Genomic DNA, 287747 nt, shown 5'->3' on the forward strand with positions numbered 1-287747 from the left:
TTGCAAAGGTAATCCACATTGTCAGTCTCCAAGCGGTCCCCATCTAGTCCTCCGCCAATGCCTGTCCCCAAGCATCTGCCTATCTCCTGGCCGCCCCCCCCCCGGCCCCCCACCTCCATTTGTGGAGAAAAGGCAAGTTGCTGAGAATCAGGGCTGGGCACACAGAGCAGAGGAGGGTGGGCCTTGAACTGCAGCTCAGATGAGGGAAGGGGGGTGCAGAAGGGATAAGGGGCTAGCTTAGCTGAGAGAAAGTCTTGGCTGGCTCTGGTGCCTGTTGAACAACGCGCATGTGAAAGACGAAGCTCGCATTAGAACATGGAGACATTTTAACTGACAGTCTCTGGTTGGGCTTCAGAGGGATCGAGAGCCCTCAGGTCGTGGATGCAGAATTTTGTGGCCATTTGTATTATTCCAGGGAGACCGACATCTCTCATGGGATCCATAGAATTTGAGACTTTCTAGGTTATAGGGACTCACTTTGGAAACACGGGAGGGCTGGCAGGGAAGAGGGCTGGTTAGGGCCCAAAGGGTCTGGAGGATTGAAACACAGCTGAGAGACCTGGACTTGGATCCATCTGGAAAGCGGGGCGATGATAAGCGTTAGGCTGCTCACAGGCTAGAGGATGAGCTAGATGTTGAGGCCTCCATCTCACCGTCTGGAAATGGTCAGGACTCTCTCCAGGCTCACCTCGCCAGCGCAGGGCTGCGGTGAGCATCCGCCAAGAGGCAACGCTCGGCCCCAGGACGCAGCGGGAATTGACGTTAAACTTGCAGGGCCGACGGGCCGGCGGCCAGAGGAGGAGGCAAGCACCCGGGGCGCAGCAGCCCTCTCGCTCGCTGCCCGCCGCCCCCTCCCTCCCCTGCACTCGCTCGGCACAGACTCGGCCCCAGCCCCCTCCCTCCTCCCGCTCGCTCTACGCTCGCTCGCTCGCTTGCCGGCTCCTCCTCACTCGCCCGCCCGCGCCCAGCACAGCTCGGCCAGAGAGATCGCGGGGCTGAGCGCGCGTCCGCCCGGGGGCTCCGGCTGCTGCCCGGTCCGCAGCCCCTCCCTCGCTCCCGCCTTCCCTGCCTCGCTCGCTGCCTCCCTCCCTCTCTCCTTGCCCCGCTCCCGTGCTGTCCGCCCGCCCGGCAGGCAACCCGCGGCTCCGCGGCTCCAGCAGCATCCACGATGCCCGTGGCCCGGCCGCCCGCCGCGGACTCGGCGGAATCTCGCTGCTCTTTGCTCTGCTCCTCGGACCCCCGGCGGCCGCTCTGGCGGGAGGTAAGCGCCTGGAGAGGCGGGGCGGGGAGGGGGCAAAGTTGCAGCGAGCGCGGGGCGGCTGGGGCTGGCGGCTGACCCGGGCCATTCACGTACCGCCTGCCCGGACAGGGACGGGGGGCGGCTGCCCAAATTCGGGGCTAAGAACTGCGTCCCCTTGGCCCGGGCCGATGGGAGTGTGGAGGCGGGGATGTGTCTGATGGACTCCGGCGCTTCCCCGCTTCGGTTGCGGGCTCCCTTTCGGTCTTTCCCGCTGTGGGGCTGACTCCCCTTTGCAGCCCCAGAGAATCTCCTTGGCGTGGGGTAGCCTCCAAACCCCAGACTCCCAGAGCTCTCTGCAACAGCACTCGGGCTGGGTGCCAGATAATTGTCACCCTTTCGGGGAGAGGAAGACAGGGGGGACAGCTGACCCGCCCTGCAAACTGAGACTAGACTCAAACGGTGCGTTAGGGTGGGGGCTGGGGCGTTCCTAATGCCGCTCCTCCCACCCTAGGACACCTTGCGCCTTTTAGTTCAGGCTGCCTCAGGGGACCGGGTTTCAGAACACATCCCAACCAAGTGTCTGAAGCCGAACTTGGGTGTGGCTTTCGCCTGGAGGCCAGCTGAGGGGTCTCAGGGTTCTCAGAACTTGGCAGGGTTGGGGGGAGTGGGTGGGGAACAGGAGACGGTAGGTCACGGTCAGGAACCTGAGCGAACCCATTCTTTCTCTCCCTGACAACCTAGTGTCTTTTAACACTATTATGAATTGGGTGGGGGTTACTTTCAATCTCCCACGTGCTTGCCAGTTGGGAAGGGGATCCAAGTTTAGAGGAGAATGGCGGCTCCTCCTTCCCAGACCTGGAGCCACACCCTCTTTTCCACCCCTCTGAGGTCCCCAGGAAAAGTTGGGGAGGGGTTTGAGGTGGAGAAAGGAGTACATCACCTAACTCACCCAAAGCTAAAGCCCATGAGCTTCGAGGGTTTGTTCAGCCACTAGGAGACCCCAGAGTGGAGAGGAGCGCTGTTAGACCACCCGACTCGCCTTCTGAAAGTCCAACTGCCCTTTTCCAGAAAACCGGTTTCCTCACGTGGGAAAAAGCAGGCAGTGGCAGGGACTTCCCAGGCTGAAAACAGTCGGAGAGTGCACACTCTGTCCATCTGGAGCTCTGTCTCTCGTTTGAACTGTCTTGACCGGAGTTAGGGAACAGTGCCCCTTTTCCCCGGGATTTCCGGACCCCTGGTGCGCAGACACCTGCTTTCAGCACTAAAAGGCCGCGGACAGCTCTCAGCTCCCAGGGGCCTAGCCCTGGGTCCTTTTCCCTTCAACTGTTCCCCGTGGCCTGGAGTGCCCTCCACAGCATAAATCAGGCATTTAATCCCCCACCCCTTTCTATTTAAACGTGGAGCCTGGAATGCAGAGAGAAGGAAATAATTCGTCACCTTTTGTTAACAAAGAATGTCATTAAAGAATCCCCCACGTATGAGGCAATATTATTCACAATTTACACCAGGTCTGACAGTTTCTCTGGGAAAGATGGGGAAGAGAAACTGATTTAAATAAATCGTTTCCACCACAGCATACCCTTTCTTAATTAGCTGTCTTTTCCAACGATGGCTTGGTGGCCTTGAGGCAGAGTCCAGATCTTCCTCTCTCACCCGCCTTTTCAAATCTGTGTTGTGACTAACACACACAAAAAGAACGTAAAGCTAGCCAGTGGCTTGCTGACTTTTCTAAAGAGATGCTAGCCTTTGATGACCACCCTCTCCAATAAGTCACCCTCCGGGAAAAGTGTCTTAATGGCACATATTAAACTGTCATCCACGACAAGGATTTCATATCCTCCTTCGTTCACTGGCTTCAAACAAAATGTGTGTATGTTTTAATTTTTAAGACATTTTATATTATTTTGCCAACGGCTCCACACTATGGCTAGCCAGCGTATATTTTTAATTTATTTCAGGTCACTGCCAAATTAAGTCAACCAATGTATTACTTCAGAAGGCTCATTAACAACTGTGCTGTTCTGACTCTGAGCCTCTCTGAGTCATCGGGAGGGAGTCAGGGTAGCCAATGAGCTTTGCCAATTCTGATGGTGCATTTGGAAACAATTGACCTTCCACAGTAAATTCTATTTTTAACGTGGAGCCCAACTTCCACTAATCGTCAGATGGAGAACCGTTCCTCTAGTTCTATGTTGTAAGCGAGTCCTTCTGTTTGTAAATACTTGAAAGGGACTTGTTGCTACATTCTTATGCAGGTCACGTGACTCTCTGGGCCATTTTGCTGTAAGGCATGAATAAGTATAAAGTGTAACTTGTTTTTGAAGAGGCTTCTTATTGTCTAAGATATGCACATGGGAATAATTGTAACTACGCGCTAAGACTGCAGAGGCTGAGTGTAATTTCTTTTCTCTTTCTCTTGAATTAATAAAGCAAATTCAATAGTGCTCAATATGACTCAAATTTGCTGCTTCCTCCTAGTCTCTAACGTGCGTTGTTGTTAGATTCACTTAAAGACCATTTTCATTTTGGATCCACGTTCTTTTCCATGGGGTTTTGGCCGCCCCTGCCAGGGGCCGCCTAATCCAAGCTTGAAGGATTCTTCTTGTGTTTCCAGGGCTCAGGGAGACATTAGGAAAATAACATTGCATTCTTTCCTCTGTCTTCCAAGGTAAAAGGATGTTTCTTGATCAAAGTGGCTTGTTTTCTGGGTGTGCTCACACGTTCATTCCTGCTATTTCCAAAAGCTATTCAAAAGGGCTCTGTTTACGGGTCCTCATATTTGGTCCACAAATTTTGCAGCACGCTGTGGTGCAGACCTCCACTAGAGGCGCTCAATGCTATATAGTTGGTGATGGAAGGCAAAAGAGGCGAATTCTGAACTCTGGAACCACCAGGTGTGTGCAATACCAAAGGTCAGCAGAACTGATTTCTCATCAGCTTGGAGATGGCCCGCCGTCACCATCTACCTTTCCTTTTCTGCTTACCACCATTGATGCCTATGTCTCAGAGAGAAAGTATTGATGACACTTGATATGTGCAGTGAAAAAGAAGAGGGAAAAGCGGAAAGAGGAGGAGAATGCTCCAAGAAAGGCCACTTGGAATACAGAGTCCACCTGCCCTTTTTATACCCGTTCATGATTTCCTTCATGGAGCCAAATTGCAAAATACCAAAGAGGCCATGCAAGGCTTTTCTGAGGAGTTGGCTAGCTGGGCACTGGAATTAGATCTAGAGAGTCCTGGTAAAGAAATAATGTGGTTTTGGGAAGCAGAAGATCTCAGTCCAGGTGCAGCTTCCTGGTTTCTGAATGTGTGACCGTCAGCAGGCTTATCCTTCTCTGAACCATCTGTGGAAGGGGGCGGGGGTGATTTGATGGTCCAGCCTGGAAAGAAGATTGCATTGATATAACACTTGTAACGTGCCTAGCACATAGTAGGTGCTCAAGTATGTTTACTCCCTTTCTTTGCAGCCTTTCCAAAGATCAAATTGCCCCTATTCGTAGGTGCCACGAAAGCACATTCCTGACGTCAGGTGGTGTGAAGCAGATGTTGCTGTAAATATCCGATAATTTACGCCAAAGTAGAAGGAATAGAGGCGGGATAAATGAGTAGCTCTAGTTATCTATATGCTGGCTGTGGCAAGTGAGAATGTGTCCTCACTTGATACAGAGTTCCTTCCTTTCCAAAGTCCCTACTGTATTTCTTTGAACCTCAATCTACCATCAGGAAGCAGAGTTCATGGTACCAGAGATGTAGGATGGCAGGTTAATGGTGGAAAGAAGAGATACACAGAGAGTCTTCTGGAAAAAGCCATCTACTCATTCATACATGTATTAAACATTTACTGAGCACTTTCTATGCATGCAGCAGGCTGCGTGTTGGGTGCTGGAGACACAGAGTAATATGATGACGTCCCCACACCGTAGTGGCAGCACAGTGAAAGACAGCAGCCGGTAAAACCACCCGCGTCCATGCTGTGTGATATGTGCTTGGGAGGGGGGTATCAGAGTGCTATGAGATCCCACAGGTGATATGTTTGACCTGGCTAGAAGTATTTAGGGACGGCTTTCCCCTGTGCAGGTAGCATTTGAGCTGGCGCTGCAGGGATGTGACAGGGACCAGCAGCTGGAGGAAGATTTCTACACGGGCTTGTGAAGATCCGGAAGAAGGCTTCACTTTCAGAAGGTATCACCACCAGCGGAGAGAGGGGAACAGAAATGAGTGGGAGGGGAAGGTAGACTGGCACACATGCTCACACGTGAGAAAGATAATCAGACTGGTCCATTCTCCTTGAACTTCCCTGGACTTCGTGGGCTCAGAGCTGAAACAAAAGGCCTGCGAGCCGCCGTGTTCACTCTGCCCACTAGAGGTGGTGATGACACCAAAGGAATCCTCTCTGACGACAGCCAGGCCCTGCGGCTGAGTACAGGCAGCAGCGCACAGCCCTGGGTAAACACTGCTTTACTGGATTTGCAGTAGTTGTGTCCTCTGGTTACCAAGTGTCCTCAGAAGCAGCCCTTGGTGGTGGTGAAGGTGGGGGTGTGGAGAGGGAACAGGGCTGCTTTTAGGGGCGGGTAAAAGGATGATGAGACTGGAGGTCAGTGGACCCACATGACAAAATTTACAGTTGACCCTTGAACTACATGTGGGTTAGGGACACCGACCCCCCCACAAAAAGTTATACATAAAAACATCCACGTATGAGTATAACTTATAACTTTTGACGCCCCCACCCCAAACTTTACAAATAATCTGCTGTTGACTGGAAGCTTTACCGATAACATAAACAGTTGATTAACACGTTTTATACATTAATAAGTAAGCTAGAGAAAAGAAATATTAGGAAAAATCTTAAGGAAGAGAAAATACGTTACATACTGCCCATATTTATTGAAAAAATCCATGGATAAGTGGACCCCGTTCGAATTTCAGGGAGGTAGGTACTGGCACTGAAAGCTGAAGGCCGCCGAACACCCCCATATGTTTCTCTCCTCCTGACCTTGTTATGAGAGAATCACAAAATATAACACTGCTATTTGCCATTGGTGTGCGCCTACTATGTGCCAGAGGACTGTCCAAGTACTTTTCGTATATCCACCCATTTGATCCTCACCCAAACCTATCAGGTGATATCACTAACTAGACAGTACAGATGAGGAGGTGGTGTCTGAGAAAGGTACAGGCACTTGCTCCAGGTATATAGGTGATGGAGTCAGGATTCAAACCCAGGACTGTGTGACTGCCAAGTCCAGGCTTGTTTTAGATGCTAGGCATAAGGCTGTAGGTATCGCATAGCCATAGCCAAATGGAGAGCTGATACAAGCCCAGAAATCAAGGTAGTTTGGACTCTGGGAGGGGAGACGTTGTCTCGCCCAGTGATAAATGCCAGGTATCTCAAGTTCAGCACGCCAAGAGAAGACCACAGTTCATCCCAACCACCCATGCCCTCCTGGTGGCTTCTGGGTGAAAGCATCCTTCTAGAGAGGACTAGATTGAATTCCCCAACTGGCTGATTTTAGCAGCATGGACCGTGAGCTATATGCTTTAGTTCTGTGAATCTATTTTGGCCTTACCTGTAAAATTGAGGGTCATAGTCCCTTGCAAGATTGTTAAGAATAATCAATGTGTGTAGATATGTGTAGCCTATAGCAAGCATCCAATAAAACTTGCCATTGTTGCTCCTATAATTCATCTGGTGACCTTCTATTCATCCTTTTTCTGTGAGATCTTCCCTATGCCAGTTGTGAATGCACTCTATGCCCCCATCACATCTTATCCCTCTGGTATATGTAACTCATGTGCTGAAAACACATGCGTTACCAGTTTACATGCCTGCCTCCCACTAGATAATGAACTCTTCAAAAATCTCAACTAATCTTATCCACATCTCTCTTCGCATATACCTAACCCAATGAAAGTGCTGAACCCATTTGTAAAACTATGTTTAATTACCTTGCACCTTAATCTTCGTTGTGGGGAGGTATAATCAGTCCTAAGATCTGAATTTAATTTCCACCTCTTTCTCCTGCATCTTTGTGGTCTTAGGCAGGTGTACAAACCTCAGTGCTTCATCTGAAAAATGGGAATAATTACAGTGCTGCTATGAGGAAAATCAATGAGATCATAGATGTGAAATCACTGACGAATTCTACAAAGAGGAGGAGGAGAGAGAAAAATTAGAAGACGAAGAAGGAGAGAAATACACTTTGAAAAAAGGAAAACAAAAACCCCACCTTGTGCAAACACAGCGCCCCAGACAGGCCCTCTAATGGGTCCCTTGCTGAAAGCCATCTTTCTTTCCAAAAGGCATTATGGCTGCAATTATTTATCCTGTAGCTTAGCTCATTCGAAACAGGAACTTTCTGGACACAACACTGGTTGTTGTAGAATCCGCCTTCTCTTTGGTCCCTAACAGCTGCAAGTACAGCAAATGTCCAGCTGAAAAATTGGGAAAGTATAGCAAAGTGAATGAAAAACCCAAGGGCTTTCAAGTCCGAACAACCTAAGTTTAAATTTGTTGCTTTCTGTTAGATGCATGACCTTGGACAAAGCACTTTGTCACCAGGGGCTGGCATGGATCTTGCACAGGGGTGATGGTCTGTGGTCTGTCCACTTCCCAGGGATCAGGTCATTGGGGTGGGGAACTCTTATTCTAAAGTGACTCCACCCTCTTTTAAGAACAATGGATCCCTGCTTTCCTCAAGTGTATGTTCTGAGACCCAAGGAGATATGGCAATGAAAGACTTCAGGATATCTGTCTCCATTAAACCAACGGCATCCATACCCCAATGGGGTATATACATTATGTGGCCATGGCATAGTGACTGCATAAAAAGAGCTTTAGTAGAAACTGAAATCAAGCCATAGCTCCGTTCCCCTGCTGACTTGGCACCCGAATCTTGAAGGCACCAGTGGACCAGCTTGCACCTGGGAATGGTGCCATCCAAGCAGATGGCTCCAGTCAAGCCAACAAGAGTTCCCATGGAAGCTCGGGGAGGGTACAGGTCTCAGGACAGGTGCTCCTCATGTGCTTCCTTGCTCACCCCATAGGACGTGGAGAGTGGCGGATTGAGAAACCCAGCAGGCGTGTGGGGTGTGAGAGCCCTGGAAGGATCACGTGAGACCTAGACGATGTGCTCAGGGCCAGCGTTGGGCAGTAGCTGGGCACGAGGGATGGTCCCAGGGGCAGGAGGGTAGAGCGAGGTGGGTGGATACAGTCTAAGAGATGGAGTCTGGAGCTCGGGACAAGTCTTAGTGGGAAGAGGGATGGGTATTCGCTTCTGGATGACAGTTTCCTTATCTGCTCTCACCCCTTCCTACTTTGGAGGTGGGCATGTGCCAAAGTTTAGCATCGTAAATTGGTCAGTTCGGGATACCAAAATGGAACATTGGTCAGGACCAACAGCCCAGCTGGGCAAGGCGGGTAGCATAATAAAGAGTGCAGATGCTGAAGTCGGAGAAGTATTGGTTTCCACCCTAAGTGTGTAACCTTAGATAAGTCACAGAACGCTGAGATGATGGGCTGGGGGGTTGATGAAGGATGAGGATGGTGATTTGTTCTTATTTTTGTTGTTACTCTGAGCTGATCTTCTGATTCTCGGATCAGTGCTGGCTTCCAAGAGAGGAACCATTATTTGTTTGGGCTGTGCAGAGCGAAGATGCACTCGGGATAGTTCAAGAATAAGAAGGCGAAGGAGCACTGACTCCGGGTGGTGAACACACCATGGGATTTATAGATGATGTAATGCAGAATTGTACACCTGAAATCTATGTAATTTTACTAACACTTGTCACCCCAATAAATTAAAAAAAAAAAGAGAGAAGAAGAAGAAGAAGGCTTGCTCGAAGAGTCCCCTGAATATTAGGCTACGGATGTTCCAGGGAATGGCTTCTCTTCTCCATTTCTCTCTCATGGCATCTGTTTTTCTCTGTATCTATTGCTTCTGGCTCCCTCTCCATTGCCTGTCTGCTTCTGCTCACTCCTCATAGATCTCCCTCGTGCCCCTCCATTTGCGCACGGGGCCGTTATGGCTTCTCCAGCTCAAACTTGGCATGGGGACTGTCTAATGTTGGTAGCCACTAGTCACCTAGGGCTATTCAATTTAAATCTGAATGCATTAAAATTAAATTAGAATGGGAGATTTTCAGTCCCACCAACCCTATTTCAAGTACTCAGTAGACATGGGTGGCTAGAGGCTGCCGTGTGATAGGACAGCATGGAGAGAACATTTCCATATTGACCGAAAGTTCCATGGGACAGTACTGCCCTAGAGGATGGCAGCCCAGACAACCTTCTAACACTCAGCCTCTTCATGTTTCCTGGTTCAGACTCCTAAGCGGAATCTGGCGTATCCTTCTCAGGCAATAGGTTGGCTGTTCGTGTTTACCAATCATCTGTGGCTGGGGTGGTAAGCATGCCATGTGGTATATATAATACAGGGCCACTCAGGTCTATGATTTGGGTTGAGTAATCACCACTAATAGCATTTCACACTCTGGTGACTCTGCTGGCCTTGATCGTTGCTTCCTCAGCCCTCTTCGTTTGCTAGGATGTGGCTCTGGAGAACTCTTTTGTGAGTCCATCCATATTCATCAAGCTGTGGGCTCACTGATAAACATCCAAGAGAGCTGAGAAGAATCACAATGTATTGTAACTGTCTGTTGACTTTGTCTCCCTCCCTCACAGGACAGTGAGATCTTTGGAGTCAAGAGTTGACTCTTATTATCTCTCTATTCTCGGCTGTTTTGTTGAATGGATGAGTGAATGAATGAATAAATCATGAACGAATGAATGTATGAAGAATGAATGAATGAATGCATTCTTTGGCCATGAATGACTCAAATTGGGGGCGCGTAGAATGCAAAACATTTGCAGAAAATGCACAATCTTCGCATCATGTGTGAAACTTGACTTAGGAAAAAATAATTTAGGGTAGCAGTATGTGAGAGGGGCCCTCAGAAATGGGTGTATTTAGGCATTTAAAGGTGATCCATTCTCTTTGAAAAACAGGCTGGGGTAGAAAGGGAAGAGAAGCTTCAAGAGAGCCTCCCAGGAGCTCGCCCCCTCTTTGTGAAAGGTTCATCAGGAATGACAACAATGCATTTCGGAGCAATGATGGAGATCAATGGCGAAACAGGATGTGCTTTTTCAAGCATGTGGTTCCAGCCATGGTTTTAGGAGCACAGTTATTACACAATGTTGTGGTTTCTCCCAAGTTTATCATTATAGAGACATGGGGAGGAGGTGCTTACAGAATGGATTCAGAGTGAACTTGCTGAGAGTGGTGGACTTGGCACTGCCTTAGGACTGAGACGGCCTGAATATGGATCCCAACTCTGCCATTTGTGTGTTGTGTGGTGATGGAGGAAGTCACCCAGTCAGCTCAAGCCTCAGTTTCTATCTGCAAAATGAGAATATAATGCTTCCTCTGCCTCATTCCACAAGGTGGATTGGAAGAATGCAATGCCTACAGCCACCTCCCCGCACAATTCCAGGGGGAGCTATTCATACTACAGTGTATGGGAATGGTCCCCCCCAAAGTTCAGCCGTGCACAACCTATGCAGCTGTATGTGCAGCCCTGGGTACTGAAGTGCGTCACTCCGCTATAAAGTAATTAGCTGAGGGAGAAGCAGAGCTCTCCTTCCACTTCTCATTCCCTAAAGTCTTCTGATCAGGCCTCCACCTCCAGGATCCCCTTGAAAGCAGGTTTCCCAAGTTATAAAGCTAATTTGGGGCCAAGCACCTCGAAATTCATGCAAAGTGTGTGGAATCAGGCCTGGTATTCCAGGGCTTCAGGAAGGAAAATTTGCTTAATTTATGGCATAAATAAAATATGACGTGCAGGGGCTAATTTGTATACTTTTACTTCCACTGGGGTTAAAAACCACATTTTGTTTTTAAGGAAACCTTAGACCTCCCTTTGTCCTCCAAATGGGTAGGCTTAGGCACATTACTTAACCTCTCTGGGCCTCGATTTTCTCAATTGTGAAATGAGAATGATAAATGGACCCACGTCGTAGGACTGTAGTGAAGAGTCCGGAGTTGACCCTGTGAACTCGTAGAGTAGTTAGTGGTTGGTACATAAAAGGAGCACAATAATTATAGTATCATATATAATATATGATAACATATGTCATATCATCATCGTCATTCATGAAACATGTATCTATTCTCGCACTTGCTGTCACAGAAAAGTCAAAAGGATACGACGTCGCTGTGTGCCCAGCCCAGGACCTAGACGTATGCTGGCACATAGCAGGGTCAGTCGTGGGATGCAGCGGCAAATGGATTGTAATCGCCATTAATCACTGTCCCACAGATGCAGGTGTTTGAAAGCCTTTCTGCCCTGCTAGACTCTACGGTCCTCCGAGACGGAGAATGTGTCTCATTTTGCTCTCAATCCCCACCACTTAACGGGACACGTCCCAGGTAATAGAAACTCAATGAGAGCAGAGTTGTTGAATGAATGAATGAATGCTGAAGTGCCAGCAGTCTTAATTAACGTGCAGGAAATGCTTGTTACTAGCATGCATGGCATGTGAGACCGTCCTTTCTGTGAGGTCTTCCTCACAGACTGGGAGCTCCACATGCCTGTGTCACCGATATCTAGCTCAGAGCATGGCACATCCGGCAGTCAGCAGGTGCTCAATGCATATGGCCAAGGCCAAGAGCTCAGAATTTAGGGTCACAGAGACCTGAGTCCGGATCCCAGCTTCCTCACTTACTAGCTGCATAACCTCAGGCAAGCTGTTAGTGCTTTATGGAAAAAGTATGGGCAGCGAAAATGACGGTATCTTTTTCATCTAGTTGATAGGAGACGCAAATAAGGAATTTTCCATCAAGAGCTTAGCATAGTACCTGACACAAATTAGATCCTCAATATAGACACTACTATGAATAAATGAATGAATGACATTTCCCGAGAGTCTTGATAGAGGAAGAGGGACGTGGTGTCTAATAACCAGCTGGAATAGAACTCACGATTGCTGGAGCCCCACAGATAAAACGTTCTGTGGGAGAGGAACATTGAGTTTACAGCAACCACATCTAAACGCTGCTTCCCAATTTAAGGTATTTTGTTATCTTGGTTCCAAGAAGAAGGCAGGGGTCCAGATGGGTGAATTCATCACTCACTGGCTGGTGTTTTATGACCAAGGTTCACAGCGATCATCCACAAAACCCCCGGCAAGGAAACATATAGGCGTGGTCCCGTCCTCTGTGACCCCTCTTGCCCTCAAGGGCTTCCAGAAGACAATGTCTGGGTCTTATCTGTCTGTCTCTCCACTATGCCCCTTCCTTGTTTCCAAAGAAAGTAGAGCCCTGGCAAGTCTGAGAAGGAAACACACTTGTGTATGCATGAGAATCCCTTCTATAAATCCCTCATTTATAGAAGAATCTCGCTTAATTATTAGCAGAACTTCAAAGGTGACTAGTATAGCCATTTGATGATAGACAAGGAAGCTGCAGATGGCCAAACAGTGGTGGGGTAACATCGACTGATTCATTCAAGACCGACCTTTTCTTTCTCCAAGACCTTCTCCTCTGAACCAAGCATTTGGAAGGAGCTAGAGATACAGAGCTGAGTAAAACATAGCCTTGCCCTCAAAGAACTTAACCTCTAACCATTCTTCAAACTCAAGTATGACTCAAAAATGCAAGTTCTTTCTTCTCTCCTCTCTCCTTTCTCTCATGTGGCCCTGATGACTTCCCGGCAAGGGGCAGCTCTCTTGACAGCTCAACCAGTCAAGTTGGGACTGGTGAATCCCCAGGGCCACCACCTGCGATCCTGGTTGGTATCTACAGAGAGCAAACTGGTTTGGTCTCACCCACCCTCATTTCTAGGGAGGAAAAAAAACTTAGTTGATGCTCTTTAATAGGCCAAATAAATGTATCTCTTTAAGAGAACCTTCAATAACCATCCCCGAGTTCAAAGGGACAGACGAGAGAACTTCAACAGGGCCTGCTGAAAGCAATATTTCTGAGTTCATTTACAGCACCACTATGCTGGTGCTCTGTTCTCTTGTACACATGGGAAAATGCATCCTAAGCAGAATTGCAGAGAATTATGTACATGTACCTGAGTAGTGCATATACATAATTAACATGCCCATTATTTCCATAAAGCATAAGCTAGGACAATCAGTTAATGAGGTTTGGCCAGAAACAAATTATTTTGGGTCCTGGGGTGGTTTTATTCTAAGTAGTAATAATGAGTCATTAACTTGTGCATTGCATGAGACATTGCCTGGTTGTACTAGATTGTCTCAAAGACAATAGCCCCTCTAAGTTGTTTGATATGGAAAATTAGTCCTATTTTTCAGATGAGGAAACTGAGGGTCAGAGAGACTCATGATGGAATGGTTGCTTGGCCTTGGTTTTTCCTGACATTGACTTTTTTGGATACTGGACCATATTGTGTAGAATCACTCTCATTTGGGGCATATACACTTTGAATTCTTGCAAAATGGCGCCACGACGTCCATTATTGGACTGTAACATGCTTTTCTCCTTCTTGAGCCTTTTGTCTGTGGTTGGAACAAGCCCAGAATTTCCCCCAAGTCAGGCTGTCTTCACTGGCTCCCTCAGTCCCCAGTTTCCAAGACCCTTCCCAAATGCCTCCCCTCCCCCACCTCCCCCCTTTCCCCTCCTTTCCTCCTCCCCTCTTACCCCTCTTACCTGTCCTCATGCTTCCATGGCCCTAGACTGGTGTCTCTGCTATAGTAACAAAGCTGCACTATTCTTAGTTTTTGTTTATGTATCTGTCTTTCCCACTAGGCTGCAGGAAACTCACTGATTCCACCACAAACAGCCAGTATTTAATGAGTGTCTGCTGTGTAGGATCTGCTCCAGGCATAGGAACAAAAACCAACAGGGCCAGCCTTCAAGGAACTTACATTCTCTGTGATCTTGCACTCATTCACCATTCAGCACACTCACTCATTCATTCATTTATTCAACAAATATTCATTAATAGACCACGTGTTGAGCTATATGCCTGCAGCTCTGCTGATCCTCAGTATTTGCATAATGGGGTGGAAAGAACAGCCCATGCTTTCGATGAAAGAGAAAAGGTTAAGCTTGTCAATTTGATATAGTAAACAAGATAGAGTTTCCAAAGCGTTTCAGACATTCCCAAGGGCACTGCACTTGAACGAGTTAAAAAGAGAGCCGGGGACTCTGAGAGCTTGGTGGGGGTTGGGGGGAGATTCCTCACACCTCTGGGGGCTCTGCCAGATCCAGACAACTCAGTCTGACCTAATATAACTCCTTGCTATGGGCTGGCAGAGAGACCACCTGACCGAGAGTCAGAGATCTGCATTCTGGAGATGACACAGCTGCTAAAGATGTGCTGTGTGACCTTGAGCCCATCTCTGTCCCTCTCTGGGCCTCTGTTTCTCTATCTCTAAATGTAGTGGCTTGGGCTGACTCAGTCATTTCCAAATGGACTGTGAGTTGAAATCCCATGGGGAGCTTTTAAAGACACAGACACTCAGGGTACACCCCTGCCTGCTGTCTGGGAAGCTCCACACACACCTCCCAGAGATTTCTGATGTGTCAACAAACAGTGCCTGGATTATTTGATCCCTAAACCATGACTTTTTATGATTCCTTCATTCATGATAATTATATTTAGCATCTATATGCCTGGCATATGCTGAGCCCTTTACTTGCATTATCTCATTTAAGCCATATAATAAGAGTCCAGTGGGGTAGAGATGATCATCCCCATTTCACAGCAGTAGCCACTGAGGCCTAGAGCAATTTGGTGACTTGCTCAAGGGCACACAGCTCTAGTAAGATCCAGAGCGGAGGTACGTACCCAAGTTTGGGTGACTTGAAAAGAATTCGCTGCCTCTCTGTGGTGTGGATGTGCGTGGGACTCTACTCACCGTGCTCCCCACCTGGGGGCAATCCAAGCTCTCACGGCACCTCTCTTCCCGGAAAATCTAGTTAACTCCTTTAATGAGCCAAATCAATGTGGCCCGCGAAGGGTGTGATAGATCACACTCAGCTGTCCGTGAACCAGGCACAGGTTGGCTGTGCACGGGGACGGTCTCCCTGACATGAATGATTGCTGCCATCAGCCCTCTTTTCTGCTTCTGTGCTTGCAGGGGACAGGCTGAGCCAGAGAATGTTAGCACACAGGTTTCAACTCTCAGCTTGGCCAAAGATAAGTCACCAGAGTTTGGGGCATTTGGAGACCTAACAAAAAGCCACTGCAGCCTGAGTATCAAGAACAGAGAAGGAAGTGGGCAAAGTGAAACGAAGAGGTGGGTGAGGCCAGATCCTACAGGGCAGGGAGGCTGTCAGAAGGAGTTGAGTTTATTGTCAGGTGCTAAGAACTCACGGTCAGCAGGGGAGTGGCCTGTTCCGGTTTGATGACACTGTCTAGGAAGTAGATGAGCGGTTATTTTGGAGGCTCTGGCAGACAGGACTTGAAGAAGTCAATCCCATCCCCTCACCACCCCTGTGGGCCAGGCTTACCTGTCTCCTGCCTCCCAGCTAATGTCTGGAACCGCTGAATTCCAGCACGCCCAGCTCACCACTCCTGGCACAATCTCTCCCCGACCACGTGGAGGGGCAGTCTACGTTCTGAGCCTGCTCACAAGTCCACAGTGTTCCCATCCCTTGACCCTTCAGTTATGTTTAAAAACTCCAGCTCATCCACTGGCTTGTCCCCTCCAACCTGGCCTGGTGGTTTGAAAGGCTTTCTTTGTCCTCCCTGTGGTGGCTAGAACACAGGGAAAGCAGCAGAGAGGGGAGGTAAAGAACATAAATTTGGACAAACGATAATGAAATCCACCCTGCCCCTGCTCCCCAGCCCTGATCAGAGTGTACCAAATGGATCGTATATATATTATCACGGACTCGCAATTTAAAGTAGGCCCGACATTGCTGGGTAAATTACATGACATTTATAAGACAGCTGAACAATAAAAATGTGCTTGGGGCAGAAATTAGAAATACCAAGCCTTCTCTAGCAAAAGACATTTTTACAAATGCATGAGCACCTGAAACAAATTTGGAGGCCCTGTCATTTTGATTTAGAGCCAAGGAAGTGGGGCTGATCCCTAAAGAGGAGAAACAATTATCTGGGTGAGAAAGATTTTACAATTCTGGTTCTTATCACTAACCTGCCTTGGATTCAAAAGCGCCGCGTAGAGAAGAGGGTTGACTCATGGGTGAGAGCGGGGACCCTTCCTCACCTGCATGACCCACAAACCCCATGTGACTTCCACATGCTCACTCCTCCAGGCAGTCTTCCCTGCCTGTCTAAACTGGGTTGGGAACATCTCATTGGAGGACGCACACCTACTTTGTTTCAGTTAGCTACTGCTGCATAACAAACGACCCCTAAAACTTAGTGGCTTAAAATAACAACCATCTGGTTATTATCTCACACGATTCTGTGGTTTATCTGGGCTCAGCTTGGCGATCCATGTATTGGACAGAGGCACCGTCATTGGGTGGCTTTTTGGACTGGAAGTGTTAAGCGGCTCACCCGTATGTTTGATAGGTTCAGCTGCTTATCAGCCGAGTATCTCAGTTTTCCTTCACGTGGCTTCTCTCTGTGGCTTGGGCTTCTCCCAGCGTGGCAACTGGATTCTAAGAGAGAGTGCTCCAAGAGCCAGAGCAGAAGCTGAAGATCTTTTAAGGGCCAGCTTCAGAAGTTGCATATCGCATGCTGGCGGTGGAAACAAGTCACAAGGCCAGCTCAGATTCAAGGGGAGGGGAAATAGACCCCACTCTTGATCGGGGGAGTGGTAGAGGCTTGGCAGCCATCTCTAATCTACTTTTATCTTATACTGATTCATGCTCTAGAATGAATTGTGCTATTAGCTTGGGCTTGGCAGTTGTCATGCAAAGTACTCACCATTCTGTACTCTATTGTTGGTTCCTGTGTCTCCTTGTGCAAAGGGGCCCTTGTCTAATTCATTTCAGGTATACGGGAGGTGCTATAAGTTCAGGTTTGATAGAGACCACAGTTCTGGGTGTTCATTCCAAGTGTGGTCATCCTTTAAAAAAAATTTTTTTTATTAAAAAATATAGCTAACATACAATATTATACCGTTTCCTCAAAACTAAGACCTAGCCACACAATCAGCTGTAATGCATCTTTTGGAGCAAAAATTAATATAAGATCCGGTATTATTATATTATATTACATTATATTATATTATAGACCCAATCTTAAATTATAGTAAAATAAGACCAGGTCTTATATTAATTTTTGCTCCAAAAGACGCATTAGAGCTGATTGTCTGGCTAAGTCTTATTTTCAGGGAAACACGGTAGCAGTTTCAGGTGTGCACCATAGTTATTCAACATTTATATACCTATAGAAGTGATCACCATAAGTCCAGCATGGTCTGACACTGTACTATGCTATCACAATATTATTCACTATATTCCCCATGCTGTACGTTACATCCCCATGACTTATTTGTTTTATACCTGGACATTTGGGCCTCTCATTCCCCTTCACATTTCCCCCCACTTTTTAATTTTTCACTTACAGTTAACATTTGATACTATTTTGTACTAATTTCATGTGCACAGCAACATGAATAGACGTTAGTATAATTTAAGAAGCGATCCCCCTGACTGACTAGTCTAGTACCACCTGGCACTGCATATAGTTGTTACCATATTATTGACTATAGTCTCTATGCTGTACTTCACATCCCCATGACTATTTTCTAACTACTAATTTGTACTTCTTAATCCCTTCACCTTTATCACCCTGTCCCCCAAATCCCTTCCCATCTATCACCCCAATAAATCTAGTACACATCTGACACCATACATAGTTATTACAATATTATTGATTATATTCCTTCTGCTGTAACCTACCTCCCTGTGACTACTTTGTAACAACCAATTTGTACTTCTTGATTCCTTCCTGTTTTTCACCCACCCCTTCAACCCCGCTCCCATCTGGCAACCATCAAAATCCTCTTTGTATCTATGAGTGTGTTTGTGTTTTGTTTGTTTGTTTATTTTGTTCTTTAGGTTCCACATATAAGTGAAATCATATCGCATCTGTCTTTCTCTGTCTGGCATACACCATTGAGCATTGTACCCGCTAGGCCCATCGATGCCACCGCAGATGGCAAGAACCCATTTCCCATCCATGACTTAACAATATTCCATGGTATATATGTACCACCTCCTCTCTATCCATCCTTTCATCAACGGACACCCAGGCTGCCTCCACATCTTGGCTATTGTAAATAATGCTTCCATGAGCATAAGGATGCACATGTCCCCTTCAAGTAGCATTTTGGGTTTCTTCAGATAAATACCCAGAAGTGGGATTACTGGGTCCTTCTTTGTCTCTTATGATAGCCTTTGTTTTAAAGTCTATTTTGTCTGGTAAAATATTGCCACTCCAGCTTTTTCTGCTTTTGTTTTGTTTTGTTTTTTCATTTTCATGAAATATCTTTTTCCATCTTTTTACTTTTAGTCTGTGTGTGTCTTTCAATCTGAAGTGAATCTCTTGTAGGCAGCATATGTAAGGGTTTTGTTTTCTTATCCATTCAGCCACCCTATGTTTTTGGTTGGACAATAATTCAGTTACACTGAAAGCAATTGTTGATAAATATGTAGTTATTGACATTTTATTATTCATATTTTTTATCTTTTTTTTTTCATCTTAAAGAAGTCCCTCCAATACTGGTTTGATGGTGATGAAGTCCTTCATTCCTTGTAATACTGGTTTTGTGGTGATGAAGTCTTTAGCTTTTTCTTGTCTGGAAAGCTCTTTATCTTTCCTTCGATTTTAAACAAAAGCTTTGCTGGATAGAGTAGTTTTGGTTGTAGATCCTTACTTTTTATCACTTTGAGTATTTCCTGCCAATCGCTTCTGGCCTGCAAAGTTTCTATTGAGAAATCAGCTGACAATCTTATGGGAGCTCCCTTATAAGTTACTGGTTGCCTTTCTCTTGCTACTTTTAGGATTCTCTTTGTCTTTAACCTTTGCCATTTTAATTCTAATGTGTCTTGGTGTGGGCATATTTGGGTTCATCTTGTTTGGGACTCTGTGCTTCCAGGGCTTGTATGAGGTCTAACAATTAAGTTCATGAACTCATCCTAGAAAAAGTTTTACAGACCTCATTGCTGAATATCACTATAGTCACCTTTGAAGTACTCCCTTTAGGACTCTACGCACCAATGCCAGTGCCTAGTCCATCCTTCAAAGCAATTTTGGAACTCTTTCTGTAATGGCCATCAGAGCTGTTGTCATATTACCCTTGATGTCCTGAATGTCATTCAAATGTCTTCCTTTCAATATTTCCTTTATCTCCAGGTTAAAAAAGAACCTATTGGGGGCCAGATCAGGTGAGTAGGGAGGTGTTCCAGTACAATTATTTGCTTACTAGCTAAAAACTCCCTCACAGACAGTGCCGTGTGAGCTGGTGCATTGTCGTGATGCAAGAGCCATGAATTGGCGAAAAGTTCAGGTCATCTAACTTTTTCACGCAGCCTTTTCAGCACTTCAAAATAGTAAACTTTGTTAACTGTCCAGTTGGTACAAATTCACAATGAATAATCCCTCTGATATCAAAAAAAGTTAGCAACATTGTTGCAACAAGTTCACAAACTTAAATGTCTGACATCATATGTCTATTTCCTTTGCCAGGTTAGGAAAGTTTTCAGTCATTATTTCTTCAAATAGATTCTGAATCCCTTGCTTTCTCTCTTCTCCTTCTGGTACCCCCATGATGCAAATGTTGTTACATTTGATGTTGTCCCAGAGTTTCTTAAACCATCCTCATTTTTTTGTTTTGTTTTGTTTTTTCCTTTTGCTGTTCTAACTGGGTGTTTTCTGCTATCTTGTCTTCCAAATTGTTGATGCGATCCTCTGCTTCATCTAGTCTACTGGTGATTCCTTCTAGTGTATTCTTCATATCAGTTATTGCATTCTTCGTTCTGATTGGTTCTTTTTTTATGGTTTCTATATCTTTTTTATGCTTGCTATCTCTGTTGAAATTCTCACTAAGTTCCTTGAACATCCTTATAACCAGTGTTTTGAACGCTGTCTCTGGTGGGTTGCTTGCCTCCATTTCTTTTTCTGGAGTTATCTTCTGTTCTTTCATTTGGGACATGCTTTTTTGTTTCCTCATTTTGGCTGCCTCTCTGTTTTTATGTATTAGGTAGATCTGCTATGCCTCTTGTCAGGTGGCCTTATGTAGTACATGCTCTGTGGAGCCCAATGGTACAGTCTCCCCAGTTACCTGCTCTGGGTGCTCCAGGAGCATCCCTTGTGTGGGTTGTGTGTGCCCTCCTGTTATATTTCTGCCTTGATTGCTGTTGGCATGTTAGTGGGTGGGATTCACCATCAAGCTGACTGGCTGTGGGGTTTGGCCACATCCTCAGCTTCTGGGCTACCATGTTGGGGGGTTACCATATGGAGATTCACCCCAATGGGCTCTGGTGCCTGTTGAGACTGCCCTTTGGGTGTACCACTTGTGGGGCTAATTGGGTGGTGCTCTGCTGTGTTCTGAAGCCAACTTCCAAGTATGTTGGTTCTGAGCCTTTCGGTAGGAGCTCTGGTGCAGGTCCAGGTCAGCCACTGCCTGTGACCAGTTGGGAACTGCCTGGTAGGAGCTACAAAGCAATCCATGGTTGGTAGCTACCTGTGCTGGACCTGGAGGCATGTGGGAGAGGCCATGCTGTGAATTGAGGACAGCTGCCACCAGTACTGGGTCGGGGGTAGCTCTGCAAATAGCCAGGACACATGGAGGCCTGCTTCTGCCTGCTGCAGGTTTCTGGCTCCCGTAAGGTTCAGCTGCCAATAAAGCCTCCTGCAGTAGGGAGTTGGGTATGGTGGGGTCTGGTGAGTCAGCAGGGCGGAGCTTCGGAGCTCACCAGGCCAATTAAATTCCAATTTGGCCATAAGTGTAGGGGGTCGGTTCAACACAGGAAAGATGGTGTCTGCCTGCCGGCTGCAGGGGAAGCAGACCCCACACAGGGAAAATGTTGACTGTCTTCCAGGCTCTCCCTTGAGGCTACACAGGTCAGTCTGCCCCCCACCCCATATGCCTCTGACGCCCCCCGAGTCACCATCACTCCGCCAGAGCCCAGGGTAAGTGCCTGTGAGCAAGTGAGACTGTGCACAGGCCATTTAAAAGGATGTCTGGGTTTCCTAAAGCTTTCCGTCCCACGAGGACAGTCAGAATTCCCACTGTTTTCCACAGCCAGATATTGTGGGGGCTCTTCTTCTTGGAACCAGTATTCCTTACTGGGGAGCCTGGTGTGAGGCTGGGGTCCCTTGCTCCTCTGTGGGGAACTTCTGTGGTGGAGATATCCCTCCCCATATGGAGGTTTGGGGTTAGCCAGTTCCACTTCTCCACCCCTCCTACCAGTCTCCACGTGGCTTCTTCTTTATATGCTTAGTTATAAAACTTCTGTTCAGCCAGACTTCAGATGGTTCTCCAGGTTGATTGCTTTATAATTTAGTTGTAATTTTGATGTGTTCGTGGGATGAGGCAAGCACAGCGTGTATCTACTCTGCCGTCTTGGATCATTCCTCCCAAGTGTGGTCATTCTTAACCCAGGAGATTATTGTGAAATATTACAGGAATCGAAGGGCAAGCATTATATTCCTTAATAGTAGCAGCAGTAATCACGGTAGCAGTAGTCATTATGATGATTAATGATGGTGAGTATTAACCATAGTATAATTCCTCCTGCCCTAGTACTAAAACTGTAATACTGCCTTACACATAAGCCGTATTTGGCCACTTAAACGCATTTTTATTTCTGTTATCTTACTGCTTTATCCAGCAATCTTGTGAAATGCCCCAGGAGGACTTCTTTTTGTTTAACACAAAGTTTATAAATGAGGAAACTGAGCCTGAGAAGGGATGAAAACCTTATCATTGGTCAATCGTAATGGGTAAAATTTATCAGGACCTACTATGTGCCTGGCAATTTACGTCAATAATTTAATTGCCTTCTTGTAACAATAGTGTGAGGTAGATACTATTATTGCCATCATTGTACAGGTAAGGACACTGAGGATCAGAGAGGTGAAGTCCTTTCCTTTTCAATGTCATGGATTTGATTTGCTTATGGATCTGTCTAACTCATGAGTCAGTGGTTCTTTCCACAATGCTATACTGACTTCCTCCCCGACCATCATTTTCTAAATCGCTTTGAGCTAAGAAAACTCATGTAAAATAGTATGCAAAATCAGAGTGAGGGATTCTTCTATGAATAACTCCTGCCAGGTTTAGAGCAGACCCTTTGCAACATTTTTGATTTTGGAAGCTTTTGTTCTTCACATATTCTTGGTAGTTCTTTGTAGATTCTCCATAGCTAAGGGTACCAGGAAGTAAATTTCCAGAAAAGCGAGTTGTTGTATGTATAAAGTTACATGAGGTCATTGAGATGTGTAGAGAAAGTTAATTCTCTCAGGGATTAAGTCACTTTGAAGTTGTAAATTAAGTGCTTCATGGGAGCAAACATATATATTTTTTTCAGCATCCGTGATAAAACCCATCAGCTGTTATTTTTGCAAGGACTAAAAGGCAGGATAGTGCAGGGTTAAGCATGCTGATTTGAAATCAGGTTTCAGATCTCATCTCTGCTACTTATTAGCTATATAACCTCAGGCAAGTTATTTAAACTCTTTATGCCTCAGTTTCCCCATCTTTAAAAGAGATTTATAATAGGAGTATTTCACAGGGTTGTGGAGAAGATTAAGTAGACTGATATATGTATTATATAGTCAGACTTGGTTCATGGGCTCATCTTTGAACCAGTGACTGGGGCAGGAGTGATGTAGGACCTGATTGGCCAGCCCTGGGCTCTCCCAACACACGGATTGGGAGTTAGAGATGGGGGCTTCCCAAAGGAAAATCAAAATGCTGTCACCAAGAGAAAAGCCACAGAAAAGTCCAATGTGTTAGAGAAAAAAGGACTCCTTTTTTTTCTACCAGGTCTCAATTGATACCTGAAGGGAAGGGACTGAGTATGCATTAAGAATAAGATGACTGAGTGGGAATTAAGCAGATGTGTTTCTCCACAGCAGGGTCTACAAAGTGTTGGACCCAGACCCTACACTGCCATCCACCATTCTGCCTTCCTCAAGAGACAGCAGGGAAAGTATGGAGGGAAGATCCTGAGGCTTGGCAAGACAGAGACCTGTCAATTTAGCAGCGAGTTGTCATTAGCTGTGAAACACTGTTCTATAAATATGTAGGGTGTCTGAGAAATAGACGTGTGCCAGGTATCTCTAAGACGCAACATTTAAGCAACAACCTCCTGTTTGATGAGAATAAAGAACATGTGCCATCAGCTAAGTCCCTTGCTTCCTCTGACCCTCAGTTTTTTCATCTTTAAAATGAGCAAGTTGTATTAAATGATCTCTAGGGACTCTTGCAGTCTTTGCTCTCAAGGAATTGTGACAAAATTTAAAGGGCTTTAATAACATGAAAATGAGGAGTCAGGGCACATCTACTAATTCGGGGAGTGATATTGAGCAAGTAACTTCATTCATCCATCTCTCTGTCCATCCATCTTTCCATTCATCCATTCATTCATCCCTTCCAGCTATTCATCAGTCCATTCATTCGTGTTTCCATTCATCCACCCACCTGTCCATTCATCCAACCGTCTTTTCATCTGTTAATCTGTTGATGAATCCATCCACCGTGTCTCCACATCCATTCAACCATCCCTCTTTTTATCTGTCCACCAACCCACTGATCCTATGCAAAACCATTTTAAGACTGGTTTGCTCTAAGCAGTCTTATTTGGGAGCCTCACGTCATGTCATACAAATTAAATGAATTTTTATCGTAACATTTTACAGGAAATATTACAGTTATGCTTTTGGAATAATTTTGTTACCACAGTAACTTTCTCCATTTACACTCATCTGTAATTTCTTGCAAAATCCTCAGGTATACTCAGAGACTCTTGTGAAGTGAGACTAACCCATCAACAGTTTTTCAAATATAATGAAACTTATATGCATAGTAAATTTTAAAACGACTAACGTTGACATAATGGTACGTGATAGAGGCATTTAATTTAAGACATTATTACTTTTGCTTGTGCCATTTTCTTTTGCTATTTTGAAGCCGATGTGTTGTTTTCAGTTCTCAAACATTTTCATGGGTTCTTAACAAGCTTGTAGGCCTCAGGCTCTTATGGGTAAAATAAGCCCATTTCCCAAGTTCTTTACTATCCCTCCTGCATTTCTTGGCTCCTAGTCGAATGAGAAGAAGGAGATCATACAAATAAACTCTCTGGTCAACCCAAGATAAAATGATGCATAAAGGAAACACGACAGGAAACATAAGCGTCACACCAAAGAGATTTCTTCATGTTCCCCTCCCCCCCTTTAGGCATTTCTGTCCTAAATAGACACAATACTTCTGGACAGACGAGAGATGAAAATAAAGGCAATTGCAAGCACTTGTCATAAATGGTAATGAATACCTACTCTAGTAAGGAGCATTTTGATGACTTTCTGAGATGTGAAATAGCAGATTTCTCTTTTCTGATCACATCGGGAACATTTTTTTCCACACAAAAAGAGGTTTCAAGAAATGCTGAAAGGTTTAGGATAACGAAGGCAAATTGCTCTTACATCAGCAGGGAGTTGTGAGCAGTCTGTGTGTCTTCGAACTTGGGAAAAATGAGAGAATTCCCCAGGGGGGAAAAAAAAGCCCTCGATTTGTCATCAGAAAATCCATGTGAGAAAAGCGTGGCTTGATGCCTGCTGAAGAATACCTAGGAAGCAGAATCCTTGGTGAATATTGCAGTCCATCTCCTTTACCTAAAGATGAAGCAAGTAGGGCTCAGAGAGGGGAGATAACTCACCCACGATCACACAGCAAGTTTTGTGTCAAGGCCAAGAGCGGACCCTGGCTTGATGCTCTTCTATCATCATTATACATCATCCTAAAATAGTAGGAAATGAATGGGAAAAAAATGTTACTCTTTACAATTTGATTTTTTCCCTTTGTTTGACATTTTTGAACATTTGGGAGAGTGTAGAGAAAGTTAATTATCCCATCCCCATCCCACTGCACCAACAAAGCCTAAGTTCATAGCCAATGCAAATCGTTTCTTCCCTTTGTTGCAATTTTGAAAAGCAATTTACTCTTTATGTTTCTATATGCTTCTTGAGTCTCTGTGATGTTTAGACTTTCCATGGCGTTCAATTTTGCTTGATTCCCTGTAGCGATTTGGGTTAAATTCTTCCAAGAATAATTACCGTGCTGGAGATCATAGTGCTATATGCACAGTGCACCCAAGTTGGGTGTCCCCTGAGTGTCAGAAACGGTGCTGGTTGTTGATGGAAAGATGGTGTCTAGGATAGAATCCCTGCCCCCAAAAGACTCGAAGGCTGATGGGAGGTGGGATGTACAAGCAGACAATTTTGACAAACAGTCGTGTGTCCCGTGATAGGAATAAGCTACAGAAATCCAGGGATGTACTTGACCCAGACTGGCATTTAAGGAGGGCTTTCTGGAGGAGGTGATTCCTGAGCTGAGTCCTGATGGATGAGTAACACTTGGCAAAATGAAGAAGAGAGAACGAAAGGCACGGCAGGCTCAGAGAATAGCAAGCTCAAAGGTTGGAGGCAAGAACTTTGGGGCTGAAAGCCACCTTGGCTGCAACTAGACCAGACGCCCACGGTTCCTATTTCACAGCGGAGAAAACCAAGGCCTCTTGGAGGCGGTGGTGCAGTTCCACAGGCTAGCTCATTCTGTTGTCCTTCTTGGCCTTTTCGGAAGTCCATGGTGTCGTCTAGGATGATTAGCGTGCAGACTTTTGTTTTGAAGGAGGGCACCCTGAAATTAAGGAGGTGGGGATGTGACTCTCTTCTCTCCACCCCTGAACTCAGAAATCCTTACCGGGCACTTGCTAGTTGGCAAAATTGGCTGCGTGGCAACTGCTTCATCCAGGCCAAGTTAATGATATTTGGGAATCTGCATATGAATAAACCATTAGTCAATGCTATAGGTTCTTAGAAAAAGGTTGGGGGATTATGGTGGAATGGGGGTTACTCCTGGTGGTATAGGAAATAGAACATAATTCTGAAGAGCGTGCACTCTGGATCTTTATCTCTCAATTCAAATCCCAGCTTCCCCACTTGCAGGCTGTGCAATCTGGAGCAAGTCGTTGCAAGTCTCCTTGTCTTTAATAGGAATAGGAATAGGAATAGGGATAGGAATACTGTGCTTCCCCAAAAATAAGACCTAGCCGGACAATCAGCTCTAATGCGTCTTTTGGAGCAAACATTAATATGAGCCAGTCTTTTATATTATATTATATTATATTTACTATTTATATTATATTATATTAAAGACCGGGTCTTATAGTAAAGTAAGGCCAGTCTTATATTAATTTTCGCTCCAAAAGACGCATTGGAGCTGATTGTTCGGCTAGTTCTTATTTTCAGGGAAACACAGCAGTTCCCTTCGGGAGGGACTTTGTGCAGATACAAATGCGGGTAAACATCTTGACTGAGAGTTCGCCTCATCCTAAGCGCCCAACAAAAGGGAGCTGTGGTGTTATCTTATTTTCATCCAAATCAAGTTCTGTCAGCCTCCCCTCAGGCCTCCCCGAATTGTTTGGGGCCAGCTACTTCCACTGCCATATTCTTTTTTAATAAAGGTTTGTGCTGGGCATAAAGCAATAGGGAGATGCTATTTGCTGGAAACATCTCAAACTCCCCGCAAAGCCTCCCAGGCACCGTCAGGAATGACTCAGTGCGGGGTTATTTTGGTTCAACCTTTGTCTGCCCTGCTCTGGTTGTTCAGATAACTGGGCTTTGCCTGACTTTGTAAGACCAGCCAGACTGAACTCACATTAAGTGCCACCTCAAACCTCAGGCTGTCTTTGATATATAGCCTGCTGCCTACGAGTGAAATATCCCTCACACCGTAAAGTAGGGAGTGGTGAAAAGACTATTACAAAACTCCTCAAGGTATTAGGAATTATACTGCAATTTAAAAAGCTCAGCTTTGAGCGTCAGAGTAAGCTTAGTTCTCATTTCAGCCTAGCGGCTGCCTAGGTCTGCAACTTCAGTCTCATCAGCTCTTCTCTCTGAACCTCAGTTTACTCATTTCTAAAATGGGGGTAGTAAAACCCAGCTCCCTGGGTTATCATAAAGATTACATGAGATCTGAATATGTTAAGTGTCGGGCACTGTCTTAGGATATACTAAGCACTCAGTAAATTCTAGCTATTTATTCTTATATTTATTCATTCATTTAGAGAAAAGAAATATCTAAACATTGTATGTGACAATTCCCAGGATAAACACGGGTGATATAGTTGCAAGTGATCTCTGCCCTCATGAAGCTCAGCCCATTAGAGGAAAAGACAAAAAGTGAGCTAATATATATATGTTAATATATATGTATATACATGAGGTCAGACAATTAAGTTCGCGAACTCATCCTAGAGAAAGTGCTACACACCTCATTGTTGAATATCACTATGGTCACCTTTGAAGTACTCCCCTTGGGAAGCTGTGCACCGCCGCCAGCGCCTAGTCCACCCTTCAAAGCAGTTTTGGAACTCTTTTTCTGGAATGGCCATCAGAGCTGTCATCGTATTACCCTCGATGTCCCGAATGTCATCCAAATGTCTTCCTTTATATTTCCTTTATCTTCAGGTAAAGAAAGAAGTCACTGGGGGCCAGATCAGGTGAGTAGGGAGGGTGTTCCAATACAGTTATTTGTTTACTGGCTAAAAACTCCCTCACAGACAGTGCCGTGTGAGCTGGTGCATTGTCGTGATGCAAGAGCCATGAATTGTTGGCGAAAAGTTCAGGTCGTCTAACTTTTACATGCAGCCTTTTCAGTACTTCCAAATGGTAAACTCGGTTAACTGTCTAGTTGGTACAAATTTACAATGAATAATCCCTCTGATATCAAAAAATGATAGCAACATTTTTGCAACAAGTTTGTGAAGTTAATTGTCAGACCTCATGTATGTACACACACACACACACACACACACACACACCACATACACACATATGTATAAAATTACAAAGAGGAATAAAGGTTCTGTGAAGACACCAACCAGGGTGATGGGATCAGGGAATCTGGGGGTCAGGGAGTGCCTCCCTGAGGGGACGACTTTTAAACTAAGATCTGATGGATGAATAGGGCTTCGTTCATTGGGCGAAGAGCAAAGGAACCAGCACGTGTGAAGTCTCTGAGGAATGAGCTTGTTCTGAGCCAGAACCAAGGCCACTGTGGCTGGAGTGTGGTCAGTAAGGGAAGGCATGGTCAGAAATGGACTTAGAGAAATAGCCAGGCTCTGGAACACACAGAGCCTTGCCGTCAGCGTTTGGAGGCTCTCTAAGAAGAGTGGGAGGGAAGCCATTGAGAGGTGTTAAGCAGAGGAGTGAGTGATGGGGTCTGAATTCCATTTTTGCAATCTCACTTTGGCTGCTGGGTGGAGAATGAACTGTAAAGGAAAACCAGTTGGGTAGCTGTTGTAATCATCCAGTGAGGCCACGTGACAGCTTGCCCTTGAGTGGAAGCTGTAGAGATAGAAATGGCAGGTTCAGGTCTATTTTGAAATTAAAGTCAATAGATTCATTGCTGGATAAAACGTGGGGGAAAGCAAGAAAACAGAATCAAGGATGCCCCCCAGGTTACTGCTTGAGTGACTGGCTGAATCAGGTGGTACCGTTTCCTGGGAAGAGAAAGATTTGGGAGATTGATCAAGATCAGCTCAAGGGCTCTTGCAACGATAACATTGAATGGAAGATATTGGTCATCAACAACACAGTGTGTCCAGCCTGGGGACGCAGTATATACACGGATATATTTAGACGGCTGTACATAACACGCTACAGCTAGAGATACATCCGCTCACTCACACACACTCAGGCTCTTTCTGTTACATCCCCTTATTTTATTTCCTTTAAAACACTTATGACAAACAGACTTATCTTGTTTATTTATTTCTTTGCATAGGTGCCGTCTCCCCATCTAGAACGTAAGGGGTGGCTCCCCAGTGCCTAATACTGGGCCTGGCACATAGTCGTTGCTCCGTAAATTGTTACTGGAAATGTCAGTATGTATGTTGACGTGGTGATGCGTACGTTTAACTTCTATTGCTTGCCAGGGGCTCCGTTGCACGTATCTAAAATGGCCAAATGGATTCTCAGCAGGTTCTCTCTATGGGTTGGGGAAAGCCTGAGGTTGGTCTTACTAGGCAAGCTGCACACGGCCACTTAGCTGTCCTCTTTCCCAAGTGGAGAAACTGCAGTTCTGGTGAGAGAGCCCGGAGGGGTCCTGGTGTAGGAACAGATGAATGTCATTGAGCTTTCTCTTATGGAAATGGGGTAGTGGGTGGCCTTCTAGGAAGACTTGATGTCGATTGACTGCAGGAAAAGTTAATATCTACTCCCAGTCCAGCCAACAGGGCTCAGTTGCTAAGCAACTGCCTCCCTGGAGTTATATAATATGTAAGAGAAACACTTTTTTTTGGCAAATGGAACACAGGCTTTCTAGGGGATGGGGGCTTTTCACCTTGCTGTTTCTGATCTACGGTTGACTTGGGTGAGTTAGATGCAAGAGTGACATTGTGGTGGCTTTCAAGCTGCCCTGACCAAAGAGAACGCTTTCATCCAATCAGGGATGGATTTAGACAGAGGCCTAAAAGGACAATCTGTTCAGCTGTTCTTCACTCACATGGAATTCCTGGGGAACTCTGGCATGGTCCTGTCTTCCTTTGTGGATTCTCCAGAGGGCTTTGGTGGCTTCCGATCTCCCTGAAGGTTTAACCAAACTTCCAGCTGGATTTGGGCAAATAGGGAGAAGCTCCTGGTCTTCCCAGGGTCTCATTGCAATTATCCATCTTCTTGGTCTTTGAGACTACAAACAGGTATTGATTAAATGAATAAGGGACTCACTCAATAATCACAATGCAGTAGTGGAGAAGCAGAGGGTTTCAGGAGTGAATCACAAGCTCTGAAATTAGACAACTGAATTCAAATCTGGGCTCCTGTTGGGCAAATTACTTACCACTCTGAGCCTCAGTTTTCTCCTCTGTAAAGTGTAGGTGATGATGCTGATGGTGATACCAGTCTTAAGTGCTTTCAGGGCTGTGGCCAAGATCTACTGGCATAATACATAAGAAAGTGCTTCAGAAAGCCCATAAGCTATTTAAATATTAATTATCACTAGAATTATGCCAAAACTGCCACATAGATTCAGTGGTTCCTCTGAAAGATCATGGAGTGGACAGTGATGGCGGGAGCATATCCGCAGATAGATAGATAGATAGATAGATAGATAGATAGATAGATAGATAGATAGATGATATCAGGAACAAAACCAAAATAAAAACAAGACGGGATCTCAAGGTAAGCCGGCTCATCATGAAGATGTGACTGAATTTGCCTAAGTGTGTCTGATTTGCATAACAGGTTTGTCAGGACTTGATTTATAAAAAGCCCTTCTATTAGATTCTTTTAATTCAGTGGTTCTCAACTACTCAAGGACTGGGAAAGCTTTAAAATGCATAGATGACAGGACCCTGCTCCAGATTGATAGGGCCGGAATCTATACCAATGGATTCTGGAACATTTGTTATTTGGCTTCCCAGATAATTCCATAGAATTTTTATGGGGTATTTTGCTACATGCCAGGCACCATACTAATGACTAAACATTCAGTGTCTCAGTTAACCCTCACAAGAATATTGTGAGATGAGGCACAATCACCCCCACTACGTAAATGAAGAAAATGAGGCACAGAGAAGCGAAGTAACTTGCCCAAGGCCACAGAGATGATAGTAGAGCTGGACCTCATTTCTAGCCCCCAAATCCTACTCTTCACAATCCCAACATACTGCTTCTCCAGGCACATTGAAAATATGACTTAAGGCACAATAATTCCACGTACTCACACATTTCCAGAATCTTATTATTGGGTAAAGCAAGAGTCACCTTTGCATGCTGTGTTAGTGATTAGCGATGTTGGGTCAACAGCTGTGACAGGGAGATTAAAATATAAGCGTAGCTCACCCGAGATAGAAGTCTGTTTCTCTGTCCATGAGTCCAGAGCTAACAAGGCAGATCTGGGATCATCAGGGACCCCCGACTACTTCTAACTCATCACTCTTACATCCTCAACCTCCAACTGCCTTTACATCATCAAAGACAGCTGTTCCTGTCCTTGTCATTGTACCCAACTTCCAGCCACTGGGAAAGGGTACAGAAGGAGTGGTGGGCATGTCTGAGGGCATTCGGAGGGAGTCAGACCCATCACTTCCTACTGGCCAGAACATAGCCATATGGCCACATCCAACTATAACTACGTCCAACTCTAGAGTATGGTAATATTTATATAGTTTTATAGGTTTTCTGGCGCACTTTCATATGGAGCTGAGAGTTGTCACATACTCCCGGTGGCCATGTCTTCCGCTAAATTGTGGAGTTTTTATTATGAAAGGAAAGAGGGAAAACGTCTATTGGGGGGCAATTAGCAGTCTCAGCTTCCCAAGTCCTGGGGGAGTTGTTCTTAAGAACTTGGGGAGACGATGGAGTGATCAGACATCCAGCTGGTATCCACATGCTAGGCTAATCTCAAGACTACTGTCTCCAGAATAAACCTGGGAGGTAGGGGGACGTCTGGGAACTATTTAACTTGTGTCTATTCACCTAAGAGGAAAGCCACAGTTGGATGACATCGGATGCTACTTAATACAAAATGATAACATAAGGGAGAGGCAAAGCCATCTCTTTAATTACCTTGGTTTGATTCGTCTACATGACTGTGTTTGGGAAAGGTTCATTTAGTTGATTCTCTCATATGTGCAGTCCCATTACCTCTGATATTTCCAAAACATGTATGCGTCAAAACAAGCAGAGAGGTACCTCCAGGGCCGCAGGCAAGGATTAAGTCCAAACTGTCCATGCAGCTTTTTATCAGTTTGGTGAATTTCCTTCTGCTAATTTGTACTGTCGGCAAGTGGGTAAAGTCCCCTCTCAGCGTGCCAAGATGGGAAGTGGTTGTAGCTTCAGCCCCCTAGGTGTTTGGACTTAACTAGCATACGAAGAGAAGGAAAGGGAGCTGGTATCTATAGAGCACCTGCACGGCTCTGGAGATCAGCCTGACACTTCTATACGTTACCTCCTTTAATCCATGCCTATGCTGAGCCAGGTCCTGGGCCGAGCACATACGTGCATGGACTCCTTAAAATCTCACAACAGCCCTCTGTACTTGGTACTGTTATTTCCATTTTACAGATGAGGCACTGAGACTCGTTAGTTACGTTACTTAGCAAAGATCACACCGACGGGAAATGCTGGGGTGTGATTGGCATGTATTAGTTCCCAAGACTTCCTGAATCCCTCTCCTTCCTTCTCCGTGCCTTAAACCATCTCTTCTTCCTAATGTATTTGTTTCCTTTTATCTCCCCTCCTTTCTTCTAGTATTAAAACTGTGTGTGTGTGTGTGTTTGCATATACAGTCAGCACTCCCTATCTGTGGGTCCTGCGTCCATTGATTCAACCAACTGTGAATTGAAAATACTCAGGAAAAAAATGTTACGTCATTGTCGACGTGAGCTATGTAGTTAGCCTACAACGGTTGCGTCTGTCCAGAATATGTACAGACATTTTTCTTGTCATTATTCTCTAAGCCATACAGTATAAGAACCATGTACATAGCTTTCACATTTTATTAGGTATTATAAGTAATCGAGAGATAATTTAAAGTATACGGGAGGATGTACGTAAGTTGTATGAATACACTATGACATTTTATAGAAGGGACTCCAACGTTTTCGGTATCTGCAAGGGGTCCTGGAACAAATCCCCATGGATATCTAGGGATAACTACATGTTTACGTGTGTATGTGCATATGTATGTGTGCACACTTGTGCATGTGTGTGAGTGTGTGTGTGGGTGTGAGTCATCCTTTTAATAATTTGTTTGTGAGTTTTGACTATGTGCCAGGATTGCTGGACATATAGCCTCTGAATTCATGGGGCTCAAAGAGGCTAATGGGGAAAGAGAGGTCCTCCCTCTTTTTTCGGTCCTGCCATATAAATCCTCGGTCATTTCTTCGGTCAGTGTCAGGGTTTGTGGCAGCCCCATGAGCCGCTGCCTTCCCGGTGTCACCTTCCTTGGCCACGATCTCACTGTGTCTGGACCACTGCAGTCTTCTCCTATGAAAGGAGGGGTGGAAGGCGTGTTGTGCTACGGGCACAGCCCACTGTTTGGGCTCTTGTTCGTGGCACTTTGACAGGCAGCATGGCCCGCGATTCCTGGGTGCCATTAGTCTTCCCAGCCTCCAGCCAGTTGCTGGATGTGTCATTTTAAAAGACCAATCTGATCATGTCTGTCTGGTGAGTAAACAGACTCTGAGTCTTTGTCAGGCCTCCAGATGAAGCACAGCCTTTCCACCTTCCATCCTGTGGCCCTGGGGAATATATCTCACCTCGTTCTTACCACCACTCTCTGCTTGGACCAAACTGGATGGTTTACTGTCTCCCAAACACATTTCCCGCCTCTCGGCCTTTGTGCAAGCAAGACCCTTCGCCTAGCTTACCTTCCCCACCATCTGCCAGTCAAAACCCACCCAGAATCCAAACCCAATTAAAAAACACTTCCAGGCCTCCTCTGGTCCCCCCACAGGGACAGAGCTCTCCTTCTTGAAGCCCCAAAAAGGGGCTTGCACCTTTGTTAATATCTCAGCTGGGTTTCACTCTATGGCAGACTTGTCTTTTCTCCTTGCTGACCTGTCAGCTCTTCCAGAGATGAGAATGTGTTCTGTTCAATTCTGAGCCCGCGCCCCTGGCAGAATGCCTGGCATACAGTAGACACTCAATAAAAGTTAACATAATAGATTTAAAGGCCTCTGGCAGTGGTAGTGGAGCGTAGTGTTTAAAAACAGAAACAAACTCGTAGGTACAGAGAACAAGCTGATGGTTGCTAGCTGGGACAGGGTGGGGGATAGGATAAAAAGGTAAAGGGGATTAAGTACAAACTACCAGTTATAAAATTAGTCACGGGATGTAAAGTACAGCACAGGGGATATTGTCGAAAAGATCATAAAATCTCTGTATGGTGCCAGATGGTGACTAGACTTATCGTGGTGATCACTTCAGAAGGCATAAACATGTCTAACTGCTATGTTGTATGCCTGAAACTAATATAATATTGCATGGCAACTATATTTAAAAAATAAAATAAAAGCACAGGCTTTGGCAATGACTGTTTGTATTTAAAGACCATGATGCCACTGTTTTTGGAAACTATCTAAATTTCTCTGAGTCTCAGTTTCCTCATCTTTAAAATGGGAATAATATCTGCCTTGTAGGACTGCTGACAATGGTTAAATGAACTAAGGCACTCAAAGCATTTTCACAGCCCTGGCCCAGAGCAAGAACCCAATAAATAGGAACTGTTGTTACTATCACCATCATCAATAAATGGAAACTGTTATTACTATTAATACTAGCAATACTACTATTACTATTAATTTCTAAAGAAGACAAATCTGAGAAGTCCAATTTTCTATTTTCCCTTGTACTTCTGTCTATGTCCATATGTACCCGCTTTTTAAAATTAAATGTATTGGGGTAACATCGGTGAATAACATTATTTAAATTTCAGGTGTGCAACTTTATAATACAGCAGGTATCCCTTTAAACAAATGGTTAAATTTCTGATTCATATAAAAGCAGACTCTATTGCTCGATGATTCCAGTAAGAAAATGGGAAGGTCATTCCCCAGCCTCCTTAGCCACAGAGCGCTGCAGCCCAACCGGCACAAAGTCCTCACGGGTTTCCATAAATTCACAATGGCACATTGTCTTATAGACAGTGAAGGAGGCAAGGGCTGTCTCAGGAATGTCCCTAACCTTTGAGGTGGATGGATGAGAGGGCCGCCGAGCCTCCTCCCCCAAAAACTCTCCCTCAAGGCCATGTCAGACTTAGAATCCTGAGCTAGAGGGACAGGGAGGTCACAGGGGCTAATTCTGATATTCTTCTGCCAGTAAACAATTCATCAATTTTATATCTTTTTTTTTTTTTCCTGATGAGGTTAGTGGTGGAGAAGAGGGAATGTTTAATGATGATGTGGGCGGAAGGACAGATCTGCTATTCAATTACAGCCACACAAAAATAGAGAAGACCTTTCCATGAATGATGGGCCCCTGGAGGATTTAGAATATTCTCCACCGACAGTATTATCGAGCTCGCGTGTGACGAATCATTAATCATCATTAACTGGCGCTGAATAGAAATAATTTCTTTAAAAACTAACACCGAGCTGCGGTAATTTTCCTTAATTGTCATACGTATACAGCACTATTTCATTTTCGAGTTTGTAGTCGAGTTTCTTTCTATACCACTTTTGTTTTTGTATTCAAATCGCGGAGGACGGGTTATCATTGCAGCTCCCCCTGGTGGAGCAATTCCTAGAGTTACTCTGGTGAGAAGCAGCTTGGCGGCAAATCTGTGCCTGCCCCATGGAGCCTCTGTCCTTGGGATGGATTTACGAAGAGTCAAGGTGTCAGTGTATTGATCACCCTTCTAGGACCCAGAACGCTGTGGGGTATATAAGCGTTCCCCAACAGACATTTGTTGAAGGAATAAATAAGCTGGCAGTCAAGAACTGCTCTCATCATGCTGTCCACCTTTGGCTGGAATGCCCTTCCCGGTCTCTCGTCTTCACCTGGGTGGCCTGTCCTTACATCTCTGTGAAGATTTCCTGGAACCCTCCAGATTCGGTTAGGTGAGACCTTTAGGCTCCATTAGTCCCAGATATTTCCTTTCGTGGATAGCAGCAGTGATGCATGTTATGTTTAACTTATGTCCGTGTCGCCCACTGGTCTCTGGGACCCTCAAGGTGACGGCTGGTTCTTGGTCATCTCTTCGACAAGCAGGAGACACATAGACAGTGTTGGTCCAAGCCTCTTGAATGAATGAGCCAAATCACTTATTTTTGTCCTTTGCCGTATCCCTTCTCCCTCTGGGACTAATTTCTCTATATAATATGAGGATGTAATACCACAGGAACACTTACTAAGCACATACTATATGCCACGCAGCATTTTATCATGTAAACCTTACAACAATTCTAGGATATGGACACTTGATCACCTCCATACTCATTTTCAAACCAGCGTGACATGTGACAGCCAGCAACCCACTGGGCTTTCCAAATAGTCGCATAACATGGAACCAAGAGATCTCTGAACCACCAGACCTGATTCCCTGCCACCCTTCTTTTCCTCTTCATTATTCCTTTCCACTGGCATCACTGACAAAGAAATCTCAACGTCAGATCTTAAGAGAGGTGGAATTCCATTTAAGTGGTGGATTTCACTGCCTAACCTTGCTCAAGAATATGTATGGCTATCTTTGGTACATCCCATCCCTGTAAACATTACCTACCACCACTGCTTACCTAGCATTTGAGGCCTTTTTGGGTCTGGCTTCTCTTTGCCCTTCAAGGTTCTTTTCAATGACTTTTATCTGCCAAGATGGTCTTCTCGTTGCTGGTTAATAGGCACCAATCATTACCTGGGCTGAATTCCTCACTCGAAATCTATTCCCCAATCCTCTGCTCCCCCTTTAAGGCTCAGCTCACACCGGACTTTTTTCCTGAAGTATTCCTTGATCCCTGATTGCTTATCGCACCCAGCCCTTGCTTCAATTCAGTCTTGCCTGACTTTGTAATTACACTCTGTCTATAACTCTTCTTTCCCTCAACCCCTGTTTCTCCAAGTATGAGTCCTGGATCACCTTTATCAGACTCACGTAGGGGACCTATTAAAAATGTGGTTTCTGGTTCTCCCATTTTAGATCGTGTGCACCAGAATCTCTGGGAGAGGGAGCCTGGAACTGGCATTTTAAAACAACTCCTCCACACCAATCACACTAACGTTTAAGAACCACTACTCTAACCAAATTGCTTTCTTCTTGAATTAATTTTAATCCTCCTGAGAGTCCCTTCAAGAATCAATTTAGCAGAATATCTTTCTCCTCAAGAAAATGAATCCAGCCTTCCTTCTTTTCAAGCATTTTTCAGTGACTGGTTAGTACTCTCTGCAATGATTTGAGACTCCACCCTCTCTTCTCAATCTCCAAGACCCATACCCTGTTCCGCTCACCATCCACGCTTATAAGAACCATCACCCCAGACCATCCATATTCCTTCAGGCCTCCAGTTTGTGCCTCTAGAATCCATCCTCTGCCCTCCTGCTGTAGTGTCTTTCCCCAGAAGGACCTGAGCTGTGTCACCCTTTCCCTTCAATATCTCGGTGACCTCTCCTATAGAATCAGCATTGAAATCCTTTACTCCACAAACATGACCCCTCCCAGCTTTGCCATATCCTCAACTTCCAGCTTTATCCCCATCACTCCGGCCAATGTTCTACCACAAATGTCTTGGAGAATGCTGTTACTACTATCTGGAATAATCTCTTCAAACCATCCACTTAGAAAACTACTATTCACCCTTTAGGACCCAACCCAAAATTGTCCCTCATCTGAGTGAACGTCCAGAACCATCTCCTTTTCCCTCATTCTTACCCCAGGGCACAGATAATACTTCTTTCCTGTATGGACCCAGCATTCTGTATAGCCTATTAATTTTGAAAACATGTAATGAAGTGCTTTCTGTAGGCCAGGCACTTTATGTTCTTTACATACATGATCTTACCTCACCTTCCAAAAATCCTATGCAGTAGGAACTGTTGTTATCATCTCCATTTTGGAAATGAGGCAACTGAAACCCAGAAAGGTAAAGTCACGTATCCAAGGTTACTCAGCTCATAAGGTAAAGAGTCAGGATTCAAACTATCGCCATCTCACTAATACTCAGCTGCCACCAATAACAGGCCACCAAGAACTCAAAAACCCAGAAAGGATAGGCTGCCTGACATCTGTGTCGAGACAACGAGATGGTCCAGCCTTCCACATTGCATTATCCCTGTGGAAAACGGGAATAATCCGAGTATCCTAGGAAATAGAAAACAGCACCCATGTGAGGTGCTGTCACGTGACCAGCAAAACTAGTTTTAAGCTAAACGATCAGAGAACGGTGGAAGAACCCAGAGAAACTAAGCCATCTCTTTGTGAACAGAAAATTGAAAACGGCGTTGAAGTATTGGGCTTACAGCTAATCTTCTATGCCTGGTGAAGCCACAGTGATTTATTTTGAAAGCTCCAGGGACCGTTTATTCCTAAAAGGGATCTCTGGAATAATCCAATGTATTTTTGAACCCTGACAACCCTTATTTCATTCTTGATGCGTCTAAAATTTTGTTTAAAGCAAAAAGCATAAACTTCCATCTTAGCTCTATGACGGGTGGGCATATGAGGTCACTTTTGCTGAAGGTAGACATTGGGACAGGCATTTCTTTTATGGGGCTCATTTCCTGTTGCTCTTGCACCCATGATAATTGTTATGAGATAGTGGGGAGGAGAGTGAACGCAGTATTCCGTTCTTTTTGCTCGGATACCACACAACTTGGTAACTACCTTCGTGGCAGAATGCTATAGAATTATTATAAGCTTTGCAGTCATCCCTAAAATCTTGGTTCTATTAATTATTAACTGTATCACCTCAGGAAATCCACTTAATCTCCCTTCATCACAAAGAAATTGAATATTTATCTTACACTGTTGTTATTAAGGTCAGATGAAGTCATGCAGGTAAGGTACCTGGCACATAGTTGGTCCCCAGGAAAGGTAGCCATCATCATCGTATCAACATTTAATATATGTGTCAATAGGGGTGGATTTAAATCTTCCATCTTAGTAATTTTTTTCTTCTGTTTTTTCTTCTTCTGTCCCTCCTTTTCAGAGTTCTTTTGAATTATTTGAATTTTTTAACAGTTACATTTTAATTTATTTATATATTCATATATTTTAATTTATCTGTTGGTGTTTTAGCTATATGTTGCTGCATTTTTTCGGGGGGTGATTGTGCTAGGGATTACGACATACACACTTAAATTTTCATTAGCTACTATTGTACCACTTCATAATAAAATTTAGAAACCTGCAACCACCAACCCTTGCATTGGTCGTGTATGTTGGGAGTTGAGGTGTTTACTTCCTCACTGACCAAATTATTGCCTCGGTTTGCAATGCCCTATGAACTATCTCAGAGGATGCTCCCTATAGAGCTGTCGCATAGTAGCTCCATGGTTGAGACTCAACAGTCCGCTCATAAGATAAACATCATACAGCATGAAACAAAAGTGGAGAACCATACACCTCCTCTCTATCAGTCCAATATGGCCATATTTTAATCCAGTCTTATAACACATTATCATCATTTCTTCATTTGGTAAAATAGCTAATGTGTTAGTTAGGGTAAGTCACGCTAAGAGGCTATAATAAATATACTCTCAAAACCTCAGTAACTTAGAGCAGTAAAAGTTTATCTCTTGCACATAAAATGTCTGTTGCAGACATTCCAAGTCAACCGGCAACCTTTCTTATGGACATTCAAGCATGCAACTCCCTTCTGGTTTGAGGCTCTACCATCTTTGGGCCTTGGAGTTCTTTGATGGGTCCTCAGCATCCATCTGGAAGACAAGGGACGAGTGAATATGGAGGATCACGTATAGGGGCTTTTATTAGATTGGCCTGGAAGTGGCACAACCGTAGACAGAACTCGGTCAGTCCCTAACTGCAAGGGAGCCTGGGATATGTATTCCTCCACCACCCTCATCTTCCACTGTGAGTTGAATTCACTCAGTGCAGCGAGATGCTCACACTTTGAGAGGTATGAGAGGACTGAGGCTGACAGAGAGCAGCACATCCTTGTGGTCTGTGGCTTGCTAAATACTCAGCTTGTAGAGTGTTAAGCCCACTGCCCAAATTATTTAACTTTCTTTCTTTTCTTATCTGAACTTGTGTGAATGGATTCCTGTAGCTTAAATATGCATCTAAGGTGACTCAACTAACTATGTCTTACCCATTCTGCCTAGCACAATGCTGAGAGGTAAAGGATTCTCAGTAAACGGTTACTGAATAAAGAAATGAATGGAAGAGGAGGAAGAGAGCGGGAGGGAAGGAGAGAGTAAAGAAGAAGGAAGGAAGGAAGGAAGGGAGGAAGGAAGGAAGGAAGGAAGGAAGGAAGGAAGGAAGGAAGGAAGGAAGGAAGGAAGGAAGGAAGGAAGGAAAGAAGGAAGGAAGGAAAGAAAGAAGGAAAGAAAGAAGGAAGGAAGAAAAGTCAATGAAAATATATGCCCTGTGAAGTTGCAGGTACCACACACCTATGTTAGCAAAAGATATCATTTGTTTGTGAACTAAGGTGAGCAAGTGGGAGGATAACACAGCCCCACCACCTGGAAAGCCTCTCAGTCGATATAAACTATTACCCTCTCCAGCCCTTCATTCTGATGAACACACCACACCTCCCCATTGGTTCTCATCCAAGACCTATCAGGCCAATTTCTGTTGAAGGAAAGATAAAGCAACAATAAAAGAAAAACAACAACAACAACAACACAAACCCCCCCCCACTTCAAAAAAGAAAAAATGTCTGTGACCTAATCAAAAGCTTTCATCGTTTCCTTCTCTGCCCCCAGGGAGAAGATTGTAGGCTTCCCATTCAGAGAGCTCATTTTCCTGAGTGGGTTCTGAAAAAGGACAGAACATTAGGTTTCTTTCCTTTAAGAGAACATAGCGCTCCTTTTAGAATTCATTGGGACATTTTGGAACGCAAACAACAACAGCGGAAGGCACTCGTGTGGTGATAATTTGATGTAATTCCGATGTCAGTGACAGGCCGTGATGGTCTTAGTCAGCTTTCCCCGAGGCGGTTTCTTTTGTGCTTCTTGCCTGAGAGAGTGGGTGTGAGTACCCTCTTATACCAGCCCAGCCCCCGCAAGCACATTTCCTCTTTTCCCATTTCCATTCTCACAGTGATGTTTCTGATTTCAATCCAAAGGACTCCTGGGAAGAAAAAAGAAGTTGGAGTATTTTCCAAACTCTTCATCAAAAGAGAGTCCACAAGCCAAAACGAATCCACACGCATTTGGGGGTTTGGCCTGAAAATACTGTACATTTTAAGTTAATTATTCCAACATTTAAAACAGAAAAATTTTTGCATGCAAATCTCAAGTTCAGGCATCCCTGCAAAATCAGAAGAGTTAACAACACTGGACCCACACTCCCTCTCTCTAATACCGTAGTTGGCTGGGTTGGATCAGCCAAGCCTGCCCCTTACTTTGGCATGGCTTAATAAGCCATGGCCCTGCCTGGTCCACATGACTCATTTGCATTTTCTATTTTCTGCCAGCCTTTGTGGGCGTCTGACCTTACAGATCCTGCTCCTACACTTTGGAATCCCCCAAGCTCTGGTCTCCCCCATAGACGTGCCCAGGTTTCTCCATTTTTATTTTTTTTATTTTTTTTTTGGAGAACAGAACCACAGAAGCCAACCAGATCTGGACTATTGTCATGGAAATGTCTACTGTATGAAAGGAAGGACAAGTTCAAGAAATTGTCTTGATTCAAGTGTTTTCGCTACAGTCAACTTACAGTCCTGCCAAGGCATTTAGTTGATGGTGTTTGTTGAAAGGAGATGGGGCCATTAGCGGCGTTGGCCAAACGCTTTGTCATTTCATGGACGAGCAGTGCCATCTGGAAGTGGCTGTGGGCAAGAATGCAACACAACCCCAATCCTGCCGTAGGTCCTGGGCCCAGAATAAAGTCTGAAGGAAGGAAGCCCCAGCTCTCCCTACCTGCCCATACTGCTACTTCATTTTATAAGCGCTGGAGCTACAGCCATAGTTAGTAGTCTGTAAAGACGTAGGCTCAAAAAAATACAAGTGATTCAGTCTAGGGTTTTTTCCCATCAGGATGCGATGGAAAATAGGGAAGTGGATGGTCAGCCAGGGGGACTTCTGAGCATCCCATCGCATTCAGGCATTCGCCAGATATTTATCAAAAGCTATTTTGTGACCGGTAGGCAGCATGAGCAAAACTAGACAGAATCCATGCCCTTACAAAGGAAATCAGATATTAGTGAGAGGAGAAGGGCCTGGGGCCATGCAATTATATCACAGGGATTCCAGTCCGGGCATGGTGACTGGGAAAGACTTCCAGCGAAGTGATAACATCTGAAGGACAAACGGAAACTAACAAAGTCAAGGGGAGCAGGTAGAGAGTGTTTCAGAGAAAGGGGGCGGCAGGTTCAAGAACCTCAAGAATGGAGGGAATGTGGGTAGCTGAGTAGCGTGAGGAATTTGAAGCACGTCAGGGGGCTGAGATAAGATGGAAAGGGGAGGTTTCAGTCCATGCAGTGCCTTTGAGACCATGGTATGGTATGGTATGGTATGGTCTTTATCCTAAGAAAAATGTAAGGGTTTTGTAGCTCCATGGAGTCAACCAGAAAACCCCATTTTAACTTCTGTCTATGTTGGGATTCATGACAGTCTCGTTAAAATAAAGGATCCTATAGCTAAAAACAGTTGGGAAAACCATTGCTGATATAGATGAGGGCATGGAGGCTCAGAACGGGACATGACTAGGCCAAGCCCGAGAAAATCAGGGGCCTTAAATCAGATGGTGGCTCGAGAGAGAGAGAGGTGGTAGAGAGAGGTGGCAGGCCTGGAGCAGTGCCAGCAGCTGGAGATGAGAGGAAAGGTGGGAGGTGGTGCCTGGAGAGTAAGATTGCAAATGGCAGGCAAGCGTCAGGGTGGGATTAGAGCAAGAAGCTGGAATCCAGCCTTTGAATGAGCACTCGGGTCCTTGGCACGGGGATTGGCAAGAATACAGCAGAACTGACAAGGCATAGGCTGAGACTGGGATGGAAGCGAAAAGCCTGTTAGCAAAGCCAAAGCCCAGTGTCAGTCATTTGAGCATCCAGGGGGCTGGGTCCTAAACCCCAGAGAGGGGTGGACTGAGGGGCCTCACCAGGGGTCAGAATTACTCATCATGAATTGTGTGGCTGGTTGAAACAAGGCTCAATTTATCCACATCACCCTCTCCCTGAACCCCAGTTTGATTTTTTTAAAAGCAAAACAGTTGTTCCATCATGGGGAAATTGTCTTCCGCTTATCACCGGATGATTACAATTCTGAATGAGAACACCAGGAACCTGGTATGAGGAGACCAGGAAATGAACTCCGTCCCTGGCTGCAGGCACCCGCTGGATGGCCCTAGACGTGTCCCCTTACCAGGCTGGGTATCAGCTTTCCAGTCTGCAGAGAGGAAACGATGATGACGCTTCCCAGTTTGTCTTGAACTTAACGGGAGCTGTCTTAACACACGTGATCTTTGGTTAGAGGATCGTGACCAACTGAAAGCTATGACACGATCATTCCCAAGTGCATGCACCCCTCATCCCTGGGCATATAATGCTGTTGGTTCACAAACCACTAAAGCCTATCCCTGCCTCCCAGGTTAAGAACTGCTGTTTACTTTGTGTTTATTCGTTTTCTTCCTGGAGGACAGAGACTTGACCTTCCCTTCTCTCCCTAGCACCGGGCACCCAGCTGGTCTCAGTCAAAGTTCCTAAATTAGAGGGGAATTGAATAACTTGGGCAAACAGCATGGATTGAGCCCAGGTGACAAGCCCAGTATTGTACATAGCACAGGGGCAGTGCAGCGGCTACAGGATGACAGTCGACCCGCACTTGGCTTAGAGTGTGGGTTGTGCTCACGGCAGTATCGTGAGGACCAAAAAAAAAGAAACTGCAGGAGAAACTCTTGACTTTTGGGGGGTCAGTGACATTCTAGAGCACTGAGGGAAGGGGAGGCTGTAAAGTCTGGTAGTTAAGAAAGAGGCTTTGGCGTATAAACTGTATTTGAAACCTAGCTGTGTGTCCTTGGGCAGGTCACTTCACTTCTCTGAGCCCAGTTTCACCGTCTGAAAAACAGACGCAGTGATAGCGCGTCTCTCACAGAGCTGTTCTGGATTAAATGGGCTGATGTGTGTGAAGTACTTAGAATAGGGCCTGGCACACAAGAAAGAGATAACAAACAGTAGCTGTTCTTAGCTATGCGTATCTAGACCCATTTTCCCAGATAAGACATTTTGCAGGACCCTGTATCCAAGGTTACGGATTCCCTGATGGAAAAGAAGAGGGGGATAAAAACTTTAAAGTCCTGAAGGAGCCAGAACTACACAAAGCAGGAATATCGTGTGGAGTATTCTATATGAGAATTTGCTGGCCGGAGCTCAGAGAAATTTCAGGAAGGAAGCAGCTTGCCCAGGGGAAAGGTGTGAACAGACAGACAGCAAGACCTTGGTATTTTTTTAACAAGCCTCAACAAAAGAAATTTGGAGCTGGTTGGCCCAGATTGGGGGAGAAAAGAGTGGATAGCCTGCAGTTAGAAAGAGATTAAAAGGGGGAATATGAGTAGAAGAGAGCATACGATTTGGGGAATAGACAAGGTTTGGGGGGAGGAGCGGGTGGGGTTGGAAATGAACTTCTTTTTTTAGTGGGGTGACAATTGTTAGTAAAGTTATATAGGTGTCAAGTGTACACTTCTGTACTACATCATTTATATTTCACGTTGTGTGTTCACCACCCAGAGTCAGTTCTCCTTCCATCACCATACATTTGACCCTGTTTACTCTCATCTACCACCCCCCTCCCTGGAAATGAACTTTTAACATTGATGAACAAAATTGTATGCCTGGGGGTCATGAATCTGGCTCCTGGTCCCACTTCTCTCTCAGTCTTTTACTGTGTGCCTTTGGCCAGCCATTGCCCTTTCTGGGCCTCAGCTGGAAGAGGAAGGCTTTAAATCAGGTCAGCTGCAAGGTTGTTTTGGTGGCTGAGGGCCCGGGGCTGTGCAAGAGAACATGAGCTCTTAGGCCAAAAGTGAACTGTCCAACGATCTGATTTAATATTATAAATTAAAAAAAAAAATTACAACAGATACTGACACATACGTCATTCAGTTCTCCCTTGTAACCAAATACCACCCATGTCAAAACTGATGGAAGTTCGGTTCTGAGAAATGTTTTTCTTGAACCATTTTGCTCTCCTTTTTTAAAAAGTGTATCAGGATGTATCCTGACTGTCACTTGCTGGCTGCCTTCACTCTCTGAGCCTCAGTTTCCCCGACTGTAAAACATTTCATCAACTCTCAGATGTCACTGAGTATAAGGTACCTAATATTTTATGGGCCACTAAGGAAGAAAAATTACTGCCATTGAGACTATGACACACTGTCTATTATAAGATACACTCCCGCTTCAGAGACGTTAAAATGTAAATCTATGTGCCTCTGAGAATGAGTGAAATACAGTAACGCCTACTTCACAGGGATTCCTGGTGGTAAGGGAGATGGTACATTTAGAATGCCTGGCATAAAACAAACGCTTAATGCCAGTCAGTAGGTATTGATTAGACAGACACTAATTAAGTGTGTGTTGAACTAAAGAATGGTTAGACGATGATACACACTTTTTAAAGGAGGAGAAGGAGAGCAAAATGGTTCAAGGGAAATGTTTCTCAGAACCAAACTTCCCTCAGTTTTGACGTGGGCGGTATTTGATTAGAAGGGAGAAGTGAATGACATTATGTGTCAGTATCTGTCATAATTTTTTAAATTTATTTTTTAAATTATAATGTGAAATCAGATCATTGTACAGTTCACTTTTGGCCTAAGATACAGCTTGGCCTTCTTGGTGAGGCCCTGGCCGCCTTTTTCCTTACTTAGAGAACTTTCTTGATGAACTACTCCCGCCGTCTTGGAATGGTGAACCAAAATGACCAAGGCCATTGCTCTTGTTCTCGAAAGAAAACTGTCCCCTAATGGAAACACAGGAAGGGATGAAAGAAAGGAAAAGAAGAAGAGACTTATCCAAAAGGAAATCGGAGAGCAAAGCTCTGAGAGGTAGGGAAGATCATAGAGCAAAAAGGAAAGCCCATAAAGAAATACATGAATAAATAAAAAGAACTCCTCAGGTTTTTATTTCTTAGCTGGAAGATTATGCCCCAGAAGACTGTATGGGGCTTTTGGATCAAGTTTTCAATTCCAGTGCCTTGTCAGGGATCATTTCAAATGTGTTCACCTCTGGGAAGAAGGGCCATTCTGCGGTGGTGAGCCGAGTTTTGAGGAGTGGGAAGGCATCTTGTCTGATTAGCTCGGCCTTATCTGCAGAGCCCAGTGAACGGCCTAATGCAATGAGCGAGCTTTGCAAAGCACTGAACCATCCCGACTTCTCGCTGACTGAAGCAGAGCTGAGGTCCTGGGCGCTTCTTATCAAGTGACAGGAGCACTCGGTGAGGCCGCGGAAATTGGATTTGAATGATTTCCATCCTCCTTTTTCCCTGCCTCCAACCCAGAGTGTTCTGATCATCCAGCAAGTTACAGGGACAGCTAGCTCCTGTGGGAGCAAGGCCCAGAGAGCCGGAAAGAGAACCCAGGGAGAGCTGGGGCCTTGCCGAGACCACAGGGTTGCTTGGGGGAGCGGCTGGAAATGGAATCCAGTTCTGTCTGCTGTGTCAGTCTTTCCGTTGAGTTGTCTTAGAATTTATCCAGAGAGATCACTCTACCCATGACCGTACTGCTGACCTGTCCCCAAGGTGGTGGATTATTTAATTTATTGTCCTAAAAAATGATCTGGCAGGTAGAAGCATTGTCCTTAATGCAAATAAAACCAAGTTGGCAATAATAATACTAACAACAACAACCACTTATCAGGCACTAGGCTATTAATTTTCATTAAATTCATACAATCCCCCACCATGAGGTACTTCCCATAATTGTACCCAGTTTGTGTATGGGAAAACTGAGGCGTAGCAAGGAAGCCACTTGCTGAAGGCCACCCAGCTAAGTGTGGTTATGTAAGTGATAGGATTTAGCCTAGATCCCAAGTGTCTAGTGGCAAAGCCAGAGCTGTCACCTACTAGGCTTTCCTGTCTGCCTCGAGGTCTAAAGGGGCAGAACCAGGATTTGAATCCATGACTCCTGACTCTTAGTCCAGCACTCTTTTGACTAATGATGATGACAGTAACTTCTTAAGTATTATTTCATTTACTCCACTCAACAGCCGTATGAACCAATATATGACAAGTACATTCACCCAGGGTCACACTGCTATTAAGTAGCAGAGCTGGGACTCAAAAACTCTCCACCTTTCCCTTCCCAGCCACCACAGCAATAGTTCATAACTGGGCCTGATCCTGTCAGCCCACTGCTCACCACCCTCCCACTCTTAAAACCAAACCCACACTTCTCCTCGGGACACACAAGACATGCGTGATCCTGCCCCTCTTTCCTTCTCCATCTGTCTGGCTCATACCCTCCCTTCAAGCTCTTCAGCCACACGGGTCTTTTGTGGCGCCTCTCACCGCAGGGCCTTTTCACGTGCTGTTTCCTCTTCCTGAACCTCTTCAGGTATCACTCCCTGCCCTTTGGCCTCATTAATTTTTTCATATCTCAGAGAGGGGGGAAGCCTGTCACTTCCACAGAGAGCTCTCTCTCTTCCTCCAGGGTACCCATCCATTTTTTGATTCCACATTAACGATGTGACTATTCATGTAATTATATAATTTGTGAAGTCCCCAACCATCCAATTCCTATCGGTGTGGCTTCTCCCCTGTCTGAGCCTTGCTCTCCTAATCCATAAAATGGATGACTAGGCTCCAGGATTCATCCAATATGGACTCCTGGGGCCCCAAGAGGGCCGGGCGAATGCAATTGAGTCTTCGTGCTTCTATGAGAATTCTCCTCCCCAAAGGATTTCCACATAGTCCTGTCCCAGAAACAACTCGTAAAATCCTCTTGCCATCACGCTGATGGAGGGAGAGGTTCCTGGCTTTCTCTCATAAGAGGTGAATTGAATCCTGAATGCAGAAGGCATTCTAAGATGGGTGCCGACGAGAAATGAACACAGACGTTCGCTTCTTTTCCAAACAGTTCCTAGAGGCCCTTCTCTGTCTGGTCCATCTCCTGCGTGCTGGGGAGCAGAAGGCAATTAGTCATACTCCCTGCCTTTTATGCGCACACAGTTGAGTAGGAAAACAGATGCAAGTATGCAGATAAGCATCAGGTAGAGAGGAAGAGAAACAACAGAGATATCTGTCATTTATTGAGGGCATGCTATGTTTCAAGCAGTGCTAAGCACTTTACAAGTACCATTTCATTAGCCCTTTTGACCCCAACCAAAGCCATCTGACGTGCTAGTACTAGCCCATTTCATAGACACAGCATCTGAGGCTTAAAGAAGTGAAGTAAGTGTCCAGGCCCCTTGAAGAGAAGTGGGCGTTGCTCTGTGTCTTTGCCAAAGATGATCCCCTGGCCACAGCCAGAATTCTCATGTGTCTTGTGGGAGGTAGCATGCTGTAATACTGGAACGTCCTGGGTTCAAGCCCTGGTTCTGACACCAATTAGCACATGACTTCTCTACCCCTCAGTTTCCTCAACTGGTAAAATAGGGACAGCATCGCCTTCCCCACGGGGAGGTTTTAATGTTTACATGAAACAAATCTTGTGAATATTCCCTGTTCCTTTCATAGAAGATGCTGAAAAAAACACTGAGTTTTCCTCGCTCTTGGCAAACATCAGTAGGAAAGCAGGTAGGATGTGATATGTCCACAATGAAAACAGAAACACGATGGGTTGAGCCTTGTGTGCCTTTTTAACAAAACCCATCCTCTCTGTGGACAATGTGAAAGAAGTACGAAATTAGAAGTTGTCGTTGAGCAAACGACTCGCTACTTTATCTTCCATATGGACTCTCGTCTCAGACACCGAGGACCTTTCTGGTGTGACTCCATCTTCTGAGCGCAGGGCAACTACATAAGCCAGTAAAGTCACCACTTTCTAAAGGCATTTTTCTTAATCTCACGTCATGAGGAAAAACAATAAAAACAGCCAAGCAGAAGCCTGAGGAGGACTCATTAAATCTTCTGGCTGTGGAAATAGGGCAGACGTGGCCTCAGAAAAAGAGGGACATGCAGTGTTTGGTGACAGCCATTACATACAATAATAAAAGGCAACAGTGTCTCTTCCCCAGGGCACCAGGTAGGTGGATGAGAAGGTTGGGGTAGTGATACAGTGAGCTTTGATGGTAGAATTCAGCCTCACCGGAAGTACAAAAGGCACGGAGTATGGAGTCTGATAGCTCTGATTAGAACTCTGGGTCCGCCATCTACTTGCTGTGGGACCGCGGATAAGTGACGCCACCTGTCTGAGCCACAGATGCCATTCCAGCAAAATGGAAATCATCATACATTTATTCATTCAACAAATATTTACTGAGCACCTACTATGTACTAGACACCGTTCTAGGTACTGGAGCTACAGCAGTGCCCAAGCCTGGCAAGCCCCTGCCAGTGGAGCTGACATTTGTATAAAATAGTAAGTCAGACACAATAATAATAATGAACCCACCACTTCTCCTGTCCTTCTCAATCCCCCACATCCCTTTGGGGCAGACAGAGTAGCTGTTGTGACCCCACTATACAGATAAGGAGACTGAGGCCCAGGAGCCCACCCATCATAAGGTCGCAGACCTCCTGGCTCTTTCCACTTTACTAGTTGCCTTGGGTGCACCAGATCTTATTGCTAAGTGAGGTCACAGGACAGGTACTGCACAGGCGTCTTCCTCAGTCTGGAATTTATCTCTCCGATGCCACCATATGCAGCATGGGAAGAATCTGTCATGGTCAGTGCCATGTAGTCCCACAATCCTCTGCCAAGCTTGCCTTCGCTAGATTATGAGCTCTTCTTGGCAGAGGCCGTTGTGTCCCAAGGGCTTAGCAAGTGGTCTAGCGCCCAGTAAGCCTCAGGAAATACATACAGAATAAAAGAATGAATGAGTGAGGAAGGAAAGAAAGAAGGAAGGAAGGAAGGAAAGAAGGAAGAGAGGGAGGGAAGGAGAGAAGGGGAATGTCTGGCCCATATCACACAATAAATATTGGGTGTATGGAGAGATGATGGATGGATGGATGGATGGATGGATGGATGGATGAAAGAGAAGAAAGAAAAGGAGAGCAAGATGAAAAGAGTAGAAAAGAAAAGAGAGAGGAATAAATCTCCTTTGGAAGAGTCGATGAATGTTGAACAGATAAATAAAGAATGAAATGCAACTCCAGTTCCTCCTTTCACTCCCACAGCTTACCCCCCGCCTTTGCCCAGCTGACTCTCCTCACAGCCTTCAAGGCCCAAAGAACTCTTAGCTCTGCTGCGTGTCCCAGCACACAGAGACTGCGCTTTTTCTAACCTGTCTAATTGCAATTAGCATCTTGGTTGTACACTCTCTTTTCCCTGACTGAAACCAAGCATAGCACTTGTTAGCACCAGGCAGGGGTTAAATCACCGGGCTGTGGGAGGAAGCCTGGCTGTGAGAATTTGGGCTCTGCCATGGCCTGATAAAGTAACTGAGAAAGCTTTTCCAACTCCTGGAGGCTCCACTGTCCCACGTGTGAAATAGAGATACTGTCACTGCCTCATAGATGTGTTACGAAGCCTGCCCCTGAGGATGTGTGCAACAAGCCCGTGTGAGGTCCGGCACAGAGCAAGCACTCACTCAAGGTAGTTGCTGCTATTGTATGAATGTCTCTTCTACCCAACAACATTGTAAGGTTTTAAGAGACCGTCTCTTCTCCCCAGGGGACACACACACACACACACACACGCTCACACACACGCACACACACACAGCCTTAGCGTAGGACTAGGTATCCAGAAGGCTTATTGGTTGATGCTGGCATGGACCAAGTCCTGGAAGTTTCCTTTCTAAACATCTATATTAGGTGAGATTTTATTTGCCAATGATGTTTTATTTACGCCACCATTTCAGAAATGATTGTATTGCAGGAAACCAGAAGAGAATGAAATATTTTTCTCGGTGTGTGCCCTCAACAAGCCTGTGAGGATCAGAGGATCCTCTTGGGTTATCGGTAGGTGGGCACAACGGTTCCCAGAGCAGAGACCCAGTACCCCTTCCATTGGAATCACCTGGGGTGGGGTTGGGAGCCTGGTTACAATGAAGATTCCTAGGGTCCAGCCCAGAATGATTAAAACAACAGCTCTTAAGATTAGGGCCTGGGAATCTGCATGTAACCAGTTCCTTAGATGGTTCTAGTGCTTGCTTAGTTAGGAAACGACTGCCATGCACAGCCTTGCAAAAACCTAGAGTTCAGTGCTTGGGGGCCTTTGAGACTTTCTATCCCAACTTCCTCACTTGATAGACTAGAAGAAGTGAGACCCAGAGAGGGTAAGTGACTTATGCAAGGTCACACAGCAGGACAGTAACAGGGCTGGGACACAAACCAAGGACCCCGTCTCACTGCCCCGCTGGCTTTACTCCGTTGCACCACTTACCTCTTCCTCTAGAAGAAGTCCTGACTGGCTCCACAAGGGGAAGAAGGCAGTTAGCATTTATTGAGCCCTTACTGTGTACCAGGCACTTGACATAGGACCTTATGGCAATTCTAAGGGGTGGGGATTATCATGTCCATCATTCTAGAGAAGGAAGCTGTGAATTTGAGAGAGAAAGTGTCATTTTTGCTGAGAAACAAAACCTGCTGGCATATAAGACAAATGCCAATATTAACTGGAGGGAAATGGGGGGGGAGGGGCAATCCGTTCATCACACACGTGGCAAAAATCATTTTAAAATAGCTTAATATGAAAAATATATGTTTTCATTCATGTGAACAGAATATACTATATACTGGAACCCAACAGGAATCCCTAATAAGCCTGGCCTGTGACATGTTCTTGTTAGTTTTATCCGTAGCAGTGATTCTCAACTACGGGCCATTCTGCCCCTGCCATGAGACACGTGGCAATGTCTGGAGACATATTTGGTTGTCACAACTTGGAAGGTACCATTGGCATCTAGTGGGTAGAAGCTAGGGATGCTGCTAAACATCCCGTGATGCACGGCACAGCCCCACCCCTCCAACTGCAAAGAATGATCTGGCCCCAAACGTCAACCGTGCTGAAGTGGAGAAATCCTGATCTGTGAGGCGTGAAACCCTTATTTTTGTTGTGGTGTCTTTTGTGGCCGTCTCTACCACTAGGAGGCAGTGTAACTGCTGGTTCTGGCAGCTCACCAGCGGCGCGAGTCACATGACTCTTCCTTTGGTTGTTCCAGCTTCCATCCACAAAATGGGTATATTAGGGTGGTGTGTGATGAGGTGGGTGGGAAAAAAGAGAGACGAGGGTCTACGTGCATGCAGTCTCCCGTCAGAGATCGAGCAACTGCTAAGAAATGAGACGGCATCTCCGGGTCTGTCTAATTCCAAAGTCGATGATATTTCAAGTGCTGTCTCTTGCCGTAGAGATGAAAGCCCCATGAACGGAGTCGCTAAAGTCCTTCGCATCAAACACAATCTGTATCTCATTACATTGTAGAGTAAATTGCGTTTCCCAAGTTTAAATTCAAGCATGACCTATGACACGGAATATCTGCTCCCCGGTCTCCCTCTCAGGGGGAGGAAGTGCCGCTTAGGGATGAAGAAGCAGGTTTAACAGCCGGCCTGAGTGTGAATCCTCAGCTTGCTGATTAGCAGCTCCGTGAACTTGGGAAAATCCCTTCGTTTCTCTGGGACTTTATTTCCTCACCTGTCAGATGGGATAATAATAGACCCCAATCTGAAAAGATTATTGTGAATTTTAACTCAGATAATGCATGTGAAGTGCTTACGATCTTGTCTGGTCCATGGAAAACACCCAGTAAATGTTGACAATAATAACGATTAATGTCATCATCATTGTCATTATAATTAAGGACCGAGCCTTGGGAGAAGGTGGGACATTGAGAGTCGGGGGGAATTCTCGGCATTTGTAAAGCAAAGCTGGTACAGTCTGGGTCTGATAATTGATAGCTCCCTAAATCCGACCTGTCATTTCTGCTTTGAATGAAAATATATTCAATATTGGAATTAATTACTATTAACGTGGCCTTGTTATAGTGCATCGAGGGACCAACGGCAGACTCAGTGGGTTAGCATCATGGAGTAAAATGTCTCAAGGGAAACAAGCATCATGAATATACACCATCCGGAATCCAACTGGAGCCCCCCAAATACCATTGGCTGCTGTTGACAATCTAAGGAGGTTGTGAATTATGAGAGAGCTTTGGAGGCAGAACTAAGACGCGAGAGAAACTGAGGAAGAATTCAACTTATTCTGGCTTTCTTGGATGTTTCCAAATGGGTGATTCTGTAACCACGGAGGTGTCAGGGAGATTTGAGGCACGGGGAGTCAGGATGGCTGAGCCTCTGTTCTCCATAAGCAGGTGTGGTGGCAGAGAGGGAGGGAAATAGGAGACATCAGAGAGGTGGGCAGGGACCGAAGCCATGGCAAAGAATTTGGGTTTTTTCTAAGTGTCGTGGGTAGCCTCTGTTGGGTTTAGAGCAGGGCTACGATTAATATGATTGTTTAAAACTCACTCTGGCCACTGGCTGGAGAATAGACTGAAGAAGGGTGACGCACGGAGACCAGTAGGAAGTTATTGCCGTTATCTGGATTAAATTTACAGAGGCTTGACGTTGGATTAGGGTGGTGGCAGTGGTGACGAAGAGAACACATAGATACGAGGTATGTTTTGAAGGGCAAGTTGACAAGAGGGGCTGATGGTTTGGATGTGGAGAGTAAGGAGGCAAGGAGGCACTCAAGAATACCTCCCCTTTTCGAGGTTAAGTAGCTACATGAATGTCAATACCTGTATCCGTCAGCTATTGCCGTGATAATGCTGTATAACAGATCACCCCAGCGCGGGGACTTAGCACTGTAATGGCATGAGTCTGCAGTGTCTGCGAATCAGCAGGGCTCAAACCTAGAAATCTGTTTTATATACGTCATCAGCTATTATTCCCAAATTTCTACAATAAACACGTTTACTGTGGAATCGGGGTGGGGGTGGGGAGAAATCTACTGAAAACAATTTTAGCTACTCCGAACAAACCAGCACATCAGTGGTTTGAAGATTTTGTGGTGGTATGATTCTACAACCACTGGAAAAGATTTGTCGCAGCCACACGACAACTCAGGGCGTTGCGTGAGAAGAGCGTGCTCAAATTTATCCCGGACTCAAGCAATTGCAGTTTTCTGATTAGCTTTGTGCAACTAGCAGAAACTTTGTCGGGCAGGTAGCTTGTCACACCAACCACAGGACGAGTCTGTCACTGGTCAAGAAGCCAACTCAGTCCGAGAAATTGGCTTGCCTCCCCCTGATCAATGTAACACTAAGAATCACAACCCAGTGCCTGTTCCTCCATTACTGGTTTCAAGCAGCAAGATCACTCAGCTTGTCAAGAAGCCATTAGACGCTGGAACTGGCTGATGTTGAGAAGGAGGGTGGGAGTCTTTTCAAGGACAATCTGAACACATTAGAAGGGTAAACAGACAGCAGCCATCCTGGCCCAGCATCCATGGCTGAGGAATGAGATGACTCCAAGAAGGGGGAGAACCAACAAGATGCTGGGAGAATGCTTCGTGTCTCCTATGGAGAAAGAGTGATTAGGGATATGCTTGAGGAAAATTGTTGCCATCCCAAATGGTGATGTGCAATATGGACAGGAAGTAAGTAAATGCGACTCAACAAGAAACGTGAAGCAGCTGCATTTAGGAACAGAGAGGGCTAACCGTGGCTGTCTACAATGTGAAGGACTTTGCAAAGCAAAGCAGCCAACCTTCACTTGGCTCGCACTCCTCCACCCACAATTTCCCCCGTGCCACAGACCTGGTCCTCTCTCTGTGGTGTTTGCTGGCGTGGTGCACGGTGCCACCATATGTGTGCTGGAGCAAGACAAAAACGTGGAAGTCATCCATTACTCCTTCCTCTGCCCGACTCCCTTTGTCCAATCCATCACCAACTCTTGTTAATTGCACCTCCTGAACACTTCTTTTGAAGCCACTTTTTCTCCATCCCTACGGCCATCACTCTGCTCTCATCTACCCTCATCTCTCACCTGGCCACTTGCAACCGTCCCCTGACCCGTCTGGCTTCCAGCTTTGCCCTCTTGCAGTCCATTCTTCACACTGCTACGTACCACAGACATCTTTTTAACACATGGACCTGCCAGAGCCACCTCCGGTTTTAAAACCCTTCTGTGGTTCCCCATGGCTTTCACAATAAAAACCAAAATTATGAATATAAACCACTGTTCCCAGCGTGGTCTGGGTCCCTGCCCACCTCTCACAGCTGCACAAGCTGTTCCATTGGCCTAGGACATACTTCCCTCCAACTTTCACCATGTGCCCCCAGGCATTCCTCAAATTCCAGCTCAGGCATCAATTATGCAAAGTGGCCGTCTTTTCCACAGCCTCCATTACCCTTGAGATCAAAAACTTAAATATATACTCAGAGAGTCATATTCCTTTCTTTCAGAGCCCTTATCTGTGCTAGTAATTATGTCTTCATTGTTCTGTGATTGTCAGTTAAAAATCTGTCTCCCGGTGAGCTGAAACTGGGAGGAGTTTACTGAACACCCAACCAGCTCCCACTCTCGCTAGCCCTTCTCTACTATGGTCGAATCCCCAGATTTCCTTGCAGCTAGGAATGGCCATGTGACACTGTCCAGCCAATGAGATGTAAGCAAAAGGTGCTGATTGAGACTTCTGGGAAAGAGTCTCAAAAGAGGACAGATTCAACTTGGATGCCCTTTTGCCCTTCTGCCTCTTTTCTTTGTTCCTCTCTGGGATACAAAGCCAACGACGACTACTAGGGCAGCGGACATCTTTCAACCACGAAGCTGAAGCCACACAACAAGAAGGGGAGAGCAGAAAGAAAAGGAGCTGAGGGTTTGGTTGCCTTTGTAGGGTGGCTGGGTCAGCCCCGCTTCACTTACTACACTGATCTCTTATTGCGACTGCGTTAGGGTTTCGTGTGACTAACAGCAGCTGAGTTAACTGATGTACTTCCGTAAGATTCTAACTGATACGAGCTCCGTAAAGATGTGACCTGTGTACATGTTTACTCTGCACCCATCTCCAGCATGGGGTGCCTGACACATGGTACATGCTCAGTGAACACCTATTGAATGAGTGGATGGAGAGAGCACTGTCTTTGGAGTCCCACAGGCCTGGGCTCCAGTTCCTGCTCTATTGCTGATGGCTGTGTGCCCACTTAACCTCTCTGAGCCCCGATTCCCTCAGGTGTAAAACCAGGCTAATAACATCATTTTCAGGTGGTTATTCTGAGGGTCTAAAGGTTGATGTGCAGAAAACGCCAAACCTTGACTCAATAAGTAGTTGCTGTTGATAGTATGATTATGAGTGATTGACTCTGTCACCTCCAACTGCCACTCTGAGCCCTGACGATGTATAAGGCTCTGTGACAAGCACTTGGGGATGAATGTCTGCAGAAGGGCCTCTGCCCTCCAGGATTTGGCAGCTCAGTGGGTGAGACACGATTTGCACTAACGTGGAGAACTCACAGTGCCTCCATGGGAGGGGCGCAGACCATAGACTCGGTGGGAGTAGAGAACAGGGGAAAATCATTTGCATTGATAAAGCTGTCCCTGGGAACAGCTCGGGGACCAGGAGCCTGCTTCCTTTCCATTCAATTAGCTACAAGCACTTACCCACGCTCCTACCTTCAGGACAAGTGCCGGACTAACACGGGCGCACTCCAGCGGAGGTGCAGAAACGGTGAAATGAAGATTCTTGCTGCCTGAACAATGGACTAAATGAGCAAGCGTGTGGACCAAAGAATTTCTGAAGAGAAACGAATGCGCTAGAAAATAAATGTCGGTGTTCCTGAAGAAATAATCACACTCTGAAAAATGACAGAGTCTGGGGAAGATGGAGGGCCAGGCAGCAGGTTTGTGACGCAAATCAGAGCGGGGAAGAGGCGCACGAAGGTGGGCATGACGTCAGGGAGGGAAGAGAAAGCTTGACAACACCTCACTCCCACCCGTGTCCTGGACAACGGCACATTTGTCACTCCCCCCATTTCTATGGAAAGCTCAGTATGTACCAGGTGCCAGGCAGTGGGCACCCAGTGGAGAGGAAGACGAGACCCATCAGCCTTTGCCCCTCTCACCCTTACCAGTTCTGCTCCCTCTCCTCAGCCTGTCCTAAGGATAGTGGAGATGATGGCAGATCTAACAGGAATGGTACTTGCTGTGCATTGAGGCCTTCCTTTGAGCAAGGTGCTCTCCAAACATCTCCCTCGCTGCTCCTACAAACTTGGTGAGTTGGGGACCATCACAATGCACATCACAAAGTGAGCTTCAGAGGGGACACAGCTGTCCTGGAGTCCCACGGCTCATAAAGGGCAGCAGCGGAACAGGAACCAAGTCTTCTGAAGCCAAAGGTGGGCCTCTGAATGCCTGCGCTCCCCGACTTGCGTTTTGTTTTGTTTTTTCTAAACTAGTGAAGCTCGAAGTTTAGGTGCACGCGAGGAAACCTTTGGGGTGATAGATACGTCCACTCTCTGGATGGCAGTGATGGTTTCATGGATGCACACATATCAAAATGTATCAATCTGTCCTCTTCAGATACGCAGTTTATTGTTTGCCAGTTAGACCTCAATAAAGCTGCTTTTTAAAAAGCAATCAAAATAATTAGTGTGCGTAACCATCACCCAGGCTGCTTATTAGGAAATGAAGAAAGTTGGACCCCACCCGCTGCCCATAGATATTTTGATTCAGCAGGTCTGGGATGACCCGTGGCAATCTGTATCCTCCAGGCAATCCTGACTCAACTGCCCAACTTACGCGTATACGTGTAACCGGTGGTTCCGAGCCACAGCCTCCCACCATATAACTTGGGAAGCTTTTACAGACACCAGGGCCTGGGTCCTAGCCCAGCTCAGTGGAGACAGACTTTCTGGGAATGGGGAGAAGGGAAATGGGGAAGTTCTGCTGGTGACTCAGAGCTCATTCAGCCAGTGCTGAGTGCCACTGAACTAAGAAACCCTTACATCGACGCCAGGCAGGGGCTGCACAGTCAAGGGCAGGTGAAAATGCCCCAGCTCTGCCGGGAAAGACAAGTCAGAAGAGGTTCCCGAAGAAAACAAGGGCCCACACACGCTTGCTAAATTAAGCCCTCTCTCTCTGCCCTGGGGTTGTTCTTAATGCACATGGCACAGCGTTTGGCCGTAACGTGCTGGACAAAATCCCTGACAAGCGGTGAACAAAGCCCTCAGCTGCTGCAAAAATTCCTGCTGAGTAGGAGTGGGGATGAGCCATAGCCCCGGCCTCGACATCCCCAGAACAGGCAGTCCGCCCACTCAGCTCGCTGGCTGCAGGGCCAAGGATAATGAGACAAGAAGAACCTGCAGTTTCATAGAATCCAGAGTCAGAGCTGGTGGGGCCATGAGAACAGTGTCATCAAGCCCCTGCTTACAATTGGGGAAACTGAGGGAGGGGAAAGGTAACCAGTGGAGGGATATTCCTTGATTGTAAAGGTAGAAGAGACAGAAAAGGATTTCTCCTCCATGCAGCCTGCCCGGATTGCACCAGCTATCATGTGCTGTGGGAACTTGGGCAGGTTGTTCATTCATTCAACGAATATTTATTGAGCACCAACTCTGTGCCAGGTACAGGGATGAATGCTGGGATTACGTGGTAAGCAAGACAGACAAGCTAGCTTTGTGTCCCTAATATTCTAATAGGCCATGTCAGGAAATAAACACTTAACACACAGCTAGAGGAACAGAAGATGCAGCGAGGACAGGACTTTGGAGAAAATCCTTCAAGGAAATGAAAGGGAGACAGACTGTGGTGACCAGTGATGGGAGTGGCCAGGTGAGGCGTCAGAGAGGAGAGGACTTGAAAGCAAACAGATGCCTGAGTGAAGGGAGGGAGGGAGCCTCGGGAAGAACTGGGGAGAATGTTCCAAGGAAGGGAGCGGTGAACGCAGAGGGCCTAAGGAGGGGGCAAGTTTGAGGTGTTCAAGGAACCAAAAAAAGGCCAGTACAGCGAAAGTGTAGGGAGTAATGGAGACCATGGACGTCGACAAAGGAGGTGAACTAAAGGCCACCACCCACAGGCCAGGCTAGGAGTTCGCTTTCTTCTCAGGGCACTGGGAAGCCTACGCAGGGCTTTCTGTTGTAAGGGACCCCTCCATCTGACCAGCAGCCATTGTCCAGAGAGAGTTTGCATTAGGGGGCCGGTTTCTACTCCACTCAAGTTTTGCCCTGGAAGTAGACAGGTTGCCCAAATTGATTCTCTTCACTCCTCAGTGCTGCCTCAAAGCGAATGGCGTGGTGTCAAGCCTCAGGAGCCAAGTCATCCATCACCTGGCCTGTCTCCATGTTGCCCTGTGCCTTGGCAGAGACAGAAACCATTCTGAGCTCCCTCTCCTACCTCCACGATGCGGAAGCCTCAACCAAGCCCCCTGAGGCCAAGTGGCTACTGGTCAAAACCAATTTCAACCCCAGCTTTGGCCCTTAGCCTTCAGCTGAGCAAAGGCTGGGGAGATGGAAGATCCTGGTGAGCCAGTTTGGTGTCCTGTGACATGAGGGACACACGTATGGAGAGGAAGGGTACCTGCCAGAGGGTCTCCAAACAGCACTCCATGAGGCATTGGGACAGACCTCGGTTTGAATCCCAGCTCTGCCACCTATTTGCTCCACCACCTCCCTAAACAATGACCTAGACTCTCGGAGTCTCAGTTTCTTCCTCTGTAAAATGGGCACAGGGTGCTTTCCTCCTCATGGAGTGAATGAGGAGATAACTAGAAAGGCTTAGCACTGTGCCTGACCCCTGGTAAGCCCTCTGTTCAATCAGAATTCCTTGTCTCCTTCTGGTTTCAATCAGGCAAGGCCCTGGGAAAATTCCTCCCCCAAACTAAGCTTCAGTTTCCCCATCTACGAAAGAAATGGCCATATGCACTGACCTCTGGGGTTCCTCCTGCCCTAAAAGTCATTAAGTCACATGCATGTGCACACATGCGTGCATGCACCAGTACACACACACACACACACTCACTCCTATGTATGCTAAGAGTTTGGACTCTGGAAACCGAGAGGCATGAGTTCAAATCTCAGTCTTACCTGCCTGACTGTGTAACCTTGTACAAGCTACTTAACCTCTCTCTGATTCTCAGTCTGCTCATCTGTAAAATGGTGATGCCCGTGTCAGAGAGCGGTCTGGAGCTTCAGACGGACCCTGCAAGGTAGTACTTGGCACAGGGCTTTTAAAAACGCTGTATAAATGTCAGCTATCAGTCCCTCTCCACCCCCACCCCATGCACCCCGCTCTTGTACTCAGCAGTGCTCTGCCACGGGTTAATGTGTAATGGGAGCAGGAACACACATTTTTCATTCAAAACCCACAGACCATTTTTGTTCTGTAATAGATTTAAACAAGGTTTTCTCTCCCAGCAATCTTCCCTAATCTCCGATTGTTCCCTTTTTAGAAATGCAGTGTCCTTTTGCATCGCTCAAAGAATACAAATTAGATATTGTCTGAAACCAACTTGTCTCTCTCAGCCTTGCCACATCAGGGGAGTTTTGCGTTCTTTCTTTAGATGAGGCCTCTTCTTGGAGCTGCTTCATCCTGTCATGTGTGGAGTGGTTCTCCCCAGCCCATTCTTGCAGATAGAAGGCACATGTTTGTCTGGGACTGGGACTAGAGAAAGGCCCTGTAGCAGCTTCCCCAAGTCCAAATTTGAACCCTCCACACTCAAGGAAGAAATAGTAATAATAATAATAAGGACATCATGTATTAATAGGAATCTTTGTACGGGGCCCATGCCTTACAACACGACCATGAGGAAGGGAAGTCTATTGTGCCCATTTTACAGATGAGAATCTTGAGGCTCAGAGAAGCTAAGCGTGTGGACCAATGGCACACAGCTTTTCTCCAAGCTTGGGTGAATGTGCCAGATCACACCCCCGTTCCTCATTTCACATGTGTTTATTGAGTACTTAGCACCTATGAGACTCTGATGTAACCACAGATACTGATGACAAATAAGTAAGTGCATAAAAAAGCAAGGTGACTTCAGATTGTGACCACGACCGTGCAAGGGGGAGTAAGTGTGAGTGTTGGTGGGGGTAAATGTGTTGCCCTACAAGGGTGTTCACCTGTGAGAAGGTGAGCTTTGAGCTGAGACCTGGGTTGTGAGGAGGGTTGTGAGACTGTGCAGAAGGATGTGGGAGAAGAAGGCTTGGGAATGAAGACAGGAGCACACGAGGCGGCGCGGCTGGGAGCTGGGAGGAGCCAGTCCCCATGGGGCTCTGAGGCTAGTGTAGGAGTTGGATCTTTTTCTCAGTGGAACTGGAGGCCACAAGAGGGGTGTGAATGAGCCCTTTGACACTTTAAGGAACCCCTCTGATCGCCTTGTGAAGATTCGAGTGTCAGAACCGAGAGCAGGAGCAAGGGAGCCATTCCTGACGCGTCAGATTAGTTCCCCTCTGAAGCGTGGGAGGCACTGTGAAAAGACAGGTTGTCCACGGTGGCGGTGGCATGAGGGAGGGAGGTACAAAGGGACAGGAGGCAGGACTGGAGGGGAGGCCAGTCAGCCAGGGACTAGTGGGCCAGGTGAGGCGCTGCCATGGTGTTCTAAGTGCCATGAGAAGCTTGGAGGGGACCCGCTTTGATGTTGGTCAGTGCAGGTGCTGGACAGCATAACCCCTCAATCCTCTGATCAGCTAGGAGAGGGGAGAAGCCATGTGGTGGCGGCACCTCAGGCAGGAGGGATGGAGAGGGATGGGCGAGTGCTCTGTGCAGTGCTGTCTGGGGTCAGGGTCGGCGCTGGGGGGGGGGTGTCCACAGGATGGGTCACCCTCCATCCTTCTCTCTCTCCCTCTCCCCCGCCCTTCCCTTCTCTCTCTCCTTCACTCCCTGTCTCCCCAACTCTGTCGACAACACGGATAAATCTCAAAACCCATTATACCGAGTGAAAGAAGCCAGTTCAAAAAATAGAGTACATACTACATGATTCCATTTATATAAAATTCTAGAAGATACAAACTGAAGCACAGTGACAGAAAGCAGATCAGTGGTAGCCCGGGGAAAGCGGGGGTGGGGGAGGGATGAGGGAAAGGAATCACAACAGGACTCTTCTCTCTCTCTCTCTCTCTCTCTCTCTCTCTCTCTCTCTCTCTCTCTCTCTCTCTCCCCCTCCCTCTTCTTCCCTCCAGGTCTTACCAGTAATGTGACAGATAATCAAACCACTGGGACTGGGGGCAGAGTAGCCTAGCAATTTGATAATATGTGAGGCTTATTAGCCAAGACCACCCGGGTTTGCGTCGTAACTTTACCACTTACTACCCGGGTGACACTGTGCAAGTGACCCAACCTCTCTGACCTTCAGTTTATCTTTCTGTAAATAGGAGTAAAATAGCATTGACTTCATAAGGCTGTTTTCCCAGAGTTATTGTTTTATTATTGAAGTATAATTGGCACATGTGTAAAATGTACAATTTGATAAGTTTGGGGACCATGTATATGTGTGTGTGTGTGTGTGTGTGTGTGTGTGTGTGTGTGTGTGTGTGTGTGTGTGTATCTGTGAAACCATCACCATAATCGAGATAATGAACACATCCATCCTAAAAAAGTGTCCCTGCCCCTTTGTCAAAATCCCTTCCTCTTATTTCTTCCCATTCCCCACCCCTCACCTTCCCCAGGCAACACTGCCACGATATACTAGTTTGCATTTTTCTAGAATTTTCTATACATAGAATCATGTTGTAAGTACCCTATTTTTTTTTTCAGTCTGGCTTCTTTCACTCGGTGTCATGTTTTTGGGGACTCACTCATGTTGCTGTGGTTCAGTCACTCATCGCTTTTCCTTGCTGAGCGGTATTCCCTCGTATGACCATATCGTGGTCTGTTCAGACAATCACCCGTTGAACAGACAGTTGGGTAGTTTCTAGTTTGGGGCTATTACGAGCAGGGCTGCTAGGGACATGTGTACACATCACTTGCTGGACACGTGTTCTCATTTCTCTTCAGTAAACACTTAGGAGTGGAATGGCTGGATTGTATGGTAGGTAGGTGTAGGCTTAACTTTCTAAGAAACTTTCTAATTGTTTTCCAATGCGGTGGCATCATTTTACACCCCCCGGCACAGGTAGGAGAGCTCCAGGTCCTTCCCACCCTTGTCAACACTTGTGACTGCCTGTCTTTTCAGTTTCAGCCATTTCAATAGGGTGTCTCATTGTGGTTTTGATTTGCATTCTCCTCATGACGGATAATGTTGAGCATCTTTTCCTGTGCTTGTGGCCCATCCATATCTCTTGGGGGAGGGGGGCAGCGCCTGTTCAAATGTGCTGCCCACTTTGGGGGGTTGCTTATTGTATTCCTGTTGAGTTTTGAGAAATACATATTCTAGATATAATTCCTTATCAGGTAGGAGATTTTCAAATAGCTGTTACCATCTGCGGCGTGTCTTCATGTTCTTAACAGTGTCTTTCAAAGAGCCGACATTCTTCATTTTAATGAGTTCAGTGTATCAACTTTTCCTTTTAGAGGTTTGTGGGTTTTTTCCTCCGAGGGTATTAAGATAATTCAGTGCCTGGCACATGAGTAAGCATTTAATCGGTGGTGGCAGATGTCACTGTTATTAGCACAAAGGAGAAAACGCAGCGCCCTGAGCGAGGCCGGGAGGTCCAGCCCTCTGCGGCCCTCTCTGTGACACCCGGCGAAGCTCCCTTCGCTTCTCTCGGCCTCAGTTTCCTCATGTGTGCAGTGGGCGCTTTGTGTGGCTAAGTGATGTTTGAGGCCCTTTGTCCCGGACAGATCAGAGTGTAAATATTCTCCAAGATTGCAAAGGAATATTGAGGGAAAGGGTTGGCGACGGGGAGCCTGGAATGGGGAGATCTCTTTCTAAGGATCAGAAGCCCTGCGTCCCTTTTGAATGAAGCGTCCTGCAGTTGGTTTCAGATCCTCTGCGGGTACTTGGGAGATGCTGAAATGGAAGGCATGGGAGACCCTCCTCCCCCAAGGCCTACGTGATCCCTCAAACTGCTTAGAAGTTGGGATTCTACAGGCGGGGAAACTGAGACCCAGACAGACAAGGTTACCAAGTGACAGAGCCAGAATTTGACCCCAGGTCCGCATGACCTCAAAGCCCACACTCCCTCAGCTCCAACCAAGCTGGACCCTGGAAGAGGGAAATGACCTGGCAGGCAGAGAGAAGGGAACTTCAGCCAAAGAAATGTTCCGTCTGAAAGTCACAGTGCATTCCCTCCCAAGCAGCTGCAAGGAAAAAATAGAGTGGGTTGGAATTAGCAGATCTTTTTTTTTTTTTCCCTCCTTTTTAATTTATAGCTTGTTAGTTGACGTGCTCATTGGGAGAACGTCTTGCTCTCTGGCTTGGCAGCCATGGCAGTGACAAAGTACTGAGAGCCCAGAACCGCCTTTGTCCTCCGTGTCAGGTCGGAAGGGGGACTGGGAGCTATCTGCACCCTTGGGCATCTCAGCAGCAGTGGTCCTTACACACACGTCCCCCAGGCTCCCGAAGGTAGGGAAACCCGTTGTTGGCTTGATGGCTGCAGTCGTCCCATTTCTAAGGTTCATTTCCCCCAAACATTTAGTAAAGCACTCACTATTCTCCAAGCGCTGGAGACAGAAAGGCAATCAGGACACCAGCCCTGTCCTCAAACTAGAGGGGAGACAGTCACATGTAGAAATAACTATAGGACAGTGCGATGGAAATTGCAGCAGCAGAGAGAGGGGGCAGGCTGCATAGAGGAGGTGATATCTAACCTGCATCTTGAAGGATAAGTAGGAGTTCAATGGGTAGAGATAGCCCCCCATGCCTGAGAGTGGGCCCGTTCGATAAGTGTTCCTATCCGATTCTGTTTCCCAGCCGTTTCTCGGATGTTGCTCTTGAGTGCCTTACCAGATTATAAACTTAGTAGGGGAAGTATGGCTTCTCGTTCATGTCCTACAGTAGTGGGCGTAGGACCTGATACACAAAGCAGAGTTTCTCAACCTTGGCACTATTGACATTGTGGGTTGGATAATTCTTTGTTTGGGGCATTTTCTGTGCATCACGGGATGTTTGATAACATCCCTGGCTCCTGTACCGACTAGATGCCGGTAGCACCTCTCCCCATCTTCCCCACCAGTGACGACAAACAAAAAAGTCTCCAGCTATTGCCACATGTCCTGGGGGCAAAACTTACTCTTGCTTGAGAACCACTGTCACAGACTATCCATGTATGCATTCACTTATTCACTTAATTCTTCATTTGTGCAGTCAACAAACACTTACTGAATATTTACCATGGGCCGGGTACTTTGGTAGGAACACAGGACATACAAGATACAGCCACGGTCACTACCCTCAGGATGTTGCCAGGCCGGAGAGGAAAGGAGACAAGTCAGTGAGCTATGGTGGGACCCTGGTGGGGCAGGGGCAGCAGAGAGATGGATGTATTCCCGGAAGACTGCCTGGAAGAAGTAACGCCTGTACCAAATATCAAAGATAAATAGACATTAGCCAGGGAGGGAAGACATTCTAAACCAAGGAAGGAAGGGCAGACACTCTAAGACAAGAAAATAGGTTAGGCAAAGGCCTGGGGGATGAGCACAGTTGGCCCTTTTGGGGGAACTACAGTAGTTCCGCATACCTAGAGCACAGATCTCCACAGTGCCCAGAATTCTGGAGGGCCTCCTGTGTCATTAAAAAGCATCTGTGTTTATCCTGAGGGCCATGTGGGAGCCACTGGAAGATTCGAAGCAGAGAAAGAAGAGACAGGATCAGATTTAGAGAGAAGCCCTGTGGCTGTCAAATAACAGAGAAGCCCCATAAAGAGGCATGAGTGACTGGACGTGTGACCTGGGCCATGCTCTCACCACTTCAGAGGCGCCTCCTGGCCCTGGCCCACCCTCAGTCCTGCCCTCCAGGTCCTCGCTGCAGAGGAGACATTTGGGTCTCACCGCCCCCGCACCCCCCACTCCTCAATGCCTCAGTCTCCATCTCAACCTGGCTGCTTTCCACCATGGCCTCCTCCTGGTATAGCAGTGTCTCAGGGATGACAATTCCTTGCAAGTCCAGGGTGGGAAAGCATCTCCCCTACCCCTGCCATTCAACTTGTCCCTGAGACCCTGACTGGGAGTTTGAAGGCAGACTGGAGTATAGTACACCGCTCATCTCCAGAGAGTCACCACTGCCAGCCCGTTAGGTCCTGGCGCTAAACCAAGAGGGGCCAACCCTCTAATTGCTTGAGAACGGTGGTGGTATTGAGACCTCCTTATGCCTGAATGATATACGATCTCACACTGTGGCTCAGGCATTTCCATGGCTCTCCAAAAAAGATATATATATATATATATACCATTTATTTAGGTGTTTAGTTGGTCTGTCTGGGAAGCGGAGTTTATTAAATATTAGGACTGGGAATAGGGAAGGTAGGTGGCCAAACCGTTCGAGGTTATGGACTTGATTAAGTCTGGCTGGTTGTAGCATTTATTTCCAAAGGGCCCTTCCAAAAGGTGGTGACGAGAGTCCCCGCTTATCTGCGGGTTTGCTTTCTACAGTTTCAGTTACCTGAGGTCAACCACGGTCCCAGAATATTAAGTGGAAAATTCCAGGAATAAACAATTCATACGTTTCAAACCGCATGCCATTCTGAGTATGGTCATGAAATCTCGCGCCTTCCGTCTCTGTCCCGCCCAGGGCGTAAATGTTTCCTTTGTCCGGCGTATCCACGCTGCATACGCTACCCACACGTCAGTAGCCCTCTCGGTTATCAGAGCAACGGTCTTGGAATCGCAGGATTGTGTTCAAGTCACCCTTACTTTACTTAATAATAGCCTCAAAGTGCAAGAGTAGTGATGCCAGCAACTCAGATATGCCAAAGAGAAGCCATGGGTGCTTTTATGAAGTGAAAGGCTTGCACGTATAGGAAAAAACATAGTGCATCTAGGGTTTGGTACTATCCATGGTTTCAGGCACCCACTGGGGGTCTTGGGCATATCCCCCATGGATAAGGGGGGACGACTGTATAAACGAAACTGCCAGTTCCCAGCCTGGGGTCCCCGGACCCTAATGATCTTTGAAAGGAGTGGCAGGCAGGGTCTGAGAGGTAGGTAAGGGTTTTGAAAACCCTAATGGGGATTCTATACTTAGCAAAACTAAGGCTGCATCTGGTAGCAAAATGGTCAGGGTTCTCCAGCTTGAAATTCATTGATGCTGCCTTCAGGATGATATCTTAACTTTGACCTCTGAGCTCTGAGGCCCAGCTTGGCATGGCCACTGCCAGCCTCTCAGACCTTGCTACAGCCACAGCCCTTCCAGCGTCCCCCTCCTCTCCTTCCCGGGCAGAAGCACACACACTCCAGTCCCCCATACACACCGGTCCCTCTCACACTCAGGCTCCATCAGGGACGCCTTCCCCCTTTCATCGCCTGCCTCAGCCAGGACTCAGCTCACCATCCCACCTTCCAGAAGCTGCCAGGTTAGCTCTGACCTGTGCTCCACCGGCCCTCTAGAAGCCCTCTCGGTAGTGCCACATTACATGTTTCAAATCCCGGCTCGGCTCTTTAAGGTGTGACTTCACCTTAGCTCCCCTCCGTGTCACACAAGGACAAACAAGGTCCTACTTCGTAAGATTATTATGAGGATCAAATGGAATGATTGTCAAGATGTCAGAGGGGGCGCTAGAGCCACTTACCAGATGGGTGAACCCGGGCAGGTTATTTCTCCTCTCTGCACCTCAGTTTCCTCATCTGCAAAATGGGTGTCATAATAGTACCTACTTTGCAGGATTGCTGGGAGAATGAAACAAGTGAATACATGTAAAGTGCTTGGCACAACAAAAGCTCTTCTTAAGTGGTACTCTTATTGTTGGATTAATAAAAGCAGGCAACTGAATGATTGATGACTTTTGCCATGATGAAACCATTGTGGCTACCGAGGAAGCCCCCGCGGCCCTCCCGACCCCACCCCACCCACTCCCAGTCCTCCAAGCAGACGACTGTGGGGAGTGACGATTTGGAATTTGTTTTTAATCAGCAGAGTGCTGGCATGCTATTTCCCACGCTGGCTGTTTAAGTGCATACCTTGTTACAGCTGACTGCCTTGGGTGATTGGCTGAGGGGGCCGAGTTCCCATTTGTCCCCAATCAATCTGGAAACTGAAAAGCATCCAGAATATTCATTTTCTACCATCAGGGCCTGCAGCCTGGGGTAATTCGTGATGGAGGAGCTGCTGGGCCCAAGTGCCAGGGAGGAGGCGGAAGAAGTGGGTTCTTCCTGATATCCCAGGGCAGGAGATGGAGCAAATCAGGTCCCCATTATCAATTAGGGGGCCCGGGCAGAGGGCAGAAGGGCTACGGTGGCTTTGGACTGGCTCTGGGCTGCATGCTGTAGACATCAAGGTTGTATCCTTGATACCATTTAGCCCAAAGTAATGACAGGCACATAGGCTGTTATTTCATAAGCACCTACTGTGAACTTCCATCAGGCAAAGCACTCGGGAGAGGAAACACAGAAGGGAGAGTCAGAGCTAAAAATACGAGCTCCATCTGGAAGAAGCAAAAAGTTGGGGAACCGTGTTTATGAAGATGGCCCCATGACAAGATGGCATTCGTTCAATCACTCCTTCGTTTACTCCAAAGCTGTGGAATTGCACCTAGAATGAGCCAGGCATGGTCCTGATGACTCGCAGATGCCAAAGAGAGTAAAATGCAGACCCCGCTTCTCAAGAGGCAGCAGCGTAAGAGGCACAATCGAGAAAGTGCCTCAACAACAACAATAAGAGCAAAAATCGTGGTACCTACCAGCTGTTTATCGGGCCCTGACAGTGAGCCAGGCTCCGCATAAGTGATTTCGTTTAATTCTCACAATAGCTCAGGGAGACAGGTCCTATTTTTTACCCTTGGTTTGCAGATAGCGAGCCTGAAGCTCTGAGAGGGTTAGTCCCTGTCATGCAGGGACTCAGCTCCCGCTCCCTGCTCCAGAACGCAGGACATGGTGAGGCCTAAAAGGAATAACGGAGCCATACATAGGGGAGTCATACCACTGTATTCTCGATGGCGGCTCGATGAGACACAAAAGCAAACATCCGCCAGTACCCCAATGAGGGGTCTTCCTGCACCCCAGTCTCGCTGGCGGCCTGATGACACACAGAAAGTGGGATCCACATGATCTGCAATTCACCATCCAAGCTTGCTAACCCCACTGCTAGCCGCAATCCTCTGTCCGCTTCTCTGCCAACCAACCAATCAACCCCTTGCTAACTGCAATCCGCGCTTGCTAGCTCAGCCACGGCAATTATATCAGTGGCTAATGGCTAACCGGTAACAGCTGATGGCCAACTAGTCACAGGTGACGGCCATCTACTACCCGAGCCAGCACCTTTCCACGTGAGGCCGAGAGCCTGGAAACTGCTCTCTGGGACACTGGCCCCACAGTCACTTAACTGAGGTTCATGCAGTTAGGAAGGAATCAAGCTTCAGAGCAGTCCCATCTGACCCAAATTCCTGTTGCTAACCACTCGGATAGCCTGCTTCTCAAGGGAACCAGGACACCATGTTTGAACTGCCGGATAGGAACTACAGAAAGTCCCGTGAGAATTCCAGAAGTGAGGGTGCCGTGGGATGAGCCCTTGGCAGTGACGTTAAGCCCCTCATCCCAGTACACACCTGAGTGCCTTGCACGTAGTAGGTGGTCAACAAGCACCTCCTGGCTGAGCAACCAGTGTGCTGGGGGCCTTCCTGAGCACTGTCAGTCAGGCTTCTGCTCCTTGTTTCTTTCAGGTCATTCACAAAGCATCATTTTATCTACCAAGTGCATGAAGGCATTGTGGTAATCCTCATTTTATAGACGAGGACATTGAGACTAGTGAGAAGTGGGTCCACATCTGAACCCAAGCCCCCAGGACTGTGAAGCCCACGTTCTTTCCCTCAGCCTTGGAGCCACTCGGGGTACCGATTTAGGACAAGGCTCCCCATGAAGCCTCCTCCTCAGATCCAACGGGCAGTTTATCCCACTTGGGTGCAAAACATTCTCTAGTCATGTTCCACACTGGGAAAATGCATCCTTGATTTGCTCGTGTGACCTTGGGCTGCCCAAGCAGGAAGCCATTCATTTCGGTGTCCTTCTCTTCTTTCCCCAACTTCCAACAGCCTCGCAACCCCCAGCTACAGCGTAGCTCCAAGTTAGGGAGGTCAGGTTCCCTCAACCAGCCTAAGGCTGAGGCTCCTCCAGCTTCAAATGTCATTGAACTGTGGAATTTATTTTACTCCTTTTCCTGTTTGCTGGTGTCTCACGGGCTGTTTCTCCTCCCATCCCCTGGTAGACGTGATCTCCTTGTGTATCTCCAATGCACTCTTCCCAGTACTGGGCCCATAGTAGATGCACAAGAAATACATCTGGTTGACCCCCGCCCCTTTGCTCATGCTGTTCCCTCTGACTTCTGTGGCCTTCCCGTGTCTCACGTTTGACTCTTTTTTTACAAAGCCTCCAACCAAACAACCTGTCCTCGCTGATAAGAAGGAAGTTCCATTCATCCGGTGCTTCCTATGTTCAGGCACCTGGTGCACGGGGCTGGTGCAGAAAAGCGAACTCGGAACTCAGACCAAGGTGATGTAGAATCAGCTGTTGCCTCCTGTCGCCTGTGTGAATATAAGCAAGTCGCCTCACCTCCCTGAGCCTTTGGTAAATGGGAGTGATAATAGTACCTGCCTTACGTGGTTGTTGGGGGGAACCGAGAAGATCATGCATTTAAAAGCATATGGTCCCATGCCTAGCAGACAGCAGACACTGAACGTGAAAACACTTTGCTTGCAGCAATGTAAATAATAACTTAGAGGCTGCCACCTGTTGAGCTACGGCTATGTCATGGGCACAAGGCTAGGTATTCCATATGCATCATTCATTCGACATTAATTGAGCACTTACTATGTCCCAAGCATTGTTCTGGGCACTTGGGATGCATCGGTGAAAGACAAATACAGGCCACGAATCCTTGCCCTCATGGAGCTTGGAGGTGGTCAGGGAAGACCTCACAGAGATAGTGATGTTGTACGTCCATGTCCACCAGTTCTCCCGCATAAAGGACCCTGCCAGATGCAGACAGGGGACAGTGACGTGCAGCAGGGGTCCAAGCACCCAGGTGAGGGAGTGATCCCTGTGGATACTTTAGAGAAGAGTATCCAGGCCTGTTCATTCATCCATTCCATCTTCACGACCTGTGTTGTGTACTGTTATCCCCATTTGAGGCATGAGGAGGCTGACACTCAGAGAGATTAAGGTCACGTGTGAGGGTCACATGGCTCGCAGGGGACATCCCTGGCTTTTTTGCAAGTCCAAGCAAAACGTAAGGCCTTGTCATGATCCAGAGATCAACGCTTTATATGATAAAGAGTGGGGCACACATGCACCCCTCTCATGACTGCCCCACCTGGTTTTGAGGTGTCCTATCAGCTGTACCTCCCGGAATATAGCAGCGTTCGCACGAAAGGCACGCATGTGACTTTGCCTTATGCCATCCGAAACCGGCACTGGATGGAGGAGAAAGAAAGGAACACGTCACCTTCTTGTTCTGAGCTTGACTCCTCCGTCTTGGAACGTGAGTCTCAGAACATCTGCTCAAATGAGCCCCGGCATTTGAAACAGCAGCCGAAAATGTATTGTTGTCTCCTTCAATACATTGCAATTACATGGTGTGTTTTGCTCATTAGCAAGAAATTGACACAGAGGCAATCCTGCTTTTTAAATTACCGCTAATCTCACTGCACCTGTTTGGGAAAGAGACGGGAGGAAAAAAACAAAGGTTGGTAATAACCATTTCATGATATTTTAAAAACAAACACATTCAGAACTCCTTTAAAAATAGCTTTTTGGGCTTTGGGGCTCCTGTCTTATTTTAAGAGGAGTCCCTCTGCCTCGTGCCACAGGCTGGCATTACTCTCTGTCACCGACACAGGCTCCAATGCCACACATGTATGAGCACAAGGAACAAGAGAGGGCCGGGGGAGGACCCTGGCTTCCTCGAGTTATTAAAAGTGAGATGTCATGATTCCTGGTGCAGTAAGAGATTTGGTGCAAACTGTGACAAGCATCATACCTAAGAGGCTCATGGAAAACTGATTTTTCGGCCGGGGGAAGGGGGCGGGGGAGCAGTCAATGAGGGATGCAGATGCCTCCCCAGGGCTCAGAGAGGGGGAATCACTTGCCCAAATCACACAGCTCTCCCTGAACCTGGCATTCGATGTGCTGCCCACACTGGTTGTTGGGATCCCAGTGCCTCATTCCCCCACTTCTGTCTCAGGCCATGGGGCCCGTGTGCCATGCCCAGCACAGCAGCTCACTGCACACAGTAGGCTCTCCACACACACACATCCGAATGGGCTCTGCACTACTTCCTGATGCTCTCCTAACCTCCAGGTCTGGGGTCTGTCTTCTTCTGTAGGAAGCAGGCTGCCCTGGTGTCAAGCCCCGCTCCTGCTGGGTGACCTTAGGCAAACCTCTCCACCTCTCTGAGCCTTTGCGTCCTCGTTTGGAGAATTGAGATAATGATGCAGTACGTCTCAAGCTTGTTGGTTGATCGGCAAGGGCCATGTGCGACACTGGTGCTTAGGGAACTGAAAAGCGGTTTGGGAATCACGGCTCTTACTCTCGGGTTGGTTATTCCTAAGAGGACAGGCTGGGGTACCGCCTAGGGGTAATGAGAACTTCAGAGCTTAGCACTGGGCTGGGCATGTAGTAGGTTCTTGGTGCCGAATTCCTTCATTCAGCTGAAAAAATACTGGTCGGGTGCCTAGCCTTGCCAGGCACTGGAGTAGGTGCTGGGTAAACGGCAGGAAACAAACGTACAGCCCTGTCCTCGTGGAGTTGATAGTCTAGTGGTGTATTCACGTCCTAGGGCTACTATTTAAAACCACAAGCTGGGGTGCTTAAAACCACGGAAATGCATTCTCTCATGGTTTTGGAGGCCAGAATTCTGCAATCAAGGTGTGGGCAAGGTTGGTTCCTTCTGGAAGCTGAGGAAGAATCAGTTCCACGCCTTTCTCCTACCTACTGGTGGTTGGAGAAAATCCTTGGCATTCCTGGCTTGTAGACGCATCGCTCCAATCTCTGCCTCTGTCGTCACATGGCACTTTCCTCTCAGTGTCAGTGTCCAAATTTCTCTCTTCTTATAAGAACACCAGTCATTGCCTTAGGGTCCACCCTCATCCATTATGACCTCATCTTAAGTTGATTACGTCTGCAAAGACCCCATTTCCAAATACAGGTCACATTTATAAGTGCCAGGGGTTACAACTTGAACATATCTTTTTGGTGGAGACAATCGGACCTACTATAAGAAGACAGAAGGTAAACAAATATACATAGACCATGTCAGAGAGCTGTGGGTTCCATGAAGGCAAGTCAGCTGGGTAAGGAGGATTTCAAGTGATGAATGACGAGAGAAGAACTCTAGGAGGAGGCTGACATTGAGCAGAAAAAGCTGAACGAAGGAGGCACAAGTCATGTGGATAGCTGAGGGATAGCTCAGCATCCAGACTGAGAGAAGAGCCAGTGCAAAGGCCCTGGGGCAGGATCCTGTGCAGAAAGGAGGTGCTGAGCTGAATGTGGGAGGGAAGAGAGGAGATGAGATGGGCCAGATAGAACAGCCTATAGTCTTAAAGACGCAGGGCCTGTTACTTGGAATGACAGGGGAGGAGGGTTTGGAGCCACGGAGCGACCTTGTTGTGGCTTAGGTTGCATAAGGATCACTCTAGCTGATGTGTGGAGAACAGACTGTCAAAGGGCCAAAGACCGAAGACAGAAGCAGAGCCCTGCCGTTTGGTCTGGTGATTCTGTTTAACTCATGAAGCCGCTCAGAGAAGAAAAAGCAGCAGAGTGATCCATCACCCAAGTTGCCTGTGTGTTGCAACTGTGAACCTAGCCATACCACAAGGTCGGTTCGTCCTGGAACGATGGAAAGTCACAGTGGCCTTTGAGGCAAATAAATTTGAAACATGTTTGCTTCCTGAGCACCTCATGATATAAAGTTCTAACCACTGGGGACATAGGGACGAAGAATGCGGCTCCTTAAACTCAAAGGGCTTACAGCGGGGAGGAGAAGGTGCTCTGTGCACACGCAGCTCATCACAGTGAGCCCTAGAATAGAGAGACACTTGTTCTAAATGGGCATCTGGGAAGTCTTCCTGGAGGAGGTGGCAGCTGAGCTGAACCTTCTCAGGATTGGTAGGATTTGGGCAGAGAGAGTTGTGGTGTGGACCTGCCTGGCCTTGGAGGGGGAACTTCAAGGAAGATGTTGAATTTCAATTTGTCCAATGGACAACTAAAGCAGAGAGTCTGCTGAGGGTAGGACAAGTTGACACTTTTCACTTTTTATTCCTCTCTGCTTTATTTTTTTCTGCTTTCTCAGTGCCTCCGGGGAGCCAGGAGTTTTGCTAGGCACCAAGGAAGCAACGAGAAGGAGGCAGTCCTGGTCTCTCTTGGAGCCCACGGACCAGTGGGATTTTAATCCTCACGTGTAGTATATTGTGGAGAAACTGGGGGCAGGGGCTTAAGGACCACAACAAAGAGTTTGTGCTGGCTCCCTCCAGAATGGGGGAGCCCTGGCAGATTTAAAGCAAGGGAATGACATGATTTGAACTGGACAAGAGATAATCATTTGGGCAGCATGTATAGGGTGGATTTGAAGGAGGCCAGAGGCAGAGAGGTGAGTGTACATCAAAAGGAAGAGAGGCGGTTGCGTGCTGCCTGTCTCTGGAGCTGTCTGGTCAACCTGGCCCCTGTGTAGTGAAGATGCCGGGGATGGAGCGTCAGGGGAGGGAGAACAGGCGGCATGTCTGGGAAGGGATGAAGGGTTTCCATGGCAACCTTTGTTTGCCTGTCACCAAGGTAGCTCTGCAAATTCCCCAGGCATCATTCCCATGGACCTTGAAGCCAGCATCTCTGGCAGCTGAAAGCCTGGCTTTAGAAAGACGGGGATGCATTAGATTTGGGAGGGGTGAGGGAGAGAAAGTCGAGGCAAAGTTGTTTTGCTGGAACCAGAACGTGGGCTCCCAGGTAGCCCTTGAAACACCCCTGTACCCCTTCTGCAGGCTCCTAACTCCCTCCTCCAGGTAGGGACCCTCCCAAGCCCGCCCTTCCCTCTTGGCTTGCATCCTACACCAGGGGTCTCAGACCATCTGGAAGATGGACTGATGGGGTCTGTCTTCAGGGTTCTGGTGATGACTTGCAATACTGTTTGCCAAGCTCCCCACACAATGCCTGGTCCAGGGGGGGCACGTCAAAATGCCAGTGGTCCTTCTTTTCTTTGGCACCAGGTCCTCCTCTCAAGCTGGCCACTTGACGCGTGACCTTGAGAGGGTCGGTTCCCTTCTCCTCCATCGCCCTCTCTCTATGTGCCATAGGGAGACCCGGGCCCCTTTCCTATGTGCAAGTTCTTTAGCCTGATTGTTATTATTTGTATTGTTGTTGCTGCTGTGAGAATTATTATTGCTATTATTAGTGCTATTGTTGTAACCCCGATACCGTTGACCCCTGATGCAAAGATAATGAGACCTGTCAATATCCTCCTTAGTTGAGAATATAAAATGATTACACCAAAGCAGACAAGGCAATACCCTTTTATCTTCCCTTAGCCATAGTTACCTGAAAAGAGTTCATGGGAATTAAACACTGTATTCTACATACATCAAGATAGAATTGCTTGAAGGTACTGAGACTTCTTAGGCAAGTTAATTAAATATTCATTTGTCTTAGTCTTCATAATTGACCCAAATCTCCTGTCCCTGAGTTCCCACACCAGGTCTGGGTTGTGTGTGCATTTCCACCCTAGATGACCGCAAATGGATTGAGAATCCCAAGTTTAGACCCTCATAAGACACAGCCCTTCCTCCAGCAGAAAAGCACATTCGTAGACCAGGTTTACTTCATGGCTGTATTTCTACCCCTCACCCAGGGTACAGGGCACACAGTTGATACAGTTGTTGAAAGGAAGAAGGGAGAGGCAGGAGGGGAGGGAGGGAGGCAGGAGTGGGCACGTTGCTTCCTGAGCCCAACCCCCTCCAGTTATTAATCTGGAGAAGGAGGTAGAAACAGGCTTTCTCATATTTCTCTCTGTGGAAAAGCCTGTGTTTTCCCTTTGCCTCCACTCTTTCTCTCTTCCCTTTTCCTCACCAACACCCAAAAGGGGGAAAAAAGATTTCTAAGATGCGAGAGCATCAGTTTCCAACCTGCTAGCGCTCCTCCTCCCCTGTCAATTACTCTCACAACGTCTCTCCCGGGTTGCTGTCGTTAATTGAATTAAATGAGATAATATTTGTTGAGTACTTAGCACCGTGCCTGGAAATGTTTATTGCACAGAATTGCATCTGTAATGGGTACAGACTATTAGCGTTGCTGTGGCTGCTCTTAATTAGAGTTATTAATAACCCCCTTCATTAGCAACAGCACTTTGGAGCTTCCAACCCATTTTCCAACGCATGTTCTCGTGATACCGTCTGGGTCTCCATTTTCCCATCAGACAAATGGGGGGTGGTGGTGGTGGTAACGCAAACCACGTAAAATTGTTGGGAGGCCATTCGCACGGTGCTGTGGGTGAATGTGTCTTGCAGACTCGGGAGGTCTCTTTTATGTTGTCTGAGTAGAGAGGTGGAGAGATGTCTGTCGTACTTGTAGGCAGATCCCAGATTTTCATCCCATGGCGTGGCATGACTGCCGGGCCGTGCTCTTTCTGCCCAGACCAGGTGTGCACGAGGCCCAAGTAAGTGACGGGATTTGCAGGATGGAGAGGTCCCGCTTGTGTTAACAGCTAAGAGCACAAACTTGGGCACCACAGAACTGGGGTTCGCCTCTGAGCTCTGCCGCGTCCTCAGACACGTCGATCCTCCTCTCTCCTGGGTTAATACTACCCTCCCCCAATTCATGTCTACCTGAAACTACCCAATGTAACCTCATTAGGAAATAGGGTCTTTGCAGATGTCATTGGTTAAGATGAGGTCGTATGGGATTAGGGCGTGCCCTGAAGACAGGTGTCCTCATAAGGAAGCCATGTGAACATACAGGGGAGACCCCCCTCGGGGGAGAGCCCCCTGTGCCCCTGGAGACAGAGATCAGGGCAATGCAGCTACAAGCCCGGGAACACCAAGGATTGCGGGAAGCTACCACAGGCTGGCAGAGGCAAGGACGGCATCTCTCCCAGCGCCTTCAGAGGGAGCGAGACCCTGCAGACACCTTGATTTTGGACTTCGGGCCTCCACACTGAGAGAGAATATGTGTCTGTTATTTTAAACCACCCAGTTGGTGGTAATTTGTTACAGCAGCAACAGGAAATGAATACACCCTCTGTAGGCCTTGGTTTCCCGTAACGTGGGGACAAGACAGTACCAATCACATATAAGGCTCGGAGGATTCTGCGAGACGGGCCATGCACAGCTCTTAGAATACCACGTCTCCAGGTGATCACGCCTGGATGCCTGACTCTGATCCCAACCGCCAGACCTCCCTCTGTGCAGCCCTCACAGAGCAGCAGCCTGGACAGAGAGCTCATTATGCGTTTGTGTGATTGCAGGGCAGGGACAAGGCAAAACTGCAATAGCTAGACAAAGGCCCTGCCGACCACCCAGCGATAGGACCTTGGGCGCACGGGGTGCTTTGTACACATTGTCACACCGAATACCCAGAAAGCCCTCTGGGCTCAGCATCACTCTACTAGCTCCCTAAGCCACGGTGTCCTCATCTGGAAAATGGGAATAGTGACATTGTTACCTCATAGAGTCATGATGAGGAGTAACTGGAAACACCGTGCCTTGCCCGTAAGTCCTTCTTAAGTGGTAGCTACTGGTGGTATTTACATTGTTGTACCTCCCTCTTTCTCACAGCTGAGAAGGTGCGGTGCGGCGAGGTAAAGAGACTCACTCTGGTTACACAGCCATCAGACACTTCATCTAGGGCCTGGATGTGGGATTCTGACTCTTACTTCATGCATCTTGGGCCCTCTGGAGAAGCACCTTGCCCCCTGCTTCTAGAAGGAGATGGGGTGGGGTGATTGGGGGTCGGGGTGGGGTTCTCAGAGTTGAAAACCAAAGGTTCGGTTGATGGTGAAAAAAAAAACACCAACTCCATTTCACGGGGTGTGGGTGAGCAACTGGAAAAAGAATCTGGTTTTGAGGCCAAGAACTCCACGTGGTGTGTCCTACTGCAAGCTCGGCAGGAACAGCCCAGCGGCGGAAGCTGCTAAGCAGGGCAGCCCCGCTCGTGGCCCTGAACCCTGCTGAAGCCTGTGCATTCCTTAATCAGCTCTCCTTTCCCGGAGGCTACCCCAGGGCCTGCCAGGGTTGGAGAAGAGTCAGGCATCAAGGGCGTGAGTGACTGGGGTCCGGAGTGCTGGCGGGAGGTTTGGAGTCAGCTCTGCATTCAAATCCCATCTCTGCCTCCTCTAACAGTTAGACTTTGGATCCGCACACATTGCCTTCTCAAGCCTCAGTCTCCTCTACTGTAAAATGGGAGTATAACAACTGTTGGCTACCTCAGGGCTACTGGGGAGATTCTGGCCAAGGCAGCAAAGTGCCTGCACATAGTCAGTGCCCCCTGCACGGGGGCTGTCATTGCAGGGACCGCTCAGTGGTGTGCGGGGAGGTCACAGCCTCACTCCAAGGCCAGGGAGACGCACAGCCCCTGAGCCGGGGTGGGCATCTGTCTCCAAACGCACGTTCAGACGTTGCCTGTTGGAGCCAAGGGGCAGGCCTATGTGCAGCAGCTCATGCCCGGCACACCTGGGAAACTGCTCTCCCCTTCCCCCGTTCATCTCCTGGATGCCTTTAGTCCTAAGACCACTCCATCGAAAGACATCACCTGAGATCACCCACCGCCCTGAAACCCACTGGGACAGCATGACTCCACAGGTGGTCCGCACACGAGCAATAGCAGCAGCTCCTGGGAACTCGTTAGAAATGCAGACGCTTGGACCCCATCCCAGACCGACTGGGTCAGAATCGGCATTTTAGCAAAATCCCGGGGGACTGGTGTACATGTGGAAGTTTAAGAAGCCCTAGGCTAGAGAATTATTTATGAAAAAGGAAAGGGTTGGAGGAGAAAGAACCTTGGAAAAGGGGTATTTGAGCCTTTTCATGATTTTTGTAGTTATGTGGGGGTTGACATCTGAAGGTCACACTTCACCGGAGAAAAACCTTTCGGCAGAACCATTCCTCAGCCTCAAATATCTGACCGCCTGTCGACAATGTTCTCGAAATTAACAAAGGGCAATATTAACAATAATAGTGTACGGTATTCCAGCCCTAATTCTGAGCCAGGCACGGTGTGTGCTAAGAGTCTAGAGAGTACCAGCTCATTGCACTCTCACACCTAGCTGGAAGAGTGGGTCTTTCAAATTACAAAACACCCGAGCTGACCGATGTTATGCCCCCACCTACAGATGTGGAATCTGAGGTCGCAGGAGGGCCCAGGTCATGTGACTGGCTGTAATGGACAGCAAGTCAATTACAAACTCGGCTTTAAATCGGGTCCTGCTGCTCCCCAGCCCCTCTTTGACCACTGGCCTGGCCTTACGTACAGGGAGGACGTGTCCAGCCTCATCCTTATCTCCATTCACCTTCTGCCTCCTGCGTGCAACACCTCTGCTCACCAACCTCTCACTTGCTTTGTTGTCGTTGCTGCCGCTATTTTTGGTTTTTTGTTGTGTTTTGTTCTCACTGTCCTCACACATGACTTCAAGTCGTCTGCCCTATCTCCCACGTACAATGCCTTTTCTCAACGTCCTCGTCTATTTGCGTGAAAAAGGGCAAAAAAGATAGCAGAGGCTTTGATTTCTTTGCTTTTGAATCCGTGGTGCTTGGCTTGTTGCTCGTACGTACCAGAAGCCCAGAAAGTGTTTGCTGAGTTGAGTTTATTTAGTTAGTTGAATTATTATTTAGTTTCACAATCATGAACTCATTATCCCTTCGTGGAACTGTTTAGTTGATTTTAAGTTATTGCATACGTTCTCAAGAAGGTCAGGATTGCCCCCAAGGGGACAGAAGTTGGTTATTGGGTCCCTGTGCACGTCTAAAGTCCAGACCCATGTACAGGGCATCAACAGATCCACCTGCAGGACGAAACTTTCATAGAAAAACTACCTTAAAAGTCTGCTGGGACAGGTGCTAATGAAAACACATTTTGATAAAGGGAGGTTTTTTTTTATATAATTCATTCAAAGTTATCGTTTTAAAAACCTGAACAACAAAACACAAATAGAGTGCATAGTTAAATAATTCACCAACATGAACCACCCGTGGAAAGTTCATGGGACATATTCATCCTTCATAGAGGTCAAGTGGATGCACCTGAAAGCCCTCGTGGGACCACATTGCACTGACTAAATTAGCTCAAAATGTTTAAACCAGTAACACTGGGTGCTGACAAGGTTATTGTAACATCGGTAAGCTCGGGTGTTTTGTAATTTGAAAGACCCCTTAGGAAAGCAAGATGGCAGTTGTGTTCAGCTAGAGCTATAAAAATCTTTACGCCCTTTGCCCAAAGAATTCCATTCCAGGGAATGTGTGCTTGGAAATGGATTCAATAGTAGCAAAAGTCGGATGCATAAAGATGCCCATTTGCTGCAATAGCTAGCATGGAGGGGGAAAAAAGAAGGAAGGGGAAAGGAAAGAAAGGAGGGAGGCGTGGAGTGAAGGAGGGAGGGAGGAGGGAGATATTTCCAATAAAATTAACACATGGAAGGAAGCTGTGGGGACAGAGTCCCAGAGAACTCTTTCCAGGCTCTCGCCTCACATGGAAAGGTGCTGGCTCAGGTAGTAGGTGGCCATCAGCTATAACTAGTTGGCCATCAGCTATAACCAGTTAGCCATTGGCCACTGCATAACTGCCGTGGCTGAGCTAGCAAGCGGGGATTGCAGTTAGCAAGGGGTTGGTTGGTTGGTTGGCAGAGAAGCAGACGGCAAGTTGCAGATCGTGTGGCTTCTGTTTCCTGCGTCTCCAACCCAGCCGCCAGCAAGAATATAGTAGTATGACTCCCCTATCCATGGCTCCATAGGTGTTCCTTTTTGGCCTCACCATATCCTGCGTTCTTGTGCAGGGAGCGGGACCGGAGACCCCACATGACACCCTGCATGACAGAAGCACCTCACAGACTGCTGAGCACATGAGGGGCACTCCAAAAGCAGTGGCATCCTCATGAATCTCCCCTCCCAGCTAGCATTAAGATGGAGAGACCTGAGCATCGGTCCCATCTGGGGAGATTTGGGAAGGCGGGTCGGTGTCAGGGGTCGTGTCACACAAGGTTTGGAATACAATCCCAGCGAGCTAAGCTAGTGGGCAGCCCCCACGCCCGGAAGCATCCCATTTGGGTCTCTATCAGTGGGTGGGGGTCTCCAGGCACGAGCTTGCGGGCCATCTCCAGTCCTCAGAATTCTGCTACCTGATCCTCCGTGCTCATTGCGGGTCGGGAAGTTAGTGCTTCTGATTTCTACAGTTCACTTGCTTTGATCAATGGGACTCCTATGGGGCCAACCTGGGATGCGCGGTGCAGACCGGTTCTGAAGATCACTTTAGAATCCCTTCCCACTGCTTGTGTTCCTCTGGCCTCGGGATGTGAAGGCATTGTAAGGTATTAGCTCTCCAAGGCCCTAGCGTCTGCTCGGCAAAGTTACCCTTCGCTCCTCCTAGGAGCCTGGTTCATGCTTTACGAAGTCTGTGCCAATTGCCAACAGCTTCCCAGCCCAACCCCAGGAGGCCTGGAGAGAGACCTGTCGTCCCCTCTGATGGGGACTTGTCAAAAAGCGAGGGATTTCAAAGTCCAAGAGGTGACCCTCTCAACCAGGAGTGTTGCCGCAAACCTCCTTCCTCTGCACATGAATGAGGACTGTCTGGGGGTTTTACAAGCCTGGGTCAAAATGCAGCCCATGAGGCCAGCTGGAGAAATCACCACTGAGGATAACTTTTGCCACGATGGTGGGGATTCGGCTTGTATCTGTCTTTCTAGGTGATCCCACAATCCATTGGGGCCTACGGTTGCTGGGGAAAGAGTCCTGGGGCTGTCACTTCCATGTCCACTAATCACCAGCACCAAGGACCTCACCAGAGGCAGACGGGGAGGGAGACCTGTGGCAGGGGTCCAAACTCACAGTAGTCATTCAACGCAGGGGCAGACGCTGTGCTACACACTGGAATCCAATGAAAGCAAAATAGACAGGGCCCCTGCCCTCATGGAATCAAGTGCAACAGACCACCAGTAATCATATAGTTTAAAAACTATTGTAAAGTTACGTCTGTGAGATCTGTAGGGTCATAAGAGTATAGGGGAGCGGGGAGCTAGTCTGGGAGATCAAGGAAGTGATGGTGACGCTGAAGCCTCATGGAGGATTAGGAGGGGACGGGAGGCAGGAGAGGAAGGGGAGGTGGGGTGAGCTCCACGTGCAAAGTCCTATTGTCTTACTCATCCTTCTCCTGCCCTCTCTGCTCACAAAGCAAGCCACGAAAATAAAGGAGCAAAGATAAAAATGGGGAGGCACGTGAGCAAATAGGTGGAGAAAGGGGGGACATGGATCAGAGACTAGGTGAAGAGTGAGAAGCAGATAAGCCGGTGGGGTATTAAGGGATGAAAGGGAGGTGTGGACAAAAGAATAACAAAGGCATGGGGGACAAGGAGATAAGCTAATCGGTGAAGAAACACAGTGGATGGGAAACCCACCCATGAATGAAAAGCAGGCTTCCTCCATTTCAGCATTTCCCCATGGACAAAATGGTGAAAGGGCTTTTTGGAATAAATAGGAGGTCTAGCCAGTGTAGCTCGCTCTGTACCACAGGCCAGAAGGTCTCAGGCTTGTCGGCAACGTTGGAATCCCCGGGGAGCTTTAAAAAGCGCAGGTGCCTCAGTGCCACCCCACAGACGCTGATGCTTGGGATTTGGGTGTGGCCAGGGATGGCGCTGTGAGAAGCTCCCCAGGTGGTTGCCACGTGCTGCCCGGGCTGGGAACCGCGGCCCTAGGCCCTGGTCCTTGGCGTCTGGCCCCTGGACCAGCAGCATCAGCAGTACCTGGGACCTTGTTAGAGATGCAAAATCAGGGGCCCTTCCCCTGACCTGCTGAACCAGCGATTCTGGGGCCCAGCACTCTGTGTCTTAACAAGTCCTCCCAGGGAATCCTGACACTGGATCACGTCTGAGATCCGTAGGCGTGGAGGGAGTTTGTCACCTGATGAGAGTCCTTCAAGGGGAACCACAGTCCTGTTGCAGCAGGAAAGGTTCAGGGTAGATGCTAAGAGGGACAGAGTCCAGACCCTTCAGCATGGTCATCAGGCCGCCTCGGCCTAGGCCAGCCCTTCCCAGTGGGGGTGGGGAGCACCTTTGCTCCCAAAGACATTTTTGGTTGTCACAACTGGGGTTGGGGCTGCTACTGGCTGGGCTAGAGGCCAGGGATGCTGCTAACCATCCTGTGAGGCACAGGACAGACCCCCACCCCAGAGAAGTATCCAGCCCAAATGTCAATAGTGCCGCAGTTGAGAAACCCCGACCTTGATGAATGCATCTCGCAAGGCTCTAGTTTTAGAAGAGAAGCACCCAATGTGAAATGCTTTCTTCCTCATCTCATTCCTGCAAGTTCAGAGACAAGGGACCTGGAAGGAACCCTACAGAATCCCATTCAACTCTCTCACTTGGCAGGAGAGGAAACAAGCAGAGAGTGGTTCTGTTCTCCATTATTCCGTTCCATAGGTTTTTACTGAGGATGTACTATGTGCAAAGTACTGTGTTGGCACACAATATAATGGCAGACCAGACAGGGATGATTCCTGCCCCCGTGGAACTCACAGTAAACTTATAAAGACTTCTTAATTTAAGGTGGCTGGACAAGGCTCTTTGGAGGAGGTTTATGCAGACATCTGAAAACTGAGGAGGAGTAGCCATGGGAAGAAGGAGTAGGTGGTGCAGAGGACCCCTCCCCCCCAACCCAGCCTGCAAGGACAGTATGGGTTTTCCCTGCAGTCCACTGTCTGCAGCTCGCTGAGGTGGAGGGAGTTGCTGGAACGCAGAGAAGAGCAGGCATTTAACTCCAGCCAACATTCAGAGTCTTATAAAAACCCCGGGGAGTTTATCACATCTAAGACGCTGATAACATCTGTATTAGAAAGAAGAATCCAACCAGACTGCTCATGAAAGATTAGCTTTGGTTCTTTCAGGAGAATAAATGGCTTATACCAACGCTGGCCCCCTTTATCAGCATTCTCCTGCCATCGAGCTGCCCTCTCTCCCCATCAAGACGACCATACGAGGACTCCTGGAGTGAGTCTGTCATTCCCAATTCGATGGAGCTAAAAAGGCTTTTGTGAGCACCAACCACTCTGCCCAGGTCTGGGTGGAGAGCTGTGGGAGGCAGACCTGGAGAGAAGGCACAGCCTGGACCTTTGAAATGCAGGCGGTCCTTTGTATCCAAGGGTTCTGCATCCATGGATTCAACCCACCAGGATGGAAAATATTTGGAAAAAAAGTTACATTGTTCGTGACGTGTATACTATGTCAGGCCTATGACATTTGCCTCTGTACTGGACACTTACAAACTTTTTTTTCTCATCGTTATTCCCTAAACAATACAGTGTAACAACTATTTCCGTCGCATTTACATCGTATTAGCTATTACAAGGAATCTAGAGAGGATTTAAAGTATACACGAGGATGTGCGTAGGTTATTTGCAAAACTATGTCATTTCATATCAGGGACTTGAGCACCTGTGGATTTTGGTATCTGAGGGGGTTCCTGGAACCAATCCCTCCTGGATACTGCAGGACGACTGTATACACAGTCTCAGAGGAAAGTAAGATTCTTACATATCCATTCATTCAACAGATGTCACCCAAGTGCGTCCCCCTATGCCGGGCACTGAGGACGGAGAAAGGGAAAACTTTCTCACATGGTGTGTCAGACACACGAATGGTTACAGGGCAGTGTGAGAAGGGATCGGGGAGTCATGAACCCAGACCAAGAATCCAAGAAGGCTTCATGGAAGAGGTGCTGCCTAAATTGAGAGCTGAAGAGGTGCTGCCAAAATTGTTAGCAATTAACCTGGTGCAGAAGAGAGGGCAAAAGCACCAGCATGAACCAAAGCACAGATAACACAGCACGTGTAACGAGAATGAGAACGGGACAATGTGAAACATTCTGTGCTAATTTTCTCATTTCGACTACAACAACGTTCTGAAGTAGGCGCTACTGTATATTTTTTTTCTCTTTCCTTGGGGACAAGGACATCACATACAGGTAGCAGCACTGGATCCAAACCCAGGCAGGCTGGCTGTTAGACTTATATTCCTAACCACTATGCTTATACTACATGTATCTAGAAATGTATTTATAATCGGTTAATTGAATGATAAAAGGTCCAGGGCAGGGACTCAGGGAGTCAAGGCTATAAATGCAAGCCTGGACTAGAACAGGAGGGCCTTATACAGAATATCTGAAGGAGTCAAACCATATTCTTAGGGTATGTCGGAAGGATGTTAAGCAAAGGAGTAATATGGTCATATTTAAATTTTAGAAAAATCCTCAGGGAAGGAGGATCTTTTGGAGGGAGAGAATAGAAGGAGGGTGTCCAGTGAGGATTGTAGTCATCCAGGCAGGATTGATGGTGACTCGGGCCAGTTGGCATGGCTGGACCAGGGGTAGACATGAGGTTGAGACCATGAACAATCACAGCACTTTGTGAGTGACTGTTTACGGAAGGAGCAGAAATGAAAGACCAATGTCTGGCTAGAGAGAGGACTACCGCCATAGCTGAAGTGAGAAGAAAATGACATTTTTTGTTCCACACGAGAGAGAGGAAAGCGCTTTGGGTTAAGGTTTGGGTTGGGATGTGAGGATGCAATGGGCTGGCACCAAGATACGCAAGCTAGTGATTGTTGTTGGTACCTCCCTCTCTCCTTGACAGTCTTGGGAGGAATTGGGAGCAAACCTCCCAGGTGTACAGTCAGGATGTTCAAAATAAGAGTTTTATCTTGAAGGGCAATCTGAGCTGCAAGTATAGGGGAGGAACCCATGGCGTCACGGCAGCAAGACTACTCGCTTCTAACTAGCTTTCCTTCTTAACTCAGCTGGCAAAGTCTACTAAGAAATACCAAAAGCAGAGATCCATAGGGGTCGGGGACAGGCAGAAACTGAGTCCAAAGACTGAGGCAGCAGGAGAGAGCGAGGCAGAGAGGAGTCGGGGGCCGGGGCCTTGGGATAAAGAGGAGACTAGACTTGGAGAGATGCCCTGAAATGTCTTAAGACAGATGTAGGAGCTCGTAAGGGCATGACCCTTTCAGGTCACTACACTACAGGAATAGCTCCTGTATTTAGAAAACTTTCCTAAATGAGCCGCTATCCATTGTCCTGAAATACAATGTGCTTCCAGGGCCTTCTTCTAATCCTGGAATGCTGACCAGGTCTGTCATATCTCTCTCCGGGCTCACAGTTTTCTCTTAACCTCTTGATGAAAAGTTTGTGATTTCTGTGCTATTGAAAAAGAAAAAAAGAAGAAAAAAAAAAGAAACACAAAACAATGAGCCATGACTTACACATGACCAATTAGGCATGTCATTTTATGAATGTTTGCGTATGTTTCAAACAGTTACAAAATGAGTTTCCCCTTGGGCCTGGGTGGGGAAGTCATCCCTTCCCCCACTTCATGATTCTTCATCCTTGGAGACCTGATGGGGGCATAAAGCACATATATAGTGCAAAGATAAACATCAGTTTGAGGCATGTATTTGGTGTTTTCGTTCAAAACTACTGAGTACTTACTCTACTGCAAGGGTGCAGAAAGCAGCGGGTGTAAAGATGAGTCAGGTCCCTGCCCCCATGAAATGTACAATCTAACGGGGAAGACAGGCATTGAACAAATAGTTCCAGGTGAAATGGGTGTTACACACTGGGGTTAAGTAGTGTGGGCAAAAAAATAGGGGTTCTATGGAAAGTAACTTCACAGGGTGAGCTGATCATAAATTCCTCACTGGGTAGGTCACAGTGGGGAGTCACGCCCCAGGCCTGTAACTTTGTAGTGAAAGGTTTACCTTTGCCTTAAGCAGCCCTGCCCATTGTTTCTGTGTATCCAGGTGAACACACCTTTGAAATAAGTGGTAACCACCCTGAAGAGAGCACATCATCTTGTTAACTATCCTATAATCCAATCCCCATCTTGCTGCCTCCACCTCCATTTAATTTTCCTTATGTTTCCTACTTAATTTCAAATGCATAAGACAAGCTGCAAAAACTGTTATTCTCCGGAGCATATGTCATACATTTAGCTCAAGGAAACTCATAAAAAAATTCTCTACAGGTTTGGATGCTTCTTACATTGACAGCAGCGTATGCCTACAGCGCATGCAGCCCTCGGTGCTGTAAGAATACCAAGTTGGCCAACATAAGGCCTATCCTTTGCAAGAACGTAGTTGACGTGGTGGGGTAGACACAGCTAACATAGAAATAAAGTGACAAAAAAAAAGCAAAGCATGGCACAAACAAAATGGATACAGGTCTTTCAGAGAAGTCAGTTTGTCCTGGGGTGACTGGCGATGGCTTTGAGGAAGAAGTGTAATTGATCCAGGAGGAGCAGCCGAAGGGACCAAAGGACTTTAATTATGTGAGTGTTTCAGGGTGGGGAACAGGGAGCCTAAATGATCCCAGTAGGAGGGAAGTAAGATGGGGGAGCTTGGTTTGGTCCAGCCCTGGACTGCCTTGAAATGCTAGTAAAATTATTTGGGTTTTCTCTTGTCTCCAGGGGGGAAGGAGCTGGGTTGTAGTGGGATGAAAGCAAAATTCCAGGAATAGTGATCAAGCGACCAAGAGTAGCATGGGGGACGTAAAAAAGGGAATCCACAACCCTGCTGAGGGCGTGGAACAACATGGGAGGTAGATGTGAGACTCGGTGGTACTTCTCCTCGCGGCAATCTATAGACATTTTTGGTGGGGAGGAAGGGAAAATGAATCATCCAGATGTGGTGAAGGACCCCAGGATGCAGTGTACAAACTCATTCCTTCATCTGTTTGTGCAAGTCCATATTTAATCTCTAGGACGTGCCCATCTCCGAGCTGCTGGTACTAAGTTCGTTAAAACAGATATTGTTCCCACTCTCAGACTTCTTTCCCAAGGGGCAGGACCAATGTTGAAGAAGTAATTAGAAGCACAGGGAGCTCAGGGAGCATGGAATGGGGACTGACCTAGTCTAGAAACCTGCAGAGGTGATCTTTAAGCAAACAGCCTGAAATCTGAGCGAGAAAGGGCAAGATGGAGAAAGGGAGGACCGACGTGTGCACAGTTTGACAGCAGGCTGAGGAAAGTCCAAGATGCGGAACAGAAATGATTGACCACAAGAAAGGTCCGTCGCTAAAGAGACCAGCAGGAGGTCACTAGAATCCCAAAGAGAGCCAAAGGATGAGGGAATGGTTTCAGCATAAGACAGAGAACTTTGGGTCCTTGGCAATCCGCAGAATGACTGATCTCATAGTTTTGAGCTTCCACACCCATCTCCCCTTCTTCCTACAGTCTTCCCCTGCTACATTAACTATCATTCAGTCTCAGCTCTAATGCCACCTCCTCAAGGAAGCCTCCCAGGACACCCAGCGCTGGTTCCCCTCAACTCTAACGGGAAAGATTTGATACCCGTCAACACTTCCCTTGTGCCCGTGCTCTCCTGGGTGCCGGACACCACATTAGCCCTTCCCTCGGTCTCCTTCTCACCGCCACCCAGAAGGCAGACCTGGAGACCGTAATCCTGCAGAGTCCAAGGGCTGGGCTTCCTAGTCCCACCCCACTGCTCACTGGGTGATCTGGAGCAGGTGCTCTCTCATCCCCGAGCCCCATCGCCCTCAGGTGTAACCCAAGGCTGGTAGTAGTAGCTCCAACCTGCCAGGCACATCAGAGGGTTCATAGAGACATGTCCGTGTGCCTACCCATCCATGTCTCCAGGTCACCAGATGAGGCACTGAGACTCAGACCAGTGAAATAAGTCATCCAATGTCACTTGGTGAGTAAGTGGCAGACTCTGGATTTGAACCCAGGTCTCTCTGACTCCAGAAGCCACTTTCTCTCCCTCCCACCACAAGTCTCTACGGATACCCTTTCATCTTCTTAAACCATGTATTTAAGAAACACAGACTACATGCTTAGCTCTGCACGAAGGTGATCTCCCTTATTCTTCCCAACAACCAATTGAGGTAGCTAGTTCCCCCTTTCGGCAGTGACCTGCATGACACGTCGGATCTTCTTCCCCAAACTAGCCCTTGCTCAACTTTTCCCTTCCGAGGAAAGTCTCCACTTTCCACTTAGTTGCTCAAGCAGAAACCTGGGCGCCATCCTTCACACCCCCTCCTCTTTCAACCCCTCCCCTCGCCATATTCAATTCAATCCCAAAACCAAGAGTCGAGAGAAGAAGCCCGTCTATCCTAACTCTGATTCACTTTCAGTCTCCACTGCTAACCAAGCCTCCTCATCTCTCACCTGGGTTGGCCTCTTTGCTTTCACGCCGTCCCCTCTCCAAGGCCCAGCCAGAAGTAGGGTGACCTATGCAAATCTAGTTATGTCACCTCCTCCCCCTGTTGAACCCCCATTGCTTTCGAGATAATTCTAAACCCTTCAACAGGGACAGGGAAGATGACCTTTGGCCAGCTCTCAGATCAAGGATTCCAATCACAAAATCTACTGCTAGTCACACAAAGAATAAACTCAAGGTAATTCTAATTCTGGATTCTTGTCAGACACTGAGGCTGCGTTTGCTAGAGCAAGCACTGCAGGGGAGGATTTCATATTTGGTGACTGCAAGTGCACAAGGTTTGACAACAGCGCACAGACTCCATCAGGGCTTATTGGTAGGAACCGCAGGGAGCAGGAAGAGCAGTTATCTTGGATTGGGCTCCTGAGTTTGTGTCCTGATCCTGTCAATTTTCAGCTGTGTGACCTTGGGCAAGTCACTTAACCTCTCTGGGCTTTAGTTCTGTTTACTCTACCAGCACAATGGGGAAGATGAATGAAACAAGCTATGCAGTCTCTGGGGTTTAAGACATAAATGAGGCATTAAATTGAATCACATGAAATTGCTGATAGTTTACCTTTTAATTTTCTTCACTACTAAAATATTCATACTTCAAACCAGAGGTTGGCAGACTTTTTCTGTAAAGCGCCAGACAGTAAATATTTTAGCTTTTGCTGGCCATTCGGCCTCTGAGACAATGACTCAACTCTGCTATTGCAGCCGCAGACAAACTGTAAACGAGAAAACGTGGCTGTGTTCCAATAAAACTTTATTTACAGTCACAGATGGTGGGCCAGATTTGGCTCAAGGGCTATAGTTTGCTGACCCCTGCTTTCAACCCATGGATTTTTCCTTGGTCAATGATAACTTCTGATGCAGCACTTTCATCGGGGGGTATGAGTGCCTAGCAGAGTGGCTGGTGAGCCTCAAATGCAGGTTCATTTTTTTGCTCGTACCGTCTCCCAAGAAAGGCAGCTCAGAGGGAACCGGCGTGCGGCTCTCCTAAAGGGCGTCAGGCGTTCACATCGCATGAGATGTGTTTTTAGAGGCGGAGGAATCGTCCAGGACCTCGCCTCACTGACCTCTCCCCGACTTAGCTCACAGTTGCTGGCATTATAGACAGGGCTACAGGGACACAATGAAGAATGGGACGCACTGAAGAATGTGTCACTGGGGCAAGTATTCTTAACTGTGTACGCTGGGCATCTCTCTCGTTGACCTGAGTGGCTTAGGTTCCTTCCCCTTCTGGTCGCCAGGAAAAGTCCTCTGAGCCTGACACGAATTCAGAGCTGCTCGTGCACGCAAGTTCTGAGCTGGGAAGGAAATGATTGCTTCCACCAAATTAGGCCAAGTAATACCCGTTTTCTCTGGGGGAAAATTATTTAAATAGCATCAAAATCAATTTCCGTGCCATTAAATATTCTGGTCTGTGTTTTAATTGAGACGATTACATATTCCCCAAAAAGAGAAGAGCTATTTGAAGAATCGTTTCTTTTCTCTCTCCCTCTCACTGGAACTGGCAGGGAAAGTACCTCAGAGAGCTGCAGACCGCCAGTTAGCCTGCCTCCGTTCCTATTCATCTTCTTTAGCACTAACCTGGTTTATTATTTTTCTTTAAGAAATAAAAATGGAGCTCTGAGAAGCACCCAGGGTGCTGGGAGCTCTGAGTTCTTCAAATAGAATAAACCAGGTCATTCTCTCTTCTCCTCCTTAAGGGGTTGGGTTTATGGTTGGTTCCAAGTGCTAGATGTCCCAGTAGCTGGCAGGTCTGTTTGGTCCAAAGGGACAGAGGGATAAGAGTCAGCCCCAAGCGTTGCTGCTCCCAGGTCCTCGTCTTATTCAGTAAACATTTCAGGTGAATCTTCTGTGCTCCAGACACTTGCTCTCTGGCTCCCCGAAGGAGTCCCTGTCTGGTGGGGAAGAGGTGTCTGAAAACAAGTCATTAAAATGCAGTACACTAAGAGCAAGAATGGAAACCAGGGCCTAGTAAGCGTTCCCGGAGCTCTCCTGTTGGTGACAGTTAATGTCGGTGTCATGCTTTATTTCCCGTATGTCTTTCCTTCTAGATTTCAGCTGCAGGAGGCTCAGAGACGAAGTCACTGTTGTTTCCACTCTGTCCTCAGAAGAGGGGCAGGCTCAGAGTTGGGGCTCAATTAAATTAGGTGAATAGAGGAAAGAAGGAAGGAAGGGAGGGAGGGAGGGAGGGAGGGAAGAAGGAAGGTCAGGGGCTGCAGGAGGATGGGGGAGGGAGTGCCTATCTCTTCCAAAGGGATGTGAAGAAGGCGCTACAGAGAGATGATGTCAGGTCCAAGACAATTAGGATGAGTAGAGGTTCACCAGATAGCCAAGAAGTGAGAGGGTATTTCCAACCGAGGGAGTTGTGTGTCCAAGGGAATTGTGGGTATAACAATAGAATTAAGTCAGGAGTTAACACTAAATGTTTACTATGTTTTAGGCTCTTTACATACATCTGTTTATTTAATTCTCGCAACTACCCTACGAGGTGCGGCTCTTGTACCCATTTAACAGATAAGGAGACTGAGGTCACGGGGGCTGATTCTCTAAGCTCACACTGCTAGGATGTGGTGAAAGTATGATTCAGTGGATTCAGTGACTCCAGGCTTGGTTGTAACCAGTGCAATTCCTAAACATGGGATTTGGGAAATGGGAAGGAGTTTGAAGTGACTGTAGGGTAAGTACTGGAAGACAGGACACGAGGCTGGCAATGTATTCATGAACTTTTCTACACAGAGCCTTAAATGCCAGACTAAAAGGTTTTGTGCTTCTGTGTATAGGTCAGTGTTTCCCAGGCTGGAATTCTGCGGAACCCTATTTGATGAGACACAAATAGTGAGATGTGGATAAAGGGGAGAGTGGGAGGGGAATTCCTGTGCAAATGATTTGGGAAACATGGTTTAAATCAAGCTGGACACATTTTCTTTTTTGCTGCAGGACTTGTCAGAGCCTTTACCATGAAGGTGGGCATTATAGTTATCCAAGAAAAGAAAGCATCTCCAAACTTACTTTTGTGGCACACCTCTCAAGAGCCCCTAGAATAGTGATTTCAGGGCTGCTGGCAAAGATGTTGGCGATCCATGGAGAGGTTTTAAGGCAGAGGACGGATCACGTGATCATTATGACCGTAGGGAAGGTGGCTGCAGAGAATAGAAACAGGAGTTAGATTTGGAGGGTCTGCTGAGTTCTAGACTCCACCAACCAGGACGTGTGTGAAGGCCGTGGCGGGGGAGGGGGGCTGGCCTGCATCTGGCCCACTGGCATCAAAGAGAGGCTTCTACTCACAGCGGGTTCAATGGGGAAGAAACTGAATTCACACACATGGCATTATCCAAACAAAGCCATGTTGCTTCTGTATCGAACAATAAGCTGGCTTTTCAGGGGAATTTAACAGCTGTGGCATATTGCCCAGGCCATCAATTAAATTCCAATCCAATTTCCTTCCAAAGCATTCTCTGCCTTGGGAGTTCCTTTTTAACGTAGAGCGAATCTAGCTGATGAGGCAGGAAGATGGATCGAGCAAAGTGCACCAGGACTCTATCTTTCACACAGGCCAGCCTCTCAGATCTTGTCTCACCTTCCAAAGGAGGTCACCCAGCATTAACAGAAAATTAGACAGAATTAGCTCATAGAACAGTTTTAGAGCGATAGAAGGAGACTCATTTCGCCTAGTCGCGCCGTCCCAAAGGAAACTGAGGCGCAGAGAGGAGGCATGGCGTGGCCGAGGTCCTGCAGCGAGGAAATGAGCTTCCTAAACGGGTCCCCCAGAATCGACTTGTTTTCATTGCGGTCCACTCTCCCTTCAGCAACGAGAGGGACCCAGAGCCTTTATTTGATCACGTAACCCCTTGTGCTAAAACCTCTCCAGAAACATCCCAGTGAACTTAGAATAAAATCTCGACGGATGGAGTCGGGTGTATAGGCCAGGGTTTCTTTGCTGTGGTTGCACAATAGGACAGAGCATGTCTCTCCCACAAGGTTTTTTTGTTCTAGGATCAAAGTAGGGAATGGATGGGACTGTGCAGTGCACATGAAAAAGGGCTATAAACTAGTACATGATTCGCTATTATGCAGTGTAATGCAGCTTTCCATGGTGATGGCGCTATTATGGGATGTAATTGTTCTCCATGCCTGGAAGTCCCAAAGGCGAGGTTCTCCACCATCAGTGGGCATGTGACTCACCTGGGGTACTTGGTAAAAGTGCAGATTCCTCGATCCCACCCTGCAAAATTCTAATTCACTGGGGTCTGGGATGAAGCCCAGGAATCTGCCTTTGAAAAATCAGCCTAGAAGCTTCTGCGGCAAATGGTCTTTTGAAAAACACTGGTCTGGCGGAAGGCAATACCCACGGTTTCCTTGCAGGGGCTCGGGACCTTCAAGGGATGGTTAAATCTTGAGCGTGGAGAGATGTCACTGACCCCGTCCCAGGGTCATCGTTGGAACCCTGGCTTCATCGTTTGGAGGTCTGAGCGTACATTGCATTTTCTGTGTCCCTTTGGAAAACCGAGGCTAATCCCACTTCTCCGTACACCAGCCCCCACCAGGGACTTTATTTTTCATTTACCACTTACGCAGCGTGACCGCCTCCCAAACATATTTGGATGCTAACATCACCCAGTCTCTGATCAAAAATTATGGCAAAACATTGTCTTGTCATGAGGCTAATAAAGCATGTTATCCTGCCTGTCGCAGAAGCTGCTTTACAGATGCTGTTGACTATCCACCACGGCTCTGCATTAGTCTCCCTTCCTCTCAGCTACAAGGAATGGAGTCTACCTGGGAAGATCGATATTGCATTATCTCACCCCCTAGTATCTATCTAGTTGTGGCCAGTGAGTTGTCATTCTCGTGTTACAAACCTCGTGCACAAAGGGAGAGGACCAGGAAAAGAGGGAAGAGAAGCCATCCAAGAAGGAAAAGAATGTTCCAGGAAGAATAGCACTGGGGATTGTGCCAGAGAGCCAAGAACGCAAGAAGGAATTAAAGACAATTGCTCTGGAGTTGGACAGACCCAAGGACGGTGCTAAGCTGACTGCCAGAAGATTTGGGATAACAATTTCATTTTTCTGAACCTCAGTTTTCCAATCTATAAAATGGGTAGGACTTGACCCAGAAGGATTAAATAAGATGATACGCATGATAAAGTGTTGAGCCCAGTTCTTGGCATAGAGTAAGGGCTCAATTATCATTGTTGCGATGTTGTTTTTATTGTAGTTGTTGTTGCCAGTTTTGTTACTTCCTGAGTAACACTGGACAAGTTGCTTTCTCTCCCTGGGGCTCATTTCCCCCTATTATAAAATAAGAATTCCTTTGCATCTCTGAAACAAACAAACAAACAAAGCAGGAGACTTAAGTTATAATAGCAGAATTAGTAAAGGTTTTGGAAATGGGATATTGTGCTGGTGTTTGTGGGGTGTGTGTGTGTGTGTGTGTGCACATGCACAAAAATGTAAGAGGCAAGTTTGCAGATTAGAAGCTATGGATGTCTCCACTGCCCTGCAGAGTAAAGATGTGGATTCAAACCTCTTGGATATGTAAATGCTGGACCATTGCAGAATTGCACAGTTTTATCTCTTTGCACCTCTCCTTTCATCTCTTTTTCATCCAAGAGGGTTCAAGATGGCACACGGGGGATGCACTACCACCAGCTTAACGCCTGGTTGCCTAAGGCTGGAGCTCATGAAAAGTGCTCCCTAGTGTCTCCTGGCCACTTGAGGCACGATCTCATGGCTCGAATCCCTGCCCTTCCCACCCTCCACCTTTCACCCCTACCTTCCTGCCCCTCTATGGGGGTAGCCATCTTGAAACCTCATTACAGGTGAGCCTAGGACCCTGGGTTTATTTCATGCTTAGTTAAAGAGGGAGCTGCAAGAAGCAATCCCCAATTCAAGGGTGTATCGAGGTGTTCACTAATGATCCAGGCACCAAAATGAAGATGAAACATGGCCAACCATCCCTTGGAAAGTGGAAATTTGTAATAGAATAATGTCTCGTTGGCCTCTTTGGATATTCACTTGGTTCAGGTTTTCATCCAAACCATTCATGTGATGCTTAGCATGTGCCTTCATTCCCAGGTCCTAAAAGGATAAAAACAACAGAACGGCAATAAAAATAGTAGTAATTATTAGTATTTATATAAACAACATTAGGTTTCAATCAGTCTACTAGTTACTGCATTGTAGGAAAGCAGCTGGATAGTTTTTTTTTAATCAAAATCGGAAGATTTGTACTAAATTTGTGGCAGTATCTACTAAAGATGCCATACTGTACAACCACCATTCTGTCAGAAATATATCCAACAGTAATGAGTACACATGGGCACCAAAGTACATATAATACAATATTCACAGTTATACTATTCATAATAGCCCAAAACGGGAAGCAACTCAAGTCCCCTCAGCAGGAGGATTATTTGTGGTACAGTCATAGTAGATGGAATACTATGCAGCAATAAAAAAGAAATGAACGACTGCTACACTCAACAACATGGATAAATCTTACAAATGTAACGAGCGAAAGGAACCAAATACAAAAAGAGCGTGTTACATAATTATCCAATGAATTCATAAGCAGCCAAACGAATTCGCAAACATACAAGGCAAAATCGGGGAATGCCTTGAGGGGAGTGTGACCAGTGAATAGAGAATGTACTGGCAATTTTTGCTTCCTGATCTGGTTGCTAGATATACAGGTGTGTCCTGCTTAAGGAAGCTCACTGAGTGGACTTTTCTACGTGTATGTTACACTTCCATAAAAATTTGTGAAAAGCATTAAAACGTATATTTGGGACCAAAAGACTCTAAATATGGTCTACGTGACCATCCTATGTGACTTTGGGTGCTGGCCACACGAGATCTGAGTTCTCACCTAATGCTCTTATCACTCAGCAAGGCTCTATCTTACGCCAAGTGGAAAACTCAGACAACACAGGCAGAGGTAAAGGATGAACTGCAGGACACCCCTTGCTCCTGGCCCCCCAGTCTCAGATAGAGGTAGGTGCCTTGGAGAAACCAGCGTGACCTCTGGAATTAGCTCACCACCCTTTCGTCCCCACCTTCCTCTGAGAAGAGAGACTGTTTCCACCATTTTTTACACCTCCTTTCTCATTGCTGAGCTCAGCGCCTGGCACCCAGTGGGTTTTCAAGGAGTCTGTTGAATGATTGTATGAAAGTATGGATGAATAAATAAATCGCTACTGTGAAAATTAAATAAGATAATGTGCTTAGAATGCTTTGAACAGTACCTGAAAGAGCATAGAGCTAGGCTTTAAGGGGCTCATATGTCCAACAGACGTGGGTTGAATCCCAGTTCCACCATGCTCTCCCAGTATGTTCTCGGGTGAGTGAATTTCCCTCTACGAGTCTCAGTTTTCCTATCTGCAAAATGGGAAAACTAACAGTCCTTGTATCGCAGAGTAGTTCTGAGGATTCAGTGAGATGGTGCATGTAAAACACTCAGCGCATCATAAGGTCCAAAAAGTGGTAGCCGTTATGATCCTTATGTGAAACGTAGGAGGAGTATGGTAAGTAAAGCTACACGGATTGTTCATGAGAAAGGGAGAGTGTTCTCTTTCCTTCTTCGTCCCTCTGCATAGCTCTCTTTCTCTGTGTCACCAGCCCCACATGTGCTGAGCCAACCTTGGCAGAGTTGGCTGCTGAGTGAATAAAAGGACATCCTTCCTCCACCCGGGGAGATGGCTCGGTGCCAGGGTGTATGGGCCCAGCGCCCATGAAGTGGGCCAGGTGGGCAGGAGGACACTGAGGCTCTCTGTGTAGCCTGTGCGGGTCAGGGGGCTGACAGTGGCCACTCTGAGGCCCGTCAGATCTGCCCCCTCCAGTGCTTCCCCCACGCCCCACCCCCGCCACCTGCCCACGAGGCAGGCCTGGGAGTGAAGGGAAGCTCTGTGTACCACCTCCGCCGCCGGCCCACACACACCCGACACATTGTTCTTATTGGCTGCAAGAGCTCATTAGACTCTGAGCAGGGCCTGGCTGGGCTCCAAGAGGAAGACGTCAAGGCCCAGGAGTCAGAGAATGGAGGAGGCGGGGGCTTGGCACTAGAGAGTGCCCGCCTGCTCCCCGGCATACACTGAGCTCATCCGCGTGGTGTGAACCGTGACTTGTGGAGGCGGGGGGTCGAGACGTGTGCTGTACATCCTGTATCCCCGAAACACACAGTGTGTGTTCAGTACGTCAGCATCCGATGGAATGGATTGGGGATGAGGTGGGATGGGTTAAGATGACTGGACTGAGATGGGATGAGAGACAGTGGGATGAAATGCAATTGGAGGGGATAGAGTGGAATGGATGGGATGGGATGAGGTGGGAGGAAAAGAGGGGCTGGGATGGGGTAGAAGAGAAGGAATGGCTTCTCCTACGTCTGGCCCAAGTCCCCCTTCAAGTTGACCTGGAAGGTAGCAAGTGTGGCTCTGGCACGGACAGAGTTGGCTGAGCAAGCAGGGGAGAAGTGGGGATATGCAGAAACTATTTCTTCCTCCACACCCCAGAATGCTCCGCTATGGGCCCAAAAGATAAACTGTCTCTTAAAATCACCTATCTGTATGTGGAGGGGATACGAGAGACCGTCTTGCCCAGTGCTTTACAAATGATGTTCTCATCCCAACCCCACCAGCCACTAGTTGTGTTGCTTTGGGCAAGTGACCAAACTTCTTTGAGTCTCCGTTTCCTCATCTGTAAGATAGGGGTAATAAATAACAGTACCTACCTGCCTGGGGTGTGGAGAGGAGTAAATGAAATGATCCATGTCAAAGCATGTATTGCAGGACCTGTCACGTAGTAGGTCCTTCTCTCCATCATCGCCACCATCATCATCAAAGGTGGCTCAGGTACGGGGAAAACTTAAGGGGCAGCTCTCAGACTCCTACCCCAACTCCTGCTTCCATCAATGGCATCCCACTTTTGGCTGATTATGGGGATTCAGAGGTCCCCCAAATCACGCTCAGGTTTAATCATTGGCTAGAAGGATTCACAGAGTTCTGGCTTGTCACCGTGAGAGGATACAGACGAAAATCAACAAAGGGAAGAGTCACATAGAAGAGAGTCCTGAAGAAATCAGGCATAAGTTCCCAGTGGTCCTCTCCCAGGGGAGTTGTACAGACAGCACCTACTTTCAACATGCGATGCTATGCGACACCCACGGAATATTGTCAACCAGGAAAGCTCACCTGAGCCTTAGTGTCCAGGGACTTTACTGGGGGTTGGTCCCATAGACATAGGTGACTACCCACGTGGCTGACCTTAGTCTCCAGCCCCCGTAGAGGTCAAACTGATCCCAAACCCAAGGCTCATACCATAAATCACATTGTTAGCATAGAGTATCTAGCAGGGCTCAATGCCCCCGCATAGACAAAGACACTTTTATCAGGCAGGATATTCCAAGGTCTTAGAGGTTCCCTTCCAGAAGCCGGGATCTTTCTCTGAAATGTGAAGGATGTGGACAATCCAGACCTGCTGAGTTAATCCTTTACTGCACAATTATATATTGTCACTCCTATGAAGGCTTTATTTAAAGAAGTTATTCCATTATACAGAGGATAAAATTGAACCCTAGAGATGACAATGGACTTACCAAAGGCCACAGAGTAAGTTAATGAGGCATCCTGACTATCCTAATTCAGAGCTTTTTCCTTCCTACCACACACCTCAGTTTGCCAATCCGTAAAATAGGGGGATCCTAGGCCAGTTCCCTCACTTGTGAGGTGCCTTTGGGTTCTGCCTTTATAGAAGTTTCTCTTTCACTTTTTTCTGCAGCCTCAGGAGAAGCCCCTGGTTCTCTGCCACCTGTAGGGTATGGTTAGGGTTCTCCTTTGTCTGTGGGGACCTCTTAGCTGGAGCAGATCCTGTGCTAATTTGTTTGTAGTAGGAAGCACTTCGCCTTTACTCTGGAAGCATCCAGGTCAGGGTTCAAGGGCCAGCTGGAGGAGAGATGTGGAACAAATACAGCTGACCCTTGAACAATGCGGGGGTTAGGAAGGCTGACTCCCCACGTGGTCGAAAATCCATGTATAACTGTTGACTCCCCCAAAAGTTAACTACTAATAGCCTACTGTCGACCAGAAACCTTACCAATAACATAGTTGATTAACACATATTTTGTACGTTGTATGTATTATATACTGTGATCTTACAATAAAGTAAGCTAGAGAAAAGACAATGTTATTAAGAAAATCATAAGGAAGAGAAAATACGTTTACAATATTTATTAGGGGGGAAAAATCCTCATATAAAGAGACCCATGAAGTTCAAACCCATGTTGTCTCAGGGTCAAGTGTATAGGCGTGGGCTTGGGGGTCAGACGGCCCTGGTTCAAATCCTGCCTTTGCCACCTACTAACATTTCCTCATTATAACAATGAAGATAACAACAGCTATTTCTCAGGGAAAGGAAAAACAGCATTTCAATGCCACAGGTAAAGCCGTGTGAATGTCTTATTTGTCCCCAGCAAATAAAGCCATGTTTGTCCCTGTTATATCTGAAGAGAGGCCTGCCCTCATCTCTCAAATGAAACAAATTAAGTCTTGCAGTTGACAAACTGCTTTGGACATCTTAAAACTCCATCATACACAGAAGTCCCCTCCATTGCCCCAAGTTTTGTTTCTTTAAGGTTGATCAGGCAACCTTACTGATCCTAACTTCATGAAACCAGAAACCAAGGCTTTGAGACATGGAATTGGCTCAAAGTCACATAGCAGTTTGGTGGCTAAACCAGTGCCGGGGCCAGGTCCCCTGATTTCCCGGGTCTTCTCCACCTCTGAGCATGTTCTATGAGCATCCCGGGATGCCGACTGGGTCTTTGTTTTTGTCTGTGAAGCTGAGCAAACAGGTGAAGAGAAACTGTAAACTTGCTATGTCTTTTAAACGCTCTCGCAAACCGTCTGGATTCATCCCCAAGTATTAGATTTGTCTGGGTGAGTATAGAGGTAATTGAATCTCAATAGATTTCCCACCGTGGGTTTCCTCTCTGAGCTGTGTTGTGTGGCATCTCCCAGCCCTCCCTCAATGACTCACTGATTTTCATGTACACAGATAAATCATGCTGTGTTCCTGTCCCCTTCACTACCGGCAGACATGAATGGAGCAGGGGTGGGGGGAGGGAGGGCGGTGAGGATGGAGGTGGGAGCTGAGAGGGGTGTTGAAATGCTAATCCCTTGGCACTGATGTCAACCACAGTTAATCAGATGGTTAAAGACACAAAGGCAGGATCACACCCCAGTGCCAACAGCTATCAGGGCCCATTCACGGGAAAGATGGATGCACTGCCCAGCTGATACTCTGATGAGAAGTAACTGGACATAAAAGAATGTTCAAGCCTTTCTGAACCCAACACGAATTACAAAGGAAGCCCATTGGTGGGGGAGAAGCCAGCTCACAGAGGGCAATTATCGGATAATTACTCTTGTAGCCGGAAACCCTGAAAGAGTCTTTTCTTGCCTGCGCAAGGTTGGTCTCCTAACATATGCTGCAAGTCCCCTGTGGCCCCCTGGGTTTCTGCAACAGTCTCAGGAGGGGTTGGGGTGTCAGCTCACATGTGCAGTTTGGTGTGCTGTTTTGGGCCATGGGTAGCTTGCACCAAAATCTCCCCTCCACCCATATGCCCGTGGCATGTGGGTCAGTGCCAGAAAAATGAAAAGACCCCACAAATTCACCTCTTTGCGCTCCGGCTGCTAAAGCAAACCGTGTGATTTACGGGGATGGGAGGTTTTTTATACTCTGCTTGGACCATGATGAAATTATGTTTGCAATTAGAACAAGTCAGGGTGTATGTTCACCTGGGACATCTCTTCAGGCATGAGATCATAAACCCAAATATACGAATCTAGTGTCACGCTTACCAAGGATTCGCCTGTATGACGGCTAGTAGTGTAAACCACCTACTGGTCCACAATCCCTCACTGACAGAGGTGGACTTCCTCTAACCCACCGAGTCTTGTTCTCTGTATCACCAGTGATGCAGACATATCCGGGATTCATTAAACGGAAATCTATGAGGGGCCTACTATGTGTCAGGCCCGTGGCCTAGGTCTTAGGAGACAGTGATGGATGAAGCGGAAGTGCTTGTCCTGCTAGTGGAAGTGATCGTCCTTCCCTTCCTAGAAGGGAAGACAAGAAAGGAACCAGTAAAGAACGACAGTGGGATTGATGCTGTGACGTATCTCTGTGTTGATGGCAGGAGCTCAGGAAAGGGGCGTAAATGCAGGGAAAGGTAAACAGCGTTATATGCAAAGTGATGGAGCCACGTAGCAGAGGGGAAGAGAGAGACGTTGCTTGAACGCGGGAGAACTGAAATGAATTCGTTGTGATGTGGCAGGCAGTGAGAAACAGGATGAAAAGCTTTCTGGGACAGATTGCCAGGAGCTTTCCAGGAAAAGGCAGAGCCTCAAGTGTACCAGGCCACGGGTGGGGGGTGGTTTAGAAAGATCCCTCTGGCGGCTGCAGATGGAATGGGCTGGAGTCCTGGAGCGAAATCCGGGAGAGAAGCAGGGTTTTCGTAACAGTGGCGATGGGAACAATAGGATATCTAAAAATGTCTTTTATAAGGTGCAACTTGCTGTCTTTGCTTCCTTCATGGTGAGACTCACGTTCTTTGGTGCATTATAAAAATGAAAACCTGAACTCATCCAATGTCCCACTGGACTGTGTCGAATGGAACTCTGGCATGTCCACCCCTCGGCGGGGTCTGGCCTGCCATGGACGTCTCTTGTGCTCTGTCTGCGACTACACAACATCGCCCAAAATAATCATCTTAGACGATTTTGTCACAGTGATGGATTCTAAGCCTGGTGGAGAGGATTGTTAAACGGTCTGGTTTGGGCTGACCCCCGTATTGAGGGAATTGTCCTGCTCCTCCCAGGGAGGGGGAACTGCCAGGGAGAAAGCAACGGGGCTTGGGTTTCCTTTCCCATCACCATCCACTGAGGGTCCTGTGCCGTCACGGTGGAGGTGTCGAATCACAGATGCTCAATCAATGATCCCAGGCCTCCTCACTCTTTCCTGCCACGCACTTCCCTGCCAAGTAGCACAACTCCGGGCGGAGGGAGCACGCGGGCTAGGAATCTGTTCATTTTCTTCCTGAGGAGACATTTGGGTGAAAAGAAAGGAAGTTAGAACAACTGGCCCGTGAGAAGGCTGAGGACCAGACCACACAGCTTCCGCCAGGGTGAGTCCTGGGTCCTGGGTCTTGTGTTCGTTGTGTTACCCCACCAGCCCTGTGCAGCCACATTCAGCATCCTAGAATTCCTGGATTTGCAGGGAACTTCATCAGTTCCCAACCAAGGTGCTAAACACCGCAAAGCACCCTTACTGTTTTCTCCCACAATTCTCCCTGGATGTCTAGTGTGTGCTGGGCAGTGCAGGCAAATCCAAGAAGAATGACGGGTCTCCTGTCCCGACTTCCTGGCCTTCTCTCCACCGCTCCATGTCCTTCCTACTCTTCCGTCTCTTCTACCTTTCTTCCTTGATGGATCCAACAAATAGGTACTGCATTTCTCCCACGTTAAAGACACTATCGTAGGCATAGGGGATGAAATAGTGAACAAAACCCATCAAGTTTCTATGCTTTTACTTTTCACTCAGCAGTACATTACCTTTGATTGATGAGACGATCCAGGGCAGACCCCAAATCAGCATATGGGACGAAAGCTTTGGCGGGGGGGGGGGGTGTCTTGTGGTTCCCAGACAGCTTCTGAATGTCCCAGCTATGCCACACACGGGACACACGTGGTCGTGAGAGGTGCTGCCGCGTGGGTATGGACTACCTCGTGGAGACAGACAACGAACAAGGAAACGAATCACCAAGATTAATTCCGATTGCAATCGTGCTCGGAAGGGAATGAGAAAAAAGGGATGGGGGATCTTGGGAAAGGAGAGCAGAGACCTGAACGACCACAGGGAATCAGCCAAGCAAAGATATCAAAGAAGAGAGTTCCAAGCAGAGGGAATAGCAGATGCAAGAACCCTGGGGTGCAGAATAAACTTGGAAGATTTAAGGAGCAGGACAAAAAAAAACCTGCGTGTGGCCATATTATTATTTGAGGGGGAAATGTTAAGAGATAATGATGGAGAGGGAGGCCCAAGGCTAGAACCCAAAAGCTTTGTAACCCATCGAAAGCTGCTTTGTTCTTATTCTCCGAGTGAGGGGAAGCCACTGGTAGACTTGAAGCAAAAAGATCCTACGATCTGATTTACATCTTACAAGTACTCCTCACCTGCCCCAGACGATTTTTCTCCAACGTTAAAAACAAAATATGATCACTCGATCATTTCCAAGGGCTAATCTTGGACAAATCTGATGGGCTATCGATTTTGTTCACTATTTTATCCTCCATCGCCTTTGGTGGGAAATCTGCTGTAGCTGACGGTCTACCTATGTATGAAGATGCCCATCTGTCTTGCCAAAGGTAGAGGACCACCAGGGGCCATTTGCTAGAACTGCAAAGTCAATACTCCATCGAAGAGTGTGACGTGCTACATAAAGTACAGGTTACTTATGCTCCACCTAAGTGTAATAAACGAGACAACGAGACCCATTAGAAGTGTCTCCCAAGACTCTGGACTGTAATTAGTCAGCACAGGGGCTGGGGACGGTCATCGCTCACCTCGCCAGTCCTTACCTCTGATTTTAACCAACTGCAGAATAGACACAAGGAGCTGGATGAGATCAGTTTTACTATGGGTGAAGCTGGGATGCAGAGCACAGTTGGACGCCTATACTCTGTCCTCCCCAAATGACTTTGGTTTAGTGTATCCAGGCAGAGCAGAGATGTATGGAGAGAGGGAGGGAGGGACAGTGTGGGGGAGAGGAAAAGAGGGAGGGAGGGGGGAGGTAGAGAGAGAGAGGGAGGGATGGAGGCAAGGCAGAGAGAGAGCCACATTGCTGGCTTTTCGGTTCAGAGGCTCTGCACTGGAAATAGGATGCAGTGGGCATCAGGGATGTCTGTATCTTTCCTTAATATCTCCAATCACATGGTGCCTCCTCTCCCAGGAGGAGTGAGGGAGAAATGGAGGTGAAGCACTAGTGTGGCTTCCTGGGACTCCCTGCCAAAGCAAAGCCGAATTTCCGGCCCACTATGGAAATGTGAGAGCAGTAAGAAGCGCTGAGAAAGGCTGGGGTTGGTTCTCTGCCGTCCTCTGAAATTGGGGTGACAAACCTTAGGGAATTCATTGTTATTATTATTAACCATTATGACTAATTATTATTGCTATAAAAATGGCATGCATGTGGCAAATTAATCAAACAGTAAAAAATGATGTGCAATCAAAGGTGACACCCTCTCCCACCTCAGGCTGAGCAATGCAACCTTTAGGACAATCTCGCGAAGAATTACCCAGACATGTTCTCCAAAGATGTGTATTTATTGCAGTGTTACTTGGGAGGACGGGGTGGAGAATGGTAGTGACATAAATATTAATTGATAGGAGCCTGGTTTAATCACATATGTGTTTATATTTTAAGGTAGCCATTAATAAGGAATAGAGTGACCATTATACGCTGACATGAAAAGATACTCATGATGGATTTTAAGTGAAAATTTTGTGGTGGAATACTAATATATGGCCTACTATAGAGCAGTGAAAAATGAATCAGGTAAAACTATATTATCCACATGGATGAATCGCACACAACGTATTGAGCAAAAAAAGAAAAGAAAAGAAGAAAACAGGTTGCAGGAGGATTCATATGGAGGACTACATTTATTTACTTTTAAAACATGCCACACGATTGTTCAGAGACATCGACACGTGTAATAAACAAGTGCACACAATAAATAATAATCATAGTAAAATACCACCAATGCACGTAATAAATGAGCATGCTGACGGTCAAATTCAGGACAGTAATTACTCCCAGAGGATGGAGAAGTTGGTAGGGAAGAATAAACAGAAGCTTCCACTGTGCTGCTTGCATGTTTCTTCTTTAGTTGAAGGCGTACATACATGGATACTTGTTACCTTAGCTCTTTATGAGTCTTTATTAAGACTTGAGCTCTTTTTGAATGACTGAAATATTTCCAAATGCATTTCTTAGTAAGTGACAGAACAATATATGCAATGTAAGAACTCTGTAACTGTTCAGATAGACAGAAAGTGACACCAGTGATTGTGAGGGCTGACAGGCTGCTATGCGAGCGCCATGCTTTACAATTGAGAGTCCATTTACTTTCTAACAACCCTAAGTGGTAAGGCTGGTACAACCCCACCTTACAGATGAGAACACTGAGGCTCATAGAAGGGAAGTGACTGTCCAGGGTCTCGTGGACAGGTAGCAACAGGCTGAGCTTGGAATACAAGCAATTCTGACTCCAACCCCACGCTCCTCTGTGCTATCACACCTTTTCAGGTGAAAATACTTATTATTTTTATAGCAATACATTTTATTTGGAGATTAAACAAGATCCCACTAATACCGATTCCCTTTAGAAGGCAGAGTTGGTGAACAGGCTGGGGGCAGGGCGGTGCTTGTACTTTTGATTTCATATCTTTCAGGTATTCTTGCTTTTTTTTCCCCTTCAAATAAACTATTTTATGGGGAGGGAGGAAGCTCTCTGAGGGTGTGGGAAAGAGGAAAGAGCACGATGTCAGAAACCGTGTCAGAACGCATCTAATTCTACCCCGATTGGTTCTATGATCGTAGACAAGTCACTTCCTCCCTCTGAGCCTTGAATTTTTTTTTTCATCTATAACATCAAAAACCAAAATGTCATTCTCACAGAATTGTGTGGAGGTTGAAATGCTGTCACAGCTGGAGATGCGTTTTGTGGACTATAAGCTGCCGTCTGAATATGGGTATTGTTAGCACGGGCATACAAGTAAAGGGCTGCAACTGAGGCGGTAGATGAAATCCCACTGTCCCCCAGGCCCACCCCCACCTCTGTCCTTTGTCCCAGAAAGTCTTCTCCCAATCCAGATGCGAGGGGCACCATTCATCTAACTGAGGGTCCTCGTGCCCACAGGACTGAGTAAGCCAGGTACCCCGGGTCCTCTCTGGCTGGAAGGACTGGGTTGAGACCGTCATTGCCAGCTATTCACTAGACAACGTGGACCTCTGGATGCCGGCACCTGTTGTCTGACCCAGTGGCTGGCACATAGTAGGTGCTCACTGAATGAATGAATGAATGAATGAATATGAATGAATGAATCGATGATCAAATGTGAACGGGAGAAGAAAACTCAGCCCTCACTCAATCCAACTTCCTTATCTATAAAATAGGGATTATGCTAAAACCTTCTCCGATCCTAAAATTCACAGAGGCAAGCAAAACAAAGTTGATCAGCTCTGGGAATGGGAGAGAGGGTCTATTCCGTTCTGAGGGCAGGGCCAGGTTTGCCTGTTTTGTTCATTGTGGTTAACCCAGGGCTCATCGATTAGAGGCAATTTGTCCCACCAGGGGTCATTTGACAATGTCTGGAATCATTTTTGATTGTCACAACCAGGAGTAGGCGGGAAGTTGCCACTGGGTGGAGGCCAGAGGTGCTACTCCGCATCTTCCAATGCAGGGGACGGCCCCTAGCCTCCCCAGCAAAGAATTATTCAGCCCAGATGGAGAAGACTTAACTGACATTCTTCAGGGTGGTTCCGATGCCCCTGGTTTAGTTTCTGGTTTTGTTGGGTGTGCTTTGCTGTGTGGTTGATGTTTTTTTCCAAACCTCAAATAGCCTTGTTTTGTTACTAAAGTGTTGGGTGATCCTGGGCGTCCCATTTTCCCTCTCTGGACCCCAGTTCCCTTCTAAGTGCAGTTTGTAACCGTGGACTCTAGGAACCTTTGGATCTGTAAGATGTGATATTTAATTTGGGGGTTGTCCCTGTTGGGGGCCAAGCCAACCAACCGGGATAGGCTGGGGAAGCCCTTCTTGTGGAGGGTGAAGGTACGAAAAACCACCACTGAATCAGATAAGAGTCATGGTGGTTGGAATAGTAACTTACATTTTTATAGGACCCTTTACCAAAAATATATCAAAAGATGCACCTGGCAGCCCGGCCCCCTAAAAGTCCTCACTGTGGAAAATCCAATGAGGAAGAATTATCATCATCCCCACCAGGAAAATGAATTCCAAAGGGTCTCAATGACTCAGGTAGCGAATGAAACACATCTGCGATGACAAATGTGTCCGTCTGCCTTCCGTCGGCCTCTCCATTACCAGGTGCCAAAATCAGCCTTCCAGCCCTGCTCTTTTCATAATTTTTTTTGTTTTGTTTTGTTTGTTTGTTTATTTTTTTATTTTTTATTTTTTTTAATTAAAGTTTATTGGGATGACAATTGTTAGTGAAGTTACATAGATTTCAGGTGTGGGCTCTAGAAGAAGGTAAATGGGGTGTAATATTTTTTTTTTATTTAAGAAAATATTCAATATTTATTATACACATTTTGGGAAAATACCAAAAAATGAGGAGGAGGAAAACACATCACCCAACAGTCCCATCACCCAGCGGCGGCCGGGACCAATCCTTTTGGTGTCATTCCTTCCTGTCAAAAGACCACTCTGCATTGCAATTGGCACTTAGAAGGCAAAAGTAATGAGGACCGCACAGGGAGTAAGGCGAGATCACAGGTTCCGGGGTGGACTTTTCTGATAACCACAATAATAAGAGTCCCTGGACGGGTCTGGCAGGGGAGGCGAATGATTTGTATTTTAACAGAGAACACGGTGGGGGATGGGGCGTGTCATTGGGAGGTTTGAAGAAACATGATCGGTAGCTCACGCAGCAGAGACACACATGGAATGATCCGTTAGAAAGCGAGGCTTGCAATGTGTTTTGGTTCGTTGTTTCTAGTCATTCCCACACACACTGTAGAATGTTTGCCTCTTGCTCTTTTCACCGAGCATCACAGCAGAACCATCCCCCAGCTTTCATTTCCTCCGCTTCACATTCCGTCAGTTTGCGCCCCTGATGATATGTTTCTGCTCGGAATCCATGCCATCCTGGCTTTTCCTCTGCTGCCTGCCGGGCCGTCAAGATAGAGACCTTCAGCTTCAGAGCTGCAGAACTGGTGCTTGGTTTTTGTTGTTTTTTGTTTTTTTGGCTTAAATGGCATGCTTCACAATGTAATCTCCCATCTCCGCATCCAAGTTAGAAAACAAGAGAGACTTGGCAGGCAAAACAAATGTTCAGTCACCTTCGATGTGGATCCGTTCTGTCTCGAGAGAAGAGAGAAGCATCGGTATGCATTTCACTACGGCTCCATCTCTGCTGTTTGCTCTCCCTGTTTGGTTATCATGGTGTGTCTGTCTTCCTAAGTCCTTGCGTGCAGGGACCACATCCTAGAGTGCCGACTCTCTGCTGAGTGTCAACCAGCAAAGAGAGTCTGAACCCAACACTTTCACTCATTAATTGATTGACAGCATTTGAGCAGGACACTGAACACACGTGATAAAGGAAGAATCAGCCAAATGTGACGGCGATGATTGAAAATGCTAAGGGCTCTGAAAAAGAGCAGTTAGTTTAACACAGTGGTCGTTCGGGCCCCAGGAAAACCAGCCTATTCGAGCAAGTTGTTATGTCACTGGACCTCTGAGGTCCTGGAATCCAATTTTGACTAATTCCCGTTGGGACTTGGTTTTGCGTGGTGCTCCTCTGGCCAGCATCGCCACGGAGAACAAGGCCTTCGGGCTCTGCAGGCTACATGCACTGCAGACCACGGGTACACACCCATCTGTCTTCAACATGGCCTTCAGTTTGCAGCCAACCAGAGGGATCCCAGGGTGGGTGAGCTCTGAGTAGGGAGGTGAATTTACCTGGTGGATATGCAACCCCCCTGGAAGTTTTTGGATGGAAAGGGGTGACTCAGTCCAGCTGCATCTACTTCCTAAAATGCTTTCTAGTTGCTGTGGTTAGTTAGCACGGGTTTTACCCTAGGGACCCGGGAGGAGGGAGCAGTGGCTGTGGGAGGAAGCTGATGACGGAATCTTTCTTTTGCATTTCCTTCTGCTCTTGTTGGCTGTGTTGGGTCTCAAAGGGCTAGAAAGGACAGGAGAGTTCCCAGGCCTTGGAAAGAGCCACCACCTGCTACACAAACTTGCCACCTACAACTCCAAGCGCTTAGAAGGCAAAAGTAATGAGGACCGCATAGGAAGTTAGGCGAGATCACAGGTTCCGGGATGGACTTTTCTGATAACCATAATAATAAGAGTCCCTGGACGGGTCTGGCAGGGGAGGCTAGTAATTTGTATTTTAACAGAGAACACGGTGGGGGATGGGGCGTATCATTGGGAGGTTTGAAGAAACATAATAGGTAGCTCACCCAGCAGAGACACACGTGGAGCCATCAGTTAGAAAGAGAAGGGCTGGGGGGAAGAGGCTGCTTCAAGCCGAGGAGAAGGATGCCAGGGATAAAAATACCCCGTCATTCCTAAGAGAGTGAGGAGCATGGTCTTTGGCACCAGGAAAATGGAGATTGGAAATCTAGCTTTGCTCTGTGACCTTGGAACATTTACTTAATGTCCCAAAGCCTCAGTTTAGTCATCCCTAAAATTGGAATAATAATTTCCACCTATAAAGTTGAGAAAGAATTACATGCAATAACAACTGAGGAATGAAGCATTAAACGAGGGGACAAAGCATTTAGCGCAGGCCCGGCACATAGTCCACATTCGATAAAACAATCAAAAATTAAATGTAAATATCACTATTGTCATGGCCAAGGCACCCTGACAGGATTTAGCTCATTTGTAACCCTTTCATCACCTTCTCTGACACAATTTATTTGCCCAATCTCTCTCTCTCTCTCCTCCCTCTTCCTCCCCGTCTTCTTCTTCCTCTCTCTCACTCCCCCCACTTGTGATCAGGTGGAAGGGCCTAGTTGAAACTGCTGTAGCCACAGGACCCAACAAAACCCACAAGCCAATTTCAGGATGGAGGCTGTCACTTGACTCTTTTAAACAAGATTTTTAAAGGCTCTAAGACTAATTGCCAATTACCTGCTCAGTCCAGAAATTGACAATGTCAGAGCTGGAAAGGCTGTCAGATCTTATCTAACCTGGTTGCCCATTTGACAGAGAAGATGGAGAGAAGAGGAAACCTGCACAAAGTTATGCTAGGGAGTCATGGCCAGGATAGGACCACTACCTGGGTCCCCCAACCCCTGGCTGCATCCAAGCTCTTTGCGTCGAACCACAGTTGGGTCTCAGGAGCTAGGTTTCCTGACCCCTTATACTCTACTCTTTTTGTCCCATCACCTCCTTCTCACTCCAGTCTACAAAGACACTCTACATCCATCATTTGATAAAAGTGACTGTGAGCATAAAAGCCACAGCTTTTGGGCAGACCCACATCTGACCTAATCCTATGAGGTCGACATACTGTCTCTATTACACAAAAAGTTTAAATGGATTTGCCCAGACTGACGCAGGATTTGAACCCAGGTTCAACTCTGAAGCCTCAAGACTTTCCACCTTGGACCAGGAAACCTCCCTGAATGACCTTAATCTGCCCTCATGTTATCCATACATCCTCTCCTCTCTGACGTCCACTCCTGCCCCAGCACCGCTGTCAGCCTGGAATGCACACTGGCTGGTAATCGATGTTACACAACAGGAACATTTGTTGATGCCAAGTGCAAACTGTTACAGTCGGTATAGATTAACCCACTGCCGCCGACTCCATGAAAATAAATGAGCTTTTCCGACGGCTGCGGAAATAAATGTAAATGACAGTGCTGAAGGGCCAGCGACTGTGGCTGAGGGAGTGTCTCCTACAGAAAATCGAAAGGGACAGCAATCAATCCCAGCACCTTTGTCCCCAGGATGTGATTCCTCTCTGTCTGAAATCATCGTCAGAAATGTTCTGACTGCTTCCTGCTGAAGGTCGTGGTGAGAGTAAAAACCATGACAGTGGCTGGCATGCACTCGGCACTCACCCATGTGACTGCATATGTATGCATGCTTTACATACATCAGCCATGACAACCCCAGGAAATAGGGAATCAAAGCCCCATTTTACAGCTGAGGAAACTGACGCTCAAAGAGGTAAAGCCATTTGCCAGCTTGCAATTGGCAGCACTGGGTCTCAAATAAGTTCAGGCATGATTCTGCCAAAGAGCTGCTGAGGCAAGCCCTTATTTAAAATTACTTGATGGTTTTACTTTCAAGACAAAAATAAACCACAAGGAGTTAGCAGGGTAGATAAGGCCACCAGGGCCTGGCCCGACCTCCCTACCTCACCAGCTTTCTTTGGAATCACCTTTCACCTCTGCTCCCTGACCCCTCGCATTCCTCTTTTGCACTGACCTCAGCCAGGCCTCCACGATCTTCCCACATCTCTCTGTTCTGAATCTGCCTCATGATTCTGAATCCTCAAATCTTTCTGTGTCTCTCATAAAAATCACTTTTATATTATTTAACCAAAAAGCAAGCTCTCTTGATCCCAGGACAGTATAGCCCTGAGCCAGGGCACAGAGCTTGCAGAAGGGAGTGTGGGTTGGTTACAGCCCCACTCGTCCTCTTCGGGGCATGTCCTTGTGCAGTGAACAACCTGCCCAACTGTACATAGTGGTCCCGCCCTGCAGACTGGGTTAGGGGCCTTGTCCTCTCTGTTCTGTTAGCACCCAAAAAAGCTTCTTTCTTTCTAAACATTTATCACATGAAATATTACTATTTCTACTTTCCTATTCCCTCTTCCAGGACATATACAATTAAATTGAGCCTCTTGGGCCTTTGGTTTCTGTAGACCTAATACTTAGCTCAGGCCTGGCGTCACCAACCCTAAAACTCCATGGTCAGCAAATGGGGGCGTGAGGGAAGGAAAAGGAGAGAAGCAAGTAGGGAAGGAAGAAGGGAGAGAAAGAAGTGATAAAAGGAGAAAGGGAGAGAGGCAGGGAAGGAGGAAAGAAGGCAGCTCCTTTATCTGTTGATCAGGTTGTGCCAGTGTCCTGACAAGCCTTGGGTGCCCTCTCAGGAGGGTCACCCTCAGAGTCTGACAGAAAATGGAGGACCTAAATCCCCAAGCCTCAAGTGAAGTGGTATCTTTTCTCTTCTTCCCCAGATGCACCCCCGGAGGGAGATGCCAGCCCTTCAGGTACTTACCTTCTGCCCTCAGCAGCACTGAGGGGCACCATTCTGAGCAAAGAGAGCCTGGAAGAGAGAGTGACAACTGCCCCACTGATTCCAGCGCAGTCTGGGGAAGAGCTCCACGAGTTGGAGCTGGAAGGGACAGGCCCCTCCGCGCATCCAGAACCCTCAGCCCTGCCCACGCTGCTTCCGGAAGAGGCCAGCACCAAGCTTGCCTTCCTCCCCAGGAAAAAGCTGCCTTTGCTCAAGCAGGTGAACTCGGCCCGGAAACAACTGAGGCCGAAAGCCACCTCCACAGCAGCCCTCCCGAAGGCAGGGTCCCAGCCTGCATCCCCACGCCTGGGTGTCCTCTCTTCCGCCACAGAGAAGCCCGGCCCACCGGGGGACCCCGACCCTGTGGCCTCCGCAGGTGAGGAGATGCTCCGGCTGCCGTCGGAGGAGCCCCTGTGGCTGGACCAGAAGGAAGGTGCGGTCCCCACAACACCTGCACCCCTGCAGATCTCTCCTTTCACCTCACAACCCTACATGGCCCACACGCTCCCCCAGAGACCAGACCCTGGGGCACCCGCCATGCCTGATGAGGCCCATGAGGCTCCTGCCGAGGACGCCAGTCCAATGACCTTGATGGACAAAGGTGAGAACGAGGTGACCGGGTCAGCCTCAGAGGAGAGCCAGGAGACCACAACGTCCACCATTATTACCACCACGGTCATCACGACGGAACAGGCCCCAGGTATGCAGCCCCTGCCTCCTCAGGCCTCCTGCAGCAGCAGTGAGGCACCCACAGCGAGCAGGGCACGGGGGAAGGGGGGGGGTCCAGAGAGGTCCAGGCCCCACCATCAGTTACCATCTACTGAGCATGATTCTGTGACTCAGCATCAGTGCCCCCATTTTAAAGATGAGACCTCTGAAACCCTGAGACATCAACAACATGCCCAAGGCCACACAGCTAAAGAGCTGGATTCAAAACCTTTCCATCTCGGAACAGAATGCTTTAGCCTCTCTAGAAGGCTGTAGCCCTTTCAGTGTGCTTTTCCTTTTATCCTTACGTGTACTTCTCTAGACTTGATCAAATGTACTTCCGTGTTCCAGTCTTTCTTCTTCTATCCTCTTTTCCATTGTCCAACAGAGAAAAGAGACCCCAACTGTCTTCACACGTGGATTTTGGACAAATGCAATGTGTCTCATTAAAGTGTGGGAGCTCTGGGTTTGAACTCTGATCGCTGTGTGAGCTTGGCCCAGATGGTGCCCCTCTCTGATCTTTGGTTTACTTATCTCTCAAATGGGCTCAAAAGATCAGTCCCTGTAAAGATGAAGGGAGTCACCCCTATCCACTGGTCAGAAAGGTGCCTAGCAGCATGTAGTAAGTGATTCCCTGTCAGCTATTGCTCTTTTGATTATCATGTGATTCTGGAGCTGAAGGAGAATGAACCGCAATGGGGAGGGTGGGGACAGGAGAACACAGGTTTCCCCAGAGGCCCTGTTCCACCCCACAGCCCATCTGCGACATTACCTCTGAGCTGTTCTCGGTGCCCTAATGAAAGTGCATTCCTCCAGCTCTCTGCAGCGTGAGCCTCTCCGACCCCGAAGGGTACATCGACTCCAGTGACTACCCACCTCTGCTCCTCAACAACTTCCTGGAGTGTACATACAACGTGACAGTCTATACCGGCTACGGGGTGGAGCTCCAGGTAACCACAGAAAGGTGCCCGGAAGTGGCTGCCTCTTCCAGGAGGAAGTCTCTGAAGGACTGTCTGAGTGAGGCTCACTGTTATCATCCTAATTATTAGGTTGGTGCACAAAGTAATTGCAGTTTTTGCAATTATTTTTAACCTTTTAAACCACAATTACTTTTGCACCAACCCACTAGTTTGGTTCTCTCTTTGCCCTGACCAGGGCAATTTGAGCTGGGCTTTGACGAATGCATAGGAGTTTCCAACTCAGTGCTGGACTTTGACGAATGAATAGGAGTTCCCAACTCAGTGCACAGCTGAAATAGCTTGGCACTCATGGAGGGAAGGGGGCGTGTTAATAAATTGTGAGGCCTTATACTCAGGAGGGAAGTCCTTTGATACTCTGCTTATAAAACACTCACACACCCACACACACACACACTCAGGGAAGCCCCATCTGGCTCATTTGATTCATACATTTTTGCCTGTAAACTAAGAATGGAAAAGCAGGGTATCGTACTATTCACATATCTGGGTTTGAAGTCCCAGCATTATCAGTTAAAGCTGTGTGACTTTGGGCAGGGGACTTTGCCTCTCTGAGCCTCAGTTTCCCCCTCAGTAAAATAGAGATGATAATGTTACTACTTTATAGAGTTTGGGAAAGGAATAAATATGACATCGCACAGAGAGCATTCAGCCAGAGCCTAACAGAGAGAGAGAAACGCTCAGTGCATGTGACCAGTTATGCTCACCCTAGTTCCAGGCCTTCCCCAAATGACCACCCAGCGTTAGAAGTCCTCTTTAAAATGGACTGAGGAGACATGCCTGGCGGTGGTGAACTGTCCAGTACAGTGTTCCACAGAGGAGAGGAGCGGATGACACTGGAAAAGGAAGCCAGTACCACATGGTGACAGACCCTTCCAGGCCAAGGTTAGAGGTCTGGACGTGAGCCTTTATCTAATGGGCAGTGAAGAGTCATCAGAAGTTTCTGAGCAGACTCAGTTGCATGGCCTGAACGTCACTCTAGGAAGGTTTCTCTGACTTGTACAGAAAAGAGAAAACGTCAGCTGCAGAACCTGTGGTCTTTGCAGCCCCCAGAGCTTAGCACGGTACGTGGCACATAGTAGGTACTTAATAAATATTCATGCAATGAAAATAAGCTGGAGAAAAGTTGCAGTCCTTCTGATTCGGGCACTTAATGAACACTCTCCTCCATATCATGAAGAGAGTAACTCTGTGTCTAATACTGTTGGCAGCCCTTTCTCAGGCACAGTAGAATTCCTTCACTGAGCACCTACTATGTACCAGTCAAGCTGTTGACATTGAGGGATACGGTGATTGGGCAAACCTGATGCAGTGCTTGCCTTAACGCAGTTCACCAGTTTGTAACTGAGACAGGCATGCATAAAAGACATCGGATGCCATTTGAAAATGTCTCTATGTTTATAGGGGCTGTTGTAGAATTATAGTAGAGGGACGGGCAAGCTCCTTGGCGGCCAGGGAAGGTCTCACAGAGGAGGGCAATTGTGGTGGGGCTTTGTTGAGTGAATAGGAGTTCATCAAAGAGAAAAGAGAGTGAGGTATATAGTCTGAAAGAGGAATGGGTGATAGATGAGGCCTGCCCTGCTTAGACAAGGGGTAGAAGGGCTGGGATTCCAGGTTCTACGGGGAGAGGCATAAATATCCAAATTGGGCACTGGGAAAGGACTAAAGTCCCCACCCCACCCCCACTCCCTTTGTTCAATGTCCTTGCGTACATCTAAAGCATCTCCCTTCTTTCTCCTCCAAGCCTGGAGAGTACCAAGAACACGGTTCTTTGAGGAATGTCTGGAGTTGGAGCCACCCTTTAGGAGGATAAGAAAGTGGGGCCGAGAATGCCCTAGAAATGAGGCCCCCTACTCCCCCAACCAATTCATGCAGAAAGGGGAAAAATGCATTCAATCATTCTGGAAATATTTAGTAAGCACCTACTGTGTGAAAGACACGATCCTAGGCACTGGGGATACCGAGCACCATGGAAAAGTCCCCACTAGCTCCAGAAGGACTTATCTCAGCTGCCAGCGTCCAGAAGCCCTCATAGGCCTCGGCTATAGGGGCTCACAGATCCTTGCAGCAACTCTGTCCCCTCAGCCTTTGGGGAGAGGACAGGAGCCCAGATGTTTCCAGAGCTGGGGCGTGGGGCCTGTCTGTCCCACTGAATAGGGGCTGGTTAAGGGGTGCTATGTTGGTAGTATCTGGGGCTGGTTGGAAGGGCCCTGGCTCAAACACAACTGAGCTTCTCTGTGAACCCCGACTGTCCCCAGGTGAAGAGTGTGAACCTGTCTGAGGGGGAGCTGCTCTCCATTCGTGGAGTGGACGGCCCCACCCTGACCATCCTGGCCAACCAGACACTCCTGGTGGAGGGGCAGGTCATCCGAAGCCCCACCAACACCATCTCCGTCTACTTCCGGACCTTCCAGGATGATGGCCTTGGGACCTTCCAGCTGCACTACCAGGGTAGGATCAGGCTGAGGCTGATGGGATGTAGTCATGTGCCTCAGTTTCCCTCTGGAGCCAAGGATTCTCAAAATTTTGTCCCAGGGGTCCCCCTGGCAGTTCGGTAAAACCTTTGGACCCCTTCTCAGAATAATGGTTTAAGAGCCAAAAATAAAATGTGTACAATTAAAAAAAGAAACCAGTCATATTGAATTACAGTTGTCGAAATATTGTTTTAATCGCTATCATAATCTACGTGCTTCTTTATTAACACATTAAATAATAACATCTCCTGGCCGTTCTGATAATTACTGTAATTTCAAAGTACTGAGGAGCATAAGAACTATATCAAGACATCCATTATGACGTGAAAATAGCTGTGATTTCTCTTGGTGAGAAAGTCACAGGTTCTATGAATATGTTACAGTTTGTTGCCTACATTCACGATGGAGGGAAATACCGCAGCTCAGTTAAACGGTCATGAAAATAAGCAAGCCACTTTTCCCCATTCAAGTTCATGGCGCCTGCATTTGATTCATGAATCCCATGAAAGTCCACATACTTCTGGTCAAGAGCCTCTGTCTCTTTTTGCATCTTCTACGAGCTTTCTTTTTATTTTTTCCATTTTGTCTGTTTTTAATGTCTCTGTTCTTTTGCTTTCTGTTCACTTCTCTCTTTTCTTCCTTCCTTTCTCCTTCCTTCACTTTCCTTTCCTTTTTTCTTGCTTCATTTTTTCCTTTCCTCTTTCCATCTCTTCATCCCCACCCTCCATTCTCTCCTCTCTCTCTCCCTCTCTCTCTCCCTCATGGTGATCGCATTTCCCCACCTCTTGAGCAGTTGCCATGGCCTCAGGTCACTTCCTTTAACCAGGAGCTCCCCCTGGATGTTGCCAAACATCTGAACGGGAAGTGGAGACACTAGCTACCCATCTGTATACGGGGCACAATCCACATTTACATCACATTGACCAAACATGTGGAAAACAATGTAGTTTTCACTTCTCCTTGGATGTTTCAGAAACAGGTGCATGACTGTCTATGGGAGTGTCCATTTCATCACAGCTTTTCAAGATTGAGACTCCCCTCTGTTGTCTTAATTAATTAAAAATGCGAGGGGGAAAATAGCTTGTTGAGCCATGAACTGGAATTTGTTCCTCCTAGTGAGTACTGGGAATACAAATAATCTGTGCTGCGGGAGCGATCAGACCATAATCTGTAATGGAGCTAGGGTGGATTTAACATCCTGTATGGAAACTGAGGAGCTTAACAGGACCACATACAGCCTTCTACCAACCGCATGTATAGTGAGTGCTGATTGCCAGACATTGGCAAGCAGGATGCCCTTCCTTGGTATTCCCCATTTGATCCTTACCACCACCCAGGAGCGAGGGACAATTTCCACTGGAAAGATGAGGAGGGTGAAGTTCAGGGCACTGTGTCACTTTCTCAAGGTCATACATTTTGTAAGTGATGGAGAAAAAATGTAAATTCACGTTGCTCTCCCTCCAAAGCCCAACCCCTTCCTTCCCAACTGTTTTCAAGTTTTCCTCTCCCCTGGCATTTCCTGAATAGCTGGCTATTCTCCTGGTCCACGAGTCTGCATTTTTAACAAACACCTGAGATGTTCGTGCAGGTGGGACCACCCTGCCTGGGTGATACTGCCCCTCCTATGCCTCAGGAGAAGGCCCTGCGAGGCCCGTGAGAAGAGAGGCTCCAGTGAGGTTTGGGAATTCATTTTTCACCCCAAACTTGCTGTCTCTGGTTAGGCAAGGTTGGGAGCTTTGAGCCTAGAAAAAAGTGCTCGTCTGGCAGTCTCCACATCATATGATCAACGAGAGTCACAAAAATACCCTGCCCCAGCACTCTGGCGTCCCCAGGGGCCTCATCTTTTCTCCTCAGCACAAATTGGCTCCCAGGAGGTGGGTCGCTTTCTCTGTCTCCCTGCTCTCAGGGATGATCGCCTGCCTTTGCATTTCTTCCCAGCCTTCATTCTGAGCTGCAGCTTTCCTCGCCGGCCCGACTATGGAGATGTCACCGTGATGGACCTGCACTCGGGCGGCGTAGCCCACTTCCACTGCCACCTGGGCTATGAGCTCCAGGGCGCCAGGACGCTGACGTGCATCAATGCCTCTAAGCCCCATTGGAGCAGCCAGGAACCCGTCTGCTCAGGTACACTCCAGCCTCAGCCGGACCAAACACGGAGGGTCCACTAGGAGTGGCGAGCCCAACCCCCAGCACACTAAGACTGACCTTAGGGGTAGGCTCTCGGCCCAGGAGAAGAGACTGCTCCGAATATAGATGACTGCTGCCCCTTAAATTTTTATGTCGTCAAGTACTTACAACATAAAATTTACCATTAGTGACATTTTGCACAATACTGTGCCACCACCACCACTAGGTAGATCCAGAAGAATTTCATCACTCCCTGTTGGCTAATAATATTGAGCATCTATTCATGTGCTTGTTGGCCATTTGTCTGTCTTCTAGGAGAAATGTCTATTTGAGTCCTTTGCCTCTTTTTGTTATTTGGTTGTTTGTCTTATTATTGTTGAGTTGTAGGAGTTCTTTATATATGATGGCTACTAGACCCTTATCAGATAGATGATTTGGCAATATTTTCTCCCACTCTGTGGACTGTCTTTACAGTTCTTGATAGTTTTCTTCGATGTAAAAAAAAAAAAAATCTTAATTTTGACAAGGTCTAATTTATCTATCTTTTCTTTTGGTGCTTGTGCTTTTGGTGTGGCGGCTGCCATATTTTGAGCCCAGTCAGTGTGTACTGAGCGCCATGCCCGGGCTGCATTAAATCTTCACAGCAATCCTACAGGGTGAAACCATTCTCTCCATTTCACAGATAAGGAAACTGAGGCTCCTGGAGGTGAAGGCACTAGCCCAAAGTCACCAGATAGAACTTGAACCGAATCCAGAACTTCTATTTCCCTTATTACACCTTCACTGATTCAAAATGCCGTCTGCAGACCGGCAAGTTGATTAGAAACGCACAATCCTGGGGCTCATGTGAGATGAATAAACATCTACATTTCACATGACCTTCGTGCGATTCGTGTGCACATTATACATTGAGAAGCACGGGGTTATACCACACTGTCCCTCCACCAGTGGGCAAATCCTTGAACCAACCTCAGCTATCAAGACAGCAAAACCCTATTAGATTCTCAAAAGTTCTGAGGGTGACCAGGAGGGTATAGGCGGCTCATATTAACTGAGTTCTTACTATGTATCAGGCCCTGAGCCATATACTAGAAGAATATTGGGAACACTACACATAATTCTTGCCCTCCAGGCATTCATAATCAGTGGAATCTGACAAGCAAATGAGAGCTGATGAGAAATTCCGAGGTTTAATTCTTGCAGTGTTGTTCCCACAGTGCCCTTCAGAATTTTCCTTCTTTTCTTTTTTACAAAGAAAAACACCCTGGAAACCATAGGGCAGTTGGTCTCCGCACTTCTCTCACGTTAATTCTTATCTATGTGTGAAATCGGGAAGGAATTAAGCCTCAATTTGTGCTAAGAAAGATGGATGCGGAAGCCACGGCTGGCAAATTAAAACCAAAAAGAGCCATCAGTCGGCTTAATAAGGCAAGAGAGGGGAGCAAAGAGGCAGCAAATGAGGGGCAGCTTGGGGAGGACAGATGGCCGGTGCCCACACCGTGGACAGTGTCGTCCATCTCCTCAGCCATAAGGCAATAATGATTGCTATGTTTTGGGTACCTAGTCTGTGCCAGAGTCTGTGCCAAGCCCGCGACAAGCATCATTTCACTGGTTTCTCACCACCATCCTCTAAGGGGGGTGGAATTGTTATCACCATTTTACAGTGGACTCGGGGTTCAGAGAGCTTCCGTGACTTGTGCTAGATGCACAGCAGATGCGTGCTACAGGCCAGGTTTGACCTCCAACTTAGGACAGGAAGGCAGCCGGGAGACAGACAGCCGCTGCGTGCTCTGTCCCTGGTCCTGAGAGAAGTATCAGGCTTCTAGGCTATGTCTTTGCTGTGAGTCACAGCAGGGTCCAGAGCAAAGAGAGCCAGCTACCTTTCTGTCCTCCTGCAAGTCCTTATTAGTTGGGCAGCCTTTCAACAAACATTTGATGAGAATCAAATATCTCCTAAGAACAAGAATAAGACGACCTCCTCACACTTGTGTAACTTGTGTAAAACCCAGTTCACAAATCACTTTTTAATATTTATTAGATTTGTATGATAAAAGTAGTGTATGGTTCTGGTAAAAAAAAAAATTTTCAAGACGTACAAAAGAAGGTAGGAGTAAATAATTTTATATCCATGGTCTCAATTGATCCTGGCATATAGTTCATTGGAATAGGGATGGCAGACCATTTTCTAACTTTTGTCACCTAAAATATGGTGAGCATTTCCCTATGTTCTCAAGTATTCTTTGAGAACATGGTTTTTAAAAACTATGTGAATGGAATGTATTTCTTTCACCAAGCATCTGTGAGTGGACATTCATGTTGTTTCTCATTTTTCGCTCATAGAAACAATCTAGCAGTAAACACCATCATTCATAAATTTTTTGTGAAAATCTCTATATTTTTTCTTAGGATAAATTCCCAGAACCTTAATTACTAGGTCAAAGTGTTTGAACATACTTTCTAGATTTTTCACCAACTTGCCCTTTTGAAAGGTCATAGCAGTTTGCATTCTAACCAGGCCTGAAAGCCGCCTCCAGTTTATTGCCACCTTTTATCTTGACCAATTAGGTGAATGAAAATAGAATATAGTTTAGATTTGCATTTCTTCGAGTATTAGTGGGGCTGAACTTTGAGTGCTTCCTAAGTACTAAAAGTATATTTCTTCTTTTGTCACTGCCTATGTATATCTGTCCTGATTACCATTTTATAACTAAGACTCAGGGCACAGCCAGCACCATGGAAGCATCCTTAAATCTCAGTCATTCCCTACCATGGAACACACATGATAATGGGTATAATCGTGGAATAAGATATCCTATCAAACATGATGAACCCCACCAAGGAGGACAGGGATTTTCCATGGTCTCCGTCTCCCCATCCTGTTTCCTCCCACGAAGGGATAGGGGCGGGGGTGGGGGGAGAGGAGGAAACACTTGTTTTCTCTCTCTCTCTCTCTCTCTCTCTCTCTCTCTCTCTCTCTCTCTCTCTCTCCTCTCCTCTCCTCTCCTCTCCTCTCCTCTCCTCTCCTCTCCTCTCGTTGCCCACTCACCCCTACTTTCTGGCCCCAGCGCCTTGTGGAGGGAATGTACACAACGCCACCATTGGCCGCGTCCTCTCCCCAAGTTACCCTGGAAACGCCAATGGGAGTCAGTTCTGTGTGTGGACGATCCAAGCTCCAGAGGGCCAGAAGCTACATCTGCACTTTGAGAGGCTGTCACTGCATGAGAAGGACAGGTAAACCTCTGAAGATCCCCAGCCAGCCTCATTCCCTCCCAACGGGTTAAATATGGCTAGGAATTTGGAGTCTTGAAACGGCTGAAATTCTGGCTCATGGGAGTCAAGAAAGGAAGCGATGGGGAGGATGGCAAAAAATCTTAGACACCGTCAGCTTTGATCCCATCCTTTTATGGGTAAGGAAACTGGAGCATACAGCCGGAAAGGGACTTGCCTTAGGTCACACAGCAGGATAGAGGAAAGAAGGTAATCCAGATCCCCCACAATGCACTGCCTCATTCTTTCTCCTGCACATCCCTTTTTACAATGGAACAAAGAAGGAGTGTGGATTTAGCACCTGCTCTGTGCTCAGTCACACACTAGGCTTTGTGGAAAGCAGAAGGAAAGTTGACCACGTTGGTTCTTGACATGATAAGAAGTTGACATGGAAAAACTAGATTTACCCACAGGAGATAACTAGGGGAAAGTGACCAGACTATATTTAAGTGAGAGCGTGTCTGTAGACGTTTAAGTAATAGGCCTAGAATCCATACTCTTAAGACTTGAACATTATTCCATGATCTTATGCTAGAATATTCTTGAATGTCCTTGAAAACTAAGACCTTAGCTTAGACGTGCTGTCTTAGGTTTACTTCCCTCGGAAACAGAGACATGACAAGGACGTGAGGACAATTCGTCTATTTGGGAGCTGGTCCTAGAAAGCACTGAGCAGGGAAGAAAAGGAGAGTCAATGCAGTGGCATCAATAAGCAGGTGACTGTGGGGGCAACTGGGGCTCTAGCCACTGGAGAAGTGTGTTGAGCATACCTCAGCATGGCAGAGTAAGGGAACTGGGGTATTATCTACCACCAGCACCCCCATCCATCATTGGGGTGCTCCTGGACACACTGATTCCCCAATATTGCCTCCCACCCTTTGAGCTGGGTGAGCTGCCTGATGGTCAGAGACATTGGATCTCTGGGCATATGGGTAGGGCACTGACAGCTTTTGCTACCCTTCCAGAATGCCAGAACCTTCCAGAATGCCAGATAGAGGAAAGAAGGTAATCCAGATCCCCCACAATGCACTGCCTCATTCTTTCTCCTGCACATCCCTTTTTACAATGGAACAAAGAAGGAGTGTCGATTTAGCACCTGCTCAGAATTATGGAATCTCTCAGACTTGGATCTTAGAGTTAAAGTGTCCTCGCTTCTTTGAAGCTTCAACCCTAGACAACTAACCTCTTTAGGTAGGAAAGAATTCTTATAGAAAACACCAGGACAACTGAATAGCTTACCCCACTCATGAGTCCACTTCCCTCCAAGCAGTCCAGCTTTATCCTGAACAACTCCATATCAATAAATCACTCCTTTAAAGTGTACGATGCAGAATGGGGGCTCCAAACCATGGCTTCTCTGTAGCATCAGAATGACCTGGGGAACTCTTTTTAAAAACAGATTCCCAATCTTTCCCTCTGGAAACTGATTGAGAAGCCAGAGCTGGGAGCCCTCAGTGAAGAACATGTTCTAAAACTTAGACCTCGGGTCTGCCTCTTCCGAACGGCGCTGGGGATCAACCAAGTTTATGTTTATACTAGACCGTGGGAATGAGCAGAGAGAAAGAAAAAAAGTTAACCAAAATGAGTCCTTTCTGAAAGTTATTCAAATCATGATAAATGTGCCAGACACACCGACACGTAGTTTCACTAGTAGTTTCGATGGGGCCCTGCAAAGGTCCACGAAAGATATGAGCCGGCAGCCACCAAGTGTGTCAGTAGGGACACCCAGGCAAATCAGTCCTCAAGTGTGTCAGTAGGGAAAGAAGTTTGTAGTAACTCATCAACGTTAAAGGTCAACACACACGCGTGCGCGCACACACACACACACACACATAAATGCAGACACTCACTGTACTAAAAAGAAAAGAAAAATTAACTTTATCTGTTCCACATACATTGTTGAGGAAAAAACAGCTAAAATATCACAATATATCAGTTGCAAGAGCTTAGAGCTACATAAGTCTCCACATAAGAAATGGGACCTTGACTTAAATCTTGGAAAGAGAGAGAGGATCAGGGAACCCAAAAATTCAGTAGGAGTAGTATCCCAAGATGGGAAAATGGGAGGGGAAGGAAACAAAGATGTGGAGAGAAGAATTAGCAAGTCTGTTGGACGAGGTTGGGGCTGGGGGTGGGGGGGGGGGTGGGGGCCGTGATAGAGATTCTCTGGAAAAGGAGGAAAATAAAGCTGTGAAGGTAAATTGGGGTCAGATGTTGAAGGGCTTTGAATGCCAGGCTGCTTTTATAGGCTATAGAGAGTCATGGAAGAATTTGGAGTAGAGGAGAGAAATGAAGAAATTTTCTTAAGAAGATTTTCCCCAAAACGAAGTCTTTCTAAACTCCAGTCCCATGATATGCAGCATAAAAGTGGGTTCTCTGGTCAAACATGTTTGGAAGACACCGTATAACCCGTCCCTGTCCTGGGAGATAGTAATGTCCATTAGCCAGCAAGGTACTGACAAGTCCTGCAGGCAAAATGTTGAATTTTTATTTAACCCGGCTTTTCTCAAACCCATTTGACCACACACTCTATGTGGATTTGAGACATTTTGTAGAACATAGAATATCGCTGTTCTGGGGGCGGGGGGTGGAGATTAAAGACGAAAGAGTTTTTGAAATCTCGAGGGTTTCCTCCGGAGTAATCTTCTAAGCCAAAGTCTTCAGTTCTTTAAAAAAAGGAGTCTTGGGGTATGACCCCCAAGATACAACAGAGTCAGTAGGGATTAGAAGACTGTGAAGAGGTCCCCCTCACTCTTGGAATGACCCCGGGCCTCTAGCCCAGCCCCCTCTTCATTCCAGACACAATAGACACATGGCAACATGAACAAACCATGGCTCCAACATTTATGCCTTTTGGTGACATTAGAAATTCATCTGGGCAACATAATATAAAGCCTTTTTATGGGTCACAGTTAAAAAGCTCAAAGGATTTAAAATGCTTGTTTATGACTCCATAAAAATAACTTACCAAATTTGTGTACTGTTTTCTTCTCTACTTTAACATAATTTCTTAAAAAAAACACCAAGATTGGAATCAAGTTTCAAATGGTTTTAACAAGAGTAAAAGTGAATACTGACATTTTGTCTCACATGTTTTTTATTTTTTTTTATTTTTAAAACACGTCTCATTTTTCAGGACCATTTTACCCTGTTAGAGTCTCAGAACCCACCTGTAAGATAGGTAGGAAAGACGGTATGACCCCTCCTCTCACAGGTGTGGAAACTGAGGCCCAAGATGTGTTGAGATGTGTGTAAACTCAGTTGGTGGGGAACTGGAAAGTGGAAATCAGGATTCCTGGCTCCCCACACCATGCTCTTAGGAAATGAGAGTCAGAAGCAGAGCCTGTTAGGCGTCAGATGCTTAATAAATTTGACTTGCATACCTATTCGGTCCTGGGCGTTTTATATACCCATGGTCTCTAACCCCCCACACTCGGATGCAGGTAAGATTGTGCCCATTTTACAGATGAAGAAGCAGAGGTTCAGTGAGGTGAAATGCCCTTGTCCAAAGTCACACAGCTCAGGCATTACAGAGGCAGGACTCTGTATGACTATATATATATACCACGGTTTCAGGAATGATGTCAGCCCGTTAATCCCAACTTTTCAATAAGTACAAATGATCAATATCAAGTAATTAGCCTGGTTTATTACATTGTACGTATCACTTTCCCTACCCCCTCAGACGCAATCCAGGAGTCTAGGACAAGCATTCTAGAGAAAGGAACCAGGTTCTGTAAGGGAACGCAAATGATCTGGGCAGGGAAGGGGCGGAATCAGGATTTGGGTGTGAGAACGAGGCAGTGCTCTACTCATTGCACATCCCTCCGGCTGCTGTGTGTCCGTGACCCAAAAACACCTCTCAGTGGCCCTCCTCCTTTCCCACTGCCAGGATGATGGTCTACAGTGGGCTGACCAACAAGTCCGCTCTTCTCTATGACTCCCTTCACACCGAAAGCGTCCCCTTCGAGGGCCTGCTGAGCGAGGGCAACAGCATCCGCATTGAGTTTACGTCCACCCAGGCCCAGGCGGCCGCAGCCTTCAACATCCGATTTGAGGGTGAGTGTCTGCAGGGGCCTCCCTTTCTCCTGGGGTGGCGATGTGGGAGCAGGGGGAGCATGGCGGGGCTGGGGCTGGATCCTGAGAGGTAGAAATCTGTCTGGTCAAGGATGAGGGAGGCCTAGTGGCCGGACTGACCCTTGGACTTCCAAACACAGACTTGGCTTTACTAATAACTACACCTCCCGTTTACTGAACACCTACTACGTGCCCCGTGCCTCACGGGCAGTGTGCATTTGATGCTCTCCACACTGCAAGGTGAGAGCTGTTGTTATCGTTTAGAGGAGTAAACTGAAGTTAGGGAATTGGGGTGACTTGCCCTAGACACCAGTTAGAAACAAATGGAGCTCAGACTTCTGTCCCGCTTGAGTCTGGACCCTTAAGCTCTGCTCTACTCAGTGAGAGCTTCCTCCAAGAGGCATTGCTAAGGGCACCTCCTGCTCAATCCTGGCCCTTTAAGGAAGGATGCCCGTGGGGATTGCGTGTGCCTTTGGGGGAATTTCAGTTCTGTCTTCCTTAAGTTGGTCTTTCTCTTAAACAAATGTATGGTTTCAAGTCTCAGAAATCAGGACTCTTGGGGGAAGGATCCACATGGGGTATTAAAAGGAATTGAAATACGAACACTCTGAAGGTTTGGGAGGGCAGAGAGTCTTCATCCCATTTTAAATAGGAAGAAACAACGAGACCCCAAGAAACCAAATGAATGGCGCCCGGGCCCTCAGCTAGTCAGCTAGCACCAGATCATAGAGTCCGGTACCTATTTTCCTTGGAACTCCTCTGCACGTCAAGAAGGGACCCATCTTCTGAGATACGGCTCTGTGAGGGGTGCCTGCCTCACCTGAGCTGCTTCCTCTCTTTTGAATCCCCACCCCAGCCTTTGAGAAAGGCCACTGCTATGAGCCCTACATCCAGAACGGGAACTTCACCACGTCCGACCTGACCTATAACATCGGGACCATCGTGGAGTTTACCTGCGACCCAGGCCACTCCCTGGAGCAGGGCCCGGCCACCATCGAGTGCATCAACGTGCGGGACCCGTACTGGAACGACACAGAGCCCCTGTGCAGAGGTGAGCGGCCCAGCTGCCCTCATCCCGTGGTGCCCCGGGGACCTCCACTCCCGCAGATGCAAAGGCCACAGCCCCGGTGCAGAGGCCAGTCACCCGTTTGCAAATTTAGCATTAGCTCTCACTCTCCTTTGGGGCAGGTGTGCAGCTTGTCGTGGAGAAAATTACAAAATCGATCGATTTTCAAAGGTGCCCCTTCCTCCAGCTACAGGTCTCATAGCGCACAGTTTCGGGAAAGGATTTCTGTGGCGAGTTCAGCGCCTACGTACCCGCTCTGCTGTGCGTTCTTGTCCAGTGCACAACCCACCCCACAGCTCAGGGCGGTCCTGAGCCTGATTGAAAATAGTGATAATAATAGTTGTTAACAGGAGTGCAAACACCGTGTTGCAGGCACTCTGCCAAAGGCTACATACTCACATGATCTGATTTAATCCTCATTACAACCCTTGCTATTGACCCCATCTATAGATGAGGAACCGGAAGCTGCGAAGGGACACGCCTAGGAAAGCGATGAGGGTAATTGGCGAGGGAGGGAATGGAACTCAGGGCGCTCTTTTCTCAGAGACCTGTGCTCTGAGTCCCTCTGGATGGTGTTGGCTCTGTGGAACCCTCATCTATATGGGCCCCCCGTGTCCTGCCCTCCCCTTTTCCCCATACCCAAGACCACTGAGCCCCCGGAGCCTGGCTGCCTGAGCAGCACGGAAGTAATGAAGAGAACCTTTGCTCCTGGCAGCTGCTGCCTGGATGGCGGTTGGCGTGAAATCACTGCCTCGCCGTGGTGAGGGATTGATCTCTGTATTAAATGTGCCGGTTTAACAGAGCGGAATTTATTGGTGCTTTGGCCTCTGCCACGTTGAGAACTTTCCAAAGCGGTAAACACAGAGTGGAATTTAAAGGGCCAGGCGCGGCCACATCTCTCCTTCCACGTCACAGCCGGGGTCTTTCACAGTTATGTTAACTCAGAATTACCCAGCACTTCCCTTGTGCCAGGCTCTGTGCTGTGTGTGACACCCCTGAGCTCAGTTAAGCTTCGGAATAACCCAGTGAAGTCAGCAGGGGTGTTACTTCAGTGTTACAAAGAAAGGAAACTGAGGCCCCAAGAAGTTACACGCCTTGTCACAGAGCCTGTTGGTGGCAAAGGCAAGAATAGAACCCAGGTCACCTGACGCAAGTGAGGTGACAACAGCAGGACTGGAAGGATTCTTTCAGAACTTTGAACTCTGTCCTTGGTCCTGAAAGAACTTATAACTCCACAGTCATCAACTCTCAGCTAAAGGAGGCAGGTGACCAGCCCCAGTGTAACCATCCCATGCATGTATGACTACCTGAGGTGCAGGTACCTGTCCACCATACACGATAAGCCATGACAATGTGACTTCGTAGCCCACACTCTTACCCGCTATCCCACGCTGGCTTCCTTATAAATAAAGTGCGTCTGTCTGTGTCTTACAGCCATGTGTGGCGGAGAGCTCTCTGCCGTGGCTGGGGTGGTGCTCTCCCCAAACTGGCCAGAGCCCTACGTGGAAGGTGAAGATTGTGTCTGGAAGATCCACGTAGGGGAGGAGAAACGAATTTTCTTAGATATCCAATTGTGAGTATTGATCAGTGGACCCCCAACCCAGCCAGACTGGGGAAAAAACTGGTCCTGCTTTATTCTATCAATATTAAGTAAGCATCTACTATGTGTCAGGGGCTGTGCAAAGAACTGGGGTCCCCATGGTGTAGGAAACAACATCATACGCCCAGAGAGAAAGTCTGTGCTCAGGAAGTTCTGTCTGCGAAGGAAGCAGCTATTAAATGCGGAGGTGCCCCAATTATTGCATGCTGCATCTTTGATAAGTGGTGGAAGGGGAGGTGCATGGTGCTAGAACATTCTATACCGGGGATTTAATACCAAGAGGGTCAAACAAGCCTTCCCTGGGAATCTGATGCTAAAGCCAAGAACGAAAGGATGAGTTGGAGTGAATGTCCCCAAAAGGAACAGAATGTGCAAAGGCTCGCGGCCAGAGCAAGCACAGCATTTTCAAAGGACTGAACGGCCAATGTAGCCAGAGGAGGAGGGCAGTGTAACGCTCACTCTCTGCTGCAGTACTTTACTTCCTGTGTGTCTCTCTTAATTACACGAGAAGGGCCTTGCGATCAGGGCCTGCTTTGATTCATCTCTGTTCCACACAGAGCCTGACACACAGTAGGTGCGCAGGTAATGATTACTAAATGAAGAAATGTGGTAGTGAATGGACTTACTGCCTTGCGGCTGTTTCTTGTACTTTGTAGGGGTACCTATTGGATGCTCCATCCCAAACTCCCCCTCCCGACTCCCCAGGAATCGGGACACTCACAGAAATCAGGGAAATGCCTAGTCGGCGCCAGGTGCAACAGTGATTGCTCTAAACATGTGTATCTTAGACAATTGTCCCACAAAAAAATACCCTGCCTGGTAAAGTCATTGTCCCATCATCTGGATTAGGACCACCCGCCTAGCAAGTAGCGGAGCTGAAATTTGAGTCCAGGCTGTGTGTCCGCTCATTCATGCTCTTTCGCTGTCCCATGTGAAGTTGAGAAGCAAACAGAGATAGACGGTGGTGTCTGGAGAAGCAGAAGAAAGAGCTTTCTGGTAGACCCTGACACCATGGCTGGCAGGGAACAGGATGCCAACCTCTGAAGAACCTCTCTGGATGTGTCCACAACCTCTGGGGGGTCAGTTCTCCCCACATGCCTGAAGTGCAAACCCAACAGGCTGTGAAGCAGGGCTTAGGGACTGTCTGGTTCTGCAGAGGAGCCTTGCAAGTGAAGAGGGGATTTATTTGCAAAATTGTGAGTGACTATCTTTGGAGGCTGTCTCTTAGAAACAATGGAAATGTCCTCAAAGGCTGTCCCAGGACCTCCTGTTCCAGTTGAGTCAAAAACGTACAGACACCGCTTGATACTAGACGGGGTTTTATTTCCACTGTAAAGCATGCGATGGGGCAGCCAATCCAGGAACCTGGAGCAGTGAAAGCAGAAACCCTTCCCCAAAGCCAGGCCACCATTGGCATTAGCATGGCATCAGGCGGGGGGAAGACTGTCCGTCTTCTGGTCATCTCGGCACCCCAAGTTGGAGTGTTGGCTGAAAGAGAGGGCCCCTGGCTTCCCCCCTTGGTGCCCTGACAGTGATCCCTGAGCAACCCCGAACCCGCCATTTGGCTTCTCTGGGCTTCACATTCCTTCTCGGCAAAGCGGTAGGTTGCCTTGAGCTGAGAGGATGCAAACTCAAAGTCTTACAGGACCAGGCAGGTCACATCAAGTGGGAATGGGAGCTGGTGTTGCCCGTTCGACCAGCCTCATAGGCAAGAACAATTTGGAGTTGTCCTAGACCAGCGGAAAGCTGGTAAATGTTCCATCCCCGGCTTTCTTGGCAAGTGGGTGGGCGGGGAGCAACAGCCGGATGTGCAGCATTTGCCAGTTTCCATGGTTTAAACACCGCCACCATGGCCGGTTGTAAGCTACCCACATGTCGAATGCCTGGGCAATTAACAGTCGGCTCAGAGGACCCACGTGAGCCTCCGGCTCCAACGCACTCACGGTGAACTGGATCCTTCTCCTCCGCTCACACCCTGTACCACTGCCCTCTGTACGTCCTGTTGATTTTACTCCAGAGTCAAAATATGCCCAGAGTTGTCCAAGCACCTCTGACGCCTCCACTGCCACCGCCATGGTCCAAGCCACCACCAGCTCATCCCAGGACTGTTGCAGAAGCCTTTTCATTTTTGTTCCCTCGGGGGCTATTTTTAACCCAGGATCGCTATTTTTAACCTGAGCGATCCTGTGAAAACCTAAGGTGGATCAATATCATGCTCTGCTCAAAACCCTACCCTAACTCCACGTTCTATCCAGAGAAAAAGCCAAACTGCTTACAAAAGGCCCTCTGTGTTCAGGCCCTGGGTACATCTCCTATTTCATTTCTTTCCACTCTCCTCCTTGGTCTCTCCATTTGGCCACGCTGGCCTCGGTGCTGTTCCACAAACATACCCCAGGGCCTTTGCACTGGTTCTTCCCCACCGCCACCACCCCCACCAGAGTGCTCCGCTCTGAATATCCACATAGCTCGGCTCACAGATCACCTTCTCCGAGATGCTCCCCAACCCCCTTCCCTTAGTTGGCCTTTCCTGTCACTCTCAATACTCTTCCCTTGCTTCACGTTCCCCATAGCTCTCACCACTACCCAATACACCACACTTTGTCCTATTTGTTGAAGTATTTCAACCCCTACTTCCTCCACCTAGAAGGTCACCTCCATGAGAACAGAGGGTATTTTGTTGTTGTTGTTTGATTCATGGCTGTCATCCCCATTTGTAGGTCAGTCCCTGGCCCATAGTAAGTGCTCAATAAATAAGAGTCAACGAAATAAAGGGAACTTGTCATGGTCCTATGGCCATGAAGTTTCAAAGCCAGAATCTGAACTCAACTGTACATCCGGCTGGCTATGATGCACCAGGAGGACGGGCGGGGGAGTCAGCAAAATAGGGGAGGAGCCTCTGGAAACGTCACCTCCCTTTATCAATAAACCCACATTTATTACATCACACGCAACCTGGTTAAGAAATAACATCTTGGCTAAAAATTATCGAACAAAGTAACCATAGTGGGAAGACCTCCGAGAGGTTTTATGGAGTGATAATACCCAAGGGTTTGCCATCACAGACTTAGAATTAGGCTCTAGAGTGGGGGGACTTCAGAGGTCCCCCGACCCAATGAGGCTCGAATCCACCGGCAGAGTTTGGAGACCAAGGGGGGTGGGGTTAGGGTTGTTCATGTTGTTCTTCTGGATAATCTGGGCAGTCGATGTTAAGCCCAGGTGATGCGCTAAGCCAAGATGCTAGGTGAAGGTGAAGGTGGGACCACAGATAGGCTCCGAGGTGGGGCCAACGGGGAGGCTAGGCCCACACCCCGCTCCCCCACCCAGGGCAGCTTTTTCTTCCTCCATGGGGCACACAGCCAGCGTCATCGCAGGGCCTTAGGATTTGAAGTGACATCAAAATCAATTCAGTCCAGTTTCAATCACCATGGACATGTTGTGAAGACTGTAATTTTTGTCACTGAGCAAGTTCCATTTGCTCCCACACTCATTGATTGTGCATCCATGTGAACAAGGCACTGGCTGGGCTCTGGCAGTGAACAAGACAGAGGCAGCCCTGCCTCTGGGGAACCCACACTGGAAGCTGACGTGGCACAGCAAGAGGAAATGCAGCGGCTCTCAGGGCTTGGAATGGGGGAGGCGAGCCTGGTGTAGGACATGGAGAAAAAGCTTTCCTGAGAAAGCGACGCCTAAGGCAGTGGTTCTCAACAGGGGCGATTTTGTCAAGTCCTAGGGGACACTTGGCAACGTCTGGAGGCATTTCTGATTGTCACAATTGGTGTTGGGGGGAGGTGCTACTAGGATCTAGTGGGGAGAGGTCGGGGTGCCGCTAAACAGCCTGCGATGCACAGGACAGCCCCCACCACAAAGAATTAGCAGACCCAAAACGTCAATAGTGCCCAACTAGAGAAACCCTTATATGAACTGAAAGACAGATAGAAGATGGGCAAAGATGGAGGGGAACAGCGTTTCAAGCGAAGGGAACAGCATGTGCGAAGGTCCAGAAGCAGGAAAGCCCAACTCTCCTCTCCTTGGCCCATCATATCGAGTATTTGCTGAGCACTTAGTACAGCCCAGGGGCTCACATCCCAGGCACCTTCACAACAAGTACATGTAGCGGATTCTATTATTACCTCATTTTACAGATGAGTAAACTGAGGCTCCGAGATGTGGAAGAGTGTGATCACACGGCTGAGAACTGGCAAAGCAAGGACTGACACCCTGCTCCCTGCGTGTCCAGGGTCTGGGATCCTCCCAGCCCTGGACAGGAGCTGGAGGAAGCCCCGATTAGCAGGAGCTTCGTGACACAGGAGGGGCGGCATCAGTGAAGGACTGCAAGGTGGTGGTGGAATCAGGCAAGGCCTTGAAGGCCACACTGGGGAATCTGGACTTGCCCAAACCAGATAGCAGTTAAGGGGATTAAAGCTTTGCAGAAGGGAGCCGAGTCCTGCAATCACCAGCCCGAGGCTTTCTCTGGCAAACTCTGGCACACACTTGGCAGAGTGGCATCTGGACTTGGCACCTCCTTCCTCCCCCAGAGGGAGTGAAAATAGCATCTCACCAGCGAGGGTTACGTGAGGCCCAAGAGCTGCTGGGTTTAATTTATCTCTCTTGGTTTCCGCTGACAGTTTTAGTAAACCAATTTGGGTTTGATAGTAAAAATAATTCTGTCCTCAGGGCCCCTCAGCCCTGCCTAAGTGTTTGCAATTGTTATTTATCACAGTGGCGAGGCGGAAGGCGTTTGCCCTGCAGACTGAGCTGGGTTGGGTGGCCCATAGCAGGCGCCAGGCAGTGTTTGCTGAGTCATGAGGACACAGCCACATGTGCCAGGCGAGTGGGGACTTTTTCCTCCCTCGCCTACTGGGCAGGTCTGTTGATGCTGTGGGCATTGAAGATAATGGTTGTGACCAGCCACTGTCTATGAGGGACCTACTATGTGCTGGGCCCTGAGTTGCATAATTTATATCCATAAGCAATAATGGACGTGAACATTATTATATAGACATAATAATTACATAATATAGAGCTAATGTGAGTAGAGATAATTACAGAGGGGTGATTATCCAAATTAGAGATAATGTATGCAAAAGCGCATTGCATGGGGTATGGCGCAGAGTTGGCGCTTCATAAATGGAGATTACGATTACCAAGAATCCTTATAAGGCAGATATTATCATCATTTTATGGATTTGGAAATGACGGCACAGAGAGGTTAAGTGGCTTCCTCAGATCACACAGCTAGTAAAGGACAGGGCCAGGGTTTGCATACACACTGTAGCCTCCACTTCACTCATTGACTTAAACTGCCTTTTGGGGGACCAGCTATAGCCTCAGTGATGAAGCAGGAAGGTTCCCAGGCCTTCAGCGATTCAAAATTCAGGAAGGGAAAGTAGGGCTATAAACAGACAACCTGGCAAGATGCAAAGTGCTATGGATGGTGGTGTGGAGGTGGGGAGGTTGCAGGTGCTGGATTTATCTCTGCGGGTTTTGCAAATGTCACAGAGACGGTGACAGCCAAGTAGAATCTTCAAGAGTGTTAGTTGGCCAAGCTGTAATGGGGGAAGGGCCTTCCAGGAGGGGCCCAGGTGAGCAAAAGATTCAAGCAAATGAAAACAGTGACCGTTGGGCACCAAATGGATGCCTGCAATTATAGCATTAATTAGGACCATCTGCCTAGCATTGGAGGTGGGAAGGGAGGGTGCATAATCTTAAGATAAGTTGGGATCCCCTAGGCCAAACCTTCATCCCCCAAATACCTAGTCCCTAACCCATCATAAGCCTCCCAGCTCTGCCACGAATCTGCCACGTACTCTAAAGCACAACTGACCATGAAATGTTTTAAATCCTTAAGGATGTATTAAATCTCTATGTGTCTCTATATCTATCTAGCCATCTATTAGATTGGTGCAAAAGTAATTGTGGTTTAAAAGGTTCACAACAACTGCAAAAACCGCAATTACTTTTGCACCAACCTAATATCTCTCTATTTCACGACAAAGGAGAGTAAAAGAACCAAGACATTGTTGGTGAAGGCATCATAGGATGGAAGGGCTAGGAGGGGCCCAGAGAGGGGAGGTAACTTACCTAGCATCACACAGCAAGTCACAGTTAGGAGCCGAAAGACAACCGGACTGTGGCTGCAAAAGCTGAGCAGAGAGACCATCACGTTGAAAATGCCACATGGCGGAGGAGTCGCGAAACCATCTAGAGTCAACGAGATTTGCGTTTAAATTCTGACTCAGCTGCTCACCAGCTCTGTGGCCTCAGGCAGGTTACTGAAGGTGGAGATGCCTGCCTCACAATAGGATATTTTGTTCACGTTCTCCCCAGTGCATGGCACACTTCAGTACTCAATAAGTAGCTGTTGGATTTTTAAAAGATATGGTGAGTGTGTACGTTAATTAAATAACGTGTAAAAGCTCTTAGTAAGGTTTCTAGCATAAAATAGGCAAATAACCACAACGAACACTATTTTCACCCCCATTATATGCCAGATTTTATGCTAAATACTTAGCATGGATTATTTCATGGCCACTATTATCAACATTTCCACCATCATCGAAATCCGTGCCTAACTTTCATTAAGCACTTACTATTTGCTAGTTGCCAAGTGCTTTATGCATATTAAATCATTTAACTTTTACAAAGAAACCTATGTGGTATCACTATGATGGTCCCATTTTTACCGATAAGGAAACTGAGGTTCAGAGAGCGATGAAGTCGCATGCCCAAGGTCACACAGCTAGGAAGAGGCCAAGTCAGGACTCGAACCTAGGTCTCTGGGGCCAACGCCAGCACTATACCACCCAATGAATGGTAGTGAGATGCTCCACAAGGGAGAAAGCCCTTGCCCCATGCACAATGGCAAATGTCAGAAGAAGACACTGAGGATCAGAGTGGAGTCCACCACTTCCTGGGTTCCTATTACAAATATGCGTATATCTTTGGAAGAAAAAAGTTTCAGCCAAGCTCCAGCTTGCCTGAGTATTGCCTGGCTCCAATGCAGAGCCCAGCCCCAAATATCTCCCTATTTATGGGCTCCAGCACAGTTCTCTAACCAGGAAATAAAAGGACCTAATAACAAACTCCAGTAACCATATGATTGATAGCTGCAGAATATTTCTCTTCAGCTGCTGCCAACCTGCTCTGTGCTAAGTTAATTCCAAGCCCTAAAAATTAAGTGCCTTGTCCCGGAGCACTTCAGTCCTTCAGAGATATAGCTGTTTGGGGCTGCAAGAATTCCGCTTGAGAGCCAGACAAGAAAGGAGAGTCAAGAGTCGAGGGTAGCCTTGTTCCCAGGAGCACAGATTTCCATACACCAGGAGAAATCCTGGGAGCAAAGGCCACAGCAGAAATAAAAACCTCCCAATCCATTAGCGGAGGGAGATAGGGTTTCCCCAGCACCAAAAGTTCTAAGGAATCCAAGAAGGAACAGCAAATTTCATAGAGCCCACATTCCATCATGCTGCAGATGAGGAAACTGAGGCCCAGAGCTGGGAAGAGACTACCCCCAGACCGTTTTATTCGTCAACGATTGCTGCGTAACTAATTACCTCAAACTCAGGATAAAATGGCAAGCTTGCAGCATCGCTTACGAGTCTACAAGTCAGTGAAGAGGTTTTTGTGGTCTCAGCTGGTTCACTTGTGTCTGGGGGCAGCTACAGATTGGGTAGGTGGCTCTGTCCCTTCTCATGTATTTGGGGTAAATTAGGGTCAGATGGTCTAGGCAGGGCTGGACTGGGATCGCTCCTCTCTTTTCAGGTGTCTCTCATCCTCCAACAGCTAACTCAGGCTTCTTCCCTTGGTGACTGGCCAGGGTTCCAAAACCAAGAGCAGACGCATTCAGCGCCTCCTGAACCTGAACTAGGAATTGGCACAGCGTCATGTCTGCCATATCCTGTGGCAAGCCACAAAGCAAGGCCAGCCCAGATTCCAGGGGTGGAGAAACAGACTCCATCTCTTGATGGCAAATACTTGGAAGCCTCAGTGCAAAGGGTGCAGACGCAGAGAGGGGCAGAGTTTTGAAACCATTTTACACTCAAGTTACCACAGCCAAAGAAGAGGTCAGAACTCAGGTCTCCTGGCTCTAGTCCAAAGCACCAAATAATATCACCATGTTTGCCAATGACCCTGCGAGTGGCCACTATTGCCCCCATTTTACAGATGAGGAAACCGAGGCTCAGACAGGTAAAGCAACTTGCCTGCGATACCCCCGTTAAGAAGTGAAGCAGACAAGATTTGCATCTAAGGCTTGGTGCCTGGCATTTGGAAGGCGCAGAAAATGTTTCCTTCTCTACGTGATGCTTTCCACATGTGGGAGGAATACTCTAGAAAGATCCTGAGTTTTCTCTGAAAGAGGAAAAGGCTTTTCCTTGTGGGAGGAAGTCTTGGGTTCAGGTCCGAACTCTCCCACTTATTGTCCGTGTGACCTTTTTGATAAGTCACTTCACTTCTCTGAGCCTCCGTTTCCTATCTGTACAACGTAGGTAATAATACTACCTACCACCTCTTTGACTTTCTGAGAAAACGAAACATTTGGCAAGGGTCCTGACACGTGACACATGCTCAATAATTTAGTTGGCAGCTGTGGTGGTGATGATGGTGAAGTCCTTCCATGGTGGGTGCACAAACTGAACTACACATGCACACACGCCGTGCATGTACAAAGGTTGAACGTGACAGTGAGGAATGTAGTGGCTTCCACCAAAGGTGCGAACGCGGGATCCCACCTGATGGCGTACTCCCCCTCCCCCAATGTGCCAGGACTTGTCGTCGTCACTGGTAACTTGGACACACAAGTTCTAGGATGGGTCCTCCCTCAACACCTGCCGGTTTTCTGCTCCTCGGCCACGCCAGGCTCCTCCCAGCCTTGGGGATTGCAGGAGCATCTGTGGGAGGGGACGTGCCCCCGTCTCAAGCTGGTACATTGCCTTGCTGGTGGATACCTGTGAGCGCAAGGCATTTAGATGAGGTTAGATCTGACATCCCAGGGAGCCACGACTACTTGCCTTATGAACCCCTCATATGCAGTGGCCTTGTGCCCTTACTCCTGGGCAAGTGTTTATGGAGGGCGCTCTGTATGGCTGGTGTTACGTTGGAGTTTCTGAGGCTCAGAGATAACAAGAACTCCATGGACTGAGCCCTTACTGTACCAAACTGTTCTGAGCGCATTCCCTCTGGGAACTTGTTCTCTAAACCACCAATGCGTTCACACGGTGATGTTCCCCGTGCCACAGATGAGGACATGGAGACGCGGAGGGGCTCGGTGGCTCGCCCGCTGGACGTGTGGGTGCCAGGGTTCGGACCCGCCCCCTGTCACGTCTCAGCCCTGCCTCATGAAGTGGAACCCACGTTATCACGATGGCAGCCAGCCTCCCTTTGAGAGTTGTAAAAAAGCAGTGACATGCTCAGACCTGCAGTTTAGACAGCACACCCTGACAACAGGCACAGGGTAGAGGGAGGAGTCAGGAGGTGAGGCAGGGGGCAGAGGCCCTGACCGTGGTCCTGTGACGGCTGTGGTCCTGTGACGGCCGTGTCCTGTGACGGCCGTGGCAACAGAAGCCCCTGCTCACCTGTGTGGTGCCTCCTAGGGAGGACTCACGCTTTGTTTTGGCCTGGAGGACGGTTCCCACACGGAGCCCACACTGCCGAACTTGGGCTTACGGGGAGTCATTTGACAGCTCGGATGAGCCACATGAAGGCTTTACAAGGTGAGGCCTGAGAGGACGTGTCATAATGGGGATTCAAAACGACAGGAAACATATCCAGCGGCTGTCAGCTCCTGCTGGGGAGGGCTCCCTCTCTTCTTCCTCCAGCAATGCGCAGCCCTGGACCCACTTTTCTCTGCACACATACCAGGCACACCACACCACACACACACACACACACACACAAAAAAAAAAAAAAAAAAAAAAAAAAATCACACCACCCACCTCACATCACACACCAACTCACACAACACACACATACCATACCACATATACCAACAACCACACACAACATACACACACACACCACACACCAACAACTCATACCACACACCTCACATACACACCATACCACACACACCAACAGCACATACAATGTATACCCAACACGTACAGGTACACACCACATACACACACCACAAATCCCAATCCACCCTTAATTTTACTCTAATTTAATTATACTTTAATTATGCTCTCTTAAGGTTCGTTCCTGCCCCCTGACTTAGAGGTCCCTAAAATGAAGAAGGCCTGGGGTCCCACACACTAATTTTATAAATTTGGGGAAACACATCCTGAAAGAGGAAGAGATGTGGGCATTGCCACACAGGAAAGTCGCAGAAGGACCACAGTCTGCCTGTGGTCACCCTTGGGTCTGGGAAACCCAACTTCACCAACCTCTATCTGAATCTTTATAGCCCCAAACAGACCCCTGAATTGCTACCAAATGAGGGAGTAGGGAAAATACGGGGTCCCACCTTCTGAATAGCAGGAAAGCATGAAATATTTTGTCCATGACCGTTGTTAAGTAATTTTTTTTACAATTCATGGATTCTGAGATTTTCATCTGGGGTCAGTGAGCCCCAGGCTGGGCAAACAACTTCTCTATCATCATAGAGCGAAGAAGTGGCATAGGAGGGACCTGTCACTGAGATCTCCTCCTGACACCAGATTTTGCTGCCATACTACCTGCCACAGCCTCCTCACCTCTTAGCAGATGAGGTAGCTCATTATAAATATTTTTATAATGAAAGATGCTTTTTAAATTGAATTCCTAGATCTAATTATGTCATTTATAGCTTTCAACAATATCATCCCCAATTTACAGGTGAGAATACTGAGGCTCAGAGAGGTTAAGCCGCTTTCTCAAGGTCACCCAGCTAGAAACCACCACATCCAGGATTCTTCGCACTGTATCTCAAGATGGAGTGAAAACAGCAGGGTGGTTGAGGACGGATTTCTTTGTAGGCAAAGCAGCTGGGAACTGTTGGGTTTCCCGGGTCCACAGTGCTGGGTATGAAATGTCATGTCGTTGACCTTGACAAAGCTTTGCCTGCCATGTTCTGAGATGACTCCATCCAGGGATGTGGAAATGAGAAGCAGCTTAGGCCATGGAATGGTCTCAGAGGAAACACACGTCCAGCACGGGGCGGGGGGGTGGGGTCTCTTTCTTCTGCTTTTTCACTTTGAGGATAAGAGACGTATTGATTGAAAAGGGGAGAAAGGTGAAGGGAAAGGAGAAACTAAGAAAGAAGAAAGGCGGTGTAGAACAGAGACTGGGTCTCCTGCACACTGAAACGTCACAGCAGCCGCTTTCAGTCCCGGCTGCCGTGCAATCTCCTGGGGAGTTTTAAGTGACACTGACAACCTGGTCCCTCCCCCCAGAGATGCTGAGGTCTTGCAGGTCTGGGGTGCGGCCTGGGCATCATTGTCTGCAGTTTTTAACCTCCCCGATGCAGCCAACGGAGAACCCCTGGGTGAAGCTGGGTTCTGCGTGTGACATAGAGAAGCACTTGGTAACTATGGGGTGGGGAGGAGAAGAAGGGAGGAAAGAAGACGGGGAAGAAGAGGAAAAGGGGAGGAACAAAGAAGGACATAAGAAAACTGTTCATTTTTTTGTGCTCTCAGATGTCCTTTTCGGGAGCCAAAGAGATTGGTGTTCTCCCTGGAGTTGACATGCTTTCTTGTGCTGTCTGCCATTTTGCCATTTCACCAAATTAAATTGAAACCAAATTAGCACTGGACCAAAGGGCCCCTCTGCAATTCCACAGGGCTGAGCAGTGTCTGAGCTGACTGTGTGGCAGCGTGAAGGGCCAGAGGCCTTGGGATCTGGGCCTTTCTGGGTTTAGTTTACTCCTCTGTCAAATGGGAGTAGGAACCTTTTCTCGGACCCCTCGCTAAGGGGATTCGATGAGAAAATGGATACAAAGGAATTCTGAGCAAGTCATTTTTTAAATGGCTTTCAGAAAAACACGTGTTTTATCAAAGTTGTATTGCACCTACAACTGCATTTATGGGGCTTTGGTTCTCTTTTTTTCTTTAGTTAAATCCTATGGTATAGTTAATCACCATCCCTACTGATTCGTGAAGATCCTGCCTTAACTGCAAGACAGACTTTTCTTAAGAAAGTCATTCAATCCCTCCACGCCTCAGTTTGCTCATCTGGAAAACGGAGATAAAGTCACCATCATGCATTCATGTAAACAACATTTATTTCACCCTTGCCAAGCACTGCACTGGGCTTCGGGGATATGCGGGTGAAGAGTACGTGGTGTCAGGGAGCCTGCAGCCCTGTGTGAACGCTGGCACAGGCGAATGTGATTCAGTGCTGAGGCTCTGCCTTCCCACTATATAGGTTTGGGTCCTGGCTCTCCTGCATGACCAGCTCTCTGAGCTTTAGACTGTTTCATTACCCTGGGTGCCTCAGTTTTCTCAATATGTGAAATGGGTGACAATAGTAGTTTTTACAGCATTTGAGGATAAAATGAAATGGTACGTGTGACGTGCTTCGACCAGCTCCTGGCACGTAAGAAGCCTTACAGAGAACCTGCCCTAGTTATTATATAGCTGCAAATGTAGGGTGGTGTAGGGGGGCACAGAGGGACCTTGAGGAATTAGTAAACTGTTGTCAAGCAGAGAGATGAGGCGAGGTATTCCAGATAGAGGGACCAGCACGGCCTACGGCAGGTCTAGGGACACCCAAGGGTCTGGGGTACGAAGATGTTTGAGACAGCAAGTGTGTGGGGGCCTGGCTGTCGACCTCCTGGAAGTCCTGGAAGGCCGAGAAACTGGATTTTATTCTGTGAGCTCATGTTTGCTATTTCCACAGTTCAATTTATATCACCAGTGACTTTTTCCTTCCTTAAATTGCATATAAATTGGCATGCCTTTTTCTCTCGGTTCACTCAAAGCAAAATAATGTCCATGAAATTAGAAGTTTGATGTGCAAACCATATATTTGCTTATTTTTCTAATTCACATTTAAATAAATACATAACCACTAGACATTTTCAAATATGTTTGTCTACCTAAAATCATCTTGCAAACACCACTGGGCAAAGCCTTTTAAAGGCAAGATTTCTAGGCAAAGGTCAGGTGTTGGTTTAGAAAGAAATAAAGAAAAGCAGGGTGGCTTGGTCATCATTTCTTTCTACGCCTTCTGTGGAATATTAACTCCAGCTCCACAGTTACAAAGCTCACCTGCCACCTTCCAGGCACATCCAGGCTCCTGATTGGTTGGGGGAAAGGGGGTGTTAGCCGCCCATACCATGCTTAGGCATACACTGCCCTCTACTGGCCAAGTAAAGAATTGCTTCATCAGAAAAAAAGCATGCTAATCTGTCAGATTCAAATTTGCATTCTGTCCTCACCTCTTTGGCTCTCTAGACCAAAGTGGAAAGCAATAATGAGGATCCCTCAGGCCGTTTTTACCCTTTTTGAAGAGGTAATACATTAATATGATTCAAAATCCAAAGGTGTTAAGGGGTGTGCTGTGCAAATTGTTTCCCACCTTTCCCCAAAAAACAGCCCCCTCTCCTGTTCCCCTCCCTCGAGGGAACCACTAGAACTAGTTTCTTATGCATCCTTCCCAGCCTCGTTTTAAATATTTCACAACAACATAAGAGAAATCTCGTATCTACCAAAATAAAACCACCCAGACGATGTAACTAGTTTAACACTGATTTTATTATATACTCTGTTATACATGATCAATAACGGCAACAAAATTAAATAAATGTAATTGTTCGCAAGAGATGTATCAGGTTTAGGAGACAAAATCTTTTTAAAACAGGGAGGCTGTAGAAAGAAGAAATATTATCTTGGTAGGGGAAAAAATGTCGGAAATAATGGATTTAATCAAATAAACTTGAGCGACGATGTCGTAAGAGCAAAAGATGTGCCAGGATGAGAGGAGCAGTCAGATGGGGCTTCCTCATCTTGCAGATTTTATCTGTAATTTTTTTTTATTCACATTTTCTGATACAAGACTGAACCCAGGCACACTTATTGGAGACGCGTGTCCATGGCTTTCACAGAACGTCGTACAAAATAGTGGACCCCTTTCTCAGCCTCTGGCATCCAACAGAACTAGGTTTGAATCCTAAGTCTGACTTCTATGTAACCTTAGGCAAGTGATTTCTCCTGGGTGAGCCTCAGTTTCCTTATCTGTAAAATGGAGACGATCGTCTTAGTTTGTGGGGTTGTTGTTGTTTGAGTGCTTAATACTCAAGAGGCGGCGTGGTTGTTATTCAAAAGCTAAATGAGGATTTGAGGAGATCTTGTCTCAGATATCCGGTGGGACCAGTGTTTTAACTGCCCTGAAACAGGGAGGAGCTGAAAAAGGACATCAGAAGTGCTGCTCAGGCTATGGAAGGGGCCAAGGAGGTGCCTGGAGCAAGGTCAAGTTAGGGAAGGAGAGGAAGCCAGAGCCCCATTGGTCAATGGCGTGGGCTGGCATTGGGATGGCTCATCAGGCGTCTAGAGGCGTCCTGGTATCAGGCTTGATTCTGATGACCTTCATATCTAAGGAGAATGGAGGGTGTAGTCAATAGGGGCCCAGGAGGTAGGTGGGGCGGAACTCATTTGGGGTCTCCCCAATCATTTAGGGCTTTCAGATTAACCCCTGAAAGCAGCCAGGAGGAGAGGAGTCCTTGCTCCCAAGGTTGACACACGTGAGAGTCCGTTTGGGGACAGGACCCCAGGCAGGAACGGAGTCAGAGGCACGGTCTTCCTTGGGCTGGCGTTGATTCCCCCAACACACACTCAGCACCATAGTGAGAGAGAGGGACACAGTGGCGAGTGGGACGTCAGGGAGCTTCTTGTCTAGTGTGGACATGCTCACGACCATTGGAGCACTGAGTGCTGAGCTCCATCGGAAGGGTGAGCAAAGAAGGAGCTCCCAGACCCGACTGAGGGGACTCTATGCATGAGAAAATCACAGGAGATTGAGACTAAAGGATGGTGGAGGTTGCCCAGGTCTAGTGAGGGAAGTTATTCAAGGCAGAGGAAATGGCACGCGGAAAGCCCCACAGGTGCTTCTACATTCTTTGGCGAGATTGACAAGTAATTCAGTCTGGCTGGAGTGTAAAATATTGGGTTGGAATGGATAGTGAGCGATGAGGCTGCGGGGAGAAAAGGGATTGCAAAAAATGGATTCACAGGGGCGGCCGGATGGCTCAGTTGGTTAGAGCGCAAGCTCCGAACAACAGGGTCGCCGGTTCAATCCCTGCATGGGATGGTGGGCTGCGCCCCCTGCAACTAACGATTGAACTCAGTGACTACACTTGGAGCTGAGCTGCGCCCTCCACAATTAGATTGTAAGACGACTTGGAGCTGATGGGCCCTGGAGAAACACACTGTTCCCCAGTAACATAAAATAAAAATAGACTCACAGAGCCTTGAAGCAAGGATCAAAATTTGCACTTTACCTTGAGACAAGGCACATTGTTTTTTTTCATCGAGGTGACAGTCACACAACATAACAGTTAACATATACCATTCGGTGGTATTTCGTACATTCACAGTGCTGTGCAACCAACCCCTCTAGCTGGTTCCAAAGCATTTGCATCATCCCCCAAACAAACCCCATGTCTAGTAAGCAAGCACTTGCCATTCCTCCCCATCCCTCAGCAGCTACCAAGTTTCTTTCTGTCTCTATGGACTCACCTGGTCTGGATATTTCTTATACGTAGAATCATATAATATGAGGCCTTTTGTGACTGGCTTTTTTTTTTTCACTTAGCGTACATTATTCAAGGTTCATCCATGTCATAGCATGATCAGTGTTTCATCCCTTTTCATGGCTGAATAATATTCCATTGTCTGGGTAGACCATGTTTTGCTTATCCATTCATCTGTCGAGGGAAAGGCCAGATTTGTGTTTCAGAGGGAGTCATCTGGCTCCTGATGGCAGAGGGTGGGGGTCAGGAAAGGATGGAGTCAATAGGCAATGCCGTCCCGTAGTCCGTCTTACCGTCTGCAAGACAACGGAGAACAGCCAACGGCAATGACTGAAGAGAGAGGGGTAGACGGAAGTTGAGGTCTGCTGGCAGGAACTCAAGGCCCTGTACCCACGGAAAACCTTTCCCTCCCGCAGCTAAGAGGTACTGGTGCAGGCAGAGGCTGGCCCTGGGAAACTCGATTTTCCTGTGAAATTTTCCCTGAGGGGATCCTGCTCCACCCAGTTCCCGTGGTCGGTGCACACCCATCCGCCTGCCACCAGCTCTCCATCTGCCCTTTGTTCCGGTGTCAGACTGCCATCCTGCTGGATCTGGCTAACATCTCACTTCATCCCTCAGCAGAAAGCCTCCCTTTGCCCTGTGGCCACTCTCCAATCTCTCGGCATTTGAAGTCCCTGCATTTTCCTCCTAGCTGGAAGCACTCCGTGTATCAAATACAGCTGGATGGGCAAGAGAAAAGTCAGGCTCGTCTTCAGGTTGGGGGAGGAGGGATGTAAATTACCGGCTTTTGTAAAAGATCACGGGAACCAGCCTGTCAAGAAGGTGCCTTGCAAAGGGTACAGCAGAGAGTAAACGTATTCTTTCTCCCACTGCCCCTTCACGCATGTTCTCCATATTTTTGTTAGTTTCTCAGGAGGAAAGCTTAGTTCTTGCGGTTCTTCTGGTCACAAGTGCAGTTCAGTCTAGGAATCACATAGCTCTAAACAGTATTCATTTTTAAACTTCACCTCTCCCTCGGAAGGGCTCCTCAGGGGGGGATTTCTGTCGTGAGAAAGGGCCTGGAGGGCTGCTTTTTTCTCACAAGAAAGCCGAACTTGTCGACACTGTTATGTTATGGAAGATACAGAATGCTGATTTTCTTTCTTTTTTTGTTTCTTAAGGGGAACTTGATGCAGGCAAAGCCTGTTGAGCCTGGCTGCTCTGGACTTTCCCCTCTGCTGGATCCCATCCCTCTTTCAGGATGGGGACACTTTTAAGGAGACCCACAGTGGCTGCCTTCTTCAGGGTTCACATCTAAGACCTGGGAAACATGCATCTTACCCCTCCTCTCATCAGTGATGGTAGCTCACTCCCAACACCCCCTTTTCTCTCTTTGCTCTGCCCCCAGGCAGGCAGGCGGCTCCATGCTGATTTTTATGTTACTCTTCTCTTAGAGAGCGTCAAATGCAGCCACTGTTTTCCAAACCCCAAAAGATACCTGCCAAGCCACTAAGAGTTTCCTTGAAGCCCTCTTCACCAGGCTTGTGGTGAGGGTGATACGCCTTCTCCCTTCTCTGCCACCACCTCCCACAGGGACACTTCCCCTGAGACGGTCTTCCTTGCAAACCTCTTCAATGACCCAATGAATTGTTCCCTTTTGATAAGCTAGAGGTGGGGGAAGGGCTCAGATGAGATCTGCATAGATAGTGGTAGCAGGTACCATTGGTGCCCTATCTGAGCCCTGCGGCTTTTGCAACTCTGCACCCAGGATGGCTTCCTACAGCAAACCTCTCCAAGACCTGAAGGCCTTCTCTGAGGCCACGTGGGCAGGCCAGAAGTGAAGGAGACTCAGTACCCATAAGAGCAGCGCTCACCCAATGAGTGACGGGAGTTGGAAGATAAATACCCCCAGCTTCCTGTCCTCCAAGATATATTCTGCACCATCTCTCACAGTTCCTGCAGGACCGAGCCCAGTGCTCACAGCGTAACGTGCCCATCGATGCACCAGGCACTCCTTTCCTCCCATGTCACTTCCCCACCAGTGCGGCCAGGGGTGGCCTCCCAAATAAGCCTGACTCCAACAGACACACATCTTTGCTCAGGCTGTGCTTCTGGAGAACCCAAACTCAATCATTGGCCATGTATACCCCTTTAGAAAGTAAGAATGCTCTGTACCTGTTGGCTTAGCCTTAGCTTAGAAGACCTCTGCTGAAATTCCAGGACAACGGGAGAAGTTGCATTTAATCGTCTGTGGTACACTGTTTACAAAAGGCATTCACATAAGTCAGGGTTTCTCAGCCTTAGATCTATTGATATTTTGGACCAGGTAATCCTTTGTTGTGCGAGGCTGTCTTGTGCTTTATAAGATGTTTAACGGTGTTCCTGGTGGTGATGGTGGTGATGGTGGTGATGGTGATGGTGGTGTTCGTGGTGATGGTGGTGATGGTGATGGTGGTGATGGTGGTGATGGTGGTGATGGTGGTGATGGTGATGGTGGTGTTGGTGGTGATGGTGGTGATGGTGATGGTGGTGTTGGTGGTGATGGTGGTGATGGTGGTGATGGTGGTGATGGTGGTGATGGTGGTGATGGTGATGGTTGTGGTGGTGATGATGGTGGTGGTGATGGTGGTGATGATGGTGGTGATGATGGTGGTGGTGGTGATGATGGTGGTGGTGATGGTGGTGATGATGGTGGTGGTGGTGGTGATGGTGACGATGATGGTGGTGATGATAACATTGCAACATGACATAACATTCAAACGACTTGGCTAAACGTGCTCAGGTGCTGTCAGTGAACCTGGAATTTGATCCCAGACCTTCAGCCGGCCTTACCTCACTCCACCAGGCCCTCACATCGACTACACCTATCAAGCTCGAGTCATAGACGAAGAACGTCGGAAAAACCACACGTCCTCCACGAAAGTGTCAGAGCCAGGAATCAAATCACAGCTTTCTGATTTCCGAGGCAGTGTGCTCTTTCAAGCGCACTGCTCCTTCCTGGTTTACAAAGAACAAAGAGTTGCACTGGGGTTTAAAAGGAAAGCTATGTTCACCCTTGAACATGCTTCTACTGCACTTAGAGCACTGAAATGAATGAGAATAAAGCCAAGCTGTGCGCTGCCTGGAAGCCACTGTTACCAGTGGACCAGCTGTGAAGTGAGCTGAAGGAATAAATATCTGCCATCTAGCACGTTTCACACTAGCCTAATCCAGCCCTTTCATGACATGGATATTTTCATGGTACTTAGAGTTAGGAGGCTCTTCCCTACCATCGGCAGGGAGCGGACATCAACCCCCCTGTTGATTCCAATCCCACTATTTCTGCTGTCAAACAAACTCCCGGCAGACGCTTTCGTACCATAGCATGTACTGAACACCTACTGTGTGCGAGAGAAGGTGGCAACTCCAGAATTCCAATACAATAGGGGGTTCGAGGCTGTAGCCTAGTTGGAAACTGGCAGGGGGAGGAGAAGTCTAGGGGCTTTGTCTTGAAGCCATGCGTGCAAAGCCAGCAGACAGCTTTTATTAGGGGTGGATGTTTTGGGGGGCGGGGGTGGAGGGGAAGCTGATGGAGACTACGGGGGCAATTAGCGTCTCCTTAAGTCACCCCTTGGGACAACTTTACATGAGGAATTGTGAGAGGTGCTGTGGAAGATACTCTGGTGAAAAAAACACATCCCCTGCCCCCTGGAAACAAACCTTCCATAGCATACCTTGGGTTTCTGATGTTTTGTTCCTACTAATTGAAGCACCAACAGGGGCAGTTTCCACCCCTTCTCTCCACTCCTAAACTGCAGCAAACACGGCTGGATGAAGCTGTCTGCGGGGAGGGCTGTTGTCAGGCAGCATCAATTCCAGGAACTTTACTCAGGGCCGTTTCCTGGAACGCCACTCCTCTGGCGGTGAATTGCTCAACCAGGACACTCCTGATTAAAACCCTTCACTGTCTCCCATCCTCAGCACGATGATATCCAAATGTCTAAACTTGGGTCTCTAAGCCCTTCATGGCCGGACTTTTGCAGCTCTCTCCAGGCTCCCATGTCTATACCCACAGCCACTCACACTGATCACCAGGCAAGTTCTTTCAGGGGCCATGACCTCTCTCCCTTCCTCCCTCTGCCTCGTGCTTTGCCTTCTCCCCACCCCCTGCTTATCAGCCTCATGGTCCCCTAAACTTTTGTGAGGATCAGAAGCATCACCTCCTCCAGGGAGGCCTCCGTGATGCCCCTAATCTGAGTTAATGCCTTCCTCTGCACTTACCTTGATCATAACGCCTATCACAGTCTCTGGCTTACTACTCTAAATACACCATTGCTTGGTGACCCCTCATGCCCTCTGAGCACAGCATTAGTGCCTGGCACACAGTAGGTGCTCAAAAATATGAGGAAGAGGGACACAAGAAAAGGAGAAAGACAAATGAGAGAAAGGGAAGAAAGAGAGAGGGGAATAAGGAGAAAGAGGGAAAAAGAGGCATGTGTTGATATCTCCCCATGATTGAAGCAAGCTGGCATTCTTTCCGTCAGAAATCAGTTTTATCCCATACGTCTCACATGGCACACATTTCTGTAGCATATTGAAGCGCTTTCTGGATTATTGATTGTCCATTGCAGTCCAAATACTTAGTGTCAAGATACTGTCTTGCGTTTGAGTCTTTGAAAATGTCTCATCCTTGAATGTTATGAATAGTGATAGCAGGGAGAGCACATTTCATGAATAAGGTGCTTCCAACCCACTTTCTGCCCTACTCCCTAAACATAATAGACAACCCGTTTGATTTTGAGTAATTAGCCACGTGATAAATGGAAGGATCATCTCACCGTACAGGAAAATGCAAATGATAATTAGCAAGCAGTCTGCTGGTTCTGCATCAGAGAAGAATAAAAGAGCCAGGTCACTACCCCAGCATGCAGCCCGCTGCCCAACACTTAGTTTCACCCGTGAAATGGTTGTTGATGGCAGAGATATTGAAGGCGGTGTTACTTACAGTGCAGCATTTGACTCTGCAATGAGCTCCATGCAGATAAAGACCATATCATGAATGAGTCTTCAAAAGCCCAATCCACCCACCAACCTATTGTAGGAAGGCTTGTAGGAAGGGTCAACATGTACCAGTCACATTTGCTATCCATGCATCCCTTACCCCCAGTTCCTAGCCGGGGACCTGACACATAGTATGCCTCAATGAAGTGTGTGTTGCTTGAAAAAAATAAAGTCTCGTTGCACGCCCATAACTTTTCTTCACAAACCCCTCTCTTCTCTCTGCCCCCAAGCCTGAACCTGAGCAACAGTGATATCCTGACTATCTATGACGGTGATGAGGTCATGCCCCATATCTTGGGGCAGTACCTTGGGAACAGTGGCCCCCAGAAGCTGTACTCATCCACGCCAGACCTAACCATCCAGTTCCACTCGGACCCTGCCGGTCTCATCTTTGGAAAGGGCCAAGGATTTATCATGAACTACATTGGTACGTGTCTCACTGGTCAGTTGTTTTTTTTTTCCTTTGTGCTTGAATGCAGGTCAAGATGATTCCCTGTAGATATGTCTTTGGGGGGTTGTGTTACACGGACCTTTTAATATACTGGCACAGTAAGTATACATAGTTTTTAAGAGCTTGGGCTGTCTAGTCGGAAGGACCAGAGTTTGAATCCTAGGACTGTCATCAATGACTGCGTGACCTAGGGCAAGTCACTTAACCTCTCTGAGCCTCCTTTTTGTTATCTGTAAAATGGGAGTATTGATGCCTACTTCAGAAGGTTGATATCAGGAATTAGTATAATAGATAAAGCCTCATAACTTTAAGATTCATCATGTTTCATTTGTAGTCAGCTGGGACTTCATGTCATCAACACTGTCCTATATTTGCAACTTCTCAAAGCAATATCTTCATCATCTTGCCTTAACTGAAGCTCGGCTTTCTCCTATGGACTCTTCTTCCCCTGCAGCCCCATCCAGTGGAGAAGACCACCTTTTCTCTCCACATCCCATACTTTAGGGCTTAGAGATGTCTTCTTTGATCCTCAGTGTAGCTTCCAAACCGTGTCTCTCTTCCACATCTTAAAAAAAAAGTTCAAGCTAAGTTCACCTTTGACCATCCAATACCCCTTCTTATTGTTTTGTCCACCCACACCCTTCCTTCCTCACCCCCCGACACTGTAACTCCCCCTTGGTCATTACTGGATCCATCACCCTCCTCTGCTAACCCTCTAAACCGTGGGGGGTCCCAAGCTCCCTCCTGGACCACGTCCTGGCTCTATCTAGACTCACTCCCTATGTACTCTCATCTAGTCCTGTGGTTTTAAACAATACTTACCTATACTCCCTTCACGCCTAATTTGTAGCTCAACCTTGAAATGTCCTGTGAACTCCAGATTCGTCTGTCTAACTCCCTACTAAGTACCCTCTCGTGTGTCTATTTGACAGCTCAGCTTTAACATGGCCAAAACAGAATAGCTCTTTCTCTACGCCCACCTACCCCCACCCAACTGCTTCTCCTGCTCTCTGTCCATCTCAGGAGATGGAATCACAACTCTCTTGACTCCTCAGGCTGCTGCTTCTTTCCTCACCAATATATCCAATCCATCTTCTCAATATGTTTCAGATCCAGGCACTTCTCTCCATCTTTCCATGGCCACCGCCCACCTCCAAGCTGCCATCATCCCCACCAGTGAGGCGAGACCAGAAAACCATGAAGTCCCACTGATTCTATCCCCGAAGGGACTTTAATTGACAGAGAGTCTGGTTCAGTCCTGTCGTGTCACAGCAGAGGAAGCTCTGGACCACTGAGGATAAAGGTCTTGCTCATGGGATCACACCAAAGGGCACAGCCAGGCTTCCTGCTCTCAGCTCTTGGGGTTTCTCCACCGCCAATATTCTTGACAACAGCAGAGAACCTGGGAGAAAAAAAGTGGGTAGTTAAAACCTAACTCCTTTTGATATCCAGAATGGTGGGTGGTTGCACCCTGAGAATTTCAATGGACAAGATTCAGCCAGCAATCGGGGGGCGTGCTTGCACCTCCCAGGAATAATGGTGACATCTTGATTTCTAGGATGGAACAGGAAAAAGGAGGGTTCATCCTGCCGAGTCTCCTGCTGCCACCCCCATCGCCAAAGACCCTCTGGCTGGAGCAAGACTCCATGTCTTTGGTTTTTTTCTTCCCCTTGGCTTGAAGATTTGCCCATCTCAATCTAATACAACGTTCTCTCTGTGCCATCTCCTGCCTCTAAAATACAAGCCACTCCCTTCACCATTGGATGTGTCAAGGAGTCTCGTGCATGTGGAAATAAATCCCTTGTTTTGTCTATTTCCAGCTGGTGGACCTTTTTCATCCTTGCCTGCTCTACCTGCAACTCTCAGAGAGGCAAAAACAAGTGTTGATCTTCTTTTTCATGTTTCTTTAGGGCCCTTTTACCCTGAATTGTGTTTTTACCCTTCATTGTAAGTATTTTCAGAGTGTTATGGATGCTCCATGCTTTGTGTGGGTTCCCCACTCTTCACTGGGTGATGCCCGGGGCATACGGGGACAGCTCATGCTGGCTGTCCAGGTGAGTTGCCCTCCAGAGTCAACTGCCTTTCAAGGGAGAGTTTCTGGTGACTTCGCTTCAATTTACAAGTATCTCCTCAGGCTTCTCCTCCCTCCCTGCTGGAAGACAAGGTCATAGTTTTGCTCACTTCGTCTTCTCCGGTGCCTGAGTCATCTTCCAAAACTGCATTCATCTTGATGACAGAACACTAACTCCATCCAAGTCTGCCCAGGGTTAACCAAAAAGTCTAGCCAATGTTCATTTTGGCAACATCTTGAAGAGGAGGTGCTCTCATTCCCTGACGCTGAAACTTAGATTTGTGTGACAATTTGAAGTTGGCAAGCACTCTTCCATATATTATTTTACTTCATCTTCAAATACATTATCTTCATTTTCCAGATAGCTTGGTTCCCAAAAATCTCTTGACACCTCCTATGTGTCAGACCCTGCACTCAGCACCAGGACCTGAGAATTATTGGAATACTTAGAATACTCTCCCTGCCCTCGAGCCTGCTAGTGACAATGGAAGAGACGGTCTGTTAACAGACAATGTCAGGATGGTGTGCTGATGCTGTGAGAGAGGCAAGCGTGGGGTTTCAGAGACTTCTTCCCAGAGGTACACAGCCTGGCTAAAGTGGGTAACACAAAAAGAAGAGTTCCCTTTGTCCTTCTTTCTATTAAAGAAACACACAGTTAATTTCACAGGGCAGGCAAGTGGGCTTCTGTATCTAACTCTGATGCCAATCAATTTCTTGTGACCACCTATGTTGAAGACCATGTGGAAAAGAATTCAGAGTAAGCAATGCCTGAAGTCAGGGAGAAAGAATACCATGATCGATTAGTGATGCCTGCCATGGCATGGGAGAGGCATTTGCTATCCTAGGTCTAAATTTAACCAGACACAGATGCAATTCCCATTCAGTAGAGGAATCAGATGGAAGGGTCAGGAGGTTCTGTGGTCATTTAGAGAATTCTGAAGCTCCTAGACTGATCTCGAGGCCTAAAAGGCAGCTCTGGAAGATGGCCAAAGTTTATCTGCCATGGCTGCTGTCAGAACCTCCCGTAGGAACACTCTGGGCTTACACGATTCTGACCTCAATTCTCCTTTGCAAAGACAGAAGCAAAAACCGATTTTCATCACTGCTTCTTGTGCTTTGTGAGTGTCTTTGGCCAAGTGCATGAGAGGAAAAGGAAATAAAAACGCAGAGATGAGTAAGCAGTGTTTTTCAAAGAGATATCGGTCACTTGTGTATTTATTCCTTTAATTCTAGGGTAACAAATAAGCTGTATATTGTAGGTCAACTCCAATCAAACGACGAGGGCTCCCTGGAGTGCTGCGTTGAGAATCACTGGAAGGTTTCAGCTTGATTCAAAGAAAGAGATTGCTATGATTGATTAGTGATGTCTGCCATGAGCATAAGACTGGTAAATGGTGGCATGCATTTAGCGCATTTGGGTATTTCTTTTGCCTGAAAGTTAGACCATGGTGCTGACCATAAGACTGAAACCATGACTTCAGAGCCCTGTATTCCTAATGCCTGGCAAATAGTAGGTGCTCACAAACTCTTAGTCAAACAAATCCATGCATCCATACACCTCATCCTAGTGTTCCTGTCACATCCTCTACATTAAGTATCTTTTGCATTGCCCTGAGGGATAGACAGGGTCATTATTTGTTTCTCTACTCTGTGATTGAGAGTAATGCGGCTCAGATATATTTATTGACATGACTGGAGTCACACAGCTTCTAAAAGAAAGAGACTTGAAGGGAAGTCTTCCAACTCCTAGGCCAGTTTTCTCATTCTTAGCAAAGTTAAGGACCCATCAGGACAGATACTTCTGGAATCTCCATCTAGTGTGTTTGGTGGACGTGCAGATTTCCAAATCATGGTCTCTGGGAGTGGAGTCTAGGAACAGAAGAACAGGAAGGCAAAGTGACTTAGCCACAGCCACTGAATTTAAGTCAAGTCTCTGCTACCATGGTGGAAGCGACTGAGGTAATCACAAATTTGATGAAAGGAAACAGAGGGTCCCACAGGAATGTGTAGCCATGTTGGCTCACACCAAAAAGTCAGACAAGCAAACCTTTCTCAGTCTCAAAGCATTTGGCACAAAGCAGAACACATATCCAGTATTTGCCCCCATTTATCCCCTTTCATCCATAGTTCGAGCATTTGCAGCTGTGTCCTAAATCCAGGGCTTGGCTGATTCTTCAAAGGCCTAAAAATAGAGGCTCCTGTTCCCCACCAAGCAATTCTAGAAGCCATTTTCCTCTCCCCAACTTCTTGCAGACACCCATGAGATCTCCTTTCCCCAAATAAAACCATGATGAAATCCCGGGAAAAGCCATTGCTTCTTTCTCAGAATGACTTTCCTGCAGACAGTGGAGGTACTTTGCTTTCCCCAGAAGCACATAAGAACTGCAAATTAATTATACAGCATAATTAGCTCTTTCTCAAAATCTGTGCAGTGGGCACTTGGAAGCAAGAATAGTAATAGTGGGTTTTGGATTACTACTTTAGTAATGAGGGTTTGCAGAAGATAAACGGAATTATTCCAAGGAATCCTCTGTGATAATAAGCTATGTGTCGCATTTTCTGGAGGGTGGTTAATGTTCGCTGACAATATGCAATGTGATTTGAGAGTTGCACCAATAATTATTTTTGTTTTAATAGTTAAGTATCTATCTTAACCTGTATTACAAAAATGTGTATTACCAGTAATCTATCAAACCCATGGATTTACACACATGCTTAGGAGGAGGCTGAGTGTAATTAGCTACCTATGGCTGTATAGCAAATGACCCCCGCCCCCCAAAATAAATGAGCAATAAATATTTATTATGCCACAGTTTCTGGGGTCAGGAATTATAGAGTGGTTTAGATGGGTCCTTCTTGTTCAGGGTCTGTCATGCAGTTGTAGTCAGGATGTCAGCCAGGGCTGCCGTCATCTGAAGGCTTGCCTGGGGCTGCAGGTTCCACTTCCAACATGGCTCCCTCCTGGGGCTGGCAAGTCAATGCCAACCGTTGCAGGAGGCTTCAGGTTCTCTACATGGATCTCTCCAGAAGGCTGCTTGAGCATCCTCACAATATGGCGGCTGCTTCCTTCAGAGAAAGTGATGAGAGCAAGGAGAGAGCCTCAACAACGTTTAGGACGTATCCTCGGAAGTCCCACATTATCACTTCTGCAATAGCCTATTGGTTATGCCCCTGGCCCGACTCAGTGTTGGCAGGGTCTACACAAGAACGTGAATTCCAGGAGGTGAGAACAACTGGGGGGGGACATCTTGGAAGGTAGCTACCACAGTGAGGCAGGCATGATTATGACTATGCTCTCAAGAAAGGAGAGGAACCTCCAAGGTAGGGTTCTGTCTGAAGCTAAATCCTAAACTGACTTTATCAAGCCAAGAGAGTGTTTGATAAATTCAGTGACCCATGGGAAGAGGTCCTCGGAACATCTCACTATAGAAAACTTCTTGAAGTGTAAGGGGTTTTTGGAAATGTGTTACTTATTTCTGGAGGCTTTTTCTTCTATTTGCTGTTTCCTCGGACATTCATAAAGGGACCCCCCCCCAAACAAAAAGGCCACCTCCCCATCTAAGAATGATGTCTTTGTTTTAAAGAAGTGTCAAGGAATGACTCCTGCTCAGATCTGCCTGAGATCCAGAATGGTTGGAAAACCACTTCTCATACAGAGCTTGTGAGGGGTGCCAGAATCACCTACCAGTGTGACCCCGGCTATGACATCGTGGGAAGCGACACCCTCACCTGTCAGTGGGACCTCAGCTGGAGCAGCGACCCCCCGTTTTGTGAGAAAAGTAAGTATAGTCTTGTTTTCTTCCTCTAGGTCAGTGGGTGCTAAATCCCTCCCATAAGTTCTTTTCTCTTTTTTCTTTCTTTCTTTCTTTTTTTTTTTTTGCATGGATGCACTGGAGTTATTTAATGCAGAATCTGGCCTCCTTCCTACTCCACCAACTCATTTGTGCTGCTCACCAATGTCATTTTGTAACCCGAGGGCAGGGATCTAAGACGCCAGTGTCTTCAGAAACCTGGCAGATAATGTACATGAAGGAAATAGACTCGTGTCAGACAATAAGGAGTGAAATGGACTGTGATGGAGGGGAATGTTCTTCGCTGTGTAAAAACATCATTCAAATTCAGATCTTTAAATTCCCGGTAGTAGCCAAGCCAAGCAAATTAAGTCGGAGCTTGGAGACCCCAGTTCAAAGCTCCTATCGTAGGCAGCTGACCTCATCCCGATGGCATCCACTGCAGTCTCCTGGGTCCTTCTGCCTGCTTCCCTCAGGAGAGCCAGCCAGGCATGCCTGGTGAGAGCTGAGTCTGGTGTCTTGGAAAGGGGTAGAAAAAGGAAGTGCTTCTGGTTTCTACACAGGCTGCCTTAGTAGCAGGGGGAGGAGCTAAATTCAGAGCGGCCTCTTCCCCCAGCCATTTGCCTCCCACCTCCTAAGTAAAGCTCTAGTCTGCATTTGCTGAGAATTCTCTTTGGTTCTTTGGTAGACCTGTTCAGCATGACTCGAATCACCAATTGCACAATAAGAAATACAGTTGCCCCTCTATATTTACAGGGGGTGTGGTTTCAGGACACACACACCCCCTCCCCCCGCACATACACAAATCCTCAGATGCTCAAGTCCCTTATATAAGACGGCGTAGAACAATGCGTACTGTCAAAAACTACTATTTTCAGTCTGTGGTTGGTTGAACCCATGGATGCAAAACCCAAAGATGTGAAACCCCCGGATATTAAGTGTGATCAGAGAAAGAGGGGTATTGGGGAAGAAGTTTGGGGGGTCACAGGCAATTCTTGTCATAAATATTCCAACATCAAAGAAAATTAACTGTAATTGTGAGAAACATGAAAGAATTTGCTAAAAATCCATAAAGTCAGCTACATAAAGAGACTTGTTTGTTCCAGAACAGTATGTGGGTGTGTGCGTGTGTGTGTGTCTGTATCATGATAGAAAAGTAAAAATGGACAGTGAGAAATGCCATGGGCGGTGATAAGAGAGAACCACCACAAGTTCATTAATGCGATCTGTGTCATTGCCTGATCTACAGCATATTATTATTATTATACATTAATGTATATCATGTAATAACATATAATATGATATAAGAATGATTTGTAAATGTTTTAAATAATAATGATTTTTTACAATGTTTTAAATAATAATAATAATGACTTAAAAGTATCCAAGTAACAAATGCTTACTTACTTATAGTACTCAAGCAGTAGTAAAATTGTGAAGTAGGAAGTGAAAGTCCTTTATGATCTGACGCTCTGGAAATGGTGCCACTCTTAAAAGTTCATTTTGTATGGTTCCGATTGTATGTGTGTGTCTGTGTGTGCTATAGATACACACACATGCATGTGCAGAAGATATTGTGTATACAGGCATACATAGATATTCATATAGAAATAGCTACAAATACCGGACTTGTAATAACAGGGATCAATTTATACAAACTTCCTTGCAACTGCAGCTCAGAAATATGGGTATCTTTTCATATTGTACATGTTGTCCATTTCATTCTTTTTTTTAACTAATTTATTGTTTTCTTTTTTTCTATATCGATTTTTTTTTTATTAAAAAGTAATGGCTGTTTGTTTTACTACAATCAAGTACTAAAGAAAGCAACGAATGATCTTCATTTTGTTCTCCCTAGTATTTGCTCAGGATTTTATGGATGGCTGTTCCGTGTTTAATTCTTCCCCTGTTAAAGAGTTTGCATTCTTTCTTTCCTTTTTTTTTTTTTCTTTTTACCATGACAAATAATGGTGCAATATACAACCTTGTATATAGGCCTTTGGGCCCTGATGCAAACATTTCTTGGGACCAATTCCTCAAAGTGGAATGAAATGCTGATCGTTTTCATCCTAACCTATTCTCCAGCCACCTTTGATGAGCACATGCGTTATCTTCCAAACAGGAAAAGAGCTGAGTTAGGAACCTTTCTAGGTCGTTTTGTAATTCTCAGGAAACTTCTGATCATCCAGAGCCCTAACGCACACTCGGTCTGATTTCATCTCCTGCAGTTATGTACTGCACTGACCCCGGAGAAGTGGACCACTCGACCCGCCTAATTTCGGATCCTGTGCTGCTGGTGGGTACCACCATCCAGTATACCTGCAACCCCGGCTTTGTGCTGGAGGGGAGCTCGCTTCTGACCTGCTACAGCCGCGAGACGGGCACTCCCATCTGGACATCCCGCCTGCCCCACTGTGTCTGTGAGTCCTGTTTATTGATTTGATGTCCTCTTATTCACGGAGGAACATGGTGGGAAGCTTCTCTTCTTCCTCAAGGAGGCTTGTGAACATGGCCTTATTGTTTTCATTTTCAGAAGAGGCTACTAAGGTTCAGAGAGGTGAAATTATTGCCCCAGGTCACACAGCTAGTTAATAGTGGAGGCCAGAGGCAAACCGAGACCTGCCTGACTCGTTAACTGCTTAAAATTGAGCAGTCCATGGGGTACTAAATAAGGTGGGTTTAAACTCTCTTTGGCCTCGTCTATGTGGAGCCACCAAAGCAAATGTTTCATTAAAAAGGCACTTTTTGGGTTTCTTAACCATAAAAACTCAAACAAACAAATGAAGAGGCTTCCAAGGTCACTCTGAAAATGGAGGGGTTACTATTCTTACCCAGCAGAGGAAGTGGGGAGTGACAGGCCAGGGGTCTCAGCCTTAACTGCACCTAGAATCACCTGAGAAGTTTGAAAACTCACAGGACATTCTGATGCACCCGGTCTAGGGTGCAGCCTAAGCAGTGAGGATTTTTAAAGCTCCGCAAGGATTTCGATGTGTAGCCAGGGATCAGAATTGTTGCTTAAAGCAAGCAGGAGGTCTTACGGAAGGAACGAAGCCTCACACCATATCTGGAGTTTAGAAACTGTTGGCACCACAAATATTTTACGTCAGTTTATTATAAACAACTGCATGAAAGGTACAGCCAGCTCGAGCTCCAGAAGCTGAGGTAGGACGACATCGAAATTTATGGTGGCCTAGGAAACAAATACAGTTCCCTTTTCCTCCTCGTGACCAGTCAGGGTGATCAGAAGCAGCTTGAGTGTTTTTTTCAAACTGCAGAGCCCCAGACGTGAAAAACTGAAAATAAAAGCTTATTGTAAAATCCCGAAAGGTAGAGATATCGTTTTTAAAAAGAGAGAAAAGGCACTTCACCAATAAGGCACAGCCTCCAAAGACTCTCTGGGCTGACTTGGCTGCTAGGTTTCCGAGAAGCACGCCTCCCTCCTTTTGGAGCCGCCTTTCCCTGAAATCTCAGTGTCTGGAACTGCAGTGCTCAGTGCAGACAGCTTCCCTGACACCCATGCTAATGAGTTCACGAGCCAAGTGTGGTGTCAGGAGACTCACGATTCTCCCAGAAACCTGAGGAAGAATCCAACATGTGGCTCCAGAGGCTGATGGGAGATGACACGTGAGGCAAGACGATGGTCAATTTCTTGCAGCGAGGTGTCCCGAGTGAAAGAGAGGTTATAGTCTGGGTTCTGAGGGCTTTTTTAAGGACAAAGTTGTTAGACATAAAATAGTTTTAAAACGTTTCCTCTGCTAAATAAAGGAAACAGCCCCGATTTGATGGGCACCTTCGCTGTGCCGTGCCCTTCTCCAACATTAACATGTTTTACCCTCACAAAACTGCATGAATGGTATGTGTGTCCAATGAAAGCAGGCAAAGGAGGCCCAGAGAGGGTGGGTAGCTTTCCTGGGGTCACAAAGCCAGGATGGGGAGAACCTAGGATTCCAATTCAAGCCTGACGAACCCCAAAAGCATCATCGTCCCACCTCATCACTCTGCAGTCCCAGTTTCTAGGCAAAGCTCTTCCACCAATAAGCTCAGGATGCAGACAAAGCAAATTGTATAAGCTCTGTGTACAGCTACTGTTCAGGGTTGCTTGCCCATGGCGGTAGTTTGGTCCAGCTGAGACTCAAAGTCATGTCTTTTCTCCCCTAGTCCATTTACCCCAAACCACTTCAGGAACAGGTCTGGCATCGGTAAATGAAAGAGTCTGGGATTCACAGTCCCTCCAGCTCTGCTGGGTGACCTTGGGCCAGTAGCTTGCCCTCTCTGGGCCTCAGAGTTCTCATCTGAGGACTGAAAAGAAAATACTCCCTACCATGCACGGTTGTTGGAAGCCAGTCGTTTGGTCATTCAATAAGTACCGCCTATATGCAGGCACATGCCAGGACAGAGGTTCCCAAACTCTCTCAAGTCACGGAACCCTTGGTGTCTCAGGAATGTTTTTCATGCATTTTCCAACCAAAATACCTAACAATTCCATTTATTAAGCCAGTGAGGTCGAAACAACTTAATAAGTAGCTATATCTGGATAACTTAGTGGCATTTGTGAAAAGTAGTGCACGTAAATTGAAAGAAAAGATTACATTTTTATTTCATTCTTAAATAACTACAGTCACCACTACAGGGAGGCACGTGCCTGTGGGGCTGCACCAAACCCCTCAGACATTAGCATCAGGCTGGACTCTGCCACCTTCATTTCCTAGTCCACGTTGGTTAGTCACCGTTCTTGCCTTTCCACACAGCGACCACGGAACACCCAGCTTTGCAAAGAGAGGGCATCATAAAAAGGAATGTACCTCTATCACATGTTGAAACTGTGAACTTCCTGGAGCTCGTAGTTCCTACGGGTCTGAGAGATGCCACTGTGTATCCTCAAAACTTCAAAAAAAAAAAATCTCACAGCACAGCTGTGGGTTCGTGGTGCCACCCCAGGGCACCTTGGTACCCAGTTTGGGAACCGTGATGCTAGGCCCTGAAAACATAGCAATGTGTGAACAGACACGATCCATGTTCTGATGGAGCCTGGGGTCTACTGGAGATGAGGGGGGCATGACAAGTCTATGAAGGAAATGACAATGGGTCACCAGCATCACCTCCTCCAGAAGGACTCCCTGACTGCCCAGTCATGTCTCTCTCCTCGGAGCTCCCATGGCACCGACAGTTACAGCAACCACAGCACAGCACTTGCGGTAGCTTATTGAAATGATCTGTTTGTATGTTCAGAGACTCAAATAATTCACTTGCTAGGATTGTACCCAACTGGTTCTTGTATCCCTCCGGCCCAGCGGTCTCAACCAGTGACAGTATTCGTTACGATTACTGCCGTTGGTATTGTCAGCAATGCCAACGTGGGCGTTATTAGACTTCATGGCTCTCCTGTAACTTTCCTCCTTTGGTGGCGGCACAGTAAATGAGTCCTCGGGCTCCCGTCCAGAAGACATAAACCAGCTACCTAGAGTAGAGGATCTGATCAATTCAGCAAGCGTTTCGTGGTGGCTCTCTAGGGAGGTATGGAAGAATTCCCCAGGAGGTCCTAGCCCTTCACAGCCCTGCCCCCAGAACTCCACACACCTGCACATTTCCTGGCTTGGGGAGAGTCCACACGGCCAGACTGTGACCTTAGTAAAAGCTCCTATCGAGGAGCCGTCCCCAGCATCCTCACCTCGGCCAGCACGCCAGGCTTTAGCTGGGTGCCCGTCTTCATTAACAAATTCCTGTCTCTGAGAGAGCAATAGCTTGGAGGAATCCGTGATCGCTCAGGGTGTTTGAGCACAAAAAGGGGCCCTCGTTACAGCAGAATTATTAAATGCACAGGATTCAAAATCCAGCCGGCCTGGGTTTGCATCCAGCTCTGCCATTTGCCAGTTGTGTGGCTTTGAACGAGCTGTGTCCTCATCAAAAAGAATTTTTAAACAATGATCATGCCAACCATAAATATAAAAGTTCATAACAGTGAATCTGGCATATAATAAATGCTCCGTTAACACTGTTTACTACTTACCACTCAGTTTCAATGTTCTGCTACTGCTTGAGGTATATTACGAGCCATTCATAACAATAACTAACGAACCTGATTGTTGAGCACTTTGCTCAACTGTGCTCCCAAAATGTACAGTTTTTCTTCTTACAGTTAAAGAGAGGGGGAAGAATGAAAAAAATAGAAATGGGGCTAGATTTGTGACCACGTCTGTAAGACCATCAGTCTAACACACTTGAATTCCTGGGAGAGAACAGGATGAAGTCATAGAGATTGCAACCAGAACGGTTTAAACCTTGGGCCAGTGGATCTCAGCCAGGGTGGTTTTGCTACCCAGGAGACATCTGTCAATGGCAATTTCTAGAGACATTGTTGGTTGTCAAAAGAAGGGACAAGGGGTGCTACTGGCATCTAATTGCGATAGAGGCGAGGGATGTGGCTAAACATCCAAGGCCCCCCCCACCCCTCCACCCCCCCACCACCACAAAGAATTACCCAGCCCAAAATGTCAATAACATCTAGGTTGAGAAAACCTGCCTTAGGCAATCTCATTTCAAAGTGTGGGTATATCTCTGGCGTGTGAATATCATTGCCCAGCCCCGGTCTCAGCTGGGGATGGGCTCCTTGGTCCAGTCCGTTTACTTAACAAACAGGAAGAATGAAGTTCAGAGATGCCAAGTGATTCACCCAAGTTCACACAACAGATCCAAGCCTCCAGTTTCAAATTCAAGTCACTTTGTATGTCACTCGCTTGCCATCTTCTGGGAGCTGAAGATAAATACAAACGCCTTCAGAGAAAGCTGGTTTCTGCCAGCAAAGAAGAATTCCATGTTGAATTCTTCTCAGAATTGTACTGATGCCTGCATCGGAATGGAATCGGACTGACTTGAGAAAGACCCTAGACTCAGATCACAGCGCAGCCTTTTCCTTCTTGTGGGATGACCTTCCCCCTGAGTCTCTGTTTTCTCATCTGTAAAGTGGCTACATGGTGCAGTGATTGACAGTGGACTGGGACCACGTGCTTTGGATTCCTCTCTCTCCCATGAATTGGTTTAACAGGAAACCCAACAGTTCTGTGCTTTATTTGCTCAGATATAAATGGGGATGGTGATAATAATATCTGGGCCTGGGGTTTGTTATGATCATTGAACGAGTTCCTAGATATAAAACCCCAAATAGTGCCTGGCGCATAAGACGCTCTCATAGTAAATGTTAGTTAGCCATTCTGGTCATTACTGTTCCTACCTTCAAGGATTTGGGGGGAGAATTGAAAATAATACCTGCAAATCACCTGGTACACACTGGGTGTTTGAATATTTTGGAAATTAATTAAATGATTAATTCATTGCGGTTCTGAGCCCTAAACCCTTTACCCCTAAAGCTTTGGCTGAAACTCTAGAATCACCTGGGGAACTTTAAAAAGCCCCCCCCCCCGGGGGGGGACTAATTAAATCAAAATGCATTAGGGGTGGGGCCAGGGCACTGAATAACCTAGGGGGATTTTAGTGCAGCCAGTTGAGAACAGCTAGGGATACTTCTCCTCATCGGTCAAATCTGCCGGCAGCATCCTCCTTTACTTCCATCCAGGCCTAAGAACTTACTCTTTGTCATATTCCAGAAACTATCTGTGGCATATATGAATGTTAAGTTACATGAAGGCAGGAGCCATATCTATCATCATTCATGACCAGCGCCAAGAACAGTGCCTGGCACATAGAAGGTGCTCAATAAATGTTTGTTGTACTCACTAATCTGTTAATTTACGAAAGGAAATTCGGGGAAAGGCTGTGGAGAAATTCTCCTGAATTACCACTGCCACCTGCTGGCCACTTTGCTACATTGCAGATAACACATGGGATTTACGTTAAGAATCCCTTACTTCCCTTCCATCCAGGACGGAGAAAAGCAGCAGGGAATCAGATCAGCGTCCCACCCCTCACACTTCGCCAGGCCTGAGTTTTCGCTCTGTCCCAGCAGAACACTGAATGTCCAGGTTTCCTCTGGAAACCTTCCCTGAACTTCCCACCCGTGACCGTGACTGGGTCGGGCGAGGTTTCTCCTCCGTGCTTCTTCCCCCATCACAGCTGTTACCGCACTGGGTTGCAATCATCTGACTGCCGTTCTCTCTCTCACTAGACTGAGTTCTGGGAAAACAGAAACCAGGCTTCTCTAGTATACCCAGATCTTAACACAAGCCTGGCACATAGGGGCAAAGTAATGTCTGCTGGAGAAAAAGAAAAGCTTGAACTCTATAGACTCTGGGGATTCCTAAACTGTCAAGTGCAGTGTATCGGGTTGCATTTCCCAAGGAGTATGATATACACCACTGGTGCTACTAATGGCTTTAAACAGTGCCCAGGTTAACTTTCTGGTGTTTTATTTTGTTAAGAAAATTTAAACTGACCTTGGAAAACTGTGGTCGTTGGAACATGATTTAGGGTAAGGCTAAATTGTATGGCACTGTTTAAATGGAAAAGCAAGTCAATGAAAATAAAAGTATTAAGTAAACAATAGTACAGTTGGTATGAAACTATGACAAAAATTGTGAAGGCCATACAAATAACCAGTGTTTATCGGGTGGTACTCACTCTATGTTACTCACCTCATTTAATCCTTGAAACCCTACGAGATGGCCTATTTTATAGATGAGGAAGTTGAGGCGGAGAGAGGTCAATATTTTACCCACAGAAGTTATTTATGATGCTTCACCTGTATGCCAAGCCCTGAACTCCAAACATGCCTTAATGGGCTCATCCCCGATGAGGAAAACGGATATTAAATGATTAAATACAACACAGTATATGCAGTGCTGGGATGGAGGAAGAACTAGAAAGATTAGTGACTCAGTTAGGGGTAGGGGGCATCAGGGAAGGTTTCCTGGAGGTAGAGAAATGAGAACTGAGTATTGAAAGACAAGACTTACCCAGGCGGGGGTGGGCAGGTGAGGGGTAAGGTGAGAGGCAGAGGGAATATTTCCTGTTTACCACCGCCGCCATCCATCATTGACTGAGTACCTGGGTCTTGCCAAGAGCATTACATCCATTATCTTATTTAGTCTTCCAAGTCCCTGCAAGGTACTACTGTTATTCCCATTTTGCTGATAAGAAAACTGAGGCTCAGGGAGGTTGTGGCCTTTGCTGGAGGTCACACAGCTAGTAAGTAGCAGAACCAATGGTTTGTTTTTTTTTTAAGATTGTTATTAAAGTCCAGCTAACATACACTATTATCTTAGTTTCAGTGTACACAATAGTTATTCAACATTTATATACCCAAAGAAGTGATCACTATGATAAGTCCAGCCACCATCTGACCCCCGCCATGCTATCACAATATTATTACCTGGATTCCCCATGCTGTATGTTACGGCCCCACGATTTATTTGTTTTATGCCTGGAAATGTGGGCCTCTTATTCCCCTCCACCTTCTCCCCCCTTTTTAATTTTTCAATTACAGTTGACATTCAATATTATTTTATGTTAATTTCAGGTGTACAGCATCGTAGTTAGACATTTATATCATTTAAAAAGTGACCCCCCGACTAGTCTAGTCCCCACCTGGCACTACACATAGTTATTACCATATGATTGACTATATTTCCTAAGCTGTACCTTACATCCCCAGGACTATTTTGTAACAACCAATTTGTGCTTAATGCCATCCCCTTTTTCACCCTGTCCCCAAGCCCCCTAGAACCAAGATTTTTAACCCAGATTCTACAGCCCAGTACATTCTACCATGCCCATGTGTAAGCCATGCCCAGAGGCGGGAGAGAGAAAGGTGAGTTTGAGGAATGGAAACAGTTCAATGTGACCTGGGAATGTAGAGGAAGGATGATGGAGGGACTGACCAAAGCCTCGGAGTAGGAGTCCCCAAAGAGTTGCATCATTTCATCAGAGCTCCTTTTGGCTTGCATTTCAGCGGAAGAGTCCCTGGCATGTGACAACCCCGGGTTACCTGAAAACGGGTACCAAATCCTATACAAGCGACTCTACCTGCCAGGAGAGTCCCTCACCTTCATGTGTTACGAGGGCTTTGAGCTCATGGGCGAAGTGACCATTCGGTGCATCCTGGGACAGCCATCGCACTGGAACGGGCCCCTACCTGTTTGTAAAGGTAAAGAAACCTACTCGCGACCTGGGGACTGCGGGACCCGGAGATGTAAGGACTTGGCTTGGAGGAATTCCGAATCTGCTCTAAAAAAGCCGAACTACTGTATTTTATTAAATCTAAGCTACCACCATTATTTTCTGCACCACTGAGAAAGCAAACAATTGCTGCCAATTGAACTGACAAGGTGCCTTCTCCTGGCTTCGTATTTTTATTTTTACTTACTAACAGGGCTCTTTCACGCTCAGGTTTTTATCATCAAGGAGAGCCATTTTGCTGTTGACTCCTGTTTCCACTACGTGGCTTAAACATTTCCCACCTCTTGCACCTGCTTCTCACAACCATTTGGTTCCCAAGGGTTACAAGACTTCAAGAAATTAAGCGCTTATATAAATTAAGAAATACAGCAGAATCTAACCCAAGTGATTTTCAGTATCACATGATCTGGGAAATGATTTAATGTTCAAACTGATTTAAGTTTGGTTTAATTAAATAAAAGAGACGTGCCTTTAATATTATTAACATATCTGGCAGAGTCGAACAAGATCTAAAGTGGCCTCACTTCAGGGACCGGGGTCCCCCGGAACCAGGCGTGGTACCTACAGAGCCTCTTTTGTGTTCAGGGCTTCCGTGGACGCTGACTGTGAAGCCATCCTAGGTTCAAACCTCCTTGCTCTTTTGGTTGAGGTCAAATGCCTTTACCTGAGATCAGGAAGGGTTTTTCAGTTAACAGCAGTTGATTGGTTGGTTGGATGACTGGTTGATTGGTTGGCTAGTTTTTTAACTGATTTTATTTTGATGAAAAACGAAAACTGGTTTGGTTTTCATCACATTGTAATGAAAATCAGAGAGTAGTTTTGACTAAGGCACTAATTAGGAAGTCTCGGTATTAGGTAGGACGTGAATATTGTTTGGCTGTTAGTGGGACCCCCCCCCCCCCGCTTCCACCCCCTCTGTAATGTAATCTTTTTGCCTACGGCTTCACTCTAGGGTTTTGCATCCTTGAAACCCATCCGTGTGGCTATATTTGTATGCTCAGCTACCACGATCGCTTTGACGCTAAGGCATGGAGACACGCCAGCTCCCATCACCTTGAACTTCCAGAGACGTTTTACAGGGAATAAAGAGGAATGAATGAATTCCAGAGAGTTCTGCCATGCCAATGAATGAACGAAAATGGTTTTACAGGGAATATAAATCCCAGTCAAATAAATATGGAATAAATGTGAGATTAGAAAGGTTCATGGAAATATCTATTTCAAAGCAGGAAGACAGTTTTTCACCTCTAGGAGGATTTGGGATTTGGGATTTTGTCTCGACCCTCACCATTCATCAGCCTTTGTTCTACATGAAAATACCGTAAAGACCAGAACAACGTAGTTAAGAGCAGAGGCTAGAGAAAGTCTAGCAGTACGGGTTTAAATCCTCCATCACTTAGAAGGAGTGGGATGTCAGAGAAGTCCCTTCACTTCTCTGATCCTCTGTTTGCTCATCTGTACATTGGGGATGATAAAGTGTCTACCTAATGAGATTGTGGTGAGGGTTAAATGAGCAAATATATATAAAGCTCTTAGCACAATACCTGACATATGGTGAGTGTTCAGTAATCACTTGTATGACTGTTGTTGCCCTTGTTTCTTTCCTCTCTATCTCATCTTCTCTCAGGAACCTAGGAAGGAAAAGCATGCAGTCGTTTCCACTAATTCCAGTGGCCCAAGATAAATAAAACCTAGCACTGACTTCAGCAAAGCACGGCACAGGATTTGCTTCTATTCGTTGTGGCTTCATTTCATGCGCAATGAATTCAGTTGACATTGACTAGTGTCTTCAATTTCTCTTTCAGTTAATCAAGACAGCTTTGAACACGCTTTAGAAGGTGAGTTCCATCGTGGAAAAAAAAATCCAATAAGTCAAGCTAAGAGCAGAAAACAAGGGCAGGTCCTGGGGAGCCTGATCCAGGTGCTTACGACATTTATTTTTTTTAAAGCTGCCTCCATGCAGCTGGAGATAATTTCAAAACAAATTATATTGTAAAGGGAAAATAATTGAATTTGCAACTTATGGTGTTAACTGTGACCTGAAAGGGACTGCCAGCCAGTTGTGTTCATGAAGTAAGAAAACCTGAGTCCATATTTCTGACCATGACATGACCCTATTATAAAACTTTTCAACCACATGGTACTGTTTTGGGAAACAAAATCCGGTGACGTCTCACCTTCCAAGCTAAACATCCTCCTGGATTTGGGAGGGAAAGGTCTTCCCGGGGGATGTTCGGTGGTCTATTTTCCCCTCGGTCTTTCTCTTCCCCAATATATGTGTCCCTCTATCCCCCTTGTTCTCTGTTCTCCTTTTATTAGGAATTACCAAGTGAGATTTATTAATATGGAACAGACACTGAAGGCGACCCAGGATTTTGTTTTTGTTTTTGTTTTCATTTTCTGGTCCCTTTCCTTTCCAACCCCTCCCATGCGTGAAATAGTCTGCGTCCTGTATGACCTCCAGTTTGGTCCAAAACCATTCACCCAGGCTATTGCATCAGGAAAAAATATATATTGTTTCATTTCTGTAAAAAGTTTTAACCAATTAAGCAGGTTTCATTATCATTTTTGGAGACATTTAGCTTTCTGACAATAAGCCATTCGCTCAGAATCTGGGGCGATGGGAATTACATGGCCTCAGTTGCCCTTCCGTGTCACAGATGATTTTTAATCCAAGCAGGCAGAGCCAGGGCTCACATATAAGTAGAGGGGAGGAGTCCGTATTAGCCACTGCCCCGGGGAAGGAGAGGCACTTCATGGTCTCACTCTCTTTCAGGCCATCCCTTTTCTGCCTTTCCCCAACCAATGAAGCATGAGGACGTCTCAAAGGCCTGGGGTTGCTCAGAGATGAGAGGCATCGTAATGTTTTGTGCTCATGCATTTATCATGGGTATTACGGTCGATTTTGCAGACCCTGTTGAGTGACAGTGAATGGATTCTAGATTGGCATAGAGCTGAGCTGTATTAGACGTGGCCATGGGGCTTGGCAGAGGAAACCTGGAGGCCAACTATGTTGAAAAGATGTGGGGGTCCTCTTCAAGCCGTACCCCCAGCTCGTCCCCACGACAGATCTCATAGTTCTTATAATTTCCACCAACACTGGAAGATGACATGAGGCCGGGAAGGCCTGCAGCCATGGCCTCGGAGAACCAGAGCTGGGTCTTCACAGTTGGGGTGTCATCGGGGGTGCAATACTGAGAACCGCCTCACTGCTCCATGCCCTCTCCTGGAGGGTCTGATCCAGCAGCTGTGGGAGGGACCCGCCAGTCTTAGGTGCAACAAGGTCCCTCCTGTCTGCACCCTGGCATGTCAACCAAATCCGCCTCCCCAGTTAGCACACCTGGGATTTTCTCCAAGTCTTCCCTTGACTTGGATGTTAACCAGATCTCAACTGTCCCCCCACTAAAAACGGGCACGGTATGACCAGGGTTAAAAGAGTAGAATTCCAGTCGTCCTTATAAGCACCGCGCCCCAGGATGGGTCTGGACTCCCTGGCAAAGAACCAGCACCATCTCCTCTCTGCTCTACCTCTTCCCCCTTGGGAGATGGTTCTGCAATGGCTAAGGTTCTGTGACCTCAGTGCTTTGAGTGGGTGCAGGAAGAGGAGGGCAGGCGCTCACCTGGGAGCCAGGTACCCTGTCGGGTGAGCCTGGGACGTGAGGGCCTCACTGGCGTCTGTGTTTAGTAGCAGAAGCGGCAGCGGAGACATCCCTGGAAGGGGGAAACATGGCACTGGCTATCTTCATCCCCGTTCTCCTCATTTCCTTGCTGCTGGGAGGAGCCTATATTTACATCACCAGGTAAGGGGCTTCGGGACAGGTCGAGGGGCTGCGGTCCACTCAACCACCCGCCCACCGGGGACTGCGCATTCCACCTCTCAGGGTCTCCCCCTGTGGTATTCGTGTAATGGTAGGGATGGTGTGAGTCAGCTCAGCGCTGGGATGAGTATTTATATTGGACATCTACCAACCCTCCGTGGTAGGAGGACTGAGCACGTAGCAGCACATGAGACAGATGCTGTCCCTGACCTCAAGGAGCTGTGGGTGACTGAAAGGGATAGACACTTCACATGGCCAGGCACGTCAGCTCACTCATTCCGTTATTCGCTCACCATTCATTCATTTATTCAACAAGCATGTGTTGACAACCTCATGTGTGCTAGACATTGTCCCAGGAGTTGGGGTCTTAGAACTTGCCTTTGATGAAGAAAGACGATACTACACAATGCCTATGGTAGTCGCTAATTCATTCAAATTCACCATTGTTGAGCACCTACTATGTGTCAGGCCGCTTTCTGGGCTCTAGGCACATCACTGCGGGGGGGGGGGGGGAAGCGGAAGGAAATCTTTGCCCTCATGGGACCCAGATTCTAATGGGGGGGGGAATAGGAACTAGTACATGAGAAAAGTATGTAGTACGTTAGAAAGTGATAAATACAGGAAGAAAGAGAAAGCCGGGAAGGGAGAAAAAGGGAGCTGGGGTAGGGGTGGTGGTTCTACCTTAAATGGAGTAGGTAGAGGAGGCCCTGTGGAGAAATGACTTTTGAGCATGGACTTGAAAACAATGCAAAGATAAACTATGCAAATATCTGGGATGGGAGAGTTCTAGGCAGAGAAACAGCAAGAGCAAAGGCCCTGAGGCATTTGCCTGATACAAATTGTCCCCGCCCTCCTGGAGCTGGCAGTCTAGTAGGAGGAGAGGAGAAATACACAAATTATTACACACCGTGATTAACACAATGATGGAAAGACGTCGAGTGTGGTAACAGAGGACCCACCTCTAAACAGGTGTTCAGGCTGCTCAGAGGGAGCGCAGTATATAGTAGGTGCTCAATACATGCCCACGATTGTTGTTGTTGCTCTTTGCATTAAAGAAGGACTTGACTCACTTTCCGGGTGAAAACAAATTAAGCTCCAACCCCTCTGCAGTAAAGGGAGGTACCGAGGCTTTTGCTATCACCGACTGGGTGTGAAGTTGAGAGCAATTATGATTTCAGCTTTCACTCCGCTCAGATTCTCACCTTCAAGAGGCTGTTTCCATCCTCCTGGTCATTTGTGGAGGTGCTGGTGCTCAGAAAGTGGCACGAACCGCTCCCCTTAGGTATCGGGAGGTGTCTCGTGGTCCGGGAGCAATAACCTCTCTCCTTTACTGTCTCTTCTCCAGATGTCGCTATTACTCCAACCTCCGCCTTCCCCTGATGTACTCTCACCCCTACAGCCAGATCACCGTGGAAACTGAATTTGACAACCCCATTTATGAGACAGGGGTGAGTGGGTCTCTCTTCTCTCCCAGCGCCTCCCTCTTTGTTTGCTCTGAATTCACCGATAGCAAAACTCAAGGTGTCATTTCCTTTTGCTCACGATGCCACTGGCAGAAAAGCGTGGCCAGTGGTCCTGTGTGATCCCCACTATGACCCCAATTGCAATAGCCAGTGACAAGCCTGGCATGTTGTTTATTCTTGGCAGAAGGATCACAGAAAGAAGGGGCTGCACCGAAAACCCACGGAGAGACGGCTGAGATGGGTCAGAGCCCACTGGTGGCCTGGTGACAATGGGCAGCGTTCCCACACACCTTGCTGAGCCCCACTCCTTATTGAAGGGCAGTGTGCGACATTCCTACACGTTGGAGTGGCGGGACTTGTGCTGGGTGCTAGGGATACAGTCATGAACCCAATAGACATGGTTCTGCCATTAATGAGCTTACAGTCAAAAGGAGACAATAATATCACTAACAATAATAATACGTACCATGGACTGGACATCTTAAATACACGGTCATCCTTGAATCCTTGCAACCGTTTGTGATGGATTCTGTGCTTATCTCTGATTGATTGTTGAGGACATTGAAGTTCAGAGAAAGGAAAAAATGCTTTAGCCAAGGTTGCACATAGCGCCAGCAGGCCCAGCCCGGAGCCAGGATGCAAACTCTATCTGGTGCCGCTAATCATTATACTGCCTCCCCTTCAACTTCAAATAATCAAACATGTCAATGAATATCTTGATGGCACCAAATCATAATTTTTAAAAAATTACTGATTTTTGTTTCAGTGAAGTTGACATTCAGTGTTATTTTATATTAGTTTCACGGGCACAACGTCGTGCTTAGACATTTAGATAATTTATGCAGTGATCCCCCCTGATTAGTCTAGTACCCACTTGGCACTATACATAGTTATTATAACATTATTGACTATATTCTCTATGCTGTACTTTACATCCCTGCGACTATTTTGTAACTACCAATTTGTATTTCTTAATCCCCCAACCGTCAGTGTGCCTCTGTATCTATGAGTCTGTTTCTGTTTTGTTTGTTCGTTTATTTTGTTCTTTATATTCCATGTGTGAGTGAAATCATATGGTATTTGTCTTTCTCTATCTGACTAATTTCACTTAGCATAATACCCTCTAGGTCCATTCCTGTGGTCGCAAGTGGTAATATTTCATTCTTTCTCATGGCCGAGTAATATCCCATTGTATATATGTACTACAACTGCTTTATCCAACCTATTGATGGGCAGTTGGATTGTTTCCATATCTTGGCTATTGTAAATAGTGCTGCAGTGAACATAGGCGTGCATGTATCTTTTCAAATTAGTGTTTTTGTTTTCTTCGGATAAACACCCAGAAGTGAAATTGCTGGGTCATATGGCAGCTCTAGTTTTAATTTTTTGAGGAACCTCCAAACCATGTTCCACAGTGTTGGCACCAATTTGCAATCCCACCAACAGTGCAACAAAATTCCCTTTTGTTCCCACCCTCGCCAACACTGCAACAAATCACAATTTTTAAGGACCATGAAAAAAATGGGGGTGCTATAAAAATGCATGATGGGGGATACTCAGAAGTCGTGGGGGAAGGCATCTTTGAGAAAGTGATGTAAAACTGAGACACGTAAGGTGGGTAGAACTTAGATGGTGGTTTACGAAGCTGCCAGGGCGAAGGCAGAGCATGTGCAAAGGCCCAGAGGCATGTGTGAGCCCCAGGTTGGTCACGACTTTGCACAACCACAACCCTTCCGATTTACTGTGTCGTGACGCGTAATCGTCTCCCAAGGTTTGCAGAAGAGGCACAAACTTGATTTGTTTCATGTTCCTGCTAACTTTTCCTCACCCCCTTTCCTCTGACCTCCTGTGTTAGTTGTTGATTGATGTATAACAATATTATTTCAGACCTATGGGCCTAAAACAACACATTTATTATCTCATAGATTCTATAGGTCAGGAGTCCTGGCACAGCCGCACTGGGTCCTCTGCTTCAGGACTCACCAGTTATAGTCAAGGTGTCAGTCGGGGCTGTGGTCCTATCTGAGGCTCGACTGGGGAAGGATCCACATCAAGCTTACACGGTTGTCGACAGCATTCAGTTCCTTGCAGGAGTTTGGGACTGAGGGCCTCCGTTTCTTGCAAGCTGTCATCTAGAGGCCACCCTGAGTTCCTTTCCATGTGGCCGTCTCCCTAAAGCAGCTCACATCATGGCAGCTTGCTTCCTCAGACAGAAAAAGAGAGAGTCTCCTTACAAGATGAAACGCACAATCCTATGTCATATAAAACACAGAAGTGACATGCTAGGACCTCTGTGCTGTATTCTGTTGGTTAGAAGCAAGTCACAGGTCCTGTCCACACATAAGGGGAGGGGATCATGATACAAGGACATGAACCCCAGGAGGTGGGGCCCTCTTAGAGTTTGCCTACCACACTCCCATCTACCACAAAGTATAGACCTGATTGCGTATCTGTGTTGACTTAGTGGGAACTATAGACCTTCATTAAAGCACATGACAGTGACCTCTTCCACGGCCACGCCTATGACTTCTTCTGTCTCCCTGCTCCTCCAATCCAAAGGTTTGGAGTATATGACACATACTCCATAAATATTAGAGAAACTGAACTGGTTGCTACCCACGTATTGCAGTCATTTTAGATATGACATTGCTAAGAAGAGTTCATATGTTATTTTGCAATCTATGTAGCTTGTTTCCAAATCCTGAGAGAAAGTCAAGTTGATAAAGAACAACACTTTAAAAACTAGACCTTGTTAATACCTATCAGTATAGCAGGTCAGTTACCTAGCTCTATAATCATGCTGCGTAACAAACAATTCCAAAACTCAGTCGCTCAAAGCAACACGTGAATTTGCTCGTCGGTCAGTGGGGCAGTGTTTTCAGGTCGTTTCAGCTGAGTGGTAGTCCTGCTCTGGCTGTGCTCGCTCACACCTCTGGGATTGGCTAGTCACGTCTGGGGGACTGTGCTCTGTTCTCCATGTCCCTCATCTTTCTGTTGGGACTAAAGGCTGTCCAGGCACACTTTGTTCATGGTGATGGCAGAAGAGCAAGACACAGGCAGAAACACAAGCACTTTTCCAGCCCCTCTTGTGACCCATTTCCTTATGACCCGTCGGCCAAATCAAGTGAGGCTCAGAGTGGAAGGTATTGCAAAGTCACATGGCCAATGTCATGGACACAGGGAAGGGTGAAGAGCTAGACCATGAACGTGTCCCCACTCTGCCCCACCAGGCTTTAACTGATCTGTGCCTCTCTCTCTTGCAGGAAACCAGAGAGTATGAAGTTTCTATTTAAAGAGAGCTACACTTGAGACGGGAACTTCCAGACGTGAACTCAGCTACAACCTCCTCGAGAAATTCATCCAGAGACCATACGGCATTTGATTGAAAACCCCCGGAGTGTCGGCTGTTGTCTTTTCTTTAGACTCTTTCTTGAAGACTTACTGTTTTCTTCACTGTATTTATTATATTTAAAACTGAAATAGGTGTGGTTGGATGTATTGCAGTGGCAGTTAGATTCGTGTTACAGCCTCAGTGCGGAAGGCAGGTGGAAGACCTGCAAAACGGCAAACATAGCAGCAGAAAGAAAAAGCAAAAAAAGAAAGAAAAAAAAAAGGCAAAAAAACAGGTTGAATTTCTCCCCCCGGCAGTGCCATGCTATGGCTGCACCAAATTGCATGCATCTTTGAGATCCAGGCCCTGGTGTTTTTAGTACAGCTCTAAATCCCCAGATTAGGTTGGATTAACTTGCGTTGGAATTGCGCATGGATACTTAACCAGGTCTGCTCCCAAACAAATCCTGTGTTCACTCCTCCGATTTTCCCAAGTCCTAAAAGGTCTTGCCATATCCCCGCCACGTCCCGTGGTCCTTCTGAAGGCAACAAAGGTGTTGTGTAAACATTCTGTTCAACCCTTCTGTCCTCACTGGACACTGGCAAAATAAGAAAATGTTTTCTTTCTAGAACGGTGATAAATGTCAAAGAAAAATTTTCAGAGAGGATGAGAGATTTGGGAGTTCCGGTAAAGAACTACGGAAGGGGGAACACTGGGTGAGGTAATCAATTTACTAAAATGTTCTTTTCCTTGACACTCCTACAATGACGAAGGAGCAGGTAATTTATGTTACAAGTGCCAGAATCGATCACCTTGTTCAGCAAAGCCACCCTCGAGCTGTGACAATATATCCACAGCTTTGCCCATAGAGTTATAAGGGTTTGTGTTGCAGGGGTGAAATGTCCTGAAATCCAGGGGTAAGCTGTTTTTCTCCTGGGGTGCTGGAATGTCTGAGCCTTCAAAATAGGGGAGATTCAAGTGCACTGTTTCTCTGAAAGGTGTCACCTTCAGGCTATACTTGCAATCAAGTATTTCGGCGGGAAGGGTCCTATGAGAAGCAACTGCTTTTCTGTTCTCTGAAGCTCTGCCCAGATGTTGGTCAGTGGCATGAAAGCTGACCGTGGAAATACAGAGAAACAGGAACAGGGGAATTAAAACCACAAAGGAATCTGCATTATACGGTTCAAACACCAATGCGGAGAGAAGGAGGAATTTCACGCCAGAAAGGAAATCATAGCACCTTATTTATCATGTGAGCGTCCTTATATTTTATCAGGGTCCTTACATCCCAACTCAGTGGGACTGGTAAGTATGTGACTAACAACGAAGATTCTTTTCTAAAGACAGGTATAAAGAAAAGGCAGGGGACGAGGATGCATGGAAGGAATAGTACATGCAAGGCAGGTTCACCTCCCTCAGACTGTCAGCCACCTCCCCAGTGACAGCCGATGGTTCAGAGAAGCACACAGGCTCAGTGGTCCTCTTTGGCACCCTCCCACGCTCCCTAGAATTCTGTTAAATTGGCCGGCTTTCAAACAAGAAAAGACCTTTCTGGCTGCCATGCCACTGGGAGAATGGCTGGGTGTCTATATTTTGGAAGCGTCTGAAACAGCATAAGGCAGTTGGCTTTGCACACACGCACATACCTTCCTCCCAGCCAGGAGCTTGGACTTCATTCAGTCTTGAGGTCTAAGGCTGAAATAATTTCCTTCTGCCAGAAAGGAATCCTGCATATATGCTCCCTAAGGCATTCATGCGTGACGCACAGCGAGAGATAATTAAAAGCTGTTTTCCAGCCACCCAGAGCCCACCCCATTTTCTGAAAGAACCAGAGGAGAAACATTCCAGATCATTAGTGAACAATGTCATGTTTGGAGAAAGATCAACAATGCAAATTAATGTAACCTTTTTTGAAAAGGCAGAATCCAATCTTTGCTTTTATTTCTGTTTGATGCTTATTCTAACCCGAACTCTGAGGCATCTGGAAAGAAGAACTCTATTACTGATACCTAATTTTAGAACATACTGTGGTTCTGTGAAAACTAAACATTTGCCTTTCGTAAAGACTGACAAAATATAAAATCTTTATTCTAACCCTATCCCCTAAAACTGGCCAGGCCATGGCCCAGGAATTCTTATTGGTTATTGGAGGGATAGAAAAGGTGTTGATTTTTTTTTCCAGAATACCAATGATGTCTTAGTTCTGTCTAGTAGTACAGCACCTGTAATCATGTTTTAAAAGTTTGTTTTAGCCTAAAGATGGACCATGCAAGCTTGACAATGTACAGTGTGACTGAAAAAAGACAGGTTGGGGTCTCATTTTCTTTTTAAGATATCTGAATGTGTATTTGTAACATGTAAAGGTAAAGAAATAATAATAGTGCCAAAAATGTACCAGGCATCTCATTTCAGTTCATACATGTCTGTTTTTATAAGACCAATATTAAAACCCATTGGGATTAAATATTTTTGAACAGGATACAATCCTGAGAAACTCGAGACACGGACTGAACCTTCCTACAAACCACTCTTTGTTTTTAAAACAGTGGGGAAATACGTTTACAGAGATTTTGAGCTTCAAAGAATGCATGTGATGGCGTGTATTACATGCTAATTCGTATATGCTGGATCTATCAGCAATTGCCCTGTGCTTTGAAAATGCACACACCGGACCCTCTTCAGCTTGGAGCTCATCTTTTTGCTTTTATGATGAGGGGAGTAGAATTATTTAGCCAACATAAGTATTCTGGTCGCTCCTTGATGGCCGTCCTTACTTAGTTCCATAGACATGCTTTAAATATGATCTTTTTGAAGTCAGTTCCTTGGAGAGCCTACGGAACCTCAGGCTGATAGCTTTGGAAATTGCCAAACAGCCCTGCAGGAAATAAAGTGGCTACATCATCAGGATGGTTGTGTAAATGGAAGTGACAAAGCAAATATATGGGTAGATTTAGACTGAGCGTGAGCCTTGGGCAAAAACGACCTTTCTTTGGGGTAAGTCCAAAGAGTATGACTTTTCTATGCCCTTGAGTGGTTATGGCGGGTCATAAGAGGTCAGATAGTATGGATTGTTCAGCACCCCTAAAGGCAGGCTGTCTCCTGGGAAGTTTTCATTTCCATTTTATCTCCAAACAGAATCAAAAGCAAAACCAACTTTGTAAGCTAGAATAATGAAATGAAGTCATTTTCCACTTTGTATATATTGATGCTAATAAAAGAAATGAAAAAGAGTCACCTCCACAGGGTTTTTGTTACAAAGCCTCCACCGTGGCACCGAGGGCACTATCTCCAGTTTCTGGGCCTTAGGTTGGGGGAGCCAACTGACACTTTGAATGCCAACTCGGGAATGGTGCTGGGAACATTTGGGGAATGTTTGGGACAAGACAGGACTCTGCCATCATCTGACATACCATCATCCTCCCTGTCCTAGCCAGCTCGGGCTGCCATAACAAAGCACCACAGATGAGGTGGCTTAAACAACAGACATTTATTTCTCATGGTTTTGGAGGCTGACATGTCTGAGATCAGTGTGATGGCTGATTCCTGGCTTACAAATAACCTTCTCACTATGTCCACACATGGCAAATATATCTATTTCTCTCTCTCTCTCTCTCTCTCTCTCTCTCTCTCTCTCTCTCTCTCTCTCTCTCTCTCTCTCTCTCTTCCCCTCTCCTTATAAGGTCATATTCCTATCAGATTAGGGTTCCACACTTATGAGCTCGTTTAAGCTAATTGGCTCCCAAAGGTCCTGTCTCCAGTAACACCGGGGATTCCAGCTTCAACATATGAATTGGGGGTACACAATTCACTGCATAGCATTCCACCCCTGGACACCCAAACTCATTTCCTTCTCACATGCAAAACAGATTCATCCCATCCCATCAGTCCCAAAAGTCTTACCTCATCCGACATCGACTCTAAAGTCCACAGTCTCACGGAAATCAGGTGTGGGTCAGACTGGACGTACACTTGTCCCGGAGCAAATTCCTCTCCAGCTGGGCACCTGCGAAACCAGGCAACTTATGTGCTTCCAACATACAATGGTGGGACAGACATAGGGTAGATCTTCCCATTCCAAAAGGGAGACTCAGAAAGAAGAAAGGGTGATGCATCCCAAGGAAGGCCAAAACATAGCAAAGCAAATTCCATTAGATCTTAAGTCTCGAGAATAACTCTCTGGTTTTATACCGGCCCTACAGGTCCACCGGGGTGGCAGCCTGTAAGTGTCCAATCATCTTCCATTATAAAATGGACAGGTAGGCTTCTGAAAGGTCCCCTGGGGAGAAGCTGCATAGGTGGGCCCAGGGCAGCCAGCAGGACCAAGGTGGGGCTGAACCATTCACGGGCCTGTGACTCATTCTGGAATGGAGATTCCGAGGAAGGACAGACAGGGTGAAGAAAGAGGATGGAAAGGTCAAAGTGCACCCAGGATGCCTTCAGAAACCAAAATTCTGTTTCCCACGCTGGCCCACACGTTTACAACAATAGTGGAGAAACAGAGCTACCCTGGAGACTACAAACTACCCTCACTGGTAGATGTGCTGCAGACAAGTTAGTCAAGGTGGACAGCCCTGGGCTGGGAGAGAAAGAACCAGAAAGAAGTGACCGAAGAGATCCCTGCCAGGATAACATACGAACAACAACAGTAATGGCAATCATAATAATATCTGGCATTTGTTGGCTGCGTACCACTTGTATTTGTTTTGTTTCTTACATTTGAAATGCACTTTTAGAATAGTTTTAGATTTCCTAGTTATTGGATACCCTTTCATATCTCATTTATTCCTGTTTGTAAAGAAACTGTTATTATTCTCCTTTTACAGATGTGCTATCTGAGGCTCAGAGAGGCTAAGTCACCTGCCCAAGTTCACACAGCTGATACACAAGGGAATGGGACCCAGGAAGTCTGGCTACTGGTCAGTGTCCAGGGCAGGAATGACTGGAGGCCAGCCTCAGATTCAGATGTGCTACCCCCTCCCAGAGCGCCCAGAACCAAAGCAGGTTCTTTTAGCCCAGGGATGCCCTCCCTTACTTGACATTCGTCCTAGGAGGTATTTGGCTGGGTTCAGCAATGGCTAAGAGCTGGAACTGTGAGTTTGAATCTTGGCTCGATCAATAATTAGCAGCTTATTGGGGTGAGGGGCCCACGTTGGGGGAAGACACCTCCCTACGTCACTGTGGAGGCGTCACCCTGGGGCCTCTACACCCCATATAAAAGAAGAAGGAAAAGTTACTAACAGTCCCAAATGTGACAGAAGGTTGGGGCACATGCTAAAGAGTGCCGGTCCGATATCTGTTTCCCTTCTATTGCTAACAGAACCTCAATTTGTTCAGAGCAACAGTGAAACCACCCTCCAACAATGGGTCGTAGTTGGGTTCAATTACGATCATACTGTTACCCATTTTCCCAGCCTCCTTTGCTGCTAGGATGGATCCTCTGACCCCTTCTGACCAATGAGCTTTAGCAAAAGTTGGCTTGGCGTGTGTGAGGGGGCTGGAGGGGGCTCTAAGGAAGTCTTTGCTCTCCTGACGAAAGGGGACCCCGCTGCTACAGCACCAATCCCAGCCCCCTTTCTCCCACCTTGAACCCGGTCGTGAAGCTTCATGACTTCAGTGGCCAACGGCCATCTTGCAATGGACGTGTCCAGCATGAGGACAAAAGCAATACACTAAGAATGGCGAGATGGGGAAGCACCCTGGGTCTCTGAGTGGGCCGACATCATCCTGCCTGACACAAGCATAAAACATGATACTTTGTGGAACCAGCTCCATAAATGACGATGCAGAGGTGATGGTGCTATATGTTCTTCAACAGTATAAGCAGAGAAAATAGGTCATCAATGTGGAACCTAGAAGCAAAGGTAGGTACGGATGCCATCTTCTAGAAATTTCTGCCAACCTTTTAGATCTTGTGCCCCCACCAACCTTCCATTCCTAGTTTTTTTTCACCCGCCCTCCCTTCTTCTCTCTCTCTCTTTCTCTCTCTCTTCGTGTTAGGACTCCACCAAGATTTATTCATCCTTTGTTCTAAAAGACATAGGATAGAAAAAGTAGTGTCAACATGAATTTCATGGCTTAAAAGTTTTAAAGACCTGGTTTTCATTTCCTTACATTTCCTGTATGCGTTTGTTTGCACTAAACTAAGAAATGACCATTCTAAAACTGTGCTATTATTACTACTGTTTGCAATATAGTTGCCAGGCACATAGTAGGCATTCTTAAACCTGTGTTCAAGGAATGAACATCAACCAACAGAGAAGCCCAAGGTATGATCCGAGTCACGGGGTGCTGGGTCTCTTTAAACCACCAGATGGCAGCCTCAGCATGGTTTATTCGGAGGCCTTCAGAATCCTACAGAAACACCATCTTACTTCACTTCCTCAAAACGATTCTTTTCTTTGGACAAAGTCATCGATGGGTTGTTTCTGACACAGCAGGATTTGATTTGGAGAATTGGTGGGTGCCCTTCACTGTTACGAGAGAAAGAGAAACCAACATCAACATGACCTCATCCTTGCCCACGAAAGGGACCCGGGCCCAGTGTGTTACCTTGGACCCAGGGCTCATACCGTGTCACCCCCCTCAACCGCAATACCAAAGCCAAGTACACAAAGATTTTCGGAGATTCTAACTTTTACCGGCGTTCTCTCAAGGGGACTGAGTAGGAGACTATCACCCAAGGAAATGTCTGTAAAATCCTCTGGACCCATTTCTGCCCCCAAGAGTCTCACATGCCTGCGGAACTGCTCCAATCTCTCTCCCTCCCCAAGCTCCAGCACTCTCCCTGGGACAGAGCTGTGGGCCCCTGCTCACAACTCCTGCCCTACCCCACCATCTTACTTTCTTTCGCACAGGGTTACCACATCTAGAAAGTAAAAATAAAGGACACCCACTTAAATTTGAAAATCAGATATTTAAAAAATAAATAAATAAAGCAGAAGTAAGTTCTGACTATCGATGCCTGACTACTGTCTAGCCAATCAGAGGTTCCATGATTAGTTCGAAGGTAGTCACATGACTCAAGCTGGACCAATGAGAAAATGCAATATTTGGCCATACCGTGGCCATACCATGTTTCCTGGAAAATAAGACCTAATTGGAAAATATGCCCCAGCATGATTTTTCAGGATGACATCCCCTGAACATAAGCCCTAAGGTGTCCTTTGGAGCAAAAATTAATATAAGACCCGGTCTTATTTTGGGAGAAACACGGTACTAACACTAAAAAGTATTCATCCTTTATCTGAAACTCAAATTTAACTGGATGTTTTATCCACCAACCCGACTTCCTTCTCCTATAAAAGCCATGTATCCCGTTTCATTTCCTTGTCCAAAAACCTACAGGACCTTCCTTGGTCCCTAATCCTCTTAGAAGGCAGGGTGAGCGGGAAGGGTAACATTTAGTATTTTGAGGTCGTTCACACATGCAACATAATCATTTCTCTCTTTACATTTTGCTTCATTGCATGTGAAATATGTACATGTATAAAAATGGCACATGCGGATTATAACAGTTCAAACAACACACTGGACTCGTACACAAGCTAATAACCTTTCTCAAGCCACCTAGTCCCACATCCCTGAAACAGTAATGTTTACTGCTTGGTGGGTATCCTTCCACACCATTCCCTTTGCCCATAGAAACACATAGGAGAGATTTGCTTTTCCTCAAAAGAAATCATCACACACTTTGCTTGTGTTCCCCCTCGATAGATCTGTATCAATAGATAGGGAGAGACAGAAAGAGATGACGTGTCTACCCCCAGCAACTAGCCAGGTCATTACACACATCTCCAACGCATTCTTTCAAAAGCTGAGTAGTGTACTGCATCATAATTTATTCCACTTATCCCACAGAGATACAAAGCACCTGGGGTAAGGAGTTTTGTACAAGGTTATTTATTGCAGCAGAGTTTGTTTTGTCAAAAAGCTAAAAAGACTGGGAAGGACAATCGGTAGAGAACCATGGTGCTTCTTTATCTCGGAAGCCTCTACCACTGGCTGCAGAATCCTTTGCTCTTCGGTCAGGTTCTATCCTTTCGTACTCCAGGATCTCACCTAAAGCGCAACTTTAGCTTCTACCTGGATCTCTCTACAAAGAATATTTAAAACTTCCCCAGTTACCTCCCTTCAGTCCCTCCTTCCTGACTTTCAACTGTTTCCTACTGCAGCATTCTGTGAGAGGTTTATATAATCAAAATGATTTCATCGAATTATGATGAAAGGGCCATACTTTTATTCTGATCATGGCCAAGCAATTGTATGTCGCGTTAGGAAGACTCTGGTACATTTCAGTCGATATCCCAGCATTTCCAAAAGGAGGGTCCCTTTTTTCATGTCAGGACTACATATGCTGGTTGCGAGGGAAATCTAGGCTCCCTTTTCTTGGTAATGGTCCCCCAGTTTTCCTTTGAGGAACCATGGAGAGGGGGGCTCTTAGTCCACATGCTCGGGTGTAGGACCCCCACCTCCTGACACTATGAGCAGCTGACCACCGGCTGGCCAATCAGACATCCCATGATTGGCTCAGAGATGATCACATGACCCACGCTGGGTGTCATGCAGGGTCTCTGGTCCTGCTCCCCACACAAGAACGCAGGATATGGTGAGGCCAAAAAGGAACACCCACGGAGCCATAGCTAGGGGAGTCATACCACTATAGTCTCACTGGAGGCTGGATTCACATGACGTGCGACCTGCTGTCCGCTTTTCTGCCAACCGACCGACGACTCAACTCCATCACAGCCGTGGCAGTTACATCAGTGGCCAATTGGCCAACTGGCCACAGCCGTCGGCCGTCCACCACCCGAGCCAGCACCCCGCCGCGTGAGGCCGAGAGCCTGGAAACTGCTCTCTGGGGCTCTGTCCCCACACTGGGCCAAGGCGAAACTGGCTCACTCTTTCTGGAGGGGGTGCCAGGCTGCTGGGGGTATAACCTGCTGGCAGTCATCTCGCTGCCACATGGAACAAGCCTGCCTATAAATCAAAACAAGAGCAAGAGAAACAAAGCCCAGAAATGGGAAAAGACAGATTCCTGGTGACGTTGGACTCTTGGATCCAACTGGGCTGGCCCAAGTCAGACCAACTTCCTACTATTTTTACAATGATGTGAACCAAGCCTTCTCCTTTGGACGAAGCCAATTTGAGTTGGGTTTCTGTCCTTTGAAACTAAGAGGTATTACTAACAGAACATTATTTGTATTTCAGGTAAGGAGAAATCATGTCCTCTGTGTGTGTGTGTGTGTCCCCACTCCACCCCATCCCCCACACACAGCTATTAAGAATTCAGTCCTACTCACAAAACACCTATAGTCATCTGAAAATTTGTAATATTTATGTAATACATAGCCAATTTGACATCTAGCAATAACTCTGGTGCCCCTAAGGGTTCAAGACCAAGACCCACAGGTAAGGAGGAAATACTCTGTGGCACTGGCTTACAGGGCATCTGGAAGTGCCAGAGAGATGTACCCAGAAGCTGCTCTCAGCCAATGAAAGATGGAGTTGGAGGATACCCCAGCTCCCACTTTCCTTGACAGGGACAACTCTGAGGTATGTTCTACTCTGTCCCCAGAGTCCCCGGGGGGTTGCCCTCAGTTGCCCACAGCGCTCAATCACACACTTTTTTATTGGCTTTTTTCCTTTCTGAGCCTTCTTTCCCCATTCCTTTTCTCGCACTTCCAGGTAGCACCTCCCAAACAATCACTTTTCGTGAAATCTTCACTCAGGGCCTGCTTCTGAGGCCCTAACCGGGAAAGCCACATCTACATGTCCAGCCTAAAACTCCTCTTCTACAGGACTCAACACCCCCAACCAGCGGTGCTCATTGCAGAGCAAGCTGACATGGTGTGTTGGCAACTTAGTTCGGAAAAACAAGCCAAACAGACTAAACCCTGTAACTCCTTGCACCTGATGCTCTAATTGCCCATCAAACGCTCGATTTCGGAGCGCTTCTCATTCCCCTGTCCCGAGGGCACAGGCAGGCTGTGTTTGGGGGGCACGATTTATCATTTCCTACCAATTCTGCCCCTACCCACCGTGTGCGGAAACACCTATGTGTATGTGGAACAGCCTTCCTACCATTTTAATTCTCCCCCACCCCCTTTCCTACCTATGCTCTCCCTGCTCACTAGAAGGATTCCTGGGACAGATGCTCCTCCTCAACCCGCTTGAGCTTCACTCTCTGGTTCTTGTCCCATTTAGAAGAGGAATCGCCATGGGAATGGCCTGGCAGTAAAAAGCGAGGGCCCTGGCAGGCAGACGTGGCTCTACCACTGAATAACCCTGGGACTTGGGCCTCGGTTTCTTCATCTGTAAAATGGGGCTGGTAATAACAACTAGTCTGTCTAGTTGTTAGTGAAAATCAAATTAAATAATGCAAGTGAAATGCATAGCACCGTGCTAGGCACGGGAACGGTGCTTGAAAAAGGGAGACCTTTGTTACTCTTCCCGGAGAGTGGGCCCTTCTCGGCGCAATGTCCGAGTTCTTGGCATGTTGAGCAAAGAATACGGAGATACCGAGATAAAGTAGTGAAAAAGCAGCTTATTAGAAGAAAAAGTACACTTCAAAGAGGTAACACTGGGCTCGAGAAGAAAGCCCTGGCTCAAGGCCACTATTGGAAGAGAAAGTACACTCCAAAGGTTTGGTGCAGCCGGAGCAAAGGCAAGGCTCCAAAAGGCATGGCTCACAGGAGCCTGGGGGTCTTATCTGGGATGGGCTGTTCCTCTCCAGGTGTGGGACCACTTGATTGACACCTGTGATTGACAAGGGGTGCTTACCTTATCTCTTCAGACTGCCCGTGTTTTCTGCAGCTTGAAAGTGTTAACTACAAGCTGAACGGCCCTTCCCCTCTACACCTGAGCTGATAGTTTTGGCGGGCTCTGCAGCTTAAATCTATTTTGGTAGTTATTAAAGTTACTTTGCTGGCTTTGTGACGGTCTCCGCCTTAATCTCCTCCACTGTGGCCATGTCCCTGACTGCCTGTGGTTTTTTCTTATCTCATTACCATTTAAGACTAGTAGTCTTAAGTATTTTTTGAATGAATGAATGAATGAAATCAACAGAAAAGCCCAAGGTAGGCTCAGTGCCTCTTGCCATCCCGGAGGACCTGGGGTCCTGCCTCTCTCAGGCTGAGAATCTGCAGCATCTAAGTGACAGCGTTAGGTGTCTGTGCTTAGAAGTGCCCCATACTTGGTTTAATGAGCTGCTGTCACTGTCCAGATGTTCTTAATAATTTCCAAACAAGGGGACTTGTATTTTCCTATTTTCAATTTGCCCCACAAATTATAGGCCCGGTTCTGGTGGTAGGTATCTCACAGGGTCTTCCCAAGGTCATGTCCTATGAAAACACTGAGGGCCTAGGAGAGGGGTCTACATACGGCGAGGACCTGGTGGGGAGGAAAGCTGAACAGAACCAGATCCATAAACCTCCAACTCAGCCCAGACGCGAAACCAGGGCTCTGGGTTTCCACTGGCGTGGGATCATTGCTAACTTGGCCCTCTGTCTCCAGGAGGAAAAATGCAGGAGACTGAGAAACGGTGAAAGGGTGGGGCATGATGAGGGCATCCAGGCTTAATTCGATCCCTCCCTTGTCCTTTCTCTCTTCCCCTTAGCTTTTCTCTCCTTTTTCTCCCTGCTGTCTTTCTCTTCTCTCTTCAAGTTTCCCGACTCTCTTTCTGCCCTCTCTTTTCTCAGATCTCTCTTTTCTTTCTCTTTAAGTCAACACATATTTTAGTCCATTCTGTGTGCTAAGCAGGGAGCTAGGTACTATCCTCTGCCTCTTTCTCCTGCTCACCTTTTCTTTGTCTATGTTTGTTTCTACTCTGCTTTTTTTTTTCCCTTTCTCAGTCTTCCTTTTCTCTTTCTGTCTTCCCTCTCATCTTCTGATCTTTCTGTCTCTTTCTGTTTCATTCTCTGCCTTTCTCTGTGTGTGTGTCTGTCTCTTTTCTTATTGTCTCCCTCCCTGATTCTCTGTTTCCCTCTGTCTCTGTTTCTCTTTCTGTCTCCTTTTCTCTCTCGGTCTCTCTGCATCCCGCCCCCACCACATCACCCCCGCACCAGCTCCCTCTCCCAGGGACCCGATTGTCAAGCTACTCACGTCGTAGGCTGCCTTAAAACCTGCCACCACGCACATGTTCATGGCTGGATTTTACCTGTGTCCACCTCTGTTAAGAAAATCTTTGACCTTTGAGATTCCAATACAAAGAGCGTAATACGACCTCAGGGAACAGCAGCGTCTAGGAACAAAAAAAACCTCATTCCTATTGCTCTGTGGTTTTGAAAGATGCACAGCCCAAGGGTATGGAGGCCCCTGGAGGTCCTGAGGGGAGTTGCCCCACACCCCATCCAGGGCTGCTTCCCCTCCCACCCCCACTGTAAACACCATGAGGAATTGAGCTGATGACTATTTTGTTTTCTGGAGTCTCAACGTGTGCAACAGATACGCCCAGCAGTTGTCTCCTAATCCTGCTGAGCCATTTGCCACAACTTTCTCTTCTGTCATCATTTAGCTGTGAGTTTAAGAGAGGAAGAGCAGAATGTGAGGCTGTGAAAAGATCCTGAGTGTTAAGAACACAGCGGCAGAGCCAGGCAGACATCCTTGGGATGAAGGCTGGTGGGACACATAAGGGCTGGATAACCTGGGGTAGGGGGACAGCTAACAGGTGTTAAGCATGTAGATGAAATAAAGAGCCACAGACTAAACCTGACAAGCTCAGGGGAGGCCAGCACGGCAGGCCCTGCAAACTCAGAGACAGAAAGTAACCACATAGGATGGTCTGAACAAAAAAATTCTTCACTAAAAGTGGGTCTGGCAGGTAGTCCGGTTTTAGAGCCTGTAGCTTCCTTGACAAAGGTCAATCTTTACCTTAAGTGAGCCTGTTTATTGTCTTTTTGCATCTAAGATAACATACTTTTGAAATCTCAAAGTAATCTCCGTTTCCATACCCTTCTGGGCACACCTGCCACAGGAGACCACAGAACTCCTCACTGTTATCTTGTTCCCAGAATGCCATCTCTGTGTGCTGTTAAAGTTAATTAGTAACTATCCTGTACCCACCAGTGTAAAAGAAATATTACTTTTTATCCAACCCCAGGGATTTCCGGGCTTTGCTTTCTTGTGTCCCCTTGATCTACCACCAATGGATTTCCTGTAACCCGCCTTACACCGTGTCCTTTGATTCTAATGTACAAAATAAGCTGTAAAACTGCCATTCTCCAGAGCATTGTATCAATCCATTGAGATTTGGCTCAAATAAACTCATAAAAATTCTCTACAGGTTTGGACATCTGGCATTGCGATAATCTCTGTAGAGATGATCTCATTTAATCCTCCCAGCAACCTTGTAAACGACAAACCAGTATAGATAAGGAAGCTGAGGCTCAGAGAAGATGGATAATTCATCCAATGTCACACAGCTAAATGGTCACCCTTTAAACAGTCTGACTCCTGAGCCTCCCTCCCAGGGCCCTGACCACCACGGTCATCCTGAAGGGCATTTCTCATCCATCACAGACCCGCTTTGGGGAACGGTGTGGCTGCCTCCCTCCTCACCAGAATGGAGTCCATATAGTCCCTGCAAATTCAGGGACCCAGAGACGTTTGTTGTCAGGGAAGATGGGTAAGTGAGTATAAGGCATTTACAGCAAGTCTGGGGGGAGGCTGAAGCCGTTTCCCGAGCTTCCAGAGCTCCAGCTGGCAGCCTCGTAATGCATGTCTCTGGGGCAGCAGAGAAGGGGCAAAAGGACATGGAGAGTTTATGCAACTCTCCCAAGGAAACACGCTCCACTCTTCAGACAGGCTCTTCTCCAGGGACGATGAGATGATCAGCAATCCAAGACATTTTTTCTTTTCACATTTAAACAATTCTGAAATCAGAGTGTATCTTACAAAGGGTGCCCTTTCACAATTACTTGGCAGCACTTTCTTTCATGTATATTTTTCAAAAACCAGTAAATCCTAGAGTCAAAGATGTAACCTTCTATTCCATGAACTGCGGTAGCTCAGGGGCTGGCTCTCATTGGCCCAACCTGGATCATGTGCCTATCCGTGGCCAATCACTGCTATTCTGGTTGTAATGCCTCGATCAGGTGCCTCTCTGGTCTTAAAAGTGTTGCTACCAGAAGAAAGGGCTGGGAGTTCTGGGCCGGCAGAAACAGCTGCCGCCTCCTCTATCCAGAGTCATTTGGAGTTTTGGTGAGGATATGTACGTGTAATAATGAGTCCCTAGTAACTGCCTAGTACTCTACTTTGCTATTATTAAACATTTTAAGTTGAAACTTTTCACCTGAACCTCTTTGGACCGCTAAAAAAAACTTGTGGTTTACAAAAAAATACCCAAAATAGAAGAACAAGTTAAATGACATCACCAGGAACTACTCAGGCAAATCTGAAATGTTGAATCTAAGAGGAGGGTATCCAGGTGTTCTGGTTTTGTTCGTTTTTTTAGGTTTTGGGTTTTTTTTAACCTTTGTAGTATGTTTGGAATTTTGCAAAATGAAAAGAATTGATGGGAACAAGCACATGAAAATATATTTAATGAGATACTACTTCACACCCATGAGGATGGACATAATTTTAATAATGGAAATGAGGAATATTGTCTAGGATGTGGAGAAAGTGGAACCCTTGTATAACTGCTATGGAAACACTTGGGTGATTCTTCAAAAAGTTAAACATTGAATTATCAAATGATGCAGCAATTCCACTTCTCGGTATATGCCCAAATGAATTGAAAACTGGGACTCAAACAAAACCGATACACAAATGCTCTCAGCAGTTCTATTTACAATAAACCAAAGAGTGGAAACAACACAAATGTCCATCAGTGGACAAATGGATATAAACATATTGTGGCATAGCCATACAATGGAATATTATTCAGCCATAAAAATGAGTAAAGTACTGACACATATTAAAACATGGATGAACCTTGAAAACATTTTCCTGAGTGAAATAAGCCAGACACAAAAGGTCACATATTGTTTGATGCCATTTATATGAAATATCCAGACTAGGTAAATCCATAGAGACAGAAAGCAGTTTGGTGGTTTAAGGAGGCTGAAGGAAGAGAAGGAAAGGGAGTAACTGTTTAACAGGTCCAGGAGTTTGGGGGGAGGGATGAAAAGGTTTTGGAATTAGAGATACAATTGCATAACATTATGAATGTATTAAATGTCATTGAATTGCTCATTTTAAAATGATTCATTTTAGGATAGAGATCCAAGATGGCAGAGTAGCAAAACACTGTACTTGCATCCTTCCATGAACACATTAAAATTACAACTAAATTACATAACAATCAACCTGGAGAACCACCTGAAGTCTAGCCGAAAAGAAGTCCTATAACTAAAGGATAAAGCAGAAGCCAAGTCAAGACTTGTAGGAGTGGTGGAGAGGTGGGACAGGCTCCAAACCTCCATGTGACAGTTGAGAATCAGGAGGGATATCTTGACCACAGAGGTTAGCCCCAGAGGAGTGAGGGACCCCAGTTCCCCACACCAGGCTGTGAAAAACAGTGGGGATTCTAACTGTTCAGGTGGGACAGAAGGCTGCAGGAAACCCAGACGTCTTTTGAAACGGCCCACGCTCGCAGGTACTCACTGTGGGCTCCAGCAGAAGGATGGTGACTGGCAGGGCCTCAGAGACATAAAAGGGCAGACTGAGGGTGTGGCTTAGAGGGACGACTGGAGGACAGTCGGCATTTTCCGGGTGAGGAGTCTCTCCTGTGCATCCAGCAGGCCAGCGCCATCTTTCCTATGTTGAGCCCTCCCCCACAGGCCAAATCTGAATCTGATTGGCCTGGTGAGCTCTGCTGCTCTGCCCTGCTGACTCAGCTGGGACCCCGCCCCATCTAATTCCAGCACTACCAGGGGCACTTTCTCTATGAGCAGCCAGCCCCTCCCGAATTGCACTTTTTCTTGGAAAAACTACTGGAGTCCACGGACACCAGATGGGCAGTGGCTGGCCTCGGTGTACTCCGACACTTTTGCTGAGTCACTCACACTCAGCGCTGGCACCAAACCAGAGTCTACATTAACCTGGTGACCACAACTCTTCCCACTCTAGTGACGCCCTGAGACCCTGCCTCACCCAACTCGTGTAATGCAGGAAGCTTTATCAGTGGCTGAACCTTAAGGGAGCCATCAGGTGGCAGCAAGCCTCCAGGTATCCTGACTTTTTGCAGAGTTACCCCAGACCTGGTCCTGGTGGCTGCCAAGCTTGGTTCACAACGTGGCCTCTCCCACGCACCTCCAGGTTTAGCACAGGCAGCAAACAACCACAGATCACATTGTAGCTCCTATCAGGTAGTGCCCGACTCATCACAGACAGTGGCTGGCCTGGGCCTGCACTGGAGCCCTCACAAAAAAGCCCCAGAACAAACATACTTGGAAGTTGGCTTCAGACCATAGCGGAACACTGCCCAATGAGCCCCACAAGTGGCACACACAAAGGGTGGTCTCAACAGTCACCAGAGCCAGCTGGGGCAAATTCCACTTAGTGGGGTAAGCCTTCAAACGCAGCAGCCCATAAGCTATAGACATGGCCAAACCCCACAGCCAGTCAGCCTGAGGATCAATCCTATCCATTCATGTGCCAATAGCAATCAAGGCTCAACTATAACAGAGGGGCACACACAACCCTGGAGCACTCCTGGAGCACCTGGCTCAGGTGACCAGGGAGACTTTGCCACTTTGCCTCTCAGGACACCTACGACATAAGGCCACCCAGCCAAGACTGGAAGACATAGCATATCTACCTAATACAAAGAAACAAACACAGAGAGGCATCCAAAATGAGGACACAAAGAAATGTGCCCCAAATGAAAGAACAGGAGAAAAATCCAGAAAAAGAACTAAATGAAATGGAGGCAAGCAATCTACCAAAGACAGAGTTCAAAACAATGGTTATAAGGATGCTCAAGAGACTTAGTGAGAACTTCAACAAAGAGATTGCAAGCATAAGAAAGGACATTGAAATCGTAAAAATAAACCAGTCAAAAGTGAAGACTACAATAACTGAAATGAAGAACGCACTAGAAGGAATCACCAGCAGAGAAGATGAAACAGAGGATTGAATCCGTGATTTGGAAGACAAGGTAGCAGAAAACACCCAATAGAACAGCAAAAAGAAAAACAATCTGAAAAAACGAGGATAGGTTGAGACCTCTGGGACAACATTAAGCGTAACAACATTCGCATCCTAGGGGTACCCAAAGGAGAAGAGAGAAAGCAAGGGATTAAGAACCTATTTGAAAAAATAATGACTGAAAACTTTCCTAACCTGGCAAAGGAAATAGACATACAAGTCCAGGAAATGCAGAGAGTCCCAAACAAGATGAACCCAAACATGCCCACACCAAGACACATTAGAATTAAAATGGCAAAGGTTAAAGACATAGAGAGAATCTTAAAAGCAGCAAAAGAAAGGCAAGTAACTTATAAGGGAGCTCCCATAAGATTGTCAGCTGATTTCTCAAAAGAAACTTTGCAGGCCAGAAATGATCGGTAGGAAATATTCCAAGTAATAAAAAGCAAGGACCTACAACCAAGACAACTCTACCCAGAAAGGCTATCATTTAAAATTGAAGGACAGATGAAGAGCTTCCCAGAAAAGAAAAAGCTAAAGGAGTTCATTACCACCAAAGCAGTATTACAGGGAATGTTAGAGAGACTACTTTAAGATGGGGGAAAAAAATCAAAATTATGAAAATAAAATGGCAATAGCTACATATCTTTCAACAATTACTTTCAATGTAGATGGATTAAATCCTCCAATCAAAAGATATAGGAGGGCTGAATGGATAAGAAAATAAAGCCCTTACATATGCTGCCTCCAAGAGATTCACTTCAGACTGAAAGACGCAGAGACAGAAAGTAAAGGGGTGGAAAAAGATATTTTATGAAAATGGAAATGGAGGGAAAAAAAAGCTTGGGTAGCAATACTTATACCAGACAAAATAGACTTTAAAACAAAGGCTACAAGGAGACAATGAAGGACCCAGTAATCCTACTTCTGGGTATTCATCCAAAGAAACCCAAAATGCTACTTCAAGGAGATGCAGGCTTCCATATGTTCATGGCAGCATTGTTTACAATGGCCAAGATATGAAGGCAGCTGGGTGTCTGTTAATGGAAGGACGGATAAAGAGGAGGTGGTACATAGATACAATGGAATATTTCTCGGCCACGGAGGGGAAGGGTTCTTGCCATCTGCGGCCACATGGATGACCTGGAGGGTGTTGGCTGAGTGGAATATGTCAGACAGAGAAAGACCGATGCCATGTGATTTCATTTATGTATGGAAACTAAGAACAAAATTAACAAACAAAACAGAAACAAACTCATAGATACAGAGAACATTTTGACAGTTGCCAAATGAGAAGGGGGTTATGGGTGTGGGTAAAAGAGGAGGGAGGGATTAAGAAATACAAATTGGTTGTTACAAAGTAGTTATAGGAATGTAGGGTAAAGCATAAGAAATATAGTCAATAATATGGTAATAACTGTGTATAGCGCCAGATAGGTACTAGACTAGTCAGAGGGATCATTTCTTAAATTATATAAATGTCTCACCACCATGCTGCACACCTGAAATTAATATAAAATAATACTAAGTGTCAATTGTAATTGATAGATTTAAAAGAGGAGAGGAGAAGGGGAATAAGAGGTCCAAATTTCCAAGTAAAAAACAAGTAAGTCACGGAGATGTAACTTACAGCATGGGAAATATAGTCAATAATATTGTGAGAGCATAGCATGGTGTCAGACCATGCTGGATTTATCATGGCGATCACTTCTTTAGGTACATAAATGTTGAATAACTATGGTATACCCCTGAAACTAATATAATATTGTGCGGTAGTTATATTTTTAATAAACATTTAAAATTGGTTGATTTTATGTTCTGTGAATGTCACCTCAATAAGAAAAACTAGTGGGAAAGTAAAATAAAAATAACTGTATAAAAAGCCCTCCCCGGAACTACCCATAGATAAGTAAGGAAATGAGGCAGGAAAGGAGTGGCCAGCAATAAAAATGCGGTAAGAAAGTTGTACATTTGGTTAATGGGGGTCTATCCCACTGGAGAACCCTGGGAGCCAAGGTAGATACACGTCTTACTCTGTCTCTTTTAATCAATGAGAAAGCAGAGCTGATTGTCTCCCAGCTCCCATCAGTCACTGGATGAGGCTATTCTCAGAGGGTGTTAATTGCCTGACACTGCTGCTGGCCTGCCACCTATGCCAACAGATGGGGTTCTCCAGAGAAAGCTCTCAAGGCAAGGGGCACAGGTGCAGAGACATGGTACGGGCCATGAGGATATATATATATATAAGTTATGATGAATATATATATATATATATATTCATCTCCTACAGAGTCTAAGATGAGCCTATATGCTTTCTTTCTTCTGTGGCCAAATGGCTTGTAAAATGCAAAGCAAAATACATTTAACAGTTTCTCATTTCTCATTTGTGAGAATAGCACAGTGTTCGCTGAATCTCATGGAGGATTCTTTTTTTTTCCTTTTTCTAAACATGTGCTACATTCAGCTCATTAGGAAGCTGGAGAGGTAGGTCAACAGCTCTCCTGCTGGCAGTGCCCCATAAGTAACCTACCAGTAATTAGACTTTTGCAAGTGGGTCACCCATCTACCAGGGATGTCTCCCCAAATCCATCAGAATCTCAAAGTCTGTGAAATATGTATGTCCCTCGCTCACCCCCACACTCAAATATGTAAAAGTTAGGAATTCTTACAGCCACTAACCCAACCTGAAATCTCCTAGCAAGACGTGTTAGGGATCCTGGGAATTCATTCTGCAAGGAAGGAAATGCCAGCCAATGGGCAAGTCACCCTTGCCAGCACCTTCTCGTCTCCCTAGCTCTGTGATCACATGTGTCTGGCAGGTGGCAGTCACTGCATCTGCTCTGCTGGTGGCTTCAAAGTGGGCGTGCTGAAAAGGAACCAGAACATTGGTGCTATCGAGAGGAAAAGGATACAGACCTGGAACACTGGGGGAAGAAAAAAAAAAAAAAAGACTTCATCTTCATCATTCTGCTTCTCTTTCTTTAGAAGGTCAAGTTGGCCGTGTCAGAGAAAGCCCCAGAACATGGTCATTTTGCCAATGGCTTTAACCAATAGACTGACATGCACTCCCCGTGGTAGCTGGTATGTGCTGAACTTGTCACCATCTCTTCAAAACACTGCCGATTTCCATGGAAACGGAAAAGGCACTTACTGAAAGAGCTGCTGGAAATTTCAAGATGTCCAGAACTCTCCCTGTACTCTAAGACCTGATTTGAAAGAGAAACAATGGCACCATTTTGTAAAGAAGACAAAGGAAGATACATGATAATAGAAGTAGCTTGACACCCTTTCTAGACCACAACACCCTGGTCTAGATTCTGTCCTTTTAAGAATAAGATCAAAGGAGATCTTGGGTAAAGCAGAGCCACTGATCCACAAGCTTCTGACTTGAGACATGATTTTGTTGTGGACGACAAGCCTATGTGCTGCTCACAGAGTTTAAACCTTGACAGGACAATGTGGCAACACGACTCTTCAGACACTTGCTAAATGAACCCCAAGGTTCCTGCATGTCAATCCACCTCCTACTCTCAGAGCTAAAAAAGAGTTCCTCCACTCGGATGATTATATATCTATTTTTTTTTAATCCCCTCTGTAAGGCGTGAATGTGAAATGAAAGACAATGGCTTTCTTTAACAGCTGTCAGATTGGCACACCGTAAGATGAAATTTTCTTTTAAATGCCTAAAGAAGGTATTCAACTTATATTTTTAAATAGATTCAGAAAATAATTAGACAAACTGGAATTTTTAAAGATTTCTTTATGAAGGGTAGAAGAGCTTCTCAACTACATCCTCCCATGCTGGCCTCTGAACTTGGTTTGGGCCATTAGAAAACTGTGGCCTTATCCTCTTCATTTTTCCCATGATGCAAATCGTTAGTGAAAAACTTGTGACTTCCTCCATTTCACGTGTTGGAATCACCATGTTTTCTTCCAGTTACCCAAGGGAGAAATCTGGGGATCAACCTGGATTCTTCCATCTCCCTCAACCTCCCTGTATTAGTCAGCGTGGGCTGCCATAAAAAAATACATAGACTGGGAGGTTTTACAAAACAGATATTTATTTTCTCTTGATTCTGGAGTCTGGAAGTATGAGATCAACGTGATGGGATTCTGGTGGGAACTCTCTTCCCGACTGGGAGATGGCTGCCTTCTTGCTCTATTCTCACATGGAAGAGAGAGCAGAGGATAGGTAATCTCTGGTGTCTCTTCTTAGAAGGGCACGAATCTCATCACAACAGTCCCACCCTCGTGACCTCATCTAAACCTAATTGCCTCCCAAAGGCCCCCCTTCCAAATACCACTCCATTGGGGGTTAAGGTTTCAACATATGAATTTTGGCAGAGACACAATTCAGTCAATAGCATCCCTACATCCATCAACCATCGAATCTTGTTCATTTTATTTCCCAAATAGTTATCAAGTTCTTTTTCTCTTCTCCACGGTCACTATCACTATCCTACTTGAGATGCTTATTATCTCTTGCTAAGACTATTGCAGTAGCCTCCTAGTTAATCTCTCTGCCCCTGAACTTGCCCTCTTCAAATCTACCCTCCATGGAGTACGCTTGCTTTTCCAAAAATTGAGGCCAGATATTATATGGACGACAGACACACAGAGAATGCATCCGAGGTCTGACAACTAAGCTTGCGAACTTGTTGCACCGATGTTACTAACCTTTTTTGATACCAGAGGGATCATTCATTATGAATTTGTACCAACTGGACAAACAGTTAACCAAGTTTACTATTTGGAAATGCTGAAAAGGCTGCATGAAAAAGTTAGATGAAAACGACCTAAATTTTTTTGCCAATAATTCATGGCTCTTGCATCACGACAATGCACCAGCTCACATGGCACTGTCTGTGAGGGAGTTTTTAGCCAGTAAACAAATAACTGTATTGGAACAGCCTCCCTGCTCACCAGATCTGGCCCCCAATGACTTTTCTTGACCCAAAGATAAAGGAAATATTGAAAGGAAGACATTTTGATGGCATTCAGGTAATATGACAAGAGCTCTGATGACAATTCCAGTAAAAGATGTCCAAAATTGCTTTGAAGGGTGGACTAGGCACTGGCATCAGTGCATAGCTTCCCAAGGGGGGTACTTCGAAGGTGACCGTAGTGATATTCAGCAATAAGGTATGTAGCACTTTTTCTAGGACGAGTGTGCGAACTTAATTGTCTGACCTCATAAGTATAGTTGAGAAGTTCAAGTGGTGGGTTGTTTCAGTCCTAATTGCTGCTCCATCTCTTGGAAAGCCCTGCCACCACTACTATGGCTAATGTCTCTACTTCCCTCCTGCTGGCTCCCTTGTCTCCCCTGGAGGTCAGGGTACAACCTTCACTGCACTTGCCCTGGCATGAGCCATAAAAGCTCTAGCACCCAGGTGCATGAGCACACCAAACTCATGGAGACTGCTCTTCCCATCATGTGTAGGCGTGGATGAAGCTCTGTGCTGCAGGGTCTGGGGTCTGGACTGCCCAGCAGCTTCCCAAAAGGACTGGGTAAGTGTGGGCACTTAATGCCTCGAGGGATAAATTTTGACCAGTAAGTGTCAAAAGCCAGGAGAGAATTCCTCTCTCTTCCTCTCTTCAGTGAACCGGTCTGAGGTACAACATTTTGAAACAGCCTGTCCAGCGATATCCCATGTCTTTGTTTTACCTCATCCTTTGGCTCACCTCCTGCCCTCTACTCCTCACCCAGCTGCCACATATTACTTCTTCTACATCAGCTCCATCTCCCTGTCATCCCTGCCCCACAAACAAGGTCAGAGTCGGGTACCCCTTCTTTGGGCTTTCACAGAAATCGGAATTATTAAAACCATCAGCTGTCTTGAATGATCTGCTTTTCCGTCACTCTCCCCCACTAGTCTGTGAGCTCCTCTGAGAGCAGGGACCATGTTTTATTCATGTCTGTAATTCCCAGCACTGTGCCTGGAGCACTCAGTAAGGATTTGCTAAACTGGAGGACCAATCTAGGAGCACTTTGTCAAGCCTCAAATAATGAACAAGATTTCCACAGACATAAGAACTAAAGGAAGGCATTCCTGGACATAGAGACAGCCTGAGCAAATACTCAGAGGCAGGAAAATGCCAGCATATAGGGAATAAGTGTGGCTTGGTACGGCTCTCTTTTGGAAGGTCTTGACAACCAAGCCAATCAGCCTACATGTCGTTTTGGTGGGGAAATTGGGAGCCTTCTAAACCAGGGTGTTGCTTTAGAAAGCGTAAACTGTCCGTGATGTGTGGGATGAATGGAAGGGTGGGGAACAATTGGGGAACTGTGCAGATCAGAATTGTTATGGTAGCAAAGAGAACGGGAGAGAGATGCTTGTGAGACAGACCACGGAGGTAGAGCCTACAAGATGTAGCAAGCACTTGGGGGTGGAAGGAATCTCAGTTGGCTTCTAGTATCCAAAGCAAGGGTTCTGGAGAGTGGTGGGGCCAGCAACAGAAAAAGGAAAGACAGCAGGAGTTTGGGGTTTGGGCTTGGGAGAAAGGACTCAAGAATTGTCAGAAGCATTTTCATAAAAGATGAGACTGTTTGCTGCAACACACACACGCCACCACCACCACCACCACCACCACCAGCCACAGCTGACAGCCAGATGTGGTGGTTCTCACTTTCACTTTTCCACCAGTGTTTTGATCACCAGTGAGGATGCAGGAGGAAAATAACATTTTCACAATTTCAGGGGGCAAGTGCCATCCGTCCTGCCAACTTATGCTTTAAACGCACGGTGGGTCAGCAGAGGCGAAAGTGTTTTACCTCCCTCCTCGCTGTGCCCGCAAAGCCCCTGTCTCTGTACCCACCTAAACATGCAATGCTGTGGGAATAGACTTCTTGAGGCTAAATGAAGAAATTCCTTCAGGGACACATAATGTTTGTGGGGCAGGAAAGCAAGCCAGAGAGCAGGGAAGAAAAAGCGAAAGTTACATAACAATAGGAAAATTCCTCTTTCCCTACACCACTCATCAGTCTTCCAGAAAGGAAGAAACTTGGAGGCTGCATCTCCCACAGGCTGTTATCACTATTGCACTTGTCATCGTCTGCACATCTGCAGCACATATTCAGTGCCCAGCTGTGGTTGTTAATTGGTCAGAGAGTTAAGAGTATTACTGGAGCATCTTCCTGGACAGCTGGCACTAAGGGAAGATGGAAAATAGAAGTTGTAGGCAGGCCCTCTCCTCAGAGGTTACTCACTAAAGTGGATAATTCCAACACAGAGGATCGTTTAGCAATAAGAGACTAGAGATGATTAAATACTGCACAGTAAAAGGCTAAAGGTAAAAACGTAGCACTTTCACAGTGTGCAAGGAAGTAGGGCACTTTGGGAACAGTGTTTGGGGAGCCAGGAGCGTCATCTGGGAAAGGAGCACTTTGGAGAAAATTCTCTCTTCCTTTTTATCAAGTTATTCTGCGTGGGCTGCACCAAGGTGATAGATACAGATGTGAACCGCTATTAAATCAAGTGCTTGGATATTACAAATTGATTCTGAGATACGTGAAGAGAAGTCCATTCCAGAAGGGTAAATGGTTGGGGAAATCTGTCAGTTTCTAGAAGGCAAGTCCCGTGTTTCTCAGTGTGGTCCTCGAAACATCCACCAGCACCGCCTGAGCAGCTGGTACCTGCAGACCCCCGGGTTCCACCTGGAGACTCTGATTCATTCAGTGAGGAGTGGGCTCAGAGAATCTGTATTTTAACCAAGTCCCAGGTGATTCTGAGGCGTCCTAAGTTTGGGCATCACTGCAAGACTTTCTCCGGGCCTTCCCATTCTCCACCCATCACTGTAATTGTTCTTATATATCCAATCATTTATTCATATGTTTATATACTTCATCTCCACTGTGTGCCAAGATCTGTTCTAGGTGCCGGAAATGCAGGAGAGAACAAAAGAGACAAAATCTCTGCCCTTCTGGAGTTTATATCTTAGTAGAGAAGACAGAGACATAGCTACACAATAAATGTGCAATCTGGCGATGAGCTCAGTGGGAGGCAGGCCAGGCGGGGCCTCGAGAGGACCAATCGAGGGGGTTTGTGCATCAAAGGTCAAGGAAGGCATCTCTGATAAGTGGCATTTGAAAAGAAACCCGATCCTTCAATGGTCTCCTGAGATCCTTGCTGGTTTGTCCATTCCCCCCGTCTTTCCTCATCCTCCACATTCATTCATTCATCGATATTGATCAAGGGCCTCTTGCGTGCTGGGCAAATCTCTCCAACACCCTCTGCCTCATCTCCTTAGGGTTGCTTAGTTCTCATTGCCTGCCCTTCTCAGCTGTTCCACAGGTTTCGCAGCCCCTCCTCTCAGAGCCCCAGGTTTCTCCCACAGCCTCAGAGCCTCCACCCCCACCCCATGCGTTTCCAGTTCATTGCTCTGAACTTGCAACTTCCCAAATCAACATGGTACTTTGGACATCACACTTTGTATGACACAACTTGCAGAAGGCTTGGCAAGGGTTTGGTGATGGCCGGATGAAGGAAGCTACACGGAGTACTGACGTCTGTCCATAGCAGGAAACTTCTTTGTAACGATGCTCATTACTGTGGTTTAGCTCTCTCTCCTGTGGTTTAGCAAGATCCTGAAGTCAGCAGCTTGGATGAAAAGGGTTCAAATGTGTGTGCTTCGGGGAGCAAGGAGGCTGGGAACAGGAGGAACCTCCTATTTTTGATCACCTCTGGACCAGACAGGGTTTAAGTGATTTATCTACTATACCATCTCAATTCAGCCTTACGACCGTGCACTGAGATAGGTATTAGATGAAGCCCATTTCTACAGATGGACAACTGAGGCTCAGAGAGCTTAAGTAACTCTCATCAAAGGCCACACAGCCAGTGATGGGTAGAGCTGGGATTCAAACCTAGATCTGAGTATAAAGCTCCTTATTTTCTTCTACCAAATGAAATCAGCGTTTATAAAGGAAAACAATTCTGAACAGTGCATCTCAGGGTAACAGGATTCGTGACAAGGTTGCCCCCTAAAGACTCGGAGGCACTTGGGGTACACAGCCTTGCAGTTCCAGGTAGAGCAGATGTGTCAACCAGCAGGTTGAGTTTATCACAATCACATCATGACCTGACCACTTTCCCACGCCAAATCAGCTAGATAGAATCTGTCACTACCTTAGACAGGTATGAGCAAGGAGAAAATGTGGACAGACAGACAGCCAAAGAAAAATTCGCAAATACAATAAATAACCAAAAAAAAACCCTAACGTGAACCTTACTGCATCTGGGTCAGACTGTTGCAAACTCCCAGATGCATAAAAACCAAATTAATTAATGAGAAATGCAAAAAGTTTAGCTCTGTGGAGCTGTCCTTAATTCATTGACTGTGCCGGGGCTTAGAACCGTGATCCAGGTGACTTGCAGTGGTGACTTGAGGGCTCTCGCTTTCTCCCTCTAGGAATGTGACCTATAAGGAGATTTTTACTGTCTGGTCTCTTCCTGGAATCCAGGAAATCCTGGCTACCTGCAGTGGGCAGAGACAGCTGGCCAGGCAACAGTGCTGGCGCCAGGTCCCAGGGAGCCTCCCTGGTGGGGAACAAATGCCTCTCAGGTTGCAGCTGCAGAAAGAGGGAGGAGACTGGTGGATCAGTATGGCGAGTGGTGGAGGCAGGCAGTGCTTTGGACAGCAGCTCAGTGAGTCATGCCCCGGGCAGCTTTTTCCAGGAGTTGCAAATTCCATTAATAGCAGATCAGGGACGTCTCTCAGGGGACTTTCAACCACTCAAAGATGCCTCTTGCTCCATCTGGGAGGTTCTGAAGAGCTGGTCTTCCCAACCAGATCCTGAAGTTTTTCCTCACTTTAGTCCCTGGGCTTCCTGAAACCAGGACGTTATTCCCTCCTGAAGTGGGAGGAGTCTGATGATATCCATTGTCAGTGGACAGGACCCCTCGGTGTGGCACCCCGTCCAAATAGGGATGTGATTTTCTTTTCCCAAGTCCTGGCGTGTGAACGGCTGTCTGTCTTCCTTTTGCCCTTCTGCTCTCTGCCCTTCTCCTCCAGGTTCCCTCCCCAGGGGAAGAGTAACAATGGTGTCTCCATCAATGGGCTCCCTCCATTTTGGTGTCTAGGTGGGCATGGTTCACGGGGAGCCCTAGCAGGAGATAAAAAGGTGGGAGGAAAGCAAGGTCATTCCTCCCAGCTTCCTCTGTGTGGGGTCCTTAGGGGCTGACTGTGCCCCTATGGGAAGTAGAGTCCTGTCTAACCAGTAACTCTATCTCCAGGTGGTGGTATCCACTCTCTCTTGTCCCTTCGGGCCTAAGTGGGTAATGGCTCCCCCTGTCAGTAGCCCTGGGTACTGCACCATCCTTGAGGTGTCTTGAAACTCTGCCCCAATCCCCTTATTAAAAACCTCCTCAAAGGACTCAGTGGGAGTGTACCATCTCCTCACTTCTGGGCACCTGAGTGATGGCAGCAAGCATTGAGGGAAAAGCCAGCCTTACCAGCCAGCCTCTCTTCTCCCCTGCTGTTTCTGCCACCCTAACATACGTGAACTCTCAACACACCTTATTTAAGAGCCCTTGCAGGTGTTGAGCTGAACCCACGTCAGGTCACTCAGAATAAAACCCAAGCTCCTAACCATGGCTTAAAAGACCTGAGCCTACTCTCCAAATGCATCTTCCTCCACGTTCCCTCTCGCCTGCCCCGGCCACACAGGTTTCTTGCCATTTCTTAAACAGGCCCAGCTTGTTCCTACTTTTAAGCCTTTGCACTCACTGTTGCTTCCTTCCCTCTACTTGCTACCAGGTCCTGGGGGTGGGGGACAGGGGTGGGCCTGGCTCTCATAGGGTGTCAAGTCTAATCCTCACTCTCACAAACTCCTCGAGGCACACATCCATTTTTTTATTATTTTTTTATTTTTGGCAACGTTGTGTTCCGGGAGCTGCAAACTCAAGTGCCTAAGGAATATGTCAGGTAATGTAAACAAGGCAAATGGCCAAGGTTAATAAAAATCATTCAGTCCTCTCCGTCTGGCTCTTGTTCTTCCTCTTTTGACAGAAATGTGCAAGCAGAGAAATGTTTCCTTGCTATGAACACACACACACAGAGCAGAGTCAATGATGGTGGCAAGTGACAATCGTCCTTGGCGTTGGGGAGCAATAGGAAGTGGATTGAGACTATAACAAACCACCTACCCTCCAATTTGCTGTTTTGCAGCAATCTGGCCCATTGTGGCCAGATAGTCTCATTTCTCGAAGAGAAGCTGCAAATCCAGATTTTTACGTGGTGTCTCCTAAGTTTTAAATGTTGACAATTTTTTAAAGGTCTGTGCAGGCCACGCTGAGCATATCTTTGTGCTGGATTTAACACAGAGGCTGCCGGTACTCCATCCTCACCTTCTATTCAGGGGGCACACAATATATGTTTAACAATTACATGTGGAATAAATGAATAATCTTCCCACTTGACTTCTTAGCGTTTTGAAGTAGCTGACAAAGCAACATTACTTCCCTCGGTTGGGAATGTAGTGAAAGTGGGTTCAGAATGGGAGGAAGCGTCTCGTTCTAGCTGAGAGCTTTAAGCTATGTCTGCTCCTGGGCTCAGAGGAAGTACGTATGAAATTTCATGAAGATTAGATTTCTGTACCGCTTGTTCTCGGGCTGCTGTGGGTCAGTATGCATTGATAGAGCCGTGCCTGATTTTTACAGTCCACATGCATTTTGATGGTCAGTGCCACGATGTACTGGTTATTAAATAATTGTAATATCATGCCCAACTGGGTGCAAAGATGGAAACCTGTAATGGTCTCAGTCTGTTACCACCAAGAATAGCTCTTGGAGGTGAGAAATGAGGCACGCTGTCAAATGAAGTGTGTCTAGTTCACTGAAGGGTTGAATCCTATTCTAGGTGTGGTCGAGGGCTAATTCTCTTAAAGGTCATATGAACCTGGCCATGCTTCTCATGTCTGTTTTCCCATCAGAGAGACTTATAGGGTCTCACGCCTACCTTCCATGCCTAGCCAAAGCTATCCCAAAGCTCCTAGAGAATGTGGAATGACTAGAGTGATCCTGATAAAGGTAATGAGCCAGATCAAGTGGGGGCGGGGGGTGGCCCAGTGGAAGGCCACTGCAGAAACAGGTGAAGACTTTGGGAAGAAGTTCTAATTAATCACTTACTCTAATGTATAAAGCAAGCTCTCCAGGGCTCCGAAAGCAGCAGGCTCGCGTCTGGTTCTACCTATTTGCATTATAAGCAAGAAGTTCACCGTCTGTTCAAACGTTAACTAGATGTTAGCAGCACTTTATTGGATCAGCTCAAGGTGATTTAGATTTCTTCTTGGAACACATTCAGCATTTGATAACATGGGAGCGTGGCTCTGCTTTCTGGATAGATAGCATTACACATCTGTATATGCGAACCAACCAAAATGTATCATCCGATGTGATAAATCCATTTGGAGAGATATGCAAACTCATTCTGTAGAATTTCTGACTCAGGGTTATCTTGATATTTCCCAGAGGTAAAGCTTCCCAACTTTTATGCGGGGTAGCCTCGGACAATGGTTTACAAACTTATTTTAGTCTTAGGATTTTTTACCACTCCAACGCAGAGGGGTCAGTATACAGAGGGTGCCAAAAAAATGTATACACATTTTAAGAAAGGAAAACTGTATTAAAATTGTAATATTATATACTGATAACAAAAGATGAATACAAGTCACATCTGACTTCTGCAATTACAAGAGGTGCTCAAAGTGGTTACCATCAGCATCCAGACACTTCTGATTATGGCAAAGTACTGCTTGAGCAACATTAACCAGTGTCCACTTGAATACATTTTTTTGGCACCCCTGGTATAAACTTGGTAAAGGGCAAGCTGCTCGGAGGGAAGCAGCTGAGAACCCCTGAACATGTGTTTGTCATCCCACTCCCTTCTGCCCCTTTCTCTGGTTGAACCTCAAAGCAGGGACACAATTGAAACAGCTGTTCTTGAATCTCTCCAAACAGGTCAAGCCATGTTGGAAACCTGCAGCCCAAACTTGCAAAAACAAAGTTCACTTTACCTAATCAAATTGCCTTTTTAGAATTTATAATTGTGTAATATTTCAAACCCTCATAGAGATGAATAGGACAAACATTTATGTACCCACCACTCAACTTGATCAAATCTTAACATTTTGCTTTATTGCGTTGGCGTTTGTAAAGGAATAATATATCACAAATATTGTTGAAGCCCCCCCATGTACCCTTCCCTAATCCCATTTCCATCTCCTTCTCCCCAGAAATAACCATTATGCTGAATTTGTATTAATAATTCCCATGTAAGATTTTTACTATTAATATATATATATTAATATATACAGTTTCCCGTGAAAATATATATGGATATATGTGTGCATATATATTTATATATATACATATATTTTTTTTCCCTGAACAGTATACTGTATTGTTTGCATGAGGCTACATGTTATATCAATATTATTCTATACATACCGATCTGCAGCTTGCTTTTCCAGCTTAACATTATTTTGGAGATTTATTCCCATTGAAACATTTAGGTCTGGCTCACGCCCTTGAACTGCTGTATGCTGTATCATATTCTTCTGCACAAATTTCTATGTGCCTTTACCTCTTGATGAATGTTTGCTGCTTCCAATTTTTCACAAATTATTACAATGTATATTCTTATACAAGTCCCACTCTGAAAAACCTCTCTAGAGCAAGGGCTTTCACGGCCACCCCCTAACAGAAATGTATTTTACACTGGAATCCAGTGCAACACACACACACACACACACACACACACACACACACACACACACACTTCTCTTAGAATGTTCAGAAACACTCATAATTTCTGTTGTAATTTATTCCATTTCACTGTTTTAAATCATGGTGATGACTTACTGTATAAATTCTACAACCATCAGGGGGACTCCCAGTTTGAAATTCAGTCCTCTAGAGCACATACCAGGAAGTGGAATGGCGGGTTTGAGGGGTGTACACACCTTCCACTTTGCTAAAGATGGGCGGAGTGACTGTGCAAATTTACACTCCACCAGGGCTGTACAAGAGTACCAGCTGTCCCACAGCCTCAACACTTGTCATCAAGGGACTTTTCAGTTTTTGCCAACATGATGAATGCAAAACGGTGTCTCATGTTTTTTCACTTTGTATCTCCACGACGAGCAGTGTGGCATCGCACTTTCCCACATGCGTATTGGTTGTGTTTCCTAGGTCTGCATTGCCTGCTCGTATCCTGGGCTCACTTTTTATTTGGTAGCTTTGTTTCGTCTTTAGCTTTCTTGGCCCTTTACTTTTTAATTTAAATTTTATGATCAGTTGATCTTTTCGCACTGAAAACATGGAGAATTTCATAAAAATTGATTTCAAGTTTATAGCTCATTCCGGGAAACTAATGTCTTTCCGAAGTTGCCTCTTCATCTCTGTGAAGTTTGCATACACCGTCATTACTCACAATTTATTCTGTGCCCTCCAATAATTTTATTTCCCTTCTTCCATCGTCTCCATTTTAGTTAAATTCATTCATGAGTTCTTTACAGTTTTGCTGCTACTAGGAATAGTTGTTTCTAGTACTGTTCCAAAGGCTTCTTATTTCTTTTTTCACGCCTTGTTGCACTGGTCAGAAGGTTCAGTACCATGTTGCTAGGAGCGGAGAGAGTGAAGATCTTTGTCTTGGGCCTAACCTTTGAGGAAGACCATTCAATTACTAACCGTCAAGTATGATGTTGGATGTTGGTTTTTCGTACATGTTCTTTATCAGGTTGGCATAGTTCCTCTCTAGTCCTACTTTGCTGGGAGTTTTTAATCATTGAATTTTGTCAAATGCTTTTTCTGCATCAATTGAGATGACTGTGCGGTCTTGTCCTTTACTTTGCTAATATGATGAGTTCTAGTAACCGATTTTCTGGTGTTGAACAATTGTTCATTCTTGAAAAATAATTTTTAATGTAATTTAAAATTGTATTTTAAAAATCCATTTTTAATATCACTAATAACATACAAATGTGTCCTTTTTAAAAAGTTAAAATACTTTTCTATATGCAAATGTATAGCATTTTCCTGGACAGATGCATAAAAAACTGGTCATAATGATTGTGTCAAGGGAAGGCAATGGGGTGATTGAGGGACGGGGGAAAGAAGTAGTCCTAGTAACCTCATTGGTCCTTTTGGAATTTTGTTCCAGGAGCATCTAAATCCTTTTGACAATATTAAATCAAATGAAAACATTACAGACAATGCTGGAGTTCCTCTTGGTCACTGTGCCCAGTTCTCATTCCTTCTGGACCTCCCCTGAAGTTACAAACGACAAATTTGGTGTGCGGCCTGAAGGATATTCTTTGTATTTGCAAACACTGATATTTTAAGTTTTAAAAATGAGAACATACTACTGTATTCTTCTAGCGCCTTTTTCCTGCTTTTATATAAATCTATGTATATAGCCACAGGAACTACAGAGTAACAGACTGTGTTGTAAGCCTGTGTGTCATGTAGATGAAATCATACTGCAAGTCTAATTCACCTTTTTTTGCTCTATTACTTGTGGAGAAGCATTATCCGTATTTTCACATATACACCTAGCTCCTTTTTCATAGCTGTACATTATAAAATATGAAAACATAACTATTCTTTTATCTACCCCGGAATTTCTCTAGGGTAGACAGAGTGAAATTGTTGGTTCTTAGGGTATACACATTTGTTGTTGTTTTAACAAATACTACCAAATTGCTCTGTAAAGTGACTGTACCAGTTTCTTTAATGCACCCATCAAGCATTTTCTCCAGGGGCTACACATTCCCCTACTGACCTGCTGTGACCTTGACTGAGCAAGGCATGTTTTCTCTCTAGACGCTCAGTGACTCCATCTGTACTAGAAGGGAATCGGGTGGCCCCCACAAGTCTGTGAGATGGCATAATGATAGGCTGTGTAGCCTCCGAGTGGGTGGGGAAAGACTGCCCTAGAGAAGACAGTGAGAGGAGGAGGACACGAGTGGCAGCCAAGCCAAAGGCAGACAATTTGTGCACTTGGCCCTTATCTCAGATCCTCCATTAGCGCAGTGATAATTTATCTGGAGCTCTCACTCAAAAGCCCCCTCTGGAAGACCTGGATACTCTTTCCCCGGGGGAACTCACCTCCCAGGGTCTCCCAGAGGAAGAAAAGACAAGTAAGGTTAGTAAACTGTGTATATGATATTATTGCCATTAAACAAATAAATACTCTTAACCCATACAGAGCAAAATAACTGCACTGGTCAAAGATAATTACAGGATTTATAGACAATATTAATTCATAATGTACTGCAGATGGTGTGGTCTAGGAATGGAACACACATTTACAACTATGTGAAAAATGTTTCTCTTTTTCATCCCTGTCAGTGTGACGCAGTGACTGGATGTACAAGCGCCTTTGCGGAAGTCTAAATTTGAGCAACTTTCTGAACGTGTGATGGACCAAATGCCCTGCCACCTTCTCCATTCTACTCATGCGGGCAGTGAAAAGAGACGTCTTATTTAGTGTTTCTAAAAACGATATCCTTGTCGATTACCCACACTTTGAACAAATCTGGGTGCATTTTATGGCTTTCCAATGCACTGTATGCATGTAAGCTTATTTTAGTATAATAAAAGAAAAAAGTTCTCCTTTGAAGGTGAGAAAAGGGGAGATGACAGGACGAAATGGATTCTAAGACGTAGCAGAGGTAGATTCTGGACCACAGTAGATGTGGATTCTGAACCACAATGGAGATGGGTTCTGGGACAGGCCAAGGTAGGTTCTGGGACCTGGTAGAGGTGGTTTCTGGGACAGCACTGAGAAGTGGACTCTGGGCTCTGGGGTCATGGGAAAGGTGGCTTCTGCAATGGGGTGAGGTGGATTTTGGGACCTGGGAGAGAGGTGGGTTCTTCAATCAGGGACCAGGTGGATTCTGAACACGGTAGTGGTGGGTTCTGGGACAGGGACAAGGTAGATCCTGGGACAGCAACAAGTGGATTGGGGGACAGAAGCAGATGGATCGTGGGCAGGCTGTCTCACTCCTGCGCTCCTAGAACCTGCCTATGCATGGCTCCCCTGGAGCGCTGAACGTGCCCCATCGCCACTGTTAGCTGATTTTTCTCCCACAGGCCTAAGCTCAAACATCACTTCCTCAGAGAAGCTTCCCTGGGGCCTCCACGCCCTCATGAGCCCCCCCCACACACACACACATACACACACACACTGTCATCTCGTCGGGTACTTTGTCATCTTCCACTCTGAGCGGCAGGTGACTTACACCTGCGATTCCTTGGGCATCGTTTACTCCTGGTTGGACTATGAGCCTCTGCCCGCAGGGGCCTCGTCTGAACCCCTTCAGCACACAGCACAGGGCCAGGCACAGAGAGGTGGCCCAATCATTACTGGTACTGAACGAATGAGTTTTCAGTGAGACTAACGATCCGGTTTGATTTGCGGTTTCATCGCAAGCGCCCAAGGGCCTTATAAGTGTACGATGAATCAATCAATAAAGGGAAAAGGATGTCAGGGCAGGAAGAAGTGAGGGAGGAAATGCGAGGGAAGGAAAGTGAAAGAGACTGCAAGGAGGAAATGTAGGAGGGAGAGACTCAGACAGCCAGAGTGGAACAGAGGCCAGGGGAAGGAGAGACCAAGGGAGGGAGAACAGAGAGAGGCACGGAGGGAGAAACGGGGGACGAGTGAATTAATGCACGCCGGACTGAGCGAATTAACCGAATTCGGACTGGGCGGGCGGTGGTCTCACTGCAAAGGGTCACGGCCGCGCCGGCAAAAGCCCCCCGCGCGGGCGGCGCGAGTCGGGCCTCGGGGTACCCAGCGCACGAGTCGCGCAGAACCGCGGCGGGGGCCGGGGTCCCAGCCGGCCGGTCGCCCCCGCGCCGTCCGCGCCCCGCCCGCGGCCCCTTCCCCGCCCGCGGCCCCTTCCCCGCCCGCCCGGTCGCGCGCGGCATTGTGGGAGTTGTGGTCCTCGCGGCCCCGCGGAGCGCAGCGCGGCGTCGGCATCGGCGGGGCATCGGCTCGCCTCCCGCTCCGGCTCCCGCGACGTGGGCCGAGCAGCGGCGGGGCGGAGGCTCAGCGACGCGGGCAGGGGGCGTCCGCGCGTCCGCGCCCTCGGGCGGCAGAGTCGCCCCGGCCCCAGCAGCCACCCCCGCCGGCCGCGCGCCGGGCGCAGGTAAGCGGCGTCTCCAGGGGCGACAGGGCGGGAGGACTGCGCGGCCCGGCCAGCCTCGCGACACCGGGAGGAAGGAGGCGGTGGCCCGGCGGCTGCAGGCCGGCCGCTGGGGATGCTGTGGGACGCCGGCGCCCGCCTGCGCCCCGCATCCCGGCCGGGCCGAGGGGCCCTGGCGCCCGACGCTCGCTACGTGCTGAGCGCCTCCGCCACTGCTGTGCTAGCGGCCAGAGCCGGGCATCATCCTCCATCTCCCCCGTGCCCCATCGCGGTCCCCTCCCTCGTGTAAACTCCTCCCCGCCCCCAGCACCCGCCTCCCAGTGACCCTCCACCTCGGGCCCTTTCCTTGCTTGCTCTCCCCCCTCCCCCCAGATCTGAGCATCACCCACTTCCCATATCTCCCGTGGTGACCCTTCTCCCCTGTGCCTTGAGTGATCACCATAAGCTCCGTTTCCCACTCTTGAGCTGATCGCCCACTTTTCCTGTCAATGTTCCTCTTTCCCTCGTCCCATCCCCCTCCACCTCTGACCTCCGGGTCACCATCCCTGTTAACCCATCCTCTGCTCTCCCCTTCCCCCGCCACTCTCCAGAGTGAGTGGATGCTGAAAAAGCTGGCCAAGAAAGTGAGGAGAAGAAGTCTCCAGGTCCCCACCGGGAAGGGCTGGCCCCAGGGTATCTCCAGGCTCCTGGATGGAGAGGGCTACATGCATCACACACCTTGCCCAGCCTGCTCCCTGCAGGGGCTTCTGAGGTGGCCTGGCAGCACCTTGACAGTGACCAGAAGCTCTTTAGTATTGGGCAGCCTCTTGGACTGGTAATGGGAACTGGATTAACCAGGTTAAGGCTATGAGTCTGTCCCCCAGGTGTTCACTGTATCAGAAGTCATATTTGATTGGACTTGCTCACCAACTGGCCATGCATTTGGACCCTATTCCCCAGAGCCGACTGACCTTTAAGATCTGGAGTTGCATGTTATTAAAGTGCAGAACTGCGATGAGATGTCCCCATCCCTAATGAGGACAGAAATGAGAGATAAAAATGAACCGATGTGTGAAGGAAGCTGGACGTTGCTGTGGTCACTGAGACAGGAGCTGGGGAGGAGGGAAGAATCCATGCCCCCCCACTGAGGAAATAGGGAGTTATCACTGGGTGCTGGAAGGGTCAAATGTTTGAACCAGTACTCGATAACTGCCGATCACCTACAAATGTAAGGGTTTCTTTTAGTGTCGCATTTCAGCTGGGAGCTTGTTAATCCACCTCTGGGCTCAGGGGCGTACCTGCATATTTTAGCTAAAAGTAACTGACAAGTGTGAAAAGTCCTAACTTCAGCTCTCCATACTATTTATGATCTTGAGAGCAGAGTCTGGAGCTGGGGCTCAGGCATCAGGGTCTTTGGTTGCCTTTTGTTTATAGCTCAGTCGAGGGGGAGCTCCTGGCTGGCATTGTACAGGATGAGCCTTCCCCAAGGACGGGGTAAGCGGCAGGGTTGTCCAGGGAAGTGATTCCTTCCTCATGTACCCGTCTTCCATGTCTTCATTTGGATTGACTTAAACTAGAGATTAGCAAAGCTGACGGGAACGAACAATTAACAGGTGTTTGTCACATTATCACCATCTCACTCTTAGAACATTTGAGAACACCTCTCCTCCTGAGAGAGGGAGTTTAAAAGTTCCAATTAGGGATTTAGCTCGGTGATGGGGGAAATCCTTTTAGTACAAGTGCTTGTTGTCACCCAGGTGATAGTTTCACACTGAATTTTAGGAATCCTGGGGCTCTGTGTGGAAGATGGCTTGCAAACAGAACAGCTTTCATCCAGAGTTTCTTTCCCTTCTCCTCAAGAGGAAATAGCTGCCGGTTATGGTAGAACTAAGAGAACCAGGGGAGCAGAGGGGTCTGTTTCAGTGCAGTGGGCCCAGCCTTTTCCTCTTCTCCCGAATCTGCGAAGAAACTGAGAATACGTGAGAAAAAAAATAGCTTCCCCACTGGTGTATTTTTCCTAGAAACATAAAAAGTATACATGCTTATTCAGCATGTATGTCTTGGGCTACTAACCATTGAAGTCAAGTGATACTTTAGTCAGTCTAAGCTGGGAAGATGCAAAGAGACAGTTAGTGAGCACCTGAGGTTTTTCTTTCGTTTTGAGTTTTGCAAGTCTGGGGACAAAAAAAAAAAATCACTTGAGATGTGTGGCAACAAGAGTGTCCTTTAGCTGTTGGAATTCTCAGTCCTGAGATAACTCTCCCTGATGCCCCACCTTTGGTTTGCTGGCTAATCAAGGTGGGATGCCACGTGTCATAGCAGTCACCACATGTTGAATGCTCTCTATGCCATGATCATAAGTGCTTTACATCCATCATTCAGCTTCATCCAGTGCGCCGAGCATTACTTCATCTTACAGATGAGGAAACTGAGACTTAGAGACGGAAAGTGACCTGCCCGGAGTTGGGATTAATACTCAGTCTAGCCCATCTCTAGTTTGGGTTCTTAATCTCTTTGCTACATTGCAGGAATTTTCAGTCCAAATTTAGTCCCCAGAGAAAGGGGAGGGTACAGCTTTCCCACTTTTTTAGTTGCCTTCTCATATTCCTGAGAGAGAAGAGAGAGGGCAGAGTACAAAACGATTTGTCTGAATTATTTTGCTCCTCCAGAGGAGGGAATATATTAGACTTGTAGTAGCACGTAGACTTGGCTGTTCTCATCAGATTAGTAAAAGGATGGACAGAGGGTTTCAGCTGGGAAACATGGTAGGGGTTTTATAGGTAAAGGAAACGTGATAGCTGGGCTGTGATCATACTTTTAGGTTATTAGGATAATCGGGGTGCTAGACACTGGCCTTCACCATTGGCAAGGTACGTGGCAAAGTACTTCTGTCTGTTTTGGAGACAGAGACCTCTAAAGGCTTCTATTTCCATTCTATTCCATCCGCCCACTTTTGTAACTCCATGGGTGAGGCCAGGAGGTAGTCTCCCAAGCAGTAGAAAATGCCTTGCATCTGCCAAAGCTGTGACCCCAGAGAGCCTACTTCCTTTTCCGGTTTGATTTAGGCCCAACCCATGTCAGAAGGGCAAGAGAGATTAAATAAGATTGATGAAATGCTATAAAAAGAGAAAGTAAAATGGAAAACATGCAGTTCCTTTTAAAGTTCCTTTGCCATTTTTAAGATGCTTTTGAATCCAGATGTCTCTTTGTTTAAAAGTATGGAGATTTAAGGAGAATAAGCATTTTTTAAATACCCACTATAAAAGAGTACAGAAAATGGATAGACATCGCTTTGAAGTAAGATGGGGTCTCTGCAGTGGCTGCATGAACTTGGGGTGGGGGTGGTTATAGGACCTCTTTGAGCCTCAGTTTCCTCATCTATAAAATGGGTATGATAGCACCTCCTGAGGATGACAAAATAGCTGGGACTGCTGTGATAATCAAGCAGTGTTTGCTGCAGATGAAACACTGGTCTTTTGGGAAATGGGTCTGGTGGTAAAATGGGGAGAGAATACGCAAGATTGAGAAAGGTGTGCCCCCCTCAACAAGGACTTTATAAAATGATCTGGAACTTTATATTTCAGTTAAGGACTCTGCCAGGTGTAAAAATTTATGCTAGTTTATTTATTTTTTTCATCCCAGGCTTGGACTTCCTAAAAAAAAATCCTTTCACAGTGACCAACCTCACTTGCTAATATGACATAAAGCAGCTTTTTCCACCCTACCCACAGTGACTTTTGCCAGACGTGGAGTGGTGGGCACAGGTGGCCTGGTAGTGTGCGAGTGCCGCCCGTGGCAGGAGCCGAGGAACAGTGGCAGCCATGCCTCCTCCTGCCCCAGCTGCCCCTTCGCCCCCGCGCTAACCTGCATGGTGTGGGTGCCCTTGGGACCCCAGAGGACTGACTGTCTGACCCTGCTTCACACCCTCCACAACAACTCTCCCAAGATGTCGCTCGAGTGGCTGGTGGCCTGGAGCTGGTCACTGGATGGCCTGAGGGACTGCATCGCCACGGGCATCCAGTCCGTAAGGGACTGCGACACCACCGCTGTCGTCACCGTGGCCTGCCTGCTGGTCCTGTTCGTGTGGTACTGTTACCACGTGGGCCGGGAGCAGCCCCGGACCTACGTCTCCGTGAACTCCCTCATGCAGGGCACCGACGCCAACGGGCTGCAGAACGGGTACGTGTACTGCCAGGCCCCTGAGTGTGTACGCTGCACCCACAACGAGGGACTCAACCAGAAACTCTACCACAACCTGCAGGAGTACGCCAAGCGCTACTCCTGGTCCGGCATGGGCCGCATCCATAAGGGCATCCGCGAGCAGGGCCGCTACCTCAACAGCCGGCCCTCCATCCAGAAGCCAGAGGTCTTCTTCCTGCCCGACCTCCCCACCACGCCCTATTTCTCCCGGGACGCCCAGAAGCATGACGTGGAACTGCTGGAACGGAACTTCCAGACCATCCTGTGCGAGTTCGAGACCCTCTACAAAGCTTTCTCAAACTGCAGCCTCCCGCAGGGCTGGAAAATGAACAGCACCCCCAGTGGGGAGTGGGTCACCTTTTACTTGGTCAATCAGGGGGTGTGTGTTCCCAGGAACTGCAGGAAGTGCCCACGGACGTACCGCTTGCTCGGAAGCCTTCGGACCTGTATTGGGAACAATGTGTTTGGGAACGCGTGCATCTCCGTGCTGAGCCCTGGGACTGTGATAACGGAGCACTACGGACCCACCAACATCCGCATCCGCTGCCATTTAGGTAGGTTACACGGCCGGGGGTCTCCCAGCGCGCACCCTTCTATGTACAGGCTGCCTGACTTACAGGAATCCAGACGTCACGAAAGCTCAGGAGTCAGAAGGGTGCTTTTTCGCATTCTTCACTCTACCTCTATCACAAATTGATGAATCACCTGTAAACCATTTTGACAGCAGAGGTTGGGGTCAAAAAAGAAACCCGTGATCAATATACACGTGCTTTCTGACAGAAGCTCTGTGCAAAGGAGCTTTCTGCAGTGATGGAAATGACCTTCACCTGCATTGTCCAGTATGGTAGCCAGTAGCCACGGGTGACTGACTGTTGAGTGCTGGAGAGGCGGCTAGTGTGACTGAGGAACTCGATTGTTAACTGAGTCTAAATTTAAATGGCCACGTGTGGCTAGCGGCTACTGTATCGGACAGCGGGGCACAAGAGCCAAAGACTGTTACGATGATTACTGAGGTTCATAATGACGTCAGGGAGGCTGGGAAAGATACTTACGTGCCGTCTGAATCTTCAAGGATGCACTGATGCTTGGTGGTGATTTTCCTCGGAGTCTAGGGAACTTGGTCATACGCGGACTGTGTGCAGCCCCGCTTTTGAGAACGAGGTTGGAGTCAGATTGCCTGTGTTGCATCCTGGCCCCACCACGAGCTACCTGTGTTACTTTGGGCAAGTCACTTCACCTCTCTGAGCCTCAGTTTCCTCATTTGGAAGGTGGAGGTAAAAAGGTCATGTATAGGGTTACTTTGAGGAGCTAGTAAGAGAATGTGTGTGGTAAAACATTTATTCACAGGGAGCCTGATAGAGGGTGAGTGCTTAATAAAAGTAGGCTGGAAAACAACTTGGTAAATAGGGATATTAGTTCCCCGGAATGCCTCATTTGTTCCTGGTGAGTCGTGATAATGGCTTGGTTACCCGGGGCGATGGCACCACGGGTAGCTTCCCAGACTAGAGGAGCATGCTGGGAGCCTTGCAAAGGCCCAGCTTTGGGAGTTTGCAGCACTGTCTCGGCTTCAGGATGGAGGCAGGAAAACACACACACAAGGAGACTGAGCCTGACGTGGGCCGGAGCAGAGGTTCATAAGTACTTCCGCAGAGGGACCTGGGGGCTGCCAGGGGGGACTTGAGTGGGGTGCCCCAGGCCCTCCACCCCCTCTTCACCCAGAGCCTTCTGCTTCTCCTGCTCTCTGGGGATTCTGAGTAAGCTGTGGCTTGGACAGAGGGTGTCACTGCTTTAAAAAACAAAAAGGAATTGGTTTTGAGCAGTTCATACTGAGTATTTCAAGAGGAGAGTCTGGACAGGGTTGAGGCTATGGAGGAGAATAGCGTGGCTTTCTTGTCAGCTGTGTGACTTTGGGCAAGTAATTGAGTCTCTCTGTGCCTCAGTTTCCTCATCTGGGGAGGTAGTATGTATCGCACAGTCTCGTTGAGAGGATTGAATAACTATCTTCTATAGCTACTTGACATGCTGCCTGGCACATGACAGCATTCGGCAAATGAGTAGCTTTAAGGATCAAACACCATATATATTGAACAGTGTGAGAAAAGATTCATAAGACACGGCCTCTGCCCTCAGGAAACAGAGTGGGAAATGGACAGGCTTTGGAAGCAAACACACCTGGACTCAGATCTGTGAGCCCCATTTGTCGAGTGACCTGGGGCACGGCCCTGAAACTCTTTGAGCCCCGTTTTGTTCTCTCTCAAATGGAGGTAAGGATACCTCCCTGGAAGGCTGGTTGGAGGATTAGAAGGGCTGTGTGTGCATGAGAGGGGCTCTAATTAATCCAAGAGACGATCCATCCTCTCGATGACAAGGACCATGACCAGTAAAATCACACGGAGGCAACACTCAGGTCAGAGGTCGTGAGGGCGGCAGGCGGCTACTCGGGGGGGGGGGGGGGGTGCTCTGACCTGAAAGGGTTGCTGGGACCACCAGGGTAGAGCTGTGGAGGAGCCTTCCCCTTGGGGCTTGGGAGAGCCATGTCGGCCTGCTGGGGAGTCCAGTTGTGGAGGCTGGAGTTGGAGAGGTCAGGTGGGAGCGAACCACAGAGGGGGCCCCATGCCAGCCTTCGGAATTGAGGCGGTGAGCAATGGGGGACAGTACTGTTCGTTTTAAAAGGTTTTCCTTTTGTGTTTTTTAAAAGCTTCAAAATGATGTAGGGAAGGGCGTTTGAGGATAGAATTCCGGGCAGGTGTGTTGAGTAGGTGTGTTGAGATTTGCCTCCTGTATATTAGTGCCTTTTGTGCATCTCCCGTATACGTGTGTGTGTGTGTAAATCACACCCACACAGGCCCTCTCTATGACCCGTATTTCCCTTCTTGGCCCAGCTAGTTATTGGCCGCCAGAAAAAGTGGGCCACGTCACGTTCCCCGGACAGCAGGAAGCCTTGGAAGACATCCCACTGCGGTACGGCTCGTCCCCATGGCCAGGTCAGGCTCCATGGTTGGGTTTGCTCAGCAGTTCCTTCTTTCCACTGGCATGCCCACATTGGTGTCCACCTAGGAAAGAAACAAAGATGTGCTTGAGGCACGTGACCGTGGCTGTTGACAGAGAGGGAGTCTAGAGAATGAGGTCACTCAGGTGCCTGGCAGCCACACCTCTACCAGTTACTTACTTGGCTGAAGGTGGAGGAGGCACGTGTGGTTCCAGAACCGTGCTCTTGAAATGCCAACCCTCGTCCTCTTTTCCTGCCTTCTGTCTGAATTGTGATTGGTGGGACCGTCCCTCCGGAGGACTGCAGCCCCAGCCACTGCCCTTCAGGTACCCAGTCCATCTGGGTGGTACACATTCGCTGAGCCCTCTAGAGGTGGCGTCACGCAGTCTCGACGCCATCGGGAGCCACGGGACATCTCTGACCCCGACTTCACTCAGCATTGTTTACGGGGCTGGGACATCCTGAGCACACTGTCACAAATCTCCAGGAAACAACCTCTGACGCAGACGAGGCAGGTGTTACTGGGGAGGCCGAAACCCATCTAAATGGCCAACCCCGGAAAAAGTAGATGAAAATGCACGCGCGTACTCAGCAAATTCTCACTAAATAAGTACAGGTGAACTCTCATTTTCCTTCCACGCGTGTGCTCTCAGATTTCTGGGCTGCCTCGCTGCGTGCTACCAGCAGATCAGCTCATGTTTGCCTTGCCCACCCTGAGTGCCAGCCAGCTGCCAGCCTCCTGGAGTGGGGGCTGCTGGTAGACAGGGCCCTCTCTCCACCCTTCTCCCACCTCCCTCAGTGGTCGGTGGGGACAGAGCCGCAAACCTTAAGCCAGAGAGGGACCTGGGCATATGGGATTAACCCAGGCCATGTGTGGGAGCCGTCTGTTCCCAGGAGCCACTTGAATGCTTTATTTGGGGGAGTATTGATTACTTCTGCCAACTAAACTGGTTGGTGGGCGAGACGCAGGAATAGTAGGCCACCGGAAGACTGGAGCAGAGGGTATGGGGAGGCAGAGGAGGGTAAGCAGGGGGCTGGCAAGCCAGCAAACCAGGCCAGTTTTCTGTTGTACCATGGTGCGGGGCAGTGAATTATTTAGTGGCTCAGAGAAAGACGTGCTTCTTTCTGGAACCCTGGGGGAGACTGTCCCTGCAGAGAACTTCCTATTCCCAAAGACCTCCACCCGCTCCAACGGGTTAGGGCACGCATGAAAAGAGGACGTGGCCTGTGGGGCTCTTCATCTAGGACAGCGAGCGGCGGCTGAACCCCTTTACAACCCGACCCCCCGACCCCCAGCGGTTGTTAACAGTAGCGGCAGAGCTTGGGTTCAGACTCAGAGTGGGCAGCCCCGGCCGATTCAATGAAACGTATATTGATGTTTGAAACTTGCGTTAACTGCAGGAACCTCAGCCATCACCTGACTGCCATTGCTACTAATGTAATAACTAGCGTTTATAGCATACTGTCCAGCATTGTAAGAGCTTTTTCTTTGGAGCCAGACAGATTTGGATTCAAATCTCAGCTCCCGCACGGACTACGTAGCGAGTTCCAGCAGGTCACTTCTCTAAATCTCAGTTACTCCATCTGGAAAGGAGGTGAAGTGATGTGTGTAATATGTTTGACACAAACCTGCTCATTGTAAGTCTTCAGTTATTGGGAGCAAGGACAGTGATCGTGTAGCCCTGGAAGGTAAGTATGCTAATGTGCCCTCTTTACAGACAAGAAGGCTATGGCTCAGAGAGGTTGAGTGCTTGTCCAAAGTCACACAGCACATAAGAGCCAGAGCCAGTCTCTGACTCCAGGTCCTCTGTCCTTCCCAGGCCTCCATGTGGCCTCTCTTAGAATTCTTACTGCATATGTGCTTTTTGGAGTCATTCTGGTTCAAAGAGTGCATTAAAATACCCTGCCTGTTAGAGAAAGGGCTGTTTCATGTTTGTCATAAAGGGGCATTAGATCACAGTGGGAATGCCAGCTGACCCAGGGTTTGTCCCAGTGAGTCACTGAGTGTGGATGAGAACACAATTCCAGCTCCTTTTACAGAGCCCCGATTTCTCCTGGGTCAATCCTGGAAAGCTCCAGGCTGACCCAGCCTCTTTTGAATCCATTAGTGACAGGGGCCCAGTGTTTCCCAGACCCTGGGATTGGAAATGGGAGTGTGAAAACACATGCACAGCAGTGTTTCAACAAGACCCCTCTCTCCAGGGTTAGGCACCCGACCCTGGGACTCCTCACTAGTGTTTTAAGCATAGGGCTCCTTACGAAGGTGTCAGTCTGTTTCCTCTGGAAGATCAGGCGTTGCCGTAGGGGTGTCCTCCAGTATTCCAGAATGAGGCCAGGGAAACTTAGGCTGAGAACATGCCATCCTCGGGCCTCAAAATGGATGGAAAGATTGGAACCCAAAGAGGAGGGCACTAGGTGAACCTTTGCGTCTTTCATCTCACCTAAAACAGCCCTGGAGAGGGGACTATAGGAAACGAAATTATCAAAAGGTGGGGTTCTGAACCTGGCTTCCTCAATTTCCGGGGTCCCAGGGTTGGGCTTCGGGAGTCTTAAATGTGTAGAGCAAGCCTTGGTTCCTGGCTTTAATCAGAGGAGTCCATGACCTAGAACAGATTAGGCCAACGGAAGAATGAGTTTTTCCAGGGAGCTTGGCAAAGATCCAGGCGCACACCCTGTATTTGCCCTATTGAACTACCCCCACCCCAAACCGGGCATCCGAGGGGGGAAGTGTGGGTGCTTCGGAAGTCGAGCGTTCTCCCCAAAGCAGCTATTCCCTGACTTCCGGCCACCCCTGGTCCTGTCTGCCTTCATTCTCTCTTCTCTGCTTTTCGTGCCAAGGTCTGAAAACTCCAAGTGGCTGTGAGCTGGTGGTGGGGGGCGAGCCCCAGTGTTGGGCAGAAGGCCGCTGCCTGCTCTTTGATGACTCTTTCCTACACACCGCTTTCCATGAAGGTGAGTGTCTACCTTCCACGCTGCTGCTTTTTTTTAATTGACTGTATTTTTAAGTGTAGTTTTAGGTTTCCAGAAAAATTGAGCAGAAAGGACACATCACCCCCATATACAATTTCCCCTTTTATTAACGTCTTGCATTAAGTGTGGTACATTTGTTAAAATGGACGAGCCAATATTGGCACCCAATTAAAGTCAGCAGTTTACACTAAGGTTCGCTCTATGTTGTACATTCTGTGGGTTTTGACAGATGTATAATGACATGTGTCCACCATGACAGGATCATACGAAATAGCTTCCCTGCCCTAAAAGTCCGCTCTGCTCCACCGCCCCCGAACGCCCCCTCTCCGTCTGCCTATTTCCTTTTATGTGCTCTGCTGAGAACCTTAGGAAGCCATGGTCGTATTCTTGACCAGAGAGGAGATCTTCCTAATCTGTGCTCGAAAACTAACCGTGTGGGCTTCAACTCTGCCTGAGTCCAGGCTCTGGAGCTGTTTGAACCTTCCTTCTTTCCCCCTCCCACCTTCCCCAGGTTCAGCAGAAGATGGCCCAAGGGTGGTTTTCATGGTGGATTTGTGGCATCCAAATGTCGCTGCGGCTGAACGGCAGGCCCTGGATTTCATCTTTGCTCCAGGCCGATGAGAACATTTGCGGTGCTGGGGTCGGCAAGAATGGCCGTGGGTCAGCCCGGGCAGGCTTGGTACTGTCCGGCGCCCACCCGCAGTAACGATTCCATGCTCAGAAACCTGCCTCAACAGAAAGCTCTTATTTGGGATTGTTATCCCATGTTGGGTCCCTCTTCCCTTTGGTTATTGTAAGTGGGAAATTTTCAGCTTGTATTCCCTTGCGTTTTTTTTCCTCCCAATCATTTGCTTCTGCGGTTCCTTTCTGCCTGATGGCGCATTACTTTGCTCGGTGTGACCAGAGGCTCGGTAGCCCTGTTGTCTGTGTCACGTTGCTACTTGGTTTTTTCAGTCCTCTGAAATAGAGTCATCAAATGGTTATTTGTCTGAATGTAAAATCACGTAAAACTTCTTGTGGTCGCCTTCAAAGAAAACAACAGAAACACAACACTGCAAACCAGAGCGCTGAAGAACTTGGCCTCTGCTGCTGCCACAGTTACACAGGGAACCCCTCAGCCCCCCGAGGGCAGGGGGAGAGTCTGCAGTCCTGGCATCCAGCCGCTTCTTTGGCAGGGTGGACACGGTCAGGGGCAGCGCACAGTGTCACGGCCTGGGGAAATGTCACCATCTGCTCACCCCACCCCATGCCCTGTCAGGTCCCTGACGGTAGAGAGCATTTGGCTGGTGGGACTGGAGGCCTTTTTGTAATACTGCTTTCCTTCAAAGCCGAGGCTGGTGTCCTCAAGAGCCCAGGTGGGGCTCCCATGGGTCAGCTACAGAACGTGTGATTCACTTACCTCACTGCCTACAGAAGCCCTACTGCCAAATCAGGCCCGGACAGTTCCCTATTTTAACTGTTTTGATGATGAACTTCGAGATCACCAGGTTGGCCGATTGCAGCTGTGGCGGGATAAGACCTCACTCATCCGGTGACGTTCTGGAAAGTTTCTCTGGCAAAACTGGAATCATAGATCTGACCAAATGTCTATTTTGTTTTGGAGTTCTGTTGCCTATGATTTTCCATTTCTTTGTCTGTACATAAATGTCCAAACGCTGGACTCGGAGAGAGTGGAAGAGTCAGCCCTGTGTCTTGTCATTGCACAAGGTGTGTGCTGAGTGACAGCAGCCTAAGCCAACGTGTGAGCGAAGACACTGGGAAGACGTACAGACCCAAAGGACCCATAGTCACGGTGCTGGCTTTTTGGTCTCCTGTGAAGGACATGGCCAATTTGAGGCACTAAGTCTAGAAACAGCCTCCTGTGAGGCAGTGTATGAAAAGGCAGCCTTCAGCCATACTAGAGATGCCATTTTTGAATAATGTACCGTGGCCGTGTCCGATGGATGAGCTGTGGAGCTTGTCACATGTGCAGGGACAGTGTTTCTATCCGAATGGAAACCAACAGCTTCTGGTTTCCAGAACAACCTCCAGAAATAAACATCTGAAACCCACTGGCAATTACTAGCAAGTATGCAGAGTAAACGTGTCTACAGTTGAGTAAAATTTCTACAAGATATTTTTCAGTGATTAGAATGCAGGAACGGGCAGACATTTCAAAACACCTGAAGTATTTTTACTCATTAAGTATTTGTTAAAGAATCACTGAGGTGCATGATTTCTGTACATACCAACTGCTCTACGTTTACAAAGCCAAGAGCCCACACAGGTACCTGGCTGCCTGTGCTCATGTGACATGGTTGAGGAACAGGAGGTAAATAAAGGATCTTGCTGTAAACCAGAGTGAAATGGTCAAGTTGTCTATTGGGAAGAAGATGTGACTTGGGCAGAAGCCCTGAGAGGGGCACACGTGTGAGTTCGAGGCTCTTGGTTTTTCGATTGTGTCACAGTGACATGGGGGACCCTAAAAGTGACCCATATAGTGAATGAAGCAACATGGAGTTCTAAAATAATGGGTGTGGGGCGGGAGGCCGGGGGGAACAAGCAAATCTATGGACTGCGGGTGTCCCCCTGGGCAAAGAGCAAGGACTTTGGCTTCAGGAAAGCTGAGGATTTGGAACTCAGTGCCAGGAGCTCGTTCCCATGCGACCTTGGGCAGGTTACGGAGACTCTGGGAGCCTGTTTGCTCCACTGTAGAGATGGTACCTGGCACATAAAGCAACGATGTTGGTTCCCTTTCTGCGGTCCCAGTGATTCTAAGCAGTTACAGAGAAATAGGCGAGGAGGGAGGATGGGTAAGGAAGAGACGAACACATTTGGTCAGGCGTAGTGGTGGCCAGGGGAGCCACTGGCTCCTTTCCATCGCCTGTGACTAACCACAGGGGGACAAGCAGGTCCCTCAGGAGCTGCTACATTTTGAATTGTTTCCCCTTTGTCTTAGAAGAGGGACAGGTGACCCTGGTGGCCTGGAACCTGAGGAGCAGCCTGGCTGCCGGGTGTTTTCCTCTGCACGCCTGCTCCCGGAGCTCAGCCCCGGCTGGGCTGCCACAGCAAACAAGGGAAGGGCACCACTCGGCGGGGGCCGCGATGTTTCTCACTCCTAAAGTGTGCACTGCCAACTAAGCAACTGCCAAAGTCATTTACATGCTACAGCTAAGGCTGCGCAAGGTGACAGAGGAGCCAGCATGCCCGCCCAGCTTCACATGAGAAGCCCTTGCCTTCTACTCTGAGATGGCCCGCATCAGCTTCGAGGCCAGGCTGCACAAGGTCACATCCCAGCTCTCCCAGGCACCTGCTCGTCATCCCCCAGACTCACCTAGGTCGTCTGGGTCCTGAGCCCTTCTTTGGGACAGTGACCCCACTCATAACACCGAGTGTCCTACAGAATATAGTGGAGGAAAGGAAGGTAATCCTAACCCACTGACTTGGGCTGCACAATACAGTCACCTGGGGAATTTTTGAGAAATACTGATGCCCACACCCCACCCCCAAAGCATTTTTTATTTTTTTTTGGTCAAGGGGTGGGGCCCAGGTCCTGGTATTTGTTTTAAATCCTTTCCTGCCCTGATTCTAATGTGTAGCTGGGACTGAGGCATGCTGCCCCGTGTGGCAAGAGATGGCAAGGCCTTTGAAATCAGCCAGCTCAAGGTTAGAGCCTGGGCTGTGTCAGACTCTAGGTGTGATGCCAGGCAGGCCACCTAACCTTGGTCTCTAGGGGACGGCCAGTTTCCTTGCAAGACCATAACATTCCTATTCTCAGTCCTTGGGTTTCCAGGACCTGATCCAGCCTCAGTTGCAGAGCTGGGCTTATGATGCAGACCTGACCAATCAGAGCCTTCCAAACTCCCACCCACTCAGAGATTGGGTCAGGGCTGGACTTATGATCCAGACCTTGACCAATCAGAATCTTCCAAACTACTGGCCACTCAGAAATTGGGTCAGGCCTGGGCACTCAGATTGGTTCAGGGCCGGGTACATGATCTAAGTTCTTTTGCTGGGACCATTGAGAAAGGCAACTTTTCACAGGGTGGAGGTGGGGATCTAGTATAAAGAAAATCTAAGAGTGAAAGCCACAGAGAAAAACAGTCCCACCCTGTGGAGATCATCTGAGTGGTAACTATAGCTTTTCCTGGAATCAGCTCTACCTCTGGATTTTTCAGTTACATGAGCCAATAAGCTCGCTTTTTAGTCTGAAGCCAAGTTTGCGTTGTGGTTTCTATCCCTTGCCCGCCAAAAGTCCTAATCCACTCTATGAGCTTCATCTATAAAAATGAGCCTAATGCCTACTTTTCAGGCTTCAAGTAAGGTTTGAATAAGATAATATGTCAATTTCTGTGTGGATTGGACGTGCTCCACACATATTTTTACATGTAAATAGGAGAAGCAAAGGCTAAGTACAAAATGCTGTTTTTAAGGACCATCACATCCTGCTACCAGCACCCTCTCCAGAACATTTATCTCCCCAGCTGAATCTTGCTAACCAGATGTAAACACGGAACAGGACAGAATAAGGCCATATATTTTCAAGCTGCAGACAGATGGCAGTGAAAATACTCAAGCAGATTGTAGCATTAGGTGGCAGGAGGCAACACACACACAGATGGATTTACTTTCTGCCTCCTCCCAGGCACACACATTGGTCCTAACTTCTGATTGCCTACCCTTCCCTCTTTCCCCACTTCTGAGGCCTTAGCCACCCCGGATTCAAGGGGAGGGTGTTTCCTCCTGGAGTACAGAATGCACTGTGCATTCTAGGAGATTCCTTCCCATGCGTCATTATCCCACTAATACGTGTGGCCACACTGGGGTAAGCAGGGACCATTGTGCACATTTTACAGGAGAAAACAGGCTCAGAGCGGGCAGCTGATGTGAAAAATGGCCGGAGGACGAGCTGGACTTAGAAGCCAAGGGTCCAAGCTTGAAGCGCAGCAGTCTTTTGAACATTCAGGCCCCAGTCTGCAGAGGGACGCCCCGCACGGGGATCCCCGAGGGAGGCTATTCGCCTTCTCAGGACACTTGCACTGAAGTCATTTTCAGAGGGTCCGCAGTCTGCCACGCCTTTATGTACGGTACGTTTTCCTCTCCATTTGAACGATAACACTGAAATTCAGAGAAGTCAAGTCACTTGGATCCGTTTCCAAGGCAATTCATCGTGGAGCTGTGATTGGAACGCAGAGCTCTGACTGAACAAAGCCCACGTGCCTTGATGCCACAGGACGCAGTGTGGGCTGGCCGGGGATGAAGGACACACACTCAGATGAGTGTGTCAGTTGGTCAGCACACGGGAGACAGCTCCCTCTGCCCACGGGCCTTACTGGGTACAGTGGTCCAGGCCCCGGCCCTTCCCCGGGAGCGCTGGGCCCAGCTGAGGAGGAAGGTGGGGAGGAGAGAAGGGCTGGCATTCAGCTTAGACGGAGGCAGTCATGAAATGGCCTCTCAGTGGCTCTTGACAGGTATTCTGCGTTGTATTCCCAGGAGAAATACAGATGAGTCCAGGTTAGTACATGTAAAATAAACAGGTGTCCTGTGTTAACCTTGAAGCCTTCAGAACCTTCTCCTTCAAGTTTCCCACATTCAACCAGTATGTTGAGAAAAGAGCCAAAGTATCTTTTGTCCCCTAAGCTAGGCTGACCAGTGCTGATCTCACCGCCGGCCCAAGGGCAGGGGGCAGGGGAGTCCCAGCTCCTGCTGCTCTTTTCCCAGAACAAGTCAAGGGTGGGGGTAGGGGGGGGCACAGTTTGAGTACCAGCCATCAGTTTCCCACTTCCTCCCTGTGGGAGCTCCTTAAGGACAGGGATTTCCCAGGTTATTTCCTCCACCTGGAGTCAGAAAGCAGGCCCATCCCCCTACCTGCCCGCACGCCCGACCCGCAGCGCAGTGCAGGCACTTCTCTCCTAAGCCTCCCTCCAATCTGCCCACTGCTCTCCATGTCCGCCCCCCCCCCCAGACCACTGCCCCGGAGAACCGCGGCGTCCTATCAATGGTTTCCACTCCTGCCCTGCTCATCAGCCCTTCAGGAGCCAGTGATCTGTCTAATGAGAACCCGAGCGAGCCACTCCCCTGCCTCAAGGCTCTCGTTTGCTCAGCACCTTGGCAACCTGGCAAGGCCGTTTGTGGTGTGGCCCCCGCACTCCTCGCTGCCCACCCGCCCGTGCTCCCTGGCACTGCATTGTTGAAAGACAGGGAGCTTGGAATCACCAGAGGGACAAACACACCATGTTTTCAGGGTGGGCTTGTTAGCTTCCTGTGGCTGCTCTAACAAACTACCACAAACTCGGTGGCTTAAAACAACGGGACTTCATTCTTTCATACATACTTGTGGAGGCCCGAAGCCCAAGATCAGTTCCACGGGCCCTACATCAACGTGTCAACAGTCGCATTCCCTCGGGAGGCTCCCAGGCAGAACCCATCCCTCGCCTCTTCCTGGACGGTGGCCGCTTCACTCCAGCCTCCGTCTCCGCCTCCGTCTTCACATCGCCTGCTCTGTGCGGGCTCGTCTCCCTCGGCCGCTTACAAGCCCACTTGTGATGGCACTGAGGGGCCCTCTGGATAATCCAGGAAAATCTCTGCATCTCAGGAGTCTTAATCACACCTGCAAAACCTTCAGCATGTGAGGTTAACACACGTGAGGCCCAGGGGTTAGGACCTCATACTTTTGGGGGCCCCCACTCAGCCCATTACCACAGCAGACCCGTGGCTCACAGTGGAGGACTCGAGGTGTTAGGGACGTAGTAACTGGAGGGCGTCTCAGCCACATGGGGAAGGACCACCGAGGGGGGTAAACACTCAGAGACAGTCGAGAGGGTGACTTCAACCAGCATCCAGTCTCTGCGTGATACCCCTGTCGAAGGGACAAGAGCAGATAAGCCCAGATGCTTCCCACTGGGGGGGGAGGCATCTGATTAGGCTCAAATGTCGCCCTAGGGAACAGAGATCCTTTCCCAGTGGGAATCTATTTGTCACTATTAATCACTCCGCAGGGAACTTGGTCCTGACTGTTCACAGGTGGCAGACACTGAGCAGCAGGCAGGGCAGGGATGACCCAAGACAGAGCCTTTCACTTCCTCTCCCTCCCTCCCCGTGTTCCGGGCCTGCAGGAGGCTGTCATCCTGGATGATAGTGACACCCTGGTGTCAATTGTAAACCAAGCCAGGGCAGGCTGTCTCGCAAATGCGGTCTTCCCCGGGAAGTGCTACCACGAGGGCTGGGGCTGGCTCCAGCGGCTGTGGGGCGCCTGGCATTTAGAGGCTAATTTGGAGGGTCTGGGTCCAGGGCAGTCAGTAAACCATGTGCTGAGAGCCACCTGCACCTCTGAAATACTGGACAGGACGACACAGGGCTGCGCATTCCTCTCCCAGCAGCTAGGTTCCAAGGAATGATCCTCACCCAGGGCCCCCCCCCCCAACTTCCCCCCCCCCCGTTGCCTGTCCTCCAGCTCCGTCTGCTGAGTGTCCTCAAACTGCAGGGGAAATGACACTATGGCCCCTGGGCTTCCATCACATCCCTCCCAGAGAAGCTGGGGTGTGGGGTGGGGGTCCAGGAAGGCTGGGATCTGGGGGCCGTGTGGAGGGAGGTCCACTCTCTGGTGAAGTGTCCTGGCTGGAGGCAGCTGGGACGCTGGAGAATGAAGAGGGGCCAGGGCGGGGCCCAGAGCAGAGGAAGCAGGGGTCCAGCTGGCTATTAATGTCAGGTTCTGGGACTCGTAGAAAGTGAGAGACACTCAGTATGTTCCTTAGCTGTCCAGCCCAGTTCTCCAAGGTGGACAGGAAGTAGTCTCGCATTTGGCTAAAGCGTCTCTGTGCCAAAGCTGTAAAGAAGCTAGTTTGGGGATGTGATAGGCATGCAAGTATATTATCTACTGCCATTTAACAGATTACCCCGCAAAGAGTGGCTTACATACATTTATCTCACGCCCTCTGAGGGCTAGGAATTCGAAACTGGCTTAGCTTGATGCTTCTAGTTGTTCTCATAAGTCTGCAGTCACCTGAAGTCTTGACTGGGGCTACAGGACCTGCTGCTGAGAAGGTTTACTCACGTGGCTGTCGACAGGAGACCTCATCACGAGGGCTGCTTGAATGTCAACTTCCCCCCCAAAACAGCTGAACCAAGAGAGATGAAAGCTGTAATGTGTTTTCTAACCTACTCTCATACTGTCATTTTCACCACATTCTATTCATTAGAAACGAGTCACTAAGTAGAGCCCACACTCAAGAGAGAGGAAAATTAGGTCCCTAATTTGTAGGAAAGAATTTGTGGACATATGTTAAAGTGACCATTGCACTGGGTCTTCATTCTGTTGTGCTAATCACGTGCTCTTTATGTGATTGTTAGACTCAAAGGGAAGCGCGTGCCTGCCTGGAGCATTGCATCTCAGAAACAAAAGTATTTTGTATTAAAAGTGTTTTTAGGTGCAAAGGCAGCCCTGGGAAATGAGGTGTTTCTGGGAAGAGAGGTTTCTGAAAGCAAAACAAATACGATTAAGATCTACCAATGGCCTGACATTTAGGAAAGGCCCAGCGGCAGCCAAGCGATTTTCTCGTGAAACAGATCTTGGGTGGAAGAGTCCTTGAACACAGGCAGTTGGGTGAGCTACTGGTGGGCGGGTGAAAATGGGCTCCAGCCTCCAAATGCTGTCCCTGTTTCAATACATAACAGGTTGCAATTTCACTGAGCTCAAGACTCTGGGGACCTCGCAATTCTGGAGCACCAGGGAGCAAGAGGAAATGTTTGGCTGCTTAAAAATGCCCCACAAGGGAAAAGGAACATGTTACGTGTAAGTTAGTCACGAAGGTTCCTTGAGAGGCTGGCACGGAGACTTGTAATGAATGTTTTCTTGGAGAATTTAGCAGAGAAGTAGGACGATGTACATTCAGCCTAGCTTGAGGTACAATCCTCCGCCATCGGGGAAGATCATTCTCAGGCCAGCCAGTGGCAGACGGTGAAGGAGAAGGGGACACGGGACTGGGTGCCGAAGCTGGTGCTTCTTGAAGCAGTTATCACCCGTCACCCTCGCAGGGGACACTTCCTCCCCTGGCCACACTGGGTGAGGCAAGGAAAAGAGAAATGTGTCCACGCAGAATACGTACATACATACACGTTACGTATGAAATATCTTACTCTTGCCTTAACTATGTCACTAGAGATGTTACTATTTAATTACTCAGAACTCAATAGCATTTTTGGCTATTTTATTTTAGCCCTTGGAAACTTGTTTTGAGAAAAAGACACCACGTCATAAACATTAGACATTTGTTCACTGATGTGGAATTATTAACACAGCGGTTTTCAAATGGAATCTTAGTACTTGTGGTCAACGTTCAGTTTCGATTTCGGTAAATATTTTTATCCTGTGAATTGCACCATGTTATCGTAACACGTCTGACTATACAGTAATAGAACTAATATACTTACACCGGCCCAGAAACACACAGCACCGCTGACAAGCACGGTTCTGCCTTTGCCCCAGAACACTTGGGAAACTCCCACTGAGGGACACTCACACTCAGGAGGAACCAGATGCACAGCTCAGTTCTAACCAGAGGCGCACAGCCTGGCCTGCCATCGCCCAATTCCCTGCTCTCGGCACCCCAGGGCTTTTGGTTATCACCAAATCCCAAACTCCCTCCCACGTTATGAATATTTGCCCCCACTGTGGTATTGCAAAGAACAGGCTCCTAGTTTTGAATCCAGTTCCGGAAGAATCCCCACAAGGCGGTTCCAGCCTCCCTGACTGTTCCCTGCATTGAGTATCCCTCCCAAGACGACCGCTCTGAAGACAACCTGAGAAGTGGCCGTTCCGCTCTGCTTGCTAACAAGCCCATCTCCGCGTACCTGCCCCTGGAGACAGGGAAGGACAAACACGAGACTAGCGACAACTAGGCTGCAGACAGAATGGCAACCTGAATCTCTGGTACAGTTCAGGCTAGGACGCGACGGCAGCAAGATGCCAGGTGCCTCCGGAAACTAACTGGCCCTGTACCCCTTTGGCAGAGGGGGACAAATCCCCCGTCCTGGCTCCACACTGCCTGTGTAATAAGGGTCTTTCTCATACGCTCCAGGTCTGTGGGCCTGAAGACCTGACCCCCTCACACCCTAATCTGCAAAAGCGGTAACAGCACTCAAACACCATCACGTTTCTGGAAAAGGCAATGTTCCTAGGAAAATAAGAGAGGGGCTTTTTTCTGTTTAAAAAGGCAGAGCTTTCCTTGCTGGTACTCCATTTGACAGTCACCTCCTGGGGGGATGAGCTTCCCACTGTGGCCTAGTTCAAAGTAAGTTCACCCCGTGCTTCAGCAGCTTCTGCTTGGCTTTGCCTGGGAGGCTGAAGGCACCGTCCTGGGGACTTGGGAAGCCGGAGCTCCGCGTGGCCGATGCCAACTGCTGGAAATAGGTTTCCTGCACAGGGTTGCAACAGGCATACACAGCTGTGGAGGCGTTTCTGTGGGAGGAAGAGAGGAGACACCAGTCCAATGCTGCCTGCACACCTCTCAGGCCACACAGAGACCTGCAGAGGCACTCCCACGAGCGTGGCCCTGCACACCAGATGCCGTGGGCGCAGCTGTCACGGCTCGGGGCTCTACTCATTCACCTGAATTTCAGGTCCAGTGCTAATAAGTCACTGGATCCTAGGACCGTCCATGGCGGCCACAGCCACATGGCCTGAAGTCATAGTAACTGAGTAAGGAACTGATGGGTGCATGTCTGGTAACAGCAGCTGTGCAAAACGCTTTCCACACAGCCTGGCTTACTCACATGGCCTTATGCAGTTGTGGTGTTATCCCATTTGACAGATAAGGCCCCTGAGGCTCAGGTGGGTGGTGCTGTCAGGCCTCCATGACAAGCACTGACAGTGTCTGAGGAAGGGCTTAGGCCTCTGCACACATGGGGGCGGTTAGATGAGTGAGGGGAGTGAGGGGACAGAAGAGGGAGGGGTGAGGGTTCGCTTCAAAGGAGGACCCATCTGGGAGGAACCGGCTATGGGGCCAGGCAACCAGCTGGCTCCTCGATCCTGCCTGTCTCGGACTATTTCCTCTTTGGACCCCCGTTTCCCCAAATCCAGTATTAAGAGGGTAGCATCAGGAACCACCAAGGCGCCCCTCACTCAGATCTCGCCTTTCACATAGGAGGGAGAACTCCATCCTCCTCCAGCTTCTCCTTCCGGGGCTTCAAAGGGCCGGAACAGCCCACCTGGTATAAGCATTTTGTGCCACTCACTGGCCCAGCAGGATAAGTCACGGATGAGTCATTACAGCCACGGAGAGGGGGCACTGCGGTCTGATGGGTGCGAACTAATCCCAGCCCTGCTGTGTGCCCCTGGCTAACTTACTCAACCTTCCTGAGCCCCAGCTGTCTCATCCATAAAATGGATCTGACAATAGCACATCCCTTCAGTGATTTTTTAAATCAGTAGGAATAGATAGAAATACACATAAATTGCAACGCATACAGTGAGTGGTTAAGAAATGGTAGCTTTTGTTTCTATTACTATTAGAACAAGCTACACATCCCAACGCTGAAACCCTCTCAGCTCCAAGGAAGGTGAAATACTGCGGAGTCACCATGGGGTTGATGGATCAGATGCTGACATTTTACTTATTTCCATCACTCACAAAATACACACACACACACACACACTCACACACACCAACAAACCAGTTCCCAAACTAGTGACTGTAGATACAAACCACATCTAGGATGCTGGCCTGGAGCACTTCTGACTTAAAGCCAGAGAAGACACCTTTATTGTGGAAATATGTATTGAAATATGTATTGAAATATTGACTGAAGATGGCACTGGGCAGCAGAAACGCCAGCACGCCGGTGTGGCAGGTGGCAGGCAGCAGAATTGTCACCAGGATGGCTCAGGCCTCCGGGCACGTCTGTGTGAGTCCAGAGCCCACAGCCCGCCCTCTGGACCACATTGCCCCCTGAAACCGGAAAGGTGTGTGGAAAGAACATGCACTTTATATATAGAGTCAGAGACCGGGGTTCAACTCCTGGCTCTGCCACTTAATAAGCATGTGACTGGGGCAAGTCACTTAGCTTCTTTGTGCTTCAATTTCCTCATCTGTAAAATGAGGATAAATAGTGCACTTGCCCAAATTGTTCCAAGAACTAAATTGAGTAACATACACATAGCACACACTCCCCTCTGACCCTCTGACTTGCCTTATTTTCTGCTACCGGTTTCATTGAGAAGCATGTAGAAAGAAAAAGCAGAATTTGGTTGATTAAATACTATAAAGCGGAATAATAATTAATAGATCTGTATCTACTGGCACAGAGATATTCAAGATCTGCAACAGAGTGAAAAAAGGAACTTGTAAAACAGTGTATCAGTACGATCCTGTTTTCTAGAAGAAACGCTATTAAAAATCATTAAAATAAAAATGCTCATAATCTGTATTTTATATAGGAGAAATGAAAACTAAAAACAATCGAACCTGGAGTAATATACACCAAACTATGAACTGTGGGTATCTTTCAGGTATGGATGGGGAAAGGGAGGAAACGTTTCGCTTTATAGATTTGGGAGAAGGCTGAATGTTTTTATAATGAGTGTGTATGACTTGTCACTTCAGCAGCATCTGTGACAAGGAGAGAGGCCTTCCTTCCCCAGTAATGAATGAAAGCGCTCAGAGTGTGAGGACCTGAGGTTTCCTCACTGTCGTAGCCCAGTGTCTCCAGCAGGTCTGAGCCCCATGATGGGACCCAGAAAATACACTACCCAGGGAAGCAGGAGAGCAGGTAATGGCAGCCAAGGGACGAATAAGAGCAGGCCTTAAAGGGAGTAACGAGAATGCCCTTCGTTTAGTTATGAGTAAGTCTCTTCCCCAGATCCCTGAGAAGGTAGCTCCTGGTCCAGGACGGTGAAGTGACAGGGGAAATCTCACCTGGCGGTCATCTCGTACAGCGAGGGCAGCTGGGCAAAGTCAGCATGCATCACGCTGACGGCCTGCAGGAAGCGGTGGTCCTGGGATGTGGCCACCTGAGGCATGTTTGCTTCCAGAAAAGGACACACAAGTTACGAGTAGCAGACTCCTTCCCCCCACGTCCCCAGGCCAATACTGTCAAGTGTGACTGAACATGGCTCACGGCCATGAGTGTGGGTGCCAACGGGGGAGAGGCCCAGGCCTGCCCAGGGTGCTGGGTCCCGACAGCTGCCGCCACGCAGCACAGGACACGCTGCCCAAGAATGAGCATCGTGCACGAGGATCAAAGTTCTAAGGCAGACCTTATCACAGATATTTGAACATGTGTGTGCTTCCCTCAAAATGTTGGAGAAACAGCCAAAAAAAAAAAAAAGACAAATGAGCAAGGAAGCGTTTGCCAAGCAAATTCTAAATGCAGTGGGAGCAGGCAGGGCTCCCAATGAGAAAGCAGCACACGAACTGCACAGCAAGCAGCTCTGGGGAGAACACCAACCCCACTGTGCGCTGGGCCCCAGTTCTAGCCCCCACCACCCCCCGCCTCTAGGAGGTGCCCCAGCACAGTGCCAGCTGCTTACCTGTCAGCACGTTCTGGATACGGTCATAATGCATGAAGTTGTATGTTCTGCTGGCGGCGGCGGGCTCATCCTTGGGCAGCGTCTCCTTCAGGTGGACCTCCAGCCCATTCAGGGACGCCAGGCTACTGTGGTACTGCAAAGGGGCCGGAGAGGGTCACGGCTGCAGAAGTGACCTCAGCAGGCCACAGACTTAGCCAATCATCATCCAGAGATATCTGCGTCGCTACCGGATTTAGCAAAAAGGACTCTGACCAGTGGTTTTACCTGTTAGTAGAGAACTACTAACTTCTGCCCTTATGTTCTGAAGCTTTTTTAAATTGTAAAAAACTCAGAAAATAGTGGCAAGCAGAAAAATACATTTAAAAAGAAGGGAAGAAACCCAAGAGAAAAGGCCCATAATCTCACCATTCAGAAATAGCCACTGTTAGCCCCTTGGTTCATCTCCTTCTAGCCATGGTACATTTCCCACAGCCATGACCTTCCCACAGCCGTGACCTTCCCACAGTGTGACCTTCCCACAGCCGTGACCTTCCCACAGCCTGACCTTCCCACACCCGTGACCTTCCCACACCCGTGACCTTCCCACAGCCATGACCTTCCCATACCCGTGACCTTCCCACAGTCGTGACTTTCCCACACCCGTGACCTTCCCACACCGTGACCTTCCCACACCCGTGCCTCTCCCACACCTGTGACCTTCCCACAGCCGTGACCTTCCCACAGCCGTGACTTTCCCACCCAGGCTGCACGTTTTCACAGCACAGCCAGCCAGGCCCACCCTCTAGTGCTTTTCCACTGGGCCTGGGCTGAGGAGTCCTCCACAGTGCATCCAGGATGGTACCAGCCATGCACCACGCTTGGAAGGACTGAGCCGTGTCGGTCAAATGGTTTTCTGTGCTCTGTGGTTCAGGGGAGGAACCCACCTGAGAAAACTATCCAGGAGGTGAGACCCAAGCACCTGTGTTTTAAAAACCCTCCTAGGGAAGATTCATATGCAGGCATAGCTGAGAACACTGGACTATACCATTTTGTACGGTGCTGTTTTCATAAAATAAAAATGGGATCAAACCATAAATACTGATACTAGTTTTGTAACCTAATGAAACAACATGAGCAACTTTCTTCATCCTTAAACTATTCTCCTACAGCGTCATCCTCTACGGGCTGTGGTACTCTTTAGCTCCACTTTGGGCTTGGCCAAGGAAGGAAGTCACATCCTGACAGACTCAGTCTGCAGTGGGGCCTCCTGCGGCTTCCCTGGGGCTGCTTTAGCCATAAGAAGGCCACTGTCCCCTGGCAGCAGATGGCTCCCAGGTGAAGGACATCCTGCCTCAGCCTCTTCCTAGCCAGGGGACCAGAGACAAGTTCCTGAATTTTCTGCACCTCTTGCTTTTTTTTTTCATCTGCAAAAAAGGGGACTGTTGAGGGGAATCAGTGAAGTAGCACATATAAAAATCCTCTGTAAACTCTAAGTGCTACCCGCAGGGAAGGCATTTCTGTAGTCAAGCAAATGAAAATTACCATTATGACAGAAGTGACAGCTCTTTAATGAGCACATGACTGGTCTGTAGATTGACTATATTTTCAACAGCTTTGTAAACAAAAAGAAGTGCACATAAAAAGTACAAAGAGGCAAACAGAATGCTTCCACGGTGAAGGTTATAAAATGTGAGTGTTATTTTTGGTAGTGTACTGCCCTTAATAAGTTAGGTTTTCTATCTGAATGTCTTAGAAATGATATTAAAAGGCAACAGGCTTGACACACGAGGTTTCATTTTAGGCACTCATCTTTTATCCCCAATGCCTAGCAGAGTACCAATCTCCTGGTAGATATCTACTAAATGAACAGATAAACGAGCATGTACCCCATGGCAAGCACATTCCGCTTCTGAGCTACCTGGTGGAAACTGAGGGGCACAGGGACGTACGCTCAGGAAGACGTGCACAGATCTGCCCAGATCACGGGGGCCGCCTACCCAGCACAGGGTTTAACAGATGTGTGTGTGCGCACGCCATGAAGTCAAACCACAGCCTCGTTGCAAGCTCTGGACCTGGGGAACCTCGTAATACACGTCTTTCCTATCCTGAGCTGGGGCCCAGAGGAAGGGAGGACAGGAACAGAGAGTGAGACACGCTGAAACCCGAGTTTGCCCTGTGGGCACTGGGCTGCTTCTGAAATTTCTGCCTAACTCGTATTCAAGGTAAAGTCATTTAACCATAAACACACAGTCACAAGATATCATTATCAAATGACAGGCACCATATTTTACTGGCAACCAAGTGCTTTCATATATACGAGGCGTCGGCAAACTACGGCCCACGGGCCAAATCCAGCCTGTTGCCTGTTTTTGTGTAGCCTGAGAGCTAAGAATGGTTTCTGAATTTTTATATGGTTTAGGAAAAAAATTAAGATTAATACTGTGGCATGTGAAAATTATATTAAGTTCCAATTTCAGTGTCTCTTGGTAATGTATTACTGGAACACAGCCACGCCACTTATTTACGTATCATCCACGGTTTTGTACTACAACGGCAGAGATGAATAGTTGTGCAGGGTGGAAAAGACCTGCTGTGTGTTCCGTCGTGTTCAAAGTTGGCCAACCCCTGATAATATATTACTACACGCCAATTCTCACCGCAGCCCTAGGAGACACGCAGCTGGGGCTAATTCCTGGCTCTTCCGGCTTCCAGTCCATAGCAAAGCAAGTGGCTGGAATGTCACAGTGTGCCGTGAGGTGCAGAAGAAACGAAGCAGTCACGCATTCACTCAGAAGTGCCAGTTTCATGGGGAGGGTGCATTTTCATATTTTAGGACAACACTCTTGCACTCACCTCAAGCCTCGTCTACTGTACAGACAGCTCAACGCCCTATCGTAGCCATGAATAACTGATGTGATCGCTGTACCTGAAGGTCAGTGAGATTATCTTGGGTTTTGAGCAGGAAGCTGTCAATGGCTCTCTGCTGCCCCCTGGTGTCAGCCTATTCTGTTCCCTCTGAACTAATCCGTCTCTTCCGGGGCTCCCCGCTCGTCTGACCCTCCCACCAGCCTCCCAGCCCTCCACCCTGGGCAAACAGAAGGAGGTGGCAGTTGATTCACTGAAAGACAAGATGGCAAAATAATGCCAGGGTGCCTTGGCAGTGTGTAGCATAACCTAGGAGCCCTTTCAAGTGGGGTGTGTTCACTGTCACTTCTGAGCTGTAGTTTACCGTTCTGCACGGGACCAGCTTTTCTAGACAGCAGCGGAGGGCCTGAAGGGAAACCAGGCCTGGGATAAAAAGGGCAATAAACGATCTCTCCCAAAATTATAAAGCAGACGGCCTTCAGGTCTGGTCAGCCAACGTCCCTCTCAAACCAGCAAGCTGATCCAAGTTAGTTCGGCCCAACTCTCTTTAGTTTTCTAGAAAGAAAGCAAGGTTTTCTTCTTCCTTTAAGCTACATTGCCTTTCTTAGGACCTACCCCACACCAAAGTCTACTCTACATGAAAGCCCATGGAGGCCATTCTCCTAACAACATGGACGGCTGTGACAAATCATGTGACAGGTCATATCAAGAGCCACGGAAGGCAGGGCATTTCCCCTTTCTTTCACCTTCCCATCTATCATTCCAAGGTCAGATCAGTGGCGGACAGAGAGGCTGGGGCAGGAGGATGAGAAACAAGCAAGAATTCTGCACCCACCATTTGCATTAGGACTTGATCTCAACGAGGCCCCGTTTTCTTGCTGGTAAAATGACAGTTACAATGTCCACCCCCAGAACTGTCCTAAGGCCTGGCTAAAATAACACATGTGAAGTAGTTAGCATATAGTGAATGTACAGAACATATCTGAATTCACCTCCTTCTCCAAGTGCAGCCTGAACTATTTTTCCTTTTTCTTTTTAGGGGGTGGAGGTAAAAGAGAGATAGCGTAGCCACGTGACTGCATCCAAACGGTGGGCATTCAAAATAACGTGTCTACAGCTCAGCACTAAGCAGAAGGGACCGTGAAAAGCAAGGTGTGGCAGGGAGATAAGATGTGTAAAACTGCAATCCTGGGTCCCTGTGTTGTTCTGAGAAAGAGGTGGAGAAGTCACTCAGCCCTACGGTGAAGGAGGGTAGGGAAGCAAACAAGCCACCACTTGGTGACATGTGACACCAGCCTATGGAAAGGGGAGAGATAAGCAAGGCAGGTCGGGAGAGGAGCAGTCTCTTGCCTGAGGCGCTGAGGTAAGGATGCTGCCATCCGCCCCCCACGCCCCTCATGCTCCAAGGTGACCAGCTCATTTATGGAGGGTCACAAACCCTGCATGCTAATGAGACCAGCTTAGAATAATATAGATTTAATAACAAAAACAAGGCAAGCTCCAGGACACCATTCACCCTGCAGCAATTTCAGCTTGCTATTCTTACTGCTACCACTTTCCTGCCAACGACATCAAGGATGTTACTATAGCAACTGCATCTCCAGGGTAGGCCCCAGAGAAGGTACCACTGGCAGTGGGAAAGGAGCTGGAATGGGTTAAGAGGAGCCTTCTGGAACCGGTTAGGATTTCATGTGTCCCAGTCCCTCTAGGAAGGAGCTTCAGACCACCATGGTACAGTGGAGGGGCTACAGAGGGAAACAGGGGGCTTCCGGACCACTCCCAGGCCTGGCTGTGACATGTGCGGAGTGTAGACTCCAGCCAACATGGTTCCTCGAGCTGCCCAAGCTCAGAAGGGAGGCCAGCCGTGGTGGCGATGGCACAGCCACCCTGTGTGCGGTCACTGCCTGCGTGATCGCACTGCATTGGAAGGGCAGCGCTTGTCAGCACCCCACACTGCGGAGGAACCACAGGCTCAGGGAGCAAAGGTCTGTATACGCGAGCACAGCAGAACCGGGGCGCCCACTTGGTCTTGCCCTGCCCAGGGTCTGCACTTCGAGAAATCGAAAGAGGGAAAGCCCAAGCTCTTCACTCACCCTGCAAACCCTGGGAGGCAGGTACTACCACCATCCCCGCCGTATAAACAAGGACTTTTGCACAAGGTCACACGGCAAGGCAGACCCCGTGTCCCCTGGGGTGCCCCTTCCCTGCCCGTCCACGTTCGTTCCCGAGGATCGGGCAGAGCTGGGCAAACTCACCACCTCCTCGATGGCTGCGCTGTCTCCCAGCAGCGGCTCCTCGGCCAGGAGGGACAGAACCAGCCCTTTGACACTGTGAGTGTAGAGGTTCATGTGCACGAGTCCTCCCCGGGCTGCGGGGGTCCGCCGGGAGCCAGTGCTGTCCGCAGAGGGGGTGTCGCCGCCTGGAGAGTCGGCAGAGTTTGACTGGCACTCCAGGCCAGAGGCAGGGCGGTCCTCATGAACCCCGTCCACACAGGGCTCCGCGCCTGGTCCCTCAATGGGAAGCTTAGCTCCTCTCTGTCCCAAATCTAGGCGAGGCAATGACAGCGGCCTGCTCCTCCTACTGGGGGCCTCGCGGCTGTCCCCAGGAAGGTCTTCGTGCTGCTCTAGGGCTCCGTTCTGGGTAAGCTTGTCCAGACCAGAGGGAGAGACACCTCTGATGGCAGCGCCCACAGGCAGGGCCTCTGGCGGCTGGGGTTCCGCGTTGCGAGAGTCGCTGACAGACTCCTTGAGACAAGGAGCACCGCCATCTGGGACACACACACTCGGGAAGGTGAAATTACTGGAGGATCTCCCCGTTTCCTGAGCTCCTGGAATGTGGATTTCAGATAAGTCCACTTCCACTTCCCCCCAGCACAAGCCAGGTTCCTTCCCCAGGGAGCAGCCGAGCCCAGGGCGCGCGTCCCTGGCAGTGCTGTGCAGTTTTGCAGGCTGGATGCTCCCCAGATCACAACCCGAGAAGTATCCATTCTCGCCGCTGCCATTTGGCCGAGCTGCATCCGGGAACCTGGACTCGGGGCTGGCTGCCCACATCCAGGCCATGGATTCCTCAGGCCCGGTGGCGTCTTCTTTCAGGGCACCCTTTGGAAGGTGCTGGGCCGAGCGCTCCTGGAGTCTGGCTGGAGATGCAGGAGAGCTGGAGAACAAGATAAGAGGGGCATGCCAAGTGAACACAGGGCCAGCGCCCTTCCCGGCGGGGAGACGAAAGCACCACTTCCTTAAAAAGCAAGGCCACTGCTGCCAAGTGGGTATCTGAGGCCACAGAGACTAAGAGGCCACCATGGTCAAACCACGGGAGTGAAAATAAGGTGATGCCTGGCTCTCAGGGCTTCACATGGTGATACTGGGATCACCTACTGAGAATGGCAGGGCCCACTGGATAAAAGTCACCCACATGTGGAGGTCTATTGCGAGTCAGGCCCTCTACTGGGTGCTACACATACACTATTTCCAACCTTCACAATGAGCCCGTGAAGCAGGTATTACCAGGCCCATTTTACAGATGAAAAAGTTGAGGCTCAGAGGAGGAGGTCAACCAGCTAATAAGCAGCAGATCTGGGATTTGAAACCCACACTCATGTCACTACACCAGCTGCCTTTTATCCGTATGCTGAAGCTCCAGAAGCCCCTCCCAGGGCAGAGCACAGAGAAGATGGCGTTAAGGAAGGATGAGATGCACCGGGGCTTGTCTGGATAAAGCCACGTGAAGGAGTCCCAAAAGTATGGTTTAAGATGCACGCCCTGTGCTTCCTTACCTAGTCATCCACTCTCCTGGGAACTCATGGAGACTGATGGCTTCCTCTTCTGTCACGAAAACAGGCATGATGTGGACATTCGGGGGAAGTGCTACCCCTAGAATCACAAAGCAACATGGAGAGGGCCAGAGAAGACAGCGGGTCAGCAACTGTTCTTGGGGGGATGCAGGCAACCCACAGGCCAGCTCAGGGAGCAGAGCTGTGGGGCACTCCTCAGCCCAGAACAAAAGCACAAAACTGCAGCCACGATGTCTGCGATTAGCAAGGAAGAGCCCATGTGGGCACCTTCACTCCCAGCTGTGGAAAAGGGCGCCCATTGGTAGAAGAAAAGTTAGTGGCACTTAAAAATAAGAAAAGGCATAAGCTGGAAAAAAGCAGTTCTAACTGACAAAAGAGATGTGCCCCAACTTATGCTTCAAAACCAAACCCAAGCCCTCTTGGGGATGCCCTTACATCCTGCAAAAGGTCTTCCTGGCAGTGGCCATTGATCTTATCCTTTCCTAATCAGGAGTCCCTGGAACTTGTGTGAGCAGTCTCATTACAGTGAGGTAGGGAGGATCTGAAAACGGGGGGTTAAAAGGTGTGCCTCCACAATGCAATACACAGGATGTATTACAGAAGTGTGCACTTGAAACCTACATAATGTTATTCACCAATGTCACCCCAATACATTTAATTAAAAGAAGAAAGGTGTGCCTACAATCACGAGCTTTATAATTAGAAATCTGTTGGGTAACTTTGCACTTGACGTTTTATTTATCTATTTGCCCAATCTCACGAGATGACATGACCAGATGGGATGACTCGGCCTTTCACAGGGCTTGGACAGGCAGCATGAAAAACTGCATTCTCAAGACGCAACGATGCACCTCACTACTTACCACATTCCTGCAGGACATCCCCTCCTGTAGGTATTCTCTGAAAATAAACACACACAGAAGTTGGCGCTGGGTGCCACATTCTCCTGACCTACCCATCAGGACTGCGCTGTGCCATCTGCTGCTCATAAAACTCAGCCAGGCCCAGAAGGCTTGTCCTCACCACATGCCAATAGCAAAGCAGATGGAAGAGAGGCACCCCCCAAAACTGCCTGCTCACCACCACCATGGCGGGGGCGGGAGAGAACCTGGCCCCACTCGGGCTACAGGGCAGCAGCCTTTTCCAACTCACATCAGGCTTTTACATCCTGATTTCTCAGTTTCTCCCCTCTGCGAATGAGAGTGAGGATTCTTGTTCTCTTTTATATCTTCGGAGAACTCGGCTTCTAGAATAGCCCTGGCGTAGAACTCACACAAATTCCATTGTGAAAAAAAGGTGAAGGTCCTATGACCCTTGTGATAAAGGATTTGATCTATACAAAATGCTACGCCACATCTCTTGTTTATTTTGATTCACGATCAAGGTGAGAAACCTGGCAATTTTCTCAAGTTTTCCAGCCTTTTCAATCTAAAGGTTCTAAAAGGACCCACCAAAGCAAAACAAAAAAACAAAAACTACTCTTCCTGCCAAAATGACTTTCACTGCTATGAAATGAAATGGCTTTCTCTTTACATAAGCTTACTCTAGACAAAAATTGTTTTAAAAAAAAATCACATATAATTCCCTTACCCACAAGCTACTACCATTACTATTGGGCACATTCTGCTTTAAGCCTATGCATTCTTTAATACTTTGAGACCACATTATATAAAATCCTATTTTTCTGCTTAAACAGTAACATGCAAGTCCTGTCATGAAAACATCTTTGGCCATTTTAAATTACATGGCTGACAAAAATTTTACGAAGTTTAAAGCGGTGTAGGTGAATTTATCATTTCCCTACTTTAAACCAGCAATAGGCAAATCTTCTCTGTAAAGGGCGAGATAATACATATTTTTGGTTTTGTGAGCCATATGGTCTCTGTCGCAACGACTCAACTTGCTGTTGTAACTTGAAGGCGTCCAATAAAACTTTATGTGTAGGCAACAGACCCACAGGCCATCATTTGCCAACTCCAACCACAGACATTTAAGTTATATCTGATTTCTCTCTTTCATAAACCCTGTTGAGACAGAGTTTTGAGTATAAATCTTTTCCAGCAGGTAGACGATTTCCTTCTGATCGAATCCTAGGAAGCTGAATTACTAGGAAACAAGGCAAGGGCATTCTTTATCCACTCATCAGACAGTTTACCAGAAACAACACATCCACCACCAGTGGGGAAGGAGCCAACGAGAGCCCCACCGTCGTTTTAAATGTCTGGTTTGATAAATGCAAAGATCTAGCGTTCTGATACATTTAAGCCTATAGCTTCATAAGCTACGAATAAATAAATAAAACAAAAGACAAAAGGACTGGAAGGAGGTATGCCAGACGCTAGCAGAGACTGTCTCTGTGTCATCCAATTGTGGGCAACTGTATTCTCAATAAGCAAGTATCGCTCTTTTTTCTTTTCATTATAAAAGCAATTAAATAAATATAAGATGGAAGGATTTTAAGAGTTTCTGATTTCCTAAGTCATCCTTTAGCGTCTGTCTCTAAAAAGCCAACGTTTCTTTGACATAAAGCGCGTCCTTGAGGGAAGTCCAATTCTCATAGTTCCACTTGGATTGAAGAAAAATCCAACTATCCAAGCCTACCAAGCGGAAAGAAACACTTTCAGCCTGGCTGATGACGTCACCATTGAGGAAAATCACTGACGGCTCTGGGGTTCTGACAAGAGTAAGGGGAACCACCACCCCCAGCCCCATCCATCCAGCACTGGGATCAGCCTCGCCGGCAGCCACCTGGTACAGAAGCATGCCCGACAGGGAGGTGGGGTTTACAATACCTGGTCCCGAGGTGTGGCGCGATGAAGCAGGACCTTGGCCGTGAGGGAGGGTGGGAGCTGGGTGCTGACAATCCTAGGAGGTCAGACACGAGAACAAGGACACCGTGAGAAGAAACACACTGCAGGACTTTGGATTGAAGATTCATAACTCCCCGTGTTGGCCAGGATCTTGGGGACACAGCTGGTGACAGCTTCAACTGGGAAAGCCCTCGTGGAGGGCGCGCTGGCAATTTCTATCAAAATTTTAAATGTCCATACCCTTGAACCCGACTTGTACTAAGAAGTATGCCTAAGAAGATTCATTACAGGGGAAAATGGAAAAATTGTTTTTAAAAAATAAAATGGGTAAGCAATTTCAATTTCCATCAAAAAGAGAGTAATTAAATTAATCATGACACAGTTATAAGACAGCACCAAAAAATGTGCAGCTACTATGCCCACTACGGACTGAGCCCACTACTCAGTCCACTACGGACTGAGAAAGAAACCTCTCCTCTACACGTTACGTTGAGGAATCACATGATCCCATTTACACAGACAGCAAAAGTAAACAGGATCAATATATAAGTACATGTGCACATGTGTGAAAACACGTAAGGAACAAAGGAAGGATGCACAGCAAGACTAGCTGTGGGGATGGGCTGAGAGTGAGGGGAGTGGAGGGGAACTTACAAATTGTGCTGTGTGTTTCTCTCTGGGTTCAGTTTCTTACAATGAGAATGTGTTCAGGCCTCAGGTGTACAATTTAAAAATAAATAAGGAAACAAAATATGAAAAGGAAAACAATTCCATCTTTGGTCGCCATGTCACCTGTGAGCTGGGAGGCACACGCTGATTCAGAACCATCCTAATGAAAACGGGAAAGGGATGAGGGGTCTAACGTGTTCAAGGCCATGGTGAACCAGGGATTGTGTTCCGTCCTGCCGCATCTCTTATTTCCCACAAGAGAAAACAGAGATCAAGCAACTTGCCCAAGGTCACAGAGCTGGGAAGGAGAGAAGCCAGGACTTGGGAACCCAGCCAGTCAGGCCCCCGACCACCTCGAGAGCCTCAAGAAAGCTCTGAGCACACAGCGCCGGCCCCGCCTGCCCCGGGCTGCGAGGGCGAACCCTCCACGAGAACAGCGGCCTTGGAAGATGCGTGGAGTGGCTCTTAGGCACTCAGGCTCATAGAGAGGTCCTCCAACTACATGAAAAGGTGTCGAGAGATCTCAGAGGCCAACCCAGAGACGGACCCAGCCAAGAGGCTGGCGGGAGCCTCAGGAGAAGCACTAAGGCCGCTCTGCAGAGCTGAGCAGCACATGCCCCAGGACCCCCCGCAGCAGGGGGAAGGCCGCAGCAGGCTGCCACAGCCCCTTACTTACCAAGCTGGCTGCCGGGGACCTTGGGGGCTTTGCAATAGCACTGTGTGGACTGACAACTATAAGGGCAAGCCCCATCCTGAGAATCACAAGGATCTCTTTAGAACTGCCTTTTCTATTCCTAACTCTTTTCTGGACAGAACAGTTTCCAATTTCCCAGCTTTGCTCCAAGACAGGCACGTACCCTAAATCAAATCTAAACTACCTCATATTTGCCAAACCAGCCCACTTGGCACTGGCCCGAGACGGAGCTCCTGCCCGTGATCTGGAGGTGGCCACGATCGGGATGGGGAGGTCTGCAGCAGGGGAATGGGGGTGCAGGAGGGGGGCTGGCATTACTCACAGTCCTTTATAGAGGATGCAGCCAGCGAGGACGTGAGGGGAGCGCTGGCAGGTCTGGAGGATGAGGGCCGCCTTCAGCAAGAGCAGGGGCTCCACCTGTGCGGGGCAAGAAGTGTGCCCACAAATTAACAAGCTTACAGTCAGCAAGGAAGGGAAGGGGGCTTTGTAGCACAGGTGGACAGGTCCCACCCATAGCCTGGAAAGAGCAGACTGTGTCACACAGTCAACTCTGGGTCCTCTCTATACCCAGCAGTGCTGATACCACCGAATGCCCAATTCTTGGAATAAGGAGGCCTCTCCAGAAGCTGGCAGGTCCAGTGAATAGGGGATACGGCCATTCACAGAGAACAGTGTAGACGGACTAGGAGGCCCTGACTATCAATGCTGAGTCAAGGAGGCAGCAGGAGAGAAGAGCTGTAGGTCTCAAATGCAGGTCATGGTGCCAGGGGAAACCGCCCCCACCCCCACCCCCACCCTCTACCTCCCTCTGAAGTACAAGCTCCACTGCGACACAGCTGGCGTGGTGTCTGCCAGCTCCCGTAACTCTATTCCATTACACACAGTGAAAACATCACGATCTTTCACTTGGGGAAATATGCCTCCGTTTCCCATTCCTTGTAAGGAGTCAGTTGGCTGAAGTCCCGAAAAATATCAGAAATGGATCTGAACCTGGTCAAGAATGGCCAGCAATAACCAAAAATGCCTTCCTATTTCCTACCTGGCAGCTAGAACCTGGGCACACCCGTTAGCTGTTAGAACTGAGCGTTAACAGAGCCAAGCTTTGCAGCTGCTGCCATGTGAAGAAGTTTCTTCTTTCATGGCCTCAGGACAGCGCCCAGTCCCAGGCGGCCATTCTGGAAGGTTCTGGGGCCGACTTCCAGAAACCCTCCAAACAGGAGCGGGGAAAACCCATCCCCATTTCTAGCAGAGTCGCGGTGTCACATCCCTGTTAAAGGGACACCACTAACAGGAGCAGTGAGACCCAGTCCACACATAATGGTGGGCTGGCATCACAGAATTGGTGTCATTTTCTGAGACACTCAGGGCGCAGGTGGTCGGTTCTTAAGGAGCCACAGCCTTGCACCTTCCTTTGGCCCTCGGACAGTGAGAATGGGATGCTCACCAAGCTCAAGGCCACAGAACAACAGACAGTCAGCACCGACGGTCAGGCCGGCCACACAAGCACCACTGGCGAACGGAATGGCTCAGAGACAGAACACATCCCAACCACAACCACTCTCTCCCAGATAGGGCGACCTTGTTTGTAAAACATTAGCACTGGGCATTTTTGATGGTGAGAACAATTAAATCATATTACCGGTAGTATCAAGAGAGAAGGGGAGCTTCAGATCACTGAGTTCCACGCGTCTGGGGCGTTAGCAAAATTGTAACAGCCTTCTCACGTAATTTGTGTCACTTAGGTATTGTCTCATTTCATCATCACAACGGTTCTGGGAGGCAGGTATGACACCGTTTTATGGATCAGGTGAGTGAGGTTCTGAGAGGCGATCTGACCTGTCCAAGCTCACACAGCTAGTGAGGGACGTGATGAAATTTGAGTGCAGGTCTTAACAACCACCCTAACTGAGAAATGACCCACTCCAGCCACCTCTCTCCATATACATAAAGTTCATTGAAAGGGGGAAAGCAAAACGTGTCCAGAAGCTCTATTCCTATACATGAAAAGAGTAAGGGGGAGGAGACTGTTACTTTAGTTCGGTCCACGTTCCAGAGGGAAGTGAATATCTTATGCAGATCACTGGTGTTTTTCAGAATTTGTTCAATAAAGGTGTCCCACTCGGCGCTCAGCTCTTCCTGAGAATGGTTCTGAAACAAAACAGAGCCTGAGGTCAGCGTCTGAGATTCTGAGATACACACTCTTCGACAAGGATCCCAACTGCCACAAAAATGATTCCTGACACAGGAAACTGGCTGGTAGGGAGGGCCCGTTTGGAACTTCTGACACTCACGGGACCTCACCTCCTACCCTGCTAACCTACCGACCACAGTCCTAGATCGCCGGTGGGGAGAGGGCAGCAACCGGGCCCAGCTCTCTCCACCCATCTCAGGGAGCAGGAGATGGAAATAAGTACTTGAACGAACGGGACCTAGGCCACTGGAGAACAATGGCATCTGAAAGGGGCTCCAGGAGGCCTTGACCTTGTCACTGGACATGATATGTTTATGGAAAGTACAACAGACCCCAGCAGAAGGGCTGGGTTCCGGCAATGTCGGTTTTGTTCAAGACGCCCCCCGTAAGACTAGTCAACACTATCCACATACCTTGTAAGCCACAGAAACAGGTCCGTTGTAAAAATGAAAGAATCCAATAAGCTGATCCAGAAACTGCTGGCAGCTGACATCAGGGAGCTCCACAGCACAGCCCAGCACCTGTAAAGCGGGAAACCAGGAAGACAGGCAGTTTCCTCCGTTCTGAGTCCAAGGCTGGGCTCCTGGCATCCCGGGCTCGCTACAGCCAGACTTCACGGCCCATGACATTGACCTGCTGCCGCCTGGCCCCACACCCTCCACTCCAGCCGAGCTGGTCTTCACTGAGAACAATGGACTCCCGGTGCCCAACCTGAAATGCCCTCCTTCCTGTTCATTTGCCAGGGCTTTCCCCTCCCCTTCAGGACCCACCACAGATTCTAGCACCTCCACGGTGCCTATTCTGATCACTCTAGCAAATGCTGACCTCTTTTCAGACCCCTTGTGGTGTTAGGACTATTATTTGGACATTGAATGTTTAACATGGGTTTCACTGCAAACACTGGGCTCCAACTATTTCATGAATAGCCATCTCGTCTCCCCAGCTACACGAAGTGCTTTGAGAACAGAAAACGACTGACTCGTCACACAGTTCTAGAACTCTAAAACCCTTAGTGTTTAGTTCCACAGAAGAGAAATACTTGCTCAGTTAAAAACCAATCTGGCCCTACGTTTAAAGAGGCTGAAAAAAGTTCACAATCTTTGAGTCACTAATTCTACCTCTCGTACATGTTTTATTTCACTCATATGACACTCTGGAAGAGGTAGAACTAATCTAGGCAGAAAAAATTCACAGCAATGGTTGCGTGAGACAGCGGGGGTGGTTAAAATTAATTGGGGAAGGACAAAAGATTGAACTTTCTGGAGTGATGCTAATATTCTGTATCTTGATAGGGATTTGTGTGGCAGGTGCATCATTTGGCTCAAATCCATCAAATGGTACACTCATCCCTGCGTATTTCATCATATATAAATTTAACTCAAAAGAAAAGAAGAACCACAAACAAATACTGACTTCTTGTTACCATTATGCAAGATGAGATATTTGGAGCTGGGCTGGGCGGCGGGGAGGAGTATACGAATGTGTAGAACTTTGAAAAGCACTGAAATAAAAACTGGATTGAGAGGAAGATAAAGGGGTGAATAACTAAGCGATAAAGCAACTATAATGAAACGTGCGTTGCAGAATCTAGGAGGTACAGCTGACTCTTGAACAATTGTGGGGGTTCGGGGCACCAACACCCCATGCAGTTGAAAATCTGCATATAACTTTTAATTCCCTGAAAAATTAACTACTAATAGTCTACTGTCGACCGGAAGCCTTACCAATTAACATAAACAGTCGATGAACACATATTTTGTATGTTATGTGTATTATATACTGTATTCTTACGATAAAGTAAGCTAGAGAAAAAGAAAATGTTATTAAGAAAATCATCAGGAAGAGGAAATACATTTATAGTATTTATTGAAAAAACTCCACATATAAGTGGACTCACACAGTTCACACCTGTGTTGTTCAAGGGTGAACTATACGAGCATTCACTGTAAAGTTCTTTCAACTGTTCGGTATGCTAGAACATGTTCATAAGATGCTGTAAAGAATACCTACAAAGCTGAATGTATTTCCTTACACTTAAACGTCGCTTGACCTAGGGAATAGTTTAAAGTAAGTGTAGGCATTGGAAAAGAGCCCTTGAGCATATATGGTACTGCCAGTTGTAAAGAAATGGTTTTTCTTTTTACTTTTTAATGGTTCTTTGAAACCAAACATATATGCGTCAGTGTCTTAAGAGTCTGTGGTCACTTTCCCAGTAAGTGTGGAGAGTAGAGGGAACTATAGAGAGTATAAAGAAGAAAAGATGGGGATTAAAAACTCAATTTGCATCACGAAGAGAATATCCTTAGGTTGGGTTAAGTCTTTCAAGAGAGCAGACATACCAGCCATGTGCAATGCAGGATATGTCAGAAATGTTTTGGGGAGCACTCAGTTATGATGGGCACCAGCGGAGAGTGACACAGGAATTGTGGATGACACTGGACAAAGCACCTGGGGACAGGGTAGGAGATTGTAGGCTTGAGAGCCATAGAAAGCATTACTTTTGTAAACCTCATCATCACAATTCTTATCACCAAGACAAATGACTCGTGGTAGAAGGGACCGTGTCGGCACTGGTTCTGCCTGGTAAACTTACCCAAAGGTAATCTCCATCAACCTGTATGGCGAACTTAAGTTTCCGCAGACGAATGAGAGCGGGAGGCGAGCCAGAGATGTCAGAAATACAGTGGACAACTCCAGCAATCTGTCCACAAAGCAACTCCTGTTGGTCAAGCAGGGTCTACGGGAAAGGAGCGAATTCCAGACAGGAAGTTGAAACTGTTGAACTCTTGTGTCCTTCCTTAGAGCAGGGGTTGGCACACTATACAGCCTGCAGGTCAGATCTAATTGGCCACCTGTTTTTACATGGGCCATGCGCCAAGGCTGGCTTTTACATTTTTTTTAAGGGTTGTCAAAACAACAACAAAGAATACGTGACTGAGACCTCAGGTGGCTTGCAAAAGCCTAAAATATTCACTCTTAGCTCTTTCTAGACAGTTTGCCAACCCCTGCTCAGATGAATGAACTGTCCCAGGATACCCACAGTGAACACACAGGTGACTGCACAGGACTCCATTTTTGTTCCCAGGATTATATCCTACAAGTTATCCCACGTGCATGGGTAGAAGCACGAGCCTTTCATCCCTATTCAAATCCCCTGCAGAGCGGCCAGAGCAGCATAAATTAATCCCAATTATCCAAGTCAGAGGATAATCACATGAGCGAATACATGTATATACAGACATCCAAATCGATCTTAGCAGCAACTCAACAGTGGGGTGGCCACACATTGGGTAATGGACAGAAAATGTATGCCCCGCCTTGGAAGAATTCTTGCCTAGAAGAACTGAACTTGAACCTAGTCAAGGCTCTAGATCTTCCTACTAGTTTAAAGGAAATACAGCAGAGGGAAGACACTAAGGGACACCACTGTGAGGAAGTCATCAGCCAAATCCAGAGTGGGGACTTCACATTCTACTGCACAAATAACCTGCTTTCTTCAGTAATTCAGTGGTCTAGCGGGGAAAGGACGAGTGGGTGAGGAGTGTTAACAGTAAAAGGGACTTAAAACACAAAAAAACCAAATGGCATATGTGGATCTTGTTTGGATGCTGACTAGGAAAAAGAGAGAAAGGGAGAAGGAAGCAAAGACGGAAGGAAGGTACGTCTAAGTAACATCTAAGGTAATAAGGCAAAATTTGAATACACGATTAGATGATAGTAAGGAATTATTGTTACTAATTATTGTAACTTTTGTTAGGTATGATGTTAAAAGTCCTTTTCATTTAGAGATGTCACCTGATACCGGTAAGATGACACAATGTCTAGGATTTGCTTCCAAACACTCCAGAAAAAAAAAAGGAGGGGAGAGAGGTTAGGTGAGGTCATATAAAATTGGCCGTGTTGACAACTGTTAAAACTGGTGACAGGCATACAAAGGTTCACGATATTCTCCTTTCTACTTTTCATATGTTTGAATAAGTTTTATTTTTTAAATGAGCCGATCAAAACTTGGGAGCAATGGGGGCAGACAGAAAATCATCATGGTAACAGAAAGCTAGAGAAGATGGAAGAACTGAGCTGCCTGGAAATTTTAAGGCCAGAACAAGAAACAGCACAACTAAGAGAGTAGAAATGTCAATTGCCTAGGTCACCCAAAGGAACTTGTCCCAATATAAACCCTATACTTTTGAAAAGTCATCCGCTTTGAGGCCGAGGGATCCCCACAGAACAATGACACATATGTGGCTTACCTGAGAGGGATAAAAATAACAAATGCCAGCTCTTGTGGGATCTCCTTCTTCCTTTACCTTTGAACCATCATAGAGGAAAAAATAGTTCCACCTGGCAAGAGAACAGAATGGAGCCATGTTTTCTTTCATCCAGTGATCAGGGCATTTGCAAAACACAGTTTCTTATTGAGTTCCCAGCCCAAGAAGAGCTCATTACTCAAGAGTTTGGAAAGCCTTCTGGTGGCCCCAGAGAAAGGACTCAGTAGCTACAAATAGATAAAAACCGTTTCGTAAGTGCAATTGAATCAAACTAAAAATATGCCTCTATCCAGCTGTCAAACCATCTGTGTGAAAGACAGACGAGTGGCTAAGGAAAGACGGGGCGCCCACAATGACACCTCTTATTTGAGACGCTGAACCGTAACTATCTAACCACATGGTTTGGTGAGCTGTCTTTTAAGGGTCTGAGAACACAGTAAGTTAGGGATGTCACAGATGCACTCCTGCTGGGCACGATGAGCTCCTGAATTATCCTTTTGACCAGGAATTTATCGATTCATTTAACAAACATTACTGAGGGCCTACAGTGGGCACTGCTTTTGCTGGCCCTAGGGCCACTGCATGTTTCAATGCAGGATGGTGAATCTATAATGGGAAAAACAGAAGCCTTTGTGAGTTCACAGAGAAGGACTGAACCCCTCACTGTCTGTCAAAACCTTATGATGAGGGCCGGCCTGGTGGCTCAGGCGGTTGGAGCTCCGTGCTCCTAACTCCGAAGGCTGCCGGTTCGATTCCCACGTGGGCCAGTGGGCTCTCAACCACAAGGTTGCCGGTTCGATTCCTCGACTCCTGCAAGGGATGGTGGGTAGCGCCCCCTGCAACTAACAATGGCAACTGGACCTGGAGCTGAGCTGTGCCCTGCACAACTACGCCCTGCACGACTACGATTGAAGGGACAACAACTTGACTTGGAAAAAGTCCTGGAAGTACACACTGTTCCCCAATAGAGTCCTGTTCCCCTTCCCCAATAATAAAATCTTTTTTAAAAAAAAAAAAAACAACAAAACTTACGAGGACAACCCAAACATGAACCCTCCTCCAACTTCTGACCCCCAGAGGAATCTGTCTTCTCAATTTCCACAACCCTCTGTTCTTCCCTAAGGTCGTACAGTCTGCTCTGCAGGATAATTATAATTACTTCTTTAAGACCACAAAGCAAACTCCACAAAGGCTGGACCTGAGTTTTACTCCTAAACCTCTGAAAGCACACCTACCAGGCTAGAGCCTAAGAAGGAGGCGCTGTGACCACCCTGTGCTGTTCTCCCCTGGACCCCCTTGCACCCTCTCTGGCTCCCACCTTATCTTCCTGATGACAAGCACTAACTCGATTTCCAATACAGTCTGCTTTCCTGAGTTCCAGATGTGCAACTGGCTGCCGGACAAGTCCAGATCAAAAAGCCTTAAAAATGTTTCAAACTCAATTCGGAAACCCCACGGCCAGGCCCCATTCTACCCTTTCCATATGTTCTCTGGGTGAAAGCGCTCCCACTCTTCCAGGCACACACAAGAAAACCTGGGTGTCATTTCGAACTTCCCCATCTTTTTTACTTCCACACACATACGTCAGTCACTAAACCCTGCTCTTTCTATTTAAACGATGCTTTTCCATGCTCATCTCCTTGATTAATGTTTGCTGAAGCCAATTATGCGAGAGGCTTAACTCATTTTGGGTTGAGAAAGCAATGGAGCTGCAGGCAGACATTGCATAATGCCCTTTGAGAGCCAATCTGAAGGCTGGCCAAACATCTCATGGTGTAATTCTGCAGTGCAACCACTTCTGGTCTTTCAAAAGTGAAGACTCCCGTGCCCACAATAAATATTATCAAAGCCACATTAGCACGATCCAACAACCATGGTTATCTCTTCTATAACCTACAAGTAATGCTGGACTCGTTTGAACAATGCAAGGGGCTTGCAAGGTTACAACATGTCAGCTTTGGTGAGAAATGGCTCACACGCTTGATTCAGCTGCTCTGAGGAAAATGGCTTTTTATTGTTTTCTGAATAAAATCAAGGTCATCTGGCTGTCGGGCAGGGGGTTTCAGGTAACCCCAAACATCTGTCCAGCAGCCTGGCAGGATCTAAACACTGGCAGGCCTCACTACTCACCAGGATGCTGACTTCGTCTCCGTTGAGGTAGAGGTGGCCATTTACTTTCCAGTCGCCTTCATTCTCTTTATTTGTGCTTTCTTTTCCAGTTATGGCTTCTTTCTGCCCAGCAGTGACCGTTCCTGTGTCCCCTGATCCTATGAATCCGGATGTGGGAGGTTTGGGTGTTTTCAGTCACAAGTGTCACTTGCTTAGTTATCACTCAGTACGAAAGTGCTACTTCCCTCCTTGCAGGCCCTCGGTTCCATGCATACCTCCACGCCTCTGAAAACTCTGGGAGAGGATCTAAGAAAGCAAGAAAATTCTACCAGAATTGTCAGATCCACTAATGTGGTTCTGTGAGCATCAGCTCTCTGGCTCTCTGCAGAATAAGCTCTTCAAAAAACTGTTCGACAGGAAAACCCAACAGGGGAGGTGCATGCTCGAGGCAGTGTTCTGGGGTGATTTCTTGTCTGATAGCTTGTCGGGTTCAAAGCAATTCCGGAGGTTCTTTTAAAAGTTTTGAAGCTTCCTGTTCAAACATCAGTGCCTTGGCACTAAAATAAACACAAGATAGATTATTTCAGAAACCCACGAGAGAGCATGTGACTCAGCAGGGTTAAGCAAATGGTATACTTCAAAAGAGCTTTCTAGAAAATTGTTTCAAAACAAAGAAAAGATAGCGTAGCAGCACTTCTGAGTAAATCCCTTCGTTTCTCGAACAGTGATATCGCACAGAAGGTTAAATAACTAGGGTGAAGCTCCGGGTATGAAGGACAGCTATACAAATAAGGCAGTGGCTGCAGTGATAATGGAACTCAAATTGAGGAACTGTCACCTTGTCAGCCCCCAAATATGTAGAATTCTGGAGATGGGCACATTTCCAAAAGACAGGCAGAGAATTTAACAAGTGGCTGTCAAACTCCCAAGAGGAAAGACAACTCAGACTACCATGGAATTTCAGAGTCCAAAGGGACCCTGGCATCATTTACTCTAACCCTATCTCTTGTGCTCATCTTCAAAAATGACCTGTCTCTCGCTTACTCCCTTCAGAGAGAGGTCACTCAGTGTTAAATTTATCCTCACACCAAGCTCAAATTGTCCTCCCAGGAACCTCTACACACCGGTCTGAATAACACCCTCCAGGAAAATAAAACAAGGTCTAATCCTTCCACAAGACAATCCTTTGTTCCCTCAAACTGGATGTCTACTGTCACTTTCTCCAAGATTAAAGTCCCCAGCGACTTGGTTTCAAATGCTTTCTCACCATCTGTCATCCCCCTGGGGAACGCAAGAGAGTTTTTTAAAGCTTGTTTGGTAGAAGGAAGTCTCTAGAGAGGACTCCACTGACTCTCTGGTGGCCTGTACAATCTCTATCTTTTCTCGGCTCTAAATATCTTGGGGTGGGTCTCCATAGGGTCACATTCGTGGTATTCTTTGAAGCATATGCGGATGCCTGTGGAGAAGCATCTAAGCTCTTGGACCGAGGGCAGCAGCCTGAAACCCTTCATCCCGTTTCCAGGAGACTGGGCCCTACACTGCCAAGGTCCACTCTATCTCTGAAAGGTCCAGTAAAGGCTGGAAACGGCCCAGGGGTAGGGAAGGTGTTGGGATGTGACCGGAGAAGGCTCTGGCAGGCTGGGAAGTAGCAGTAACGACCCAGGGGAGTCCAGAGTGTCAGGGAATGGCCTGCGGGGTGGGGCGAGGAGATGGTATAGGAAGTGGCCTCAAGTCGGTCTGCAAGGCGCTAACGTCTGCGAAGAGCCTGGAAGCCACCGGTAACCCTCTAGGGCACCAGGAGGTGTCTGGCCTCAGCTCCAGGGTGCTGGGAATGGGTGAGCAAAGGCGCGGGGGTCAACGTGGGCCCGGTCACGGCACCCAGAGGCCGCGATGAGGCGCTCTCGGCCGCGGTCCTGCCTCTCGGCGTCCCCGCGCCGCCCGCCCTCCAGAGCAGCCAGTCAGCCCGGGGATCGGGGATCGGGGATCGGGGATCGGGGTTCGGGACCCGGAGTGTGGGCGGCAGCGGGGCGCCAGCGACTCCCGCCCGGTACCTACGCGCGCGGCGGAGAGGCCACAGGTCACGCGCCGCCCGCGCCTCCCACCTCCTGCCTCCTAAAGTCTCCGCGGAGCTGGCGCGCGGCGATGACGTCGTCCGAGTGCGCCGCGCGCCCGCGACTCCCGGGGCCAATGGCGGCCGCGGCGCTGGAACCCTGGCAAGTTGCGGCTCCGCGGAGACGGCGCTCTGCCGCTCGACGTCCGCGGCCCGGGGAGGCGGCGGCCGCCCGGCGCCCGGAGGCGGAGCCTGAGGTGGACCGCGACGTTGTGCTCCGTCGCCTCCGGGAGGCCGGGTGAGTGCGGGATCGGCCCGGGGTCCGACTCTTACTGCTTGTGGGGACCTCTCCGAGCCTCAGTCTGTCCATACGTAAAGTGGGAATAACTGCAAACCCGTTAAGGGGTTATTGTGAGGATTTAACGGAGGGAACGAGTTAGTTCCTTACAGACAGGATTATATAGTAAGCGCTCAATCGAGGGGGTCATTCCTCCTCCTGCAGTTACAGCTGCAAGTTGTGTAATCTCCGCCTCAGTTTTCTCACCTGTGAGGTTGGCATGAAAACAGTACCCATGTAGGCTTGTTTTAAGAATGCAGTGAGTTAGTTCACGTAAACCATTTCATACAGATTATGCGCTCCGCTCCCCCAGAATTAGGGTCAAGAGGCGATGGTGACCGAGGTTACCACTGAATAAAAGAGTTGGCTGACCAGCTGACTGAGCCTGAGAAAAAAGCAGCAGTGACTTTTTCTGGGATCTCAGAAGATGCCAATAGCAATGAGTGTGGAAAACTCTTAAGGCACTTTCCATACAACTTGACATTGTTACTCCTCCTCAACTTTTTCACTATTCCCCCAGGAGCTTCCTACTTCTACCTGCACCCCCAAGTGTGCCGCAGTCCCCAGTACCCTGATAGAGAGCACCCAACACTTGACACGCTGATGTCCTGTGCACACACTCAGCAGTTTACAAAGCCCTCCCGGTACCTTAGAACTCTCCTTTACCCTCTGTGACGAACATTAGGGCAGCCTCTCTGAACAGTGGCTTATAGCTTCTCAGTCCAGATCCAGTTCGCTTTTTTTTTTAACATTTTTTTTTCTTGTGATGAGAACTTTTAAGATCTCTCTTACCAACTTTCAGATACGCAGTACAGCATTAACTATAGTTGCCATGCTGTACCTTACAGCTCCTTGACGTACTTTACAATTGGAAGTTTGTACTTTTTGACCCCCTTTACCCATTTTGCCCACCCTCCATTCCCCTGCCTCTAGCAACCACCAATCTAATCTGTTCTCTGGATCTATGAGCTGAGTTTTTTAATATTTGCTTTTTAGATTCAATATTTTAGATACAATATTTGTTTTTCTATGACTCATTTAGCATAATACCCTCAGGGTCCATCCCTGTTGTTACAAATGACAAGATTTCATTTTTTCATGGCTGAATAGTATTCCATTTATAGATATACAGGGGGTTTTATCAAAAGTGCATGTTGTATTTTGTCAAATACCTTTCCTGCATCTATTTAGATGATCATATAATTTTTATCTTATATTTTGTTAATGTGATGTATCAGGTTGGTTGATTTGTGGATGTGGAACCATTCTTGATCCATGGAATGAATCCCACTTGATCATGGTGTATAATCCTTTTAGTGTATTGTTGTACTTGATTTGCTGGTATTTTTTTTAAGGATTTTTGCATATATGTTCTTTAGAGATATCGGCCTGTAGAGAGAGAGAGAGAGAGAGACAGAGAGAGAGAGAGAGAGAGTGTGTGTGTGTGTGTGTGAGTGTGATGTCCTTGCTTGGTTTTGGAATCGGTATTATTGGCCTCATAAAATGAGTTAGGAAGCATCCCCTACTCTTCAATTTTTTGGAAGAGTTTGAGAAGGATAGATACTAAATCTTCTTTGAATGTTTGATAGAATTTACCAGGGAAGCCATCTGGTACTGGATTTTTGGGTTTTGGGAGGTTTTTGATTACTGTTTCAAGTTTCTTACTAGTGATTAGTCTATTCAGGTTTTCTTAATGTTTCAGTCCAGGAAGATTGTATGCTTCTAAGAATTTGTCCATTTCTTCTGGTTTGTCCAATTTGGTGGCATATAGTCTTTCATAGTATTCTTGTATAATGTTTTGTATTTCTGTACTATTCATTGTAACTTCTCTTTTTTTATATATTTATTTGTTTATAAGTGTTGTCTCTTTTTTCCTTAGTGAGTCTAGGTTTGTCAGTTTTGTTTATCTTTTCAGAAAACCAGCTCTTTGTTTCATTAATTTTTTTCTATGTCTTTTTAGTCTCTGTTTTATTTATTCCCACTCTGATTTTTATTATTTCCTTCCTTCTACTGACTTTGGACTTTGTTTTTCTTTTTCTAGTTCCTTCAGGTGTACTGTAAGATTGTTCAAGATTTTTCTTGTTTCTTGAGCTATAAACTTGCCTCTTGGTACTGATTTTGCTGTATCCAAAAAATTTTGGTGTGTCATATTTTCATTTTCATTTGTCTCTGTGTATCTTTCAGTTTTTTCTTTTATTTCTTTTTTGACCCAATAGTTATTCAGTAGTATGTTGTTTAATCTCTACATATTTGTGATTTTTCTACCTTTCTTCTTACAGTTGATTTCTAGTTTCACACTATTGTGGTCCAAGAAGGTGCTTGATATGTTTAAATCTTAAATTTATTGAGACTTATTTGTGTCTCAACATATGGTGTGTCTTTGAGGATGTTGCATGTCTACTTGAGAAAAATGTGTATTCTGTCATTTGGGGATGGAAAGTTCTAAATATACCTATTAAGTCCATCTGGTCTAATGTATCATTTAAGACTGATGTTTCCTTGTTGACTTTCTGTCAGAATGATCTACCCATTGGCATAAGTAGGGTATTAAAGTCTCTTAATGTTCTTGTAAAATCGTATTTCTCCCTTTAGATCTGTTAATAATTGTTTTATATATTTTGGTGCTCCTAGGTTGTGTGCATAAGTAGTAATGTTTTGTCTTCTTGATGTATTGTCCCCTTTATCATTATAAAGTGCCCATCTTTGTGTCTTGTTACAGTTTTTTTTTTTGTTTTGTTTTGTTTTTGTATTGGAATCTATTTTCTCTGACAGAAGTATGGCTGCACTCTTTTCTCTGGATACCATTTGCTTGGAGTATCATCTTCCACCCCTTCACTTTAAGCCAGTTTGTCTTTGGAGCTGAGATGGGTCCCTTGAAGGCAGCGTATAGTTGCATTTTGTTTTTTAATCTATTTAGCTACTCTGTGATTTTTGATTGATGAGTTCAGTCCACTTACATTTAGGATGACCACGATATATGAGAGGTTTTATCATTTGTTTTCTGGTTGCTCTGTATCTCCATTGTTTCTTTTTCCCTTTGTTTCTGTCTCCTATTTTGGTTTGGTGGTTTTCTAAGAGGCCTTTTTTTTCCATTTCCTGTTTTTGTTTTTTTAATGTTTTGTGTCTCATCTTTGGATTTTCGTTTTGTGGTTACCATGGAGGTTTGTATAAAATGTCTCATAGATAAAATAGTCCTTTTCATTCTGATAGCATCTTATCTTCATTTGCCTATATAAGTTCAGTTCTTTACCTCCTCCCCTGTTATGTTTATTGTCACAAATTATCCTTTTTTATCTGTGTGTATTACCAAATTCCAATAGCTATAGTTTCTTGTAATGCTTTTTTCCCCCTCTAATCTTGATGTTATAATTCAGTGTTTAATACTCTATTCTGAAATAGAGTTGCAGTTTCCTACTTTAGTCTGTCTGTCACCTTACTCAAAGTTTGGTATACTTTTGTCTTTGCATTTCAGGTAGAAGAGGTCTTTTCAATATTTCTTGTAATACAGGTCTTGTGGTGGTAAATTTTCTCAGGTTTTGTTTGTCTGGGAAAGCCTTTATTTCTCCTTCATGTCTAAAGGATAACTTTGCTGGATATATTATTCTTGGTTGGTGGTTTCTCTCTTTCAGTATTTTGAACATATCATTCCACTCTCTCCTGGCCCATAGGGTTTCTACCGAGAAATCTGATGATAATCTGATGGGTTTCCTTTGTAGGTTAGTGTGTTTTTTCCCTGGCTGACTTGAGAATTGTTTCTTTATCATTAACTTTTGACAGTTTTAATATCATGTTTCTTGGAGAAAGTGTTTTTGCCTTGGGATAATAAAGTGTTCCGTTATCTTGTTATATTCAAATTTCCAGTTCCTTCCCTACGTTTGGGCGGTTCTCATCAATTATTTCTTTGAATAGACTCTGTTCACTTCTCTCTCTCTTCTCCTGCTGGGATGCCCATTTTCCTTACGTTGCTCTTTCTAATGGAGTCAGATTGTTCTCATAGAGTTCTTTCATTTTTTAAAACCCTTAGTCCTTTCTTTTCTTCCACCTGAATCATTTTTGGATTTCTGTCTTTGAACTTGCTAATTCTCTCCCATCTGGTCTGTGCTATTTCCAGTGCGCTCTCATACATTCTTCATTTCATTTATTGCATTCTTCAGCCCCTGAATTTCTTTTTGGTTCTTTTTTATAGTTTCATTCTCTTTGGCAAAGTGCTCCTGTTGTTCATTAATTTTGTTCCTGAGCTTTCTTTTGTGAGAAAGAGTTTCTGAGATTTCTTTTGTCTTGTTGAGTTTCTTCATAACTGTAATCTTGAAGTCTTTATCATTTAAATCACAGTCTTCTGTTACTTTGAGTTTGGTTTCTGGAGACTTGACATTTTCTTTCTGTGTTACCATGTTATCTTGGTTTTTCATGGTACTTGATGGATTGTTCCTCTGCCTGTGCATTTGAGATAGTGAACACTTTTCTTGTTTGAGTATCGCTTTGATCTTAATTCAGGTTGATAAGTAGAGGTCTTTTATTTTTCAGTACAGTAGTACCTCGGTTTTCAAATGTCTCCGTTGACGAACATTTCAGTTTACAAACGCCATAAATTTTATGGATCTATGGTATCAGTAGATACTAAAATTCATGCTAAATTTGCAGTTTGAGGGGTTGATTTTAAAGGTCTGGAATGGATTAATCCATTTTGCATTACTTTCTATGGGGAAACTTTACCTCGGTTTTTGAACATTTCAGAACTCAAACGGTCTGGAACGGATTACGTTAAAAAACGGAGGTACCACTGTATTTGGTGTTATAGCACATGTTTTTGTGTTCTGTTACCTGCACTATTTGTCCTCTGGGGTCGCAGTGAGGGAAACATCACTGCAGTTGTGGAAATTTGACAACTGGGTGACCGGGATGGTGGGTGTCCCTGCTGTGTCCGTCGCCTCAGTGTCAGGGGACCGCCACCGTGGTGGAGGGATGCGCTGGGTGGGGAGTAGATGAGTTTGCAAGCCTGCAACACTGCTCCCTTGTTCCTTCTGGCCCTCAGCACTGCTGTGCTGCAGACAGGGAGCCATAGATGCATCTCTCTCCTGCTACTGGGTTCGTTCACAGTGAATGGAGGAGGGCGCCGGATTCTCCAGAGCCAACACTGCTTCTGTCTTCTTACCCTCTGCTGGGCCATAGTACGGGCGCTGCACCTCAACTCCTCCACCACGACCAAGTTCTGTTAGCTGGGGCCACGATGGCCGCTGAACCGCGTTTGTGGACACTGTCCCTGTTTCCCCATCCCACCTCCCCTTGCATTCCAGTGCACTCACCTTCAGATACACCAGTGTGTGGATCTCTCAGGCGTGTTTGTGTTGAGCAGAGGAAGCTTTGTTGGATTATAGAGGTCTGACTTGTTGTAAATTTAAGAGGAGATACAAAGGGGTCTTAATCCTCTATGATGTTGACATCGTGTGTGCATAAGTTTTGATAGATTTTAACATCTTATATATTTGTGTGTATTTTATGGTGGCAAATGGTAAAATAGACTAGAATTTACATATATTTTATGCAGTCATGGCATACTTAACTTTTTGTTAATTTTTTCAACCTTTTAGGTTATGTGGCTTGTCTGTGAATTTTTTCTAATTGTTGAAAATCTCCAAAAAATGTTCCGATATATTTATTGAAAAAAAAATCTGAGTATAAGTGGACCTGCACAGTTCAAGCCTGTGTTGTTCAAGGGTCAATTGTATTGTTGAATGTGGTTTGTTAATGTTTTGTTGAGGATTTTTTGCATCTCTGTTCATCAGGGATAGTGACCTTTAGTTTTCTTGTGGTGTCCTTGTCTGGTCTTGGTATCAGGGTAATGCTGGCCTTGTAAAATGAGTTTTGAAGAGTTCCTTCCTCTTTTGTATTTTGGAAGAGTTTGAGGAGGACAGGTATTAATTCTTTGAATCTTTGGCAGAATTCAGCACTGAAGCCATCTGGTCCTGGACTTCTGTTTGCTGCACAGTTTTTGATCACTGATTCAATCTCCTTACTAGTGATTGGTCTATTCAGATTTTCTATTTTTTCATAATTCAGTCCTGGAAGCTTATACGTTTCTAGGAATTTATCCGTTTCTTTTAGTTTGTCCAATTTGTTGTCATATAACTGTTCACCGTAATCTCTTATGACCCTTTGTATTTCGGTAGTGTCTGTTGTAGTATCTCCTTTCATTTCTGATTTTATTTATTTGAATCCACTCCTTTTTTTCTTGGGGAATGTACTAAAGGTTGGTCAATTTTATCTTTTCAGAGAACCAGGTTTTACTTTCATTGATCTTTTCTGTATTTTTAGTGTCTTATTTATTTCTGCTCTAATCTCTGTTATTTCCTTCCTCCTACTAACTTTGAACTTATTTTTTCCTTCTATTTTGTCGTTCCTTGAGATGTAAAGTTAGGATGGTTATCTGAGACTTTTCTTGTTTCTTGAAGTAAGCATTTATGATTACGAACGTCCCTCTTAGAACTGCTTTTGCTGCATCCCACATTTTGGTATCTCTTTGTTTTACAGTCTGTTTTGACTGATACAATTATGGATATTTCAGCTTTCTTTTGCTTTCCATTTGCATGGAACATCTTTTTCTATCCCTCTACTTTAAGTCTGTGTGTGTCCTTATATCTGAAAGGAGTCTCTTGTAGGAAGCATACAGATGGGTCTTGGTTTTTTATCCATTCAGCCACTCTGTGTCTTTTGAATGGCAAATTCATTCAGTTCATTTTAATACACTTTTGACTATGTTTTGCTCTGGGTTTGGGGGAACAGTTGACTTGAATAAGGAAAGCCCAGACACTGGGTTTGTCTCTTCTCTTACTTTCCCCTTGGAATTATTTATCATAACAAAGCCTGTTTATTGAGTACCTGCTGTGTACAAGGCTCTGTGCTGAGTGTTAACCGTTTAAGTAATAGACAGGTAGTCTAATCTCTACTTTATGGAGATGAGGAAACTGAAGCTGAGAGAGGCTGTGTTTGTGCATTGAACAACTATTCACGGAGCTGCGCCTCTGTGCCAGGCTCTGTTAGGGACCAGGGATACAGAACAGACCAAGACCTGTTCCCGGGATTTGGGGACCTTCTCCAGGAGACCCCCTCTGCTACCCTCTCTGAGCCCCTGCTGCCCTTTCTGAGCCCCAGCAGTCTGTACTCTGACTCGGGACATGTTTGCCACGTGTCCTCTTGTCACTCAGGAGTGGGCTCTGCGTCTGTGTGTACTCCATCATGCTCCCACATCCAGATTACGGTCAGGAGGAAGGTCACTGTTAGGGTGACCCCGAAAAGAATGAGAGATGACCGCACCATTTTTTTTGTTTGTTTCATCAGGGAGGACCTGCTTATTTCCGATTTCTGGAGTTCAGCTCTAGGTGAGTACCACCTCGCCAAGGCTGGGGGTAGTAGGGTGGGAGGAGAGCCTGAATGTGAGCAAAGACAGGAATCCCACCCTCCTTTGATGACAGTGTGCTTCACGGAGCAGCAGGGTACATGCTGGGTTCTCATGTCACTTCTGTCTTCCTTACAGCTGTGTGTTTGGGGCACTAACGCTGACCCTCAGTTTCTTTCTCTGTGAAATAGAGATGAATATGTACTTATCCTGTTGCATAATTTTGAGTATTAAACGAGGCTGTGTAGCTAAGTGCTTAGAACAGGGCTTGCCTGCTGCACAGGGATAATAAATGTTAGCTGTCATTATCATTCTTGTTGAAATTTTTATTTATCCTGCTCTTTTTCTTGAGATTACAGTACAGACTTTACCAGCCTCTGCCATGCAGTTATAATCTCTTCTTAAACAATATCTGTGGGAACATACCATAGTTATAATTTTTATTAAGGAACTTTTAAGTTTGTTTCCTTTCTTTGTTTTTTAGTTATTTTCATAACTTTGCAGTGAACACCTTTATGCATAAAGCTTTTACCAAATTTAGGATGATCTTCTTAGGATATATTCCCAGAAGTGAGATTATTCAGTGAAAGGCAGTCACCAATCTGATGTCCATTGTCAAGTGTTTTCCAAAAAGCTTTTTACCAATTCTTTTACCAGCAAGGACTAAAGGAGCAACTTTTCCTGGCTGGGGTCTGATTTAAAGATACCTTTGCTAATAAGTGAAAATTGGTATCTTATTGTGGGAACATATGGCTTTTTGCTTTTTGTTTTGCATACAGATTTGTGCAACTAAATTCGGCACCAGTGTAATAAAAGGACAGACAGGAGAGCCCACCACTGTATGAGAAGATTTAAACAAAGTATTGTTCGTTAGACTCTAGAAGCCCCAGCCTACCATTTTACCTTTGAACTTTTTACACATTGAATATTCCTACTTCCAGCCATTTATAGTGTGATAGTGAGAGCTCTGCCCCTCTATTCTTTGTTACAAAAAAAAGTCCGTACTTCACACCATAGCTTGCATTTACCAGGTACCTCGTATTAAACACCAATGAGTTCACATGAGAGTGGTAGATGGAAACTGTCCATAAATGAAGCCTGTTTTGTGCTGAAACGTTTTCTGAGGTTGTAGGCCGTGGGTTACCAGAAACTAGGACATCCTGTCAGTTTTGGTGGACATGTCTCAGGTGTGTTTGGGAGTGGGCTGGCTGACGCTGTTACTGCCCTGCTCCTTTTCTCCCTGGATCTGTGGGCTTCTACTGTGGATGATTTGGTTCACAGGGTCGGAGTATGCCCTCTGACTGGATCCAGGGGCCTGCTCTTTCAGAAACCATCAACAAATGTCTTACGAAACATCTGGAACAACTGAAGGCCCCAGTGGGGACTCTTTCGGAAGCCCTTGGAAACCTGCACCTTGACTCATCACCAGAGGAGTCAGATGTGGTCCCTGGCTCCATCCGAGGAGAGACCCTGCTCACGGGAACCTGTCATTGGAAGTGTGTGTGTTACGGCATTGGGAACTTTTCCACCTGCGTCATAGCTAGAAACCAGCTCACGTTTTTGCTTCTCTTCCTGGAAAAGTGCCAGGTATATTTTTTGACTCTTCTTTATTGCTTTTCCTTTGGTCTTGCACATGGGGTGCACAGGTATTTGGGGTGAAATAAACAACTCCTTCCCTTCTGCAGATTCCCAGAAGTCATTGCTGGGTGTATGACCCTCTGTTTAGCCAACTGGAAATTGCAGTTCTTAATACCCTTGGGGTGATTGTTCTCAGTGAGAACGAGGTGAGTGGTTCAGGGAAGTGGGGTGGGGAGGGCTGTGTGACGGCTCACCATCTGATCCCAGGCTCTGTTTCCTTTGAAACAGCAGTTATTCCTTCCCGCTGCTTGCTTGCTTCTCCTAAAACGCTGCCATTTAACTCAGGTCATCGTTTCTGAGTGCCTGCTCTGTGCTTGGCAAGGAGCTTTGGGGAGACCAAGATCAATGGATGCCAGTCCCTGCCTCCAGGGAGCCCACGGTCACATCAAGGCATGTGGCCTGTACACAAGTAAACGATGAATCAGTGAGGTCGAGTCATGTGCTAGGAACTGAGACGGGAAGGAAACCTGTGCTTTTGGTGGGATGGAGGGAAGGTCCCTGCGTCTGAGCTGGGATTGGAAAGGCGACCAGGAGTTTGCTAGAGGGACCAGGCCCACGGTTGCAGGCAGCCTGTGCAGAGCTGGCCGTGTGTTATTAACAGAAGGGAAGCTGCAGAGAGAAGAGAGGAGGGGCCCACGGGTAGCAGGAGACAGACAGCAAGGGCAGGGCCTTGTGTTCCCTGCCAAGCAATTTGGCCGTGCGTGGAGCAGTGGTTCTCAGGGACATTTGAAAAGGACTGCTATGGTAGGGATCAGCAGAAAGTGACACGGGAAGCATGACGGGTTACCAAACACAGTACATGGGGGACAGTAACGATTGCCGGCCCTCCTGCCCTTGCTGTCACAGACTCAAGAAGTCCTTTTGTTGATCCAGAGCTTTCTGTGTTTATGGGGCACACGTTTGTTAAGTGAACAGGAGTTCTTTCTGGACATGATTCCCTGACTTTTAGTCCGATATAACTTTATAGATTTCATACGCACCATTAATGTAACTATTCCACAATGGTACTTTTTTTTTCTAGTTCATACTTCACTTTGCTTTCCTCCCAGTTCATTTTTTCCTGAGCTATTTTGATGTAATACAACATTAAGTTGAAGATGTACAATGTGATTTGATACACTCATCTACTGCAAAATGATTGCCACAATAAGGTCACTTAACTCATCTGTCACTTCACATGGTTACTTTTTTACTTACATTTTTTTGTGGTGAACCCCCAGCTCACTCACCTGGCTTTGCCTCTCCCTCGCCCTGTCGTAAGAAGTGTTTACGTCTATGCATACTGTATCCCCAGGAAGGAAAGCGGAGTGTCTGTGATGAGTGCACCATCTTTTACATGCCCCACTGTGGGTCGGCCCTGTACAACAACCTGTTGTGGAGTAACTGGTCAGTACGTGCCCTCTCCAAGGTGGTCATCGTTGGGAACAGTTTCAGAGGACTGGAGGACCGGTAAGCCTGAGGACGCCGAGATTCCGGCAGGTCCTGAGGGGAAGCCCACAAGCAGAACGCGTTTCCCTGACTGTGTGGTCCTTGGAAATGCTTTTCCCCAGGACAGGGGACAGAAGGCTAGAGAAAGGAGGTGTCAAGCCTGAGTCAAGCTGTGAAGCAAGTTAAGGAGTCTTTCTGCCAGTAATCCTTCCCTTATGATGAACAGGAATTTTTTTTTTTTTTAATGAATTTTATTGGGGAGTATTGGGGAACAGTGTGTTTCTCCAGGGTCCGTCAGCTCCAAGTCGTTGTCCTTCAATCTAGTTGTGGAGGGCGCAGCTCAGCTCCAAGTCCAGTCGCCGTTTTCAATCTTTATTTGCAGGGAGCACAGCCCACCATCCCATGTGGGAATTGAACCAGCAACCTTGTTGTTGAGCTTGCGCTCTAACCAACTGAGCCATCCAGCTGGCCGGGCATTTTTTAATGGGAAAAAAAAACCATTGGATTTTTTGACAGCTACGTGCCCTCCTTCTGTTTTGGGATGCCTAGGTGTTTGCTCTGTCACCTCTTTTGATGAAATGGGTAGTTACTGGGGCACTCACATTTCCTACTGAATGTTTAACCTCCTCTACAGCCTTAATTTTTAAAATTCTTGCTATGTTTAAATCACCTTGTCTTTCTCTCTTTAACAAAACTACTCTCCTACCTCTTAATCATGCTTTAAATTTTTATTTTTTTTATTTCTAGGTTATTGACAAGGATTCTGCAGAAAAATTACACCTACATTGCAAAGGTATCTGTGTGAATGAAGGGGCTGGGATGGAAGGGGTGTGAACTCCTCCTTCTCCATCACTGTGAGGGGTTCTGCCCTTCCACGCAGTGGAAGCTCATGATGAGCTAACTGAAGGCGGAGCGAGCTTACTGCCCTGTCAGTGAGCTCTGTCGGTGGGTCTGTTCCAGAAAGCTCTAACATGTTAGCGCATCTCTTCATTGTTTCCTCATTTCCTTTATTTTCAGCATCACATTCCAATGTGACCACTGCCTTTGGGGCTTCCAATGCATTGCACAAAAGCACTTAAAATATCCTATTCCTTTTTTTTTCCCCCAAAGGATAACATGGGGGGTGGGGGGGTGACCAAAACATAACCCAGGAGAGCGGGGTTTACTGTGACTATCAAGTTTATACTTTTGACGTTTGAATTGTTGTGCTCAGATTTTGAAAGGACTGGAGGAGCATGAGTTTCCTCAGACTTCCCAGTACGCGGACGTGTTTAATGATACCTCCGTCCACTGGTTCCCTGTCCAGAAGCTCCACCAACTCTCCGCCCACACATGGGCATTTCGGGAAGAACCAGACTATCGGGACTGTGAGGACCTTGAAATCATCAGGAACAAGACAGAGGATCCTTCAGCTACTGACTCAAACTCGCTGTAATGTATCTGAAGTGGGTTGAGGCGGAAGCAGCTGCCACCAGAGGCTGAAGGGGACATTGCCATGGCAGGACTGCAGAGAACTTTCTTTGCAGTCAGCGAGCCAAATTTCGAAGAGAACAGGCAATCCCTCAAGCTGGCTCTCGCTAGGCCCGTGGAAAGACGTGGTATAAAGTGTACACACTTCTAAAGTAGCATTATCATGTTTTACACCCTTCGTTCCTCGCTGACCTGGTCGGATAGGGAACAGCTCCTGAAAAGAGAAGCTACTCTTTCAAAGGTGGTTTAAAACACTGTTTATTCACAAACGTGTCCCCATCAGGTCCAGGCCTGCCTGGCGGCCTACTTGGCCATGTCAATCAGGCTCTGCAGGGAGGTGGGCACCCAGGTCTTCTCGCCCTGGACGAACACCACTCCCCGGTCAATATAGATGACGATACGGCCGAAGGTGTAGAGCTGCTTCCCTTCGTGTCGCTTCCCGATGACGGGCATGAAGACGATGTTGTGCTCCTCGGCCTTGGTCTCGATGAGGTCCTTGAAGTTCATCGGCACGGAGCTAGTGGCCACGCCAATGCCCCTCTGCGCCATGTTCTCGGCCTCCCGCCGCTCCTGCATTGCCTCGTACTGGAAGTCCTTCCTCCGCTCCGTGTGGGTGAGGTAGGCGATGTTCTCCCGCGCTCCGGGCTGCATGTAGGCACCTGGGAGACAGGGCAGCGTGAGGAGAGGGAGGTGTTCCAACATGCCCGGAAACAGCGCGCGACCGGCCAAGTTCTGGGCACGCCCCAGGTGCCATCCCCATCAAACCTGCGGGCTCACTGAAGGGCTGCTATGCCTCAGAGACACGAAGCACTAAACATGATCAAGCAGACACCTAGACACTGGCTGGACTCCCATAAAAATTGGTCTGAGGATTTCTGGCTAATACCTAGCAACCAGAGAGATTATTAAATATTCAGCATAATATGAAATATCTGCGAGGGATTTATCCTTCCCGAGCTGGAAACCTGTCAGCCATGCAGTGGTTAGCCACCACTCTGTTCCCATCTTGCTGGGTAGTGGTCACTCCACACTGCCAAGCGGGCAGCTCGTAGAATCTAGAAAACATGGCCTACACTAGTCCTACTTTTAACCTACCCATACAGGCCCCTGACCCTGGAAGAATTTAAAATGTCGGTGGAGAGCTAGAACATAGCTGTTGAAGGGGAGAAATTACAGGCCCACAAATGTCCAGCGCTAACTGAGGGGTACAGACAGGGAGCAGTTCCAGGAGCTTGGGGCCGGAGAGGCTAAGGAGGAGTTTTTAGATGAAAGGATGAAAATGGAGATGGCCCACTGATGTCGCTTTTAGGACCTGGGTAAGCAGAGCGCATGGAAGTATATTTGCCTCATAAACATCATATAATTACATAACCTAGGAATTCTAACTGTTTTCATGTAACGGGTTTAGCAGAAAGAATTAAAGGCTCAGGAAATAGAAATTCCAATCACAGTTGCCACTCTTCAGCTGTGTGACCCTGAATACGCTCTTGGCTTTGTCGAGCTTCTCTGTGAAACAAGGTTGGAGTAGGCAGTCCAGTGGCCTCTGCTGCGAGAGGTGAGCTCAGTACGACCCAGGATCGGTGAGGAGGCCCCAACTCCTGATCTGGGCAGAGGGACCCACCTAGACCTGAGCCATTTGGGGAACAGATACTAAATGAACAATTAACTGCCTACTTCAGACATAACAAAGTCACCACCTATTGAGCGCTATATACAAACAGCAACTCACTTAATCCCTCTAGGTTTTTATATAAAACCTAGAAGGTAGGTATTGCTGCTGTTTTACAGGTAAGTTGTAAAACAACTGAGAGAGGTTGGTAACTACAAAAAGTTAGTATTTGCTCCAGCACCGTGCTATGAGCTGTTACACGTCAGTAGCTCCCCCAGTCCTGGCCGAGCAGACATAGGGATGAACCCTGAAAAGCCACACAGCACAGTGGTTACGAAGGTGGGCCCCGGAGGTGGACCCACATGGTGTGAATCAGCCTAAGTCAGTCTCCATTCCGGGAAAGACGCCCCTCCCAGGAGAGCTGGCCGTGGGTGCCAGCTAACTGTGCAACTCAGTCTGGTGGGTAAGAGTCAGGGTCCACCAGCCGAGGGTGCGCTAGCTGCGGGCAGCCCACGGGTCCCTGAAAACTCTGACTCTGTGTCATTTCTGTGTTCAGAGTCGTGGAGCCCAGGGCCAGGACACCCACAGCAGAACCCCCACTCACCCACATTGGAGGACACCGCCCTGTTCATGATATCAAGTGCTTCATTGAACTTGTCCTTGATGGACGGGTGTGCCAGCACTTGGTCTGAGAACATGGACTTCCAGCCCAGGTACCACTTGGTGATCTCCTCGTAATTTGGGCTGTTACTGAGCCAGGAGCACAGCACCTGCCAAAAGGAACAAATAAGAAACTTACATCCACAGTGGCAACAAATGGGGGCAAAACATCCAAAGAGGCCATTCGTTTTGTTTTGGTCCTGGTCCTACAAGCCGGTGACCCTTTAGGGGCTCGAAGCCTGGCACTTAGGAGTGTGGGACTGGGAGGCAGCCTGATAGCTAAGTGCCCCTGCATGGAAACTCGCTGAGCCTCGGCCTCTGTTTACACAATAGGGATACCACAATGCCTATCCCCAGACGCAAACCAGGTGCTTGGGACATCTGGCACGTGGCACATGGCCAATAAATGGTCACTCTTGTCACTGCCTCACTCGTTCCTGTCCTGCCGTGCCATTTACTTTTCTTAGGTAACTGGGGCACTATCACCTGACAGTTATCCCAGAATGGAGTGAATCCTCCCTGCCTCCATCCCGTCCCCCCAAAAACAAAGCAAAACGAAGTGTACCTGAAGCCACTTGGGGAAGAAGTGCTTTTCAAGAAGCCCCACCAGGCTGGAGACGGAGATCATCCCCTCCCAGTCGATGACCCAGTAAAAAGCGTCCATGTGTTGCTGGTGAGGGTTAATGACTAACTCTCCAAGACACATCCCTAGGAGAGAACCCAGTGGCTAAGGCCGAGCCCCAGGAGCACGAGAGCAGAGTCTTCAGCAGGCAGTGTTGGTCTCTGGTCTGCTCTGAAAGGTCTGCCATTAACTCTTGACCTGGTAATTCTTACACATCATTCTCTAACCCAGAAATAACTCATATTTAGAACTAAATACCATGAGAATTTCAGAACACCACTGGCTATCCTGTTCCCAGAAGCCCAAACCACACTAATCAGGAAGCAGGACACACGCTGAGTGTGACATGGTCACTACAGCCTTTAGTCACTGCCTTAAGGATTCTGGTTTCATTTATATTCAGCCTTAGTGCACAAAATGGCACCTCTTGTACGGTGAGAAATGTCACGTGCTAAGCTTTGTCATCCAGCTTAAAGGCCACGTTTTAAGCAGCACACTCATTACTACTGGCCACAGAAACCAGGGCACCGGAGCTGCTGACTTGGGTGCGTTTTCCCGTATCCTTACCCAGCTTGGGCACTATGTTCTTGACCATGAATGCCTCCCAGGAGCCAGGCGTGAAGACATCTTTCCAGGGCTGGAGGATGAGCTTGGCCGAGGAGTCGCTGGGGTGCCACTTCTGCAGGGCACTGGACAGCTTGCTGCGGATGGGGGCGTACAGCGGCTCCAGGCGCGCCTGCATGAGGGGGAGCCACGGGTGGATCCAGGAGTGGATGGGGACGGTGTCCGTCAGCGGGTTCCAGTTCTCCACCTGCAGGGGGAGGGTGGGGGAGGCAGCAGTTCACGCAGCCTGGGAGGCAGTCTCACGATGCCCTGTGTAGTTAATGGTGAGGAGGCCACATACTCTCCTGGCCCAGGTCCAGCCCTTTGCACATGTGGGGGACCCAGTCTCTAATGGAGGGACACATTAGGTACAAAAAGGCAGCCAAGGTGCTTCGCAGGCATTTTGTACTACATTTCCCCGAAACGGAGACACTGACTCACAAGTAAATACACCCATGCAATTGTATTAAACCTCAGAAATGGCACAATTCTAATTTTAATAAAGACACCAAGAAAATGAAATCCTATTAACAGGAGCTTTGGGGAGCAAAGGGTTGGAGTTAACAGAGGGCAGTAGCTGTGCCGACAAACTGTGTAAGTGCAGGTGTTTCAGCAGCACTGAGATGAAGAGAAATGTGCACCGAGTCCCCAGCTCTCCCAGGCCCGGGCGTACCTCCTTCTGCAGCTTGGGGAAGACGAGCTGGTCCAGGATGTTCTCCAGGATCCACACGGGGATGATGTGCACCCAGCTATCCAGAAAGTCCACCATCGGCTCACAGTTCCTCGGTTGCCACTGGCTGACAATGTTTCGAACGAAAGGCATCCAGACCTCCCATATTAGCCTGTGGAGAAAGGCGAGGGCGGGCTAGCTGACTGCGCCGACGGCTTCACAGTGCAGACAGCACACGGCCACCCACTTCTCTACAATCAGAAAGAAAAAGGCAGCAGCACGGCAATGCAGTCAGAAACCCCCAGGCCAGTCCCCACACCGGCCAGACCTGCGCCTGCCTCCTCCGGGCTGCCCATCCGTCGGGCCTCTCTCTCCCTGGCAGTGCCTGCCTGCCTGGCAGGGTTGCTGTGGGTTCACGCAGGCTCCCGGCTCCCACACGAGGGTTCCTCCGCAGGTGTCGTGTGCTTTCCCACCCACAGCTCTCTGCACAGCCGCCGCCTCACCCTTGGGTTCACAGCTCAGATGTCACTCCTCTCAGAGACCTCTGCCTCAAATTTTCCCCACCACTCCCCCCAATAGGTCCATGCCCTTGTTATTCTCCATCACGTGCCCAGTTTGCACCCTGGGCTTCTCTGTCCCCTTCCTGTGGACACAGGCTGTCTGCTTTATCCCAGGGCAAGCCTAGCACATGCACCATCGGATACCTGGAGTGTAGGGTGAGCTAACGAATGAGAATTGAGATGCCCCGAGCAGCACCGGCATGCAGCCGAGGTCTCAATAAGGACGTCACCCACTTACCCTCACTCCCCCTGCTGGCAGCAACCCTTGCCAGGCCCCCAGGGCACGGCGGGAGTGCTGCGCCTGCCCTGTGCTGAGTACCTGTGAAAGGCATCTGAGCACAGGTCCTGCCCACCGTGAGACAGGAGCTGGTCATTCTCTAGGAGGCTTTTCCACCTGGAGATGATCTCGGTGCCGTAAGTACAGTCCTGGGGAGAAACACGCAGCAGCTGAGGGCCGGCGGGTGACCAGCCCTCCTGCCCTCTGACGGTTTTCCAGCCGGGGCACGCCCCAAACCAGAGGTGGAGGCAGGTCTCCCCCACGACTCACTCTGAGGGGATCCCACTCCTTGAAGTGCTCCTTCACGAGCGGGTAGACGATGGCCACGGCCAGGTCCACGCGGTCGGACATGCGGTACTCCTCGTAGTACTTGGCCTGCAGAGTTTCGAAGGTGCGGGCGCACTCGTCCAGGCTGAGCGGATGGCTGCAGCCGGGCTGCATGCGCCGCTCGCACTCCTCCACCAGCTCCAGGACCTTGCTGAGGTTGGAGATGGCCCGCTCCTCGTGCTCCAGGACCTCCGACATCTTCTCCAGCTCGTGGGACAGGTTGACCACCATGTCGCGCTCGTACCGCAGCTGCCGGTCATTCTGGATGATCTCCTGCTCCGTGAGCTCGATGAGCAGCTGCAGGTTGTGCTCCAGCTCCGGCAACGCGAAGCCGGGAGCCTTGGCCTCCCTGCCGGGCTGGGGCAACTGCTGGGACGGCGGCGGCAGCCCGTCGTCAGGCACGCTGTGCTTGTGGCTGATCTGACTGTAGCTGTAGTAGACCTTCTGCTCCCGGCCGGTCATGTCTATGACCTTGGAGAACGGCAGAGAGGACACAGGTCAACACTTACCACTGCTGCCCCATGAAACACACCCCCGAAGCCAGGGGGACACGACGCTGGCGGGAAGGTGGAAAAGCACAGTGCTCAGCAGAGCTGCAGGGGGGCAGTGCTTCTCAGAGTGGGGTCCGGACTGCACTAGGTTAGACGAGGCTCAAGGGAAAGATGATCGGATGCAACAAACACTTCTAGACTGGAGCCCTCTGGACAAAGCAGGTACAGAAGACTTTTTAGAAAAAGTGATAAACTTTGAATACAGCCTACCGGTTGAGATGAAAATCTATTTTCATGGAAAAGTAGTCTACTGATCAAAGCAGGTAACAAAGCATGCAATCAAAACACACTGGTTCAAAAAGTGGATATTGAAGCTAAGATCTGGAAGGATGTACATCAAGGTGTTAAAACTGGAGAGGAAGGAAAATAGTATTTTCTATATTTTTGCCTCTATTTCCTAATTGTCAAAATGTACTACATAATGCCCTGTAATAAAAAGTTTTTTATTTTAAAAACATGCAAAAAAAGTTACTGGACAAAGGCAACCTAGGAAATGAGCTAATTTCAACATTTCAAGAAAACCGAGGAAATCTGAATATGGCCTGTAATGAAACAGAATCATTTGTCATTAATTTAAGAGTGTGATCCAAGAGCCGTCTGCATTAGAATCACATGGACAAAAATAAACTTGGAGTCCTCAGGCCCAGTCTAGATCTGCTGAGTCAAAGTCTGTGGCTGGGGCCTGGACATCTGCATTTCTTACCCGGCCCCCAGACAGTCTGATTGATGCATGACATCCTGACACTGAGAACCAACCCCATTCAAGACTCTGAGCTGTGACACAGGCACACGATCAATCCTACACCAACGATGACAGACAACTGCCACCACTGTTCTCTGTCTACTTGCGGGAGAGGAGGAGAACCTAAGACCGTGCACAGAACAGTGTCTGAAAACGTCATCTATTCTTAAACAAGGAAAGACTCACCGCTGGTTGCCCTAGGACTCTCCTGCACTCCTGGTCAGGGCGTGAGGGCACCCTTTCCAGTATTTAAAAGCCTTAGAGGTCTTCCTCTTCTCTAACTTGGTGATTGTACTTCTCAGAATCTATCCTTAAGAAAATGAAACAAAGATAAGACTTTGTTTCCAACAAAATACAAACTAGTCTGGCAAAAACCCAAACCAAACCAAAAAAAGTTAGAAGTCTAGTGATAGAGGTGGGACCTAGGGACAGAACAGCCGCTCTCTGGGCTTATGCACTCGTTACAGACGGTGTTCACCCGAGTTGTTAGTAACAGGAATGTGGCTCAATCACTGGCCCGAAGCTCCAGAAAGAAGGGCACTGTCTGACTGACCGACCACTCCAGTGCCATGAAGCGTACCTGGCACACCGTATGAACACAATACCTTCCTCAAGTGTGAGTGCAGTGAACGGGAACATGCTGCTATCAAATGAGAAGAGCCCAGACAGAAGCCGCCAAGGGACCTTAGGAGATGTTTGGTGACTGACTCTGTCGACTTGTGTCGAATTCGTTTCTGTGTTTTCCAGCGTCCCATTCTGGACCAGGTGTCCAAGGGCCCACGTACCTTGACCTGGGAAAGCTCCTTCTGGGGAGTGGTGAGCTTCTTACTAATCCTGCCCTTGGCCTTCAACTCTTCCACCGTCTTGTAAGAGTATTTGGGCTTCTTCTTGCTTCCGCTGGGGTCTTTCCTCCACTGGCTCAGCTCCTTCTGAAACTCCTGAACCAGAGGGATACAGTCCGTCACAAGAGAGCCCACTTTTTACAGCAGGTGGGGCCACTGAGACCATTAACAGATACTCACTAGCCACGCTCTTAGATTTTCACAACGTTTTATTCTAAGGATTGTGCCGGAGTGACACTAAAACCACCTAGATACTCCTGGGTACCCACTCTCCCCCTCACAAATAATGAAGTTCAGAAGACAGGTGTGGCAGACTAGACAAAGAAACATAAAGGCAACATTTACAGAGCACCCATGTCAGGCAATATGCTAGTTTTAACTAGTATATTGAAACTTAGAAATACAACACAAAGGATTTTTTTAAGTAGGCAAAACTCTGGCTCTAATTCAAAAGAAGAGTAAAAAAGCAGGCCCCCAAGTTTCAAGGCAAAGATATCTTTTACAATCAGGGTTTGCACAACTTCTCCAAAGGAAGATCTAAAGTAAAGGAGGGAACCGTTAGTCTGAGGGTGGCAGAGTCCAGCCCTCAGAAGTGGGTTCTGTGGTTGCCATTTTGTTTTTCTCCCACTGGTTTAAAACTTGTCCTTTTTTCTCAAAAAAAAAATAAAATAAAATAAAAAATCTGGACTTCGACTTTAAGGAAATCAGAAAAGCAGGCAATGCTGAGCCCGCCACACGACACTAATCGCCTCGTGCTGAACAGAGTCCCCCTGTAGGTGGGCTGCGCCCTCACCTGTCTGCCTCACACTGAGCTCGCCTTCCTCACTTTTGTCGGTGTCTAAGTCAGAGCCCCCGACTCAGGAGTAACCCCGCATTATCAAATGTCGCCTTCCTCAGGAAAAGCATGGGGTCAGCGACAAGAACAGTAACAACATGTGTCTTTCCCTCATAAATGCGAAGGGGGCAAAAGTAACACTTCAGTCCAGAGAGCTGGCCCCTCCATCAGTGCAGCAACGCTCCACAGCCCGCAGCGGACGGCTCCCTGCTGCAGCTGGAAGGAGACCCAGCACCTCCCGCGGCCTTCAGGCCCGGGTGGGGTGGCCGGCCAGCTCAGGCACCACCTTCCCCACCTGCTGGCTGTACGGCCATCCTGCCCCAGCAGCTCCTTCCTGGCCCCTCACCGCCACTCGGTGCTTCTCCCTCAGTGCGCTCTGGCTGCTTGACTCTCCCTACGGCTGATGCCCTCTCTTCTGCCAGGTGCCAACTGACACGCTTCCTTCCTGACCACCCTATCTATTAAAAGTAATACATTCTTTTCATAACACACCCCGCCCCCCAGCCTTCTCCTCTCCCTTGGCACCTCTCAGCACCCACTGTTCTTTCCCACCCCACCGCAGCGGCCTGTTTGCTGCCTGTCTCTGTCCACCGGGCTCTAAGCAGCCCACGGTGCCCCCAGGCCCCACAAAGCGCCTGGCACAGAGGGGGCAACCACCCCCTGAAGACTGAATGGATGAACGAACGCATGCGCGGAGGGACATGCACGCGGAAGGGGCGCAGGCCGCAGACGCCCTGGCTGCTGACTCGTTACCTCCTCGGCTTCCTCTTCCGAGTCGGCCACGGGGAAGTCCTGCAGCGACTGAGTGGTGCGCTCGGAGCCGTATGCGCCCACGGCGCCTTTCCCCTGCCTCTGCTTGGCTTCGATGGGGTTGATGATACCTGAGAAGGGTCAGCAGAAGGAAAAAACAGAGACTTCCGATCACAGCTATTCTGGCACTGGACTAGTAAGCCCCTCGGTGAAATCGCACTTCCTTGGACCTGACACACAAGGACACACGACCCGGGAAGGACAGTTCTTCTCTGCCCTCAGAGCCTGGTTCATGTCCTGTGTGACGCAAAACTGCTGGGCATTTATGCCGCCACAGAAGTTTGCTGACGTCCAGTTACTTAGGTCCTAAATGCAGGTTTCCATGTCCACCTGGATTCACTTGTTAGTGGATGGAAAGAAAAGAGAACATTGCCACTGGGACCTCCAGCAACTCAATGCTATGCCTCGCTCACCTGGAAGCCTTTAACACGGAAAGGGCAGTAACTCAGATAACCCACTGACCGCACTGAGGGCAGGGGAAGCTACAATTTGAGACTCCATCTAGTTTACATTCATAGCAACTGCCCTTAACTTGTCTTATAACGTGTGTAAGCATTGGAAAATTACCATCTCCTTATAAAAGACTTGACAAACAACACTACACTATTTCGATGAAAATTTCCTCACCCCAAACCTGCCATCATCTCCCACTTCCGGTTAGCACCGTTGAATTCTCAGAACGTTCCCCTCTCTCATTCTGGTCACCATTTCTATCTTCACTCTGGTTCATAGATTTTTCTCAAACAGCTAATGTTTCAATACATAACCTGGATTTAACTTGAACAATCACTTAGCAAGTAGAATCTGAATTATCACGAATACTACTGATTACATCCAGTTGGTGACAGATAGAAACGATTTCCTGCAGGAAGAATACAACTGCTTGGTTTGAGAGGCTCTGGCATCAAGGACATAAGAATGTGTGAGAGGAGCTGTGTCTTGACGGGGCAGGGGGAGAGAGCACAAAAGGACACAGTGCCACTGAGTGGAGATGCAGGCAACCAATGCAGGATTTGCTCAGCCAAATTTATAGCAACATGTCTCTAGCTATTTTTAAAAAAGCTACACATGATATTGCTGAAGAACAAATAGCTGTTTTTGCAAAACTGAAACCCGTGTGAGCAGGGACTATCAACTCTCACGCCTTCGCGGCCCAGGAAAATGAATATAAACAAGTCGAGTGGGTTGGGGTGAGAGACAACAGGGAGTGGTGGAGACTGCGTCCAAGAGAAGGCCATGTGCCACGTCCTGGGGCAGCCAGGATTCAGCTGGACCAACTACTGCTGGGCAAATCTGGACTTAGGTGGGACTGTCTGATTTTAAAATATTAGCAATGAATTTTTTTTTTAGAAACACTGGACAGGCCAAAAAAAAAAGCCTATCTTCAACCTACGAGCCTGTGGTGTTTTTGACGCTAACCATTTTCCTCCTGCTGAAACAAGTATTTTATTGAGTTTGATAAGGCAAGATAGCTTAGGAGCCCAACTAGTCTTGTGCTGGCAGATCAGGCTGCGGGGTTTACGTGCTTTCAAAGGAAAAAAGGCAGACCACGCCCCAAACCACTCTTCTCTCCTCTGCCTTGCAGCCCTTGCTCGAGGTGTAAGGGTGATGGTGCCATACCTTGTGCGTTCTTCCCGAGGCCCCTTCCAGGGACGTAGCCCATCTTCTGAAGAAGCTTCTGTCCAATTCCTTTTGTATGTCTTTCCCAACTGCCAAAATCCATGAAAGATTTGGTTCCTCCAGCAAAACCTTTCTGGCTGGGTTTAAAATTGCCACCCTGAAAAGAAAACTCAATGCTTAGTTGATGGCAAAAGAAAAGGAAGAAAAATCTAAGAAAGAAACGTTGGCTGATGGGAAAATGGCCAGCAGTCACAGGGCACTATGAAAAGCATCATGTAAACTGAAAATATGTCTGTGATGTGTGTTAGGCAAGAAACGGACTGCACCGAACACTTCATACCTCGCAGAAACCACCACAAGGAGAAACCCACACCACTGGTCTCCAGCTGAGGCCCCCAGCCCCCAACATGCTAGGAGGTGCTTGGGCTGCAATGACCCTCCAAGGATATTACTAAGGTCACAGTCCTTTGATGTAGACGCTACCGTTTTTAACTTCTTTGGTCCGAAATCCTTAGGAAATTCATCCTGTTTCACAGGTTTCTCTTCATCGTCGGAATCTTGCAGCTCCGCCTCCTCGGCGGCCGCTTTCTTGAGCCCCGCGCTGATGAAGTTGACGGGCGCGGAGTAGTCACGGGCCCTGCAGACAAACACAACACCCACAGGGTGGGCCGTAAAGACCTCTTCTGCAGCCACCCATCGCAGAAACGTTGCTGGCCAGAGAATTCCTTAGCGTGGACCTCACGGAATCCATTTTAAAAGAGCAACACATTCACTTACAACAGAAGGGCCCCAGATCTGGCTTCCTGCGATCACACTTAACATTTTATCTGACGTGTTTGAGTCAGCTCTATGGCTGAACAGCTACCGGTATCAGTGGAGACTTGACGAAAAATTCAAACTATGATGTGATAATCCAACTTCCCTTTTACAGTTTTTAAAACGGACTTACTTTAAAAACGCATTTGTTTCAGACACTATTTCAAGTACAAAAATCAAACAAGAAAAGACATTCTGATAGATAAAAATCATAAATAAATAAAAAACATTAAGTAATTGTATGAATGGAAAGTATATTAACAATGATATCAAACTCTAAGAAAAAGTTCATGTCCGTTAAATTTGTGTATGAAAACTAAAATACCTAAGAAATTAACTCTGTCAGATGAAAAGTACTGATTTGAACTGACTGCCTCAAGAATAGTACTTAAAATAAGTCATTAGCCGCAGCTCCCTTTTGTACAAACTGAAACCAATGCCTTTGTATTGGTTAAAAGAACACAGAGAAAAGGTTCCAATAAAAAAACAAATAAAGTGATGCTTTATAAAATGACTAACCTAGTAATTAAGCATCCCCACAGTAGCTGTCAAATTGAGAGAATTCTTTCCTCAAAGATGCAACGTAACTTAAAGGTTATGAGCCCGAACTCTAGTCAGGTCAGGATTCTCACAGCCTAGCTGTGCAGCCTTTGGCCTCAGTTTCTTAACCTGTAAAATGGGCTGATGATAACGGGGCCTTTCTCAAACAGAAGGTAAATGAGACCAGGCAAGTGTAGAACCCACAAGGAAGCAGCCAACATATGCTGGCTGCTCTTACTGCCTTGTAATTATGCAGTTCTTGACCCCTGCTCTATTTACCATCCACTTTTAGATTTCCTTGCCAGACGAAAAGAGATTGAACTGTACTCTATTCTCGGGCTCCTTTGTGAAAAAAAGCACAATCTCAGTGGGCTGGAGCCTACAGGCCACGGATGGGGACAGGGAGACAAACCCAAACGTGCTGCACACTCTGGCTGAGCAAGTCGCAGCCCACACATGTACACATGACTTCACATTGAGGAGACTTTCGGCTCAGTCCTCACCTCCCTCCCACCATCCTAGCCCAGGCCTCCGCCACCTCTGCAGGGACTGTTGCCTCGGCCTCCTCACAGAGCTTCCTGTCCACCGCGGCTCCATGCCGAAAGGTCTGCACACCAGCCAAAAGGTCACTAAATGTAACCCTGCCCCATGTCACACCCTCTCTACACAGAGCCACAGGCCTCTTCTCAAGCTGCACTCTGCTCCCCTCCCTCTCTCCGCTCCATTCTGCAAAGTCATTCATATCCTTGTGGGTACCCGGTTGCCGCCCAGCAAGGGCCTTTACATACTCGTGCCTCTAGCACCTTTGTTACCTTCTATTTTTCTATCAGCTCAAGGGTCACTTCGCCAGAGAAGTCTTCCCTGGCCTTCCAGAACAGGTAGAACACCCTAAAACATGCTCTCCCTCAGGTTCTAAATCACAGTTACAAACTTCCATTGTGTGAGCTGTTGAATGCCTGTCTCCATCCACGAGGATCCGGGCTCTGAGCAAGGATAGGCTTATAGCATAAGGCCCTACGCACGTGCTCAATAAACACGACTGACTAAGTCAGTGAAAGAACAGCACTCGAACCTAAAGAGGAAACAGGGCCTCCCTCCTTGAAGTCACAGCTAAGGGACGCAGGACGGCCGGGAGAGAAGTATATTTAGTGGGGTATCTTCCCAACTCCCCCCCCATGAAGCCTACCCCTTCTCTAAAGCAAGGGGCAGCAGCCCCAGGCCAGCCAGTACCGTTTGCCTCCAAAGCTGGGCCTCTCTTCATCCGAGTCTCGCTCTGCCCACACTCCGTAGATGGCCTCTTCCTTGGTCTGCCAGTGGCGCTGCCGGTTGGGGTTGAACTCATTCTGCAGATCCCAATCAGTGATCTCGAAGTTCTCCCGCTCATACTCATCGTCATCCATGTGGCCTTCCCCGTCCCGATACAGGTGGGACAGCGACATGGCCAGTCACTAACGGCAGAGACAAAAAGGGCACAGTCTGTGGTAAGTCCTGAGAGCAGCAAGAGAAGGCTTCTTTCTGAGTTCCTGCGCCTTGCTACCTTTAGAACGTCCTCCAAACTCAGAGTCTGTTAAAATCATTGTTACAATTCAAAAAAGCAGACATTAAAAATGTGTTTTGGAAACCCATCAGTCCTAAAACAGGTGGAACAAAAGATTAGTCCATCCAACAGTCTATGTGATTCTTAAGCATGTATTTCCTTGTCCTACTGTCATAAAACTTCTCTCATACACACTCACACAAACCAAACAAAAATAATTAAGTTATTCTATATATTATTGCCGTAGAAATTGTGCAGACTTCATCCCAGATCCGCATTTTACTTTTTTTTCCTATTGTTGAGAAAAGAGTTATATCTGGACCTTTGGCAGTCCCAGGAAGGGATTTCTTTAAAATACGCTTTGAAACACATTACTTGATGAGACTCCAACACTTAGTTTTCCTCCCAAACATGAATATCTGATGAGCTGGAGGGCAGTCGTGATTAAGAACTACCTAACAGTTCAACATCTATTGACTGGAACAGAAAATTCGGTTCTTGGTAGCTGAGTGATGAGATTCTGCTCTTAAATGCATTAACTACCGTGCCAACCTTAGAGAACGCTTGCCAGGCAGAGTCAATGAGACGATACAGTAACTCAGAATCTAAGTGTTCAAGGAACAATAGCTGTTACTGTAGCCCACGATTCCGTTCATCAACATCACTACCATTGGACTAGGAAGTGAACCTAGCAAAGTGATTGTGAAATCAGGTGCTAAAATCCCAGCCTAAGTTCAAATCCCCCCTCTACCAGGTACTCGGTGTATCAGAATTACAGGCACATGAAGTTTGAAACATGGTGCACTACACAGTAATACATTCAATATATGATAGCATCTGTGATTCTTCTCTACCAGTTGCTGCAAGGAAACTTCAGGGTCAGGGAATTCACTACTTCTACAGGCAGTGTCAAACTCTGCTCAGCTTTGTTAGTTTTCCCTGCTGCTTCTACTCACTGGGGCACCGGTTCGGTGCTAGTGGACCCAACACATCCAGGAGTGCAAAGGAGGGAAACTGCTGAGTGCCCGAGTCAAGAATACCACGGTCTCCCTGAGCACAGGGCATGGTAATAATCACAGAGTTGTCGCGAATTAAAGAGCCCTCAGCTGGTGCTAAGTACCTGCCGGGCATTTAAAGCCAACAATCTAATGCAAGCATGAAGACACTTCTACGAGGTTGGTACTATTAGCGTCTCCATGCTTCAGATAAGAAAAATCAGAAATTAAACAACTTGCCCTAAGTTCCCCAGCTGGCACGGCTCGACATCAGGTGGGCCTGCAGCCCGCGGCCAGGCTTCGCGGTGGAGGTGGGTTCCCCACGCACTCCAGGCCGCGACTCCCGGTAACCCCGAGCGGGCCCGCCCCTCTCCCGGCCGCGGCAGAGCTGTTTGCGAAACGGCAGCCACCCCCGCGAGGCCGAGGCGTGCGTCGCCCAGCCTCACACCCACTCCCCCTGCTGCGGAGCTCCCCCGTCCCCTGCCACTCCCCGGCGGACTCACCTAGCCGGAGCCCAGGGTCCCAAAGACCGGGTCGGGACGCGCGACGCTCAGACAGTGCGAACCCGGATGTGCCGGATCCGGCGCGCCGGAAATGACGTTGTCCGACAGCGGAAATGGTGCGCTGGTTGCCATGGCAGCAGCGGAAGGCTTCTGCGGCTTTGGTGCTAAAGCAACCGGGCTGAGATGCTAGAAAGGAGACGCGGGTATTCGGGGCCCCAAATGGCGAGGGGATGATATCCCGGCTCTGTCAGCCTCCCTGCCGTGCCCGCTTCGGGGTGACGCCCAGCCGGTAATGACTAGTGTGGACGTCGCCAAGCCTCCTTGGCGGGCTCCTTTGCCAGCCGGAAATTCTAATTCTGTAAAATGGGGATATAGGACTAGCTCATAGGATAGCTGTGAGGGATCCTATGAGACATTAAGGGGCGGGGACACGGCATTCATACGGGAATAATGAAGGTCAAGACCGTATCCTGTGTCTTTGGAGTCTCAGTATGAGCATCCTGTGGACACAGAGCATTGCCTTTTATCTCGGAGTTTGAGGGAGTGAAGGACTGAATGGGTAAACTCTAGAGGTCCCAAGTATTCCCTCCAGGAAATCTTTCCATTCTCTTTCCAACAGGTTGGTAAATCCATTCATTCATTCGCTGATGTAATAAAAATACATTGAGTGCCTACATTATGTTAAGTTCAGAGGATACAATGAACAAGACAAGCGCCGGCCAGTCCCAGGGAATCCCTCACCAGCTCAGGACTCTGTGTGCGCACACGGGCCCTGGAGTTCTAGCTCAGCTCTGCCACTTTCCATCTGTGGACCTTGGGCAAGTCATTACATCTAAGCCTCAGTTTTCCGCAAAATGGTTGAAGATCCAATGGATAAAAAAGATAAGCAATTAAAACTATACTCGGTACACAGTAGGTGCTTAGGAAGCGTTAGCTGTTAGTGTTTGCTTGTGTTCTCTCTCCTCCCTACGATGGAAAGATCCAAGAGGCAGTTATTGGAGTGAACAAAGAGCACTGGACTGAGAGTCAAAAGACTTGGGTCTAACCTCCCAGGGTTGTAATTAAGTAAATGAGAACCTACATGAAGTAAATTAAATGCCAGCTTTTTGGGAATGGGGACTGTGATGTAATGGTCTCTGTAGCCTCAGTGACATGTTGCGTGATTGTGCCTGACACGAAGTATGTACTCAAGAAAGAAACTGGACAGTGTGGTTTTAGTAGAGGAGAAGGCCAGAGGGAGAGCGTCTAACAGACTAAAGTTCCACTGAGGAGCAGAGTGATGGAAACATGGAGATGAGATAAACCATTTTGAGTCGGGGCCTGAAAATGTGTATGCATCTGTTTATAGCCCAAAGCCAAAAATATAAGTAAGCTCAGCTTGGCTTCTCTGTAGCTATGTCTATAGCTTTACAGCCAACTTTCTGGAGCTGCAGTTACTTTGATCATGAGGGACTGATGGATTTGCTTCACCGAATAGACCCCACCATGTGGCCTCTGGAGAAGAGACCTTAATGGACCGTTGTGGGGTCGTTAAGAATGCAGGCTCTGAGGAAGTGGTCAGAGTGTGCTTCCTTAAGAATGGGACCAATCGAAATCACTTACCACTTGATAAGATGCCCCGAGAAGATCGCAGCATTGCTCCTGTGATATTCCTGCCAAAGATGCATACTCTAAACCAAATCACGAGGCTAGATCAGGCAAACCCAAATAAGGGACATTCTACAAAACAATCGGCCTGTAATCTTCAAAAGTGCCAAGGTCGTGAAAGTCAAAGAAAGACCCTGTCACCGTTCCAGACTGAAGGAGTCTAAAGAGACATGGCAATTAAATGCAATCCCATGAACTGGATCTTTTTGCTATAAAGGAAGTTATTGGCATAACTGATAAAATTTAAATGGGATCTGAGGTTTCCATGGTCATGATGTGCCCGTTAATTTCCTGATTTTGATGGTTGTCCTGTGATTACACTGGAGAATGTCTTTGTTTGTTGGAAATACTAAAGTATTTGGGGGCAATAGGAAACTTAACCTCAAATGATTAAGAGAAAAAAATGTTTTCTCTATGTACTTAGAATTTTTTTTAAAATGAAGATTCTGGAGTAAAACTTCAAGGATCCCAATCTCCTTTTGCTGCTTCCTAGTTTTGAGAGCTGGAGCAGGTTGCTTCACCTCTCTGCACCTCAGTTTTCCTATCTGTAAAATGGGGATAATGACAGTATGGCTCTAAAAGAGTGGTTTTCAGGACAAAAAAAAGAGTGGGGGAGTGTGCTAATTAAAATATGTAAATCTGGTGTAGTAAAAGCTTCGTACATGGTTGGGGCTATTTTCATTCAAAAGACCCAATCTCATACCTTTGTGAGGAAGGTTTCTCAGCCTCAAAGGTCAGTGGTTTTTCAGAATTTCTGGGTTCAAATGCACAGACTCAGGGAAAGCAAGGAGAGAGGCAGCCAGAGGTTTAGATTCAGGATCTCATATCTATCCTGGTCTCCTGTTACTGTCCAGAAAAACCCTTGCTTTGGGACTCAGGGACATCCAGGCCCGAGTGTAGATTCCCAATGAGGTATTGAGACATGTGGCCTTCCCAGAAGGGGTTGCTAGGCAACAAGGATCATTAGCAGGAGCCTGGCAGGACCCTTGGACACTCATGAGTCCTTCCCTCTCTTTTCACAGCTGAGGTGATGGAGGAGGCCACGCCACGAGGAATGTGCCCAGGGCCACACAGCGAGTTGAAGGACAGAGCCAGGCCTGCAACCCAGGAGTTCAGACTTCTAGGCCAGAGCTTTCCCTGCTATACCATGCATGGGGCCCCCATGCTATCACTTCCTATTTATTTGAGTTAATACCTCTAGAATGATTCCTGTCTGTTCAAGTCACAAAAACAAAGCCTCTGCATATGTCACCTCTTAGGTTCCTGAACCTTCCAAGGTAGTTTCTATTATCACCTGAGTCTACACTCTTAATCACGCCTTTATACAGCCTGTCACATACAGCACAGTTCCCATACTGCCTTCAAAAGATTTGGGGGAGGAAATCCTTGCTCAGTTACCACTTTAAATAGTTTGATACCATAGAAACAATCTGTAAGTGGCATTTCAAAGCTGATATATTTAAAGTCTAGCACAAGTACCTTTTCTAGGACAGTGACATTATACAGTTGCACATGGCTTATTCTTATTTTGAATCTTGTCACAAAAATATATTTCGTGTCCTGAATTGAAAATCCAGATCTGCCGAGATTAGCAAATTTGGTTTCCCTTCACTGTTTCTTACAGATGGTTTCTACTCTTTCAAAAACTTACGAACACTCTATCCCTATGTGGAAAGCTGGGACATGAGGTTCTGCAGGCCTAAGGCATTATTTGTAAAGCAAGCATCCTCAAAAGCACACAGGTTGAGATGAGGAGCCACAGCCTTCTTCATTCATTCATTCATTCATTCATTCACTGAGGCACTCATTAACAAATATTTAATGAATTCCTATGTATCATCTACTGCGATGTAACAATTGCCTTCAAACTGAGCAGCTGGGAACAACAGTGAACATTACCTCACGATTTCTTTGGGTAGAAATTCAAAAGCGGCTCCGCTGGCTCATTGTGACTTGACTTCTTCCTTGGGGTTGCATTCACGATGTCAGCTGGGGCTGCAGTCCTCTGCCAGCCTGACTGGAGCTGGAGGATCGACTTCCAAGGTGATCCACATACATGGCTGCAGGCTGGTGCTGGTTGTGGGCCAGAGGCCTCAGTTCCTTGCCATGTAAACCTCCACACAGGGCTGCTGAGTATCCCCATGACATAACGACCGGTCTCCCTGAGAGTGAGTTGAATCCAGAGAGAACAAGGCCGAAGACATGACCTTTTTTTATGATCTAGTCTTCAAAGTCACACACTGTCATTTCCCTAATACCTGGCGTGCTGCATGATGAGTCCTATTTGATAGGGTTGCCCGATTTAGTAAATCAAAATACAGGATGCCATGTTCAATTTGAATTGCAGATAAGCAGTGAATAAGATTTTAGTGTATGTCCCATGAAGTATTGTAAAATACGAAAAAATGATTCATCGTTTGATCTGAAATTCAAGTTTAACCATCCATGTTGTATTAACCTGGAACTCTATTCAGCGTGGGAAGGGACAACATTCAAAAGGGGTGTGCATACCAGGAGGAAAGGACCACTGGGAGCCACCTTGGGAGCTGACTCCCACGCCCGCCATATGCTAGGCACGATATGGGCATAAATGGTGAGCGATGAAAAATAATGGTTCCCAAACTCATAGTGTATAGTCTAATAAGACCAACTTGAATCAAGTTACCAGGCAAATAAATGGAAAACCTTGAGTATGATAAAGTGCTTCAAAAAGAAGTAGCTGGAGCTTGGGTCAGGGATGGGGTCCTTTTCAGAACAGCCATTTTTGTTTTATATTAATAGATTGAGCTTTTACATGTGACTGGGTTTTTGTGTGCATTGGGGGCAATATATGGAAGATTCTGCCCCTGAAAGAAGGAAAAAAAATCCTGAAAATACACACACACAAATACCATTTCCCCCCAAATAAGACCTAGCCGGACAATCAGCTCTAATGAATCTTTTGGAGCAAAAGTTAATATAAGACCTGGTATCATATTATATTAGACTGGGTCTTATATTAATTTTTGCTCCAAAAGACGGATTAGAGCTGATAGTCCAGCTAGGTCTTATTTTCAGGGAAACACAGTAAATACAAGCAAAAAATGGTGAAAACTGAATACGGTCTGTGGTCTGTAGTCCACAGCATTGTACTGTGTTTCCTGGTTTTGGTACGGACTACAGTTTTATCAGATGTTGGCCCTGGGGAAACTGCAAGAAGGAACTTTGTATTACTTTTGCAACGTCATATCTACAATTATTTCAAAATAAAAAAAATTAACCAACAGCCCATTTAAAAAACCAGCAACAACAGAAACAAACAAGTTTAGGTTAGAATGACCCAGACTTGTGGAAGGACTTACGATGGAGTCGGGGCCACTTGGTCAAGTGCACCCCTAGGCGGGTGGAGCTAAAGCTTTCACCCGAAGGAAGGGGATTCTCATTGTTAATTATCCTGAGAAGTGTTTGATTAGAACAGAGAAGGAGGACGGAGGTAAGAGATGTCCTCCTGGTTCTCGGCCCAAATTTCAGCGTGGGGAGACCTGGAGGAGCTCCATCAGTGAGAAGAACTGTCCCTGGTCCCAAGGCGGAGGCTGGGAAAACCCCGCATGAAGTCTGGGGTTCTGGATGACCTAGCCTTTGGGAGGGTCTGGAATCACTATTTCAGTAGTAAAGGTATGTCTTTATTTTGTACTCTAATTGAAGCAAGGCAACATTTGATGAATTCATACATTATTTCATGGTCTGCAGGTGAGGCTGATCAATTGGTTTTTATGATGACTGTAGCTGATTCTATTTTCCACAACATCTGTCACC

At 47.3% G+C, this 287747-nt stretch overlaps 6 protein-coding genes across 10 annotated transcripts; 4 read left to right on the forward strand and 2 right to left on the reverse strand.

The window, feature by feature from the left end:
• The first annotated feature begins 662 nt into the window (after positions 1 to 662).
• On the forward strand, positions 663 to 177841 carry SEZ6L (seizure related 6 homolog like). The gene is made up of 20 exons (XM_033098415.1): positions 663 to 1034; positions 1133 to 1261; positions 1752 to 1925; positions 71459 to 71615; positions 112530 to 113288; positions 114113 to 114246; positions 116532 to 116724; positions 118686 to 118871; positions 121940 to 122105; positions 126034 to 126200; positions 127075 to 127269; positions 128719 to 128857; positions 149795 to 149991; positions 155671 to 155865; positions 158106 to 158297; positions 165779 to 165973; positions 167811 to 167843; positions 169691 to 169805; positions 171169 to 171271; positions 174550 to 177841. Exons 1-20 carry the CDS (start codon positions 663 to 665, stop codon positions 174577 to 174579), a joined length of 3831 nt encoding a protein of 1276 aa, XP_032954306.1. The 3' UTR covers positions 174580 to 177841.
• Positions 177842 to 209373: 31532 nt separating this feature from the next.
• LOC117017825 (proline-rich protein 2-like) lies at positions 209374 to 210177 on the forward strand. Its single transcript, XM_033098417.1, has one exon. It carries the CDS (start codon positions 209374 to 209376, stop codon positions 210175 to 210177), a length of 804 nt encoding a protein of 267 aa, XP_032954308.1.
• ASPHD2 (aspartate beta-hydroxylase domain containing 2) lies at positions 209733 to 225276 on the forward strand. Its single transcript, XM_033097912.1, has 4 exons — positions 209733 to 209856; positions 213475 to 214586; positions 219860 to 219973; positions 220503 to 225276. The coding sequence occupies exons 2-4, from the start codon at positions 213701 to 213703 to the stop codon at positions 220610 to 220612; spliced, it is 1110 nt and encodes a 369-aa protein (XP_032953803.1). The 5' UTR covers positions 209733 to 209856; positions 213475 to 213700; the 3' UTR covers positions 220613 to 225276.
• Positions 225277 to 229159: 3883 nt separating this feature from the next.
• HPS4 (HPS4 biogenesis of lysosomal organelles complex 3 subunit 2) lies at positions 229160 to 255053 on the reverse strand. Of its 5 annotated transcripts, none has more exons than XM_033097911.1 (15): positions 254926 to 255053; positions 252892 to 253427; positions 250744 to 250834; positions 249087 to 249230; positions 246907 to 247014; positions 246334 to 246450; positions 244625 to 244719; positions 242922 to 242994; positions 240993 to 241029; positions 240112 to 240208; positions 238595 to 239492; positions 233496 to 233628; positions 232882 to 232990; positions 232157 to 232164; positions 230301 to 230426 (listed from the first exon to the last, which is right to left on the reverse strand). In XM_033097911.1, exons 2-14 carry the CDS (start codon positions 252930 to 252932, stop codon positions 232158 to 232160), a joined length of 1950 nt encoding a protein of 649 aa, XP_032953802.1. In that variant the 5' UTR covers positions 252933 to 253427; positions 254926 to 255053; the 3' UTR covers positions 230301 to 230426; position 232157. The 5 variants fall into 5 exon arrangements, with proteins under 5 accessions (XP_032953798.1, XP_032953799.1, XP_032953800.1 ...); XM_033097910.1 differs by having other exon boundaries at positions 230304 to 230426; positions 232157 to 232167; XM_033097907.1 differs by lacking the exon at positions 232157 to 232164 and having other exon boundaries at positions 229160 to 230426.
• Positions 254998 to 267286, forward strand: SRRD (SRR1 domain containing). Its single transcript, XM_033097914.1, has 7 exons — positions 254998 to 255218; positions 262593 to 262633; positions 263978 to 264237; positions 264336 to 264434; positions 265583 to 265737; positions 266464 to 266509; positions 266930 to 267286. Exons 1-7 carry the CDS (start codon positions 255013 to 255015, stop codon positions 267149 to 267151), a joined length of 1029 nt encoding a protein of 342 aa, XP_032953805.1. The 5' UTR covers positions 254998 to 255012; the 3' UTR covers positions 267152 to 267286.
• A 138-nt stretch (positions 267287 to 267424) lies between these two features.
• On the reverse strand, positions 267425 to 282390 carry TFIP11 (tuftelin interacting protein 11). The gene is made up of 13 exons (XM_033097906.1): positions 282306 to 282390; positions 280501 to 280718; positions 278398 to 278551; positions 277915 to 278071; positions 276238 to 276365; positions 274593 to 274745; positions 272458 to 272985; positions 272230 to 272336; positions 271354 to 271522; positions 270645 to 270888; positions 270021 to 270163; positions 269400 to 269565; positions 267425 to 267845 (listed from the first exon to the last, which is right to left on the reverse strand). The coding sequence occupies exons 2-13, from the start codon at positions 280707 to 280709 to the stop codon at positions 267490 to 267492; spliced, it is 2514 nt and encodes an 837-aa protein (XP_032953797.1). The 5' UTR covers positions 280710 to 280718; positions 282306 to 282390; the 3' UTR covers positions 267425 to 267489.
• Positions 282391 to 287747: the final 5357 nt, after the last annotated feature.

Source organism: Rhinolophus ferrumequinum, chromosome 25 (genome assembly GCF_004115265.2).
Source record: "Rhinolophus ferrumequinum isolate MPI-CBG mRhiFer1 chromosome 25, mRhiFer1_v1.p, whole genome shotgun sequence".
Lineage (NCBI taxonomy): Eukaryota > Metazoa > Chordata > Mammalia > Chiroptera > Rhinolophidae > Rhinolophus > Rhinolophus ferrumequinum.

Coding starts and splice junctions, on each gene's coding strand:
- SEZ6L (XM_033098415.1), top strand. CDS start 663: ATGGTCAGGACTCTCTCCAGGCTCACCTCGCCAGCGCAGGGCTGCGGT. Junction 113,289..114,112: donor CACGACGGAACAGGCCCCAG/GTATGCAGCCCC, acceptor GCATTCCTCCAG/CTCTCTGCAGCGTGAGCCTC. Junction 158,298..165,778: donor CCGCCTGCCCCACTGTGTCT/GTGAGTCCTGTT, acceptor CTTGCATTTCAG/CGGAAGAGTCCCTGGCATGT.
- LOC117017825 (XM_033098417.1), top strand. CDS start 209,374: ATGCACGCCGGACTGAGCGAATTAACCGAATTCGGACTGGGCGGGCGG.
- ASPHD2 (XM_033097912.1), top strand. CDS start 213,701: ATGGTGTGGGTGCCCTTGGGACCCCAGAGGACTGACTGTCTGACCCTG. Junction 214,587..219,859: donor CCGCATCCGCTGCCATTTAG/GTAGGTTACACG, acceptor TTTCGTGCCAAG/GTCTGAAAACTCCAAGTGGC. Junction 219,974..220,502: donor ACACACCGCTTTCCATGAAG/GTGAGTGTCTAC, acceptor CACCTTCCCCAG/GTTCAGCAGAAGATGGCCCA.
- HPS4 (XM_033097907.1), bottom strand. CDS start 252,932: ATGGCCACCTCTACCTCAACGGAGACGAAGTCAGCATCCTG. Junction 247,015..249,086: donor TTGATGGAGATTACCTTTGG/GTAAGTTTACCA, acceptor CCCGCTTTACAG/GTGCTGGGCTGTGCTGTGGA. Junction 230,427..232,881: donor CTGTACGAGATGACCGCCAG/GTGAGATTTCCC, acceptor TTCCTCCCACAG/AAACGCCTCCACAGCTGTGT.
- SRRD (XM_033097914.1), top strand. CDS start 255,013: ATGACGTCGTCCGAGTGCGCCGCGCGCCCGCGACTCCCGGGGCCAATG. Junction 264,435..265,582: donor TTGTTCTCAGTGAGAACGAG/GTGAGTGGTTCA, acceptor CTGTATCCCCAG/GAAGGAAAGCGGAGTGTCTG. Junction 265,738..266,463: donor TTCAGAGGACTGGAGGACCG/GTAAGCCTGAGG, acceptor TTTTATTTCTAG/GTTATTGACAAGGATTCTGC.
- TFIP11 (XM_033097906.1), bottom strand. CDS start 280,709: ATGTCGCTGTCCCACCTGTATCGGGACGGGGAAGGCCACATGGATGAC. Junction 278,552..280,500: donor CCCAGCTTTGGAGGCAAACG/GTACTGGCTGGC, acceptor GTTTGTCTGCAG/GGCCCGTGACTACTCCGCGC. Junction 270,889..271,353: donor TCCCCAAGCTGCAGAAGGAG/GTACGCCCGGGC, acceptor CTCCCCCTGCAG/GTGGAGAACTGGAACCCGCT.